The sequence below is a fragment of the Podarcis erhardii genome, assembly GCF_964252035.2.
Source record: "Podarcis erhardii genome assembly, chromosome: 1".
In the NCBI taxonomy this organism is placed as follows: domain Eukaryota; kingdom Metazoa; phylum Chordata; class Lepidosauria; order Squamata; family Lacertidae; genus Podarcis; species Podarcis erhardii.
Genome location: NC_138497.1, coordinates 134687696 through 134972637, shown reverse-complemented (window position 1 = coordinate 134972637; position 284942 = coordinate 134687696). Strand labels below are relative to the sequence as shown.

Genomic DNA, 284942 nt, shown 5'->3' with positions numbered 1-284942 from the left:
ATAATGTTATGCATGCAAGAGGAATAAAGGCTAAAATGTGAACTGAAAAAGACAAGGCATTCCAGGTCCCAGAGACGAGGGCTGTGTTCATAAACTTTTATTGCACTAGCCAAAGGCCAGGGCATCAGTAGGGGTATGTACCAACAACAAAAGTTGGTTCAGACCCCAATTTGGTTCTTTGGAATGAGGAAAAAAGGAATCATGTTCTCCCCTGATGTTTTGTGAACAAATGTTCTGAAAATTGCATACATAAGAGAGCTTACCTTATCACCGGATAAGAAAACTGGCAAACTGCCGTGAAATATGCCCACCATTTTTTGTGGAGGCAAGGGGGCTTTCGAGGTAAAATCAGTTCCTCTGATGACAACTTTGCCCTGTTAGTCACAACAATCTCTCACGTAACTCTCCCAGTGCGGGTGTTTCTTCTTCCCTCAGCATTCCACCCTGGCGTTTTCCTTAGATGATAAGCTTAGTTCTGCTTTTAGCATATGCTTGACTGCAGTCGCTTTTTGACATCTGAATTGCCAAGCCCCACAAAGTGCTTCAAGGGTTCCAGATCCTACTTCACCTCCAACAAGCCCCAAACCTTTTTGAGGCGCCACACTTCATCTTGGATTCAGGATTTGTCTGAATTCAGTGCACACCCCTACTGGATAGCACATATACTCCTTGAGAGGCTTGCAGAATTACAGAACTGCCCTTAGCTTCAGTAGAGCTGCCCAGTAGTGTTGTTTGCATAAACACATGTAGCAACTGTACGCCAGCCTAAACTCCATTGTGCCTGGCTAATATAACTTGGATTCTTGCAAATTCAAGCGAGATATTATAATGAGAGCACTGGAGGTAGGATTGTGTTTCAAATAAATCCGGAGAGCTCTTCTGCTCAGAGACATACCGGTAGCTCAGAGGGCCCCATATTTCCTCTCTCTCCCCCCCCCCCTTTTAAAGTTTAAAACGTTAAGCTTTTCTTGGCTTATAAGGCAGTTAAGCACTGCAGAGCCCAGAGCTGATAAGACCCTATCCAAGACCATCTTCATTTCCCTATAAATTAACAAATGCACATTTTGGGCAATTCTTTAAATTTATTGCTACACTTTTGCTCTTACTTCTCTCTGTGAAGAATGCTATTGCCAGATACAGTGGTACCTTGGTTTGCAAACAGTGTGGTTTGCATACATTTTAGATTACAAACATGTCAAACCCAGAAGTGCATGTCCTGGTTTGCAAACTTTTTTTGGATTACAACCCCCCCTTTTTTGGGGGGGGATTACGAACAAATTTTTTTTTGAGGCCCCATTGGCAAAAGAGCGCCTTGGGTTACAACCTATTTTGGTTTACAAATGGACCTCCGGAACGGATTATGGTTGTAAACCAAGGTACCACTGTACATGACACACTCCTGATTTTATGTTACTTTTCTCAAGCCACCCTAGAAGCAAAGCCCTGGTTTACAGTCTTTCATCAAGTAATTCACATTCAAAGGAATAGGATGAAAGGTCCTATTTGTGAATTTCTGGTTCTATGCTCTGCACAGCTGCAAGGAAAGGGCTCTGTCTAATTAAACTCAGACTGTAGTGGGTCTGTTATGCTATTCCCATAGAATAAGTTTGAGTCGTTCAAGGAATATGGAAGACACACTTGGATATGAGCATCTTCAGGTGTTGGGATTCCTGCTGTTTGCATGTGACTCTTCCTCGTGAGCTCTCTTACACTGAACCCCACAGCGGATGTGCCTAGATGACACCCTCCAGTTTATGCCTTTTTGTTCCCTGGGGTGTGCTAGAAGTTCAGTCAGAGCCAGGTTAGGTTAGCCCCACCTGAATACAGTGAGTGACTTCACTCAAGGACTGGTAGTACAGTGGTACCTCAGACGTCGAATAGAATCTGTTCCAGAAGTCCGTTTGACTTCCAAAACATTCGGAAACCAAGGCACAGCTCCCGATTGGCTGCAGGAGGCTCCTGCAGCCAATCCGAAGCCGCGTCAGATGTTTGGGTTCCAAAGAATGTTCGCAAACCACGGCGTTTGGGAGCCAAAACGTTCGACTCGCAAGTCGTTCGGGATCCAAGGTACAACTGTACTTTTAACTTGCCTCTTGTAATGCTAGCCTATCATCTGATGCATTTTCTCCCTTTTTTCTAGGATGCAGGAAGTAGCACAGTTTCACAAGACTATATCGGATCCTTTGTTCAAAGCTAGCCCTTTGACAGTCCTTGGTGAGCATCTTTCCAAAAGACTGCAGCTGGAGAGGGAGGGAAAGCCATTCTGATATCATTGCTGGGACTGTTTGAGAGCACAAGAGATTGGATTCTCGCAAACACACTGCATGATGACCTTACATGCCCAGTATGCCAGCATAACTTGCAAGAGTCCACAGGATTATGACATTCAGTGACCTTGTTTTCCGCCAACAGAAATAAGGCTGCCAAGACTGATGATTGCCAGGAGTAGCTGCAAAGCTGTCTGCTGTTTTGCTAGAAGCTCTTGGGGATTGTTCTCGATTCCCACTCTCTGCTATATCAGGCACCAAATGTTGTTTCTCTTTTCTTTCCATAGTTCCTATGAAGTATAACATCCTCTCCTCTAGGAGTAATGCAGCATTTGCATCATTCTCCTGAAATTATATTTAATAGAGATTAAGTCTGCTCCTGTTTCCACGAACAATTCAACTGAAAAATATCTGTTCTTGTTAGTTTTTGATACTGATTTGGCCAGGTGCACAATGTAAAGTTTAGTTTTTCTACATAATAAATATTTCCCCCCATAGTATGATGTTGTAAGATAGCAATAATAAAGGGAATACCATCCTAATTTTTCAAATGAAAAATGATGAGTAGTGAAACTGACATGGGGACAAATAGAAGAAGATGACTTCACCCTGATATGGTTCCTGTTTATCACATACCTACTCCAACAAGACAACCAAAAGAATCTGCTGTCAGTATACAAATCAGTCTGCCTAACCTGACCCCAAAACCCACACCCACACCCACACCCACACAAAAACAAATCTCACTACAGACAACCAACCACACCCTAGGCCACCCCAACCTCTTACCGCCAAGGAAATACAACAAGCGAACAGTAAGAACCCACACAAGTGACACTGACACAAAACTCCACACATACACTAAGTGGAAGAATAGAAGCATTGCCACCCGACCCCACCCCACCCCACTCACCAACCCCCTCTTTCCCCCTCTTTTCTAACCTAACACGAATGTCTCACAACAAATGAAACTGATCTGTAGAAAACACAACTTGAAAAAAGAGACAATGTATACATTTTTGTAAACTAAGAAATCTTTAATAGTTTTTTTAAAAAACGAAACAAAACTGGAGAGAGTGTTGTGGTACAGCGGCACTTGACCATCCAACCTGTGCTAATGGTAAAAGAATAACTTGGGTGGGGGAGCTTTACTCCTGCAAGCTCATCCACCCAGGTATTTTTAATGCAAGCCAAAGTTGGCATCCTCTTCAAGGACAAAGTCCTGGAAAAAAATCAGTTTTTCACACAGACATAGCATTCAGCTAAAGCACCACCAGATTTGATTTGATTTCTTTTTGGCAGAGCAGCCAGGTTTGCTTTGGCTAGGAGGAAGAACATGAAGGGGGAGCACAATGTACAGTCCCATCTTCATTAACCCCTTAGGGTGCCAGTCCATGAAACTTGGTTTTATTATTATTATTATTATTAGTTATTCAGATATACTGCTAATTTTGGCTACAGTATATTGTCAAACAAATAATCATTCTTATCTGAACACAAAACAAACTGTAAAGCATATAATAAATCCTTAACACAAAACAAACCACAGGTGTGTAGTACCTTGGAAAATTATACTTGGGGCACATCATCCAAATTCAGTAATCATAATTGAAATCAAAAACAGAATCAAAAAACCCCACCATGCCAACATGTGACTTGTCTTTGAGTAAATAGCACATGTATGACTTGGCTTCTTGAAAATGAAATCTGCAGACCATGTCAAGAAAGGAAAGCCAAATGGCTCAATATCTGCTTTGGTTCACCTTTCCTTAAATCAAGGGTGTACAACATGTTGCCCTCTAGATGTTGAGAACTCTAGCTCCCATCTTCCTTGACCATTGGCCAGACTGGATGGGGCTGATGGGAGTTGGAGTCCAACAACGTCTGCAAGGCACCAGATTGGCTGTCCCTGCCTTAAGATGACAGCCAAATTGCAAAGTCAGGTAAATCAGGATGGTGAAGCAAAGAACCTGGCTAAAGGTCTCAATTCATCAAGGAGTAACAAATGTTGAGATACTGCGGAAGGGCAATTCATTGGATTAAAAATTAAAAATGGGACCTTTGACAAAAGGGAAAATTAAAGATAAGGGATAAATCTACCTTTTGGAATTATTTGCGGCAGGAGGTATTGTTACTAAAAGCAAATAGGGCAAGAATAAAATTATTCATTTATTCATATAATTAATATCCTGTCTCTCACAAAAGAGCAGCAAACATGTCTGTGATAAAAATGCATTTTAAAATAATACTTAAAACATTTTAAAACGTTTTAAAACAAGTACAGTGGTGCCCCGCAAGACGAATGCCTCGCAAGACGGAAAACTCGCTAGACGAAAGAGTTTTCCGTTTTGGAGGTGCTTCGCAAAACAAATTTCCTATGGGCTTGCTTCGCAAGACGAAAATGTCTTGCGAGTTCCTGCAGGTTTTTTTCCCTTTCCCCCCCTTTTTCTAAGCCGCTTATCCGATAAGCCGCTAAACCGCTAATAGCGCTAATCCGCTAAGCCGTCAATGGGCTTGCTTCGCAAGACGAAAAAACCGCTAGACGAAGAGACTCGCGGAACGGATTCTTTTCGTCTTGCGAGGCACCACTGTATAATAAATGAGTAAGTTATAATGTCAAAACAATGCAAAAATTAAAGCCAGAGCACTATTTGGGGGGGAAAGAGAATGGAGGCACCTTATTCCCATGTTTAACAATATATTATCAGGCTGGTATGTTAAAACATTCAGTGACATGGTTCACTCTAGACAAAGTGACTAGATTGGAGAAACAGGATCTATCCACACCATAAATATATCCTTTGGTATTAGACCACAGGAGATCCGAGGGCATGGGGTATTTATAAATGTAAATTAAGCAATGGTGTGTCACCTTGCACAGCAAAGAATGGGAAGAAAAGCAGGGAGGGGGGGTATAAATAATAAATTATTATTATTATTATTATTATAGTTCTTGGGGGACATACAAATCTGGGAAGCCCAAAGTCTGAGATCAGAAATTTCTTGGGAAATGGTCTAATAAGGAGTTAGCGGTAGATTGTTACTGAAACAATCCCCTTCTTTCAGTACCTACAAATTCTACATTTAGACAGCCCTGTTGCTCTTTTCAGTGTCTTGGTTGAGCAACAACGTTAAAAGGTGGCCCACGGAATAAAACTGAATGCTATAACCGTAAGGAAATGCCATCAACACACAGTCTTACCACCCCATTGTTAAGATTTTGTTGGTGTTAATGGTGATGTTGTTGAAAGTCATAGCATCCAATCTTATTTAAGCACCCCGGCAAATATTATTTTAAATTAATGACTTGGTTTTTGGGTATGTCAGATTGGAAGTAAAGATTGTCCTCAGGGCCAGCCCCAGACGTAGATCCCAAGCCAGAAGCACTTGCACAAGAGGAGTGTGTCATGCCTGTCCCTCTCCAGCGCATGCCTACCACGCTGCCCCCTGAGGACCCCAGCTCAGCAGCCCTAGCAGAGCCATCGTCTTGCCTGCTCCATCGACAGCAATGCCTGGCCAAAACAAACAAGATGAATTTTAACAGGGAGAAATATAAAGTATTGCACTTGGGCAAAAAAAATGAGAGGCACAAATACAAGATGGGTGACACCTGGCTTGAGAGCAGTACATGTGAAAAGGATCTAGGAGTCTTGGTTGACCACAAACTTGACATGAGCCAACAGTGTTACGCGGCAGCTAAAAAAGTCAATGCAATTCTGGGCTGCATCAATAGGAGTATAGCATCTAGATCAAGGGAAGTAATAGTGCCACTGTATTCTGCTCTGGTCAGACCTCACCTGGAGTACTGTGTCCAGTTCTGGGCATCACAGTTCAAGAAGGACACTGACAAACTGGAACGTGTCCAGAGGAGGGCAACCAAAATGGTCAAAGGCCTGGAAACGATGCCTTATGAGGAACGGCTAAGGGAGCTGGGCATGTTTAGCCTGGAGAAGAGGAGGTTAAGGGGTGATATGATAGCCATGTTCAAATATATAAAAGGATGTCACATAGAGGAGGGAGAAAGGTTGTTTTCTGCTGCTCCAGAGAAGCGGACACGGAGCAATGGCTCCAAACTACAAGAAAGAAGATTCCACCTAAACATAAGGAAGAACTTCCTGACAGTAAGAGCTGTTCGACAGTGGAATTTGCTGCCAAGGAGTGTGGTGGAGTCTCCTTCTTTGGAGGTCTTTAAGCAGAGGCTTGACAACCATATGTCAGGAGTGCTCTGATGGTGTTTCCTGCTTGGCAGGGGGTTGGACTCGATGGCCCTTGTGGTCTCTTCCAACTCTATGATTCCATGATTCCATGAAAGCAGGTGGGCTCCTTCCACAAAGGCGGAGCTAGTCGCTGAGACAGAGCGGCAGCTGCTGAAAAATAATGTTTTGGGCTCTGCTCTTATCAAGTCTTCTAGCTGAGCGCTGCATGGAGCTGTCCAGGCTGCCACTGAAGCCTGCCTTTTCCTCTGCACTCATGAGGCTGTGGCTCAAAACACAACACCAGGTGTCTTCCTCTCCGGAGCAAGTAGCTCCCTCATAAGATTCAGAGATTATGTGTATCTAGAGTCAAGTGGCCCATGCTGAGCCCTTGCTGGTCAGGTACAAAGTAAACAGAGTAGAACAGCTGTTCCCAGTCCCCTCTCTCTTCTGAGCAAATTGACATCATCATCCTCCTCCTTCATCCAATGATCCCAGGGCAGTTCAGCTATGATATGTAATATGTAATGAAGGTGCCAGGAGAGCCTCTTGTGGGAGAGCATCCCACAAATGGGGAGCCACTGCGGAAAAGGCCTTTTGTCGTGTTGCCAAGGCATCATGGCATGGGCACTGTGGAAACCAACCTTCCATCATTAGGGTTTTTGTGATAAAGTGCAAGACATGGTATGCAACAGCCCTCCTGATGAGACGGTATCTGCAAAAGGCCATCAACTGGGTATATAAAGGATGACACAATCTTTCAGGTGTCTTGGTCTTGAGCTGTTTAGGGCTTTATACCCCAAAGCCAGCACATTGGACATAGTCAATGCAGTTCTTTCAACAGCAGGGTAATGTGTTGGCGATACCCTGCCCCAGTGAGCAGCCACATTTTGCACCATCTGCAGTTTCTGGATGGACCTCAGGCGAGTCCCACAGAGTGCACCGCTGTAATCCAGCCTGGAGCTGAAATCTCATGGACAACAGTAGACCGGCAACTTCTGGGGAGGAAATGGCAGACTGGATATTGACTGCTGGTGCTCTTGCCAGCAGAAATAATTATGCAGTGACAAGAGGTTATCAAGATATCTTGATTGCCATTTAATTGTGATTTAAGAGAGGACAAAGGGTAAAGGCTCACATGCTCAGAAGGCATTCATCATCATACCAGGGGAACAAACCTGTGGGGTTGGGGAACTGTCTAGAGCTAGGAAAAATCTTCAGCCTGCACACTGCATAATTGCATAATTGGGTGATAAAAGAACATTACATAACAGCCTGGAAGATTTATCAAAAAGCTTAAATTGATTGATTACCTTGAAAAACGTTTAATAGCTCTGAAGTTGCTTATAACCTTTACTTCATGTTGTTCGCAATTCTCCATCTCTGTTTGTGCTGAGTTGACTGAAAGCAAAAGCTGAATTTTATCTATGTCATACGTTCTGGAAAGCGGAGAGAGCCAGTCAATCATGGCAATATGGAATGCTTAACTGATTCTTGATCTTTTACAATGACTGTTCAAAGAACAGCTAGCAGAGCTAAGAGATGAATTGTGTGGAATGTCCAGGCAGAATGGACTACATATAAAACAGATGAAAAAATGTAGAGAAACTGCAGAAGAAGACTTGGAATTACTTTTACCTAAACACAAAGAAACATCAGGTGGCAAATGGGAGACAGCTTTACAGAGGTCTAAAGGTTGAAAGCAAGGAAAGGAAGCTGATGTAACATCAGAAGAGATGAATGAAATTATGACCAAATTATGATGACTACAGAGGGTAGAGAGTGAAATGAATATCCAAGCAGAAATAGCATCTCATCTCCTGGGGAAAAGTGGGGGAAAGAACTTTTTTCTTAACTGGAACGAATCATAACTGACTGGAAACAAGGATGAAATATGATTTAATGAAGATGTAACAGGCAAATAAGTACAGACTATTGTATTATTAAGATATGTTGGAATTCTAGAGGAGAAACCCATCATGATGAAACAGAGAAAGACCATTTTGACACCTGAAGATAATAATAATTCAAGAGCTCTTTTGGACTTTTTGCATGGAAAAGGGTGAATCTGAGATGCCTATAAGGGAACGTTGAGAAAAGGCCATCTAGAAGAATGAGAAAAAGCTGGATAGCAATACAGCTAGAAATTATCCTAGAGTGCATACTCTAAATATTTTGAATAATTGTTACATACATAATTGGCAGACAGAGAATCAGAAGACTCTTTTTGTCTTCCTTCTTATCTTCTTTTTCTCTGATTCTAAACCCTTGATAGCTCTCTCTTAATTATATTTACATGTATGTTTTGCTCTTTGAAGATTAATATTTGGGTTAAATGAAGCTGCATACAGAGAGGATTTGGATAGAAGAGGAAGGGACCTGCCTGAGAGGCAGGCCGGAGAGGTTTCTTCAGGTGTGGGGCTAACAGAAGAGGGGGAAGCTCCCAGGTGAGAGCTGAGAGGGTTCACTCTTCTGTACGTGGAATAAGGATCAACATATCATTGTGATAGAGGGCTTGGTATTCAATATACATACAGGATTTCTCTCTCTTATTCATATTATTTTTCTCTTCTCCCTCTTTTGTTTTTATTCTTCTTCTTTAGTTTGGTTTTTATTGTTTCTTTTATTGAAAACTCTCAATAAAGTTTAGTATAAAAAAGCAACAGTGGTCAGGCAATGCTAGGCCAGAAATGGCTATACTGCAGTTCTTACCAGCCAAAACTGCTATAAGGTGTTTCATACAGCCAATGAGGTCACCTGAACATTCTTTGTTTGTTTAATTATATTATATATTAAATTTCTATACCGCCCTTTATCCATAGGGCACTTCACAACATAAAATTACAGTATACAAAACACATAATAAAAATAAGAACAAAAACAAACCAATAATCCCCGTTCTAGCACCCCAACTACAAAGCTGCTCTTTCGGGGAGAGTAAAACCCCATCCAAACAAGCAACTGACGAATTGCCCAGATTCAGACCCCCCCAAGGCCTTGCCAGGATTCAGGGTCAGCCCACCCCCATGTGCCAGCACGGCTCTATTTCAGGGTGAGGGGATTATAACTAAGCAGAATCATAGAGTGAGATTCTTATATGTATAATTTGATTGTGTGGGAAAGAGTACACAAACTACTCCATTCATATCTTGAAAAATGGCTCTACAAATGGCAGCACTCATGTTAAGTTCTGGGAAAGGAACAATTTCTCCATTATTTTTCTCTGCTCCAAAAGGTTCCCTGTGACTATGCAAGATGATGCAGCTTCATGGAGATGTGCTGGGCGCCCCTGAGTCCTTGCCGCTAAAAATAGCAAAAGCCAGCCTGCCTTAGTTTCTATAGAGACAACCCGCTGTCACGCTCAGAGTTGGGTTAGCCCATCAGTCAGAGCATCTCATGCGGCCACCACAATGAAGGGCCGTTGCCCAGACCGTTTGCAGGGTGGAAGCCGGCTGCAGCTCGAAGGCTTGCTGAGCCCTTCGTTAATGACGGCTTTGGACTAATTTCCTAATAAAATGAACACTGTTGCTATTGTTCGTCACAACAGGAGAGCCTGTGCACTGTTAATTGTGTGTGTGTGGAAGGGGGAAGGGACACTGCCAGAGAAATCTGGAAAGAAGAAAAAGGTTAGAATTACCATACTGTTTTGCTGTGTGCTTCAGTGGCAGATGGGCAGAAGTTGCACATCTTTGCGGCTGCAGCTGATGCTGTGGCAGGAGGAGGAGAGGCTAAACAGAAGGAAGGATGAACAAGGAATTTGGAGGGAAATAAGCAAATGTGCAGCAGCCACCACTGAGCACTCAGTAGCCACTGCAGTGAATCACTGATAGATTGATTTCATAAAATTTATATACCACTTGGTGGTAGGAAAAAACCTCAATGCAGCTTACAAAAAAGATAAAACAATTTTAAAATCCACTAAAAATTTCCAACCGTAATTTAAAACATACAGGAATTTAAAACCACCATAGAATAGATTAACATTAAAACTCATACGGACTTTCTAGACTTGTCTAAATATAACAAGACATATTAAAGAACTATCATTGCTATGGATGCGTACACAGAGCACCAAACACTGGCCAAATCTAAACACGTCCTACCATTGTTTTTGAAAGTTGATGAGTTTTGGGTGTGGGCAGGATTTTCAGAAGGAAGCACCAACTCAGTGAGTTGACCAAGGTAAATGTCTTTCCATTTGGCCTGATGGTTTGAATGTTCTCTCCATTAGCTCGTAGTAACTGTCCGCACAGATGTGGAGGTGTATGTCCACAGATGTTTCAAAAGTGACCTTTCAAGCACTGCCCACTTTCCATAGGACTAAAGACCCTTCCACTCCTATTGCCCTTTGCAGGGGCATGTGGCATGGAAAGGCATACAGGGGCGAGATATGGCTTTCTGTTTTATACAGTGTGGCATCAGTGTTTGTGAGAAGTCCCCGTACAGTGATGCTTCACAAACAAAAGACGGTTTGTTGTGGTCCCTCTTCAGGGCCAAGCAAAACAAGTGTGGAAATAAAGCAGGCTAAGATCTATAGTATGGGGCCACACCATGGCCCCCACAGCTGCACAGCGGCCTGCTGTGGTCTTCCCAGATGCACACGGGGTCTGCTTCCCTTGCTTAAATCAGTTAGCAAGTAAACTACTATACATAGAGAGAGAGAGAGGTTTGCTGGATAAATGACTTTAGAGACCAGGCATACACCAGAGAGGATGTATGTACAATGATCCATACTAAAAGTAGAATGTGTGTGCCTGAATTGTGATCTACCACAGTTGCATTTAATATCTCGCTTCCATTAGGGTGCTACTTGACCTTCAGTCAAATGGTGAAGGAAAACACTATCTGCCCCCCCCCCTCCAAACACACATTTGGCGCTGTCCTGATTCAGGCTTCTTTGTCTTGCCACTGAGGTCATAGGGTCCTTCATTAGGCAAACAGGCTATCCTTTCAAACCAGAATTTGGTTCTTCTCTTAGTCTTTCTCCTGAATAAAAAGCAGCAGCAATATTGGTGCTGGCATGAAACCAATTTGACAGAGCCCAACCCGTGTGCTTTCTGTCTCTCTTGGTATAATTTTCAGGAGGAACTTAAAAACATTCCTGTTTGCCCAGATATTCGATGGCTAAAAATACTGTTTCTCACAACTTTCTAGAGGGTGTGTTCCTAGTGTTGGGTAAACTGGGACAAATGAAGGATGCTGCTGGCTTACCACCCATTTTGCTGCCCTGCAGTCTCCTTGCCTGAGCTGACAGAGCTGGTCTCAGAGGTGGCGTTGAGGACAGCCAAACTGCTGGTCCTGGGGTCATGCTGAGGTGGTCGGCTCTGTGGTGACTCAGGCCCCGGGGCTGTCACAACATATCAAACGCATGTGGCAGGCCACACGATGGACCTTGTTTTCTCAACTGGGCTGGAAGAGGGTGATCTGAAAGTGGGGGGTACCGACAACAGTCCTTTGTCATGGTCAGATCACTTCCCGTTGTGGTTGAAGTCCTTAGCACATTTCCCTCTCTACAGAATGGTTGGCCCTCGGAGGTTAATGGAGTAATTGCCAGCCAGTTCCCTTGATCTTTCCCTTGGTCAAGGTTCTCAAGTGGGTGGTCCTGGACCAGGTCCAGTGTGAGTGACTGGCAGGGTGTGTGGGGGGGGAGGCAGGAGGCCAGGAGAGTGACTAGCAATTTATGGGGTTTGACGCTGTCCACCAGGGGAGTAGGGAGAGTCAGGGCAGTCCAAGATGGAGGAATGCATGCCAGGTGGCGGAAGAAGAGGCTGTGGTTGTTTATTAAATTTGTATGTCACCCTTCGGATCTCAGGGCAGTTCACAACATAGAATTACAATTCAGCCGTCAGATGGGTCTGTGGACTCCTCACTTCCTGCCCTACTGTCTCCTAGAACCAGCAGGAGCCTCGTTCTATTGTTTTATCACTTCGGTGCTTGCTGCCCTGGGCTCCTTTGGGACAAAGGGCAGGATGGAAAGTTAATAAATCCACAAATCAATAGGAGGGCAGCAATCTGCAAGCTCTCCTGGCTCACTCAGCTAGTTCCCTCTTAGAGCAGGTTGTGTTTTCCAACCTTTATGTCAGCTGAGGTTTGATGTTGGAAGGAGAAATAGAAATGAAGCTTAACGTGCACAATAGCCCACATTTTGTGCTCTGCATTGGTTTCTTGGCAGCTGTTGTGGCCGTTAGCGAGCAGCAGATTCTGCCTTAGCAGGAGAATTGCCTGGGCAGGAGGGTTGGGAGACAAACTGTGGCCGTGATGGCAGAAAGTGGCCTCATCAAACTCCACAAGTCCTAGACATATGGCTCCATGTTGGCAAATAATAAAAGCCCTGTGCTAATACATTTTGTAGCTTTCAAAACACAGAAGCCTGATTTGTCTTTACAGCGGGGCATGGCCTCATGCTATGTATGTTTGTGAGATAAATATTTGCTCACACAACGTTGGTGTGCTGTTATTCTGTAACGCAGGCTCCTGCTGCCCCTGGGATCAATGCCCCTGATTATGATGGTGCCTTGTCCTTTGCAGCACCTGCCTCCTGCTTATTCATAAGGAACTTGAAGACAGGAAGTTCTTGAGAGAGACTGGCACGGGTGTTTGGGGCTTCCCTCTCTCCAAAACTGCAAGTCCTACTGTAGTTTTACTGTGCAAGCACATTCTCTGCTCCAAGGAAGGAGCTGGGCCAGCAACTGACTGCTCAGAATGTGCTTGTTCTGCTCAAACACTGATCTTGATCAGCTCCAGCAATTTGCAACAAGATCTAGACAATAGTTACCTATGGAACAAGCTCCCATAAAAATCTTCAGTGGCAATTTTGCCTCATTTTGTTCCTCAGGGTGATGGGATTGCAGCCTGAGCAGGGACCACCTGGCTCTCTGCGGCCTGGTAAAGTGTGCCCTTCCCTCCACCCCAAATCTCAAGCAGCTAATAGCTTCTTTTTCTTCACTGGCATCATATATGGTTTCCAAAAACCTTAGAAACTTAGCTGAATTTTATAATAAGCACTGTTTACTCACCAAGGACATAATAAAATAAGGAAAGACAAATGAAGGACAAATTTGAAGGAAACATGACGAAGGCAATAGTCCAGGTTTACTCTTCCTTTCAACTGCATTCTACCTTGCCAGTGGAAATGATAGTCTGGGGTGCCCACATGCATTCAAATGTCCTGCCACCTGCAGTTTAAAAGTAGGAAGCTTGGCAAGGCAACATTCCTAGAGATGCTGTTCAGACAGTGCAAAGAAGACTGCAGGACGCTTCTCTTGATTGAGACAGTGACATTTTCCAGGACAACAAACGGGACACCACATGGAGATGACGCACAGACTGTGCAGCTATTCCCAGCAGGTGCAGACACATCTATGCAGATGTAATGCATTGCATCTGATTCCTGCATTTTCAATAAATCAAATTGTTTTAATTACTATTGCTTCATAGCTTGGCCTGCTTTTTTAGTTTAAATACATCTGTTTTCTGTAGCCTGGTTCTGAAGCTACCGCTGCCTGAAAACCTGCCATGACGGATCATTCAGAAGCAGCAGTCTGGCAAGCCAAGACGCAGCAGCGCTCACAGTCATTCTTGCCTGTCCTTGGAAGGGCATTGGCAAGGAGAAGGACGGACAGGGAGCAGCAGGGAGAAGGAATATGCTTCATACAGAACAGCGTCTAGCCTAAAGTGCCCTTCTGGAAAACGCAACGTGTGTGCACTCAGATTTATTTCAAATGAAGTTGAAAAGTAGTCATTTCTGTTACATAAAGACATAGTCCAGAGATTAATCTAACACTACAAAAGCTTTAATTTCCTTCTGTGAAAGGTAGAGGGAAGAATCCTGCTTCTCAGGGGCACTGGGCTGTATGGGGTGTTAGAGGAGGGGTAGTACCTCTGGTGAGGGATACATTGTGCTCCTTCTGGGGTAGTTTGACCACCTTTGGTCCCCACCCTGCACTCAGCTCTCACCCACGGCTCCTAGAAGCTGTCTATATGCGACAGGAAACAGCTTATACTGGCTAAACTAGGTGAGGGGAGCCCATGGGTCTCACACCCTTGATAAGATAGGGACATCCCCAGCATGTGAAGACAGGCTCCAGTGGATTGAGCAGACGAGACCAATGGTCAAGAAGGCAGTTTCTGCACATGCTAGAGAGGGATGTGAGAGCAGATGGGGCTCATCCACTTGGGAAGGTAGCCCATCTAGGAGAAGGAAAACTCTGATCCTAACCCTCTGCTGCCACGTGGGATATCTTCAGGAGAAGAAAAGGCTAATGAGTAAACCCTACAAAAATCTGGAGTGGAGTCCCAAAGTCTGTTGGTTGGCACATTGTATCCCTCCTTCCCACAACTCCTGCAGCCAAGCTGGTGCCAAACATGTTTTTCTGCTTTCCTTTGGACCACATCAGTGAGGCGAGGGGGGGGTCGTCTTGTCATGGGCAGCCCAGGACCTCTAGACACATGGCCCAAGCTTGTGCCCCAGGAGGTCACTTCAGTGCTGCTGACACAGCAGTTTGACTTCATGCATGGAGGCACACTCCTTTCTTTCTTGAAACAGACAGATGCCAACAACAACATCAATACCCCAGCACTTCTACTTGCTTGGAAAAGTGGGGTGAAGTACTGCATTACTCTGCATGTGTGTTTCTCCACTGTTTATATTTGTGATCATGTCATGAATCTGACACTTGTTGATGGAAGGCACATGACAAACCTGAAGCAGACATTTCTTGAGAGAGTAGGAAGTACAGTAAGTCACCCAGAAGATTCTCTCTTCAAACTAACACATCCTGCCTCACAGATATTTTTGCTGCTCATGGATCCACTTATGAATAACTGGCAGACGTCAGGTCTGGTGTATAGTCACATCATGGGCACAGGGCTTTGCAGTCTCTTTACATTGCTTCCATGGGACAACGGAGTCATTTCCTATTTCCATCCATCTCTGGTTTAGAAGGGAGACCACAGACAGACGACATAGGACATGACAGATTTGCTGGGATCTGTGGTCCATCTACTCCCTATCTCATTACCAGTCATAAGACTCTCAAGGATTCTGCCACTTGGGATGTGCATTGCCAAAGAACCAGCCAGCACTTGCAGCACAATGTGGTTACTGAAGGGCAGTAGTGCATTGGCACACAACCAACCTTAAACACAGCATTTTATTTCAAATAAAGGAGCCCAGAAATATACCCTTGAAGGAGGACATAACCCCTAAAAGTCTTTATGGCGATTCCTATTGGTACCACCTTGCTTAAGGTAAAAACTATACTTTAAAGGTGAACACAGAGTGCACTAATGCACGCTGCCAAAACTGCAGGTGACCCTTCCCATCTCTGCTGCTGCTGCAGTGCCACAAGCAAAGTTACCTTCACATTTGGGAAAACAAAGAAATGAGTATAGCAAGTCCATTTACCTTTGCTGGGTGCATGCAGCCAGTGTTGACCAAATCAGCTTGCTACAATAATATAGGCGGCAAATCAGTCCATTATACTGGAACCAGGGGCAGCCCAATACATTTTGGCACCTGAGGGAAACCACAAAATCCTGTCAGCATCTAACTCCTCTGCTCGGAGACCCTCACTGACTGCTGATTTGCTACCAGGCCAGTTTAAGGAATTACAATTAGAGCAGAAAGCCCTTAACAACTTGGGACCAGTTTCCCTGGGAGATTGCCTTACCACCCATGTACCCATCCGCTGCTTCGGTCAGTGGAACCGGAAGTGCCACAGGTGCCATATAAGACCCCCTCTGCATCTGTGGAGAATTCCTTAGCCTGACAGCCAACCTGTGCTTTGGAACTTCCTGTCTACTGACACCAGGCAGGCGTCTTCACTGTACTATTTTCTGCCCCTGCTAAAAACTTTTTGTGGATACACAACTTTTTATTTTTATTATTACTTTTAAGATCAGTTCCACCTTTTGTCCAAAAAGCTCAAGGAGGCATTGGTGGGTCTCCTTCTCCCCTTTTCACAAGAACTCTGTAAGGATAGACTGAGAGTGACTGGCCAAGGTCACACAGGGAGTTTCATGGTTGAGTGGTACCCTGGTTTTCCAGGTTCTACTCTATGTAGTAGCCATACATCATTTTCCACATTCTAGAAAAAAAAGATGGAGAAGTAAATAAGCTGGGGGGAAGGAAATAATCTTCCCTCAAAAGTCTGCAAATTTAGGTGGGCCCTTGTTAACTGTCCTGCGTGGCAACTTCTGTGCATTACTCAGAAGTAAGCCCCACTGAATTCCATGAGCTTAGTGAGTCATCTGAACCCAGGCTTCTGCTTATACTCTTTCCAGACTAACAATGAGCTGTAACCAAAAACAAACCTGAGGTCAATTTCACCCCCACAAATCAAAATTTCTGCTTACTCCTCTTTAAAATAATAATAATAATAATAATAATAATAATAATAATAATAATAATATACCCTGTCAATCTGGTTGAAAAAAATTAAGATGTCTATAGAAAACGTAAGATGTCTATAAATATTCATACGGCATTCACTGTGATTCATCAGAAAACATTTTATTGCTTCACTGAAGTGGAATGAGGCAGCTCAATTCTTAACATGCAGGCGGATGAGGCTCTTAAATTAAATCCTTAAACAGCAACAAAAGTCTAGTTACATAGTGAATGGCCAAATGAAATATTCTGCAAGACTAGATAGATAATCCAAGGGGTAAAAAGACAGTTCTACCAACAGTACTGGGGTCAAACACCTCAAACACATTTGCCAGGATCCAAAGGGATATTTCAAAGTCTATAAAGATAGTCCCAGATTATTTTTAAAAATAACGTTTATTCTCATTGAACATTGCAAAGCCAGGCTACTTCACAATCCTCTTTGCTCTACTTCACAATTGACTTGTCTTGTGACCTGCAAGGCTTCTGTTGAAGAAACATTTGCCGAAAGTGGCCCCCTGCCATGTAACTAGTTATGCAGTGCTTTGGATCCTGGCCATTAGCTGAAAGTAAATTATATTGATTTAATGTGTTTAGAATAAGAGCCTCTTGGGCATATTTAAAACCACATTAAGTACATGAAGCAAATAAACAACATTATTTGTCAGTCAACAAAAATACTAACATTGACAATGAGTGAATAGGTATATTTATTTGGAATTATATATTGTCATAGCTCTAACAGGAGGACAGATTACACAAACATTTACAGTTGCATATTGAAAAGCAGGACCAATCAAGGAGAGATGGATATTCCTCCCATCATGATCCCAATCTTACCTGCCTTTGGAGACAAGAAATTATAAATTATCTCCTATCTCCAGAGAATGGAGTCTTACAGAAGCAAAGCATGGTGAATGGTATTATTTTAAGTGCCTGCAAAAGCTGAAAGTAATAAGAAACAGCTGGAATAAAAGAGACGTCCGAAGCTGTCATTTTGTGCACTCATTCCTGTAAGTAGGATTCTCCTTCAAAAGCCGGACGTGATACCCAGCAGAAAAGTACCACTTTCACTTTTAAAATTGAAATCAACTTGGTAGTTTCAGTAAGCTTCAATTAAACAAGTTTTAAGACTGAAAAAAATGAGCTAACTTTGCAAATAACAATTTAAAAGTACTTTGTTAGGAACCTGGATAAAAAAGCTTTTCTCATATAGGAGGCCTCAGCCCTGAGGACAGGCCTAATGTAAACTGAGTACCAATAAGAATGCTGTAGCTTAAGAGAAGGTTGTTGAAGATAGGAGCTTAGAGGCAGAGCACGCTATCTAAATTGAAGTTAATGTTGTGAATTACAAAAGCACTATTCAGACATGTGAAAGTGCATTGGGGAGGAGTGGGATCAGAGAGTAAGCCCTCCCCGCTACATATATTTTTTCACAGCTCCAGTTTGCAAACTGTAATGACAGGATTCAGCACTTGTAGGCCTTCTATTATTAATTGAGATAAGCCAATCTGTCCAAACCCAAGACCAACTTCTGACTCCCAACATGGGACCCATTTTAAGTTTTTATTTATACTTAATAATGTTAATAATGCACATTGTTAATCCTAAAATGGTATTTCACAGTGCAATAAAGTGTCACATTGCTATTAAAACAAAACTAGTGTCTGTCTTTCCTTTTGCTCTCTCTCTCTCTCTCTCTTTTCCATTGCCTGCTGGTGCCTTTTTCTCCCTGTCCTGTTACCCAGTGCATCTTTCCCAATTCTCTCTCTCACGAATTCCTCTACTCACAGCTTCTTCTACCTTCTCACTTAATCCACCTTCCTGTCTTCTCCCCGTCTACTTCCTTTCACCTGCTGCCGTTGACTTTCCTATAGGCATTCCATTGCACTTTCATAAAGCAAATACCGTAGAAACAGTTTAGAGTCCCTCTCCACTCTCCACTAAAATCTGCTCCCACCACAGCTGGTGCAAAATGCAATGGGCAGAGTGCGCACCAGAACAAGACACTTTGAGCATATAACACCAGAGCCGTGGCTGGGTGATCTTGCGCCCCTGGCAGAACCGTCAAGATTGTGTCCCCCAGCCACAGACAAATTGGCTCTTCTTTCCGCCTCTCCTCCAACCCCCAAACCCCCGCACCCATTCAATTCACCCTCTATATAAAATCATTTCTTATGAGGCAATAATCAATATTTATGGACATATTTTTAGCCAGTTTTGTGCCCCCCTTGCCTGCTTCCCTGGTGGGGGCCTACCTTACCACCCCCTAGCTTACGGCCCTGTATAACACTAACCCTGTCACTGGCTGCCCATTAGTTTTGGGGCCCAATTCAAAGTGCTGGTGTTTTGGGGCCCAATTCAAAGTGCTCTAAAGCCTTACTTGGCTCAGGGCCTCAATACCTTAAGGGCTGCTTAACTGACCAGGACCCTGCACTTGTCATTGGGGTCCCTTCTCTATGACCCCCTCCCAGAGAGGTTCGGAGGGTGACAAGAAGAGAACAGGCCTTTTCTGAACTCCCCAGAGAGATTTTCCTGGCACCATCGTGACATGTCTTTAGGCACCAGGCCTATGGCTATTAAATAATCAATGGCCTGTGAAAGCATGGGGGAGAGGACTGGTATTATGATGACTATTTCATTATTAGGCTGTCTGTCAGTGTGCTTTTTATTATGTGTTTATCATCGATGTTTCGTCATGTATTTCTAATGATGTACACCTCCCTGGGATCTTTGGATGCAGGGTGGTATATAAATTGAAAACTACTACTGCTATAGTCATATGCACAGCATTTCCCCCTGGTATCTCACCAGAACACATGAGCTCAAATGCAGAGCCTTTGTGGGGCTGGCTGGGGGGGGGTGCATGTGGTCTGGGATGTGAGGTGGCAACACTGCATGTCTAGGTGAAGCTGTGAAAAGCAAAGCAGAGGCAAGACGACGTGAGGCACGAGGAACTTGCTAACTATAAAGCAAGATGCCTGCTATATGGATGCCCCTTTTTGGTCCCGCAGAGAACTTTTCCCCTGGTCTAGTGCTACTGGTCAAAGGCCTGGAAACGTTGCCTTATGATGAACGGCTTAGGGAGCTGGGCATGTTTAGCCTGGAGAAGAGGAGGTTAAGGGGTGATATGATAGCCAGGTTCAAATATATAAAAGGATGTCACATAAAGGAGAGAGAAAGGTTGTTTTCTGCTGCTCCAGAGAAGCGGACACGGAGCAATGGTTCCAAACTACAAGAAAAAAGATTACACCTAAACATTAGGAAGAACTTCCTGACAGTAAGAGCTGTTTGACAGTGGAATTTGCTGCCCGGGAGTGTGGTGGAGTCTCCTTCTTTGGAGGTCTTTAAGCGGAGGCTTGACAACCATATGTCAGGAGTGCTCTGATGGTGTTTCCTGCTTGGCAGGGGGTTGGACTCGATGGCCCTTGTGGTCTCTTCCAACTGTATGATTCTATGATACTGCAGGTTGCATGCAGTGGGGTGAGGATGTGATGTCCCCACTTGCTTCGAGTCCCACATTCTGCACCAGCACAGTCTTTAGCATATGCGCCACCGGGGTGCAAAGATCCGCCCAGCACCCCCAAATTTAGTTTAGCCCCCAAAATTAACTTTTATTTTGCTTATGTCTGACACCATGCTTATTATGCCTTATCTCTTGTTTACGAAAGGGAGGAAAAGGAAACAAAATTTTTACTTGCTCATTTATTTACAATACACTTATACTGAAGTATACAACACTACCACACTTAAACTTATAAGTATTGTTTAGGCACCTACTTAGGAGAAACATCAGTTGTGTCAAAGGTGCTGCTCACCCTGCTGCCGCATAGCAGTGCAGCTCAATACAATACGTAACATATTTTGATGTAAGAGTTAATTTCGCGTGCACGGCGCCGTTGAGTCTGACAAGAGCCGCCGTTGTGAATGACATTTGTTAAATGAGTGCACAAAGTCGAAAGTCTTTTAGTGAAACAGTAGGTATACATTTCGGTAATACCTAGGTATATATGTATTTTGTTTTTCTAGCTTGATATTCTCTACTCTCTTGGTAGACATAAAGCTATAGAAAGGTAGAGAATACGGTCAGCCAGAAACATGCATCTAATTGAAAAGGGGTTGTGCTTTTCTCTAGGCACATTGCAACCTTTGTGGATAAAACAAGTGTCTCATCAGAAGATTGTGTCCCATCCCAGATGTCAAATGGAGGGTCCCTTTGGTCTGGGCCTTAGCTGAAGTCCAAACTGTTGGAAATAGCTTTGCCCAAAGCTGGTGGCCTCATGACCCAACAGCTGAAGATCTGATATAAATCAAGGGACAGTTGACTTAAATTTGACAAAGCAAGAATGCACACAGAAGTTCTCTTAATAGTAAAGGCATAACTGCTTTGTATCAACCTGGACTTGTACTTTGCCCAAGAGCACAAGAAGCACATTGCTAAAGTCCAGTAGCTTTATTTGCAAGAGCCTCATCAACTAGCAGGCACCAGTGCTGCATGGTACAGGATAATTTATCATCTCCCCACTCCTGATATAAATGATACACAGAGGATGTAATTGTACTAAAGTTACATAAAGAGAACTTTTAAAGGTTGTCTACAACTGTTTGTCCCCATTAGATCAGGGATGGGGAACCAAGCTTCTTCTGCCCAATTTTATGCTGATAGGGGAAGCCTGGAGAGAAAGTTTAGGAAGGCAGGATGAAAAAGAAACGGGGGTGGGGGCAGTCAAGACAGACAGAATGGTGAAAAGTAGGGGAGCCCTCTCAAGTCCATCACATCTGACCTCTGGCAAGAGCAATCTGTTCCTCTCCAGGCAGAGAAAAGAGATGGCCTGGCATTTATAGGAACATTTCGCGGGGGGGGGGGGGAATAGCTTTAGGTCGTGGGTAAATAGCTAAATAAATAAATAATTAAATAAATGTAACTTATTGATTAGTGTCAAAAGGATGTTAAAGGATATGTTAACAGTTCAAAGGGGAGTCAGGAGAAAACTTGCTTCACCAGCAGATCAGTAAGCAATTAGGAAATAAACCTTTGGTGCTCTGAAAGTATACAAAAGTTAACCGTGGAAAAGAATGTGCAATATATGCTTGCTGCAAACAGTGAGATGATGCAACATTAGTTATGGGAGCGATCCGTCCAAATGTAACACGTTTAGGTCATTTTCAGTAGGAAAGGTTTAAGAATGGGTTTTATCTTAAACTAATGGCTTAAAATAGTGATTCACTTGGCTTGCATACCCTGTTCTATGCATTTGTTGCTGAGAACTGGCGCACATGGGACTCCCGGGCCAGATGAGAGGGACGTTGCCTTTGCCTCCGGGACCTTTGCAGATGTCCACCCACTTCCACGTCGCGCTCCTGGGATCGTGTGGGGACTGAGAGGCGGCCGAAGGCGGATCTGGCGAGACCCTGTGGATCCCTGCGGGATAATCCTCGATGACGGGGAGCAGGGGGGCTCTTCTGAGGGAAAAGCGGAGCGCAAGAGGGGGGGGGAGAGCGCGCGCTCCCCGCCAGAACCGAAAGGAAGACCCGGTTCCGGGGGGGGGGAGGAGGGAGCCAGAGCAGCGACTGCCCCCCCTCGTCCTTCCCACGGGGCCTTCCGCCCCAGAGAGACCCTTTTCCCGCCCGCGGAGAGCGTCGCGCGCGGGCTCCTCTCGGGGGGGGGGGAGGGAGGCAGAGAGCACAGGGCGCGCACCACCCCACCCTCCAGCCACGCATGCGCGCCTCAGCCGCGCCTGCTGGGCGGTCCTTTCGCCGTGGCTCCTCCCCTCGCGACACAGGGCCGCCCGTCGCAGCGTCGTCCCGCGGGGCTGGCGCCGGGCGCGGCCACGGAAAGAGCCAGCGAGCGAGCGAGGAGCGGGAGCGCGCCCGCCCTCGGCTGACTGACTGACTGACTGACTGACTGGGCCGATCTGACTGACTGACTGAGGCGGATCCGGCGGCGGCGGCGGCGGCGGGGAAGCGTCTGGGTGGTCGCCTCCGCCGGGCGCCCTGCGAGGTAGGCCACCTCTGCTCCCGCCTCGTCCCAGGCCGAGGGGGAGCCGCGCGGCGGAGGCAGGTGCAGCAGCGCCGCCGGAGGGAGCGGGGTCGCCAGGGAGCCGGAGCCGGAGCCTCCTCCTCCTCCTCCTCCGCTGCTGCTGCTGCTGTCCAAGGTCCGCCGCCGCCGCCGCCGCGCGTCCTCCGGCTGCTCCCGCGGGCGGGGAGGCAGCCGGGCGAAGGCTGGGCGGGCGGCAAAGCCCCTCGCCCGCCCCGCTGGCCGGGCCTGCGCGGCGCTCGGCTCTTCCTCCACGCGCCGAGGAAGCGGCCGCGTCCACACGTGACGGCGGGCCGGGGAGGACGGCGACGCTTTCAGGCGGAGGAGGAGGAGGAGAAGCAGGGAAGGATGGAGAGGCCGCTTTTAAATCCCCCAAGCTACCCGGTGGTCCCTGCAAGCAGAAAGCCAGCACCTCAGGGGGAAGGCGGGCGCTGCTGCGGGGGGGGGGGGCGCGGGGAGAGTCCGACGGGCCTCGTTGGCCTTTTCCACTCGGGATCGGGGCCGCCTCGCCCAGGGCGCTGAGCGTCTCGGAAAGCGGTTTGACTCCGGAGCGTCTCCTTGGGACCCCCGGGAGGCAGCTGGCTCTTTGCTTCTTCTGCGCCCCTGCTCTCCTTCTTCCCTACCTGTTTACATGGGGATCCTTTCCTCCTCGCTAGTGAACATGTAAGAGCCTGAATCGCAGCTGATTCTAGAAATCTATACAGGATAGCTGGTTCAAGTTGGGCGCTCGGTGACTATTGCTTTAGTCAGCAGCATGTTTGCAATATGGATTATAAAAGAGTAACAGTTGGTCAGATTAAATGTCTTGGTTCAGCTGCGAAAAAGATCAAAATGAGCTTAAAGTATTCAGTGTTAAAATTACTTGAACTTTGTTTAAAATAGGATTAAAATAGAAACATGGGTTTAGTTCACTTTCCTGAGGATAGATTCAAATAAACTCCAGTGCACTTACTACTGATGCCAATAAATATTTTGCTTTGGGGAAAGAGAGTTACAAATCGGGAGAATTCCCCTGCCTTTCATAGAAAACGTGAGCGCCTGTAAATACAGTGAGACAGTTACAGATAGAGAAAACCTTCTCAAAACATTATGGCCTTTATTAAGAGTGATTCCGGCTTTGGCATTAGCAGAAACAAGGACTCTTATGGTATACACAAAAAGCAACAAGAGAGGGGCAACTACAGCTACAGCTCAGAAATTGGGAAATACGAATTATGAATTGAAATACATGTACTTTGTAGAAATTCTCATAGGGCATTTCTTTGCTTCTTTTCTTGAGGAATAGCAGAACAACAGGAATGTATTTATGTGTTTCTGTTTATTATGAAAGAAGTAAATCCAAGAGTTAAAGATTTTGGGGATATTGGTAGAGTGCAAAATTAATATAAATGTCTTGTTTATTTATTTATAATATTTATATTCCACCCTTCCTTGTGCCATTCAGGGTGACTAAAAACAAATAATAAAATTTAATAAAAGCCAACAACAAGCTGGGGACAATGACTATTTCTTTAGTCAGCAGCATGTATGGGAGGCTTATATATCAGCATTAGAGTTTTTCTGAGTCTATAATTGTTTTAAAATATTTCAGGGTAACAGAATACTTTCAGTTCTTTGAAGCTCAGAACGACACAAAGTGTCAAAATTGTAAATGTGAGATGAATGCTACTTGGGTGTGAGAAACTGTATTTTTGAATGCTCAGTGAGGTCAAAATGTAACTGGAGTTGGGATGTTGAAAATATTACTCTGGCAATCCATTTGTATTTAGAATCTCTTACTTTCCAATAATTTCCTTGATTTTCAGGTAGATCTAAGTCAAGCAACCTTTCTTTGTTTAATGGTCTCTGTGTCACTTACTCTGTGTTGCTTTCCATTCTCCACGTTTCTTTATCCATACAGTAGCCCTCTAGTCTAAAGTTGTTGTTGTTTAGTCGTTTAGTCGTGTCCGTCTCTTCGTGACCCCATGGGCCAGAGCACGCCAGGCACTCCTGTCTTTCACTGCCTCCCGCAGTTTGGTCAAACTCATGCTGGTAGCTTCGAGAAGACTGTCCAACCATCTCATCCTCTGTCGTCCCCTTCTCCTTGTGCCCTCCATCTTTCCCAACATCAGGGCCTTCTCTTCTCATGAGGTGGCCAAAGTCTTGGAGCCTCAGTAGATCACTTTAATTCCCATTTTACACTTGCGAATCTAAGGGTGCAAAGTAATTACTTGGCTATGGTCAAGTAATGAACTGTTGTTTATGTTGTTGTTTTTTGTTTTTGTTTTTTCAAATTACAAACACAATCATTTTACTTTTATATCAGATTCTCAATAATTTTCCTAATTTGTTTATGTTGTTTTAATTATACATCATTTTAGTATTTCAATTAAAAGAAAAATGACTCATAAATAATAATCCATGGTTCAGTGCTGCACTTACTGAATCAAGCCGGTTTTAAGGAGAAGTTGGTTATAGGAGCCAGTGTTGTGATATGTTGCAGGCAAAGCCTGGCAAGAGATGAAGTGGGGAGAGGGAGTTTGAATCCTGGGACGATGGAGGCCCTTTGGGTGGGTGGTTCCCATGTCTGGGAAATTGGCAAATTGCCTGTTTTGGATGGGAGCTGCACTCCTTCTGAAGGAGCAATCTCTTCAGAGCAATCTGTGTAGTTTGGCTGTACTTTGGGATACATTTTTGTCACCAGAGGCCTCTGTAGCTACAAGTGCCTTTTAGCAGTTTCATCTGGGTCGCCAACTACGACCATTCCTGGGCAGGGATAACCTGACCACTGTTCCATGCACGAGTAACTTTGGGGATGGATTACTACAATGCATTCTATGTGGGGCTACCCTTGGTTCTGGTTAGGAAGTAACTGCTTGTGCAGAATGCTGTGGCAAGAATACTGGTGGGAGCTTCTGGTTGAGAACGTAAGAAGACACCATTATTAAAACAGTTACACTGGCTGCCTATCTGCTGCTGAGCCAGGTTCACCATTATTTTATTGATTTTCAAAGCCCTAAGCAACTTTTATCCAGGATACATCAAGGTTCACCTGAATCCTTCTATTCTAGCTCAAACACCGAGATTATCTGCAGGAGTATATTTGTGTGTTCCTTGAGTTTGTGAGGCTGATATGACAACAGTGAAAAACTAAACCTTTAGTGTAATAGGTCCACTCCTGTGGAGCACCCTGCCAATAGAGATTTAGCGGGAGCCTTTCTGCATTGCAGGTGGTTGGACTAGATGACCCTTGGGGACCCTTCCAACTCTACAGTTCTATGATTCTGTACCAACTTCTAAGCACCTGCTAAAACCCTTCCTATTCCACCAGGCCTATGCAGGCAATTAAGAGTATACCCCCCGCAGTGGTCTGTTGATGTTTGTTTTAATTTCTTTTTGCTTTTAACATGTTTTTAACTTTTTTATAATATTATTGTTTGGTTTTGTTATATTGTTGCAAACTGTTTTGATATATCTTTATGAGATAGCAGTATATTATATATATATATATATATATATATATATGCAGGTTTTGGTGTCCTCGGGTGTCTTCCCGTGTAAAAGTTGGGGTGTCTAGGCGACGTTTCGACGAGGTCTCACTCGTCATCTTCAGGCTGGTGCTTTCGGCTTCTTGTTACTGGAACAGAGCCGGATCTCAGTGTTTGAGTTCCTATAAATACTGTAGAGGGGGTGTGGTGTATAGCCTCCAATGTTCTGGGCAGAGAGGAAGTTCCCAGGCTAGTGTGCCTTTTCTTCTTTTGTTCCTTAATTACTTGAGAGATATCTTGAGTGATTTCTTGAGTGATATCCTGAGTACCACTTAGGTGGGTCATTAGGTGTGGATTAGTTGTTAAAGTCTTTGTGTCTTGACCTCTTGAACTTTGTGAAGAGTTTTCCTGAGAAGATGGCTGTACTGTATTTAGTTGTGCTCTGGCTTGGCTTCGTGTATAGGGGCGAGCTGTGGTTTTGTGGCTTGTGTCAGCCAGATCTGTGTAGGGATTGCAGGGGGGTGCAGCATCCGGAGGTGCCACCATGGATTGGCTACTGGATGGTGTCTGTAATTCATCTGTGGAGAGGGTCTGGGTTTGGGTCTGGTGTGGTTGATTGGTGTTGGCGTTCTGTGTGCCTCTGGATCTGGTGTCAGTTTTTGTGGGGAGGGCTAATTTCCAGATGTCTGGCAAGCGGGATGTGTCGTCACGCTTGTTCATGTTGTGAGGGTGTTTCTCTATCTCGATGGCTTCCATGATTATTCTCTTGTGGTGATGTTCCGTGTTAAAGAGCAATTTGGAATCTGCAAAATTAATTTCGTGTCCTGTTTCTTTCATGTGTTGGAAAAGAGAGTCTGCCCAGCCACGTACATTTGACAAACAAACAGACGAATAAATGCACGTATCGCAGAACACAAGAATGCCGTCAAAAAAGAAGAAAAAACTTCCTCTCTTTTCCAACACATGAAAGAAACAGGACACGAAATTAATTTTGCAGATTCCAAATTGCTCTTTAACACGGAACATCACCACAAGAGAATAATCATGGAAGCCATCGAGATAGAGAAACACCCTCACAACATGAACAAGCGTGACGACACATCCCGCTTGCCAGACATCTGGAAATTAGCCCTCCCCACAAAAACTGACACCAGATCCAGAGGCACACAGAACGCCAACACCAATCAACCACACCAGACCCAAACCCAGACCCTCTCCACAGATGAATTACAGACACCATCCAGTAGCCAATCCATGGTGGCACCTCCGGATGCTGCACCCCCCTGCAATCCCTACACAGATCTGGCTGACACAAGCCACAAAACCACAGCTCGCCCCTATACACGAAGCCAAGCCAGAGCACAACTAAATACAGTACAGCCATCTTCTCAGGAAAACTCTTCACAAAGTTCAAGAGGTCAAGACACAAAGACTTTAACAACTAATCCACACCTAATGACCCACCTAAGTGGTACTCAGGATATCACTCAAGAAATCACTCAAGATATCTCTCAAGTAATTAAGGAACAAAAGAAGAAAAGGCACACTAGCCTGGGAACTTCCTCTCTGCCCAGAACATTGGAGGCTATACACCACACCCCCTCTACAGTATTTATAGGAACTCAAACACTGAGATCCGGCTCTGTTCCAGTAACAAGAAGCCGAAAGCACCAGCCTGAAGATGACGAGTGAGACCTCGTCGAAACGTCGCCTAGACACCCCAACTTTTACACAGGAAGACACCCGAGGACACCAAAACCTGCATTCCTGTACCCGTGAAAATCTACGAAAGCATATATATATATATATATATATATATATATATATATATATATATATATTGTAGGCCATTTTCCCACCACATAGATGTGCTCAAAGCACCTGTTTTTTTCTTCTTCCCTAGTTGGCATTTGTCTAACTTGGGAAGCAGTGGAAGACTGCACCTTCAGGGGTGAAGTCAAACTGTTGGAGAGCTGTGGCTATACAGTCTGATATGGGAGAGACATGTTTTGTTGCAGCTGGGACAGATGAAGGTATCCAGTTGTGTTGATGCAGGTGTGCCATGTTGTTTCTTCTCTCTGCGCTCCTGCCAGTGGTCATTCTTCCTCCGGTCTGTGGTGTGGATACACAACCTGACTGATTATCTCAGGTGCTTGTGGTCATTTGCAAGTGTTTCCCACATGGCAGGGTTAATGCTGTCAGCCTTTATGTCACATTTTTTGACATCTTTGTAACACAGAGTTAGTCTGCCATTGGGTCTGGAGCTTGAAGTCAGCTCTCCGTAAAGCACGTCCTTGGGGAGCCTGCCATTTTCCATTCTGTGGACCAAACCAGCATAGATGGGGCTGAGACAGAAAGCAGCTAGCATAACGGAAAGCACATAGTAAACAGTTTGAACCCTCATCACCAACAGTTACTTTACATTACAAAACCTAATGGATGTTCACAGCTTGTGTTCATAACCATGATTTGCAGGGTTAGCGTTGTAAGTCCAGTTCAATTTAATCTTCTGCATGTTTGTTTAGAAATGCAGCCAGTTACATTCATTGGTACTTTCTTGCAGAAAAATAGGCATAGGAGTGTAGCCTCATTTTCTCAAGTGCTTTTTTCGGGATGTTGGGGCCCTTCTATTGATGATGTACATGCTTGCTTTGATGTTCCAACAGAAAGTGAAGCCAAAGAGTCATTCCAAAGGAACCTAATGTTCCTTATCAAAGCAGAAAAGAAGTATGACACTGTCCTCATTAGAAACTGATTCATCAGTAGCCATTGGTTGATCTGCTATTTACAATACAGAGAAACTGGCATTCCCATCTAACAAAGTAGTCAGAACTTTTAGAAATTAAATTGAAAAAGTAAGGACATGCTCTATGGGGATCTGGCTTCAGGCATCAGACCCATTGGTAGACCAACTCTGTGTTAAAAAGATGTCTGCAAACGCAACATTGTGCACCTTCAGATGTAAAGTTGAACTGTTGGAGAGCTGTGGCTGTACAGACTGATACGAGAGAGACATGTTTGGTTGCAGCTGGGTCAGATGAAGGCACCGGCTTGTGCTGCTGAAGATGCACCATGGCATTTCTTCTTTTTGTGCTCCTGCCAGCAGTCATTCCTCCTCTGTCCTCTAGTGTGGATACACAACCTGACTGATTGTCACCAGGTGCTTGTGGTCATCTGCAAGGGCATTCCACATGGCAGGGTTAATGTTGCCAGCCTTCATGTCATGTTTGCAGACATCTATGTAACATAGAGCTTGTCTGCCATTGGGCCTGGAGCTTGAAGCCAGCTCTCTGTAGAGCATGACCTTGGGGATCCTGCCATCTTCCATTCTGGGACATGACCAAGTCAGTGTAGATGTTGCTGACACAGGAGTGCAAACATGCTGGGAATGTGGGCTTGGGAAAACATCTTTGTTTGACACTCTGTCCTGCCATGTGATGCCCAAAATCTTCCTGACACATCACCTGTAGAAGGCATTGAGGTGTCATTACTAGTCTTACTACCATAAAGCAGTGTGTTCAATATGCAAGCCTGGTAGATCTTTATTTTTGCATTGGTCGTTAATGTCACCCTATCCCAGACCCTGGGATACTGCCTTGCCAGTATGCTTGTTCAGCTCAGTGTCGATGGAGAGGTTGCTGGTTATGATGGAGCTCAGGTAGACAAAATATCTACCACCTCAAGCATGTGGTCACTAGTGCTGATGCATGGCATGCTGGCGACATCCTGACCCAGGACGTTGGTAACACTGAACTCCATGCAGGATTGTGCAAAATAGTTTCTAAGACACTGTAGAGCTTCCTTGGAGTGCACTGTCAAGGCCACATCATCTGCAAACAACATCTCTTGGATAAGACACTTTTGTCTTGGTGTGGACATATGCCAGTTTGGACAGACCCCTGTCACTCCTTGAATGGATGTACACACCGTCTTCAGTTGAGTTGAAGGCATGTGAGAGCACCAGGGAGAAGAATATGCTAAAGAGAGTTTGGGCAAGATCACAGCCCTGCTTCACACCATCCTTTATCGGGAAGGCATCTGAGCATGAGTCATCCTACTGGGCGGTGCCGCACATCTCATGGAAGGACACAATAATCTTGTGGCGCTTAGGTGGGCATCCTTTCTTATTGAGCAGCGTGAAGAGTCCTTTTCGGCTGATGAGGTCGGAGCCAGGCGATGCCAACCCTACGGAGCCAGGCGACATTAACCCTACGACGACAACTACAGCACTGGAGTCAATCAGTCAGGTTGGGTACTCACAGCAGTGACCAGAGGAGGAATGACTGCTGGGAGGAGTACACCTGCATAGTACAACAAGAGGATCGGTCCCTCTATTCAAACACTTGTTATACAAAAAAATGACTTATCCAAACATGAGGAAATAGTACCCAATCCTCACTGTACACACTGCACATTCAGATATCCAAACAGCTGGACCTGCGTGCAGTACTGTAAACAAATAAGCAGCTTTAAAGAAGCCTTGCTCTTTTGTGTTACTGGTTAGCAACAGCCATTTGGCCAGAAAGCATGGCAGGTGGAATAGGGAGATCAGACAAATAAGAAAGCATTCTTTCCCCCCCTTGTTTCCTTTTGCAAGGTTTCAGAGGATTTTCCTTGTTTTTTCATCAGTTTGGGATAAAAGTTATGTGGTCGGGAACTCATTGGAAATCTTCCCATAGGAATCAATGGAAATCATCAGTCTCCTTGTGCGAACGGTTGCCTAACAAATAATTTCCTGAAAACACATTGTGTTCGGATAGGAAGACCTACTTGTACTTCATCCTATAGAAATGGTTGTCAGGGATAGGAACTATTACTTGAACTAATTACTTGAAAATTATTTTGGATATATTATCTAAATTTCATCTTCTGGATTGGGGGGGGTGTTTTATGTGTGTATTATGTTCTTAATGCTGCAAACTAATAAAATAAATATATTTTAAGTGTTATACTTTTAAATGTAATCCAGGAATGCCATGTTTTGCAGTATAGTTCATGGGGTTGAAAACGAATTTGCACAAATTTAGGATTTATTTTCCATTACTAACAGTTCACCGCTAACCATGTCTGTTCAGAACTAAATTGGAGCATATTCTCAGCTAAGTGGGTTAGGACTTTAGCCTAAGATAGGCATGGGAGACTGTGTTGTAGTCCTGTTTTGCTGCACAGTGTCACTCTCTCCCTTCCCATTTCGTTTGATATAAATTGAGCAAACAATTGAGCCTTAGCTCAAATTCATGGTGGTAAATGGCTGCTAGTGAGTATTTATTTGTAATAATTTCTTACCTGTCCTTCACCATAAAGTCCGAGGGCAGCTATACAATTATAAACAAATATAAAAACAGATAAAACCATTACGATTATGAAACAAGTAATGCTGTTCAAAATGGAACAGAAAAGTAATTGAATGCACAATTGATTTTCAAATGACCTCTTACTAGTACAAAAGACAGTGTTGCTGTAAGGCATTATTACGTTTGGCAAATGCTGATGGCAACACCATTTTGCAGGGCAGGTGGATCTAAATTACAGAATCCTGCCTTTTTAATCAAACTTGGCAAATAAATGATCAACCAAAGATAATTTATAGTAAGGTTTTTCATTTGCACTACTTTCAAGAGCAACAGAAAACTGGTTATTGAATAATTAAAATGTACTGCGGTCATATCTGACTAGATATAGTATTTCTATCTGTTGCTACTGTATTTTCAGTCATTAGATTACAGGCATGGAGCTTGGTTTTGCACACCATCTAAAGCAGGGCTGGTGAAACCTTGGGCCCATTCAACGTTCAGCCCTTCAACAGCCCACTTTTTGCCACTGTTTAGCTGTGCCCACAGCCTTGTTCTGTGATTTGATGGCGGTTTGGTTGGCATCCCATGTAAATACCATGAAGATCTCTTCGAATTTGTACCTTGGATGCCTGTTTTTGTGGATCTGTGATTATTCCTTTGGATCACTATAAGATCACTTGGTGAAATATATGAATGCTAGGCAGTTCAAACACAAACTGCAGAATGGCAATTTATGTAAAAGCCTATGCTGTTGCCTCCATTCTGGTCTTACTTCTTTTCTTACAGCAGAAGGCAATGCAAGTTATTTTAGCTATACTGATTTTGCACAGAATCATCTTGAATTTCTTATTTATTTATAGGTGGATAATTTGTATGTCTCCTTCCTTTTTTCTTTTCTAATTGCAGCACTAGGCTTCATACTGGATGCCTTCTGTGTTTTTCTGAGTCTTTAGATAATTATCTTGAAGAAAGCAGGGTATAGAAAGCATTAGGTTGGGAAGATTTCTCACTATTACCTGACAATCCTATAATTGTGGCAATCTGACAGTCAATGTATGCCAATATAACTTAATCAGGATTCTGTGCACTATCAGCACAAAAAAACAGAGCAGAACAACCCTGATCCCCACACCTTGTGTGCTCATGGAAACACTGTCAACTCCCACCAATCAGAGATTGGCATGCCAGGGATATCCCCATGTCAGCCAGGTGTGAAAGGAGCCAATCTAATGCCTGCTGATGTGGAAACAGCACCATGATATCATTACTCTGCACCACAATGTGCTGCACAGAGTATGCCTTGCATAGTAGCAACCAATTGTTGTTTTTATTTTGATTATATATTTTGTGTTCTGATTTTGTTCTGCGAGCTGCTCTGAGACCTCCAGAGTGTATATAAATTCAATTAACAACCACCACCACCACTCTGGGTTGGAGGCAACAGGGATCCTGGCATACATGGAGTTTGAAATTTAAGGAGCATCACCTCTTCTGTTGCAGTACAGGAGTTGGGAGTGAGGTCTACGAGAGCATGGGATTTGTTGTAAATCTGCTCTTCCCTCTGGCATACCCACACTACCACTTTGTGGTAGGGATATACTTGATTCTCATGACATAACATCAGGGCTGGGACTGGCAGATGTATCTCATAGTATGGCAGTGTAGGGGGACTTTAGTAAACCCTAAAGCTACCCAGCTGTTGTATCTAGGGCATATGAATGTGCTCTTAAAGATGTAAAATTATGGAATAGTCGCCTTCAGGGAATTACGCATTTGTATGGATCATCATTTGTTTCTAGGCAAGGTTGGATGCACTTACAAAATATGTATCAGTTTATAAAGGTAAAGGTACCCCTGCCCGTACGGGCCAGTCTTGACAGACTCTGGGGTTGTGCGCCCATCTCACTTAAGAGGCCAGGGGCCAGCGCTGTCCGGAGACACTTCCAGGTCACGTGGCCAGCGTGACAAAGCTGCATCTGGCGAGCCAGAGCCGCACACGGAAACGCCGTTTACCTTCCCGCTGGTAAGCGGTCCCTATTTATCTACTTGCACCCGGAGGTGCTTTCGAACTGCTAGGTTGGCAGGCGCTGGGACCGAGCAGCGGGAGCGCACCCCGCCGCAGGGATTCGAACCGCTGACCTTTCGATCGGCAAGTCCTAGGCGCTGAGGCTTTAACCCACAGCGCCACCTGCGTCCCTATCAGTTTATAATTATGGCCTATTTGTGGAAAAATCAGTCTAGCCTTGACATCTAAAGTTTTACTTGTGCCATCGTTTGGTCTTGTGTTTGTAAAAAAACCCGAATACTCTCTCTTCAAACAACTTGAATGGTTTTTGCTTTGTATTCATAATACAAGAACCAGTATGTACCTAGCAGGTTATTTTCATTGTTTGCTAAGTGTTTTTGGAATGATAGTCTACATGCTTTTGTCATGCAAACAAACTGTACCACCATTCTGTTTCCTGCGCTATGGTTTGTGCTCCTCACTAAGTGCTGTGGTCAGAAAGAGGTGGCTCCAGATTTGACGGTAAAGAATTTTGTGTTACAATTGGAGGATTCATTTGATGAACAGGGCTCTGCCACAAGACTTCTTTAGCCTTTAAGGTGCCACAGGATTCTATTTTTGTTGTTAGAACAAACTCTGGAGTTTCTGGTTTTGAGATGTTTGTGGTTGTAGCCCAGTATCTGTACCAGTGTGGGATACTGAGTTGCATCAAATATAGGTGAGACTTTGCAATTCTGCTTGTCAGGTCCGTTTCTCTTCTCTGACAAACAAGGAACCATGCAGCCACATTCACACTATACATTTAAAGTGCTTAAACTTAAATGCTTAAGTGCTTAAACTTAAACTTGAAATAAACTTAACACGGCTTCCACTGCAGATTTTGGGAACTTTGGGAACAAGTTTGTTGCTAAGTTGGTAAAGGTAAAGGTAAAGGACCCCTGACAGTTAAGTCCAGTCGCGAACGACTCTGAGGTTGCTGTGCTCATCTCGCTTTACTGGCTGAGGGAGCCAACGTTTGTCCGCAGACAGTTTTTCTGGGTCATGTGGCCAGCATGGCGAACCAGAGCAGCACACGGAAACACCGTTTACCTTCCCGCCGGAGTGGTACCTATTTATCTTTTTGCACTTTGACGTGCTTTTGAACTGGTAGGTTGGTAGGAGCTGGGACTAAGCAACAGGAGCTCACCCCATCGTGGGGATTTGAACTGCTGGCCTTCTGATCGGCCGGCCCAAAGCTCGGTGCTACCCGCGTCCCACACTAAGTTGTTAGGAGGCCCCTATTTCCCTCACAGAGTTACACTTTGAGTTCCCTGTGAAGAAGGATTGATCGTTAAACCACTGTGGGAATTATAGGGGCTTCCTAACAACTCTCATCACCCTTAACAAAACACAACTCCCAGAATTCTTTGGAGGAGAAGTGTGTCATGGTGTGAATGTGGCCTGAATTCTTTTAAATGTTTTGAAATATCCAAGTCTCTTACTTCGTCACCTTCTTCCTTTCCTATTTTTTATCATTTAAGGAAATACAATATCCGTTTATTCATAAGCTGTTAAAATATAATATATTGTTTATTATCTGTTGCCTGCAGAAGGTCATCTGCAGGCTGGAGATTCTAGAGGGACCTAAGCTACTTCCTGTTTGGTGATTGTAGCTTCTGCCTTTTCTTCTGTTCTCAAAGGAAAAAAATTAAGCATTAAATGAAGTTTGAAAGTTCAGACCTAGTAAGATGTAAACATACTTACAGTTGGTGGGGGGGAATGGGGTGGAGAACCTTTGAAAACTCAAAATTCCTTGCTTTTTTACTGCAACAGTACAGCAAGAAGTGATAGCTTCATTTTCATAAGAGACAAATGAAAAACTTTATGTATCATTCAAAGTACACCATACTTTAGCTAACATTTATTCAGTTCTATAATGAACACAGAGGAGAGATGGAGTGACCCATTGTTCTGCTGGCAGCCTGCTTACTCTGCACAGAGTTCTGTGTTGCCTATGGATGCCAGGTGAGTATTTAAATCGGGTGGAGAAACTTTTCAGGTGCAGACCAGATTCTTATTTCCCCATCCCTGCCATGCCAAATTTTACAGGTGGGCAGGGTTGCTCATTTGTTAGATGCTGCAATTTGTAAATTTTGGTTTGTCCAAGCAAGTTAGATCAGAAGCCACCGGCATAGTGTTTAGCTGAGTGAAAGTCATGGCGTGGAAGATGACAAATGCATATTGAGGACATATGCATTTATATTCCCTCCCCTCAATATTACATTAAGACAAGTTTTGTCAATATGGGAGGACAGAAATAAAAAAGAGACATTTTAAGAAGGATATTGACATGCAGAGGAGGGTGACCAAGATGGTAACGGTTCTGGAAACCAAGCCTTATGAGGAATAGTAGAAGGAACTGGGTATGTTTAGCCTGAAAAAGAGGAGACTGAGAGGAGATATAAGAGCCATCTTCCAACATCTCAAGCGCTGTCACATGGAAGATGGAGCAAGATTGTTTTCTGCTTCTCTGGAGGGTAGGACCCGAACCACTGGCTTCAGGTTATAAGAAAGGAGATTCAGACTAAACATTAGGAAGAACTTTCTAACAATAAGAGCTGTTTGACCGTGGAACAAATTTATTAGATATATAAACCACAGAGAAGTGGCAATGCACCAACATGGTATTTGAGTCCAGTGAGACATTATTTCTGCTGCATTACCTGAATCCTATGAAAAGAAATAGAAATTAGATGGGGCAATGCCTGTTGTTTTATAATTTTATTGGTCAAAATTTTGGGTGCATGGCCCAGATAGAAAGCTTATTTCATGCAAAGGGTGAAGCCTGGAAAAATGAGTAAAGACTATCAAGTTTATGTTTTAATGCATTTTAAGTGGTTAGGCTGTGTTCATTTACTTGGGAGTAAGCCTTTTTGAAATGAGTGGCACTTACTTTTCAGTACATATGTTTAGAACTGCACTGTTAAAATATCTTTCAAACTCTCATTTGTGAATTTTCTTTCAATAAACTATCCAGTAATGATTCAGTAATCTCAGTGGAAAAATAAAGCAACAAGATGAAACAAATATTTGTAACATAGCCTTTGAAAAATAGCTGTCTTCAACTCAGAATGTGTTATTGCTACTGAACATTATATTTATGTATTGGGGCTGAGGAATCCTGAACTTTTTGCAGGTGCACTACCTATATGTTAGCAGCAAACCTTCCTGATCCTATGTCAGCTTAGCTTGAGATAGGAGGGGGGAAATACTTTAAAACACTTGCACTTAACAAAATGGTGACATGGTGTCTGATTGAATTATTATTAGTAACACAATAATAGGATTTTTAATCCTTACTTCATCATAAAGTCTAAAGGTGGGATTACAGCAATATGAAAATATAATATTAAAATGAGTTAAAACAATTTACAACCATAAGAATAGGGTCACTATTCCTCCAGAGGCCAAAAATATGCATATATTTCTTCAAAATATATATATATATTCCTTCAAAAGCCAGGGCAAAGAGGTGCATCTTCATCTCTGCCACAGGCTGCCAATCAGGGACTGTCAGCAATGGTACCCATTTGCCATACAGACACAGAGGCATCCAGTGATATCAGGGTATATATCCAGAACAGCCTTCTGCATCACAATATACACAGTGATGCCAGCGCACACCCACTCAAGGAGCCACCATGGCTCTCTCCATAGGGTGGGAAGAAGGAGTTTGGAGTTTGCCTGCTTCTGCCTGGGTGGGACGTAATTTGCACTCACATTTTGCATAATTGGCACAGGACTAGCTGGACATTGTGTTATGATCCACCAGGGGGGAGTCTTAGGTTGCTCAAGTATCCCTTTTTTCACACTTTGGCCTGCTTCTAGGGCTAGGAGCTCAGCTCAGTAAAGACATCAGATTTTAATAATAAGGAAATGGGTTTTGGTGGATTTCCAGAGTGCACATTCTGCATCAACTTGTTAGGAAGAGCTTTATCAGGTCAAAATGTGTGGGGGGCTGTTTTGGCAGGGTATGGGGCAGAAAGGAAGCACTATTTGATCCTTTGCTTCAAGCCATAAAATGCTTTTTGCTGGCCCTGTATAGTAGGAACATCAGGGACCAGATAAAATTGCTTGGGGATCAGATAAAGCTGATGAGCCAGCAGTTGACTGCTTCTGTTTTTGACATATAAAAATGTTATTAAAATTGGTTTCCTATTATTTGCTGTTTTTTAGTTTGTGGGCGGCAGCTCAGGATAGCAATATAATCTCTGAATCTTAAATGTGGGGGAAATCCCTTTGGTGTGCAGCTGGAGGAGCACTTGAATTGCAGAGCAAAGGGTGGGAGGGAAGGATATCTAGATGCTGCCTTTTTGACTGCTCATTGTGTTTCCCCTTTTTATCTTAAGTGCTGCAGCTTGTTTAAGTCAAAAGGGAGGCAGAGAAAGAGGCACATGGAAACTGTCATGCTGCTGTTATGCCAGTCTTAGAACAGATCTGTTTTTGTTTTGCTAGCTGCACTGAGAAGAAGCATGGAAAGCATGCTTTGCTGCTTTCTAATCTAGAACCATGGGTTCAGGTACACTGTGTGTTGGTGGCAGATAGGTGTTTCCTCATTTTACCAGCCTTAGGGGTGAGCAAAGTAATGTTATCTTTGGAGAGCAAGGATGGAATGGTGGGAGGAAGGAGAAGGGCAACCAGAGATGGTCAAAGACCTGGAAACGATGCCTTATGAGGAACGGCTAAGGGAGCTGGGCATGTTTAGCCTGGAGAAGAGGAGGTTAAGGGGTGATATGATAGCCATGTTCAAATATATAAAAGGATGTCACATAGAGGAGGGAGAAAGGTTGTTTTCTGCTGCTCCAGAGAAGCGGACACGGAGCAATGGTTCCAAACTACAAGAAAGAAGATTCCACCTAAACATTAGGAAGAACTTCCTGACAGTAAGAGCTGTTCGACAGTGGAATTTGCTGCCAAGGAGTGTGGTGGAGTCTCCTTCTTTGGAGGTCTTTAAGCAGAGGCTTGACAACCATATGTCAGGAGTGCTCTGATGGTGTTTCCTGCTTGGCAGGGGGTTGGACTCGATGGCCCTTGGGGTCTCTTCCAACTCTATGATTCTATGATTCTATGATTCAGAGATGGATGATGGGCAAGGGCCTCCCTCAAACTCATTCACAGTTTTGTGTGAAAGCATTCAAGGTGTTTCTCTAGGGTTTTGTGTCCTTTCAGAACTGTATTTGTATTTTTAAATCCCTCCTTAATATAAAATTGTGATGATTGACACATGGTTAATCACAAAAATACACTGCTCCAAGTATGCATTCCTTTGCACGCACAGAGCTGTCTCTTTTCTTGAACTGTGGCACGTTTTGGAGCTCTGTACACCACTGGAACTATTATAGGGGTTGGGGAGGAAGTGGACCTGCTGGTCTTTCTGCTGACGTATTAGGAGCGTATTTGATCCTGCCAGCTTCCTTGTCATAGTTCTATTAAAAAATGGAATTGGCCCAGCAAAATTCAGGACCATGGAAGTGGGGAGGGAATAAAGCCAGAGAACATGGGGTTTGAGTTAAGTTATAAATGTAGCATTTCACTTCTTTGTAATATGCTGCTGTGTAATTGTACTATGTAATGTGTGAGGTTGGTTGTGCTGTTTTAAATCATGCTCTGAGTGATTTATGTTTTTGTATAATGGATGGATTTGGGTTAAAGAAGATTTGGATTTGGCTATTTCTTTTGTTTCTAGTAGTTAATTAAGATGACTATTAGAATTTTACGCACAATTGTAAAGGCGGTCTTGTTGACCCGTAAGGCATTTACATTCCCCTTTTCTACCAATGTAGTACAGTGCTCTATTCTTTGACAGGTCTGAATCACGTGGGTGATTTTTACTGCAAGAGCAGCACCATCTTCTGGCTACAAATGATATATATTTGAACCGCCCCTTTTGTTTCCCTTTACAGTCCAGTGATACCTTGTTTGTCAAACGCCTTGTGACTCGAACGTTTTGGCTCCTGAACACCGCAAACCGCAAAGTGAGTGTTGCCATTTGCAAATGTTATTTGGAACCCGAACGTCTGATAGGGCTTCTGATTGAGTGCAGGAAGCTCCTGCAGCCAATCAGAAGCTGCTCCTTGGTTTTCGAACGTTTTTGGAAGTTGAATGGACTTCCGGAACGGATTCCGTTTGAGAGCCAAGGTATGACTGTACTTTTTATGATGCTTAAAAAAACCCCAAACCTTTATTTTAAACAGTAGAACCAGGGGCTTTGTAGAGGAGAGCAGAATGTACAAAATAAGGAGTCAGGTGGCATCTTTAAAACTAACAAATTTATTATGGTATAAACTTTTGTGGGCTGTCTATTTCATTAGGTGCATGAATTGGCATGTTAGGTACACACCTCACTGTAGAGACAAATGTAAGCTCCTTTGCCAGCTGCAGACAACTTCATGCATCTTACGGTGGATTCTAGTCCACAAAAGCTTCTGCTATAACAAAAGATCCTCCTCCTTTTTTGTTGTGACAGTCTAAGATGGCTGCTTCTCTGGAAACCCTGTGGGCCTGCCTGCTTCTCCATTAACTTTATCACCCATATTTCCGAGAAGAGAGACGACACATTCTGTCTCTCTTCTCAGAAATATGGGTGATAAAGTTAATGGAGAAGCAGGCAGGCCCATAGGGTTCTCAACCTGCACAAACAAGCTTGCTCTTGGTTTCGCTTTTGGGGGGGATGCGATGGTAATTTGTATTGGATAGTATTCTACTGAGAGACAAAAACAAAGACGGAGAGATGCGTAATTGGTTGCATATGTTTTGTTTTCTTTATCCTTCCATTTCCCCTTACAGGTAATACCGTATTGGCTTGAATAAAAGCGTCACTTTTTCTCCAAATTCTGACAGCGAAAAGTTAAAGTGCGACTTATATTTGCGACCTTCCCTTTCCCCCAATGGCTCTGGGGAGGCTTGGAGGCAATTGGCAGGCTGCGCGCTGTTGCCCCATGCTCCCAGGCTGCTTTCGCGGGGGGGGGGGTGCGCAACACTTTGCCGGCAGCTTCCCTCCCCAAGAGCAGCCCAGGAGCACGGGGCAACGGTGCGCAGCCTGCTCACTGTTCTCAAGCCTCCCCTGGAGCCGTGGGGGGAGGAGGGGAAGGCCACCAGCAAAACGGTGTTGCCCCCCCCCATGAGCAGCCTGGGTATTGTCTCCCCCCTTCAGTTTTAAAGGTGTGGCTTATTTGGGGGTGCGTCTTATATTCGGGCCAGTACGGTATGTCATTCAAGCTGAGCTCATTCCACTTTCCCCTTTGTGCTTGTTTAAGCTGCAAAGGAGTAACTAGCCTTACTGTTTAAAAGTTTTATTGGGAATTAGTGAGGAAAACTAGCTCAGAACATGCAGCACACAGCTCACGTCTTCAGAGGCCAGCCTCTTCCCCTCCCCACCATCTAGTAAGGCCCAGACTGAAGAGAAGCAAGTAGGGTGCCACCAACATGGGCCAAGGCCTTATGCTGGTGCAGTTACAGATTATACAGAACACCCCAGATATAGGGGGAAAGTCTGTGCATATGTATAATTTCAACTTCTAATATTTGCAGTGCAGGGGGTCAGGCTAAATGACCCTTCGGGTCCCTTCCAGCTCTATGATTCTATGACTGCAGTGAATGTTTTCTGTTTTTAAAATAAAATCCAGTTATGTTTACATGACACTGTTGACACCCCAACTTAAGAACTGCTGACTTGGGAATAAAAACCACATACTTTCTCTCCCTCTACCCACCCAGTTTCTTTGTTCAACATATGGCTTGATAAAGAGTCCTGGAAAACTGGAATTTGCTCACAGTTTTGTGGTATTTTGATGGGTCCTAATAAAAATATATTGAAGGTACTATGATAATCTTGGATACAAAGCTAGTATACCAGGAAAAAGTGTGCTACCTGAGTCTTTTCTCTGCTATGGTAGCTTTCTGTATGCAGGAAATATTTGTGTGTGGAAGCATACAGTGGTACCTCGGGTTAAGTACTTAATTTGTTCCGGAGGTCTGTAGTTAACCTGAAACTGTTCTTAACCTAAAGCACCACTTTAGCTAATGGGGCCTCCTGCTACTGCCGCGCCGCTGCTGCACGATTTCTGTTCTCATCCTGAAGCAAAGTTCTTAACCTGAATCACTATTTCTGGGTTTGCGGAGTCTGTAACCTGAAGCGTATGTAACCTGAAGCGTATGTAACCTGAGGTACCACTGTATTCAATGATGTAAGAATGAAGTGGTACAACTCAGGTTTGTCATGTCTGTGAGATCTGAGCTGTGGGTTCCACAAGAGGATGGAAGATGATGCACCTGAGTCTTCATTAAAGAGGATGCATGGCCTCCTTCTTAGTCTAATGCAGGGCAAGCTACAAATTGTGGTGTTGGGACACAGTTTCTGTAATAAAAGAACCACTCTTCCATTATCCAGCAGCAACAGACTAGAGATCATAGAACTCTTCTCTCTCCCCCCCCCCCCGCCCCGCCATGCCTGTCATGCTACCAAATACCTGCTTCTAAAGACTAAATACTTAAGTAATGCATTATCATGAAAATAATCTAGGGTTGCCATATTTCAGAAAGTGAAAATCCGGACAGAAAAGTTGTTGAGTTTTTTGTTGTTGCTTTTTTTGGCCAAAAGTTGTTGGCAAAACCAACACTGCCGACATGGGCTGCCATACGTCCAGATTTTCCGCCAATTTCCAACCAGACACTGCTTGCGGTTGCAGTATTCCAGATATGTCCAGATGTATGGCAACCCTATATAATCACACAAACTTGACTGTTCCTCTTTCATTCATTCAACTTGTGTTGCATTCTTCTTTAGATTCTAAAAGTATTGTATTTCTTCCTAGGTTGAAGACCTGTGTGGGCATTTATACACAGAGAAGGTAAGCAACCATTAGAACAGGTAAGAACTTCTTTAAATGATGGTAAGATTCTACAGTAGTTTCTCCTTTCGCAGCAGTGAGTTTGCACTCCTGGTAGATAGGTTTGGAAACCAGATTTGGCATCATTACTGACAGTTTCTAGGGTTAGTCTTGTGTTGTTTTATTATGTTATGTGTCCCTGTCAGTAGGCAGAATAACTTATCATGTATACATGGATTCTGGTCTCACCAAGCAACCATTTTGAGGAATCACACCTACAAACAGGGATTGGGAATAAATTGGACTCAGTTTACATTTAAAGGCAAACTTACAAAATCCACACTTTCTGAAACAAAAAACAAACCAAAACTCAGCCCAGCTTTGAAAAGGGCACTTCTCTGAATTTTTCAATGTAGCTCTCCAAGCCAAGCAATGTGTACAAAATGTATATATTAGGGTAACTTGTGCATATATTAGTGAAAATAATATACCGAAACACATTGTATTAGGGAAAATTGCTTTGCAAAAATGTGTATTTTAAGAGAAATTCATGAGGAGAGGACTATCAATGGCTACTAGGTGGGATGGCTATTCTCTGCCTCCACAGTTGGAGGCAGCAGTGCTTCTGAATACCAGTTGCTGGAAATGAGGAAGTGGAGAGGGCTCTTGCGCTCATGTTCTGCTCATTGGTTTCCCACAGGCATCTCATTGGCCACTGTGAGAACAGGATGCTGCACTAGATGGGCCATTGGCTATTCTTGTCTTCTTAAATCTACACTAAAATGCTGATGAATTTTCATGAGGAATTTATCACGCCCCCCCCCCCCAAAAAAGAAATTGCAGACTGTTGTGGAAATGTGGAGAACTGAAATTAAGATTGGAAAAACTAGAAACTAAGAGAAACAGAAATTGACACTGTCAGGGGCTCAGGAGCAGAGGCACAGGGGAGAGAGGAAATGGAGAGCGAAGGGGAAGAATCGGAGGGCAGCGTAGGGGAGTATGACAGTGGCCCGAGAGATTCCATGAGCTTCTCCAGCGAATTAGAAGATTCCCAGAGGGGGGCGCCGATGGCCAGGGCAAGGGGGGTCCCAGGGGGGACGCACCAGAAGCAAGGGGCCAGCGGGGACTCCCAAAGCAGCAGCGGGGGATCAGGACCAGCTCCCCCACCAGAGCGTAGTGGGGGGGAAGAGTCCCATGTATCAGGGCCAGCGTCTCCTCCAGCAGGGAGAGAAGATGAGTCAGGGCTGACCACGCCTCTATTGGAGAGTGAGGGAACGGAGGGGGAGTCAGGTCCAGCTAGCCGCCCCGAAGGGGGAAGCAGTGACAGGAGCAGCGTAACGGTCAGGAGGAAGGTTGCCGGCTGGGCGCGGGCGCCAAGTTCGAATGTACAGACGCGCGGGACAGCAAAGAACCCGGATTGGGAACCAGGTCCTAAAGCCCGCCGGAGGCAGGGGAAGATTCAGGGGACTCAGCGTCAGAGGAGTCTAGAAAGGGCAAGACCCCAGCGGACAGGCGGACCCAGAGGAGGAAAGAGCAGAGGAAGAGGTGGAGCAAGGCTAGAGTCTTAAACTGGTGTCTGGGGGGAAGAGATTCAGACGGAGCTTCAGCGGTCTAGTGTTTGAGACGTAGAGCTGCGCACCGCGGCTTTGAAATCGAAACTGAACTTCAATAAAGACTTTTGTATAGAACAACAAACTGGCGTTGGTCCTTTGTGAGCTGGGACCTCGGGCAGCTCCGACAGACACGTTCATCCAACCTCAGTTCCAGAATCCTATGCTAGTCTCATGTAGTCATCAGGTAGCCTGTCAGCCAGAAGACCCTGACATTCCTGGAAGTGTTCAATGCTGGATTTGCATGGAGAGAAAATGACAATAATGAGATTTATAAAATAGCAGAATATGAGCTGCCAGTCATGCCATTCTTCATTAACTATTGTGTAATGGTGTAGCAAATATTATTATTATTTAACTATGCCAAATAGCTTTGTGACTCTTCAAGGGGTATCTATACCAAAACATACATGAGAAATCCTCCTCCTACTTTAAAGACACATTATGTTTTTTTATGTTGATAAAAATGCTTTTTTTAGTGATTTCTATTTAAATAGGCGTAGGATTTCATTCAACTAAGTTTTACTCAGAATAGATGCATTGAAATGAGTGAACATGACTACCGTATTTTTCGCCCTATAGGACGCACTTTTCCCCCTCCAAAAATGAAGGGGAAATGTGTGTGCGTCCTATGGGGCGAATGCAGGCTTTCCTGGGCTTCCTGCAGCTCTGCGCCACCCTCCGGATCCCGGCGCGAAGCCGCGCGGGGCTCCGGACGGTGGCGCAGAGCTGCCTGCGCTCCCGGGCTTCCTGCATTCCGAAGCCTGGTGCGCGCTGAAGAGCGCGCCCGGGCTTCGCGCACCTCTCTGCAAGCCTGGGGAGACCGGCGCGGCTCCCTAGGCTTGTGGATAGCAGGCTGCTTCCCCCGTGCCTGCCCTGTGCCTGGGGGGGGGGTTTCCTTTATTCCCCCCCCCAAAAAAAATTAGGTGCGTCCTATGGGGCGGGGCGTCCTATGGGGCAAAAAATACGGTAATTTAGGCCCATTAATTTCATTTTGTCTACTCTAAGTAAATGAATACCACCCATGAATTTTTAAAGAGTACTGTGCATATTTTGTTTACTTAATGGTTGACATATCTTTATAGAGCTCAGTGCTGTCATTTATCATCTAGCACGGTGTTTTTAAAATCCATTTAAGGTTGCCTTGGCATGCTGAGGCTCATGGTTAGCTATAAATAAGAATCATGAATCTGTTATGTTGGGATGTAAAATGTGGTGACCTCATAGATGGAAAAGGCAACAGAAATCATAATCAGTAAGCAATTCAATAATTTTAACAACAATATAACTTTTGATGCAATTAGACACTGGAACTGCAATTACCTCAACTAATTATCTCAACTAACTAGCTGTGCTGATCCCGGGGGGAAGGTTACCGTAGGCATAGTCAAATCCGGTCCTGGGTCACTAGCCTGGAATCAGTCCACAAGGAGCGGGGCAAGGTCCGAAACAGGAAGCCGGGCGGGGACAGGAGCACTGGAGAGTCAGGTCTGGGTCCGGGCAGGAACAGGAACTCAACAACGACGTTGCTCCCACAACCTGGGACCGGGCCGACTGGCCTTTATCTGTTCTGAGGCCAGGGGCGGTCCCGGGCCCCTAGGAGACCCGCCTCTCTTGGCCTTAAGGCGAGCACTCCTCCTGGGAGAAACCAGTTCCCTTCGCCTCTCTGCCCTGAGTCTCTGCAGTTCAGGAGAGGCTAAAGGGTTACTGGGCCCAGGGGGAGACTCACCTGCAGGCACTGAGTCCTCAACCACCTCTGGAGCCAGAGTGGGGTCACCTGGTGTCTGCTCCTGAGGATCTGACACAGGTGCAGGCGCTTCAGAATCAAGGCCCTGCCCCAGTTCAGCTGGCCCTGGAGGCGGGGACTCCTGTGCAGGCTGGGATTCCTCTAGTTCAGCCTCTGAATCGGAATCCCAGGCCATCACACCAGCATAGGTTCCTGCCAACCTAGCAGTTCGAAAGCACGAAGTGCAAGTAGATAAATAGGTACCGCTCTGGCGGGAAGGTAAACGGCGTTTCTGTGCGCTGCTCTGGTTCGCCAGAAGCGACTTTGTCATGCTAGCCACATGACCCGGAAGCTGTACGCCAGCTCCCTCAGCCAATAAAGCAAGATGAGCGCCACAACCCCAGAGTTGGCCACGACTGGACCTAATGGTCAGGGGTCCCTTTACCTTTTACCTTTAATTAGCATAGGTAGTATAAGAAAAAATATTTTGTAAGTGTAAGGGGCAAGCTACAGAAGAGCTTTCAATTGTAAATATAAATAATGTTTTAGTCATGTTGCCCCCTAGACACTCAGGGTTGCTATTCTTAAGCAGAAACGATTCTGAGCACAGTTTGAATGAGAGGCTGCAAAATTAGGTCAGTAGTCAGTCAGGCTGAAAAAGTTTTATCTGCTCCCTTGGCAACAAGATTAAATCACTTTCTTTGCAACATATAAAGTAGACTTTATGCTGGGACATCATATAAGTGACTCTGTCCATAGGATACTAAGTGTAGTAAAAATTTGTCAGCAATCTGCAGCACTCATTTCACTGGACATCCTTAGATAACTTTGAATGGACCTACCTTCAAATCTGTGAGGCTCGACTCTCTCTTTAAAGCCCTTTGCAGTAGAGTTTAATAGTTTGCACAGCAATAGAGCAGGGAATAAGGCTGTTAAGCCTATTTGGAATCCTATCTGGGCACCTGGGATTTGCTACCCTGCCTCCCAACCTTTCACTAATAATCAGACCAGTCTTTTACTTGAGCATAAAAAGATTTACTTTTTTCAATGCAGTGTGAAATATAGACACAGGAACACTACATCTTAAAGCAAAATACAGAAATTTGCATGAGGATGCTTTATGTGTCTGCAGAGCAGACACCCCTGTCCTTCCAGACTGGGAGTCTACTTCTTGAAAAAGGCAAATTGACCTTTTTATTTCTCCCCCTGGAGAGAAGAAGGTTCTCAACCAATCAGAGCCTTGCAGCCTGCTCAAGACTATAAAGGCCTTATAGTTCTTAACCCCTTTGTTAATGGTAGTCTATGTACAGTTATATTTGTCAGCATTAAATTTCCCACAATAGTAGCAATTTCATAGCACCATAGCAAAGCATAGTTTCTCTTTTTTCTCTTAGGCTTACCATGCCTTTACGTGATTCTAAGCCCATCTCTTCTGTGTATCAAGCTATGTATGCTTTGTAATAACCTCTGCGAATGGACTGTTTTTCTTTAGCTGCACTTTATTGAAAATACAATAAAAATACTGTTCTAAACAACCAAGGATAGGCACAGTTGGCATCTTGCCGCATATGACAAGAAAGTAGCCGGTATGGATGTGATATATTGCTAATTGTCTGTAATGCATGTATTTTTCAATATCAGATAATGATCGGTAGATTCAGAGATTCAGAAGTCACACATTGGGCAGCAGTGGCCCTGGCCCTGGCTCAACGAAGAATTAGGAAAGCAGGAGCAAGGAAAGGCAGTGTAGCTCTGGGATGATCATGCAATCTGCTTGGTATAGTGTAGGAGTTGCCAACCTGTGACTATATATATGACAGTTCCAGTGCATCCCCTTTTGGAAGGCAGCTAACAGCCATTCTTGCCACCCGCACTTCAGCCTCCAGAAAGCTGGCTGTGGTTCATTGCGGCCTTGGCCTGCAGATGGTTAGCTGCCCCTTCCTTAATGGTTATAATGTTCCTCCAGAAGTCTCTGAGTTCAAATCCCCACTCAATCAGTTTCTACCTCAGAGCTTTTATTAGGATAAAAATGGGAAAATCTCATGTAAAAAAAAACCCTACCCCTTGTTTTTAAGAAAGTGTGGGATACATAATAAATTCTTCAAGCTGGATAAAAACAGGTCAGAGGTAAATTGGAAAATTTGCTACTTTGGTCTAATTCTCAGACATCTTAATCACGCAAGCTGAAACATTCAAAATATACAGATAACTAAGATTCCACATTTTGTCTTCCAGAAGGAAACTCTACACCAGTCTAGAGGCTGAAGAACTTTTTCACAATGGACATAGATGATGAAGAGAATATGAGTAAGATGTTCATGTTATACAGTGCTAAACCCATTACTGTTTCTGCAGCTGCTTAGTGCTTGCCTTTTTCAAGTCAGTCACCTTTTGCTTCTAATCCTGCCTGACATTCAGAGGAGTTCCCTACTTTTATTCTATGGAAAGAATTATGTTATAATAATTTGCACAGTCCTGGAAAAAGAATACTGAATTACTACTGAAATTAATGAGTTTTAAATTCTTCATGTGCATAGGAGCTGTTGTCTTCAGTGGGTGTGCAGGCCCAACGGTATGCATGTTTACTCAGAGCTAAGCCCCACTAAGTTAAGCCCAAGGTGGTAGTCCTAGACACAGTTTCCTGAGAGTAAGCCTAACTGTATTTGATGTGGTTTACTTTTGAATAGATGTGCATAGTCTTGCTTAAATTTCTGTGGTCACTGAGTCACACCTTTTTGTTTTATTGTTGACCTTCCTAACTTTCATCCTCCTCTAAGTCAGTTTTCACTTTAAAATGCAGTTTCTAGAATATCTAAGAATATTGGCTATAGGACTGATGTCATAGCAGATCTTCACTACCGTTAGAATACATGCTTCTGAGTAATGTGCATTGATACTTGGTTCCTACTTACCTACCACAGCAGACAAGGTAGCAAATTTTCATGGATGTATATGTGAATTTCCTGCCAAAAGTATTAGGGTTGATGATCCCTTCTTATCTGCCTTTACTACTAAGTGCTAAAGTATTTGTGCTCAGTGCCTGGGCATGTAATTAAAATGTGCACCTGCAATGGTTTTGTGAAACCAGCCAGACTTCAGTAACACCATATTTTCAGTATCATTTGGGATCACGAGGTGGGTTTTTATACCCCTTTGGTTTTTTGACTGGTTTTAGCCATTTTAAAGACCTTAGCACTTTTCAACAGCTGTGATTAATGTCATGATTGTTTCTCTCTTTTTATTCTGGGAACATTTTAGCTAGCATTTTCCTTCTTGTGGAAGTATGGCATAGATGCAACCATAGGTCAGGCACCTCCCTTGCTTCTGGTGTATATCAGCCTTCCAGGTTGGAGAAGGCTGATACAGATGAGCATATGTGAAAAAGAAGGAAAGCATGTTTAACACATGGCTTGGTTTGCCCAGTTTTTGATAGACCAATATTCTCATATAGTGTATTATACTCCTTTTGATTTGTTGGCCGTACGGGTTTCTGAACACACTCAAGTACTGTTCCCCCATGTTGCTTTGATGTTTGAGATGTGTTACTGGGCTAAAGTGGATGGGAGATTGGGAGGGGAGTTCCCTACTTCTGAGTAGACTCCATATGTCAGTAGGACTCCCGCAAGCCCTGGCTTAGGTGACAAGCAGGTAGTGGCAATTAACATGAATGTGTGCCTGTTGCCAGTGAGCTACCTTATTTGGTGGCACTGGAGCAGGGTGTCAGCATTTTATCATATATGTACTTCATTCATCTGATGAAGTGGATTGCCCTCCACAAAAGAGCATGCCATAGTAAATTGGTTGATCCTTAAGGTGCCACAAGACTCATTGTTTTTTCTGCAAGAGTCTAACAGGACAACCTCTCCGGAAATTGTATACCTCTTTCTGCCACCAAAAAATGTTGCATAATTGTTTATACCATAGCAATCCTGCCTCCACCATGCCATTTTTGACTTTCTGAAAAAGCCTGTTGTCTATCTCCAGCCTGAGTCATTTTCTTGGGGCGATAATTCCCCTTTTTGCATTTTATTTGTCTGTACGATACAAGAGAGAGCAAAAATATACTGATGAAGATCCAAAGAACCACACAATTAATTCTACAAACCCAGGGAGTTTGCAGCCTGTGCCTTGTACACATGGTACACCAAAGTGAAGAGAACAATTCTGCGATTCTATGACTAAATGCTAACTGTTCTAAATATAAAAGTAAAAAATCTTGCTAGGCATTGCTGCGCAATAGCTCTTTGCATCTTGGTAATTGAATACATAAGGAATCACATCTTTGTATGATTGTGGATGATGTGGACTGTGGATGATGTGTGTGTTATGCATATTGCTCTTGAGTTGATGAAATGAGAAATACCAAAAGTATTTCCCACACTTTGTGTTTTTAAAATGACTATCTTCATTTATATGACATTTTCATAGACTGCTCCTGATTTAATTAATCCAGTACCACATTTTGCAAATCCCTTATCTTCTATTTAAGGATCTAAAGGCCCTAACAATAACTCATAAAGAAAGAGGAAGTGTGTAGGATGGGTTGTACCCCAAAAAACCCACATGAACTGTTTGAAAACATCATACAGTTATGCTGTCATTTTAGTGATTTGACACTAGAGCTCTGGCAATTAATTTTGCCCTGGTTGCAAATCAAATGGCCAAAAATTCACAAAAGCTCCTTTTTGGAAATAAAGTGTGCGGCTAAGCATTTTTGAAAGGCTCAGCACTTAATAAGAAAGAAAAGGAGCAGTGGACTTAAAAAAACTGAAACCTATCATGTTTGAATTTACAGTTTTCAAATGGAAGTTTATGCTTAATTGGAAAATGATTTTCAAGAGCAAATATTTCAACAGGCTGGGTATTTATGTTCCTTAGCTTCTTTCAAGGCCTATCCCTTTTTGTGAATGTTCTGTCTTCATCATTTCAAGACTGGTTAACGAAAAGCCTGCATCTTGAACAATCTATTTTATAAATTTCTCTAAGGAACTGAATTGCTTGTTAATCTGGTTCTGATCATGTATGCTTGAAGGGGGAGGTTACTCGCAAATGTGTGTCTCTAGGATCATCACCTTACACATCAGTCTTAAATACATCCATCAAGGTGGAATAAATCTGCATGTCTGATCTGCTGCTATTGCTATGTTGCAAATAATATCAACCGTGTGCTTAATAGCATTTTGTGCAGATGTAACTGCTCTGAAAAGGCTACATCTGTACACATAAAATTTTCTATTTGAGGTAAAATTTAAGATATAACAGAACGTGTTTCAAAGGAAATAGTTCTTAAAAATATGAAAAACTATTGATTCCTTTCATTTTATTTGCCACTATTTTACATTTATTTCTTCTCTTTTTAACCTGTATGTTTCTATCCACTCTCTTTTAATTTTCTGTTATTTTGAGCACCGAAAGGAGTAACTTATCGAGCTTTTGCTGGAGGATGTTATAAATGAAAATTTAATAACTGTTCCATCAACTTTGTCAACTGGGTGAAGTGGTGTCTGTGTGCTTTTAATTGTAGGATTTAACACAAATTTAAATATACTTTCCAGAGCAGCAAATTTTGAATCTCAATCATGCCTCCCCAATGGTGTGAATATGTTTTAGGCATCTGAGATTGGGTGGGGTTCTTCGGCAAAGTAGAATTTATTTTATGTTTAATTGTATTGCTTCATGTTTGGCATATTTAAAGAAGCTTGCCATTTGTAACAAAGTGTTTAGAAAATTGAATTTCTGTATTACTACCAAGGCATCAGTGTTTAAAAGTATTATGTCTATCTAATGTAATGTTCAGATAAGTATTTTAATATAGTCAAATAAGTTTACTGCCCCCAATAACCTTTTTTTTTACATTCTGAATATACAGCTCTTGAAAAGTTTTATGTTTAATACAGGCAACTCCCGACTGACACGCAATCGCTCACACATGCACGGAGCCCAACCCGGAAGTGACCCTAGAACGTCACTAAAACGTTACTAAAAGGGTGGAATGAGGACGGGGCAGGGGTAGAACGCTTTACGCGGGCCCCGCCAACACGCAAGGGGATCTGGAACGTAGCCCCGCGCAAAATGAAGATTGCCTGTATTTATGATAAGGTGCCTAGTTGGTTAGTAGGACAGTTGGAATTCTAGTCTTTTAGAATTTGAAGTTTACATATTCCATCTACCTGCTTCAAAGTAGTGTCTTGTTTATTTATTTAGTAGCTTTATATGTGACTGTGGCTGAGCAGCAGTTTGTAACAGTAGGGGGTTCCAATAGGAAATAGCACATAATTGCTGATGAACACGGTATGAGAATTTGTTTTCTGGGGGGTGGGGTGGATTCCAATAACTGATTATTGCAGTGGGCTTGGGCCCAACTTTGGTGGTGAAGGGAGGCCTCCCTCCACTGCTGAAGCAATCATGAGGTGGGAGAATTCAGCTAAAGAAAAATATCCTCTCCTACCAGTGACATGAAAGACATGTGTGTGTGCATCCATCTACAGCACCTTTGTGTCCATGGGGTTGGGGTGGAGGCTGGGGTTTTTAAAGACCCTATTTTACTGTTCCATCCCCCCCAGGTTTGTACCTTCAGATGGATGCTGAAAGTTACAAATAGATAGATCTATCTTATCTTTAAGTCCACTACAAAATCTCTAATTGGAACACCTTTGCACATTACATGACAGTGAGATTATAACAGAGAACTCCACTGCATATGTTGGGATTTGTGTTTAGAAATGTAAATGTCATAAAGTACCGTATTTTTCACTCTATAAGACACACCAGACCACAAGACACACCTAGTTTTTGGAGGAGGAAAACAAGGAAAAAAAATATTCTGAATCTCAGAAGCCAGAACAGCAAGAGGGATCGCTGCACAGCGAAAGCATCAATCCCTCTTGCTGTTCTGGCTTCTGGGATAGCTGCGCAGCCTGCATTCACTCCATAAGACGCACACACATTTCCCCTTACTTTTTAGGAGGGAAAAAGTGAGTCATATAGATAAAAAAATACGGTAAATACTATTTACTTAGAATATGTTTACCTGCTACATGATAGTGGGTTTATAAGAAAGATGCCCGCCGTATATTCAGGGATATGGATTTAAGGGTTTTTCAATAACCTCCCTCAAACATCCACCCAGCGCATGAGGTTGGCCCTGCTCCAGCATGCCGCTGTCTTCTGGTCTGCCCTCTGGCAGCTGCACATTCAAAATCAAGGTGAAGGGACTTCCACGCATGCAGGTGTCAAATGCCTGTGAGCACTCAGTGTCAGGGACTTGGCTTTCTGCCATGTTTTTGCTCCCTCAATGTCTTTAGAGAACATGTTCACCCAGTTTGCCTTTCACATATTCACTGCATTCAGATGTAACGTTTCACCATGGAGCACTCTGCGCATGGGCTGGGAGGAGGACTTTGGGAGCCTTTACTTTCAGTTTCCCTTACTCAGCTAACCACAGACAGGGCTGTGGTGCACATAATGCTAAACCATACTTTAGCCCTAGGTGCACAAATTGGAATGCATCTGAGCTTCCTTCTCCTCTTGCATGGCTGGCAGAAGGACTTTGTAGCATTTATTTTCGAAATATCCTGGTTTAGACTGTAGTTTAAAACAAGTTCTGATTAGTTCAGGCATAGGCAAACTCGGCCCTCCAGATGTTTTTGGCCAACAACTCCCATGATCCCTAGCTAACAGGACCAGTGGTCAGGGATGATGGGAATTGTAGTCCCAAAACATCTGGAGGGCTGAGTTTGCCTATGCCTGGATTAGTTAAACAAGCCTGGTTCTTAACCTGTGATTTGAAGTTTCTGGTTTAGAAACTTCATTCTTTAGTGTCACCTGTGAACCAGCCCTTTGTTTAAACAGTGATCCTGCATTCAGCTTACTTATGGAGTTGGCTGCTCTGGAGCACCTGTATAACATGACTACCACATAAAGCACAAAGCAGGTTTTACTGTATAAGTCAATAACTTGAATGTTTGCAGGCAAGAAATAGTATACTCTCCTTTTCTCAATAAGATGCATTGTGTTAGTCTTTCTTTTTCAAAGGAAGAGGCATGTTCCTCAATATACAGATGAGCAGGTGCCTGATATTACCTGCATAGGTAATCTTATGTGATTGCCCTGTGGATTCTGATGTTTGAGGTTAATTGGATATTAAATGAATGTAAATTGGGGTTATGACATGTTGCCAGTTACTGGTTCATTTCTTTTTCTTTTAGAATTAGGGAGGGTAATTTAACATATAAATGCTAGTAGGTGTTTTGGTGCAGAATTAAAACTTTTTATCAGCATATGCCAATATCAGATGTCTGAATGTTTACTCAGTGTATGTTTCTGAGTTGCCTATTACACCTAATATACCTAATAAAGATATTAATATTTGAGCACACATCACTTAACCAGTTGCAAAGATAGATAAAGGAATCTGTAAATTTTACATTTACAAGGTCCTGCAACGAAGGCATTGTAAGTTACTCTTTCTGGGCACCACAGGTTCAGGCAGCATTGATGTTAAAGAGAACCGCAACATGGACAACATTTCACCTAAAGATGGGAGTTTGCAAGGCGCCGGAGAGGGGAACCAGCTCTCCAATGGCGGTGGCGCTAGCAGCAGGAAACGACCCTTGGAAGAGGGAAGCAATGGCCACGCCAAGTTCCGCACAAAGAAAAGGAAGAAAACACCAGGGCCGGTCTTGCCCAAAAATGCTCTCATGCAGCTGAATGAAATCAAGCCTGGCTTGCAATACAAGCTTCTCTCCCAAACAGGACCCGTTCATGCCCCTATTTTTGTGATGGCAGTAGAGGTTAATGGGCAGCTGTTTGAAGGCTCCGGCCCTACAAAAAAGAAAGCCAAGCTCCATGCAGCTGAGAAGGCCCTGAGGTCCTTTGTTCAGTTTCCAAATGCTTCCGAAGCACATCTCGCCATGGGAAGAACTCTTTCCGTAAATACGGACTTCACCTCTGATCAGGCAGATTTCCCAGATACCCTCTTCAATGGCTTTGAAAACCCCGCCCAGTCTGATCTTTCCTTTTATCTGGATTCCAACGGAGATGGTTCCTTTAGCTCCAGTGCAGACTATAATTTGTCATCTTCTGCGGCCTGTAGCCTTGTGCAGTCGTCTCTCCCTGCTCCATCACCATACCCCTCAACAAGTGGGAAGAATCCAGTCATGATACTGAATGAACTTCGACCAGGCTTAAAGTATGAATTTCTCTCAGAAAGTGGAGAAAGTCACGCTAAGAATTTTGTAATGGCTGTGTCAGTGGATGGCCAAACGTTTGAAGGTTCTGGAAGAAACAAAAAACTTGCAAAAGCACGGGCTGCTCAGTCAGCTCTTGCATCCTTGTTTAACATGCAGTTGGATCAAACACCATCTCACCAGCCTATTCCTAGTGAAGGACTTCAGTTACACCTGCCGCAGGTGAGAAAACATTTCCCTTTATGTGTTATAATGGGCTAATGAGTTAATTAAAAAATACTGAAGTTACAACCTTTCGTTTTAGCAGTGCATAAATAGTTGTATTTGGGTTCCTTCAGTGTGTTATTTCTGGCAGGAGTACAAAATATCCAGTTAGACTGCTAATTCTCTTATGTTTGATGCTGTGAATGGGCAGAATATTTTATACTTCCTGAGAAATTAAGTTAACCTAATGTATGATTTGACTGAATGAGCAGGTGAAGCAGAATGCAATATACATGAACTGCACATCATTGCAATGTCACGAACTGTAGCATTTCCCTGGCATTATAAGGTGACGTATTTCCAATGCAGCAGGACTGTTTTGCTGATGAGCCACCATTGCCTTGTATAATAGCAATGTGCTGCTCTGCAAAAAGGAGGTTCTGCTTCACAGAACTGGATATACAGAGGCAAGGATTGGTGTGACTTACCTAGGCAACAACATCTTTTAAGGGCTAACTACACTGGTATACCGTTGTACCTCTGACATTAGTAGCAGCCCCCCTTCACCCCATCCATACACTGGGAACTCTACCATCAGAGACAAGTCTGTTCAATAGATAGTGTTTGCCTTTACTCCAACACAGACCCTGAGGGCACCCCTTTAAAGTTCTCGCTCGAGGTGAAAGACTGTCATTTTCTTCTGAGGAAGATGGTAAAGAATCACACATAGGCACATTGCTCCCCCAACTGCTCACGGTGGAGTTGAAAAAAGCCACCCACCCACTGGACCCTGTTAATGGTTCAACCCTTGGGCAGTGCCCAGCCATATTTTTCCCTGAGTGCAAGGACTTCTGCCTGTTCAGTGGAGCTTCCCTCCCACTCCTCTCCTCCTGCTCCCTCCCTACATCTGCTCTGAAGGACTGAGGGAACACCCAGAACAGATTTAAGGAGGATATGTGGGGAGAGGAGAGGGAGAGGAAGTTTTATTGCATGGCCAAAAGTCGTTGTGCTAACAGAAGTTTTTAGTTGGATACCACTCCTTATTTTATTCCATGGTCTCTGCAAGAGACAAATTTGTCCCTATTCCTGACACTCCAATGTTTTGGGGCAGGTTTTGATCCCATTCTAACAATGTCCATATACTGTAGTATACTTTGCTCTATTTTTTATAGAATGCAGTGCTACATGCAATTTTATGAGAGAAATTAGTGCTCATACTTTCTGTGGTGCCACTCATCTTCCCATTGTATGGCTACCTTGCCTTTGTAGAGGGGAGACTAGGGATCCTGGAAGCAATGAAACTATGAGCATTGCCTCCACCATCTTGCTGGATCAAGAAACTTGTGGTAGGTAGCATTTTTAATACCTCCAGTTCAGTGCAGTGTTGCTCATAGATCTGTCTTAGCTGAACACAATACACCTGTGCTGTCAAAGCAGGCCTCCAAAGGAAGCATGTGGTGAACCCCACACTGCTCCGATTCCCAAACCTAGCTTGCACAATGCTGTGGTACCTGAGGTTATCAGACATCACTGCCTGAGCACCATTAACCACACATCGCAACTGAAAGTCAGAAATAGGCAACATGAAGAGAGAGAGAAAATAAGCAACCAGGATGACCAGTCAGAGCAACTAAGTACTGGAATTCGGGGGAGGTAGAAAGAACAATGGAAAACTTACAGGGGTTAGGGAACAAGATCCTGCAGGAGGGGTCAGTGGGAAGTGACCTTCTGATGCCCCCTTCTAGATCTCATGGAGTCAGCTGCCATGGGAGCTGTCTGCAGGCACCGGCTCCTCCGATTGTCGTCTCATTCTTCCTTCTGCATACATTAGCCACAGGTTTGGGAATATGGAGAGGCAATAGCTGTTGAGTATTTTTATACAAACTCTTTGAAGCCTATAAAGCTCCTGATTCAGTTTGAAAAGAATGAAAGTGGACATAGGTCATATTGATTTCCTGGTAAATACTGTATTTTTCCGTGTATTTTGGGGAGCCCCAAATTAAGAAATTTAAAAATTAAGAAAGTTGGGATTTTTTTGGAGAAATTGCAAAAACAGTTGTTGAGCATCTTTTGTAAGTTTGTTGAGGACTCACCATGTACTCTTCCTAAACCGAGAAGAGCGGGCAAGCGGCCCCCTTGCCTCCGTCCCCTGCTACTGCCGCAGCTCCACCAGCCCTTGCTTACTTACCGCATTAACCCATGTATAAGATGACCCCCAATTTATCACGAAAATGGTCATCTTATACATGGAAATACACGGTAGTATGTTAAGTGACCTTAATTCCATTTGTCACACTACTTTTTGTGCCCATGCTATAGCCTACGTATGGCTGCTGTGACTATAAATTAAGAGTGCTGTGTAAATGATAGTGTGAGTGGTAGTGGAATCCAAACAATCAGAGAGAATTTACATGAAACTTTTCCACTCACTTTATGCTTATGTTTTAACACCCCCCCTAAAAATGTAAGGTAAAGGGACCCCTGACCATTAGGTCCAGTCATGGCCGACTCTGGGGTTGCAGTGCTCATCTCGCTTTATTGGCCGAGGGAGCCGGTGTACAGCTTCCAGGTCATGTGGCCAGCAGGACTAAGCCGCTTCTGGCAAACCAGAGCAGCACACGGAAACGCCGTTTACCTTCCCGCCAGAGTGGTACCTATTTATCTACCTGCACTTTGACGTGCTTTCGAACTGCTAGGTTGGCAGGAGCAGGGACCGAGCAACGGGAGCACATCCCGTCACAGGGATTCGAACCGCCGACCTTCTGATCGGCAAGTCCTAGGCTCTGTGGTTTAACCCACAGCACCACCCGCGTCCCTTCCTAAAAATGTACTCAGCCTTTAAAACAAATTTCTCTAATATACCGTAACCATCCTCTGATATCAGGGGTGCAGGCCTCCTCCATCAGGTCTTGGGAGACTCCTCCCAGGTCCCGCCCCCTCTCCAGACACGCCCCCATTTTCCTCAGGCCACACTCCTCACCACCATTCCCACACATGCTGCTTGAGTGTGTTTGCCTGATTGGAACTCTGAGGACTTGCTTGCCTGAGTAGAGGATAGAGAGGGACGTGTGAGCATGTGAAAACTAGCCTACTGGATGGAAGTGAAACTTTTACTTATCCCTCTGCCCACATTTGCCTCTTGTCCGGCCTGCCACTGGCATTTGGAAAGTGGCTCAGAAGGGAATGCGGCCCTCGAGCTAGAAAAGGTTCCCCACCCGTTTCACATTGTAAACTTCTGTAACTAATACCAATTGTTTTTATTCTTTCAAGAATGTTAATTTAGAATATTCCAGATCAATCATAGATTGTTGGGAAGTCCGACAATGGCCCAGTTCTTAAAGTGAGTGCTTTTTGTAACACTTTTAACGAGGCTTAAAAGTTCCTGCAAATTAAATTTGAATCCTATTATAACAGGTATATTTAGAAGGTATATTTATGCAGCTCTCACATAATGCAAGGGATCCTTAAGGGCCAGGCAATGTAAGATTACATTATGAGACAGGAGATCCTAGATCTAAACCCTTCCCCAACCTATTCCTCAAGCAGCGAGGACTCTTCTCAGTTGCATGTCACCCATAAATTTGTATAATTCTACATACAAGCCACAGTTTACTGGCACTATCACCCCCAAAGCATACGTTTAATTTGTACTCAGTTTATAATTCACTTTAATCTCAAAATCCTTATTGCCTGTCTTAATGTCTAACCAAAGAGTTACCATTTTATGACTCTGTGTCTTTTTCTATATATTTATATTTAATATGTTCAGTTTATGCTTTATTGTAGTCTGCTTGGCTTTTCAGTTATAAATATATATATTATAAACTTACATGATCCACCAAAGTATTTGCAATCCCTCCAAATTTGGCATTCTCTGCAGATCTGGTTGCGGTACTGTTCACTCCATTCAAGTCACTAATGAATGTAATGAATGATAATGGACTCAAGACCAACCTCAATGGAACACCACTTGGTACAACTTTCTGGTTTGAATTCCATTAGTTCTTACCCTTTGAATATGCTTTACAAGCCAATTATGGATGCATTCCATGGAAATACCATCTTAGATACCTCAAATTTTCTACAGAAGATCTCATAATGAAGGCTAGAGCCTTGTTAAAAATTGAATGTTGTGAATGTTGTGCATGCAGCCTCATTCCCTGAATTTAAAATTATCTTTTCCATGATCAACACTAAGGGCTTCCATAAAACACAGCATAGTTTCTAGACATGCCTGAAGGGCATGGATATAAACTCTTCAACACTTTGAATCAGCAGTAATTCGAAACAACAGCACCAATCAATTCTAGTAAATATTACAAAGATTCCCTGTGATCCTTGGATGAACAGCAATATAGAACTTTAAAAACTAATTAAATAAAAATACCATACAGGTTTTTAAATCCATTTTGAAATGTTTTAAAGGCAGCTCTGTTTTGATGAATTATCCAATATATTTGTCTGATTTTTGCAGGTTTTAGCTGATGCTGTTGCACGCTTGGTGGTAGATAAATTCAGCGATTTGACGGATAATTTTACATCGCCCCATGCACGCAGAAAAGTGCTATCTGGAGTAGTCATGACAACAGGTAAAAACAAACCAAAAACATGCCTCCCCCACTGATTTGGCCTTTTGCCCTCTGTTGGTTTACAAAATAAAATGGTAAAGGTGAATGGATATTTACATTTTATATATAGTTTCTATCGCTTTAAAATATTGAGATCTCTTCATTCATAAAATAGGATTAGGAAATTTAGTCCAAACTACTTGTCTCTAAATGTATCAGGTGTTGCTCAGGTAATGTAAGAGGTAATGTAATGTAATGTAAGAGGTGTTGCTCAGGTAGTGCTGAGGCTTCTAGATGGTGGGGGGACAGATTTAGAGGTGGGAGGAGAAAGCATTGAAAATGGCTTCTCTTCCCATTTCACTGACAGAAGCCGTGCTGTCAGAGGAGTGACATTTTTAGGTTCTCTCTCGCTCTCTCTTGGCAAATATTAGGAGTGTGTACTTGTACAAAAAACATAGCTTTCATTTTTAATAAAAATTCATTTCCCTCTTGTGAGGCAAGCTCTGCAGCCTCTTCCTAATGTTGAGCTGGAGTCTCCTTTCTTGTAATTCGTCGGTTTGGATCCTACACTCTGGAGCAGCAGAAAACAAACTTGCTCCATCTTCCATGAGTCTGGCGGCATCATTTGTACCCACATGGATCAGAAGGAAGGGGAAATGGTCATTGGACTTGATGAGACTTGGCAGCCGCTCTGTCATGGTTCTCACTGGGACAATGCAGCAGGACACTACAGCCCTCTCCTGACTTGTAGTCAGAGCACGGCAGGTAGCGCACATGCTGTTTGGAAGCCATAAAAATGGATGGCCATCACAATATCTTATGGTAGTGAATTTGATACTTCAACTATGTTCCTTTTGTCTGTCCTGGATCTTCCACACTTCCTCTTGCCCTCCTGCTTTCCTCTGGGGGAAACCATGGCTTAGCACTCCATCGAAGCAAAGGGCAATTGGATTTTCTGCAGGTTGCCATTAGTTCTGATTTAAAACTAATGAATAGGTTTTGCCTGGGAAAGGAGTGGGGCAAGGGCTGGAAACACTCAGAAAGTGCAGATCAAGCAGAAAACTGCTCAGCCCTGTGCTTTCTCAGCACAGGACAAGCAGAAGTGTGGTTGAACCCTCAGCTGCGTTGAATGAGCTCATATGCTAGTGTTATGCAAGAGGGAGAAAAATCTCTCTCTCTCCCTTTTAGTAACCAATAACTGTAGGCCGGAGGCTGGAATTTCCAGTTGAGGGTCTGATCCTTTCTTTTATACAGGATGCCAGGTGTATATGGCTGGGCATTGAGTGTTCAGAGAATGTCTCTGGAAAGCATTGGTTCTATCAAGAAACCCAATCTCACCATGGTTTCTAGTGTTCTGCAAACAGTACCCAGCATCAAAATTTAGCTTTTAAAAAATTGATTCCTAGCATACTAAAGTTGAGAAGGGAGGAATTTTTTTTGTTAGAATTGAATCTTCTGTCCCAGTAAAGTAAAACATTTGCTTTAATGGTTATCTAAAATCTCCAGTGGATTGAAATAGAATCCCAATTTTAAGCTCAAACTTCATGTGGCAGCAGCAGTTAATGTGTTACCCCCAAATTCAGGATTCCCCCCAAACTGATGCCAACGTTTTGTGCTACAAACCCAGCATTTTGTGCCACCCCCAAACTGAGTAATTGACACTCAAACCACAAAATGTGGGGTTTTGTAGTTTTTAATACTTTGCTGAATTTTTATGTAGTTCCAGAATTTTAAAGGCAACCCAAGTTTCATGAACAGATATTAGTGTGACTTCATTTCCACCCCAAGTAAGCCTTCAGAATATATATGACTAGGATGTAGCTGAAGGTCATCTGGTGCAGTATTGTCCCCCAAGCCACACCTTCAAGAAGACATTCAAGAAGGCTACCATATTTCACCAAACATGTCTTCTAAAAATATCTTTATATGCTTTCCCTTTTAAAACTTGTCTTCCCAGGTACTGATGTGAAAGATGCTCAGGTTATAAGTGTTTCTACAGGAACAAAATGCATTAATGGAGAATATATGAGTGATCGTGGTCTTGCATTGAACGATTGCCATGCAGAAATTATAGCACGTAGATGCTTGCTTAAATTTCTCTATACACAACTTGAACTGCTCTTATGGTAAGTTTAAAGAACAATTCCCTTGCATCCCAGTTTTAAGCATAGAAGAAAGTTCCATTGATCACATTGTGCTTAGGATTACAGTCTTGGGATGTGATCCTGTGAGGTTCTGTGATGATCTGCAGCTTCAGAGAAGTGATGCCGGGGTCCTAATATCAGCAGAGATGGATAGCTAGTTGCCTTATTCTGGAACATGGATATGACACTAGCATTAGTATAAATATTTCTTTACATCTTTGGCCTGGATTGGTGCAATCCTGCCCTTTTATTTTTCAAAGAATTCATAATGTGCAAGATTTCATTTTTAACATATGCTGAACTGACAGTTGGAAGCATATGGTTTGTTTTACGTTGAAGTGTACATTAAAAGTCAGAATTGGTGACCAGAAGAATAGCTGGAATCCCCTCTGAGTGGTTTAGAAATTATATGAAACAAACAAATAAATAAAATAAAGTGCATCTGGGTGAAATCTATATGTTTATATTGATTTTTAAAATATCTGTTTCCTTTTGAGTGGCACCCTCTGCCACATCCTGGAAACTGCTTTTTAATTTAGGGGCCTTAAAGTATGTAGAGGCAAAATGGGATGATTTCCTATATTTGGAGGGAAGCAAAAATAACAGTCGTACTCAAACAAGGGAGGGAGGGCACCCCAGTTTAGATGTGTCAACAAACCTCCCTCCTGAATGCGGAAGGTAACATGTTTACATCCTTAATAGCCTCAAAGCTCAAAATAATAAGTAGCTTTTGTATCAGTTATGATCAAAATTTATTTCAGATAAACAGATTGCAGATAATATATTCTTATCTCTAAATATACTTCATTACTGTAAACAAAAACATATTTTGTTCACAGAATTGTCACTTGGCACAGAGAGCCTTTTGTCTTGGAGACTGTCATAAAATTATTATGAGTTATTCAGTTTGGCCCTGACTTCTTCCAGGCTATCTAGGTCTTTTATGCCCAACCAGCTGCTCAGGCTAATGTCAGTAGTATAAGATCCACAAAGTTCCTGATTCGGGGAGCGCCCAGAAATGTTCTCTTTGGTCTTATTCAATAAGCCTTTTGGAGAGGCCATTAGGCAGGATGCAATGATGAAAAGAATTAAGATAGGTAATATTGAACAGAAAAGTATATGACAGTGAACAGTTTTATACCTGACTGTTGCAATATCTATGCCAACATTGCAGCAATTGATTTACTACATAGTGAGGTTTCAGATCTTCCAAGTGAATCACAGGAAATTTGAGCTTTTGCTGATTAATCCCTCTGGACAAATTAGGGACTTCATTTAATTACGCTTCCACTATAAATGGATCAATAAGACATGGAAACAGATGTATATATTTGATATCTTATTCCATTGCCCTTGCAAAAGACAAAACAAAGCAAAACAACAACAACCATACAAAACTTATAACCTTGGCTTAAATGAAATTTTCATGTTTGGAGCAAATTGGACTTACCTTGATTGATACAAAACAGTGCTCTTAAACTGTATATCTTCCCACTTTTATGTAATACCTATATTTCTCACTGCAACAATTTTTAATGAATGGAAAAGGGAGAACTTAGATAAATTAAGATGCTCCTTGAGGTTGTTAGACAAAGGAGCTTGGACCCTACTTTGAAGCTTCACTCCTGAGACACATTCTGCTATATGTGGAAATGTTCAGCTAAGTAAGAAAAAGCAGTCCTAGACTCAGTTAGAGTATTACACCATAAGAGTTAAAATCAAGTTATGGTAAACTTTGGTTCTTGCTTGTTGTAATTAGAAAAACCAAAACACCTTTTTAATAACATTGCTGCACTTTGTTTCAGTAGTAAGGAAGATCAGCAAAAATCTATTTTTATCAAATCAGAACGAAGCGGGTTTAAATTGAGAGAAAATGTACAGTTTCATCTCTATATCAGCACCTCTCCTTGTGGCGATGCTCGGATTTTCTCACCACATGAAGCAGCACAAGAAGGTAGGACAAGTTTCACCTAGTAATGGGGATGTTTGAGAGAAAACAATTTATTGAAAATAGCTTTCGTAGTTTATGAAAATCTAGATTGGCTTTTTACTGAAAATTAAATTGTTTAGTTTTCTTCATATTATAAAAGCCACACTATCTAGGAGGGCTAGCACCTCAGTTCCACTTCATACATTACAAAGATTGTGGAGGAATTAATTTGTTATGCATCTATGGATCATTTCATCATGGCTTTATTGTTGCTTGTAAGCCATATTGGAAATTTCAGTTTGAAAATGGGATATTCTGTTAAAATAAATAAAAGGTTGTACCATGTAGAACAGTGTGAAATAAGCCTTGCAAAAAAGTATTGGATGTGATTTTCTATAAATGAGGCACTCTAGAAGTTTTTGTTTTTTTTAGTTCACACCACTTTTTTCCTAACTGCTGTCGTCCCAAATGAGTAATGGAAAACAGGGCTGAATTTTCTTAGAAAGCATAGTTTTTCCTTGCATGAACAGTGGTTGTTTCTGTCACTTAGATCAGGGAGACAGACATCCAAACCGGAAAGCAAGAGGACAGCTACGGACGAAAATCGAATCTGGCGAAGGAACAATCCCTGTCAGATCTACAACTACAATCCAGACGTGGGATGGAGTCCTACAGGGAGAAAGATTGCTTACTATGTCGTGCAGTGATAAGATAGCCAGGTAAACTATTTCTCCTCTGTCCAACTTCCATATTGCTAGATGGAGGGTCCCCAGGTCAGTGACACCATGGGGATCAGGATGCCATCAGACACCTTACTTGGCACCTCTTAAAGCAAAAAGCAAAAAAACCAAAACCACCCTAGGGAGGAGGAAAACCCCTAAGGCGACTGGAGACTCAATGGCACAGAAAGTCTGAAAGGAAAAAAAAACTGACTGCTAGGTGGGAGGGGAAATTAAATGGAGTGGTTGGAAAGAAAGAGGGAAAAGAGACAACACATAGAGACCATTTCCTGCTTCAGACTGAGAAGTTGTGTTAAAAGTGTCCCCAGGAAGAGAAGTAAAAATTGCCAAATGAAATTGATTGACAGGTCCAAGTTTTCAATACAACTGGATTGGGGAGAAGTGTGACCCCCCCCCAAAGCAAACAAACTCAAGATAGCAACAAAGGGCTGAGTTCATGCCTTTTCTTACTTAACTATTTATCGTTGTTCTTTGTTAAATGTAGATGTTACTTAGCACAAGATACTTCTAGGTCACTTACAATTAAAGCACAGCATATAGTACTACGAGATGCAAATACTGAAACTGCATTAATTAACAAAATTCCAATTTAAACAGAAGGTTAAATGAACAGAAAATCCCCATTGAGAATATTAAAAGTACCGACTGTGAAAGCAGCTACTCTTAAAACTGCAGCTAAAAACACTTTAAGGAAAAGTTTTCACATGTGTCTCCGAAGTCTAGTAAAGCAGGCAAACTGCTGTTCCCCTTGTTGCCATTCTCCAAATTCAACAGGAGGGGGCACTGAGGAGAGTCTGCAAAGATGCCCTTAAAGTCCAGTCCACTCACCATAAGAGGTGTTTTTTCAGGTAGCAGCCTCCTGAATTGGGCCAGTCAGTGCAGCACATGAGGACGGGCTTAATGTGCTTTCATGACCTTTTCGCCATTAGCAAGCTTTAGTGTGAATCACTTTTCTAAAACAAAAAAAAATGTTGCTTTACACATGCATCCAACTGGGAAAGGACCATTTTAGCAAACAACTAGGTATATTCTTGCAAGGGCAATATTTTGCTTTATGGGAGTGGGGGGGCCACCTTGTTTCTGGAAGCAAGAACACAAATCACTTGGTTGTGTGGATGATGAATGTTAGCAACCTGCCCCACCCCTACAAGCATTAAAATGATGCAGAGGATTGTAGAGCAAAGCTTGCTGGATTTTCCTGATATTTAGCACAGTAAGGGTGGGAGCCTAACCCCACTTACATGGGAGTAAGCACCATTGATGTGCATGGGATTTACATCTGAGTAGACATAGTTAAGATTGTGCTGCTTTATATTATTTAGAGAAAAATTGTCTTGTTTTACACCTGGCAATCCCTGGGACTGATAAACAAATCAATCAGAGAACCTTGGCCAGTGAATTATGCACCATACCTCATCCTATAGCTCCCTCATTTATTTTGTCCTTCGTGCACAGTAGGGAACAGAGGGACAGAAAAAACACAGAGGGCAGTGTGGGACATAGAGGGGAGTGAAAACAGACTAAGAGGACAAGGGAAATAAACCTGGTGCAGCACTGAAATTCCCTTTTAAGCCTCTGAGTACTTGTATTCATGTGTTTAAGTTATATATGCCTAGAAGAAACTTCTCTAAAGGTTTTTTCCAATATAAAGAAGGTATTCTGTCTACGATGAAGTTAATATTGAGAGGCAGTGTAATCTAGTGCTTAACTCAAACTAAAAAGCAGCCTGGCAAAGGCCCCCAACCAGCTTAGCCCTCCCAGGCCCAGAGCAAGAGTACCTGCCCTTTCTGCTTCAGAGGTGCCTGGGTGCTGTATTCAGAAAGTTTGCAGACTTGCTCCATCTTTGCCCAGGTTCAAGCTCATCAGTGGGGGAAAGTGTGACTAGGCATGACAAAATGGTGAAATAGAAAATGGATGTGCAGTTGCTCACAAGAGCATAAAACTCAGATAAGCTTTACTGCTTGGGCAATGCTGAGTTTACAGTTATCTTTCACATATACATTTGGGATTAAAGTGTGACTGAAAACACTTGGGTTTAGTATTGACAGGCTAAAATGTTGGGAGAAGAGATATATCCTCTCCATGTAGGTCTCCCTGTGGGAATGTCACCTGAAGGCAGAGGGAGATGGGGCGGGGGGGAGGACGGATATGTTATTGGTTTGAGTTTGTTTGGGAGTTAAGGAGTTTCAGTGAGAGAGAAGAAAGAAAGAGAACTACTCAGTGGGTGTATGCCGTGTTATATGAAAGCAAATGTCTTTTCTCAAAATGCAGTGGACAAATGTTGGAGGGACGGTGGCTTGCATTGTTTATTTGTTTTTGTTTACTGTATTGAGACATTAAAATGTTTGAGTTAAATATAAATGTGAGGTGTCTAGCCATGACCTTAGAGCAGGGACTGAGCTGGAAGGTGACTAAAAGAGCAATGCAAATGTAGTATTCATTCAGGAAGCTTAGCTGGTGGGTGTCAGAAAGGTGGAAAACACCCAGAACTGTATACAATGGGAGTGGGGGAATGGTATAGGGCCCTGGGAACATTGAAATCTGGGATGTGGGGTGGCATGTGGTTCGCACATCACAATGTTCTGAAAGATTAACATGGGGGCTTTATTTTTGTCAAAGGATATATAAACAGGGAAGTGGTTGTGATGGGCTCAATTTATAGTCCCAGGGCTGGGCCAGTGCGATTCCTGCAAATGATGGTGCATCAGTTGGAATGCAATACCGAGTGGGGATTTGAACCTACTCTCTGATACTCAAATGAATAGAACAGCAGATATTCTAAACAGGAAAGCCAAGGGGACATTGGGCCCTTACAGCACTTGTGCTAGAATCACCTATTTCTTTCACCTGTGATGACCTTTCAGCATCTCCCAAATGGCTATTTTTCTTATCCATTGAGGTCTACTGGTTTTTAATTATTTTAAAGATCTGCTGCTAGTGTTTTAAAAAGTAGAAGCAAATCCTCCTTCTGCCTCTTCTGGCAAAGGGAGGATGCTGCTGTTTTCTGAGCCTTGGCTTAGAACAGCCTGTAGGCTCTATGTGAGTTGCAGAATGATGGCCCTTTAGCACTGTTTGTTGTCACTCAGCTACCTTCGCTAGGCTTCAAAAGAGATTCTCTTGCCCTTAGACACAGTGAAGCACAGCTAGGGTAGGAAGCTCACCCTGACACATCTGGTGCCATCACCATTTTTGCAGGGTATCTGCCCCACTCTCCTATAGTCACTCATATTTTTTTTGTTTTGTTTGCAGGCCTAATTCAAAATGGTGTCATTTGTTTCCCTTTAGATGGAACGTGCTTGGTATTCAAGGAGCATTACTTACCCTCTTTGTTGAGCCAATTTACTTCTCTAGCATTATCTTGGGGAGCTTGTACCATGGAGACCATCTATCCAGAGCAGTATACCAGCGAATAGCAGAGATAGAAGATTTACCCCCTCTCTATATACTCAACAGACCTTTACTCAGTGGTATGTATGTAATAAAAAACAAACAACAGCTCTTCCACTTCTGGTATATTTTCAAAATTTTGCAAATTGCATTCACCTGAACCCACAATGTGTAAAAACAGGGTCAGGGTCAGGGGCACATACATAAGGTCCACCCCAATGTCTCGGACATGCAGGTTGGTCTTTAGGTCTTTGCATTAGTGCAAAGGTCTGGAGAGGGTTTGAAAATGCTTTCATTCGAGCACACTTAGAAACTCTCCCAGATAAGACTGGGTTTCCGTCTATGGGAGAGTTTCGCAGTCTATTCAACTGAATCTGCTTCAAAAACTCCTTCAGACTGTTGGACCAGTTGGGCAAAGGTCTGAAGATGAGGTCATTCCTAGGTCAGATAAGACAGGGTCCCACTTGTGCAAGGGTTTCTAAGCGTGTTCATTTGGACATGCGCAAAAGTCCTCTACAGACCTTTGCACCAATCATGAAAAAGTATGAAGATGGGCCCATATACTGGCACCTTGATGGCTGAGTTTGTCTGCACACCCCTGTTTTTACTCATTGCCTTTTGTTAACGAGAGATCTACCTCAAATATAAATAGGGTGTTCAGGAAAGACTTGGAATCCGTGTAATGAGGGATTCGGGGCAGTTAGATAGTTAAAAGCCATTGACTTGGAGCACCCAGTGCTGTCCTTGCTTATGGCTATGTACCTCTGTGCCTTATTAGGGAAACATGTAGCAATATTATTAAGGGTTTGGATTTCTCCACCTGCTTCTCAACAGTGCCATATTGGATGCTTTACTGGATAGGGCAGGAGTGGGCCCAGGCAGTGGCAAGGTTGGCAGGAGGGCCAGGTTGATTCTGCCCATGTGCTCCACAGTCCCAGCCTTGCCACCCTTCCCTTCTGGGTGTGTTGCTGTCCCACCGCACCTGCCGCTCCTGCACGAGTCCTTTAAAAAGCCGCAATTCAGCTACTGAGGTAGCAATTCAAAGAGGGACACTGCCATAGGACAGGAGCTTCTTCACCCTTGTGCTGCCTTCTTGATGAAAACCATCCCTGCCTCAGCTGCTTTTACCACTGCAGAGGAAAAGATGTGGCTACAGGCAATCCCCCATTTACACGGAGGTTACATTCCAAGGCACCACACATTTAAGTGAAATTCCAATGATGTTTCAAATATATGCAAACACCCCATTCCACTCTGCCCCTTTCTGTGACGTTTTTGGGTCACTTCTGGGTTTGACACAATGCGCGTGTGCATGGTTGAGCACATGTTGAACTGCGTGAATGGCGGGTTTCCTGTACTTCTTTCTTTTCCTCCTTGATGGTAAAAGCAGTCATATTATGAAAAAGCTTCAGTATTCTTTTTATGAAGATGGTAAAAGCAATGTGAGTGGGGTAAAACTGGGCCTCTCACCTTTATATTAAGTTTTAAAGTGTATTTTAATTGTGCTTTAATTTTTAAATCAATTTTCTATCATATTTATTGTTTTATACTGTATTTTAATGTTTTTTTATTGCTTTGTGATCTTCTCAGATACTGCCTGTTAGAGGGCTGTTATGTAAGAATAGTAAAAAAATACAAGCAAACATCTCACCTGTAAACCAGCTGCACTGTAGGAAAGAAAAATGTCTCCGAAAGCAGTCATGGAACTACATGGATTCCTGCATTGCAGGGGGTTGGAAATCCCTTCCAACTCTACAATTCTATGATTCTGTACACATAAGATGCAGTTCAGCTATACATTTTTTTTGCTGTTATCAGAAAAATTATTCCAAATCCAACATTTTTTCTTTGTTGTTAATAACCCCAAATCCTATGATTTGTCAGCATACTGGGGGCAATCTACTTTGCAATATCAAATACTGAAACAGGAAGGTCTAATAAAGAATACACATTACTTTAGTAAATCAGAAACAACAAACAGCCTTGTGACACCTTAAGGACTAACAAATGTCGCTTGGCATAAGCTTTCATGGACTGCAGTCCCCTTCATCAAATGCATGAAGTGTTATCCTGAGTTACAGGTAACTTCGTTTGGGGAAGTGAGGTTTGTAAGCAATGAGCTCAGAGGGAAATGAAACATAGGCAGTGATAATTATGTAATTAAAAAAACCAGTTGCTGGACGACACAGACATCCTGGCATTGATAAGCCAATTGACACACAGAATGTGCCAAAAATCTTTGGCCTCGGTACATTCCCCAGGGGATTGCCTTGAACTTCTTGCACTGAAATGTGAAACCACTGAATTATAATATATCAAGGGGTGTCACGCCCTTTTTCTTGGCCCTACCAAGACTGTGTCTCTGGTGCTAGCATGGCTGCAAATGTTTTTGTGGCAAAGCAGATGGAGGTCCGACATGACGCCAGAGCGAGATGGGGGGAGCTGATGTATCCGTTGTCCTCCCAAGAGCCACAGGATGCAGCCTTACCAATAGTAAAAACACATTAATAATCTCCAAATCTGATTAGTTTATCAAAAAGACTTCAGTTTCATATTACTTATTCATTAATTTAATATACTTCAATGTACCTAAAACAGTGTCCCTTACTGTTGTATCTAAAAAGGTAAAAGTAGCAAAATGTCATGGAATAGGAAATTTTGTTGGACTTTAAATCCATAAACATACTGGGTGAGAAACAGAATGAATTTTATCAAAATAGAACTATTCCAACATCTTTTCCTGCTTTTGATCACCTTTTTCTACCTTTTCCCCATTTGTCTTTCAGTATGTTCATTTCATGGATTTAAATGCAACCACAGCAGGTGCTATAACTCTCTGGCGGGTTTGACTTTATCCACGAAGGCACATGCTTTCATTGTCTCCCGAGACAGATACCAACAACAGTTGAATAGAGTCCAACACAATTTCCCATTCTATTACTTTTGCTACATTCTCCCCACCCCCAGTATTGAGCTGCTAAGATTTTTGCTATTGATAAATAAAAATTCATTTTTTCTGTTTCTGATCTAATTCCATTTATAAAACCCAATAGAATTCTGATAATCTGTCCCTGTTATTTCCTTAAACGTGTCCACCATCTGCACCTATGAATAACTGGATATTTGCACTGAATTTGCATCATATCAGTCTTGTGATATTTAGATCTCCAGCTTTTCGTTTTGCCTTCTAACTAAGTATGTTTCATCCTTCATGAAGTCATGTACCATCTGGCTATTATTTCATTTGAATTTTCCAATTCATTTATGTTTAATGTCTTACACACACTCTTCTCCATAACCTCGCTGTTTCCGTATTTAGATCAGTAGACTGTATTTCACAATGCATGTTCTTCCATTCATTTACATTTATCAGTAAATTCTGCATGTTAGAGGTCACTTTCCTTGCATTAACATTTATTCCCTTATTCCTTTTCTTCATTTATCTTGTGCCCAATTTATGGATTAAAAATATTGGTATATTGGAGATTTTATGGTATTCCTTTTTTCAATCAACTCATGATTTTGAACACGTACTTCTTCTTTGACTTGCTTACCTTAAACGTACCATCCAGGAGGGATGTGTGCCAATTGTTGCTCTTAGATTCTCAAGTACAGTCAATTATCATTAAAATCAATCTAACATCACATTTGCATAACTATTATATCTCTCCACCCCACCTTTTTTTACTGTAACTGAACTTCCATTTGGGTTCTCTTTTCGTGTGTTGATTTTGAAAAAGGTAAAGCAACTTCAGCAATATTCACTAATGATATTCTTACAAACTAAGAGATATTGAAATTATTCTGTATTACAAACGCCTTCTTAACCATCTTTATAACTAGACCAAAATTAACTGAGAGGATATAGATCCTCTAAACTGGATGTTAGCCACATGCCATAAAATCAAACGGGTGTTAATGTCACTTTACTTTCAAACAAATTCTGTATCTTTGTCCTCTTCTAAGCAAAACCAAATAAATTCTGTTTTGGATCTATTTATCGTATATCATGATACCTTCCTGTTTCCTGAATCACCCTCTTAAGTACTTTCAGTTTTTGACATATCTAACTTTCCCTTTACTTGCTGGTTTATTTCTTATAGCTAAGCCAAAATTCCCAACAAAAACAACAAAAAAATGTAGATGAAAAGTAGACATTCCTCACTGGTCCCTCTTTCTAACTAGACTTACTTCTGCATTGTTTCATTTATTAATAGTTTTGTACTTGCTTTATGATAACATGCTGTTATTCAACATTGATTTTTTTCTTCTACTTCAAATTTACTTAAAACACCATTAAAAAAATTCTCTTTCCACCCTGTCATAACTTTTCTGCATCAAACACTGTCAAAGTAGCTGGTTGTTGATTCTTATGACTTTCATAAAGTAAACTTACTGCTTTCCTTTTTTGGTTTTTATATACCTTCCCTTCTGGCAACTCCTGCAGCCAAGCTTCTGCCCAAAGTATCGCTTTCCTTTCCTTTGGGTCCCAGCCTGTTCTTCAGCTAAGATGGCATTTTGCTCAGCCCAGGTTTGAAGCTTATTCAACAAAAACCTTCTATAGACTTTTGACCCAGTATCCAAGAGACTAACTGGGCTATGATTTTTCAGATCAGATCTCTCACTTTTTTCCTTTTTTCTTTTTACAGAGGAACAATAATATTAGATCACCATCCACCAGGAATGTTGCCTGTCCACTTGATATGAGAGAATAGCTTAGCCAAAATGGGTGCCAACCAAGAGGAGTTAAATTTAAATATTTCCTGGGGAAGCATATATTCCCCATGAGCTTTATCTGTTGTTAGGTTTTGAAGTAAGCAACCAATCTCCTGAGATGTCACAGGCAAGGGAGGGCCATATAAAACGAGCCCTGGTGGTTGCCCTCAAAATACAACTGTCCTATGATAGCAAGGATTTGGGCTTCCAGGTGAAGCTTGGAAATACAGAGAACTGAATGGACCAAGTTCCATCCTTTTGATTTTCAGCCACACCCAGCTTCATTCACCTTTATCTTGAATCTGTACCCTTCCCTTATTTTCAGATTCTTGTGAAATTATTTCTCCTTTCTTACATTGTGCATTACAACCATCAATACAGGAGCTATTTCATCTAAAAGTTTGATAGAACTCTGTAACCCCAGGCTTATTCTTTGTATGGTTGTCTATTACCTCCGCTTCTTACATTCACACCCCTTTCTTCTATTCAGGGCAACTAATCCCCACCCCACCCCATTTTTATTAGTGGATTTTTTTAATGCAGATATAATAAAAGAACAAGAAAAAGGGGAAAGACCAAAAAACCAGCAGCAGCATCCATTAACAATAAGAATAATCCACCAAAAATTATAACTCATCAAACCTAGTTTTAACACATACATTAATAAATGACATCCATGTGTCCAAATAGGTTTCCAAGTGATATTGTTGATTATAAGATATAAGATCTTCAGATCGCTGAGTAATAGATGATCGGAATTAAGAACCACTCCTGTTCTCTATCTGTTAGACTGCACTTCACAGGAATATACATTCATAAATATCGAGGATTTTTCCAAGACAAAAGTTAATACAAACATTTCCTTCTTTTCTGAAAGAAACAATTCATATTGACTTTTTATATAGAACAACAAATATAACATCCTCTCACCCCCATAACAGGTATCAGGTTGTACATTAACATTACTCTGGTGAATCCATACAAACTGAGTAAATGCCCAGCATATAATGTTCTGGGGATAGCAGAAAGGTGGTTTTATCCATCACAGATAGGCATTCCCAGTGGAGAATATACCATATTTTTCTCTCCATAGGGCGCACCTGACCATAGGGCGCACCTAGTTTTCAGAGGGAGAAATCAAGGGGGGAAAATATGATTCCCCCCCCCCCCAGCTCTGGGAGCAGCGGACAGGCTGCGCACAACCTGTGCGCTTCTCCCAGACCTTCTCCCTGCTTTTGCAGGAGGTGGGGGAATTCCTCCATCTCCTGCAAAAGCCCACAGGAGCCACATACCCTTTAAGGCTCCTGCGGGCTTTTCTATGAGGAGTGAGAAGGGTCTTGGGGGGCTTTTCCCACCTGCTCTTGGGGGCTTTTCCCACCTGCCTCCCCCCAGCATTCGCTCCATAGGATGCAGACACAATTTCCCTTGCTTTTTAGGAGGGAAAAAGTGTGTCCTATAGAGCGAAAAATACGGTAGTTCAAGCCGTGCTGTTCTGGATGACCATACTTGCGAAAGTGCTTTGGATAATTTTATATTTAAGAGCAGTTTGGTGAAATTGCTCCTCCCTTCCACCCATAGGGTGGCATGCCTAGGTCTCACTGTTGCTTCTCTTACTATTGCAGATACTTGAGCAACTCACGTCTTTTAGCAGTCTGACAGTTGAGTCACAATTTCTATAACACTAATCAACTAAAATGGATGGAGAGAACTACCCAGCTGCCATTGGTTGTATTTCCTTCTTGTCATCAGACACTTTTGTATGTTGCTTTGGCTTCAGTTAGCATGGCAGCCCATTAGCCTGCATGACACATCACATAAAAAGAGCCAACCCTCGAAAATCACTCGTCGCTATGGGAAGAGGAAGGGGAATATATGGATTGGGAGTAGAAAGTCTCTTCTAGGCAAATATGTTTTTTGGGGGGGAACCACAGGGTGGACTGAGCCTAGTTGCATAGAAGAGGACAAGGGCTTTGGGCCACTTTAAAGAGTGAGGGGATATAGGGATTGAAAATGTTTTGCAACTGTATTGCAACTTCTGAATAAACGTTTTTTGAATTAAATTATCCAAAAAAAGAAAAGAAAAAAGAAAGAGAGTGAGGTTAGGAACATTTTCGAGGGTTGAGGATAACTTTCCTGCTGCTCTGGTGGCTGCTTTCAGAACCGATTGACATACCTGTTAAAGATACTTTAAACATATTCTGAAACAGATCTTGGTGTCCCATCATCATATTTCCTGCTTTCTCTGGCTAGCTTCTGGGGTGCAGTTGTCCTTTGTGCTTCAGAGGGCTCACTGAGAAGGATTTCAGTGGTGGAGCAACTGATGGGATAGGTGGGAATCTAAAGAACTTAGACCACGTTTTGCATTCAAGGGCATTTTGACAGTATATACTGAACCCCTTCTATAATACATTTTAAAAAGTTGGAACAGTTACCTTGAAAGTTGAAGTCAAACAGCATCCCCCCCCGAAATGTCCCCCCCCCGCCCAATCCACTGCTTTGATTTGCAGAGCTTGGCTACTAGCATGTGACTCTCAGTTTTTAAAAGGGAAACAGCATGCTTTCATTTTTTTCAGAAAGAAATATGGGGTCTTGGGACAAAGAATATCACAACTTCCATCATTAATTTTAAAAAGTTACTTTTCCAGTTAAGATACCGGTTAAGCAGATACTTCAGTATGAAGAGAAAATATTGTATCAAAATCGAGTGTGAAGTGCCCCCGCCCTGCTCAGTGTCTCGTGCTGTGGGTGGGCTGGGCTGGGACACCCAAACTTTGCAAATGGCTTCTTGATTTCTGTGAGATAATGAGGATGAAATCCTGCACCCACTTATTTGAGAGGAAGTGCCTTTGAACTCAGTTTGGCTTCACGGTTGGGGTTGTACTTCCAATGACTTGACTAACCTAGGATAAAGTTCTGCTTTAAGGGGTTTGCAAAAACTTCTTGTCAGTGAATACATTCTTCTAATGAAGAATGTGAACATATATATATATTGAAAACTAGGAAACCAGAAAATGGCAGAGGTTGTATGACATAAATTTTATAAATTTCAGACAACATTATTGTACCATTTGATTCTCTCAGCCTCTATAAATGCATTAAGGTGTTTTTTTTGCGTTGTTATTTTTTTAAAACCGGGAAATCATTTGGCTTCTTGACTATAACGATGTAGTCCAGAGATTCTTAGAGCAATTTATAGCTACATTGCTTGTTGGTATATTTCTGTTGTCATAACATAGCACTACTGATAAAAGTGGTCCCGCATATTTCCCCCCTTGTGGTGTGGCTGTTTCTTATGCTTTAGTGCCTTTAAGCTCCCTTGGTCCCCCCGCCCCCACGTTTCTCTTCTTGGAGCTCTGTGGGGTGAAGAGCAGGGCTGCCATTTCTTTTCCATAGAGATCTCTTTCCAGTTGCCCTTGAAGACTGAAGTGCTGCTTTTTGCTCTTCCCTAAATGTGGGGGAAATGAAGTATGGCAGTTTGCTAATAAGATAAGATCAGTTAATCCATACTTTCTTCCCTTCTCTTCCTGGAGTTGTGATACCTGACTGGATATCCACATCTCAGAAAGAGGGGACATAAAAACATCCGAATGATGCTGAGCTTGACATAGTTTTGCTTGCTGCTGAGCTTGACATAGTTTTGCTCTAATGGAGTGGCCAGCTGCTGCCACTTCATCAGAAAGGGGTTTTTAAAGGGTTGTTTTGCAAACGTAGGTACAATATGAGCAGTTTTATTTTAGAGACTATTAGTTACCACTAAGTAATGTCATTTTTCCTTTATCCAGCTATTTAACTGCACTCAGATTTGAATTGTAAAAAGATTAACCAAAATGTGATGCAAATGCTCCTCCTAATAAGGTTATGTTATGTTATTCTAACATACATTTCTCCATTTATAACACACCTGCCTTAATGATGTTGGAATATTTTGACCACACATTTTCCAGTAATGGAAGCAGAATGTTCATGGCTTTATGTCCTACCTCAAAAGAGGAGTGTTCCAGTTTTTCAGCCATTGTTTTAAAGGAGTGTGACATAACATGATTGACATGTTACATTGCACTCATTTTCTTTGGAAATAGAAGCTATAAAAGGTATGTGAATATTTCTTCTTGTTGAGAGCCCCTCTTCTTTCTTACAGGTATCAGTAATGCTGAAGCCCGCCAGCCAGGAAAAGCACCTAATTTCAGTGTAAACTGGACCATAGGAGATGCTGGTCTTGAAGTGATTAATGCTACAACAGGCAAGGACGAAATGGGCCGTGCGTCCCGTCTTTGTAAGCATGCTCTGTACAGTCGCTGGATGCGAGCTTATGCAAAGGTATATTTTGGCAAATGGGTAATTCAGCACCACATCTGTATCAACAGGGCATAAGCATTTGGGCTTTGAGTCTATCATTTACTGGTCAAGCTGTATCAGAGCTGAATGTATCAGAAGTTTGATGCACCCATAAATTTATTTGTATGCCACCTTTCCATAGTTCAAACAATGCTCAAGGTGGCTTAGAACATGGAAAAATGCATACCTACGATGAAAATAGTCATAAACAATAAATAAAATATTTTAAAATACACAACCAAACTGAACAATTTCCACATAAATCACAACAAGATTACAAGATCTCAACCCCCCCCCCCATCATCCCAGCCCAAGAGTCTGTTTAGCAGCCTCAGCTGTTGTAGCTCGTCATTCAGGGTCCTACCGTCCCAGGCCAGGCAAGGAGAAGATCTTCCAGAACTCATAGCCAAGAAGGGATATTTGCTGCTGTTCCTCCAGGAATGATGGCCACTGTGCCCGAATACATTGGCTTTCTGTAACCATAGAATGGTTGAGTTAGAAGGTACCCAGAGGGCCCTTGCATCACAGCTAAAGAATGTCAGACAGGGGGGCATGCAGCCTCTGTTTAAAAACCTCCAAGGAAGGAGAGTTGACCACCTGAGATAGTCGGTTCCATTGTCAAACAGTTCTTACATCAGAAAGGTCTTACTAATGTTAGTTTGAATCTCCTTTCTTGTAATTTGAATCCATCAGTTTGGGTCATAGAATCATAGAGTTGGAAGAGACCACAAGGGCCATCGAGTCCAACCCCCTGCCAACCCCCTGCTACTACCCTCTGGAGTAGCAGAAAGCAAGCTTGCTTCATCTTCCATGTGACAGCCCTTCTCCAGGCTAAATATACCCAATTCTCCCAACTGAATAGGTGGGATTAAAATCCAATTAATTTTTCTTGGTTAGTAGGCATTACAGTTTTTAAAAAAAACACAAAATGGGGCAGAGGAGAGATGGGAAGTTTGGTTCGTAGCTTTGGATTTTGATTCTGATTCATAAATAAAGAGAAAAGAAAACAAAACACGTCCTAGGTATTATTTTGCCAACTGTTTTATAGTTGCGCAGTTTAAAAAATCATATATTGAAATGATAAAATATTTGCTATATGTAACAGGATTCTCTTTCTTTCTAATCTCTCCAGCTTTCTTCCAATCTTCGTTCAAATGTCAGTAAACCAAACATGTACCACGAAACGAAGCAAGCAGCTGCCGAATATCAAACTGCCAAAGAGTGTTTGTTCAAAGCATTTTCAAAGGCAGGACTTGGCGCCTGGGTGGAGAAGCCCATAGAACAAGATCAGTTTTCCCTTGTAGTCTGATCCATGGATGCCCTCTGCTTGGAAAAGGGGATAGGATGGAAACCCTGACGTCAACATTTCATCTACACAGCTGAAACAGCAGCTTTTAGATTTTTATTGTGGTTTTTTGTTGGGGAGAGGCTGACTTGAAACCATTTTTTTTCTTTTGCTAAAGTATTAAAACCTTTGGAAAACTGATAATACAATAACTAGTCTAGAATAATACAAAATAATTCCATTACCTTCTAAGGAACTATTGTTTGCAGGGGGTGGGGGAACCCACAATGCAATGCAACGTGATACATCTGGATAATTTAAATTTTACTGCATTGTTACCAGGTGCATGATTAATGTAAACCACCTAGGATTTTACACAACACTTTGACTAAGTGGTTTGTTTTTGTGTTCTTTTAGAGCCCAAGAGACAGATTATTTATGTGCTTCTTATAGATTTTTATTTTTTAAATAATTGAGCTCACAAAACCAGACTGGAGTTTGGCTAGCTATTTTTCCCTGCTTCCTTGCTCTTTAAAAACCAGCTGTTGAAAACTTTGTCTCTCTGATTTATGTATTTATTATTGTGTGACCCAGTTTTTAACATACCACTTTTTATTCCATTTTTAAAGTACTTGTCTTCACTTCCCATTTACACACATTGTGAAGTTATTGTTTTTTTACCATTGTAAACTGGAAACTAAATATTTGTAAGCTAACAAATTCTTTTTACAGTACTTTGATGTATGAAAACCAGCTTAGAAATAGGCGGATTGTGTTTCACAGGAACTCAGTGGAGTACAACAGTAATATTACCAGTGATGTGGCAATTTCAAAACACTCATTTGTGAGGAAATACGCTGCCTTGCCAAAAATCAGTTCACACACGAACACTACTAAGGGCAAAGGAATTTTTAAACTGCGCGCTTCAGAGACCTAACTTATTTTCGGCGAAACTGTTGTGTTCTTTTACACACACTGATATAAGGGTACCAACCCAAATTATTCTGAAATGATCTGTTTGATCTAGTATAATAGGAATAAATATTGAAAACGTTGTTCATATATATTGATGACATCTCCCATTAATGAGCATGTTGCGTGGATCTGATCTCTCAAGGACAGCAGTCCTTGGCTGAGAGAGTTAGGTCCTATGCTGAGCCAAAGCACAGGACCCTGGGGGGCAGCTGCTTCCGCTGCCTGTGCTTCAGAGCCAGTTGGCGCCAGGAGGGGTTGTCCCAGAGGCAGGGTGCTGCAAATGTCCAGGTGCTGTAGCCAGCAAATCTGACTCTCCTGCCCATCGCCAAGGTATCAGAAGGTATTGTCTTTCTGATAATTTGTGATAGGATGCAGCAAGCCAAGTTGCACTTAATGAAATAGGTGGTGGGACTAATACCTCAGCATTAATTGTAAACATGCAATATTGCTAACATATTATTCCAATAAAAATAAGAAGGAATTCATAGCAATCATGGTAGAAATTTGGGCTTGATCTCAGTAGTTACATTCCAAGAAAGCATGTATTGTAGGTTTAGCAAATTCAACAATTTCCATATGCTTAAAGCGAAGTAATGGTTACATGTTTTGCTAAACCAGTGCCAGAAATCAAAGTTGTAATACTATATGTATATTGCATATATCTTGGCCTCTACATGATGTGATGTTCATATTGAAGGTATCACATCAGCTCAAAGTATTTTTTAAATATTTGTGCGACTGTATGTAGTAGGTAGACACGGTAGCTAGCTCCTCACCTCTGGGTATTGTCTGGGTACTGCTATCTACATAGTATTGTGGTGTTACAAAAACTTTACGAAGTTACTTTGCATGTCCAGAAAGCCCTATACTGTAATTGGTATTCCTCTTCCTTTAAAAAGAAATAGATATATAATATGTTCACTTAAAAAATATTATGAGAAAAAGGCATGATAGCAATAAGTTAATATAGAATTTAATAGAATAATTCAGAATTTTATTATGTGAAGGAAAATAATTTATATGGCATTTTAAATTGTTACTAGGCATTTTCTTGCAGTACTGTGGCCTGAATTATATAGAACATAATTAACACATCCACGTGCTTAAAATGGTCACGTGAATAGTCCCAATGCAGCATATTCCAGTTCAGAGGATCAAGGCCAATTTGTAGACAACTGTGAAGAAAAATAAGAGTATGAATAGGCTTGCCAAGTGTTGAATTTAAAAAAGTCTGGTACCTGGTCAGGGCCTGGGGACAGAGCTCTCCGTTACATGACGTAGAATCCAGAGTGAGTCCGCTGATGAGGCAGTTTTTTAGGGTGGACCCAAGTCAAGAGGTCTGGGGGCAGAGCCAAGATTAAATTAAAAACCAAACCAGCACAGGTAAGGAGGAAAATAGCAGCTTTGTTCTTGTCTTTTCTGACACCTGGCTCAAAATCAAAAATAAATAAAATTGTCCACACTGTTGCTTTCTTCTGGCTGATTGGCAACCCTAATTATGAGCTGGCTGAGGTTTTTCACTATAGCGGTTTTAATGAAATCAAAGTGTGAAGATTGCACAATGTATAGCAAATTTGCTGCATTTTATAGCTTGAGAGCAAATGTGTTACGTGTTTTTTCTAATAGCAAAGTGGCTTGCTTGGAACATAATACCAAGTCACAGGGCGAGCAGAAGTGAGCCTGAGCTTCATGCACTCTGCCCTCCTCTCGCCAGCACGACGACAAGGGGATTGCAAGCCTTCATTCACACTTACCTAAACTAACCAGAGTCTATTGTTACGTCCATCCTATGAAAATTCTAGTTGGTTTAAACCATGGTTTATTGAAACAAGCCAAGATCAGTCGGTGGCTTTTGGTTCTGGCTTGTTAAAGAGTGTGTTTAAATTAATCACAATTTCCCCATTATGGGTATAACCATAAACTTTGGTTAGTTTAAAACAGAAAGTGAATGCTTTGGAAATTCTGTCCTATTTGGGGAAGAAAAAAGGGAAGAAGTGGTAGCCTATGGGTTGCTTTACTCATTTGTGGGTGTGCCAGATTTGCTCCTTTTTCTCTTCCAACCCGTGTCTGTGCCTCAAAGCGCTCTACGGTCGTGAGCATTAAGAACATAATGTGACTATTTGGAGCCGACAGCTGCCTAATTGCTGATTTCATGACCATGCAATTAGTAGCTTTCCTAGAGACAACTCCTCTTTGCCTGGGCGTCTGGTATCTCTCACTGGGGCAACCTATTTGTTTGTGACCGAACAGGCCTGTTCCTATGGCTGCACTGTACAGTCAATAATGTTACCTACCTGTAAAGCAGGGGAAGGGACTCTGGGACCCTGTTAAGACTCACAACACCCATCAGCACATTCCATAATGGTGGGAGCGGAAGTCCAGCAACATAGCGATGTCTGTGGGTTCGTCGGCCCTGCCGTCAAGAATTCAGTGGATGTGCGGTGAAAAGTTCCTTGTAACTAGACTCTTACATGAACAGCAATCACAAGTCCAATTTATGTGTTTATATGTTCATTTCTGTGATCATCAGGGCAACAACTCTGTACCATCTCAATGAAAAGGATGCTTCCATATGCTGGGCAGGAGGGAACGAGCTTCTCTTCCTTTTCTCCCTCAAACAGCCCCTTTCCTCATAGAACAAAAACTGGACTATTGAAATACCTAGCTAATGATGTTGCCACATAACTGCCATGGAGGTTTATTTTTGTTTTTTGTTACAATGTGATAACGGTTCTCCAGGCTTTGAAAAATAAATCTTTGCCTTCCCTCAAAGGAAGCTCTTACCATAAAGACTCTTTTCATGTCTTTGCAGTTGAAGCACAAACTTGATTGGGGAGAAACCCCTGGATTCCTTTTGGGAGGTGGGAAAGGGATGTACTGAAGTTATCCAAATGTCTAAATGAAGCAAGCTTACAAATAAAATGAGCACAACTATAACTGGAGCCTGCTGTTGCATTTTAAATATAAAGGACCTAAAATACCAACAAATTGGTTTTTAAAGTGTTTTAGGTTTTGATGCTTAATACCTCACTGTTTCTGCATGATTTGAGCATTCAAAATAAGTGAGCTTTCAAACATACTTTCATTCTGCTTTACAATGTAACGGATTCCTTGGTCTTCAAAGCAGGTGAAACCTGATGGTAACCAGTACTGTTCCCATAACTAGAACTTTGTTAAAGCAATACATGAAAACTAGTAGTCTTAATAAATCTGCATAAGGTATCTTTTTTTCTTTTTTAGAAACTGTTACTACTATTATTATGGTCATTTTTCATACAGAATGGTGATTGACATAAGCACATACAAAATGCAGTAAGAATAATGAGTGTAGCAAATAAAAATAGAAAAATGAAATGAAATTAGATTAGACGGGAGGGGAAAACCGGGAGGCAACTGAGTGCGCATGCCACATACAATTGATCACAAAAAAGAAAAAGGTGATTCAAATTAATTATCGAAAAAGCTCCATATATTTTATCTGCTGAGCAGGGGATTTAGTGGGCTGTGTGGATGAGTTAACAGGAGAAAAACTTAAACCAAGTCAAATAAATGTGGTCTATTTTTGATTCACCATTAACCGTTTGTGTATCAGGTGCTCTGACAGTGCAATGCCCCACACTTTTGAGAAGGAGGCTAGTCGGATTTCCAGTGGGAAGCCACTCACAGTTCTAGCTGTCGCAAGAAGCATAAACACAAGAGATTTATGTATTAGTATTGGGTCTGGAGGTGTGATAAACCTAATTCCATTTGCAGACACAATATTAAGCAGAGTTGACGGTGGATTATCCATATAACCTCCTTGATTTACCTATGGTAGATCAGTTCCCAGACTAACCACACAACTACATATTTTCTTGCCAGTCCACAGCGTGAAGACTTCTTGCAGAGTGGCAAGAGACACACAACTCTCAAAATAAAAACAAAGAAACCTTTATTTCTTGTAAACATAGAAAGCCAAACAGAAAATATCTCTTCTGCTTTGAAGATAATACAAACTAATGTTCTGTATCCAGAATAATATTTTAACATTAGAAAATATCGTATGATCAATTTTTAAAAGGGAGACATTTTGGTATCTTGTCAGAAGAGCTGTCATTGATAATACTGAGTGAGCTGGATGCACCTGACTTCCACCATTCATATGTGCTTAGCACCAGAAATTAAAAACCAACATTCAAAATAAATTTATTTCTACAAAAATGATTGTTTAATTGCATTGATAAGCCTAAAGACTACAGTTGCACGGGCCAGTATATTTTAATATACAATTTTCCAGTGAGTTGGCTGTTCACAGGTACTCTCTTCATCGCCACAAAATCTGTTGTAAGTTGTTTTGGGATCAAAACCCAGAATCTCTCTTTCCTCATGAATGCGGAAGGAAAATGTTGAGACTGAGGTACCTATAAAATACCTGTGAAGGAGTACAGAAAAAAGTAAGAGAAGCTTCTACTGCACATTCATGATATGGAAATCAGATTGTTAGGCTGCATTCTGACACCAGCTATTGATGTGTCCAGAGGGGGCCGTGAGAAGAGTACAAGGTTCATGCAAAGAAACCTCCACTTGACACCAATTGTCAAACTCTCCTCTCTGAAACAGCCATGTTCACTAATTCACAAAGTTAGGGAGAAGTTGGTTGCTTAAACAGTTGCACTGTAAACCATTTAAGATGCTATGCCTGCTGAGTCAAACACAGACATACGCAGAAATTAGCAGTTAAACCCTGAGCACCTGCAGGTCAAAGAATCTCAGGCAGCAACGCTGAGAATGTTACACAAATATCGTTACCTGGAAAAGACAGTCCTGGCCTAGATGGGCCAGTGGCTCCACTCGGCAGAAGGCACTTCTGATAAAGCAAATTTTAAAGATGGGTGCCAATCTGAATTTTTTCCTATGAATTATTTTTGCATATCATGGTATGAGTGAAGTTGGCCTAACTTGATATAAAACATAACTCTCAATCAGTGGCATGCGGTCAGTGGACCGGGGGACAACTAGGCTCATCTCCTAAATGTTCCACCAGTGCCTCCTTCCCAAAGCCTAAGAAGCTTCTGCCCAGCTTAGGGAGGCACAATGCTCGCTCCCTGCAAATCGCCCTCACAAGCTGGCCATAAGCCTCATTCGTATGCATGAAGACTGCTCTAATAGAAAAGTAAAACAAAAACAACACACAAACCATAGTCACCTGGCATGTGCACATATCCACTGATCAATAATTGCTATTCCTCCATCTTTGTAGAGTTCCAGCTCCTCCCAATTAGGTTCAAATCTCACCATCTCTGGAAGAAGTCTCTTCAACTCTTCAGTCTCTGAAAAGGGACACTACGTCAGTGGCCTTCAGCTGGTCCCCACTCTAAAGGGGGTCACACTAGAAGCAAAACTACAATTTTCTTCCTGCTTATTTAAGTGTTGATGTTTTTAATAAAGAGAGATGGGCACACATGGTAAAAAAAGGGAGTCTAAGGGTGTCCGGAGCTGAAGATCTACTGCGGTAGATCACTGTCCTGTAAAAACATTTAATTCAGGGGCAAGCCATCAGCTCACAAAGCCCTTTCTAGTAGCCTACAAAAGCCTCCCACATATTGTCCAAGGTAAAGGTAAAGAGACCCCTGACCATTAGGTCCAGTCGTGGCCAACTCTAGGGTTGTGGCGCTCATCTCGCTTTATTGGCCGAGGGAGCCGGCGTACAGCTTCCGGGTCATGTGGCCAGCATGACTAAGCTGCTTCTGGAGAACCAGAGCAGCGCAGGGAAATGCCGTTTACCTTCACACCAGAGTGGTACCTATTTATCTACTTGCACTTTGACGTGCTTTCAAACTACTAGGTTGGCAGGAGCAGGGACCGAGCAACGGGAGCTCACCCCGTCACGGGGATTCGAACCGCTGACCTGATCGGCAAGCCCAAGAGGCTCAGTGTTTTAGACCACAGCACCACCCGCGTCCCTATTGTCCAAGGTGCTGGAGATCAAATAAATATGCACAGCAGCTGCAGCACCTGCGTAGATTCAGTTTACAACAAAAGATTAAAGTATTGGGTTTTGTTTTGTTTTTTTAAAAGCTACATACCCTTCGCAACAGCGTCAGTGGCTACAAAGACTCTCTGAAGTTTATGCAACTTCAAGAGGCTTCGGATGGTCTCCACCGCTCCCTGGATGCTAGGCACGTCATTTCTGTGACCCCAGATGAAGTCTTTGCGCCTGAGGTGGGCTCCAAGATAGGGCCCCCCTATGGCCGTACCCAGCTTTACCTAGCACAGAAGAACCAGTACATGCTGAAACTGAAATAAAATGGCATTGATTCAGTGGGAAAACATCGTGCAGATAAACACACGTTCCCTAGCATTGTTAAAGGAAGAAGTCTAAGATGCTAATTGGTCAATGCTTAGCAGAACTTTGCAAAGCTCCAAGTCCAGCCTACCAACCATCTATTTTCAGAGTAATAGGCTTTTTGGTGACACTTTCTTAAATAAAAAGGTGATACCATCAGCTCTTTTGATTCTGATTACTGTATTTTTAACACCTGCAAGCCACCTGGGGGCTTTTGTCTGGAAAGCAGCAGAAAATGCTGCACCGGGTGACTGGTTGTCTTGCTCCTCTTGAGAAATTCCCAGCAGCTGACCCACTGCCTTCTCCTCCTTCCTTTGGATTTTTAACTGTTTACCAGACTGGAGAGTTGATTTTTTAATTTTTATTTTAAATCTGAACAGGGAGTGGGCTCTTTCCACATGAAGGGAAGAAGCAGCTCCTTACAAGTAAGGCAGAGTTAAGTGGCTCAGACGAGGCCCCATTCACTGATGAAAACCAGCATTCCCAGAAAAGCCAATGTTCCCTTTCTATAGCACATCTCATCACACTTGAAAACACATGGGCTCCATTCCTTTATATGAGCCTCATATAGTCACTCCCAACAGAAATGCAGTTAAAACAGAAAATAGCTAAGTTTAAATATTCAGGCAAACCTATTTTACCTTCATCTTTGTCCAGTCCTCAGAATACTGTGTCCTGTCCTTCTCATCAGTAGAATTTAAGAACTTGGTCCTAAACATGTCCCCCACCACACGAAGATGCTTAGCAAAAACCATACTTCGACGAGTCTGTCACAAAAAATAAGTAAAATAAAATGATAAAGGATTAAAGTTCTTCCAAGATCTAAAACAAAAATTCTTTAAAGGCACAGTCTCAATGTTATTTAGCGCCACACAGATTAAACCAGATGTATCCAACAACACCAAGTTAACTACTGGAGAAGCAAAATTCAATGGATGGATTTTATACGCATATTACGGAAGCACCCTATAATCCAGTTTTTATGTAATACAGTTTGAAATTTAATTACTGAAAGGATGGGATAGTCACTCTACCAAAACCCTAAAATATTAATCCTGCAGTATTTGAAATACTTCATTCTAGGTGAAGATTTAGAAGCTGTGCTAAATTTGCTCTCTTAGCTTCAGAATGCCTTGCCAAAATCAATTTAAATAAATTAGGATTAGTTGTTCTGGATATGCATATGACCTCAAAACAAGAACTGGCAAGACTACTTCATATAACAGGATATAAAAAACAAAATACCTAAGGATATCCCTGACGGAAAAAATCCAGGTAAACTGTACAAGTATAAAGAACTAAGACAATGCATTAGCAGCACCAAGTGTGAGAACAGTTTATGGATTAGCTTGGATTAATAAAGTATGGTTTTGGTCAGGTAAGGATAATCTATGATTTGATACAGACTACTGTGGCCTATTTATTTCATTGGAAGCCATACTGCAATTGGATAACAGGAAGGTAATATACTGCAAGTTCACTTTAAAAATGTGTGATGTGATTATAGGAGAAAACAGCATAGGTCTTCCTTCAACGGAATTTTTGTGCATTACCATACCTTTAATTCAAATAATATTCTGGGATCATTTATAAAATAATTGCAGTAAATGTTTATATTTAAGGATTTGGAAGTAAGTGGAAGTGCCTAGAAAATGCCAGGTCGTATATTTCCTCTTTTCTTAATGGTACCTGTGCCACACAAAATGCCTTGAAACGATGTTTGCCAAGGGGCAAAAAATAAGTGGATCATATGGGAAAGAGAGCTAGAAAATACTTACATTCCAATAATCTTTGCCACCATAGTGGTCATGAAGAAGATTTTCAGCTCGGTCTAGCATCACTGACCTACGAAAAATGATAAAACCAAGTGTGCATTCCCTTGCAAAATAGCTTACATCAATTTATAGTTTAAGGAATCAGAGAAGTCCATGGATGAACAAAAATGAACACTGCAATTTCTTTTTCAGGGGGTGGGGTGGGTGAAAATTGAGAAACCTTTCTTAACCCAGAAAATCCTAAACCCTGACAGCTCAACAATTGGCGTTCTGTGGAGGAAATGTTGATCATGTACTTTGGGGACACTTTGTTTCTGGCTTGTAATTAAAGACAGGGGGGCACCATCGATTTGGGACAGATAATTTTCCAGTGCTTTGTTTTTCTATTTATTTATTTACTGTTTCGTAAGTTAATTGGTAAGAATGCATGGGTGTTAATTGTAAATACAGTATTAGACGAGCTCAGCAGTTAACATTTCATTTCTTTACCAAATGAAAGTAAAATAAAAGTCTACATTAATTTCTCAGACTAGGATATTATTATAGGGACGTGGGTGGTGCTGTGGGTAAAACCTCAGCGCCTAGGACTTGCCGATCGAAAGGTCGGCGGTTCGAATCCCCGTGGCGGGGTGCGCTCCCGTTGCTCGGTCCCAGCGCCTGCCAACCTAGCAGTTCAAAAGCACCCCTGGGTGCAAGTAGATAAATAGGGACCGCTTACCAGCGGGAAGGTAAACGGCGTTCTGTGTGCTGCACTGGCTCGCCAGATGCAGCTTGTCACGCTGGCCATGTGACCCGGAAGTGTCTGCGGACAGCGCTGGCTCCTGGCCTATAGAGTGAGATGAGTGCACAACCCTAGAGTCTGGCAAGACTGGCCCGAACGGGCAGGGGTACCTTTACCTTTACCTAGGATATTATATTTTTTCAAAAGCAAATTAACCTATCTAAATTAGCCAAAGTTTGCATATGGTGATTTGGATTTTCCTCAGTGGAAAATTTCACAGTTCAAGATTTCTTGGGGAGGGGAATCATTTACAAACTGAGGGCTTTTATGGATTCCTCCTTCTCTGCCTTAGTGGTGCTGCAATAGTTTTCAATGTGAGATTACAAAAAACACAAACCTTCATACTTGTTAAGAGTGAAAGGGGGGTGGGGGGGTTTAAAGCTTGCCTTTCTCTACACAAAGCAAATATGGAAACATATGAGATAGAAAATAATAGATTGTGTCTGACCGAGCAGAGATGTTCAAAAGGAGAGGAGCTATGACAGAGGCAGAGCCCTGGACAGATAAACAAGTCACATTCATGCCGCGTGTTTCTTCGTAGCCCCAGAACCATCCCCTATAAAGCAAGATGGAAATCATTAATAGATTGGCATATACAATATGATAGAAATTAGAACAATCTTGCTGATTTGAACACAGTCAAAGAAATCTTTTTATTATTTTTATCCTCTTGCAAGTCTGAGCTCATTCTGAGTTTTAGCCTGCCTGTCACCCTGCAATTGTTAGCTACTCGTGTATACTCCTCCTTTGTGATTTTCCCTTTCTTCCACTTCTTATACACACCATTCTTAAATCCCAGCTCATCCGTAAGCGCCTTATGCAGCTGCGCCAATTTCTTTAGATGTCTCACACTTTTCTTTCTTGTTGAAACTGTCTGCATTTGGGCCTTCAATATTTCTCATTTTAGAAACTCCTATTCATCTTGGACTCCCTTCTCTTTAGGTATTTCTGACCATGGAATTTCACTCACTAGTTCCTTGAACTTTTTGAAATTGGCCTTCTTAAAGTTGAGAGTGCATGTCTGAATGTACTCAGCTTTCCCTTGCATCTGTATCATGAAATCCAGGACACGACCACTTCCTCACAAGTTTCTGAGTACTTCCACTTCGTTTTAAAAGCTCCAATTTGTCTTGATTCCCATACTCTTTGCATTTGTGTAGACAACTGAAACCATGAGTTACTCCAACTGTGGTTTTGTTACTAGCTAACTGATCCTTAAACAATCCCCACCAAAGTGTAAGAAAAAATCAGCTGATGTGGCCAGAGTATTGCTATAGGTAGCAATATGTCACAATTTATGTAACAATATAGGGACTCAGGTGGCGCTGTGGGTTAAACCACAGAGCCTAGGACTTGCCGATCGGAAGATTGGCGGTTCGAATCCCCGTGACGGGGTGAGCTCCCGCTGCTCGGTCCCTGCTCCTGCCAACCTAGCAGTTCAAAAGCATACCAGCGTGAGTAGATAAATAGGTACCAATCCGGTGGGAAGGTAAACAGCATTTCCGTGTGCTGCTCTGGTTCGCCAGAAGCGGCTTAGTCATGCTGGCCACATGACCCAGAAGCTGTACACCGGCCCCCTCGGCCAATCTCGTCAAAGCGAGATGAGCACCGCAACCCCAGAGTTGGCCACGACTGGGCCTAATGGTCAGGGGTCCCTTTACCTATGTAACAATAGCAGCATTGGCTATGTTTTTGAACTATTTAAATTTCTGTGCTGTTAACCATTCTGTGTTTTATTGTAAACAGAATGGAAGATACCCATCTTTAAAAATAAATAAATATTTTTCATTTAGGGAGAGCATGCTGATGCAACAGTAATAAAATATTCATTGAACAAAAGAAAAACTGTTTTAATGTTAAAAATTCCAATGAAAGTTTTTTTCAGGGGGGACATTTAGGGACTTGGGGAGAGAATATCTGCATTCTAGGTGCCCAGCTGTAATTATAATGCAACTACTATTATAGAAGATTACCTGTAATATTTATGTTTGTCTGTCGAATACATTAGTTGGTCAATACATGGCCTTTCATCTATTTTCTCCTCCCAAGTCCCATCTTTCCATCCTTCAGCATAACTTTGCAAAACATACACCTGATCAATAAAGGGTCCACCCGACTCTGAATAATGAACAAAAAATCAGCACATGAGTATAACATCTATATGTATTTCATTTTATACAGCAAATATCAAGTGGGGCAACTAGCATTATATCTAGCTGCATAGTTACTTCCAAAGTAATTATCTACAGAAACCAGAATGACAGTTAATAGAAAGGGGGTTTGAGTTGGAACCCTGTGAATCTGGTCACTGCATCTTCAGAAAAAGACAAATAATCCGGAGAAGATTCGGAAGAGAGCTACAGGTTATCTCAAATGTTTCTATAAAAAGCACCTTTTGATTTGATTAAGTTGGCATGAACCTCAACCCTGTGCCAGTTCAAGAAACGCACTGACACAACCCCCAACAGGTGTCCATCCAGACTGTGTTTAAAAACCTCTAGCGAAAGAGACACCGTTACTTCCAAGGCAGTCTGTTTCACTGCCCACAACTCACCCCATCACAAAATTATTTCTGATGTTTGGCTTAGCTTAAATCCCCTTCCTTGTAATTTAAGCCACTGCTTCTAGGCCTACCTACAAATCTGCTCCATCATCTGTATGATGCAGCCCTTCCAATAAGACAGGAGGCTGCAAAACAGAAGCAGGAACGAAACTGTGCATGGAGGAGGCAACCGGAGGAGAAGCCGCCATTATGCCAACTGCAAAAATGGGTGCCACATTAACAAAAATCTGTATCTTCTGTTTCTCCAAGCAACTATGGTCATGCCCAAATAAGATATTATTGTTTAATTTAATATTTGCTAAAGGGCATACACATGCAATTGTGCAACAGATAGCATGTACCTATTTTAGCCTTCAAAATAGTAGATATCCCTCTACCTCCTGAGAGATAGTGGTGGTGAGAAAGGTAACATATCCTCATTTGGAGTTCTGCTTTAGAAATGTTATCAATTTCAAACACCTCATTTAACTGAATGCAAGCAGAAAAGCCCACCACAAAACTACTTCAAGATTGCATAGAATACTGATTATTTAATAGTAATATTTTACCTGCAAGAAACTCTTCGTACTCAATAACTGGTATATTTTTGCTGAGGCTGGGAACATCAAAGAATTCAAACCAAGGAATTCGGATCTGATGAATGTCAGGACTCTGCCAGTGATAGAGACGCCCCCAGGGAGGCAGAACCAATACCCAAGCTTCATGTTTCAACAAAGTTTTTATAAGAGAAGCAACTCTTATATAGACATCTCTGCGGAGGTTGAAACCTTCCGGTGGGTTTACATCATACAAAAGATACCTGGAGATAACAAAATAAAGTTACTTGAAAAAGCTAAAGAAAAGTCATGATTTGTAATTTCCAGTGACTTCCTAGTTCTGAATAAGGCAGATACAGAGTCATCTGTGCTTTTGGAAGATACAGAGTTTGGGGTACAATCTTCTCCCCTGGTGAAAAACAGTGGGGACTAAATAGAACAGTGGAGTCATAACCACCTCTGGAGCCCATCTGCTTGTGCCAGCCGGGATGGAAGGCGTGGGAGAGCAGGAAACAAGGAAATGCCCATTGCAAATAAGTATTAGGCAACCTGGACAGTTTTCAAAGTGTTTAGCTTTGTTTTACTAAATACTAGTAAAATAGTAAAATAAACATGATAAATTAGATCGCACTCTGAATTTAAACTGAATTTTCTGATGCAAATCCTTCTAATTCAGCCCCCCCCCCCGCCAGAAAACTTCCATCACTGCCAGTAGTTGGACTGGCTTAGGGTGCAGCAGCAACTTGGCTGACTCATGTCCAACCCCCACCCACTTTCTTCATAGGTTTATGCCGGCAAAGTTGGGTGGGTAGAACAGGGACCTCCATGGTGGCAGAGTCTCTTCACTAAGCCAGGATGAACAAGGCATCTGCTTCCTCCAAGAGTTTGGATTGCTCTGTTCACCATCTGGGAAGGGAATCTTAGAACAGAAGGAAGACAACCATTCTAAGGGGGAACTTTCCATCCAATCGCTCTCTGCATCTACCCAGACTACCCAAGCTGGTGTCTATTTAGTCAACACCAAGTGCATGACCTATACTGTATTTCCTCTTCTCAATGGCAGAGCACACACTTTGCATGCAGAAATCACAACCCCTGGCATCTCCTGGAAGGGACGGGGAGTCCTGGACAGCTGCTGCCAATCAGTGCCAATAAAGCAGGCCTAAGGTGGACCAGTGGTCTGATTTACTTTATGACAGCTTCCTATGTCCCGCTGTTCATATACAGTTGTACCTCTGCTTACTTATCCCTCCAGTTATGTAAATTTTGGGATACATAAGCGGCAAACTGGGAGTATATTTCCGGGTTTTGGCCATGCGCACAGAAGTGGTCTCTCCAGTTGTGAAAACCTCGGGATCGGGCCGGACCTCCGGAATGGATCCCGTCCGCAACTGGAAGGACCACTGTATTCTCATAAGTTTTATAAATAGTAACTGCTGCTTCTAATACTAATTTATTTCCGTTTCCAAAGAGCTACTGCTTTTTTGTGCCAATCAGAGGAATTTTGCAGTGGGCCAAAATTAGCTGAGTGTTTGCAGAATCTCCTGAATTGTAAGACCCTTTAGCTACTGCCCCTTCCCATCTCGTTTAAGACCACTGCATTGAGTTGGCCCTTCCTAGCTCAAAGCCAGGCTTTACAACCCAATTCTCACGCTTCAACTTCCCTGCTCAGGATGGGACCCTTTAAACTCTGTCCAACCCGGGATAACTCGCTATTCAGATATCCTCTGCTGCCTATACATACATGATTTTTTTTAATAAAGAAAAAAATCTGTTAGATCAGTTTGAGGGTAGATTCCCACAGGAGTCGCTTAGTGTTCGCCTTGAGGAAGACAACCATTCTAAGGGGGAACTTTCCATCCAATCGCTCTCTGCATCCAGTGGCGTAGCGTGGGTTGTCAGCACCCGGGGCAAGGCAAGTAATTTGCGCCCCCTAACCCGGGGATTTGCGCCCCCTAACCCGGGGATTTGCACCCCCTAACCTGTGGATTTGCGCCCCCTAACCCGTGGATTTGCGCCCCCTAACCCGTGGATTTGCGCCCCCTAACCCTAACCCCCCAGATGTTGTGCCCGGTGCGGCCCGCCCCCCTGACCCCCCACGCTAGGCCACTGTCTGCATCTACCCAGACTACCCAAGTTGGTGTCTATTTACTGTATTTTTGCGCTCTATAAGACACACTTTTCCCCTCCTAAAAAATAAGGGGAAATGTGTGTGCATCTTATGGAGCAAATGCAGGCTGTGCAGCTATCCCAGAAGCTATCCCGGGCCGCCGAGCTGAGGGCGGGAGCCCAGCGGGGCCGAGGCGGAGAGGCGCCTGCGAGGGATCCCGAAAGGCCCCCTCCCTCGCCGGACTCGGGCTGGCGGGCCCTCCCGCCTGGCCTCCCTCGGGCGCCTCCGCGGCCTCCCTCTCCCTCCGGCCCTGGCCAGGCCTTTCCTCACCGTCTCCGGGCCGCGGCGGCGGGGGGCAAGGAGGCTGCGCCGTGTCCCGCGCGGAAGGCCTGGTGGGGCGGCTGGGCGGCGGCGAGCGCGAGCAGGAGGAGGAGCGGCGGCGGCGGGAGGCCGGGGAGTCGCGGGGCCGCCATGCGCGCCGGGGCGGAGGAGGAGGAGGAGGAGGCGGCCCCGGAGCTCAGCCGCTCCCGCCTTCGCTCCCCCCCCCCCCGCGGGCGATGCCGGCCAACGCGGACCGCCGCCCGTCGCGCCCTCCCAGAGACCCGCCCGCCGGCCAGGAGGAAGCGGCTCCCCGAGGCAGGCGGCGCCGCCCTCGCCCTTCCCTCTGGCCGCTTAGCCCTCCGCCTGGCCGACCTGGCGGGGCGCTTGTTGGGGGTTCAAGGAGGAGGGAGACCCAGGCCGCCAAGGGGGCAGAGAGGCAGCCCACCGACCCATCTCCCCCAGCGCCTCCCGGTTCTTCCTCCCGGCCAGCTCATCTCCGGCTGCACGCCGCAGTATTTACCTGAGGCGACTCCTGTCGTCTGCGTCTCCTTGCTGGCTGCAATCATCTGTTAGATTTTTCTCTCTCTTTTTTTAATAAATAATATTTATTAAAGTTTCAAAAAAGTTACAGGAATAAAAAAAAGAAAAAGAAGCAGAAAATACAAAATACAGAAAAGTAAAAACAATTAAAAACAAGTCAACCTTTCCATGTCTTGTCTTTCATTTACTTGTCTTTCCTTTTTTTTAAAAAAATATTTATTTGCTTTTACAGAAGAAAGAAAAACATCACAACCACAAAAATAAAGAAAAAGAAAAACAATCACAAATACACAAATACATCAAAAAGAAAAAAAATTAAAAGTAAAAACTCCAATTTTAAATTCATGTTTACATAACTTTCTTTCTTGACTTCCTCACGCCTCCCTTTTTTGTGTTCCTCTTTAACCAATCAGATACAGCAATTCCTTACCCTCTTTAGAAACTCATTTCTAATTATTAAAATCAATTCTATTATGTCTCCGATCTTTCCTCCTTAAGTTTAAACACCTTTAACCTATTATTTACTTTTGACATAATATAACTTTAGTCTTACACCCTTTTTCTATTACATTTTTGCATACTTTTTAACACTGTATCACTAATGCCATATTTTTTATATATCCAACATCATTTTAGCATTCATAAACTTTGCAGTGTTTCTGCAGATAGTCCTTAAACTTCTTCCAGTCCTCTTCCACCGCTTCTTCTCCCAGGTCTCGGATTCTGCCAGTCATTTCTGCCAATTCCATGTAGTCTATTACTTGCGTCTGCCATTCTTCCAAGGTGGGCAAATCTTGTGTCTTCCAGTACTTTGCGATGAGTATTCTTGCTGCTGTTGTCGCATACATAAAAAACGTTCTATCTTTCTTTAACACCAATTGGCCGACTATGCCCAAGAGAAAGGCCTCTGGTTTCTTAAGGAAGGTATATTTAAATACCTTTTTCAGTTCATTATAAATCATCTCCCAGAAAGCCTTAATCCTTGGGCACGTCCACCAAAGGTGAAAGAATGTACCTTCAGTCTCTTTACATTTCCAGCATTTATTATCAGGCGAATGATAGATTTTTGCAAGCTTGACTGGTGTCATGTACCACCTGTATATCATTTTCATAATATTCTCTCTTAAGGCATTACATGCCGTAAACGTCATACCTGTGGTCCATAACTGTTCCCAGTCAGCCAGCATAATGTTGTGTCCCACATCTTGTGCCCATTTAATCATAGCAGATTTCACCATTTCATTCTGAGTGTTCCATTTCAACAGCAAGTTATACATTCTTGACAGAATCTTAGTTTTGGGATCTAACAGTTCTGTTTCCAATTTTGATTTTTCCACCTGGAAGCCAATTTTATTGTCCAAATTGTATGCCTCCATTATTTGATAATAATGAAGCCAATCTCGCACTTTGTCTTTTAGTTTTTCAAAGCTCTGCAATTTCAATTTATCTCCCTCTGTTAGATTTTTTTTCTCAAGGTACCCTAAGCATTAATGCAGATGGTACCAGTGCAAATGAACAGAAAACTGCTGATGCCCTCTTAGATGACCATGTGCAAGGCCCTGACCTAATGACTGTTGCACCCACCCAGCTTCCATCTGGTTTCTTGGGATCCCCAAAGGAAGTCAAAAGTTCAGCGGAATAAAAGGATGAAGAAAACACGCCCCAGCAATTCTTTAAAGACCTTCAAAAATGTGCATCTCCCAGTGATGTACTAGACCTTGCTTCAAAATTTCCAGATGCTCCAAAATACACCAGTAACTGTCTTGCCACTATGCGGACGCTCACAAAAAAGCTCTCGGAAGATCAGAAACATTATGAGAAACGGTTGATGTTTGAGCACCCTCAGTTTAGCCAGGTCTGTCAGTGTGTGATGCAGGAACCCAAATACATGTGGCGTGATGACTTGGCATACAGCCTGCTAGCTGTGATGAAACTGGGAGTCCCACCGAACACCCGGTTGGTTCAGACCTTGCTGAGGGTATGCCAGGTAAGTCACAGAAACTCTGTAGTCTTGCACTGAACATAATAGTGAATTGAGCTCCAGACTTGTCATTGGGGCCATTCATCTGGCATGGGCAGGGAAACTCTAGCAAGCTAAACTAATGATTTTATAATGAATACTTTGGTTTTCAGTGTGCTCCCACATACATTCTCATAATCATGTAAAATAGGTCGTAAAGGTAAAGGGACCCCTGACCATAAGGTCCAGTTGTGACTGACTCTGGGGTTGCGGCGCTCATCTCACTTTATTGGCCGAGGGAGCCGGCGTACAGCTTCCAGGTCATGTGGCCAGCATAACTAAGCCGCTTCTGGCGAACCAGAGCAGCACACGGATACGCCGTTTACCTTCCCGCCGGAGTGGTACCTATTTATCTACTTGCACTTTGACATGCTTTTCAACTGCTAGGTTGGCAGGAGCAGGGACCGAGCAATGGGAGCTCACCCTGTCGCGGGGATTTGAACTGCCGACCTTCTGATCAGCAAGTCCTATGCTCTGTGGTTTAACCCACAGCACCACCCGCGTCCCTTAAAAACAGGTCATAGAGCAGCCCTAATGCTCATTCCTTTTCCAACTCCTATCTGTTACCTCTGAGGCACACAGTCTTGTGAACTCTGTTCTCCACCTGCTCTTTAAGGATAGATAGGAGAATGAGAGACCCACATAGCAGTTGGCATAGCAGCCCTGTGAAAAATGCAAGGTGGTGATGTGGCACTGCATGTTTGTGACTCTTTCCCCATAGCAGTAGAAACTTGCCAGATACACAGACCATCAGAGGCGTGGCAAGCCCTCCTGGTGGACAGGGTGTTGCTGAAGGCTCCTGTTAACTTCTTCATGTACATTTTGCACACGGGAATTTCCACATTGTAAGAATCACCATACTTACAGTTTGAAGAACACAACAGTAAATAAGGAGTAATCCCACCAAACAAGTACACTTTGTTAATTCGATGTAATTGAGTCATGGTAAAGCTGGAGTTGAAAATGCATTTGTTTACTATTTGTTTAAATGGATACGGATCAAAGTTCAGTTAAACTTCTCAACCAATCCATTAGTCTCTGGATAGTACGGTGTGGAAGTTATATGTGTGATGCCACACGCTTCCCACAATCTTTTCATGAGCCGGGATGTAAATGAGGTGCCTAGGTCCGTGGCCAACTCACTTGCAAACCCCAGGCGACTCATGTAATTAATCAACACATCTGCTACTGTCTCAGTTTCAATATTTTTTAATGGGATCGCTTCTGGATACCGGGTTGCAAAATCTATGATGGTCAGGATATATTTATTGCCCCGTTTCGTGGCTCTTGGCAATGGCCCTTCTAGGTCAAGCCCCAACCTTTGAAATGGGGTAGAGATCACAGGTAAAGGACACAGTTTGGCCTTTGTCTTGTCCTGCCCTGTACCTCGTCTTTGGCAAATATAACATGCCTGGCAATATAGCTTGATTTGCTTCCCCATGCCTGGCTAGTAAAAGTTCTGCGCAACCCTTCGTTTAGTGCGTGTTATTCCCATGTGTGCACCAAAAATGCTATTATGGGCTTGTTGCAAAATCTTTTCTCTATAGGTGTGAGGGATTACCAGCTGTTTACGGATTCCTCCTCCCCCTCTATACGGTGTGGCAAGGAGTTCCCTATACAACAGCCTGTTTTCTTCACAGACTCTCTCTGGGCATTCAGGGGTTAAAGGGGCGGCAGACTTAGCCACCTCAAAACAACTGCTTAACCCAACATCCCCTTTTTGCTCCTGAGCGAAACTAGCTTTGTGGCTGTTTTTAAAAGGAACTATAACAGCTTCAGTTTCTGCTCCGCCCAAACCTTCCAAGAGAGGTTTCCCAGCCCTGCCTCCACTGGCAACTCTTTCCGTTTCCTCAGTAGTGGGTGATTCTTGGCCCCCCTTTGAGCGAGTAACTACAAATGCACTCTTGACATGCTCTAGGAGATCCCAGCCGATAAGAACTGCTGCTGGAACTTCTTCAGAAATGGCTACCCGCCACTTCCCAGACCAATCTTGGAAGTTAATATCCACTTCAGCTACTTTTAGGATCACTGGTTCTTTGGCAATTCCTTTTAATTTTATTGTTTTCTCAGGTATTAATTTAGTGGTGGAAATTATGTGCGGATGGACGATTGTAATCTGTGAGCCGGTGTCTCTTAACCCAAGATACTTTTCATCACCAACCCAGATGTTTTCCCCAGCATTTCACAAGAGGAAACTATCCTGTTTAATCAACTAACATTGTACCACACGTGCCTCAAAATTTTCCTCAGGCTCAGGCCTAGCTAAACCTCGGTTTCCCTGGCAACCTGCCTAGCCTCTTCCTGCTCCACTGAGTGGATACAATAAGTCTGTTTTTGAGAACCAGAACTCAGTTTTACCCTTTCCATCCCCGCAGTCCAAACTCCTGTGGCCTAATTTACGTCCACAGGACGTCCAGCACTTCATTTCCCTGTACCCAGTATAATTAGTTTTATTTCCTTTTCCCTCAGTGGGACCAATGTTAGTCAGGGCCTTCTTAGTTGGACTTTTAGTTTGTGGCATATTTCCCTTACTTGTCCCTGAGGTAGGGCTTTCCTTGGCATATTGAAATTTGTTTTTGGGGTACTCCCACACTTTCCCACCAAATTTTGGACCATCAAATCCCTGGTCTCTAATTTCATTAATTTGGTCAGCTAAAGTGGCTGCCTCCTGTATAGTTTTGGGATGTCGTTTTTTTACCAGATGTTTCAATTTCTCGTTGATGGTTGTATAAAATTGTTCAAGCGCCATAATCTCCCTGATCTTCTGAACTGAATTGGCACCTTCCTGCTCTAGCCACTTTGTGGGGTAATTTGAAATTTTGGCTCCAAGTTGAGCAAACGTTTCTTCCCTCATTTTTGTCACACTCCTGAACTGCTTTCTTAACTGTTCTGAGGTTGTTCCAAATCAGGTATAAATTAATTGTTTAAACATGTCAGAATTTCTAGACTGATCTTCTGGCATTTGCACATATATTTCGGCTAAGGTTCCACTAATTCTAGCCCTTAATATTATCATTTTTTCCTCATCTTTTACTTGGAAATCTTTGCATGCTCTTTCAAATGAGACGATAAAAGCCTCCGGATTATCCTTCTCTTTGAATTTGGGAAAACGCTTGAGGTCTATCTTAACCTGGCTTTGATCATTTGTGCTATTATTATTATTTTGGTTTTCCCACAGATGCCAATTCCATTTTCCGCATTTCTAACTGAAATTGCATCTCTTTTTCCCTCAGATGGTACTGCTCCCTTTCTTGTTCAGCCTTAATTTTATCTCTTTCTTGTTCAGCTTTAAGTTTATCTCTTTCTTATTCAGCCTTAATTTTATCTCTTTCTTGTTCAGCCTTATTTTTTTCTCTCTCTAATTTAAATTTGTATTACTGTTCCAACTTCCATTTTTCAAATTCTAAAGAGAGTCTAGGCTCTACTGCCTCGGAAGGAATTTCTGATATCTCCTCTAAACTCTGCCCTTCTCCCTGCGGATTCCCATTTTCCTCTCCCTCGGAGCTTTCATAGGTTGGTTCCCTCACAGGGTTTCTTGACTTTTTCGGTGGCATAGTGAGCACTTGTGGTCCGACAGCGTAATAGAGTCACTTGAGAGATGTCAACTAGTTTTATCTGACCTCGGTCTCCTTCAGTTCCTTTACATTCTTCTCTCTGTGTCCCGTCAGCAACTGGACATTAATAAAAGCAGGCACCAAGCAGATCTTCAGCATGATTAATTCTAATAAGCACAAATAATTGATGTTTCCAGTTGATGTTGTAAACTTCCCTGGGGAGAGTCTACCTATTGCAGAAGGCGAGCCAGGAAACAAGACCCTCTCCGCACCTTCCTCCTCTTCTTCCTTTCGGCTTCCGCTAGGCTGGGCCAGGCTGGGCCACTTCTCCCAATGCTTTCAGGTTGCCTTGCCAGCCTCCTTGCCAGCAGTGGCGGAGGAAGGGGGACGGGGCACCCTGGGTATTATCCGGAGGGGGGGGGTGACATTCGGCACACCATTGCTCCCGACTGGAGGAGGCAGGCAGGCAGGCAGGCGAGCGAACAACGGAGGCGGGTGGGAAGGGGAGAAGAAGGAAGCGAGGCAAGTCTAGTGTGGTCAAAAGGAAGTCCCATTGTGTTGGGGACCTGGAAGGAGAGAAGCAAAAGGTCCCTCAACTCAGGACCCAAACCCTGGAAGGCACAGGAGGAGAGGTGGGGTGTGAGGGAAGCGGCGCTTAAAAAGGGAATAAAATGGTTTTTGCCCTTCTCTCTATCTGAGCTGGCTCCCTGACTGTTACGTTACGTGCGGGGAAACCGTGTGGGGTTCCTCTCTGTGTCAAGTCTTCACGCTGTGCCTGCGCGCACCTGCCTACACTCAGGTATTCATGGGTTTATTTTCCTGAATAAAGGGCTGTGTTTTTGAAGTTGCAAACAAATCAACAGGGCAACTCTTTCCTCCTCCTCTCTAACTCTCTGCCCCTCCCCTCCTTCAATAATTTTCCTGTGAGCATAGAAGCAGGTCAGTTTTTAAAATAAACAACCCCAAAACCATGACTAATAATAATAATAAAAACGATGAATTTTCTCCCTCTGTCCAGTCCTCGATATTCTCTACTGCTTCCCAAGTTTAGCTGATAAACCAGAAGAAAATGAGGAGAGAATAGCTACATTTGTATTCAAGAAGTATACTGTAATCACCAATTCTGTACTTATATAGAACTTACTACTTCGGGGAGGTGAGATATACAACAAATTGCTCTGTACTTATTTGAACATCATCATCATCATCATCATCACCAAAGTTGGAAGCTGCTATTTGCTCCGATAGCCCAATTTCTACGTTCATGCCCTCATCCTGATGGCAAGGCATAACCCAAAGAAAGCTGAGCACATTTGAGATCTGAACAATGCCAGGCAGCTGCAAAAGGATATAATGGGACATATGTGTTGTTGCATAAAACAATTTTGCAAACAGTGGGGAGGAGGAAGGCAAGAGGTAAGATGCCCAGACCCCAACTAAGTTGTCGCAGAGGGACATTTGTAGCCTTACCAATGGATCAATAGGATCCGTTTCAAGGAGAGAAATCCAAGATGTCGTTTTAAAAAACTGAAAGATGAAATCGTATTTTCCTGCCTGTTATGGCTCTTAGTAGTAGGAATGGTAGTATAAGGTCTTCCTCATTTTCTTCATTAGGTTCCTTATTTCCCATTCCAATGAAATCATTATTTTGCAAAACAAGCTTAAGTTGCATTCTTACTATATTTCTGTTTGGGGACTTGATAGCAAAACCCACAAATAACGAAAAAAACCCTGAACTTTCATTTCTTTTATTTCTGAGCCAACATACAAACTTGGCACTTAGAAGTGGTGTTTGGTCAGTGGTTGCAAATTTGTGTCTGACAATCTGTTTAGCTCCAGAAGAATTTGTGCTTCCTTTTCATACATCTGAAAAAGAGATAAGGCAATGGTGATTGCATACATTTCCTTCCAAATAACACAACAATGTCATCTTACAAAATTTGAATCATAGAATTAAAGAGTTGGAAGGGATCCTGACAGTCATCTAGTCCAACTTCCTGCAGTGCAGGAATCCTGACCGCAGCCAGGCTCAAACCACCAACTTTGTTGTTAACAGCCAGATGCACTGATCTGTTGCGCCACAGACTCCCTTCATGAATTTGTCACTTACACTGCACATGGGGTACATAAAATTTATGTTTTCTCACCCAATTAATATGCTAGGGCATCTGCAGATGAATCAAGTATTAATATTTTTATAGGATGGGGGATTGGTTTGGATAATGCCTATGGATCCCAACGAAGTTGTGGTTTTGTATCTACAAAATGGGGGCCTCTGCAGGAAGGAGCCTGCTGAACTGGTCAAAACAGTTTGTCAAGTTGCTGGTCTTGTTTAACACCCTCATCTACGTGACCGAAGAGTCAGCTGTGTTACCATAGAGACAACTGGGTAATGCTGCTTTTTCAAGAGGGGATAGGCTGTCTGCACTCTCTCACCTGGCTGGAGGCGGCATCTTTTTTAAAGTAGAAGAAAAAGAGTTAGGGCTGCTCTGTGTGAGTTTGGCTGAAGCTGAAAGCAGAGGAGACACAGAAGCTTGACTGCCACTGTGTGCAGAATTGAAAACTGGCTTTGGGGTCTTCACCTTGGAAACTTAGTGGGGAGGCAATAGCTGTTGCTATTGCTAATGCTAAGAGTCCTTCTATACTATCCTCAGTGTGTGTGTGTGTGTGTGTGTGTGTGTGTGTGTGTGTAAATAAAGCCATCCTAAAGACAGAGTCTCTGCTGACCTTTGTTCCAAACAATTAAACCCTGAGTCTCTCGCTGCTCAGATATTACGGTGCATGCAGTGAAATTGCTCATCAAAAGGAAGACACTCACCTGCTGCCACTCTGCTTCTGTGCTGTGTTTATAGCCAAGTAAGTGGCACATGCCATGAGCAACTGTTACCTGTGCAAGGGGGAAAATATTTCAGAGTTTCACTTCTGCCCCCCGTGTTCAAGGACCACATTATATTGGAAACAAACAAAATAATGAACAGGTGACTTTGCTCATTATAATTCTCTTCCATGGTTTTAGGGCTAGGCTTTTCCTACCAAGTTACATGGAATTCATTTCATGGAAGTCACTGGGGCTTGTCTCAAGAATAAGCAGGCTTGCTTTAGAAAGCAAAAGATATTTGTTCAGTCTTTTACTGAAATTCAGTTGTGTTTCTTCTCTTGTCATGTGTCTTAATTGGAAACCAAGTGGAAGGCAAGGCTACAGTATACACACTAAAGAAATGTGTTGCAGAGGAGAGGAATGAGACAACCAGCCAAGATGTTTACTTTTCAGAGATCACCCATCTTATCTATCTATCTATCTATCTATCTATCTATCTATCTATCTATCTAGCTATCTATCACACAATCATTACACTTATATCCCACCTTTGCTGCAAAGAGCTCAAGGTAGAGTACTTCCCCCTCCATTTTTATCCTCACAACAACCCTGTGATAATACTGTGGTACAGAATCAGAGAATGGTAGAGTTGGAAGAGACCCCGGGGGTCATGGTACTGTTCTGTTGTAGTCCCCGGGGGTCATGTAGTCCAGGAATCTCATCTAAAGCATCCACGACAGATGGCCTTCCAACCTCTGCTTAAAAACTTCGAAGGAAGGAGAGAGCCCACCACCTCCAGAGGGAGACCATTCCACTGTTGAACAGCTGTTACCATCAGAAATTTATTCCTGAAGTTTAGTTGGAATCTCCTTTCCTGTAACTTGAAGCCATGGGTTCAAGTCCTACCCTCCAGAGTAGGAGAAAACAAGTTTGCTTCATCTTCCATGTGACAGCCCTTTAGGTACTTGAAGATGGCTATCATATCCCCTCTCAGTCTCCTCTTTTCCAGGCTAAACATACCCAGCTGCTTCAACCATTTCTCACAAGGCTTGGTTTCCAGACCCTTGATCATCTTGGTCACCCTCCTCTGCACACCTTCCAGCTTGTCAACATCCTTCTTAAATTGTGGTGCCCACAACTGGACACAGAACTCCAGGAGTCCATTTGAGGGTGTGGGTAAGGAAGCAAGCTCTTAGCATTGGAGGCAGGGGCACAGTTGCCCTTGGTGCCCTGACTGATCCATTCCTAGGGCAACTGTGGCTAGCAGCTGTAGTTGTGCAGACAGTCTTAGGGAGCAAAGCTTTCCTTCCCTTAACATTGAGATCATGAAGTAGCCCAATGGCTTAGATGAAACAAAATATGCCCGCAATTTAATTTTTTTGGGGTGAAAATCTAATAGTATACATAATGTTAGAACGAAGTGAGGAAATAAAAGAAGCTTCTTTTGTAAATTGAGACCAAGCAAGTTTTCGGGTAACTTGTCAGAACTCTAAAGATAAAAACCAACTCAAGTAGCAGGATAACTGAATTAGTAAACATATACTTACTGTAAGAATACTGTAGAAATCTTCCTTATTCTCCTCACACTCTTGATAGATATGTTCTACTCCAAGAAAAATGTCTCCCAAATTGTATTCACCTCGAGCACAAGGCTGAGGCAGCTCCCCTGCTGTCAGATTCTGTGAAGGGAACAGGCCCAAACTATGATCCAAAAGTTACAGATACACATTTGCAAAGTTCCATAAATTTTTTGAACATTCACAATGGGTGTCAATGCAGAGATGACATATGTTGAAACACAATATTGATTTCTAAGCTCCTTGCGACTAAAGGAGCTCGTGTGATTGCCTCTGGGCCAGGAAACTGGAATGGTCTGGTTTTTATCTGCATTCTCATTGTGTGGGCCTGGCAACCCACAAATTATCAGCTTTGCAGCACGATCCTAGAATCATAGAGTTGGAAGAGACCACAAGGGCCATCGAGAAAAAAGGAGAAAAACTTTTATGTCCTGCTCTCTGTTTTCTCCTGTTGCAACTTGGCAGACAGGTACTCAGGGAGATGATCCGCTTCTGAAATGGCCTGTGTTAGATCTCCTCCACTGGAAATACTTAGTTCTTTGTTGAATCATAGAATCATAGAGTTGGAAGGGACCACAAGGGCCATCGAGTCCAACCCCCTGCCAAGCAGGAAACACCATCAGAGCACTCCTGACATATGGTTGTCAAGCCTCTGCTTAAAGACCTCCAAAGAAGGAGACTCCACCACACTCCTTGGCAGCAAATTCCACTGTCGAACAGCTCTTACTGTCAGGAAGTTCTTCCTAATGTTTAGGTGGAATCTTCTTTCTTGTAGTTTGGAACCATTGCTCCGTGTCCGCTTCTCTGGAGCAGCAGAAAACAACCTTTCACCCTCCTCTATGTGACATCCTTTTATATATTTGAACATGGCTATCATATCACCCCTTAACCTCCTCTTCTCCAGGCTAAACATGCCCAGCTCCCTTAGCCGTTCCTCATAAGGCATCGTTTCCAGGCCTTTGACCATTTTGGTTGCCCTCCTCTGGACACGTTCCAGTTTGTCAGTGTCCTTCTTGAACTGTGGTGCCCAGAACTGGACACAGTACTCCTAACCATGTCTACTCAAAAGTAAACTGATTTTAGTGTGGCTTCTAATTAAATATACTTAGGTCTGAAGCACTGTATGCAAATGTACTTTATATTTTATTTGTTGTTCTTACACTGTAAGCTATCCTGAGAGTTCCAAATGATTTCAGGGACAAGATATTAAATTTTGTACATAAATAAATAAGTGTACTTTGGAGCAGATCATGCTGAACACCACGCGATATGGTTGCTTTGCTGCACTCTTACACATACTTATTCCATGGGGTTTATTGAAATAAGAACATTTAGAACAGTGCTATCTTAGCTGTAGAGCAGAATTAGTATCTTACATTGTAGGATTATTTGGATGAATTGTGGAAAAGTAAAGCTATAAGCATAACAAAGTACTATATGGAAGTACTTTCCGATGGTGGTTAAAAAGGATGATGATGAATGGACCTGGTAATATAAATGATATATCACTTTATTTTTACAAATGAGCATTGCTTATACAGAAGCAGCTATTTGTTTTAAAGAAGCCACAGGTCTCCATCTTCCCAAAATTTAAAAATTTCTATGCAGCGTCTGTTTTGTCCTCGTCTAAACAAGTATGATTGGTCCATCAAAGGCCCCCAATTACCCACATAAAAAAATTCCTTCCAGTAGCACCTTAAAGACCAACTGAGTTAGTTCTAGGTATGAGCTTTCGTGTGCATGCACACTTCTTCAGATATCTGAAGTGTATCTGAAGAAGTGTGCATACACACGAAAGCTCATACCTAGAACTAACTCAGTTGGTCTTTAAGGTGCTACTGGAAGGAATTTTTTTATTTTGTTTTGACCATGGCAGACCAACACGGCTACCTATCTGTAACTGGAATTACCCACATGTACTTGAAGCCTTAACACATTTTGTAATAAGTCCTATTGTCTTGTTCCTGTTCAAGACAAGCCTCATAAGACTGTTGCTGAACTGGAGAATCGTAAGCAAAATGTTTACCTCATGGAAAGGAAAAGATAACACGTCAGTAGGGCTATCCTTCCATCTGTAGTTTCTGTTGAGCAGCTGTATGTGCCTGTTATTAACACAGATAACACCAAGATCAAACTGCTGCACACCCAAAATGCGACGGATTTGTTCTATATTCTTGCGAAGTGGCACTCTCCTGATAGGGATGGCTCTCTGCAGGTTACGTATGAGCAGGCTCATATCTTTAAAAAGTGAAGACGATGGTCTGCAAAGTAGTGCTTTTCCAACATCATTAGACGGCAGTGATAGTTCCAGCAGCTGAAATGGCAGAGATTAGAATCATTGCAGTAGGTTAAGTAACCATAGAATTGTAGAGTTGGAAGGGACTACGAAGGTCATATAGTCCAACCCCCTGGATTGCAGAAATCGTTTGCCCAACGTGGAGCTCAAACCCACAACCCCAAGATTAAAAGTCTCATGCTCGTGAGAGACACAAGATGAAGAAGTAAAATCAGCAATGATACACTGGGCAAAAGACGTGGGTCATGGGAAAAGTTACGGAAAGTGGATTTACGATTTACTGCTTGATGTTCGTTAAAAGAAAATTGTATGAAAATTATGTACCGATGGTACTTGGTGCCGACAAGACTTGCAAAAATGTATTTAAAAATGTATGTTGAAAGTGCAAAGAGAATGAGGGTACATTTTATCATATGTGGTGGACCTGTAAGTCAGCAAAAGCCTTTTGGGAAATGATTTATAATGAGATTTTAAAAAAATGTTTAAAATAACTTTTGTTAAAAAACCAGAGGCTTTCTTATTAGGTATAATAAGAGAAGAGATTCTGGAAGGAAAAAAGGCCATTTTTATGTACGCGACGACAGCGGCAAAATGTTATATGCCCAGGGTTGGAAGGAAGAAAGAACCCCATTGAAAGAAGAATGGATATTGAAATGAATGGACTATGCAGAAATGGTGAAATTGACCGGGAAGATCAGACATCAAGAAGATCAAAATTATTTGAAACGAGTAGATTAATTTTATAGAATATATGAAGGAGCATTGCAAATATTTAAAAACATCAGGATTGGATTAGCACTTGTAATATAATTGATAAAAAGTATTGAAAAAGGAGATTTAATAGATTGGATAAAAAATATTTAGTTGCAGAAAAGAGAAGAGATAAATATTTGAAACCAGGGAAAGGGTGGAGGAAAGTCAGGGTTGGAAGAACCCCAGAAAAATAGTGAAATTGTTATGGATGGATGCAATTAATATTCTATGCAAAAAACTTTTAAAATAAAATACTAAAATAAAAATAAGCAGTCTCTTTTCCTGCAGGACCCCATCTAAGATGACATGCAGACTATTCCCCACCCCACCCCAATCTTATAACACTAACAGTTGTGATTTTCTAGTGTCAGTCAAAGGTTTTGGGGACGTTTTGCTAAATGCGTGTTAGTGTGAGTTCCTAGAGTTGTCTTTCAGAATTTAGCTCCCTTTCCATTGTCAATGGAAGTTAAACCCACCAGCTGGGTGTACAAGTGCATCTTGTTTCTAATGTGCAAGCATATTTTGAACTGTGCAACTGCACATCCTCAGAGGATTAGATAGATAATTTATTACGGTTGTAGACCAGCTTATAAAACACACTTGGGGGTACAATCCCAGAAGGAAAGCAAACATTTAAAACAATGTACAACAATAAATTAAAATTTTATAAATGCGGTAAGCGTATAGACACTTAAAGGTCTACCGCAGAGAGATGACCCAACCCAGAGTCACCCATGGAGCCGAGTTTGAGGATTTTATTAACGAACTAGTTTGGGTTGTGGGATGGTCTGCACCTACAGATCTGTACACAGAATCTGGCGACTATCTGGGTCATCTTATGATCTTTGCCTAACAGGAAAAGGTCAAATTTTTGCTTTTCCGGGAGGTCAGCGAGCCTCATCAGCAGGGGATCAATGGCCTCACTACGTGCCTCTTCATAAAAGGGACATCTAAAGAACAAGTGCTCTGGGCTTCCTATGTCCCAACAATGAACAAGCACAAAGTCTCTGGGCGTATGGGACTTTTTAAAAGGCTCCTTCCATGATCGGGGAGGGCAGAGCCGAGCTTCTGGCGAGTGTAAAAGCCCTTCTTGCATTTTTGGATACGAGAAAGAAGAGATATGCTGCCGGTGCGGCTATATATCTCTTGATTTCTCCAATTCAGAGGATTATGCTTTTCATCATCGAAACATTGCACAATCCTGGTCCTTTAAATTGGTAAGAGCAGAATATTGCAGAGTAAATGGTTGCAACAAGGCACAGCCCTCCCGAGGCAAGTGGTGGCAGGGGACAACTGTTTGGTGCCAAAATAACGGTTGCCTGGGTGCCCGTTTTATCTCAAGAAAGGGACACAAGCAAAGGACGTGCAAAAGGCTGCTCTGCCTGCACCGCCTCAGCCAAGGCCCTTCCACCAGCAGCTGCCATACGGGGAAGATTCTCTATAATATCTATAACACAGAGAGAGCAACTATAACAACAGACACAAACCAAAAGAGAGCCATTTTATATACTGGTATTGTTCTGTTGTATGTGTGTGTTAAACGTGTTTTCATGTTACTTGTAAGTTGCCGTGGAAAGGTTTGTATCTTGAAAAGCAGGATGTAAGTAATTCCAATAAACGAATGTAGGACCAGTCTGGATAGTTGGCCTTGGTGAAAATTTGACGTTTTCATCCCCAAAAAGTTTTTGATTTGAGTTTCTACTGAAATGAGGCTGCATTTTAATGTTGTACAATGGTACCTTGGGTTAAGTACTTAATTTGTTCTGGAGGTCCGTACTTAACCTGAAACTGTTCTTAACCTGAAGCACCACTTTAGCTAATGGGGCCTCTCGCTGCCGCTGCACAATTTCTGTTCTCATCCTGAAGCAAAGTTCTTAACCCGAGGTACTATTTCTGGGTTCGTGGACTTTGTAACCTGAAGCGTACGAAACCTGAAGCGTATGTAACCTGAGGTACCACTGTATTTTAATCTTGTTTTTATGTTGTATTTTAATCAATTGTTTTAATACCTGGTGTTAGCCGCCCTGAGCCTGGTCTTGGCTGGGAAGGGCGGAGTATAAATAAAACTTATTATTAGAGCGGTACCTCGAGTTACATACGCTTCAGGTTACAGGCTCCACTAACCCATAATAGTACCTCGGGTTAAGAACTTTGCTTCAGGATGAGAACAGAAATCGTGCAGCAGCAGCAGCAGCAGCGAGAGGCCCCATTAGCTAAAGTGGTGCTTCAGGTTAAGAACAGTTTCAGGTTACTGTTAAGTACCAACCTCTGTTCTTAACCAAAAGTATCATTGTACAGTATTATTATTAACTAGAGGTACCACTGTATTATTAATTATTATTTTATTATTATTAAATATAACAATAAATATAATTCATCATCATCCCGTTTTCCTGAAGGTGCAATAAAGCGACACAGCTTACCTTCCCCCGCCCCGAGCGCGGCCCCTCGAGGGGAACCTCCGGCTCGCTCCGGATTCCCTGGCGGAAGGGAAGGCGAGCCCGGACTTCCCCCTCCGGAAGCTCGAGGGACTCTGATTTCCGGTACGGAGGCGCTTCCGCCATAGAGAAGGCGCCGGGAAAGAGCGCCGCCGACCCTTCCCTTCCCTGCTCGGCCAAGGCCCGCGCCGCCTCCTCTCTGGCCGGCTGCGCCTGCAACACCTTTGGGGCGGAGGCTCGCTCGCTCGCTCGCTCGGGCGAAGAGACCCCTCCGATTGCCGCCCTTGCAAGAAGCCCACCCGGCCTGCAACTGCCCTCCTGCCCCGCTCGGACGCGTTTATTACCAACGCCATGTAATTTAGGAGTTGCTTGATTGTAGGGAGAGGAACCCTTCCAAGCAAAGGTTTACCAAAAGCACCGCAACATTTACCAGCCGTACTTCTATTTTTTTTTTTAAGCATATTTATTAAAGTTTTCCAAAAATAATACAATGTGAAATTGAAAAAAAGAAAGTAACAAAGATACAAAAAAATACAAAAATAATTAAAAACACATAGAATTTCCATGACTTATTTTCTTTTAACTTATTTTCCAGACCTCCTCCTACCTCCCTTTCTTGTATTCCAATTCAAATTGTTAGTTCAGCAAATCCTCACCATTAGTTTTTACTTATTTCTAAACCTTTTTTTTTCATATCTCTTAATACCAGCCGTACTTCTAACGGCCTGCCAAAGTAAAAGCACAATGGGAAAGACTAGATCATAGAATAATAATAATAATAATAATAATAATAATAATTTTTTATTTATACGCAGCCCATCTGGCTGAGTTTCCCCAGCCACTCTGGGCGGCTTCCAATCCAGTGTTAAAAACAAGACAGCATAAAAATATGGAAGGCTTCATCGTGCCTAAACAAGGAGGTCTTTGGCAGGCGCCCGGAGGACACAGCGATGGGAGAGAGCGGCCCACGCGCCCCGGAGGGACCTCTGCCCCGAGGAGACTGCTCCCACGCCGCCCGGCAAGCCGCAGGCAGGGCGTTCCGGCGGGTCTCCAGGAGCAGCGCCCCTTGGGCCGGTCTCGCTGCAGGACCCTGGTGCCCAGGGCTCCTTCAGGGGCCTTCGAGGGCGGCAGCACCCTCCTCGCGCCCCCGGGGGAGGGAGCAGCCCAGCGGCTGCTTCTTCCCGCCTATCGGAGGTCGAGGGGCGTCGCGGGCGCTGTGGAACTCCCTGCCTCTGGAGCTGCCCCGCCCGCAGGCGCCTTTCGACAAAATCTGAATCCAGGTGAAGGTCGCCCAGGCTCACTATTTTAACTTGGCCATCTTTTAAAAGGAGGGTCGGGATTCTTTTCGTCGATGTTGCTGTTTAATCTTTTTGCAAACCGCCCCGATGAGGAGATTTCACCCCTCCCATATCCAAGAATCTCCTGAGGTCTCTGCTGACTCTACAGAGAGGAGGAGCAATGTACTGCTCTCTACTTAATTAGTTAAGTGAGTGAATATGTGTGTGAGAGAGAGTCAGTCAGTGGGTCGGAGAGAGAGTGCAAGAGATCGTGTTTAGTGATAAGATTGCTGCTAAGAGCAGCTGCAGGCACTCAGAGTATAGCATTGATTTATGCTTAGAATCTGTAGCTCTGTATATAGTTTTGTATTATAGCTGTAGCAATAGAATAAAAGGAAGATATTCTACAGAGCTGCTCTCCGAGTGGTTTATACTCTGCAAGACTCTGCAAAACGCTGCTGCGCAACGACTGTATAATTGAGACAGTGAATCCGGTGCTCTCAGCTCCAAGCTGTGAGTCCACAGCACTGTGACCTGTTCCTGTGGGAAAGGAGGTCTCTGGCAGTGCTACCCAGCTCGCCTAGCCCAGTCGGGGCTGTAGTGCATGAGTCCAGTTGGTACACTGGCTCAAGGGCGATGCTGACAGTCTCCTTGCAATTAAGCGGCGCCTAATTTGTCACGAAATAAACAGGCAAGCCAATAATAGGCTCGGCCTGCAAATCCCAGGAGCTGGACGGGCTTCCACGGCCCCGGAGAGACGCTGCAGAGGTCTTGCACTTTTAGTAGTCCTTTATGAAATTCGCCCACCGCTCCGTCGTATCCGTGATGATGATAAAAACACCGCCTGGCAAGCGTTCCCTACTGCGCATGCGCTTCGGGCGGGGGAGGCGGGGCCGGCCTCCGCCTCTCGAACCTGTCCAGACGAGGAGGCGGGGCCCGGTTGCCTGGAGAGAAACGTCACTTCCGTCTCCTGCCCTGAAGAGGCGGAAGCTGCTGCCTGAGGGAGCCCGTCGTTCTGGGAGCGTCGCCGAAGCCTCTCTCGTGAGGCGACGCTCGTGGGCGCCCAGCGGGGCAGAGGCGCTTCCGGGACCCCGAGGCGGCTCTCCGCGGCGGCGGCGGGTGAGGAGAAGTGGCTCTGCCCGCGGCGCCCTTCCGGCGACAGTTCGAGGCCGGGGCGGGGGGTGGGGCTGTTATGGCGGGCGGCCTAATTCGGATGTGCTCGTTTGCAGACCGCCTCTCCCCTTGACAGGGACCCAAGGCGGCTTACGGATAGGAAAAAGGGCAGCTAAACACATGGGGAAAAACAAAAACAACACGATCATTGGGGTGGGGGGTGGAAGGGAAGGTTAGAGTTGGAACTGCATGAAAAACATGCCCATAAGTTCCTAAGTGTATTGTACTCGCCAAAGGCCATGACAAACTTGTAGCCGTAGCGTTCATAAGATAAAGCAGAGGATATGAGCCAACACCCATGATTAAAGAGACGGAAGATAGCAGACACAAGCAAGATTCAATCTAGCTTGATTTCGGATTAAACCCCCAAATCACCAAAATAATGTACAAGCTATTTTATCTAATGCCTTTTTCCTGATTCGTTACATATGCAAATAAAGGGTCTGAAAGCAATCTCCTTCGCCTCTATGTAAGGGGTAGGCTAACCGATAAGGAGTGATGCCTGAGGTTGACCACAAATGCAAAGTCTACCTGCCTATGGGATCTTTTTCTAGCTGTCATCCAAGACTGCAGTGGGTTAAAAACATGGATAATTACAACAAAAACAGCATGGTATCAGCCCTTCCATTGTTTATTTTATTTGACTCAATATTTCTATTCCGCTTTTCCAGCAACAACTGGAGGCTTCAAAGCAGCTCACAGTAATCACAATATTATTGGAGGTGGTGGAAGAAACCATTGTAAACAGTATTAATATAAAACACAGCAACGTATAAATAAAGCAAACAACAAGTTTCCTGGTGTGCACTGTAATCCAAAATGTTTGGAGGGCACCAGATTGGGGAAGGCTGGCTTGCACCCTTGTTGCTTCAGACAGCAGTGCCGCATATGACTAAATGCTTCCCCAAGCCGAAACAACTGCCTGTGCGTAGAAAACTATGATGTCAGGTGGAAAGGTCCATTGTAGCTGTCTCTTAATCATGTTTGCTTTCTGTATGCATGAAGTGTGTGGAAGATCATTCAGTCACTTGAACTTCCACTTGTGATCCAAAATGATCATAGCCCAGACACACATTTACCACCTTGGTTAAAGTAGTCCTTGAAAAGGAAGAATAGAAGCCTAACCTGTCTTTTCCCCCGGTCAATGACTTGTATTGCCCTTGTATCTCATTTTTCATGCTACATACAGGTGAAACTCGAAAAATATTATAGAATATTCTAATTTTCTGAGATTGTTAATTTGGGGTTTTCATCAGCTGTATGCCATGATCATCACAATTATAACAAATAAAGGCTTGACGTATCTCGCTTTGCATGTCATGAATCTATCTCATATATTAGTTTCACCTTTTAAGTTGAATTACTGAAATAAATGAACTTTTCCACGATATTCTAATTTTCCGAGTTTCATCTATAATGTCAAAGGGGACAATAAGAACGATGGGAAGATTAAACCTTAGTAAAAGTCAGCATACTTTTGTATGGTAATGCATTTTGTTTTAGTAATTTACTTAATTATTGGTAAGGGTTCTCCATTCTTTTTGCTTTCCCTGTTAGTAATAAAATAGGACCTTCAGTAAATCTACAAATTATTTAGGCTAAGGTGCTTAAATATGTGTAATTTATTATTTATATTTGATGTCATGCTCAAACTGGTCTTGATGATGAGAGAACTGTACTGACATTTTCAATGGGATCTCTTGATCAAGAGCTTATGAAGAAAAGCTGTTTTAATGAAAAGGCTTTTAATAGAATAGGTTCTCATACTGTGATATTGTGATTAAATGTATTTATGATAGGTCCTTAATAATATGATTCAGCACTAGATGTAGCTAATGTGTTGCTAGAGCATATGTGAAATGTTTATATTTTCCTGAAACAATTTCTTAATTAAAAGAATTGTATTGATATTACAATATGTCCTACTTATTTTGTTTTGCAGATTATGAGAACAATGGGTTAGGAGTTGAAAGCTACCACATTCTAGGTGGGAGAACCTATTGCGTAGATGGCTGGTTGTGAATATGAATCCCAATACACCATTTAGTGGACAGCCACCTGGAGTTTTCCAGACTCCACCTGGAACTTCAGCAGGAATATTTCCAGTTCAGCCACCATTCCAGTTCAGTCAGCTTCCTGTCTTTGGGCAGAACAGTGGTGGACTGTTAAAGAATCCAGGGTTTGCACCCCACTCTGACTTCACCATAACTTCAGGACTGCAACCTTCAGGGCAAGGTTTAGGATTTGGGCAACCCCCAGGATTTACCCAGCCTTTTTCCCTTGGACAAACAACTTCCTTTGTGACTTCTCTGCCAACTAGCTCTTCCATTGCTGGCAAGCAAGGATTCAATTTTAATCCACCTACGAATCTTGGGGGTTCTCAGAATACTTCTAGCTTTGGAGCTACGTCTGGAGAAACTTCTGGCAGTAGTTTTGGGAGGCCACATTTCAGCTTCAAACCCCCCGAGAATGCTTTGTTTCAGCCTATCTTTGGCACTGGTTCAGAACAAGAGAAACTGCCAAATCAGATAACGCCAACTCCATTCACATTTTCCTTACCAGGTAGTAGTGGATCTGGAAGCGTACCCCCCTTTGGTATTTCTCAAGAGAGCAGCAGTTCAAGTGTAAATACAAGCATCAGCTTTTCAAAACCTGCAAGCAGTAATACTTTAGTGCCTTCATTCAGTAGTCCTTTACCAAGCAAGATCACAGAGGATGATAAAAAAAGGCCAATAAGTCTCTTTGGAAACCCTGGTAGTTTTACCTCTTTTTCTAACTCATCTGTTGGGTCTTTGGGTCAAATTAATAAAGTAAGCAAACCAGAACATGAAGAATTGCTACCTTCAGGTGAGTCACTTCCGATCCTTAGGAAGGGAAAAAAGAGGAAAGAAGAGCAGGAGCCTTCTCCAAGAAGACATGATTATGATGCTGTGGATGAGCCAGAGCTGCTGGCAAGGAGCGAACATTCTTCCGTTAAGCCGCCAGTCAAGCTGAATCGGCCCCGTGGAGGAGGCCTATTTAACAGAACATTGCAAGATATGCTGAAAAGCAATAAGAAGAAGTCCAAAATGGAAAGAGTTTCTCTAGAATCTGGAGAAATTGAGCAGACGAGTATGGCAGGGGGAACTCAGTCTGGTTTTGCAATGGTTAGGTCATCAGCAACAAAGAAAAAGGAAGAAAATAAGGCAGCACTGAAGGAAGGTAAGCATCAACCCCACCCCCAGCAAGAATTAGTATAATGAGAACATGGCAGTCACTTTTGATTTAAAACACATGCCACATGCTTTTGCCCAGCTGGGATGTGTCTTTGGACTGTGTTGATGCCTTTTGCTTTCCTCCATGGAAGACAGAGAGGTTGTGTGTGTACATATGTCCTCCCTCCCTCCCTCCCTCCCTCCCTCCCTCCCTCCCTCCCTCCCTCCGACTTTCACATGGTTGGACAGTAGCCTGGTTTACCATGATCTGTCTTTTTCTCTTCCTCTGGCTCTGTTCATCACTGGCAAGTAAGCAGTCCCTGGAAGGTTGCCCATTTTTTCTCTGTTTTGTTTGTTGTTTTACATTCATTATTCTGTGGTGTCTACTTAATAATAAATGCTTTTTAAAAAATCTACATTAATGTTTGATATAATGAAAGGCTGTTTCTCCCCTTAAGAGTCTACCATCTCCAACCCTTTGCGTCGAAATCAGAACAGGGGAAGCACAGAGAGCCTTGGAGGCTTGTCATCAAGTGACCTTACAGTCATCCAGTACAAAAATATTCCGGACCACCTAAATAACAGAAACGTTATTGAGAATCACTTGAAGAAATTTATTCGATTCCAACGGATCCGTACCAATGTAAACAAAAAGCTGGCTATTGTACACTGTTTTGATCATGTGAGTTCTTAAATATTAATACAAAATCAGAAGTGTTAAGCTTTTACATGCATAGTTTTTGTACAGATATGTGCTAATGTGGTGAAGCATGGGAAACAAATATAATAAATCATGATGATGATGATAATAATAATAATTTAGAATTATTCCCACTACAGCCGCTCGTTCTGGAAATTCATGGGTTGACAGATAGACCTTTATCATATGGAAAATGTTGGTAGTAGGGTAATGTTATCTGCACTCTAACTTAGGGCACAAGTCTTGTTGAAAGCAGTAGGATTTCAGGGTCTGTGACAAGGAGATGCAAATATTGTGGGAATGACCTGCTCAAACGTTTCCTGCAGTTGTTTACTGGCAAGTATTGCCTATTGCTCTATGTATTCATAGTAAAAATTGCAGCCTTCTCAATAGAAAAGTCTTGGGCAACAGTAACAGTAATTTTCAACAAATTAAGACAGGAAAGCCTTGACAATACTAGTGTTTCAGAATGAATGTAGTTATTTCTGCCCCTTAGAGACAAGAAATTGCACATCTTGCATAGAATGCAGAGGATTTATATTGGATGCATTCCTGAGTTTTGGCACTTGACTATCCATCTGTTAAGGGTAGCAAGTAGGTTCATAATGGGACACTGGTTTCAGGGATGCATTGGGATCACTTATCAGATGCAGTGGGAACTGGTTCAAAAAGGTAACACTGCACACTTAATGAGGAGAAGCATGCTTTCCTAATTCCTTCCTAAAGAATATTTGGTAAAGTGGCAACGTGAACCTCTGTTTATACAAGGTGGACACATTTTGTGTCATTGATGTGGCATTTGGACAGATGGTTCTTATAGAATTGTAGAGTTGGAAGGGACCCTGAGGAATAGCCTGGACACAAAATATTTTTAACATTCTTCTTCAAAATGTTCTCTGAAGGTTCCTCTTGTGAATGTTCCTCCTGTTCATTGTGAGGACATTTGTTCCACGCAGTCGTGGTTGGGTCTATTGCTTCTAACAGGAGGTGGTTTCTTGCATATTTGCAGTTCACCTTTACAGATTTTTGGCTATGTTTTATTCCTTGTGCGCTATTATAATTGCTTTTCTGCTTAGTTGGCCCCTCCACTGGGTGCAGTGCTTTCTCTTAAGTGGGCATGTCAGCTATAGTTTATCTCACACTGAGAGTGGGTCCTACCAGAGAAGAAGGTGGGAAGCTCTGTATAAGACCTGCCTCCAAAGCCTATATGGGGGGGATGGTCTTCACAAAATTGTTATCCTGTCTCCAAAGAGAAGGGACACTCACAGTAGGTGCAGTGTTTTGTTGATAAAGTTATCAGGTATGTGAGATATCATTCTAACCCTAACTGGCCCTTCTACTGAATACTGTTTTCCAGGCATCTGCAGTTTTGGCTAAGAAGAAAGCAAAGGAGTTACATAAAGAAATAGTGGCCTTTTGGCACAAGAAGAAAACAAGTAGGTTACCTAATTGTATACTTGTAAAATGCCTGCTAGTGTGTTGGGTTTATGTTTCAGAGGAAGGGTCCTCTGCAGTCATGCATTGTACTGCTCTGAAGCGCAGCAGAGGCCACCATGGAGAGGGGCTGCTCCGGGGTGGCACCCTCCTTTTGGTGTGCTCTCTGCCTCTTGCTTTGAGTGCCTTTTTGTTTCCCCAAACTTTCTGTCCTTTTCACTTTGGTTGATGAGTTTTGCTTGGATCCTGCTTTCTCAGGGGTCCCCCCCCCCGAGCTTTAATGTATTAGACGAAAATCCAAGCCGTGCCTCTGGCCACAGCAGTACTTTATGGAGCCACAGGGCCAGGCCACATCCATGGCTAGGGTGCAAAGTGTGTCATGGGGATGGGGGTGGCCACAGCAAGATCACTCCAGCAGCTTGGTTGAAATGAACCTTCCACTGATAATTTACTCCATGGAAACTCATTTTTAGAACTGTGTAAGTTTCATAAAAAGGGACAAAGGGGGAATCCAGAAAAAAAGTGAAAATCTGATAGAAGCATGGTATAAAGGAGTGCCCCATATTTGGCTTAGATGTGACTGGGTAGATGTGACTGGTAGTAAACTGATCAGTAAAATGCTTCAGAAGCAAAGTGGTACAATGCACTTCAGTGCCATTAAAATCAATAGGGCTGTGTTAGCGGCTTTTGATATCATCTACCATAACATCCTTCTGGACCGTCTAGAGGAGTTGGGACCTGGAGGCATGGTCATACAGTGGTTCCGCTCCTTCCTCCTGGTCCGTGTTCACAAAGTGGTGTTGGGGGATGAGTGTTCAGACCCCTGGGCTCTCACTTGTGGGGTGCCTCAGCGTTCTGTCCTCTTCCCCCATGATTTTCAACATCTACATGAAGCCACTGGGAGGGATCATCCGGGTTTGGGCTAGGTGTCCATCAGTATGTGGATGGTACCCAGCTCTACCTCTCTTTCAAATCAGAACCAGTGAGGGTGATGAAGGTCCTGTGTGAGTGTCTGGAGGTGGTTGGAGGATGGATGGCGGCTAACAGATTGAGGAGGTTGGAGGATGGATGGCGGCTAACAGATTGAGGATGAATCCTGATAAGACAGAAGTACTGTTTTGTGGGGACAGGAGGCGGGCAGGTGTAGAGGACTACCTGGTCCTCTATGGGGTAACTGTGCCCTTGAATGACCAGGTGCGCAGCCTGGGAGTCATTCTGGACTCACAGCTGTCCATGGAGGTGCAGGTCAATTCTGTGTCCAGGCCAGCTGTGTACCAGCTCCATCTGGTATGCAGGCTGAGACCCTATCTGCTCACTTGCCAGACTGTCTTGCCAGAGTGGTGCATGCTCTGGTTATCTCCTGCTTGGACTACTGCAATGCACACTATGTGGGGCTACCTTTGAAGGTGACCCGGAAACTACAACTAATCCAAAATGCAGCAGCTAGACTAGTGACTGGGAGCGGCTGCCGAGACCATATAACACCGGTCTTGAAAGATCTACATTGGCTCCCAGTACATTTCCGAGCACAATTCAAAGTGTTGGTGCTGACCTTTAAAGCCTTAAATGGCCTTAGCCCAGTATACCTGAAGGAGCTTCTCCACCCCCCGAGGGCCTTCTGGTGGTTCCCTTACTGCGAGAAGTGAAGTTACAGGGAACTAGGCAGAGGGCCTTCTAAGTAGTGGCGCCCACCCTGTGGAACGCCTCCCACCAGATGTCAAAGGATAAAACAACTACCATACTTTTAGAAGACATCTGAAGGCAGCCCTGTTTAGGGAAGCTTTTAATATCTGAAGGATTATTGTATTTTAATATTTTGTTGGAAGCTGCCCAGAGTGCCTGGGGAAACCCAGCCAGATGTGTGGGGTACTAGTATTAGTATTATTTCTAGTAAGAGTTGGTTCATTGGTTGCGTATGAATAAAAGGTCCCATGTTTGATCACTTGGTTTAATCTCTAGTCTTCTATGTCATTCAATTTGCAAAGGTCCTAATAAGAAAGACTATTCCTCTAAGGAGCAGAAGGCAGACGAAAGTGAAGGGAGGCAAACCAGTGAACAACTGAGTCATCAGCATTCTCCACATAGCAAGTCCTTAATCCGTTCCACTGGTAGCGGAAACTTGTCAAACAAAAGGTATGTGCCCATCAGTGGAGTCTTGGTATAAAAATTAATGTACTGTAATGTATCTGTCGTAAGTGCTGTTATTGTTAGATCAGAAATAGGGAATCTGTGGCCCTCCAGAGGTTGTTGGACTACAACTCCCATCAGCCCCAGCTGAAATGACCAGTGTTCTGGGATAATGGGAGTTGGGAGTCCCGCAGCATCGGGAGGGCCACAGGTTCTTCATCTCTGTTTTAGAGAGAGAGAGGTTTCAAACAGGAAAATCTAGTTCTGTTATGTAGCGGCAGTTTGAATATAAGGGCAGTTAATGTAGAGTAGATTTTAGAATGGTGTCATTGAAGTCATTGCACTTGATGTGGTCCACTGCAGGCAGAAGGATCAGCAAAGGACATAACAAAACAAAGGATGTGACAGTCAACATGGGTTCCAGGTTGACCCATGAGGCCGTTCCCCACAAACCACATCCACCTGCCACACACCTGACCTGGTCCTTTGCAAGTGGAGTCCCCTGTCAGCACTGAGCTTGCCTGTTCCATTTGGAAAAGGCTTGCATTCAAATCACCTCATTTTCAGAGTTGTTGGAAACAGTGCAAGCCTCTTGGAAGACATGGTCCAGGCACCAGTCAACTGACTGGTGCTGGGAGCACACCTTCAAAGGAGGTTGCTGTAACTGTCACTTATAGCAAATCCCCTTTGAACTTTGGCAGTTGTCAAGTGCCTGATGTCATCATAATGTCAAGCGACAGGTGGGTGGTGTTGCCCCCCCCCCCAATCAAAGGTGGTCTGTGAAAGGATTAGGATCTGAAGATCTGGTCTGCCAGCCAGATCCAGTTCCATGCCCCATACCCTTGTGTTCCGTGCAATTTACATGCTCAACATGTCAGGCTGTTATGGGGAACTGGAGACTTCTGTGCATCCTGAGTCCTGCCTAGCTCCTTCCTTTCCACTCAGTTGAGGAATGTGAACTTCTTTTAAAATGTCCGTCTCTTGGTTATAGTTCTCCAGCTAAGAAGCAAGGCCTTAAAAAGTCTCTGCAGTTTGAAGCCTATGCCTTTGACTCGGGATCTGAAGGCCATGGTCCAGAGATTTTTGAAGCCTCAGCATCCTCTCTTAGCAGCCTTGTGGGCCTAGTGGCTGAGACCTCTGAGGACAAATATCGTGTTCTAGACCAGAGAGATAAAATCATGCGGCAAGGTAAGAGTTTATGAATTTGGATTGAAAAAATGTCTGGGATACATGTCCAGGTGATTCACATCCACAATGTGAGTGGGTGTGAATGCATTACACAGCTGTGTAAATATCACCACAATACAGTAATGGGGGAGTACGGGAAAACATTGAATTGATTCCCCCTGCACATAATCTAAATCTCTTGGGATCATATTTAGGATTTAGTTGACAAATCAGTTAGTTGACTAATATAATTTAACTCACTAATTAGTTAACAAAACTAAAGAAGTACTCCATGTTAGTCTTACATGCTGTATAAATATCAATTTTCCCCGAAGACCGAAGGTATGGAACTAAAGTATTTCCTTTGGGGTGGGGTGGGGAGCAAAAAAATAATAATGAAGGTACTGAAAGCTGTTAACGTAGTAACAACACAATCCTAACCATGCGTACTCAGAAACATGCCCTATTGAATATAATGGGACTTACTCCCATGTAAATGGGGTTAGGATTGCAGCCTAAATTAGAATGCCCAAAGATATTAGCAGTTTCCTATAAACCCCTGCCCCATGTTCTCTCCATACATTCCTTCAGCATGTGGAAGGGGTGTATGTGTGTGACCCTATTCCCATTCTCTGCATGTTCAACAAGGTGAGAAGGCTCTCTGTGCTTACAACTAAAAGTCCATAAGGAGTTTCTCCCAAACAGGGGATTCGGCCTCCTTGGTCTGTGGTGACCTAGAAATCTTATGCCTGGAAGTCTTATGCCTGGAAGGTGGGGGTGCAGTCAGTAGCGACAAATCTGCTCCACCTCAGGCGAATGGAATACTGGAAGAAGGCTACAGTCTCAGCTCAAGCAGCCGTGACAGATGACCATCCAACCTCTGCTTAAGAGCTTCCAAGGAAGGAGAGTCCACAACCTACTCTGGGAGTCTGTTCCATGTTGAACAGCTCTTACTGTCAGAAAGCTCTTCCTGATTTTGAGTCGGAATCTCCTTTCTTGTAACTTGAAGCTATTGGTTCGAGTCCTACCCACCAGAGCAGGAGAAAACAAGCTTGCTCCATACAGTATTGAAGCTGTGCAGATTACCTGTATTCTGCTGAAGTATATTATTAATTCGTTTGGTAAAAGAATGTGTCTTTTTGAAATGGAAAATTTTCCATGGGAAAACTTTTGGTGGCAGAAAGTTTTCCATCCCACAACATTATCATAGAGAAGGATCTCCCAGAGGGTTCCCTGTGCATGTAAATGGAGTGTCACTTTAAAAGATCCGGGCCATTATAAAGGCTCGTTCATTCTTAGAAATTCTATAAAAAGGATTCCCCCCTCCCCAGTTAGATGATCATTTGTACCAAGCTAACATTTGTACCAAGTTAACATTTTTTCATGATAAATGCAGAAGATCCCCCGAGGCAGACTATTGAAACTTTGATTTCTTTCTTTTTAAGCTCGAGTAAAACAAATAGATCTTGGCAAAGCTAAAACATTCGTTGGCACATGCCCAGACATGTGTCCAGAAAAAGAGCGTTATATGAGAGAGACGAGGAACCAGCTTAGTATCTTTGAAGTGGTCCCAGGAACTGACAAGGTAGTATTCAGCAAATTCTTTTTGTATTAAGGTACTGCTACCAAGGCCCATACCAAGAACAACTTGGCCACTTATTTATTATAATTCCATACTTAGGGAAATAAAACTTTGTAAATTACCCCCCCCCCAAAAAAAACCAGCCTAACTTGGATTGAGGCCTAGAAGAGCATGGAAACTGAGGACTGTTGATTGGAGGTGAAAAATGAGGGAGGGGAAATTGGCCTGATCAGACCCATAGCGGATTGTATCCTGTGCTTTCTGCATGTATTCCCAGATGGATATAAGTAAAGTGCTCCAAACCAGCCATAGTTAAGTTTAACAGACCTTTGGTTTCATGTTATCTGAAAATATTGACAGAAGTCCTTTAACTTCCTTAGGGAAGATTGAGAGTGATTGGTTCAAAAGATGTAAACAATGGCAAAAATATTTTTCAGCTCTCCTCTTGCCTGGCACATGGACCGTGCCTGCAGAGGTGGTGGTGTTGCTGTTCTTGTCATCCTTAAGAATTTATTTTGTTTTCTCTCTGAGGTTGACCATGCAGCAGCAATAAAGGAGTACAGCAGGTCTTCAGCAGACCAGGAGGAACCTCTGCCACATGAACTGAGGCCTTCAGAGGTGTTGAGTATGACCATGGACTACTTAGTGACGCAAATTATGGACAAAGGAGAAGGAAACTACCGGGAGTGGTACGATTTTGTATGGGATAGAACTCGTGGAATAAGGAAGGTAACCACTTTGGGATGAAGCCCTTAGATTTGACAGGATGCAAGCTAGACTCATCCAAACTATTGATTAGACATCTGTGAATGAAAAAGGAATCCTGAAGTTGCCAACGGGGTGCTGTTTCATATTTCCCTTTGGGTGGAGGGTGAAAGACTTGGGTGGCTAGGAGGGTACAGGGTTTAAAGGGCTGCTCTTTCATATGCACAGAATTGAATTGCTGGCAGAGGATCTTCAGATCATTTGTTGTGCTTCTTTTTCTATCTCATGACGGTAGCAGTGTGGTTAGCACATCCCACATTCTTCTCCCCACCCACCTGTCATGTATGACCTGGTGCTTCTAAACTTCTGCCACCAGATTAAAATAAGGTGAGCTCTCTAGGGCAGCCTTTCTCAATCTTGGGTCCCCAGATGTTCTTGAACCACAACTCCCATCTTCTCTGACCACTGGCTATGCTGGCTAGAAATGATGGGAGCCATAGTTCAATAGCTTCTAGGGACCCAAGGTTGAGAAAGACTGGTCTAGGGTATGCCACCTAGCCTCATAAACTCTCAAGAGTTTTGGTCTAGGATCGTAGCAGTTGTGCCAGGATGTCTACACATAGCTGCATATGACAAAGCATTGTCTTGGCTTTGAGACTTGTGCATAAATCTTTAAAAGGTGCAACATGAAGCATATAAGTAGAATTGAACATCTGAGTTCTTGTGCTCTTACATTTTGCCAGGATATAACCCAACAACATCTCTGCTGCCCTGTAACTGTTTCCTTGATGGAGAAATGTACCCGTTTTCATATCCACTGTTCCCACCATTTATGCGAAGAGCCGATGTCTTCTTTTGATGCCAAAATCAACAATGAGAACATGACTAAATGCCTCCAGAGCCTGAAGGAAATGTATCAGGACCTTGCAATCAAGGGTATTTACTGCAAGAGTGAAGCAGAATTCAGAGGATATAATGTCCTCCTGAATCTCAACAAGGGGGATATTCTCAGGTAAGTCTTAAAATAGTTATAGGATTGATTTCACCTCTTCCCTTGCCATTATTTGTAGAATTGGTATATAAATGCAAAAGAACATGAAGTACTCACTGTTGAGGTGTAAGACTATCATTCTGTGATAATTGCTGTAGAATTGAAGTTGGAAAATAGCTACCGTATTTTTCGCTCTATAAGACGCACCAGACCACAAGACGCACCTAGTTTTTGGAGGAGGAAAGCAAGAAAAAAATATTCTGAATCTCAGAAGCCAGAAGAGCAAGAAGGATCGCTGTGCAGCGAAAGCAGCAATCCCTCTTGCTGTTCTGGCTTCTGGGATAGCTGCGCAGCCTGCATTCGCCCCATAAGGCGCGCACACATTTCCCCTTACTTTTTAGGAGGGAAAAAGTGAGTCATAGAGCAAAAAATACGGTAATCCCACCCAATCTAATATTTGTCCAGAGCCAACTGTCCACCAGTTCTTTTACTTTTTGTCCTATGGAAGTATATTGTTTCTAGTCAAGTGTTGGCAATGAATTATGGTCTGCCTCTGACAGGAATGGGGAACCCTTTTCCTCTAAAGGGCTACTGACCAACAATAAAAGCCAATCAGAGCAGAGCAGAGCCACGGGTGGATTGAGACACTGCCTGTTCTCTCTTTCTGTAACCCCCTTCCAAAGCAGCCACCTACTCTTCCATCTCCTGGTTGTCTGGCTGTGTGTGCTGCATGTGCCATTGAAGTTTTCAGGAATTGGGCGTTTGCTTGCATATTTACAAGTGGCTGAAAGCTTTTCATTTGCCATGCTTCCTGAGGTATAGCTGTCTGGGGAACTGTGCCAGAGTGCCTCATGCCCTTGGGAGTGCTCATGTTAGGCTCCCCGCCCCCCAAAGGAAAAACCTTTGCCTAGGCAAGCACTCCATCCCTGAAAACTGCAATGGCAAAAAAGAAAGAGAGCTTTATAAGTGATCAGGTCAGGTTTATGATGCATTTGAAGAAAAATCTCTGTCAGCATTATTTCTTTCAATGCTTAAAAAGACAAGGACAACCTCCTCCGTTCCAGCTTACCAGTTTTTGTGCTTGGCTTCCCCTCCCTAAATAGCTGTTCTTGATCCTTATATCTTGAGCCTCTTGTTCAGTGTGCTCTAAACACAGTGGCACTGATATTCTTCCTTCTTGGAAGAATCAAGGATTTTGCTTTCAGTTCATTCAAATAAATCAGATTTAGAAGTAAAGTCAGATCCATGGTCACAAACCTGCAGCTAGACTTTGGCAAGGATATGCTCTGCAAAGACGTGCAAAAAGCAGAATAAAACATAATGCATTTTGACTCCTGAACTTCCTTAAAGACTGGCAGATGCATTAAAGTATATGGCTTCATCAATTTCAGCCCACTTCCTTGGATGGATATAGAATAAAAAGAGAATGCTAATCCATGTGACCAAAAGGCTACGAGAAGCCCTTGCACATCAATCCCTCTTGCCCACAATTATTCTCTTGATTCCTTTGTGTGCTCCTGTCTCAACCAATGATAGCTCTTCATGCATCTGATTAAATGGACACTGCATTGGTTTGGCTACCACAAAAATTACTCCTTCTAGTATTAGTTAAAATTAATAATATAAGTAAGCAGTTTTTTCAGATACATAGATGTTGAAATAAATGTTTGAATACTTCATCTGCAGCAAGGGGGTCTTCAATTTAAATGCATGATACTGTTCAGGGATTTTAAGCCTAAGGCCCTGTGTGTTTTTTCTTTCTGCATTTTTGTGTTCAATAGAGGTAGCTTCCATCATTAGCAGTAAAGTAAGAAAATTGTGTCCCTCTTTGTCTCAACAGGGAAGTGCAACAGTTTCGTCCAGATGTCCGAAACTCCACTGAAGTTAGATTTGCAGTTCAAGCCTTTGCGGCTTTGAACAGCAATAACTTTGTAAGGTTTTTCAAACTTGTGCAAACAGCTTCTTACCTGAATGCATGCTTGTTACACTGCTATTTTAGCCAGGTAAGGAATGGCATTTAATTAAGAAAATACTGAGGAAGGGAAAACCCATATATTGCATTTCTTATCATCGTAAAATATGTTGTCAGTGGGTGTTTGGTGGTTTTTTGTTTTTGTTTTAACATTGCAAATACCCAAGACAATATGGTGTTAGGCTGGTAAGTCACAGAATGTATCACTTAGGGGTACAATTCCAAGACCCAGGCTTCCCCAGGTGTGTGAGAGGGGGCCACTTCCATGACTCTGAGCACTACTCTGCTGGCCAAGAATGGAAATTTGATTTACTGTGAGTGTTTTTTCTGCCAGGACAGCAGGCAAACCCTCTTCAGGCCTGTATTCGTTATCTGAGGTGCAGTGTATTCTATTTGTTTCCACAGTAATTTGCTCTGGTGTTGATAGGGACTCCACTGTCCTATTTTCTATTTAGTTTTTCATTAAATGTAGCTTATTCCCATTGGAATGGCTTACGTCTGCCTTCTACTGGAAGGTGAATCTACCTTTTTTTTTTCTTTTGGCTCGACTACTAACCAGAAATAAATTACATTGTAAGCCTAATTTTCCATTTACGTTTGTTGAAGTACAGTATTTATATTTACAAACCATTGTGCAGGATTCAACTAATGAGTCACATCTCACACAATGGGGTTCCCCCCAATCTCTGCCCCCAAATTGGTTCGGGGGTCAAGAGAACCCTTGCAACCATACCTGAAGACAGGGAGAGGGAGATTGTTCCTTTTGGGGAGCCGAAATGCTTTGTTTGATGGAATAATTGCTTTAGTGCAATGCTGAATTCCTCCCATGGTGTTCCAAGGTTTAGTACTCCTGGGGGTTCAAAACATGTTGAAAGAATCACCTGCTGCAATTTGGGAAAAGTTGGTATGTTGGAGCCTCAAACAACATTGGTTAAGGTATATAAAGTGAAAAGAAAAGCACCTATAAACGTAACCTTCTCTTCCTTGTCATTGCGAAACATTTTATGTATCTTAATTAATTTTTTAATTATTAATGGGAGCTTTTAAAATATTTTTCAGATTCGTAGAGATGCTTTAAGGTCTCTCAATATTGCTTATACTGTGAGCACTCAGAGGTCCACCATCTTTCCTCTCGATAATGTGGTCCGCATGCTGCTGTTTAAAGACTTTGAAGAGGCAACTGATTTTATAAGTTATTATGGCTTGAGTGTTTCGGATGGGTAAGTGTTAGATAGAGTTCAAGGAGCCTTGGTTTATCATAGAGCTTTTATGAAAACTGGTGCAAAGGCTTTAATAGGGAAAGATGGATTTTAGTGACTGAAGCCAGCATCTCCTTCAGAAGGGTCCATTCCCTGCATTTACCTCCTGTGTCCCACACACATCACAAAGTGGAAAGAATAAAATCTTTACATTAAAAGTGTGGTCCTAACTTGACTTAGAGCTTCACCCTTTTCCATTGTTAAACACCTCTCTAATAACCCATAAGTGTAACTGCTTTTATGGGTTGTATTAGAGGGTTCTTGGGCCTTTGACTCTAATCTTGACTGAAGTTGAACCATAAAACAGTGGTAAGTAATGGCTGGAATCTGGGCATCACAATGGCATACTCTTAAATGGAGTTAAGATCCAGAACCGTCTGGTTTCATCTCTTTGCTCAAAAATAAGGAAGCTTGTGTCAAGCCCATGGACCATCTAGTTCAGGGGTAAGGAAACTTTTTAGCTCTGCGGACCAGTCTCCTGTCCAAATCCCTTGAGCTTACAAAGACCACCCGTTGCTGATCCGTTCAGGCCCCAATTTGGAGGTTGAAAGATCAGTGCTGGCCGGGGTGGGGAGCTTTACAATGTACAGGACGGCTTGGGAATCCAGTGGAGCTTCAAAAGATGGATGCGGGGAAGCTCCTGGACCAAGAATTCTGCGTCTTCCCATGTTCCTGCTGCCCCTGCTGCTAGGCTCAGCAACAGAAGAGAGCCTGGGTTTTACCATTCTTCTCTTGCTTACAGTTGTAGCAGTGGCAGTAGTGGGAGGGGGGCAAGGAATAGAAATAATTCTTTCTCCTCTTTGTTCTTCCCTGCTGCTACAGTGGTAAGCATGCTAGTAGAGAGAAGCTGTCCCCTCCTTGGGCAAGGGGCACTCTGACTTCCCATCCTGCAGCCCATCAGCTGATGGGCGTTTGGGAGCAAGCCTTGTTCCAGCACAAAGGAGCAATCAGAAGCCCACTTGTTCCTTTGAAGCCCCACCCTTACCTGCTGCACAGCTGATGTCATGTATTATGCCACGTGCAAGGGGGCGGGCAGGGCTTGGCTTTCCCAAAGTAGCCTCCCGAGTTTGTTCTGCAGGGCAGAGGTTCCCCACCCCTGATCTAGTTGTGCATGCTAGATATATTTGCAAAACTCCATGTAGAAATCTTTGGCCTCGGGATCATTTGGCATGTGTTTTGTATTTCATTTTACAGTTTCGTGGAGTTGAATCGGTCTGCTTTTCTGGAACCAGAAAGCTTGCCCAAGCCAAAGAAATCCCTGTTTGTTGGGCAGAAGCTAACTGCTTCCGTTGGGGAAATTGTCAGTGGGGGAGTTTTACCACCTGTGATTCGCCACATACCTTTGTGTAGCTTTAACGCACAGAACAAATACACAGGGGAGAGTGCTGCAGTGGACTCAGCCAGCAGTAGTCAGAAAGCCAGTGTTGAGGCGACAGGTAAGCCAGAACTCACACACCCAGGATAGGGCGCGAAACTGTGGTCTTGAGTTGAAGGAGAATTATGTCATGGAAAAAAAGCATATATGTGTGTTTTAAATTTGGTTTATCTTTCAACTTTTCAGCTTTTGCATTTGGCAGAACAGTTTAAAATAGTATTGAGTGATTAATAATAGAATTTGAAAATAGGACCTGAGCATTAAAATAGTTTATTTGTATCCTTCACTTAATTTGTTAAGTATTTGTTGTCTGTAAAAATACTATAGACACCAGAGCTTGAACATGAAGGTTTCTGCATGCAGCGCATGTCCCCATTGAGTTCTGGATCCTTCCATTCAGAATTGGCTCTTTTGAAGAAAAAAGTGGTTATCAGTGTTATTAAGAATGTGGTTTACCTTTCTAAGCAGCTCTTCCCTTTAAGCAGCTGGATATTTTATCTCTTGGTTTCACCCGCAGAAACAAGAGCAGAAGACAGTAGTGTAGACCTGGAAGTCCTTCGAGCTCAGCCTCCGTTGTTGCTTTTACCACTTGTACCAGCACCTTTGCCTTCGGCTGCAGGGTCCACTTTTCGGCCAATTTCACAACCTTCTCTTCCTCCTCCTCCCAAGCCTCAGCCTGTTTACAGTGATATGGTGAGGAGCTTCAGAAAATATATTCTGTTTTGCTGTCACACAGTTCTTAAAAATGAGGAACGATACTTTATAAAGTCTTCTATTTTAATGTAAGTGTTTGTGGTGTAGTTTCTAAAAGAGGAATGTGATGCAGGTACCACATAGGATGCTATAATTAACAATTTGGCAACATAGATACACATGGTGTTTGGTATTATGGGATTACGACAAAGGGCTGCGCTGACCAAAAGTGAAATTTATGGGAAGATCATCAAGGATAATTTATAGTAATTTAAAAGGATGGTGTTCAGTAGTATAAAAGTGTGTATGGTCATTTCAATTTAATTTAAACTAGCAAGAAATAAACATGTATGGGGAAGGCCTTAGGGGGCTGACAGCACAGCCCCTAGTATAATGCAGCTACAATAGAGGCAAATGCAGTCTTTGAATGTCTTAGGCAAGGCCTTTCCTGTCAGAATGGGGAGTACTAATAAACTCACAACGCAGATTTGGAAATTTTGTGTGGCAACAGTCATTCAGATCCAGCAGCAACAAATTTAAGCTTGAAGAAGAAGCCTAGCTTGGATCATTGCAGGGATTAAGAACGTCCTCTGTGAGTGGAGGTTGAAAGTGCAATTACCAGTTTGGGACTGAAGGCTGTATAGCAGAATTTGGGGTAAATTACTTTGTTGAGGGACTTTGTCTAATAGACCCAACTGCTGTAATCTGAAGGTACTGCATTTTTCTGTCTATAAGATGCCTCCATGTATAAGATGCCCCCTATTTTTGGGGACTCCAAATTAAGAAAATGGGTAAGGATGTATATAAAGAAATGCATAAGTAACTATTTTTTTAAAAAAAGATTTTAGTTGTTGCACAGAAGGTCAAATTTAAGAAGAAGAAGAGTTTGGATTTGATATCCCACCTTTCACTCCCTTTAAGGAGTCTCAAAGTGGCTAACATTCTCCTTTCCCTTCCTCCCCTCCAACAAACCCTCTGTGAGGTGAGTGGGGCTGAGAGACTTCAGAGAAGCGTGACTGGCCCAAGGTCACCCAGCAGCTGCATGTGGAGGAGCGGAGACGCAAACCTGGTTCCCCAGATTACGAGACTACCGCTCTTAACCACTACACCACACTGGCTCTCATTTAAGGCAATAAGTGACTGACACGCCGCCTAGTTCTGATCATGAGCCTAAAGTGTGATTAATATAACCTTTCCCTGTAGAGTGCATATTATTTGCTGTTCTGTTCACATTTCTGAATTTTAATAATGACCTATCATGCAGTAATACCATTTGGTTTTGCTTTTCAGAATGGAATGTTTTGAGTGTTGGATGCTAATTGCCAGTTCTTTCTTGTTCCCAGGACATTGCCGAAGTGATTGAAGACCTTGTTCATGATGTGCTAGAAGGCGAATGCAGAGAAATTGGCTCCACAGGAGCAGCTTATGTACAGACAGCAATATGGTAAATGCACTAATGCTGCACTCAGTGTTATTTGAAGACATTCTGAGGAAGCCATTGCTATATCCAATCCATCTCAGCATACAATAACATAAGAAGAGTCCTGCTAGATCAGGCCAGAGGCCAAACTAGTCCATTGGTCTTCAACTTGTGGGCTCCAGCCTGGTCCAGAGTTGGGCACAACAGGAGCGCAACCACCATGCAGATATATGGTAAAAGATTCAGAAATGGGATCCCAAATGCATGTTTGGGTTAAAAGTGGGTTCTGGGTCTGAAAAAGTTGAAGAGGCCTCTTTTAGTCCAACATCCTATTCTCACAGTGGCCAACAGCTTGCAGAAATAGTTTGGATACTGTTTAGTCAGTGAAGGCCAACTGTCAAACTGGGCAGCTTTATTCATTTCACAAAAATTGATGATTGACAGCGGTGGCATGTTCTCCTTCCTCTCTCTCTCTCTCTCTCTCTCTCTCTCTCTCTTTTTTACGTGTAAACACATTACTTGGTAAAGCAGGTTGGCATACTTGCTGTTGCAAACAACTGTGAAGTATTACCTGGAGGTTGTTTAAAACCCAGCTTGGAACACCCAGAAATAAATGAACTGCCACATGGGGGAAATCACTGGTAACCATATTGCATTAATAATAATAATAAATTTTATTTATACTCTGCCCTCCCCAGCCAAGGCCAGGCTCAGGGCGGATAACAACCAATAATAAAAACAAGTTGAATGACTATAACTTAAAAACAAGATTAAAATACAACATTAAAACATTAAAATGCAACCTCATCACAGGAGGAGAAAGGGAAAAAGAAAGAAGGGGAGGGAATAAAATTGACACCAAGCTAAAGGCCAGGTGGAACAACTCTGTCTTATAGGCCCTGTGGAAAGAAATCAGATCCCACAGGGCCCTGGTCTCATGAGACAGAGCATTCCACCAGGCTGGAGCCAGTGTTGAAAAGCCCTGGCTTTGGTTGAGGCTAATCTGACTTCCTTAGGGCCCGGGACCTCTAGGGTGTTGCTATTTATGGACCTTAAGGTCCTCCGTGGGGCATAGTCTCTACTTTCTTGAAAACAGGACAGGAGAGCAGGCAGGGAAAGGTTAATCCATGCCTGACTGAGGGCAGGGCCCGCAAGTTTGATATACCTCCTGAAAAGGAAGCTCCTCTCATATTAAGCACATGACTTCAACCATATGAGGACACAACTCATGGCATGCAACAGTAAAGTTAATTCTGGAAGAGCACTAATGAACAAACCATCTAAATGATGTGGGAGGGGTACATCCTGGAGAAGGGCCCTAGAGCACCTGTACTGCATGCAGAAGGTCCTTTCTTCAGTGTCCAGCATCTGCAGGTGGTGCTGGGAATGTCCCCTGTCTGAAGCTCTGTTGTTGAACAACTCCGCTTCAGCTCTCATGGCCAACAGCCAGGGGCAATGGGGGTTGTAGTTCATCAACAACTGGAGGGCCACCAGATGCCCATCCCTGGTTTAGACAATACTGATAAAGAAAGTTCCTGTGTTCCTACTTTCCACTTTGGGTTATGGTGTAGGAGAGAAGCAGGAAAGGAATATTCAAAAGCAGTGTCATCCCAGAAAGGGTCGGGAGAATGGCATATTTCAACAACCAGATGAAGGATCCCCTTGACTAATATAGTTTTGTAACATTGCGTAACATTAAGTGGTGGAGCAGGTGGCTGTGCCAAATGTGTCTTCTGGTGCTTCAAGCTGTGGAAACAGCAGATGTGGGCAGTCAGTCATCTTGTGGAGATGAGAATAAGCCCTTGAGGACACATTTGTGCTGTTGGAGCTTCTGTGCCTTCTAACCTACAAATAGAAACATGAAGAACCTCATGTTAGGGCTCTTTGTTGCGGTGAACTGGATTCAGGCAGTTTGGTGGGGCTCTCTTCCAACTCCTGTGAAAGACCAAATTATTTTTTGGTACCAATTATGGATTGGAACAGAACACAATTCTTTCTTCTTGAAAAGAAATAAAGATCTCATTATATCCCACCACTATGATGGAAATAAACATGGCCCAAAACATTGACAAATTTGCATCCCATTAGCATTCCTGGTCATGTCTGGAGCACCCAAACTCAGATATGGCCTTTTATCAGGGTGAAAGTAAGTCATAATGGGGGGGGGGCTCTTTAGATATCAAATCATGCCAGCTTTACTATTCCTGCATCCCAAATGCATGTTTACAGAAATAAACAATAGAAAAAAATTCACATTATCACACTACATTACATGTGAATAACAAACAGGCTTTTGTGGGGAGATTGGAAAAGTTCTGCTGCATGTTTAGGCCTAGTTCTTTCTACTAACTCTTCACAATTGTTTCCTTTATTTTATGCAGGATCTCCAGTGTTACTACAGATGAAATCATAACAGACGTGATGCTGGGAATCTTAAGGCAAATTGCGTCAGATGTAATCAGTGCAGAAAAACTGAGACTTGAAGAGGAACGACGCCGTGCTGAAGAAGAGAGGCAAACATTCTTTATACTTGTAGTAGAAACTTTGAGACAAGGAGATGTAGAGTGGAATACACTGTGGTACTTGTGTGGATAAGCCAGCCATAATACCCCAGCACCACAGCGGGAACGGAGTCCTGGAGAGGCAAGGGTCAGCAACACCCAGTGGCCAGGCTTCCCCACCCATGCGCTCAGCCTGGGTGGGAATGGGCTCTACATGTGTACCAACATGTGTAGAACTCTACACAATGCTCCCCTTGCTCATTGTATGAAGGTGCTCTGCGATGCACATCCCTTTCACCTATTGGCCAAATGCATGGACCATGAGGAGGTATGACCCCCCCCAAACATGCTGGCAGCAGGAGATGGATAACTTACACAGCCCCACCATCTCCATTCGCATTGTTTGAATGTGAATCTCTCAGGTCAGGTGGGCTTGGTTGGGGAGAGGTTGTAGCTCAGTGGTCAAGCATCTTCAGTCTCTGGCATCTTCAGTCCCAGACAGGACTGGGAAAGTTTCCTGTCTGGAATCTTGGCTAGTCAGTTTAGGCAAAATTGAGCTACCTAGACTGATGGTCTGAGCTGGTACTAGGCAGCTCTGTTCCTCTGTTATCAGCTCTAAGAGGTATCTGTTTCCTTCCATATCATTAAGTTTCTCTCTTCGGTTGATTATTCCCTAAACATTGTATTTGCGTTCATCTTGAAAACGAATGAATCAGGATAAATTGGCAGGACCCAGGATTTACTGCTGTTTAATGCAATGTGCGAGGAATTTCAGCAATGAATGTAATCTGAATATGGTTAATGTCACCTGTATCCGTGTAATACTTTCATGCATTACACTTAATGCACTAGTTTTGACACTGCAGTTTTTAAAATATGGAGATACTTGGTTTCTTAAGATTTTACTTGTCTGTCATCTGCCTCTAATGTGCGTGTGTTTTCCTCCTCTCCTTAGGCAGAAGCAGGAAATGGAGCAGTTAATAGAAATGTTGAGCGACTCGCTGCGTATGGCATTGACTGAAGAAGTGGTGAAGGAAATGGTGCAAGAGATTTCAGCAAAGGAGTTAAAGTAAGCAGTAAAACACGGGGATTTGCCTGTGAAAAGGATGTCAGGACCTGCCCTATGCAGAATATGGGCAGGGTCAACACGAAGGAGCTTTGAGACCTAGATGTTAAAAAGCTCAAAATTTCAAATGTAGGCTTCCTAACTCTCTGTGCCCTGTGTTTTCACAGTCATCTAGAGGAGGGGAACAGCCCCTTTTCACTTTCTGTGATAAAGTCTACTCTTCTTTGGATCACACAATGTTTTATCTTGAAGTAAAACTACATAAAGTAATGCCAATCAAATTAGTTTTGTTTTTTCTTCCCACCATAGCAATAACTGGTACAGTAATCTAGTTGAAAGGGATACGGGTGGCACTGTGGGTTAAACCACAGAGCCTAGGGCTTGCCAATCAGAAGGTTGGCGGTTCGAATCCCCGCGACAGGGTGAGCTCCCGTTGCTCAGTCCCTGCTCCTGCTAACCTAGCAGTTCGAAAGCACATCAAGTGCAAGTAGATAAATAGGTACTGCTCTGGGGGGAAGGTAAACGGCGTTTCCGTGTGCTGCTCTGGTTCGCCAGAAGCGGCTTAGTCATGCTGGCCACATGACCCGGAAGCTGTACACCAGCTCCCTCGGCCAATAAAGCGAGATGAGCACCGCAACCCCAGAGTCGTCCACGACTGGACCTAATGGTCAGGGGTCCCTTTACCTTTACCTAATCTAGTTGAAGAGAAAGAGGAGAGTCGACTAGACACAGAATATCTAGGTGGTGATGTAGAAAAATGGATCAGTTCATGTCATATTACAAATTGGCACATTTTTTTCAATTTCTTTGTTGAAAAAGTCTTGATGCATCTCTGTGTGCAGAAGACAAGAGTTCCTATTTAAGCTGTTCTGTCGTTCTTATCACCATAACAGTAGGGCATTATTTAATGTTTGTTGTTTTACTATGTTTTGTATTTACTGTATGCTGCCCAGGGTGGCTGGGGAAAGCCAGCCAGATGAGCGGGGTATATTACTACTACTACTACTACTACTACTACTATTATTATTATTATTATTATTATTATTATTATTATATTTTCAGTTTAGTCTTTGAAATTTTTAAAGTGGCTTCATTCATTGACAGAAATCCGGTATTTTTCATTTTCATTTTGCTTTGTTACTGTGCTCTAATGCTTAATTTTGACCTAGGTGTGCCCTGGAGAAAGACCAAAGAGCACGCATTGCCCGCTGCTCCAAGGAAGTCTGTGCTGAAATAATGGGTGTATTTTTGGAAGATGAGATTTTCCAGAGTGCTAAGGAGACCCTACAAGAACTCCAGTGTTTCTGCAAATACTTACAACGGTGGGTTAAATGAAGCTTTTCTGTAGCCAACTGACATAAAATGGACCCTTGACTAGCATGTCCAGTTTATCACAATTATATTCTACTCTTTCACAAAATAGCTAAGAGCAGCACATGTTAAGTCTCATTTTTATCTTTATCTTGTTACAGGTTTAATCTACTGTAGGAAGATAGGTTAGGTTGAGAAATGATTAAGAGCTATAAGTAAAATGATTTCTGAATGATGAATGGCTATCCCAACAGTGCTTTTCTTGTAGGCTTCTCTAGGAAATTTTCATGGTGCCAGTAGTGGCCCAAGAAGGAAAGTTGCATTCCTTCTGGCCTCCATTGATTTGAACTGCTTTGATGCCTGCTTGGCAGGCTTATCAGGGACCCTTTTTTAAAAATGGGCTTTGTAGATTGTAAATCAAATTTCAAAGAGAAACTGATGTTGAGTTGAACTGCTCATGGCAGGGCTCTGGGTCAGGGCTTTTATGTGATGACTCCTGATTGCAAAATAATTGAGTGGCTTTTCATTTATTTTTTAAATATACACTGCTTGATATTTTTTTAAAAAAACCCTCAAAGTGGTTTATTTTGTGTGTATTTTGAAGACCTTTATTTTGCCTGAAATGTGCAAGCCTACAGGAAAATTACATGAGCATGTTAAGAATGAATTGTAACGTTTTTTGGTGACAAACCAAACCCTATGGTCATATTTGACTTAGCCAGCTTTCTGGTTGCAGTTTTGTCTGTGAATGAGAGCAGTTAAATGAGTAGGACCCTTCTTTTGTAGCAAGTGTTAATTGTTTATAGTTTTTATTATTATTGTAAAAGATACTGGATTCCACAGTGGAGTAGATACTGTTGGATGGCTTTTGGCATTGTCTGCTTTTTATTTTACTGCTGTATGATTTGGTGATGGCCCTTGGCTAAGCAATAACTTTGGTTTGAATAATTTTAATGAAATGCATTGATACTTTATCTTGCAGATGGAGGGAAGCTGTTGCAGCCCGGAAGAAATTGAAGCGTCAGATGAGATCTTTCCCAGCAGCTCCCTGTTGTGTAGATCCAAAACATAAATTGAAGGCTCTGTCTCCCAGCGCAGAATGTCCTATTGCCAGAGAGCACCTTGCTAAAACAATTGTAAACTTGGGACATGCAGGGAACCTTGGCATCTCCTGTCTTAGGTAAGTGCATCCTGGCCTGGTTCACACAATAGACTAAGACAAGCCTTGGCTTAAGCAAGAGCAGGAATGCAAATCTCTGGAGAGGAGTCTCTTCAGTGCTTTTTGCTGCTGCGCTGTGCTGTGCTGAGCTAAGCCTTGGCTCGGCTAGACATGCCACTCAGTTGGGGGCTCCTGGCTTAACCACAAGCTCAGTTTGGCTCAGCGCAGTAGTCCCCAAACTTTTCCAATAGAGAGTGCTTGAAAGCTGCTGAGGGCCTTGATGGACCACTTAACAGTTTTTCTGCCTGTCATAGTTATACTGTATAATTTTTTACAGACATGCCACAGATGACCTGAATGAACGGACTACAGTTTGGAAACTGCTAGCTTAGTGTATTGTGCAAACCGGGCCACTTTTTAATCGACCACTCTATAGGTTATAGAAATCAGTGGATATACAGTTTCTGCTAGTCATGTCCCCATGTGAAAAGAAAGAAAATAATGCTCCTTTTCATCATCCTCTGACCCCCGCCGCCCGTGCTTGTATTCTTTGTGTCTATTGCAGGGCCAGTCTTGGTTTGCTGTGGTCCACATACACAGTTTATGTGGCTAAAAAAAAGAGATGCATTTTGTTTTTTCAATGTTGAAATCCAATGTGTCCCATCATGTTTATTATGTCATATTTTGGTCACGTTTATTATTTTTTCAGTGTTGTGTGGAGGAGCCCCAAGAGAGTAAATACAATAAGCCTACAACTTAAGCGCATTTTACTTGTGTGCTCATTCAAACATTGAAAATGTTTAAAAAATTAAAAGGGGCAGAAAGGAGGTTCATGGGGAAAATACTTTCTCAGTATAATGTTGAGGGTATCAGTCCCTGAATTCTTTTACTCTTCAGTATTTCCCCATTAGACTTCTTTCTTTTCTCTGTAGACTTCTTTCTTCCCTCTGTATTAACAATTGTAGGTAAGGCACCTCTTAAAATTAATGTGCAACAGGCATCTCAATTGCAGCCATGTAGGTGATCACATCTGCAGCTAGCTAGCTAGCTAGCTGTTCCCTGAGGTAGCTTTGAAATCTCAGAGAGACATAAATTATTGTTAATAACATTGGAATTCATGTCTTTGTACATGCCAGTCATATAAGAGGTTGTCATATACTTGCAAGATGGAAGGGGGAATGTGGACCAAATAAACACTTTGCTTATTTCTAGGCTCAGACGTTTACAGAACAAGGCAATTCATCAAATGAAAGTGCAACATTTTTACCACCAGTTATTAAGGTATGTTAAAATTATTGAAGCTAGAGCACACATATGGCAAACTCCGGGATTGCCACCTGCAGTAACCCTAGAACAATTGTAAAGTGATAGATTCCAAAATGGATTTTGACTTGAATAAGTGCCTTTAAAAAAAAATGTGTTCATGACCATCTATCAAACACTGAGTTAAAGACTGATTTTCTTTATAAAGGAGAACTAAGGGGGGGGGGCAATACCTGACTTCCTAGGTTAAATCTTATCATGTTAGTTGTATTTTTTTAAAAAAAATATCCTTCCAGTAGCACCTTAGAGACCAACTAAGTTTGTTATTGGTAGGAGCTTTTGTGTGCATGCACAATTCTTCTTGTCTGTGGACTTCCCACGAGGCTCAGTGACTTGCAAGTTCCCACAGGCAGGGCCAGGGCTCTATGGGAGGCAGCAGGGCCGGAGTGGAGAGTTGCTGCCACTGGGTGCCTTGCTGTTCCTGCCACTGCTGGCCACTTACCCACCCACAGGGTCCTTTGCCACCCCCTTTGTCTTCTGCCTGCCTTGTTCAAAGGGAGCCCTTTCTCAGAGCACGGGGTTCTGCACCAGGTGTCCAGGAAAGTACCTTTACTGCCAAGCCTAACAGCTAAAAAAGCTATTTACGCCTTACTCCAAAGTAGCTAAACTTTTTCAAATTTTAAACTTTCCACTTTAATCAGCATTTGTAGCCACTGTGGCAGCAGAAGCGATCTGTCAGACTGTCTGCTCCCAGACTACATCACTCTGTGGAAGGAGGGAGCCCCTTGGACTTTCCTCAGAGTGTGGCAAGATGGGGGCAGAGAACTTGCCAGTAGTGCTAGCACTAATGCAGTAGCAAAAGAGCAACAGAGGAAAAGAAATCTGGAAATGGGCTGTGGGGAGAGGAGGAGGAGGAGGAAGAAGAAGAGGAGTATCTTGAGCTAGCCCTGATCCCAGATGCTAGGGTGATACTGCATAGATAAGCAGGTATCTCTGTTTAGTGTGCTTTGGCTATCTGAGCTCTGCTGTGCATCCCGTTCTGACTATTTCCTGGTTTAAGAACCCTACCAGCCAACCAGCACAGACACTTACTTTCCATCTTGGAGAGCAGCACAACCAGCCCTTGCTCCTGAAGATTCTGTACACTTGTAACAATCTGTTCTTATGCAGTCTTAGCCTTCTGTGTATGAAGAGAGACAAATAGAAATTTGCCTTTTGTCTGAAGCAGATGTAACTGTGCAATGTAAGAGTATATGAGGTGCACGCAGAGAGGGTTTGGATTGTGCTCCTAGATCGAATCAAGGCTCTGTTAGATTAACATATCAATACAGCATTTATAATTTGCAAAACAATATATAAAGCAGTATTTAATCTATAAAACAATATTAACAACACAGGCAAAATAGCAACTGCAAAAAAATAAATAATCATACACACACCCTCCAGATGCCCATCACTCGTAATCTTTTGCTCTGTTCAGTTAATTAAAATACACATAAAATGCACACAATTCCTGTTGCTAAGGCAGCTTAGCCAGATGTTGCGCCTGCTGGACTCCTTGGGTAGTGGGCCATGGGGGGAGACACTGGGGCTCTTGGGCCTGCCACCAGTGGTTGGTTGGGCTTGGGGTAGCTTGCCCAGGCGCTGTTGAGGAGAAGCTCGCCCAGCTTGCTCTTGATAGTCTGGAGGCCCATTCCCACTCGAGGAAGCCCAAGGCAAGCCTGTTCCTCCGGAGTGGTGAGTTGTGGCTGCACTTGGTGTTGAGGCCTGCCAGGAAGTCCAGCTGTGCCTCCATGCCCAGGACACTCTCGCTGCGCCATGGCCCATCCACCACCAGCTGCTCCCTGTCTGATCACAGAGATCATGGGGGAGTCTCTGTTAGTGGTCCCTCACGATTCAGAGGCACAGCTGTAACTCACAGGAGCCATGTATTCAGCCTTGTGGGCCTGATCCTGTGGAACTCCTTACCAACTGAGATTAGACAGGCCCTTCTGAACTTTAGGCCCTTGACACTCCTATTTCAGATGGCATTGCATGGTAGCTTTCTGTTTCTCTGACAAATTTTAATTGTTCTTTGTGTTTTTAAACATATTCTGTGCACTGCCTAGAAATTCTGCATAATAATAAGTGTTATATAAAATAAATAATGAGAAATAATTTTGTGTGTGTGTGTTCCTAAGGGGTGCAGTGTGGACTCCACTGGATCTGCCATCACTGGTAGCTGAAAACATTCCAGTAAAAGAAAAAGAGGTTTTTTGGAAAGTACTTCTCGTGATGCCAGGCTATGAGGAATGTCCAGTTGGGGATCGCAGAAGGTATTTTTTGCATTCAAACTATAGCAAGAAAGCCAGTAGCTGGTGGTGTTGCCTGCGTGGCCCTCAGGGCTGACTTGTTATCAGCAGTACTGCAACCTAGTAGATGCTAGCCATTCAGAAGACACAAAATAATTTGGTTTGCTACTTGCTTATGCTGGTATTCCTAACTAGAGACTTGCATGAAAATGTTTGGTTTTGTTGTTTTTTACTCCCTGGCCCAGCCCCATGTTGCTGACTGAAACAGTCTTCTAGTCCCTGGAGCTCCTTTTCATTAAAAGAGACATTAAAAGTTACTCCAGCATTGCTGAGGCCCAGGAAATCTTGGTGTCATTGTCTATTGAACTTTGAATCTGGGCTAACTTCAGCCTGTTTTTCCTGTGTGGAAGAACGCAAGCTAGCCATTGTGTTCTCCATGACTGTGCTATGCCTGCTATGTCCCTTGTGCCATTGTTCTTCCCTTTGCATAGAAGACGGGGAAAGTTGGGGCATTGGGTACTTGGAGTCCTGCCCTTAGAAGCTCCATTGCGTTGGCTCCTCCCATAATAGTAGTGGCTTTTAAAAACAGGATTAATGGTAGTAAGCAGTTAAGCAGAGAAAATAGGTATAGCCCAGGTGTGGAGAACCTGTAGCACTCCAGGTGTTGCTGAAGCACTATTTCTTTCAGCCCCAGCAAGCATGGTCAATTCTCAGGGATGATGGGAGTTGTAGTTCAGTAACATGTTCTGCATGTCTGGTGTAACCAAACCAGTGCGAGCCACTCATGGTGACTTGTTGGAATCACTCGCTGACTGGTAAGTATGAATGAGATGTTGTGGGCCTAATGCCAGATAGGTTTCATGTCACTTCAGAATATGCCAGATATGTTTGTTTCAGTGGAGCCAGTTCACAGATTCAGCTGTGAGCAATCAAGTGATATACGTGCACCGTAAACTTGCCCTTTCTTGCACTGTTGTTCCTATGCATATTTGTAGGATCAGGGTGTCAGGAAATCTCTTTATTAACAGGTTTATTCATTTATTATCAATCTTCAAGCCAAGAATTTAGGAATATAGGTTTTCGGTATTTCAGTTAAGTTTCTAATGCTAACAATCTGTGCACACTCACCTGGGAGAATTGCCCATTGAACAGAATGGGACTTGATTCTGAGTAAACATGTATAGGATTGAGTCATATCCTTATCAACCTGTGTGACACTCCTTAAGATTTCTGAAAGGAATCTTAAACGTTACAGTTCAGTAAAGGCATTGGCAAATAGGAAAATTACCATATTGTGGCTGTACAAATTATATATTAATTATCGAATTATCAAATTATCATATATATTAATAGTGATCTCATTTCTCTGAGTGTTGGTCCTTATGTAGCCAAAGCAGCTCCACTCACCCACAAGAGGGAGGAATAAGGAAGTTCAGGGGACCCTCAAGATTTGCCTAATTACAAAATATATTTAGAACCCCATGGCCTGGTGGCCCAACCTGAATATGTTGGGGGGGCATGGAATGCTGACTCTTTTGCTGGGGTGGAGTGTGTACATAGAACCAGGTGAATGAGAGATGTAATGGAATATGCTGAAGGAGGTCGTGGTTGGCTATCTGAAAGAGGGAAAAGGGTCGCTCTCCATTGCAACGTTTTTGTGGCAGTCCTGCTTGTTTGCTTGTATAAAATGTTGACTTTAGATAATAAATTCAAATATGATTCTTTTAGATACTATATTAACATGCAGATAGTTTGTGAATATTTAAATGAAGATGTCTGTTTCTTTCAACAAAGTAGCACACTCTGATAACAACACTATTATTTACAGGATCTAAATATTTGTCACTTTTTAAAGTGGTGGCAGAGTTTACAATTAATTTGTGATGCTATACTGAAAGTATATCTGGTCTTCTGTTCACAGAATTATAGCAGACTGGTTGAAAGCTAAGCTTATGATTGGTAAAAATTTGAAGGAAGATATGTCTGTGGTAAAAGGTGGAATCCAGACACTTGCATTGCATACTTCTCTTCATATGAAAAATGACTGGGCTGCTTGTATCAGTGTGTGTGTCAAGGTCAGTTCAAACATTGCTTGCTACATGTTAGTGTCATGAGAGGTACCGCAAAAGCTCTGCCTTTTGAAAGTTCAGAATTCAGTAGCCTGGTTAAGGCAGACTCACTGTATCAAACACATTCCTGTGTTTAAAGTTCTTTATTAGCTTTCATTTTGTCTGCTGGTGTTGCTTGATAAAGCCCTGCACCGTCTAGATAGGGAACCTTTTTCAGGCCCCAGGGCCCTGATGGAAGCCTCATTCCAGTAGCGAGGTATGCCAAACCCCAACACAATCACAGATATTTAACACACCCACCCACAAAGCTATTTGCCATGGAGGCAGAGGCACATATTTAATTATTATTAAATTATGCAATTATATTTCATCTATTTTCTTCATAGACATTTTTCTTAATGCATTTTTTTGTTATTTTGATTTTTTAAAAGAAGCCTTCAGTATCGTTTAACTATGATTTGTAGTTTGTTCCAATTGTGGTTTGCTTGGAGCAAAACAGACCGCAATCCCACATTCAGACATAATGCTAAGTCAGGAAATTATTGTTTTGTTTTCTCTTCACCCGAGGTGGGAAAGGCAAAACTATTATCGATCTGCACATTAACAGTAAGCCATTAATTTGTTTAACTTTTACTGCCCAATGTTGTTATACAGATTGGACTGTTTGGTCAGTATATTTATTCACGGAGAGTAGGTCAATTAGCGGCTGTTGGCCAGGACAGCGGACTGGCATCTTCACGTCCAGGGGAGTCTGCCACCGAATGCCCGTTGCTTTGGAGCAAGCAGCAGGGAAGGGCTTCTGCCTTCTGTGGTGCTTGTGGCCAGCTTGTGGCTGTCTGCTGCTAAAACAGGATGCTGTGCTAGATGGACCCATTGGTCTGATCCTGCAGGGATGCTTTTAGGTGTTGACATTTCCCCCTATTGGTTTGCCTTCCCTGTGTAGGTGACGGAGGGGACGCTCAGTCCCTCGGAGCTGAATGACCCAGAGACCCAGAAGGAGCTGCTTGGCACGAGGGGGCTGGTTCTCCTTCTGTCTCCTCGAGTGAGCAGTGAGGATGTTGTAGAGGAAGAGGTTTACTGGCTTTCAGCCTTGCTGCAGCTAAAACGGATCCTTCAGGCGAAACCTTTCCAACCAATCGTCCCTCTGGTGGTTCTTGTCCCAAGTCAGGGGGATGAAGCCATAGAAAAAGATGTAGAAGGAGGTATGAGAAGTTTCTGCACTTGGGGGTAATTGCTCTTTAAGTCATTTTTTTTCATTTGGAAAATAGCTGTGTGGTTGTCTCTTCTTAATTCTGTGCCTTTTCAGGGGGATAATGGAGTAGTATCACTAAAGTGGAATGTGGTTTCTTTTAAAGGACTGATGCTGCCAGATTTGATTTCGGCTAACCTTATTTCAGGTTACAACATAGTTGTCATTCCAGATTCTGTGAATGGATTGCAAGGTACCAGCAAGGTAAGAACCATCTCCACAGAGAGGTTGTAATTTATACTCCTACCAGGTTTAATGATTTTTCGCCACAGGGAGAGTATTATTATCAGTTGCATTTTAAAGCTGTAGGTTGGCAACTCGAAAATAAAGCAGAAACCAGTGTGCTGATTAGAGCCTGGAAGACCAGGGTTGAAATCCCCACTCAGCCATGAGGCTCACTGGATGACCTTGGGTCACTTGCTCTCAGTCTGACCCACCTCACAGGGCTGTTGACATGCCACGCTCAATGCAGGGAGGCTTTTCATCAGGCTGCCTGATAACCAGAGTCCTCATTGAAAGCCCCTGTAGATGCCTTCCAGCTCCCAGTCCTATCTCAGGCTTTTTCCATCACTGCAGAGATTTTGGGCAGTCTTCACAGGAGCAATTGGTTGTGAAGGATGGAGTTACCATCTCTTAATACGATTGCATGAGCTTTTTCTATTATTCCATACTCAGTTGATCTTGTCTACTAGAACCTTGTCTAATAGGGAAGGTTGTCTAATATGGAAAGGCATCGTCAGCATAGGGTTTTCACCTTGGTTTAGTAGATCATGGGAGTGGAAGCCTGTTTTTAGTAAGTTTTTTTCAGCTTTATGTTCAGTTGTGTTGGAGGAAGGACTGGGTTTGAGAGCAGGACTGAAAGCATTTATGTATCAACAGAACTGACTCCCTTAATGTGGTGACTCATTGATACGGATTTTCACTTTATTGTCAACTGGTGAATTTTGTCGTGTGTAATTCTGTCTACAGCTCTCTGAAGCTGTGCAGTGGCTGGTTGCTCAGTGCCCGAGCTCAGACAAGGTTCACTGCCAGACACTCATGCAGTATGTTGAAGACGGTGTGGACCGTGAGTTCAGTAAGCACTTCTACCAAGACATGAAGGAGAGATCCCTTGCTGGCTTGCCCTCTCAGGATCCGAGTGCCATAATAGAGCTGTACAATAGTGTGATACAGTTCCTGGCTGAAGTTGCCTCTTCAGAAGATCTCTGTGAACTCTCCTGGCCTGTTCCTGAATTTGCAGAGCCCGGGGGCAGCAAAGTGCTTCCGCATCTCCAGTGGAACACCCCCAGCCATCTGGGCTGGCTGAAGAAAGCCCTGCTCTCCTTCCAGATCCCTCACATGGATCTCCCTCCTTTGGGTGGTAAGAACTCCTAACCAGTACTGTTGCCTAGTAGCAGTTGAGAGACTGCTGTGTAACACACAAATAACATGCTCCGAATTATAATTGTCTTGCTTATCACAAAAGAAAATGTATTAGAAAGAAAATGTTTCTCATCATGAGAGTCTTTAAGTTACTCCTTGCTTCCATCATGTTTTGTGTATTTTGTTGCATGTCTGTTTATTGTTCTGGAATTAAATTTTGAATTGGGAAGTAGCCATTTCCCAGATGTGTTCACACGTGTGTTTGTGTGCATAAGGACAGAGCTATCTTTCTGTTATGCCCACTTACCTGAAAGATTTCCTTATTCTTACTCTACCAGATCTTGATGCGAGAAGCTTTGGAACTCCCCCTATATTTTCTTGCTCTGCTTTGCAAAAATACACCTAACATTTCAACAGATATTTTAACAAATGTTGACAGGACTCATTGGTTGAATCCTGGTTGTTATTTTTGTTGTTTCTGCTGTTGTAATTATTATTAATTGTTCTGTGCCCTGATACTTTGGGGGCAGAATGTTTCTGAATAGTTACTGGAAACCACAGGAGGGGAGAGGCAGGGGGCGGGGGGCTCTTGCGCTCAGGTCCTGCTTGTTTCCCACAGTTGGCCACTGGGAGGACAGGACGCTAGACTAGATGGGCTATTGGCCTGATTTGGGAGGCTTCTCTTGCCTGCTTTGGCTCAGCTAATACCGGAGCAAAACTGAGCTGTAACATTGGCCAAAGTCTTTTCTGTTATTGTTAGGCAGAAACTTTAATGTATCTTCTCTTCCCTCTGCCCACCAGCTCCCTGGCGCCCTGTTTGTGCCATGATTTTCCAGTATTTGTCCCAGACTACCAGTTCTCTTCAGACCCAGGAGATACTTCAGTCTCAGGTAGAGAATTTGCTGAGCAGAACTTACTTCAAGTGGAAGAGTAGGAAATATGCCAGCTCAGAAGACAATGGCCCATCTGTGGAAGAGATCCCTTGGGACAGCATCTTGGCACTATGCATTAACCATAAATTGAGAGACTGGAAACCTCCACAAAAGCCAATAGCACCAGGTAGTAAATGTCTCTGGACAATCTTTTATCTACACTTTAATTTTTTTTTCTATGTTCTGTATTAAGTTGTGTTTAGCATATATTAACTTTGCCTCTAGCCCCAAGAGTCTTGCCTGTATCCCTTGCTAACAAACTTATTATGGCATAAGCTTTCATGGGTTACACTTCCTCGGATGTGTGAAGTGTTATCGTAACTTCTGGTCTATATACACATGGAGTGGGGTGTGTGTGTAGAAAGGTCAGGGGTGAACAGAATCTGGAAAAGTACAGTGCTAATTGCATACTTAGCTGTGATAATTCACAGAACAGTTCTTGATGACTCGGCCATTCTGGCATTGGTAAACCAATTAACACATATAAAGGTAAAGGGAACCCCTGACTGTTAAGTCCAGTTGTGGACGACTCTGGAGTTGCGGCGCTCATCTTGCTTTAGTGGCCGAGGGAGCCGGCATTTGTCCGCAGACAGTTTCCGGGTCATGTGGCCAGCATGACTAAGCCGCTTCTGGTGAACCAGAGCAGCGCACAAAAACAGTGTTTACCTTCCTCCCAGAGCGGTACCTATTTATCTACTTGCACTTTGACATGCTTTCGAACTGCTAGGTTGGCAGGAGCTGGGACCGAGCAAAGGGATTCAAACCCCATCGTGGGGATTCGAACCGCCAACCTTCTGATTGGCAAGCCATAGGCTCTGTGGTTTAGACCACAGCACCACCTGCGTCCCATATTAACACATATAATGTTCAAAAAATCCATTGCCTCCATTCAGTCCACAAGTTACACCATTGTATTTAAAGCCAGCAATTTCATGTTGTAGTCTCACCGTGAAGTTCCTTTGCTTCAAGTTGGCTATTTTAAGATCATTCACAGAGTGTCCTTGGAAGGTTGAAATGTCCCCCCCACTGGCACTTATTGCCATTTCTAAGGTCAGGCCTACTTTGCCCTGTACATTTAAAGCAGTATTGTACCATTCTAAACAGTCATGGTTTCCCCCTGGGAAACTAGTATATTGAAGGTGCTGAGCATTGTTAGTAGGCCTCTATTCCCCTCAGAGAGCTACAATTCCTAGAGTTCCCTGGGAAGATGGATTGGTAGTTGAACTATTATGTGAATTGTAGCTTTATGAGGGGAATAGAGGCCTACTAACAACTCTCAGCACCTCCAATATACTACAGTTCCCAGGATTCTTTGGTGAAAACCATGACTGTTTAAAATGGTATGATGCTGCTTTGAATACATAGTGCATATGGGGCTCAGTTTTATGTCCATTTACCCTTTTGCATAGAGACTGGACTGCTTGCCCTATGTAGAATGTGTTGTTGGTAGATGATACCGTGTATCACATTGGAAGATGAGCAGGTGAACGAAGACATAGTGCTGCCAGAGTCAATATGTGGTCAGAATTAACATCTGGGATTACCACAACGACTGGTCTTTGTTATGTGGCCTGTTGCTGCTAGGTTGAGGGGCTCTCTGTAAGCAAGTACAACCTTCACACCCAACGAAGTGTCATTGTGCAGAAGGGACTATAGATCATCTAAGCTGCATTTGAGTACTTACAGCTGCAATGTGTGGCAACAAGTGGCCTTCTGTCATTTCCCCTTCCAAATCTTTTAGATTATTCCTTGGTACCAGTAATTTAATTACTGAATGAGTGTACTTATACTGAACGCATGGGCAGAAGGAAAAGGTAGCAGTTTTGTTCAAACAGACATTTAGTGTTTGCATTCTAGAGCGACTGAGGCAGAGTTCCTCATTTCACGATAACTTCTGTTGAATCTGGAAAATCTATGTTACTTTTGATTTTATGTTGGGGTTTTATGTGTCTTGCATCTAACAGAAGCAGTGAACAAAGATGGACAGACATATGTGTATTTTTCTGAGGAGCAATTGAGAAAATTCACTCGTCCTGTTTTATGGGAAGAAGCCAGATTAAAAACTCAGAAAGAAGTCCAGCAAAGTGAAGGATGGTGAGATTGTCTAACTTTTCTTTGACTTTTAGCAGCCCTGCCCTCTTCCCTTTCCTTTTTGACACTTTCGCCTCTCACAGCCTACCTCTGTTATTCTATCCCCTTAACTGATTAATTGGCACCAAGAGTGCTGGACTGAAGCCCAGTTTTGGAAATCAGTACTTGTGGCAATTATTTGAAGTTACTGCTTTTTGTTACCACTATCTTCCCCTGCAGGCTTCCTCTGCAGATCTTAGGATATTTCATTTCTGTAAACTTAGTGCTGCAAGAAACTGAGGTTCTGAGGTGCAGAGAAATTTTCAGAAGGCGATTGGAAAGTATTTGCAATACCTTTATATCATCAGATTGATCCATTTGGTTAGATCTTGGGAAGGTTGTGAGAACAGCTGTATTTGGATATAACACTGGCCATAAAGCTGTGTTTGTTTATTGCAGGAGTTGCCAACCCTTTTGGAGTTGTGGGCACATTTCAAATTTTGAGAGTGTTCTGGAGGTGCCAGGGACAAGATGGCTGCCATGGAGGAGCACGACATAGCGCAGAATGAGAGAGAACCCCACCCCTGGCAATCTTATGCTTGCCATGGGAAGTCAGCTACATCCTGCTGGCCCTCATTTTGGAGATGCAGATGCTGTTGTTGTCTAATAACAACAGGATGCATTCCTCAGTGTGAGGAAAAGACCAGAAGGTAGCCACAGCACTCTCATGTCGCAGAAGTCACTAAGGAGTTAGCTGCACATTTTGCCCCATAACTTTCTAGGAGGGCTAGAAACTTACTTTTTTCAAAAAATGAAAGCTCACAGTCTGTGCACTTTCCCAGGGCAGCGCTGGAAGCCCAACCAGCCGGCTCCCTGGTGCCTGCAAGTGCCATGTTGGCAACATCTGATTTATTAGATAGGATCTCAGGTGAGATTACAGGCTGACCAAACTGCAACAAACATTGTCTGCTTAATCATAGTTTTTGCTAAGCTAATCCACCTGTGTTTGTTGCCTCAGAGGAATAGATGAGCAGAGCAGGTTGTGTTCAAGCCATAGGCACCCACTTACAGCTCGTTTACAGACCGGTTTGTTTCGTGATGTTTTGTGACCAGTGTTGCATCTGAATGTGACTGTGCTGAATAATGCATCTCTTTGTCTTTCAAACAATAATTGAAAGGTTGTGTGAGAGAGACGCCCTTGGTGTGGGATGACACCTTCATTTGAAAGCTTCAACTTCTTAAACATGTCTATTCCCCTTTTAATCACACTGAAACTTTGATTTGAAAATGGATCCTAAAAGATTATGCCCCTGAGATCGAAAAGCCCCCCCTCCGCCCCAGTCGCATTTGCAACCATATTTTGAGCCAAGAGGCATGGTGGTAACCTCAGAGCCGTCAGATTGCAAGAGAAGCTAAGTAGGCAAAATTAACAAAGAAACGCAGAATTGTAGAGTTGGAACGGACCCTGAGCATCATCTAGCCCAACTCCCTGCAATGCAGGAATCTCAGCTAAAGCACCCATGACAGGTGGCCATCAAATTTCTGCTTAAAGACCTCCAAGGAAGGAGAGTCCACCACCCTCTAAGGGAGGCTAAGTTTTTAAGCAGAGGTTGGACTGCCATCTCATGGATGCTTTCCTGCAGGGGGCTGGACTCGGTCACCCTCCGGGCAACTTCCAACTCTGCCATTCTATGCCTCTAAGAATGATCTGACAGCATACTTGAAAGCAGCACTGAAGCCATCAGAGGATGGGATAGACAAATAGGAAAAGTGGATATGGTGCAAACTGCCTGTGCAGACAAGAACCTCAGCATTGAGCAGACAGGAAAATGAAAGAGTCTTTAGAAGAAAAACAAATTCCTTCCAGTAGCACCTTAAAGACCAACTAAGTCAGTTCTTGGTATGAGCTTTCGTGTGCATGCACACTTCTTCAGATACCAAGAATATCTGAAGAAGTGTGCATGCACACGAAAGCTCATACCAAGAACTGACTTAGTTGGTCTTTAAGGTGCTACTGGAAGGAATTTGTTTTGTTTTGACTATGGCAGACCAACACGGCTACCTATCTGTAACTAGTCTTTAGAAGCACATTGTGGTTTTGCAGCTCTGGCTAGAATCTGAAAAAGACATTGTGGAACTAGGAAGGTATGGGCTATGCTTGGCCTGCCAGGATCCTGAGTTGACCTGCAAGACTGTTTTCCCCAAACCCACAGCCACTCAAGTTGCATTTGATGTAGAGACAAGACATCAGGTGTGGGGAAGGCAGAGGTGGGGCTTCAAAGGAACAATTGGGAGCTTATAGTGAGCAAGGTTTGCTTCTACCATTCCTCAGCTGATGGGAGGTGGGAAGGTATTCTGCTCCTGCAGTATTTTGCCAGCATCTGCTACATGAAGGAGAACTTCTCTGTGCAGTAGATGCCTGCAAAATGAGGGCTTCTTTCTCTCTCCCCTGCTCCCCGAGCAGCTGGTGGGAAGGAGAAAAAATGCTTTGCCAGCCCTATGCTCAGTGCTTCCCAAAATGTAGAGTAGGGCTGGAAACTCCCCAAGCAGCTAATAGGAAACAGTCATTGAGGTGCTTGGGAACCCCATGTGAGGGATTTTGCAGGGCAACTCACCTGTCAGTCATGCTGGCATAAGGATGTTATGTGGTTGACAGATGGGTTGTCCCACCCACATGTCAGAGTTAGCCAAGAAGGATGGGGCAGAAAAAGATCTGTCCTCCAGAGCCAAAGAGGACTATCACCCCAACCTAAACAAATGAAGAATTGGACCATCTTTGCTGCAACTAAGTGGCAGAGAGGATAGTGTTTTATATAACTATGTACAATGAGGAAAAACAGGTTTTTGTCTGCTGTCATTATACTAGATCTTGGCCATCTAGGGAAACTGGTTGACAGTAGATTCAGGAAAGTACTTCTTTACAGAAGTAAAAGGTAAAGGACCCCAGAACGGTTAAGTCCAGTCAAAGGCGACTATGGGATGCAGTGTTCATCTCGCTTCGGGCTTCGTGTTTGTCTGCAGACAGCTTTCTGGGTCATGTGGCCGGCATGACTAAACTGCTTCTGCTGCAGCGGGACACCGTGACAGAAGCCAGAGTGCAGGGAAACACCGTTTACCTTCCAGCTGCAGCAGTACCTATTTATCTACTTGCAGTGGTGTGCTTTTGAACTGCTAGGTTGGCAGAAGCTGGGATAGAGCAAAGAGAGCTCACCCCCGTAGTGCAGATTCAAACTTCTGACCTTCCAATCAGCAAGCCCAAGAGGCTCAGTAATTTAGACCACAGTGCCACCTGTGCCCCACTTTACACAAGATGTGCTATTGGATATATGATTCATGTATTCATCTAAGATACAGCTAAATGGAACTTGTTAACACTGTTTTGATCACTTGTGCAAATAGCATGCTGGGCTAGATGGAAACTTGGGTCTAGTTCTAATAGAAGTGCTGTTATACTTACTGATATTTCATAATTCTGGTAAAAACAAATAATTCCCTTTGCTTGATATTTTTCATTGCCTAGGTCCAAAATAAAAACTCAGTCCTTTGCTAAGCTATATTCTCATTCATTGTCTCCAATGGAATATTGTGCCAGCCAGCAAACTGTGAACAACAAAGAACTAAGTATTTCCAGTGGAGGAGATCTAACACAGGCCATTTCAGAAGCGGATCATCTCCCTGAGTACCTGTCTGCCAAGTTGCAACAGGAGAAAACAGAGAGCAGGAGGTAAAAGTTTTTCTCCTTTTTGTAAGTTGTGGGACCCCATGATGGTGCTGAGTAATAGTTCACAATTCTTAATCTCTGTAAGTGGCCCCAAAGCTTTGAGAAAACCACTAACATGATGGTGCTGAGTAATAGTTCACAATTCTTAATCTCTGTAAGTGTCCCCAAAGCTTTGAGAAAACCACTGTCATCCAGTCTCTTCCCCCACTCCCAACACACAGAGCCACTCTGAGAGGATACCATGGTCTGTGGCTTGAGGTTTTCTAAGCCAGTTAGATGTACATGGTGAATACATGTACTTGTGAATACAGGCAATATCATAATTGGGTGTTTTTCATGCTTGGGAGTGTTTCATTTTGGCGCTGAGACATAAGTTTAGGTATCCTGTCCTGCAGTGCTTTATTTTTTCAAGAAAAATGGGTGCTGGAACTCACCATGAAGTTGTTAAGTAAGTCGTCAGGTGACTCGGGGCAGCCCTGAACAGATACTGGTTTGTCAACAGCCATGTTCACTTCCTACAAAGATGCTAAAAACTATGGCAAGCTGTCTCCATAGTTGGTTTGTTCCAGTGCAGGTCAAACAAATGCTCCCTGCCTCTTAGACTCAGGAGGGTGCCTAGGGCAGCTCGGAAGGGCCCTTGGGCAAATATGCACATGTGCAACTGTAGAAGGCTAGCTGGAAAGCTTAAAGGCTGCTGCCACTACACAGGAGATAGATTGAAGAAAAGGAAATACAAATTGGCCCCATAGCTTGACCAATCATGGCTAGGAGCTAGATCTAAAAAAAGTATAGATTCTCACATGCTGGCCAGCTTCCATTTTGACTTGAAATGTTGGTTTAGGGCTTCTCAGAAGTATGTAAAGGTCAGAAGCAGGTTGGGGTGAGCATTGACCTGTTTTGGGGTAATGGGCCCACTTGAGAGGTGCCAGAACTGCGTTCTGGTGCGCTCCAGCTGAAAAAAGCACTGCTGTCCTGTGAGCTGAAGGGTGAGCTGCCTCCAGGATCTTATTGGAACCAGTATTGCAAGCGTCATGTACCTCTGGAGAGTACAGATAGGAAACTTAACTGGAAAATACAAGTATTTGTTCCCCCTGGAAATTTAAAACGTACCGTTACACAAAGAAGAAAATGTTTGTTTATTTGAACTTTCCTACCAACTCTTTGTTACTAAAAGTAATGACTGTACCACAATACGTTATATCAGAGTTTTAAAACAGGAAACATTTTAAACCAGCAAATAAATATTCAGAGTCTGGCTAGAGAAGGAGAAATGGTGGGAGGCTACAGCTGGGGAATCCCTAAGGAAGCATCCGAGTGGCTCCAAGGCTCTGAACCAGGAGAAGTTGGTGGGATACAGAAGATAAGCCACAGGAAGAAGGTGGGGACAGATGGGTTGGAGGCTGAGCAAGCAAGAGGTTTAAGTAGAGTGAGGCAGCTGAGGAGGAAGACAAGGCTGCAGCTGGAACATTCCCAGACCCCTTGCCAGTTCCACTGTTTCCCCTCTCCTCCATCCCCAAGAACGAGGAGGGTGTTACATGTAGCAGAATAAAAGGCACAGAGAGCCCCTCCTGGAAGGAACTTGCGACTGTTGGGAAGGCGGCCGGCTGGGGAGGAGCCTTAGGAGGAAGGGGGAGGCTCAGATCCTCAGTTCTGGCAGCTGCTTCATTGGGTTAGTTCTGCCCATGGAGTTCCTGCTGGGTTTTGTCTCTCTGAACAAAGAATCAACCTTACTGCTCATCTCTATGAGTTTCTGTGCTGAATCACAGTGGAACCAGCCCTGACATAAAGACACAGAACAATAGGCAATGAATATGTATAGCAGGCGGTCAGACTGACTAGAAGCTGCTGCCAAAACCTAATAAGGGTGAGTGCCAGCCATTTTGAGGAGCGAGGGAATTCCACAATTAGAATGCCTCTGCTGAGAATACCTTCTCCCCTCTTGTGGTGGCATGAAGAATCCCTGGCCGACAGGAGAGCGTTCCCCATCAGTCTTCTCATGTGTATCTAAATTCTGAGCTGTTAGTGGCCTTCTGCGTCTGTTCAAACACCTTGAACTTGTCTCAATAGCATATAAGCAGCCAGGGCAGCTCCTTCAATGGATAGAGTATGATCATTTACCCATTCTTTTTGTCCTTTGCCTTTGTTGGCCTAGATTTGAGGAGCAGCTGCAGCAGTTGTTAGTGAAAGACTCTGAGACATTCCAGGATTTTCCCTCTCTTCCTCTGTATCTTCCTGAAACTCTGGTGGCTGTGCCTCAGATTATCCATCCCCAAGCCAAAACACCAGTGCTGAGAAGCCCAGAGGTAAACTCTAGAAAAATAGAATGGAATAAATCATATAGGGTTGCTATATTTACATGAAGTGTCTTAACTGATAGATTTTATAATTTTGTGGGTGGGGGGTGGTTGGAGCGGAGGGGCTGGTATGTATTGGTGTCAAATATGCCTGATTCTGGGCTTTGTGGTGATGGCGCTTTCAGCTTCTATGGTGATTTAATTTTCTCTGACTTAGTACACTTAAGCTATAAAACTTGATTACTATAATCAGTTTTCCTGGAAAGCCCACATGTTTTGGGGTTGGATCTAAACTTAGTTGAACTTCAGTCACTTTGGAATCAATGGAACTTTTGTCATGACCAGTTTATCCCATTGATTCTGGTGAGATTTAGGTTCCACTAAGTTGGGTTGCATTCCAGTGAAGTTGCCCCATGCAGGGACTTCCCATTGCGCAGGAGAGTTTCCTCTTCCTCTCTTTTCCCCATGTGCCACAGATAAAATCTGCTCTGTTGGGGGGGGGGTGAGGAAATGAGAGAGAAGGGTAGTTCCATTTTAGAAGGGGAAGCCTTTTCATGAATGGGATGTTTCATTGAATTCAGCCAAGTGTGTCTACCAGGTCACACTATCCCCACTGATGTGGCTCATTGTAGATCAGGGTGGGGAATCTGTGGCCCTCCAGTTGTTGCTGGAGTGGAGCTGCCATCCCATTGGTTATGCTGACTGGGGCTGCTGGGAGTCCAGCAACGGTGAAGAGCCACAAGCTTCCCATCCCCACTGTAGAGAGTGTAAGCCACGGGTGCCACACGGTTGTGCCACTTCTGGAGAGAGGCAAGAGGGCAACCAGCCTCGACTTTGAGATGGGATCAAACCTACAATTCTTCCTGCCTCTTGGACACTATTTCCCAGCCCAGGAGAACTAGAGGCAGAACCACTCCTTGGAGGGGGCCCTTGAATGACCCTGATGCCTCCCTTGAACTTGAATTGCAGCACCCCCTCCCCCAAAAAGTAGGCACCGCTCTACTGAAGGAACATCTAAGCAGGGTTTAAATTTATAATTGTTTTCTATAGCCTTTTAGTGTCCTCAGCAATTTGCCATGTCCTACAGCAACATGTGTGTGAATGAATGTGGTTATTCTGGGCTGTTAGATTAAGTGCTTCTGTTTAAGGGTGTGCTGCTAAACTGTTGGCTTTCTCAAAAAATATTTTATACTGTATTAACAATTTTCTCTTTTGCTCTTCAGGCTGCAAGTTGGACAGAATTGAGAGACACAGATACCTCTGTGTCACAAAGATTTGCCTATTTGAAACAACTAATCAGGGCTAACAAAGAAGAAGAAATGACTTGTGAGCTCCACCTGTCAACATTGCTGGACATGATAGATGCTTGATCAGAGTTGACACGAACGTGGATGATGAATACAAATGATTAGCCTACAATTTCTGCGTAGAAAACAATGGAGGCTTTTGTGGATGAATAGTTCTTTCCCTATCATATAGTACTTGTATATGTTTGCACAATAATGTTACATTTCCCTGAAGATGAATTGCTCCTTAGGTTTTACATTTAAATTTTGCTCTTTTCCTGTACCCACTTCCTTGGACTAAGCCTCCTTAAACGTGGTGTAAGCCTCATTGAACTCCTCCATTCTGTTGATGAAGCCAGCTGCTGCAGCCCACATAGACAAGAGTTGGTTCTATGCATGGTGGGGAGAGAAAGAGGAGATTGTCTCTGATTCCATAATCAAATCTCAAATATTTGTTTGGGAACTGGTCTGATGCGTTTCTCGTTGCATATGCGTAAGGCCACATTCAAACACTATTCTCCCACATGAATGGTTGCTGGTATTGGAGACAGGGCAAATGTGTGATTGGATGGGAAGGTCAGGTCACTGTTGCTCATGCTCCCCACCATGTGTAGGAGAGACACTATTGACTCGCCTGGTCACTTCATCGACTTGGCTGCTGCTCTGAGAAAGTATGACAACCCTTTATCTGTGTTATTTGCTCTGCATGGACAAAATGAATTATGTGTCCCTGGTGATGCATGGCACTGCTGTGCACCCCTGTGTGGAACTGACATCGATGGAGGAATTTCCATATGTGGAGTTGCCTTAGTAAGATTACTGCCTTGTCACAAAGGAGGCTCAGATTGGAGGCTTACACAATAAGATGCTTTAGGGACTTATGTTTTGGTACATGCGTTCAGAGGTGTGTTATCCGTGCTATTACAGATTTCTTGTCTTCAGCAGAGGCAAATTAAGAGGAGCCAGAGATCTCTCTTGATAAAAACTGAAAGAAGTACTTGGTGTTGCAAAGGGCAGATACCTGTATATAGAGATCAATTTCATCAGAAGCTCTCACCCAGAGGTTGCAGCTCATGTTGCAGATTTACATGATTATCATAAATATGATGAAACCAGTGTGTGCTCTAAAACAGAATGACCAAAGATGATTGGACGCCGTGTTGTTTCCATTTTACATCATGTAGTCCAAGGGCAGCTTGCTTTCACATGGCATTTAGGCACCAGAGTGCTGCGATAAGAATTCTCACCCGGGATGGTTTCAAATCCACCTGTTTGCAGTGCCAACGCAGGCTGCTGAAGCTCTTTCATGCATTTTTGGGATACTTACGCTGCCATTTTCATTTAAGGAAGGGAAACAAGTAAATTGTAAGGTGGAAGGCGGGTTTAAAAAAATACTGTAGAACCCTGGAAAATTTTGCAGCACCTTGAGAACACTAGACTGCTTTTGTTAAATTACCATGGACAATCTGGTTTGTGTATGTGTTTTAGAAATGGTCTGTCCTGCATTTTGCTTAGATTTTCACATTAGGAAATAATTTCTTAAGTCTGTATCTTTATCAAGAGGAAAGCAGCTACCTGAAAAAAAAAATCTGATATGCAGAGCTTATAAAGTTGGCAAGAGCTTCCTTTCCAAGAATCAGTAACTTCATATTCTGCATATTTATTTTAAATTTTGTGTTGCTTTCTGTTTTAAGTTGTGCTATTTTACAGCATCCTTTCTAGTTAAGTATAATGTGTGATTTTCATACGTACATTTATACTGTATTAGGCTAACCTCCAAGGCCCTGATGCTTTCTTCCCAATATTTCAGATATTATATTTAGGTTTAGGGTCTACTGTAGCTATTGTCTAATAAATAAAAACTATTCTGACACTTTTGAAGTGATGCTTAAAATTACTGCTTAGTGTCATCTATGTACATGGTGCTTTTCCAGGATGCCTGTTTGGCAGGTCCACAAGAGAAAATATGTAGACAGAAGGAAAATCACAAAGGAAGTGGAGGAGATTGAGGCAGAGGTAAACAGAAATTATATGTGATTCTTTCAAATACAGGGACTTTGGCTCAGTGAAATATGGTACTGAGAAATATGGTACTGAGGGAGGGTTCCAAAAGCTTCAGGGAAGTTTTTAATGTGTGATATTTTAGTGTATTTTTGGTTTCTGTGGAAGCTGCCCAGAGTGGCACTCGAGGACTCTCTTCCCCTGTTACTCACTGCTAGATTAGCAATGGCAAAGCACTGGAAGACATCCCATTTGAATCGAGTGGGCATAACAGCATCAAGAAATCTGGAAATGGAGAGCAATGAAGAAAGGAAAGTAGGCAAATGTGTAGAAACATCGTGCTGCTGTATTGAACGCACTGTTTAGAAAGAGCTCGCCGCCTCAATCCTGTGGGGAAATGACTTTGGTCGCTGGCAGGCGCAACAGAACAGAAGCAACTCGGGGCGCGCCGGCTCTTCTGCTTCGCCCAGCGCAAGCGGCGCAGCTGCGCCAAGTTCTCCGCCCGCCTTTTCTCCAGGCCCCGCCCACCCGCGCGAGCCGGGCTCGCCCGCCCTCCGCCTGCCGTCGAGGCCTCCCGATTGGCTGGGCCCGGCATGGGCTCATGTCAGTCCAGATCGGATGTTGCGCCGGCGCTTCGGGACTTGTAGTTCCCTCCGCCGAAGCGCCGCGGCCTCCGCCGCCCGCCTGGACTTCCCTTCCCGGCATGCCGCGGGGCGAGGCTCCCCGGCTCCAACTCCTCAGGCGAAAGATGCGACTCCGAGTGTGGGCTCGGGCGGCGTAGTGGCAAGATGGAGGGGGCGTGAGTATGGCGCTTGGGGAGCCGGGGCTGCCCGGGGGGGGGGGGCTTCAAAGCTGCGGGGGGGGGCAATTGGGCTTTATTTTTCGGGACGCGCCTTGCTGCTTTTCCGCACCAGCGTCGTTTCTGGCGCTGCGCTCGCGGTCGCCCAGGGGTCGCCCAAAAGCAGCATCACTTGAGGAAAGGGAGCAGGTGGTACCTCGGGTTACAGACGCTTCAGGTTACAGACTCTGCTAACCCAGAAATAGTACCTCGGGTTAAGAAGTTTACCTCAGGATGAGAACAGAAATCACACAGCGGAGGCAGCGGGAGCCCCATTAGCTAAAGTGGTACCTCAGGTTAAGAACAGTTTCAGGTTAAAAACGGACCTCCGGAACAAATCAGGTTCTTAACCTGAGGTACCACTGCTCTGTAGTCTGAAGATGGAAGTCTGAAGATGGGACCCTTTTTTTTCTGGGAGCCCCAATAGGCTAAAGTGGTACCTCAGGTTAAGAACAGTTTCAGGTTAAGAACCTCCGGACCTCCAGAACGAGTCAGGTTCTTAACCTGAGGTACCACTGCACTGTAGTCTGAAGATGGAAGTCCTTTGGGGACCCTTTTTTTCTGAACCCAAAAAACATCCTAGTGCTCCGTTATTTTTAATCTGAACTATCCGAAGATTCGACTCTCCTCTGGAATTCACCTGTTCCCTGTATCTCCCCTGCTAGATGTCTGCGGAGAAGAAGAGGCGGTCCCTATAAGACAGAGCCGGCCACGGACTTGACCCGCTGGCGCTTGAGCAACGAAGAAGGGCGGCAGCAGTGGCGATTCCTGGCGGATGGCGAGGATGGTGGTCGGGAGCAAACGGCGCTGGAAGCTCACTCGCTAGGGCTCAGCACGGTAGGGAGGCAGCTGAGGCGACCCCTCGCTTGCTACCAGGTTCGGAGGAGGACATGCCAGTTGCATTAGGACCGCTTGGTTCTTTGGGGATACTTCCATTGGAAGTGATTTTCAAACTTCATTTTGTCTGAATGCACATTGACTTGTCTGCTGAAGAAATCCTGTAATTGTAGAAGGCTTATTCTTTGGCGATCCCTCACAGCCGAGTAAGAGTGTCTTCCATGAACAGTTTTAACAGTGAGTCCGTAAGTGACTATGAAGGCCAGTTCTGGATCCCCACGTCCTTCCACACTGGTTGGTCCTCATAAAATTGACTTGCTTTTTTGGCTCCAGAGGCAAATATTCAGCCCTCAGATTCCCGGTGTGTGGAGGGGTATGCCACCCTGAGGAAGCCTGGGAACATACTGCCAGAGTCTTTGATTCCCTTTCTGTTTGCCTGTTTTGCCAGCCCAGTCTCCTGCTTTTCCTTGCCTTGTTCCTCCCTTGCCTTCTCCCTTTTCCTATGAAGAAGAGAGGAGCTGAGTGCCCCACAACTTGTGGAATTGGTCTCCTGCCCTACAAGGTGCTCGCTGGAGACATTCATTCTTTCTTTCTATTTCCCTGTCTGTTGTGAACCTAAGCTTCTGCTATAGAATTCACCTGTGTCTCTTTCCTCTTGGCAGAGCAAATTTTTCCCGGACTTGCCAAAGGCCTGTACAGCACAGGAAGCAGCAGTGAATGGGATGAAGTTTTACTCAGGCCTGCAAGCAGAAGATGGCCACTGGGCTGGGGACTACGGAGGGCCTCTCTTTCTGATGCCAGGTAGAGTTACCATGACAACTCAGCAAACTTTTTCTCCAACCAGACAAGCAGTGTTCCAGCAAGGGGTGATGCGTAACAAATCCGAAAGTGAATGCTTTGGGTGCGGCCGAATCCCCAACATCCCTGAGAGGGAGAGGGAGTGGCAGGGCCTTGCTTCTCCTGCTTGAAGGTACCCGTGGAGTTGACACAGTTGAGAGAAGTGTCAGCTGGAGAAGTACTGCATGTGTACAGGAGAAGGAATCATAGTGTCATAGAATTGGAAGGGACCCAAGGGTCACCTAGTTGCATCTGTCAGCAACCAACTTAGATAAGAAAGTTAACTTTTAAGTAAAGGGAGGTTAAAATAACATGTGCCTCATCTTATGGCATCCTGTCGCTGGAACATTTAAGGAGGCAAAGAACCTTGCGTGTTTCACGGCAGAGCTGTGTAAATTCATGATCAGGATTTTGTGAGGTATTGTCTACGTTGACTGGCAGCCACTCTCTGGGATGTCAGGGAGGCGCTTTCCTGAGCTCTGCCTGGAGATGCCAGGATTGAATGAGGGAGCTTCTGTGTGCAAGCCAGGTCCTCCCCCACTGGGCGCACCCCTCCCTACAATCTTGGATCTCACGCAGGTGTATCCGCCTGGGTACTTCTGAGGACTGATTGTGTAACACACTGATCTCCCTAAAACAGGGCTCCTAATCACATGCTACGTTGCCAAGATCCCACTGCCAGAAGAGAGCAAGAAGGAAATGGTGAGGTACTTGCGTTCAGTTCAGCTCCCAGATGGAGGATGGGGCCTGTGAGTAAACTTTAAAATTTGGTGCTTTAGAAGCTGTTCACCTGCCAAGCTTGGTCATCCATGAGGGGGTCGGGGTAGGAGGGATCTGACCCAGCCGCTGGACCCAGTTCCCCAGCCCTTGTTGAACAATATGTTCCAGGTTGTGGAGACTAAAAAGTGAGTTTGCCTTCTCCACTGCTCAGTGCTAGAAACTGGAAACTGGTGGACTAGAAAAGAAAATGGAGAAAATGACTCCCCCACAGCCAAAGGTTAAAGTAAATGTTGGGTGATAAAGTTGACCGTCCCCAGTGAGAGTGATGATAGATACAACGTGCCAAAAACATTAGCACATAGATAATTGAGTAACAAAAATGCTCATAACAAAAGGGCTCTGAAAAAACAGACAGAAGTTGTGGGAGAGTTACAGATTAGCTGGTGTGTCATGTGCAGAGCCCATGTGCAGCAGCAGTGGAAAAAACCCCTTTGTGCATTTGGCCCTTAGATTAGCCAGTTTGCATGAAGAGCATGGAAACAGTGGAAGAGGCAAGGCTCATTCTTGTAATATTAAACTATGGATTATGTATTACATCCAAACTTGTCTAGTGTGTAAACAAAACCCTATCCAGCAGAACCAGACCTGCTGGGAATTGAAACACCACATGAAATTTCTATAGTCTGCATTTAAAACAGATGACATAATGTTCCCATGGAAGTTGATCAAGCTCTTTCTGTTGCTCAAATTGCCTTAGCCAGCTTGCAGTAATCTTGATCTATCTGAAGTCAATCAGGACAGACTGAGCAACTGGGTACAAGGCACATATTCCTAACAGTTGCGATGTTTTTGTCTGGCAGGCATGTTGAGGACGTATCCAAGGTATTTTGTACTGCTCTCAACTACACAGCCATGCGAATCCTTGGGGTCAGTCCCGATGACCCAGATCTGTTGCGGGCTCGGAACAACCTCCACAGTAAAGGTGACTAACCAGGAGGCCACCTCACATGAAGGTGGCTTTGTTTTTCAGTCTTGTTATCCTGTGGAAAGGGAACTCTCCTTATTCCTAGAGTGAGCGCCTAGTTCTTCTAACATCCTATCACATCCATGGACTGTCTCCTTTCAGGAGAGTTGGAATCTTTGGAATTTAATATACAACACACTGTTTAATATTGGCTGCCTTGAGTGCATCTGCTTAAAGCACTAGGCATGAGGATGCCGTGATAGAGCTCCATGCTGTTGTGCACAGGAGGCCAAAGTTCCCTGTTTGGGTCTTCTCTCACCACCGATGCAGCATAATTGGCGGCACAGTAAGGAGGACTCTTTGGAGAAGGCTGAGAGGAGGAGGGATGAGGAAATAATCATCCTTTGGCTCCAGTGGGAGTGTTTTGTTTATACTATCCCTTTTGCAGACAAAAAAGTCAAACAGTAAGCATTTGTTTCTTACAGAAGAGTCCATTTTACTGCAGCGATCTTTGGTTTTATAGATATCTGTATGAGTTCTTGTATATTTGGCTCTTCAGGTGGTGCTACAGGAATCGCTTCCTGGGGAAAATTTTGGCTGGCTGTTTTGAATGTCTACAGCTGGGAAGGACTGAATACACTTTTCCCTGAGATGTGGTACGTGCAGTTTTAGAGTATTACAGTGCAAGCCTAACCATGTCTTCTCTGAAGAAAGTGCTGTTGAATTCAATGAGACCTGCAGGTATATGGCAGTAAAAAAATTAATACATAATAATGTGGCTTACTCCCTGGTAAGTGGGAATAGGATGGCAGCTTTAGCTAACATAATTTATATCTATACCTTCTCATAGAAACGACTGGAAGGCAATAGGTTTGGCAATAGGTTGGCATGTTTGCTAAGTCCCTTGTTCAACTTGTCACATCAGTTCGAAGAGCCAAAAAAGACCTAAGTTTCAGGAGGCCCCAGAGACTGGCCACAGGAAATCTAAATGTCAATTAACATTTTAGCTCATACTGGTGAAAATTTGGCCTTCAGAAACCTTTTTGGGTAGGAAACCTTAGCTTTACGCAGGCTATGGTACAAAGGCGAGACTGACTGCCATTGCTCCGCCCACTTTTGTCTCTGGCCACGCCTGCTTTTATGCCTGCTCATGCCCATTATGGACATGCAGTCACACATTGCCCATGTGTGAACACAGACCTCAGCCAAAACCGGCTTCCCAAGCCCCAGTTTAGCATGTTGTCTGAACCCTAAATTCTGGTTAGTGTTAACTATGGTCTGTTTAAACAAACCAGCTTGATGAACTGTGGCTTGCAGTTAGCCTGTTTCAGTAATTAAAATTTATTAGAGTTTGTCAGGTTCAGGCAGCAGAGCAAGCTGTGTTTGAGGGAAACACCTCCTTGGGGCTCAGCCAACCAGGACTGCGTGTGAGCTCCTTCTTGTCCCATTCAGGTGGGTCATGGGCTCATGGAAAAGGAAGGCTCGGTTGTTCATGTACGCTCAGCCAGTTTCGTCCTGAGTCTGCTCTGGAGTCCCTGCTGCTATCCGGGTAGCTGGTCGTTGGATGGATGTTCTGGGAATCTCCTTAGGGCCACAGATACATGGCTACCGGCTGCCATTTCTAGAGTTCTGCCCATCCTTTACCGCAGGCTTCCCTTTTGATTTCTGATAGGCTGTTCCCTCGCTGGATGCCAGCCCATCCTTCTACTCTTTGGTGTCACTGCCGTCAAGTTTACCTGCCCATGGCCTACTGCTATGCTGTGCGACTCACTGCGGAAGAAGATGAGCTGGTTCTGAGCCTCCGGGAGGTAGTTCAAAAGGGCCTTTTTTCCTTCCTCCGTCTGCCTGTTTCTCTCTCTCATAGAACCATAAAATTGGAGAGTTGGAAGGGACCCAAGGGTCATCTAGTCCAGCCCCCTGCAATGCAGGAATCTCAGCTCAAGCATCCATGACAGATGGCCTTCCAACTTCTGCTTAAAAACCGCCAAAGAAGGAGAATCCACCTGAGGGAGAATGTTCACTGTCAGACAGCTCTTACTGTCAGAAAGTTTTTCCTGCTGTTTAGTTGGAATCTCCTTTCTTGTAACTTGAAGCCATTGGTTTGAGTCCTACCCTCCAGAGCAGGGGAAACAAGCTTGCTCCACCTTCCGTGTGACAGCCCCTAAGATATGTGAAAATGACTATCCTATCTCCTCTCAGTCTTCTCTTTTCCAGGCTAAACATACCCAGCTCCTTCAGCTGCTTCTCATAAGGCTTAGTTTCCAGCCCCTTGACCATCTTGGTTGCCCTACTCTGCACTCGCTCCAGCTTGTCAACATCCTCCTTAAATTGTGGTGCCCAGAATTGGACACAGGACTCCAGGTGTGGTCTGACCAAGGCAGAATAGAATGGTACTGTTACTTCCTTGATCTGGACACTGTGAAATGCTTTAGAAAAGTGTTTTTGCTGTGATTCCTCTGGAGGCACCACAGATGTCCTTCTGGAACCCCAGCGAAAGCGTGGCTTACAAATTATATTGACATCTTTAAGACTTTATATCTCTTTAAGGTCATACAGAAGTCAAGGTACTTGGTCCAAAAGTGTGTGATGGATTGGGAGGCGGAACATACAGCAGATACATAATTGAAGCATTTACTTAGATGGCATAAACAGAATGAAATTCTGTGGTCAAAGAAGACGCTCTGCCTGGTCTTATAGCCGGTCCAAGGCTGAGAAGGAACCTAGGCAGCCTGTTTCCAGCTTTCTCTTCTCTTGCCAATTCTGCTTGGTGTTGTGTGACCCTTCTTTGCACCCAGGAGCTCTACACCCAGGACTATTCCCTCATTGACTGGCCGGCGCAGAGGAACAACGTCGCTGCGGGTGATGTGTACACGCCACACAGTTGGCTGCTCTCCATCATCTACGGTGAGCAGAGCGTGAACTCTGGGCTTGGAAGGTAGTCATGCTTGTTTGCAGACCTGTTTGCCGTCGCCAGGCCTCTTGTGCTGTTCACTAGCTGAGGTGGTACTGCTGGTCAGAAGAAGGAAAAGCGGATGGTTCACAGAGAGGCATCGCTGTATTGCCCCAGGTGGAGATCAGGGCTGCCCGTGTATACTTGGAAGTTAGTGGGTCTTCCTTCACTCGGGAAATGTAAGGTTGCCTGCCTGCTCTCCTTGGTGCTTTTTTTGCTTCTGCTTTCTGGCACATAGTGGATAAATGCAATGGAAGACTCTGTAGAGGAAGGTTCGGCCCCTGTGAAGAGGCCTCACCTGTATGCATGCACTGTGTGTAGTTGGCCTAAATGCCTCTCTGGCAACGGCACATCTCCTGACATCCGAAGCGTTTCCTTCAGATATAAAAGCTGCATAGGCCTGGCACGGGGTGGGCTTGGCCTGGTCAGGGCAATGCTTGTGTGAGTCTTCTGCAGAGAGTCCTCTGCCTCTCTTGGTCAAGGGAGCCCTCAAAGCTTTGCTTCAGCCTGCCTTTTCCTTTTTAATCTTGCTGGCCGTGGCTGGCTTCATTGCTCAGAACTTGGATTAGCAGCCTACTCGACATTATTCTCCTTTTGTACAACTCCACTTACTGGTGTATCACCTGCTGATTTCACAAGCCATTGCTTTGTTGTGATTCAGAGATTTCATCCAACAGTAGACAGAAGTGGTTTGCTTTGTTTACCTGACAGGCCCACTCACTTTGCAGGGTTGCTGCAAGCGCTCTGCACATAGAAGAAGAAGAGTTTGGATTTGATATCCTGCCTTTCACTCCCCTTCACGAGTCTCAAAGCGGCTAACATTCTCCTTTCCCTTCCTCCCCCACAGCAAACACTCGGTGAGGTGAGTGGGGCTGAGAGACTTCAGAGAAGTGTGACTAGACCAAGGTCACCCAGCAGCTGCATGTGGAGGAGCGGAGACGCGAACCCGGTTCCCCAGATTACGAGACTACCGCTCTTAACCACTACACCACACTGTAGCTTACAGCATATATCTTTCAGCCCCCTAGTCTCTGTGTTCTCATCCCTCAACCCTTGCTTGGCTATCAGCTGAATCGGGACTCCAGAGTCACAGTAATGCCACAGCAGCTGATTCTGGGTGATTCCACTACTTTAGTGCAGTTTGTGCTGGTACAGGGACATGTGCACAGGGATTGTTTGCAAATGTGGCTTTGCCATTTTCCAGTGACAGGATTAATAATTCACAAATGAAGTTTGATTAGCTCTGAACTGCTATGGAAACCTAAGTTAGGGATTTGCTAAGTGTATGTGGCTCAGTCCTGCCTGTATTACTCTTCATTGCTCATATTCAGCAGATAAATATGAAACCTCTTTGTTTCTCTCTGCTTCCATTCCAGCAATTATCAACACCTACGAGAGATTCCACAGCACAACCCTGAGACAACGAGCAATTGAGCAGCTGTACGACCACATTAAAGCTGATGACCGATTCACCAAATCCATCAGCATTGGCCCTGTAGGTCACTTGGAGTGGCACTTACAGCTCAACAGCTCTGGAATGGAACTTGATTTGCAGATTCCAAAATGTTTGTTCAGTGCATCTGTTCTTGGTAGCACAGTACCTAATGAGCACAGGCAGATGGCTGCAAAATTTGTCACCCCCTTGATCACCAGGGTTGATTTGGCTGCCCTGACTGGCTGGTCAGGCACCCCCAACCTCCCCCCCCCCACATCCCTCCCGGTGGAGCACAGCCATCCCGGATGGAAGATGTGTGCCTCATGCTCTTCAGTGGAAAGCAAATGGTCGTTGATGAGCCCAGGCTCAAAGCTGTACACACCTGGAAGGTTCCTTCCATAGAGCTGAGTGGAAATCTCAGCAGCAGGGCACATGATCTGCAAGCAGAAGGTCCTGGATTCCACCTTTGGCACCTCCCAGTTGAAAAGGAGCCACAAGTACCAGCAGAGCTCAGAAATAGCCCCGGTCTCCACTGACCCCCTTCAGCCGTTCTGCAGTGGGGAGAAGCGTTTCGGCTCCATCCCCACCTCTCTTCCAGGCAGGGGAGGGCGGTTGGGGCAGAGCTCAGCATACTTGTCCCAGCTGCAGTTAATGCTGGAGGCAGCTACTGTTGATGAGTCTTCTTTTTGACTGATGTAGGAGCTGAGTTTATAAAGAGGCACAAATATTAGGGGCTGTTTGCTCTATCGTTCTTAGGAGAAATGAGTTTGCCTTTCTCTGCCCATTTAGATATCTAAAACGATTAACATGCTTGTGCGCTGGTATGTGGAGGGAGACAAGTCTGCTGCCTTCCAAGAACACGTTTCCAGAATCCCCGACTACCTCTGGTAAGGCTTTGTTGAAACTCAGACTTGTACATCCTTACAGCTGCTTGTGCATAATGCTCTTAAGGACTCCTGAGTACTCAGGGTTCATCAGGAGAGACTGGAGGACACTTGGAAAGTAGCTGCTGAACTCCCCTGATGAGAGCAGGATTGCCTCCTGTTGGTGTTGCCGTTCACCATTTGGACGGCATATTAAGCTCCCAAGCAGAGGACCATCCTCTTCTCTTCCCAGGAGACCAGTAGTATTTGAACAATAAGGTTGAGAGTCGGCAACTTGCCCAAGGCCTCCCTGTTGGCTTAAGAGCTGAACAGGGATTTGAACCTGAGTTCTCTTCAGCCCCTGTCAAGTGGGGACTCCCTTAGGGTAAAGTTTATGAGGAGCTCATTAGTGCTGGTGTGAAGATAATTCAGCTTGCACCCCCTTTGCCCATTTGTTCACCCAGGGTACAGGAAACATAATTGAGGTGCAGGACTCTGTTTAGCCAGTCTACAACACTGAATGCTTTCTGTCTCCTTGCAGGCTGGGACTGGATGGCTTGAAGATGCAGGTAATAATCCCTGGCATGGATGAAAGGGATTTATTTTTTCTCTGTCTCGTTGAGGGTCAGACTTGTGCTTCACAAGATGGTGTGACACTGAATCAGTCACCCTGTTCAAACTGGAAAAGCTGCTTCCAGAGTGGCTTCAGGATCAGAGAAGCCGCAGGGTTAGCTGACATATTCCTGCTCCAAATTGCCCTTTCTCCTGCACCCCACAGCCACCCTCTGGTTTCCGAAATGTGTGGGGAAATGCATTATAAACTTGGAGCAACAAAGCAGTTTGGGAGACGTCTAGAACACAGGTGGCAGAAAGCTTGCCATGAATCCACCTTAACGCAAGTTGAGAGCCACTTGGTGTCAGTGGTTGAGGAGTGAAAACAGAGCTTCTCCTTGACAGTTGCATCTTCAGAAGGTCGTCTCATGAAGCATTTTGAGACCTCCTCCATTCTGGCCCAAATGATTTAGTATAAGAGCCCCCAGAGGACTCCTGCGACATGTTTACTTAATACTTTAGGGATAAAGCTCCCAAATCCACCACATTCAGATATCACAGTTGCAACAGTTTAAGCCTGTGGATGGATCCAGAGCACCATATAGTTTTGGGTTATGGCAGGTGATTTTCAGGTGTTGCAGCCAAAAGAGACAAACACAGTTTTTGGAGGGGTGCAGTTGACCACTTGCCCTTCTTGGCTCGAGGCATCTAGCAAGAGGGTATTATTGAATGACTCAGCCCAGTAGGTGATTTATGTCCCCTCGCAAGAGGAGTTTTTGAGCACTGCAATAACTATTGTCCAGTTGCTTTTAGTTTATTTTTATATTTTAAAAACCCTGTCCTGCTCTTCTGGTGTTCATGTGCCACTCAGGACGGCTTACAACAAATTAAAACCACAATACAATTAAATGTAGTAAAATTGAAATGAAAATAAAAACACACATCAGATGAACTACACAACATTAAAATCCATTTTGAAGCAACAGTGGCTGAGATCCCACATGAAAACCCCACTAGCCAACTTCACTTTGCCAGTACCAGAGGGAGTCCTGGGTGGCACTTGCCCATGAAACATTAGTTCTTTGGGTATATTGCCGCAGGTGGATTTTAAAAACTCATAGGTTGAGAGAAAACATTTATCCAAGTTATAGATAAATGTTTGAGTTTGTAAAACGGTTACGTTGGTTACATCCTCTAAAATGCAATAAAAAGAAATCATATAAACTACTTGTTGTATGCTTAATTATTTTTGCAGGGATGATTAAACCAGTTAACAAATAGTTTAATGTTAATGAGAATTCAAATAATATTAACTAAAACACAAAATATTACGTAAAGTAGATTACAAATGTTTTGTTGGTCACTACGGAGTTCCCCCCTCCCAGCTATTTTGATGGCTAGCACTTGGTATACGAGTGGGGAAGGTTGTAACAAGGACTCCCTCGATGGCAATAGCCTTTTCCTTTTTACCCCATTGTCAGTTTTAGGGGAAATTGCTTTTGGGGAACAGCTGAGCACCTTCTGCTGCCTGCAAGGGAGACAAGTCAGGTGGGAGGCGAGTGTTTCTTACTGCACCTTCCTTCTCTTTCAGGGCACTAATGGGTCACAGCTTTGGGACACGGCATTTGCTATCCAAGCTTTCCTGGAGGTAATTATTTTTCTTTGTTTTGACCTAGGACTTAATAGGAGAAAACATGGCTGTTCTCTGTAATTTTGGGGAGAATTAGCCTGTAGGTCCAACACACATGAATCAAATGACTGAAGAAGCAGTCTGGGATATAGAGAGAGCATATTTAGTTCACACAACACAGAAAGGTATTGGAAATGGTGACATGTCACTAGTAGAGATGCAGTCAGGCAGACAGCCAGTAAATTTCTGTTAAGAATGTCTTTTGGTTGCTATTGCAAGGGAATGCAAAGCAGCAAAGTTTTAAATAGCCTAGGATGTTTAATTAATGTTACTCAAAGGGTATTCCTCAGCACATAATAGCATGAAGGCAGTTTTGTTTCGTACATAGGAACCACAAGGAAGTCTGAGCAGCTTTAGGACTTTGGCGGTGAGCCGGGGAGTTTAACTCTTTCCCTGCCCCAGTTCTGATATAGTGATTTATTGGAAGCTTCCATTTACATTTCAAGGAAAGCATATTCCTTGTGTTCATGGGAGTTTCCTTCAAATGCAGATGACAGTTCTGAGAGGCCGTTTTTGCCAAGCCTGTAGTAGGGAAAGAGTTAAATTCACTTCCGGTGTCATCCCTACAGTCCCAAAAGTCACTGCTTACCTTAATCTCACAATTATCACAACTCAGTTACTGCTTGACCCTGAATTCTAGTGAGATTTGTGGGCCTGCCCCCCCCGGTAAGTATAGGATAAGATTGTAGCCTTAATTCATCAAATTTTAATGAAATTAATCTTAACAAAATATTATTAAGATTGAATACTGCTCCTGGATTCAGTTTTTAAAAATCACATTATGTCAAATGAAACACCTTTTTCTTTCTTTTTAAGGCAGGTGCCCATAAAAGGCCTGAATTTAACTCCTGCCTGCTACGTGCGCATGAGTTTTTAAGAATCAGCCAGGTAAGAACCAGGCATATACATATCCATGATCCAGTTCTGCTGTAATACTGCCCACATTCTAAAAATATGTAGGTTTTGATTTTGCAGTGTGCCTCATAGTTCTGTCCAACAACCAGGTGTACAGCCACACCCACCTCTGCTTTGCTCCCAGGAATGTCTCCCTTTGTTGTAAGCCAAAAATAGCGTATCTTCTGAGTTTATGCCAATGAAAACTCTGAAACGTGAGGAGTTAGGAGTCCAACGTTTATGCAAGAATGTGAATTTCAGCCTCTCCAAACTCACGTCTTGGGGGGAAGTGTTCCAGCAGGTGAACCAAATTTAACTACCGTATTTTTCGTCCCATAGGACGCTCCGTCCCATAGGACGCACCTACTTTTTTGGGGGGGAAATAAAGGAAAAATTTTTTTCCTTTATTTCCCCCCCAAAACCAGGTTGGGGAACAGTGGGATGGCGGTGCTGCGCCTCCCCGCTGTCCCCCGAGCTTGTGGGGCTGGCCGATGTCTGCCTGGCGCGAGGGGCACTCTGCTTCAGGGCGCCCCGTGCGTTGGGCGGCAGGCTACTGTCTGCAGCATGGGGAGCCCTGCGGGAACATCCACGCTGCGGATGTCTGCCTGGTGCCAGGGGCACTCTGTTTCACCAGCACGAAGCACGGGGCGTCCTCCGAAGGGCGCCCCATGCTCCGCGTTGCCGGCTGCCGCCCGCAAGCCTTGCGCGCCGGGGGGAGATCCCCCGGGTGCGCAAGGCTTGCGGACATCTGCACGGAGCACGGGGCGTCCTCCGGAGGCCGCCCCGTGCTCCGCGCTGCTGGCTGCCGCCCGCCGCCCGCAAGCCATGTGCGCCTGGGGGGAGATCCCCCGGGTGCGCAAGGCTTGCCAACACCAGCGCGCAGCAGGGGGCGTCCTCCGAAGGGCGCCCCGTGCTCCGCGCTGCAGTCTGCCGCCCGCAAGCCTTGCACTCCTGGTGGGAGATCCCCCGGGCGTGCAAGGCTTGCGGATAGCTTTCTGGAGCCTGGAGAGCGAGAGACGTTGGTGCGCACCGATGCCTCTCGCTCTCCAGGCTTCAGCGAAAGCCTGCATTCACCCCATAGGACGTACACACATTTCCCCTTCATTTTTGGAGGGGAAAAAGTGCGTCCTATAGGGCGAAAAATACGGTACTACATCTGGATGACTTTATTCCTTTTCTCTATGCAGAGAATTTCTTGATTTCTTCTCTGTAGTTCTCAAGGCACTGCAACATCAAGAAAGATTCCTTGCTGAGGTCAATATTTGGTTTTGTTTTTTTTTAATAATTTTTATTGGGTTTTTACATTTTATAACAACAAACACACACACAAAGACAAGAACACACAAACACACAAATACAATTACATACCCTAATTTTCTTTACCCACTTTCATTGACTTCCCCCCACCCCCTCCTCTTACATCCCAGTTCCAAAATTAATTCAGCAAGTTCTTACCTAACCTCTTAAAGATATTCATATTGTTTTTAAAAATTAAATTCTTTTTGTTTATCTATATTCAACTTATCCAATTCTCTTATAATCATTAATTTCTTTTTTTTTAAGGTCGATCTAACTTCCCCTCCACAAATTTTCCCTTTATTATATTAATTATAGGTCACATTGACCAAGTAAAACAAAACATAACATTTTATAGTTCTATTCTCTCCCCCCCCTGCCCCGGTTTCTGTCCCTTCCCAGACAAATGTCCAAAAAAAACAAACAAAAAATAGTTCTTAGCCCGGATTCCTCATGTCCGAGGCGTCTGATTCTCTGTCAGTCCCTCTCTGCCAACTATGTTGGTAGTCCTCTTTGTTGGTCCTAAGACCCCGAAGGAGTTCAGTCAGAGTTACATCATATTTTCTTTCATCCAGAATGTTAAAGAGTGTTTGCTGCGAAAGACCATCTAGTTTTCCATACTCAAGAGGAAAGTCCCAATCATGTTGCTTTATTCTTTTTAGTTTTAATATTCCAAGTACTCCAGGGACTTCTCTCTTCTTCTTTCTCATCTTTCGCAGGTTTGTAATCCAAAGGTCTTCTTGCTCATGCTCTAACAATGCAGATTCCTGGTTGATATTTTCCACTTGTAGTGTCTGAACTCCTTCTTTCTTCTCTGTCAATTCCAAAGGCATCTCTTCCTGCTCAGCTGCAGAGTTTTTATCATGCGTCTCCTTTGTGCATTCAGCAGAGTTGTTTGTTTCAGAATTCAAGGTCATAAAAACTTTACTCAGAGCCATACTCTGCTCCTGCAGGATTCCCACGAGAAAGAACATTTTTTCTATCTCCGCCAGTAATTTTCCCTCTGCAGCCATTGTAATGTCACTAATTCCCCCTAGGGGGCTTTCAGTTATTTAGTAGTCCTTTTCCAATAATCTGTTACTTTGTTATTATCAATACTTTGTTTCCAATCGCCTCAGTCCAAATGTATCAGCTTTAATTCCAAGAGTTGTTAAATAACAAAATTCTTTACTTTGTCCGCCCGTTTGACAGCTTCTTTGACAGCTGTCAAACTCCTTTCACTTCTTCCTCCGGCACCCAAATAGGACACTCCGGGTTTTTGGGGGGGATTACACACAAAGTTCCAAAATTCCCTTTCTCTCCAGCACAAAATCTTCTTCTATCAAATTTGTGAAAAACTTTTAAATCATCAAAACAGTATTCATTCCGCCTTAATTCTCCGTTCCTTGCTTTAAATCGTCTATAAGTAGAGGGGGTGCGGACTTCCCTTTAACACATCCCCCGATCGTGCCGAATTCTCAGGATAAAATTTTTAAAGTCCAAATTCCACTACTCACGGGTCCTTTGTTATCCAGTCCAAATTTTGGGAAGAAAGTCAGCGCTCTCCGGCCATGGCTTGCGGCTTCACTCCACTGAGGTAGCGGTCTACTCTCAGCACCACGCCACTCTCCGTACCCTCTCCGCAGCCTTTAAAAAGGCTCTTCGTGGGTCGGGGAGGGCGCTTAAGGTGCCCACCGAGTCACCAAGTCCGCAGGCTTCCGCGCCTGCGGTTTCTGAGGGTCCCCGTGTCGCCGGCACGGCAAGACCCGTCCTCAGTAGAGCCGATTCCCTCCGGAGCTCGGAGGGAATCCGCCATTAGCCGTTCGCGCTAACCCGGAAGTCTCCGCTGAGGTCAATATTTGATGGCATTGAATTGCTGAAGTGTCTGTGTTTGTTTATAGTTGCAAATATCTATACCCATACAAAAATGTTTTTATGTCTATAACACCTTCAGGCCCAAACCTGAAATTACAAAGACCGCTGTGGCTTGTGCTTGTATTTCAGACTTTTTATATCACTTTCTCCCTTGCGTCGTCTAGCATTTTTAATAGCGTTGTTCTTAAAATAGTGTTCCTTTTATGCTGATTGCACTTGCCTTCTTTGTCTGAGTGTAGCTTGTATCTCCTTCAGATTCCAGATAATCCACCTGATTATGAGAAGTACTACCGTCAGATGAACAAGGTATAATCACAAAAAGAGCTCCCGTTCTGAAAGCAGCAATGCCAGATGCTAAGTTTCCTCGCTCTTTAACCTAAATCTTCTTTCTTGTCCTTGAAAACTGACCTGCAGTTTATGGAGAGGCAGGCCCCCAACCCTGTGAATGATTCTGCATTCATTTTAGGTTTTGTTTATGGTGTTTAACTGAACTATTTGAAATCAAAGGCTTTTCTTTTAAAAATAATAATACTAAAGTAAATGGATTATCTAAAAGTGTAAGTTTTTCTGTACTCAAATGCTGGGAGAAAGGTCAGCTGGGCAGCAGAGTTATTGGCAATATATGTGGTCCTGCAAGAATCCCCTGCTCTGCATTGCCTAATGCTTTCAATTGTCTATTGCTCTCCAGGGTGGATTTCCTTTCAGCACACGGGACTGTGGCTGGATTGTAGCTGACTGCACTGCAGAGGGGCTGAAGTCAGTGATCCTTCTGCAGAACAATTGCTCTTTTATAAAGGAGCAAATCCCACCGAACCGTCTCTTTGATGCTGTGAATGTGGTGAGTGGCTTGGAAGGAGAAGCAGCCCCTGGGTCAGAGTCCAATCTGCCTCCCAGACGATGTTGCCTTTGGCTAGTTGGTGGTCATAAGCAGGAGGTGGGGATTTCTGGGTGAAGCGTGGAGCTTGTGGGAGTATTTCTAATTTCCGCTGGGCCACTGCTTAAGGCTGTGGGGCCACTCCACTGAGCTCCATCTTTGCCATGCCCTTGTCTAGACACACTCTCTCTCTTCCTCTGTGTCTGACTTCAGTTGCTGAACATGCAAAATGTGGACGGTGGCTTTTCCACATATGAAACGAAGCGTGGCGGCTGGCTGCTGGAGCTCCTGAACCCTTCTGAGGTGTTTGGTAAGAGAAGGGACTTGCTTTGCATCCATGCTAGCATAGTTAGTAAGAGGTTTGTGTGTCAGTGGAAGTCCTCTTGGGCAAGCATGGGGAATGGTGCATCGTTGTCTCAGTAGAAGAACTGAAGCCATTCCACACCCAACCACCCTGCCTGCTCCGGCAATGTTATTTGGCTCCTGCTGGCCCCTCTTAATCTTCAATCGAACTCTGATATTAAAAAGTTGACAACAACTGTACCCGAAAGGAAAAGACAAATTATTTTAAGTTTCAAGAAAAAGAGGCATGCCACACAGGAATCTCACATCTCTCTCTAGAATCTGTCTTACTGATTTTCAGTATATAGCCTTTATTGATATTTCTGCTGCATTTCAATCTATTAATCAAAATAGACTCTGGGAGAAATTTGAAATTGCCAACCTTGACTGCACTCTTTGGCTTTCATCCAAGAACATTACAGCAACACAGGAATGAAGGTCAGAGGAGGTTTAAATGGTGACATGACTAAGGCTTTTAAAAGTCACAAGGAACGAAGGAAGGTTGCATTCTGACTCCCACGCTGGAAGCTGGCTCCTATTATGGATCTATGATCTGTGTTGTTTTATTGGTTCTGGTGCTGTGGGTTTGTCATGGCCTTTGGCTGTATCAGCAAACTTGTATTGTATTTTTTGTGGTTTGCAGGGGATATCATGGTGGACTACACTTACGTAGAATGCACCTCGGCAGTCATGCAGGGGCTGAAGCATTTCCAAGAGTGCTTCCCTGAACACAGGGCAGAGGAGATCAGGTAAAAGGAGGGAAGGAAAGGAGCGGAGCAATGGAAAAACAGGATGTGAAACCTTCGTTTCAGAGTTGACATGGGAAAATAAATTCCCTCCTGTCATTGGGCACCTGACCCTTCTGTGGGGTGGGAGTGAATAGCATTTTTATTCCTTCCAGTCTGGGCTAGAGAGAGTGGTGCTGGGAATCGTGGGTATTCACAGGGTTGAAAGGGTTTCCCACTCTTTCCTTTTTGCTTAGAGAGACGCTGCAAAGGGGCCTCCGCTACTGTCAGGAACTTCAGAGAGCCGATGGTTCCTGGGAAGGGTGAGTGTTCCTCATAAAGCCAAGGGCCGCTTCAAGGATTTGTTGGCCTTTCCAGCTGCTTGGCAGGGTATTTAAAATAAATAGCAAAATGCCTGCCTTGGGGCAATTTTAAGAATCGGAGGTAAAAAACCCCACTTTTCAGCACCAGTTTGAGACCTTTGGGTGGTTCTAGTAGGAGAAGCCAATAGCACCTTTTTATTAGCAGTTTAATTTGTCTGAGAGACCAGTGTGGCATCTGACCCTACAAGTCCCGGGTTCAAATCCTGTTTCGGTCGTGCTCCCACTGGATAGCCTTAGGCAACCCGCCTTCCTGCTTTGTCACAGTCACTCAGAGAGTTAATATTCATATCTTGTCCATATGAAACACCTTGAAACTGCCCAGTGCTATATAAATGCTCAGCATTCTCATTTATCTTTTACTAAGTCTTAAACCATCAAAGTTAGAAAAGAAAATGTTCATGCCTTTAGTTAAAAAGTAATTGTACAAATGTAATACATAAGCTTGACATATTACAAGAATTTAAAATTTGTTCTAGAATATTGTATGGAACATGGCTGGGGAATCTGTAACCCTCCAGCTGCTGTTGTTTCCTACTTGGCAGGGGGTTGGACTCGATGGCCCTTGTGGTCTCTTCCAACTCTATGATTCTATGATTCTATGAACTACAACTTCCATAATTCCTGGCCATTTGCCACTCTGACTGGAGCTGATCTCCCCTCCCTCCCAGTCAAGAAAGAGCATGCCAACACCCTCAGGGGCAATGGGTTGGGGGGCTGGTAGTGATAGAACTGAGTCACCAGGTGTAGGGAGAGAGGGGCTAGGGGAATATCTAGGGTCAGCCAGTATTCTGAAGTTGCAGGTCCATACACACCTAGGAGTAAGCGCCACTGAAATTAGCTCTCTTTAGACAAATTGTTGATGCAGTAAGTGAAGGGAAGCTGCAGAGTTTTTAAGAATAAACATTTAAAGTAGATGAATTGTATAAATGCTATGAAGACATTTTTTTAGAGAGAGGAGGTGGAATTTATAGCAGCTTGCCAGATGGAACGATCTCTTCCCCCATCCCCTGTGTCCCACCCTAGCCAATTTTGGGAGGTGTGTGAGTGTAAGGGATTGGGGGGGGGGGGGAGCTTTTTTATGTCCGGGTGGAAGTCTTTGCAGAGGAGGAGCTGGTGGCGTTTATCAGAGGAATCATGGCCAACAGCTTCGGCAGCATTTGTTTTTATTCCATATCTGAAGTAATGGCTGAAATACTATAGACTGGTATCTGATGCCAGAAACATGAAATGAAGCAGAAATGAGTTATGTCAAAGAAACCAGCTTTAATTTCCTCCAATATATCTCACGTGTTAAAAATGATTACAACATTTTTGTAAGCTGAATGTATATGTTCCAGACATATACACTGAATCGTGTTGGCTTAATAGATATTTGAAAGATAAGGAAAATAATTTATACAGTTGGTTTTGCTTCTGCAAGTAAACTTCAGGCTCATTCCCTTGATTTGGGATTGTTTGGCACAGCAAGGAGGAAGGAACTGGCTCTCCTCCCGGCTCGGTTCTGTTTGCTGACTGACTTCTCCCTCCTAGGTGCTGGGGGGTGTGCATCACCTACGGCACGTGGTTTGCTCTGGAAGCCTTTGCTTGTATGCAACACACCTACCAGGATGGGTGAGTGAAGACCTTCACCAGTTTTTATAATGGAAGCTCCTCTGATCAGAAGAGCTTGCTGGCAGTGAGTGGCCTTTCATTCAGCATGAAGAATCGTGCTGTCTCCCTACACTGAGCCTAGAGGCAAACTGCTCTGGGATTCAGCTGGGAGCCAGCCTCACCTGAAGAGCCGAGTCAGCCAAGGTGGCCGCTCTCTCAGGCTCACCTGCGCAGGGGAGGGACTGGAGAGACCGGCACTACTGGGCCAGCCAGACTCATTGTTCTCACCCACAACTTACAGCGGTTTCAGCAGCTGAGGACAGGCCTCCTGGGTCAGCACTGGTTTGCAGTGGTGACATCCGCTCTTCTCTCCATAAGTTTCTTCCCCTGTATATATTATCCTGGCCCTATCAGAATGCAGAAAGACCATCCCATCAGGCATCCTGCAGATGCTTCTCCCTTGACATTTCCAGATTCGTCTTGTAGCTCTCAGCCAGTTGATGGGTGCTGTCTCTATGGGTGCACATGCACTCTGGGGAGCACTGAGCCTGTGCTTTTCCTTGATATCCTGTCTCCTTTTCATCTGTCTCTGCCTGGCGTGATAAAATTCCTTGCCTTGTCCTTGCTAACCACCATATGTTCCTCCGCTGAGGACATGGAGCCACTTTGTGAGTTCCCGTTCTCCTGCCCTTTCTCTTCCAGAGCGGCCTGTGGGGAGGTGACCCGCGCTTGTGAGTTCTTGGTCTCCAAGCAGATGGAGGACGGTGGATGGGGAGAAGACTTTGAATCTTGTGAGCAGCGCAGATACATCCAGAGCACCACATCCCAAATACACAACACTTGCTGGGCTCTTCTGGGGCTCATGGCTGTTAGGTAAAAGTTTGTGCTTGGAAGTGACATTGACCCTTGGCCTCTGCACGGGGATGAGGGCAGATAGAAACAGCCACCAGTCTTGAATTGCATCTTTGGGGGACCCTTGCTCAGCTGACCCCCACTGGCTAGGAGAGGCTACCACCAAGCATGCCCAAAGAGCAGCTTCCTCGGTCTGTGCTGCAACCTGCACACAAGATGTCCCTTGGGAAAATGCAGGCCTCCCTTTCTCCTGGAACGCCTTTGTGCAGAAATGCAATGAAACGATCACAGCTGCCTTGTCTGACAAATATTTCTGCCTGAGAATAGCCTGGTGTCACTGCGCATCTCTCCTCGTTAGCCATGCTCCTCTGCCTTGCAGGGAACAGAAATGCTCAGTTGCTGCATCCAGTTCTTGAGGCCGTCCCTTTAGCTGCTCGCTTTGTTTGTGGGAACAGTTAACAAGTCTCTGACTGAGGCCATGCTAACCTTGGCATTTGATCTTCCAGCCTAGGATATTACATCACTTGCAAGAATCTTTCCGATATTTGTGAATTACCTGAGCCTGAGCCTTAGCTTTTCCTCTCTAAACCTACTTGAGCAGTGAACTTGGGTCAGAACAACTCTTCTTGCTTTGCAGGTATCCAAACGTTAGAGTCCTGGAAAGAGGGATCAAAGTTTTGATTGACAAACAGCTGCCTAATGGAGACTGGCCTCAGGTGAAGTCTGCCTCGAGTGCATTCCATATAACGGAAGGGCACAATGGAATTCCATATAACGGAAGGGCCATTTGCATACATTCTCTCTACACTAATACACCTACAAGCACACCTTTCTTCTTAGCTTCTCAGAATTCCTCTTCCACCCTTGTTGCAGATTTTCCTTCAAGCACCGGAGTCTCTTTTGTGTTCCTTGTTCCAGTATGACTCCCACCACCCACGTTTTAGCTCCTGTTTGTACCAATCCCAATCAAACACAGCCTTTCCTTGGCTGGGAGGGATTCCCTCTTGACTATTCAGCAGCTCATGAAAAAAGCAGCCCTGACTATTTCTACTTCTTGGAAGGGCTGGTTCTCAAAGTGCCCATTAAGCCGCCTGAAGTTTTAAATGTTTAAGCATGGATCAGGAACAGTGGAAGTAGGAAAGCTGGCGCAAGCCAGACTATCAAGATCACTGTGCATTGTCTGGTTTATCCTGGAATGCCTGCATATTGGAATCGGAGCCTTTGGTCCAGCTCATGCTCAGGGCAGTGAAGGTGTCATTTATTTATTTTTAAAATGTAAACATTTCAAAAAGTATCAGCTGCCTTTTCACCATGGATAGTCAAAGCAGCTCACACCTGTCATATGGTACCTCCATGTATGAGGAGGTTTGTGCAGGTGCTGATGCCCTTATAGGTCGCTCATCTTTCCGTGCTTCTTACTGTGTTGGAAAGATGAGAGGATGGATGAGATGGAATTTCTGCGTTTCTTTGCCTTGCAGGAGAACATTTCCGGAGTATTCAACAAGACCTGTGCCATCAGCTATACCTCCTACCGAAACGTCTTCCCCATCTGGACCCTGGGGCGCTTTTCTCGCCTGCATCCTGCCCACCCACTGGCTGGCAAGCGCTTGACGGAGGCATTAAGAAATGGAGAGAAGGGCCTGGCTGGCAGGATGGCAAATGGACATGGAGAAGCACCACTCCCCTCTTCCTGAGTTTGGGTCTGGTACCAACATTGCAGGCGTGGACTGCCTATCTCTCTGCTTATTTTCTAAACTCTTGGGAAGCTGGTGAAGAGGGAGAATTGAAGGGGAAACACGGAAGGCTTCTCTGGATGGTTTGCCGTCCTCTTGCTTCTCGTACTTATACATGCCAGGTAGAAAGGAGTTGGCCCCGGAGAAGTGATGAGTGGCAGACTCTGGGTCTGTGCTGTGGTTGACTCGCATTTGCTGCTCAGAATGACACTTTAGACACAAAAAACCCATGATTCTGTGCCCTTTACTGGACATTAACCTTTATTTAACTTTCTGTACATGCATACCAAACATGATGGTGGCTGCGTGTATCCCTGCTGCTTCACTGTTATACTTGCAGTATTTGCAGTGGAAGCAGAAGAGTGTAACTTTTAGAGTAATTGAGGTAAATTAACACATAACGTAATCAGTGTTGATGCCTTATTTTTCTCTTACCTTAAAGATAAGCTTAAATTGTTCTTTAGGGTATGGGTGGGGAACCCTAGTGCCTCATCCCCCCTCATGGCCAACCTGCTGGGGTGCGTAGGTGGCACAACAATTGAATAGTGTGCGCTAGTTGCATAGACTCCACATTCATATCCCAGGGAACAGACATTCTGGGACTTGGGTCTACCCAACTGCCACTGAGAGCCAGCCCACATCCAAGGTAGTGGGGAGGCTACAGCTGACCACATTGCCTAAGTAACTCATGGTCCTTGACGTCTGCCAGCATTGGCCAGCATTTTGGAGCTTACATAGCCTGGGGTGCAAGTCCCTTCTTATCATTTGATCTACTTACCCCAAGCAGAACATAATTCTCTTACCAGAGAAAATTCAATACATGTTTTGTGTAGATGGACACAGTGACATACACGCAAGCCTTGGCCTGTGCACATCTGGCCCTCATCTTGCTGTGTTGCAGGGGAAAGGTTTGCACAAGGCCTTAACTTGTGGTTGCTGGAAGGCAAGTAAAACCCTCCACGCTGACAGGCATTCCAGAGCTTTCTGGACTCGTGACCCTTGGTTCTACCAGGCTGTCCTATTTACCAATCTAGCAGCTACATTCTGTGTGAGCTGCAGCCTCCAGACTGTTCAAGGGTAGCCCCGTGTGGAGTGCATTGTAGTAATCTATATGGGAGGTCAGTAGAACATGGGCAACTGAGGCCAGGATATCCTGGTCCTGGAATGACTGTGAATGGAAAATCAGCCTTCCTGGCTTGGCACTCCAATGACGATTTGGAATCCAGGAATCTTTCTTCCAGGAGAAGTGCAACCCCTTCCAGAACAGGTCATGCATCTCATTCCTGGCTATGGGAACCAGCACCCACAGGATTCAGTCTCACAGCCCCACAGCCCCAAAGCCACCTACCCCAAGCAACCATCTCCTGGAACTACCTCCTGCTGATGACCCTGAAGGTAGGAAGAGAACGGCAATGCTGCCTCCAACTCCTCTTCCAGAAGTTCCCAGAGCTGCTGAGAAATCAAGAAGATGCCACAGGGTTACAGTCCCCCCCCTTCCATCCCAATAAAGGGCATCCGTCAGGGCAACACAAGTGCTAAAACGGGTCCTGGAGCCAGATTGAAATGGCTCCAGATAATCTGCTTCCTCCAAGAACACTCTGCAGCTGCCGCCCCCCTTCACCTTGCCCAAGAAGTAAATGATAAGAGGCGGGACTAAACTTCTGGATCCAGGGACAGTCTCTTCAAGAGGGGTTTATCGCCACCCCTTTGAAGGCAGAGAACATAACTCACTCTCACAACAAGGCACCAGCTGCTCCTAGACCCATCCAGTCAGTCTTGCTAGTGTTTTGTCAGTCTTTTGGGCAGGGAGCAAGAGCACAGGTGTGCAATTGGCCTTAGCACCAATTGAATTTTGCTCTCAAAGTGCTTTTGCAGCAGGCGAATAATGGAGAGGCACTGGTCGGCACCAGCCCATTTGCCAGCTCTGCTGCTGGAGACGGTCAGAAATTATTTAGAGGATGGGTCTGCCTTCTGAATGGGCTTAAACTTCTATTGAGAAAGAGCTAGCATGTTCAGAACAATTGGGCTTACTGGGGAAATGGGGAGGCTAAACTGGGAGTGAGTTGTGCATTAGACCCGTGGCATCTTTCTGCTCAGGAATTCCCAGAGTCTAGATTCTAATATAGGGGTTTGTGACATTGGAGGCTCCCCATCATTGAAACGTGGCCTTCTCCATGCCCCAGAAGGTACTGCAGTGGGGCTGCTGCATGTAGGAACCAGACCCATGTGCTGAATCGATGCGCAAGAAGTTTGTCATCTGGCAGAGGGTTGATGTGAAAACCATTTCCTACCTAGGCAGCTTGTATCTGTAACTACATTTACCATTAACCGCCACCTCCCCCCCCCCCCGCCAAGCTACTGAAAAACTGGCTGGAGCATTCAAAGGCACGATGGTAAGTAGAAACTGGGTCGTGAGATGGGTGCATGGCAGAGCAATGATGTGCCTGCATGTGCCTTGCCTTTTGTGACCAGAAGTGAGCCATGCAGCCGCCAGGGCTGGGAGCAGCTGCTGCTTCAACCCCTCTGACCAGCAGACCTTGCGCAGCTCTTGGCTCATCCCGACACGGGGCTGGCGATGGAAGCACCTTAAGATGCAACCGGGGAGAGAGAAAAACAAAGCATTCAAAAGGCGGCCTCAAATTAGTGCTGGAATTTAATAAAGTTGTACAACACCCAACAGATATATAAGTGAAAATCTTCAGAGGTTTCCCAGTACCATTTTACTGATAAGTTTACTTTAAAAAAAAAAAAATACTGCTTAATATAGCAACAACAACTTAATAAAAACCATTAAGTGGCTTACATAAAAACAACAGTTCACCAACAGCCTCCAATAGCATTTGAAAAAACAAAACTACACAAATAAAAATTAGGAGCCAGAATCCAGGAAAACTTGGGTATGCCTGCATATTTTAAGGAAACATTTAAAGCTAATTGCCACCTCCACATCACAAATTACGGTACCTGAGAGAGGTCACTCCGGGGGGAGCATGCTGTCCCTGAAGAGGCCCCCTTATGTGCTGTTGCCAAGGGACAATGGCCGTGGTCTCAGTAAACCCATCTCCTGACCTGGTGGTCATAAGCAGCCATAAGATGCTTAGGATGGCTGTTCCACCCAGTAGGTAAGCTGGGCCATTTTGGTCACATCTATACTATACATTTAAAATGCATGGCTTCCCCCAAAGAATCCTGGGAACTGTAGTTTTTAAGGATGCTGGGAGTTGTTAGCTCTGTGCAGGGCAAACTACAGTTCCCAGGATTCTTTGTGAGAAGCCATGTGCTTCAAATGTGGTATGGCTGTGATCTAATTCGGCTGCCCACAGGCCTAGCCAAAATAAATGATTTCAGTGGCGCAACAGGGCGTACTGTTAAGAGGTGGCGACATCATAATGCCGTAGAAACATTCTAAACCTGTTGAGCTTCCTGTGAGCCTTTCAAAGCACTGGGACAAGTGACCTGTCCAGCCAAGGCTGTTCCTTACCAATTAATCCTTCCTCACCAAGGAGGAAGAAGAGGATGACCGAGGAGAGAGAGTGGATGAAAAGGATTCAAGACGAAAATGTGCACCTGAAAAATCAGATTAGGCTGCTCAGGGAAAACTATGAACTCCGTGCTATGTTGGGTCAACAGTGTGACAACGGCAGCCAAGTCCAGTTCTTAACGTCTCCAATTTCTCCTGCATATACTGATGCTGGTTTATTGGTGAAAGGAGGTAAGGAGCAAGCTCTACAAATTTACTTACAAAACATTTTAGAAATAAACAAGTGATAAGCATATTCCTGCCTATGTGTGCATTTGAATTTATATGTGCAGCTCAGAAAGACGTGGCCTAGTTTGCCCATCTGCGTAAAACGCTCATTAGAGGAAGAGGCACTTGTAATAGAAACCTGCCTTGGCTGGGTCGTTGACGAGTTGACGAGTCTCCTCAGCACCTTCCTGTTTCAGCTTTTGAGCAGAACTGAATGAAACTACGTAGGCTTAGCAAGTCCATTAATTTCATTTGTATGAAATTTCGTTTCATTTTACTTTTTATTTGTATACCGCCTTTCTATGTTGCTATACACAAGCTGAAGAAACAACAGAATAGACAGCAAAGAGTACACACAAAATAGAATCTGATCCAATACAAAAAGTCATAATAAAAACATAAGTTTAAAATAAACAATTTATATCAAATAAAACAATATTAAATAATCCATTAGAAATAAAGTATATACATTCATCAGTGCCATTCGTAGCTTTAGGCAAAAGTAGACAGGTCTCTGTCTTGGGGAGCTGACAATGTCCTTTCCTGAAATCATGAAAGTGGAGCAAATTCCAGTCTTTGTATGCAACAGTTCCTGACCAGATGATGGCCCCTGTCATCTGGTTTAGGTACTTAAATATTAAATTGCACCTCTACCCGTGTTTAAGGTGGGCTAACAGCAAAGAGTTTTGCACATAAAATGCAATGATAACAATAAAACTAGGTAATATTTTTTTTGAAAATCTAAAGTTTCCAGGTTTGTGTCTTAACATGCTATTACGCAGTATAAAATTGGGTTTTGTTTTTTAAAAATGAGCTGGAGGCTGATATGGCTGAAATTTGAGATCTATCTGAGGAAGGACTTAAACACGTGTAGTTGGAGTGGGGGAAGAGTGGGCTGGTTGCAAGTCAGAGGAATCGACACTTACCCTGACGGAACTGGCGCAGGACAGGATGTTATGTCTGCTACGCCTCTGGGGTCTCCCTCCCCCCCCACCTGTCCAGGCATTCATCATTCTCCCCTGCTGCTGCTGAGCAAAAAATGTGACACTTGTTGCAAAAAAGCGTGCAACTTAGTTCAAGAGATGGGGAAGAAAGATGGCCCCAGAAAAGACAGAATCAGTGTTGAGAATTGCTTCTGCTGAGTCAGTACTATTTAAAGGTAAGGGTAGGTATGGTGTCTGTGTGTATTTGAGGGGGTAGAGAGAGGAGGGTCCAAAACATTTTGCTGCATGTGGCGCTGTAGCAAACCCCCCTCTACAGCCACCCCCTCCTCACCACCAAGCTGTGTCACAGCCAAGGATGGTCAAGTTGTTTTGATGCCTGAGGCAGAAAAATCCCTCAATTGCCTCTTCTGGGGAAGTAAAAATTCAGCAATAATAAAGGCTGCTTTAATGAAATTCTCTCCCTCCCCGCCCTCAGATAAGATCCTTCTTGGTGCAGAGGAGCCAATCTATCTCCCTGTCTTTACAATAAGCCTGCATATTGGGCTGTTGCCATATATTTGGCGGCAATTGTGATTTTCCTCTTCCATATTCTCTCAAGAGGAGTGGTTTGCCTGTTTTATAAAATAACATCTCACCCTCAGACACATAAGACAAATATTAGGGTACCTTCCAAGCTGCATTTTTAAATTGCATAGCATATCTCTTTAAGGGTGTACGGCACCTCTGGAACTTTAATCTCGAGTTAATTTCCTTCTCTGGAACAGAGACTCTTGACACAGATGTCAGTCAACTACAAATACACAAACTGCATTCCTTGCTGTAGTTAACAAAACTGTTTGTGTTGTTGTTGTAGCAGCTCAGTATATTGGACGAGAAGATTTTGGTTACTGCTCACACGTCATCTCCAAGGAGCCCACTGTCCTGCCCAACCCCAGTGCCCAGTCACCGCTGAAGCAGCTCCAAAATGAGACTCCCCCCTTTCAGCCTAGAAGTGGTGAAAAGAAACCCGGACATTTGTCAAGCATGTCGTGCTCCACCATTGGAGGAAAACAGCTGGAGGAACCCACAGAACTGATGGGACTCAAGAAAGCGTGGCTGATGGACGGCCCTTTCCCTGGTGGCGATAAGGCTCAGACGCCCCTAGCACTAAGCATGGGTGAGAAATGGTCACTGGGTGTCCACTCTGGGGAAGGGAAGAGGGTGTGGCAGTTTATTTCATGGATAATTTAAAGAGGTTCCAATTTCAACCCATCAGATCAGACATAGCATTGATTAGTAGCAGCTATTGCAAGTGATAAAGTCCTATCTCTGGGCCTATTTAAATGATAGCCAGCTTCACGTGAGATGCTTTCTTCCCTGCTGCCACCACACACTGGTATTAGCCCTGGTTATGTCACTGGTTTGCTAGCTGCAGAAGTGGACATTTCTGAATGTCACAGCTATTGGCATGGTTTGTAATGGTGTACAAAACTATATAAATTGTGTTGCCTTCCTGGTTAGATTGTTAACAGAAATCCATTGGCAGTTGGTCTGAAGAAGAAGGGAGGGGGAGGGGCACATGACACAGCTCATAGTGCTGTCAGTTGGTGAAGGCAAGGGAGACGAAGCGGGAGGGAAGCCACATTGTACTGGGGTTGGAAGGGGCCATCAAAGTGTGTAGTATCCGACCTACTGGACAGGGAAGAGCATGGGAGACTCTCATCCATCAGCATTTTGTCTTGATGTTTCTTTGAATTTGGAATAAACCTTTTGCTAAATGTGCTTTGTTGTAGCTCACTACAAGGCTGCAAGACTACTCAGTTCAAAAGACACGGCGAGCCATTCACCATCATGGACAGAAGAATTAGCTTCCTCCAACCCCACACGCTTGGCAAGCAAGGAGGAAGCTCAGACCACATTTTCAGATGACCTCAAAATACGCAAAGGAAGTTCTTCCTTGGGGATTTCTGAAAGGCAGTCCTATCACCTTTTGGGCAGCGCCCAGGACCCAAGCGCAGGCAAAGCACAGCTTGAATCTCAAGAGATGCCCAGGAAGAAGAGAGTCTGGTTTTCTGATGCACCAGACACAGACAAGTTAAGGAAGTCCCATACGTTCTACTTGAATGGTAATACTGAGACATGGCATGGGGCTGGTGTAAAAGACTGGTGTACCCCTTTCCCCTTCCTACTTCAGATGTCTTCTAAAAATATGGGAGTTGTTTTTTCCTTTGATATCTGGTGGCAGGGTGTTCCACAGGGCGGGTGCCACTACCGAGAAGGCCATCTGCCTGGTTCCCTGTAATTTCGCTTCTCGTAGTGAGGGAACCACCAGAAGGCCCTCGGAGCTGGACCTCAGAGTCCGGGTAGAATGATGGGGGTGGAGACGCTCCTTCAGATATACCGGACTGGGGCTGTTTAGGGCTTTAAAGGTCAACACCAACACTTTGAATTGTGCTCGGAAATGTATTGGGAGACGATGTAGGTCTTTCAAGACCAGTGTTATGTGGTCTCGGTGAATGCTCCCAATCACCAGTCTAGCTGCCGCATTCTGGATTAATTGCAGTTTCTGAGTCACCTTCAAAGGTAGCCCCATGGAGAGCACATTGCAGTAGTCCAAGCGGGAGATAACTAGAGCATGCACCACTCTGGTGAGACAGTCTGTGGGCAGGTAGGGTCTCAGCCTACATACCAGATGGAGCTGGTAGACAACTGCCCTGGACACAGAATTGACCTGCGCCTCCATGGACAGCTTTGAGTCCAAAATGACTCCCAGGCTGAACACCTGGTCCTTCAGGGGCACAGTTACCCCATTCAGGACTAGGGAGTGCTCCACACCTGCCCGCCTCCTGTCCCCCCAAAACAGTACTTCTGTCCTGTCAGGATTCAATGTCAATCTGTTAGCAGCCATCCATCCTCCAACCGCCTTTGTTCCGATTCAGCAGCGAACAGCGAGTTTCTCCAGGGAAAGTGGCAGGTCCAAAAACAAAACAAAAACAAAAACAAAACAAAACAAAACGCTGCTCAGACCTTGACGTGGAAAGCATGGACCCTTTTCTAGAAAGCCTGGTGCAAAAAGAAGTCTGGATGAGCCCTCAGATAACAAGTTCACCAACAGAAAATAGATGGATGTGTGATTGGCATCTCAACCACCAAGGAGATGTATACATTTCAGACATGCCTGTTTTTAATATAAGCTCTGGCCTCTTATAGCAAAGGCCCAGTATATCTACGAAGTAGCCTCTTTCTTTCACTTCCTTGTAGATATAGAGATTACTCAGAACAGCAAGAGGAACGGGCGCATTGTGGGAGAGATTGCCTTCCAGTTAGACAGGCGCATTCTTGCGCATGTGTTTCCTGGCATCACAAGGCTCTACGGGTTCACAGTGTCCAATATTCCTGAGAAAATCAAACAGGTGAGTCCCAGCACTTTGAGGTAAAGTTGTCTTTTTGTCAAAACATTAGTCACTCAGGTCTCAGAGACCTGCTTGGCCATAAAACAACTTCCTAAAGACGTCTAGGGACACGGGTGGCACTGTGGGTAAAACCTCAGTGCCTAGGACTTGCCGATCGCATGGTCAGTGGTTTGAATCCCCGCGGCGGGGTGAGCTCCCGTCTTTCAGTCCCAGTTCCTGCCCACCTAGCAGTTTGAAAGCACCCTTAAGTGCAAGTAGAAAAATAGGTACCGCTTTATAGCGGGAAAGTAAACGGCGTTTCCGTGTGCTGTGCTGGTGCTGGTTCGCCAGAGCAGCTTTGTCACGCTGGCCACGTGACCCGGAAGTGTCTTTGGACAGCACTGGCTCCCGGCTTCTTAAGTGAGATGGGCGTGCAACCCTAGATTCGGACACAACTGGCCCGTACAGGCAGGGGTACCTTTACCTTTTTAAAGACGTCTACCTATTGGTATCACTCATTATCATTCCATACCCAGTTGTTAACAACGCCATAGTATCACATAGTATCACATCCTGTTGAAGAAGCAACCATACCCTTTCAGTTAACTCTAATGCATCTGAAAATGACAGAGCAGATTTGTTCATAGGTCTGGAAAAGATTTACATTTCTGCTAAATTCAGCTAAGTTCCTCCTTAGTTTCTACTAAGTGCAGATAAGAGCCATATTTAAATTGTTTTAACTGGAATGCATACGAGAATGAGAGGGAAATTATTGGTCCATAAGGTGCCTCCAAATTTATTAATATCTCTAGATATCCCACCATCCTTATGGGCAGGGCTGACTCAAAACATTTTGGCACCTGAGGCAAACCACAAAATGGTGTCCCAGAGTGAAGATCTGCATTGTTAGGAACGAGGTGGGCAGGAGACCAACAGCCCCCTATTAGCTGAGAGGCTACTGTAGAGGCACTGGCAAGAGGTTGCCCAGGCAATGGCCTCCAAGGAATGTGCCACAATGTTTGCTTGTCTACACTTCCACTTGTCCTGCTGCTTTCCCCCAAGAAAAACCTGCTCTTTACCACTGAATCGGGGCAAACGTCAGTTGGGTTTTCCATACATTGATGCTTGCAAAGAGCTGGTTTTCCTGGGGAAAGTGGAGGGGCAAACAGAAAGGGTGGACGAGCCTTTTGTAACGGAGGCACAGTGACAAGGTGACACAGTGATAGGGGGATTCCAGCTTAATCCTGCAGATGGGTCACTGATGTATTGCAAATGGGCCATGGAATTTATTTTGAACCTTATCAGATTTTTTTTTTCTGTGAACAGCAAATCCTAATTTTTTTGGGGGGGGGGAATACAGGCGAGTATTTTGAAGTCAGTGGCATTATGTGAATCCTGCAAAAAAACTTGCAAGCACCAAAGCAACCATTCCATAATAAACACCAGTCTGGAAGCAGCCATAATATCAGTAAACCATGTCTTGTTTAGTTTTTGCATAGCGAAATTCTGCCCAGCAATTATAACTTCCTTATATTGTTTATCTTTGATTTGCTCTCTTGTCTCCTAAAAGCTGGCAGTAATTAAGTCTATGTTGCCCTGCATCTCTCTGTATCTTTTTAAAAAGCTATTTCAAGAGTCTCAGAGGGAATTCTGGTCTGTTTCTACTTAACCATAAATATACTGCAATCATTCATAGGCAACAAATATTCCCACAGTGACTTTTTACTTACTTGGTGTGTTTATCTTGTTTTTGCAGCAGTTATTGCTTGGGATGTGACGGCTATGGTTGCTAGAAGTCATCAGATTTCAGTAGAATTATTGCTCCTAACTGAAACTGCGATGCATTATCTGAAATTTGGTTAGCACATTGTCTGATGTGTAAACAACACCAGTGCAATATTTTAAATAATTTGTTTTTCTTTGAGCTGCTTTGGTGGACACTTTCAGTTTAAATTTTCTCAGCTAATTTACTATTCCCAGAAAAATTCTGAATATCTTGTGTGGATTGGGGTATCATTCAATGGGCAGAGCTCACGTCTTGTCAGATTCTGGAGACAATTTCTCACCGAGAGAACTCTGTTCCCCAAAATATACACTTGCTGTTAATATGTCCACAAATCCATGCCCACTTTGGTCTTCTTTGGTGGGACCCAAGATAATGATATAATCCATTAATGTGTTTGCACTGGTAAAATGCTTGTGCATCATGGCCACAATCCAACATCAAATTAAGCACTCGTAGGTTCCTTGATTTTAGCAACTGAACTTTCGAAACACAGACCTTTTGGCTTCCTGCTTTGTTAACAAATTCCATTTCTGCTTCCTTACTTTACTCTTTCCCCCCTTCCTCCCCCCCCCTCAAATATTCAGACCTTGCCCAAATTGCACTGAGTTTCATAGTTAGCCCTATGGCAGGCAGAAACTTGTTACAAACTTCTAAAATTTCTTCCCTTATGAAACAATGCAACAAAACTTTTGATTTAACTTGACCCTATTTCTCCTCTGCTCCTATTGATGCTAAATTAAAATTAGGATCTTTAGCCCTTCCATAAAGTGCTAGCAATAGCTTTTTAAAATGTATATATGTATGTGTATATGTGTGTGTATATCTAATGAAAATACCTAGGTCTCCATGAAATCCCTAGATGGCTCTGTGGACGAGAAGAAGTACCGAGCCATGACCCAGCGCTACCTGGACCTGACTGCTCGCCTGGAGAAGATGGGCTACCACGTGGACGTCCACCCGGTGTTCAGTGAATTCCTCATCAACACGTACGGCATCCTGAAGCAAAGACCAGACCTCAGTTCCAACCCCTTGCACAACAGCCCTGCGGAACTCAGGAAGATGGTGATTGACATTGTCCCATCCAAGTTCCTTGGAGATACCTTGCTGCTCTTGAACTGTTTGTGTGAACTTTCTAAAGAAGACAACAAGGCCCTGTTTGCTTGGTAGTAGTGCACCTGCTGCAGCTCTTGCCCTCAAATCTCTACGGAAAGGACACACAAACAAACATAGCATATATGTAATAAAAGGATATCTGCTGAAAGTGGGCATGGAGTCGTGTGGATGCTTTTTGTATCAGGCTCCTGCTGACGTGAGTTGGTGCTTGTGGAAGGGTTTGTTCATTTGCTTTCGGTTAACTGTTTCTCTCGTTTTTTTTATCGACTCTGTACTTTATACCTGACTTGTTCATAGCTGCTATAAGAGCCACATGTGGGCTAGACGGCGCATAATAAAGTTTAGTAAAAATAAACTATATAAGAAAATAAATGTAGTTGTTAGCACTCAGTTCACAAATGCCAAATTAAAGTGCTGCACTGTTTGTTAAACAAGGAAAGACATGCCTGCCAGCTCTATTTTTTCCTCACATTCTGCTTGAGATGCAGCCCTTGTGACAGCCTGAATGAGCTTCTGAAAGGCATCTGTTCTCTGTAGCTCATACTCTAGCATTTTGACTATTTATCTCCTATATCTGACTAAAGAGCCTTCACTTGTCTGAATTCTAGCTCCATGTGGTCATTGCAAGGGGATCAGGAGTAAAAATGGTACATGTTGTTCTAAAGGGCATCTCCCCCATTGTCAGTTACATGCTGTCTGGGTATGTGGACATCTGCCACGATCCTAATGAAAGATTCTAGTAAAAAATGGTGAAGATCTGTCATAGTTCTTGTTAAGCCGGAAAATCACAAAGAAGCATTAAGGTTGCTGCTTGAACAAAGTCTGCCCTAAAATTTGGAGGTGATCCATAGGTCCCTGGAGCAAGTTGCATGTATTTGTCTCCTGGTAGAGAGTTGCCAATCCTGCTCTGGCCTCTTTTAGTCTGCTGATCCATCTGCCATTGATGCTTTAGCTGAGATTCCTGCATTGCAGGGACTACATTACCCTTGGGGTCCCTTCCAACTCAACAGTTCTATGATTCTATGATAGTTGCAGTTTCATCTGCTTATGGTTACAATGAAGAGTTCTTTGGCTTTGTATGCTCCTTGCAATTTTGCTTGTTCCTTTAAACCACTTCCTGCCAAAACATTCTGTGGTGATGGCATTCCCAAGGTAAGCAAAGTCTACTTTCCTACAGAAATTCTAGAACTCGCTGTGAGAAAGGGCATATTCTCTAACAGTCTCCCAATCACTTCTGGGTGGAACAGCAAAACCACAAACAATTATAATGAAAAATATTTCGGATGCTATAAATAAACTTAGACAGCTTCATCTCAGCGAATGTTGTTTCTTATGAACATCCCACAATATCCCACAACCACACACAAGCTTTTCCATCTCTGCTTGCTTCATGGGCAACAAAATGTGAAACAACTTTCTTTTTATCCATAGATCTTAAGATGTTTAGCAACACTAATTGTTTCAATAGCTGTGTAGTTGTGTAGATCTATTTGTCTCCAAACTAGAGTTATAGATTCTACATGTGATATTAAATGTGTGATCATATTTGCACATGTGTTTTTTTAAAAACAAGAACTGTCATTTTACAACACCTGCACCTGAACCCCAATCTGGATCAGGATGGTTGGAGTGTTAAACTTTTTATTCCCCTCCCCCACTTTCATTCAGATTCACTTTGGGGGGGCACAAAAAACTCCATTGTTAAAATAAACTTGTTGCCCAATTGTGATTATCTAGATAAGCTCCCTCTGGAAGACCCCTTAGCCTGTAAAAGAAAAATAACAACATACAAGTATTGTGGCCCCTTGTAAGGAAGGAGACTCATTCAGATATGAGGTTTCAGAGAATAGTTCCCACCTTGTTAGATGCATGAAAGCAAAATTAGCAGCAACTTTCATGCAGTTTTTATAACTGGGGGGTGAATTCTTGTGAGAATAGTTTGACTGTTTTCGAGGTAGCATTTTATTTTAAGGGACAATGTGCTGCTGTGGGATGGTGACCGATGATGAAGACAGGCTTCAGAAGCAGAGAGGACAGTCCAAAGTGCCATGGAGAGCTGTTTGGAATAGTTAATGAGAAATCCCAGAGGTAGAGGAAGGTCACTGACTTTAAGCCAGAGAGTTTCCTGATCCCATAGTTCCATTTTGTCACCCAGAGCAGAAGAGGGGGAAATCATCCAGGACTCCCCACAACTCTATGAAAGAAAACATAAACAGAGCAATGTCAAAATTAGTGGAGTGTGTCCCCAATTTTTCTGAAGGCAACAACAAAGAGGTAAGTTCAGAATTGGTTTTTGTATAAAGACAGTTCCTTGTGTGGCAATATGGTGGCAATATAATACTGGTGAAACCACAAAATCTATTTTTCCCCTGTCTAAATTAGTTTTGCATGTCTGAGTTCAAAGCATATTTGAATCACCTGTCCATGAGAAATTAATTTTGAAAACAGTTTTACAGGTGTACTGAAATTCTAACCCCATAAGTATCAGAACAAAACTTTAATCTTCTATTAATAAAACCTAAGTTTAATATAACCAACAGCAAAAATCAAAAGGGAGAGGAGGGGGAAATACTTCTAAGTGTAAATGTTGTAAAAATTGAAAATACAATGTTTGGGGTAAACTTTAATGATTTGACATGCAAATGCAATGCTTTTGGAGGGAGATTTCTTCTCAGGGTTTAACCTGCATTATTTAAAAATAAAGTGAATGCATATTACTTTTGCATGCTACTTTACTAGATTATAAGCCCATCTGCACTTGGCTGGGTGTGTGGTGGAGAGGCATCTTAGCAGCTTTGTCTCACTGAAACTCTTTTGCTTTATTCAGAAAAAACACATGATCACACAGAGAAGGAAGAAAAAATGGAAATATCTCCCCTCTCTCTGTGTCCTTCCAACCTCCTGCATAACATCACCACCATTAACCTCTTGTTTTCTCTTGCTGCCCAACATAGATAGCAAACACAAAACCCGTCCTGCCTCTATTATATAGGGTAGAAAGGGTTGGACTGGATACAATCAGACGCCATAGTAAATGCCAGACAGTGGACTGAATCTTTCATAACTGCACTGACTTCAAAAGTGCATGGATTTTGTTTGTTTGTTTGTTTCATAGAATTCCCATGCAATACCAAGTACAAGGCTGCTGGTCAGTTATAAAATAGTACAAAAATATACAATTTTATAACATGCAGAGAATAACATGTGCTGCTAAACCAGAGTGTGGAGCTGGGGGAAGTCTGGGGTGGTGGTGGGAGGGTGGGTTTTTATGTTTTAGGGGTGGAGGGTGGAGGAGAAAAATGGGGGGAAATGTGGATGATGTATTTTTGATAAATTGCTATGTTGAAATCCCGAATAAAAAACATTTTAATAAAATAGTACAAAGGTGATATAAAATTAACTAACACAGCCAATAAACCCACTAAATATACCGGTACCTTCATATCAGGCAGATTCACTTGAGCTTACAGGGCTTTTTTGTTTCAGCAGCACCATCCCTCGACAGTTCCAGCCCCCCAGTAAGGTAGCCCACTATCAATAGGTGCCCAGTCTGATTTCCTTTTCTCGGCCTGCTCCCACCGATGTGTCTGTCAACTAGGATAAGGGATATGGGATTCCCAGTGCCTCATGGTGGTCTACTTGGAAACAGGGAAACAGCTGGATTCCAAGTGTCTTCAGCCCCTCCCCCTCCCCTTGCTTTCCCAAACAGGTATGCATGTGCCAAATGAAACTAATGCACCTAATCCCACACAAAGCAAAACTAGTATAACCAAACAGGAAAGAGATCTTTGGATTGTAATGGAGATCTCATTTGATGTTGATGTGAACAATACATCCATTTAACATGCAGCAGGAAAAGGCAAAATCCATGTTAGGGATCACTAGGAATGGGTTTCCTCTTTTTATTTTTTTAAATGTGACATGAACATTTATTCACTTAAAGAGTTGTCACTTTAAAAGCAAAATCCATTCTAAAAGACCTGCAAAGCTGCTTTAAGTTGCTTGTGATCCCACAACCAGCAGCCAGTCCAAAGAGCACAAATGGCAGAGCGACCTGTATTTTTCCCTGAGCTCGTTGGCAGGTGTGTGTGCGCATCAGCCATTATGTATTCAGTGGTTCTTATATTATAATTCTATGTTGTGAATCACACTGGATAAAGGGGGTATACAAATGTTCTAAATAATAACAACCCTGACAACCCTGACTTGGTCACTTGCACACTATGCACACGCATGGACTGCACTCTTTGATCAGTGGATTTGCTTGCTCCCTGAATAGTCTGAAGCCATGAGCATGAGGTCCATGCGCTCTAACAGGCTCTGCTCTGCACAGGTGATAGATGAGATTGCCAAGGCCATCTCTCAGACCGAGGGCTGCATGCTCCTGGATGTGGATGCGGGCCCTTCCACCAATCGGACCGTTTACACCTTCGTAGGAAGTCCTGAAGATATAATTGAAGGTGCACTGAATGCGGCCAGAACAGCTTTTCAACATATTGACATGGCAAAACATAAAGGTAATCAGAGTGAGATGAGTGTTAATCATAGAGAGTAAGACAGCCAAACAAGTTTTTATTGATGGCGCCTTGTTCAACTACTTTGCAGCCCTCCTCATACTCTGAGCAGCTTGTTTTGTCCTAGATCCGGAAGAAACTATAAATAACCTGTGAGAGGCAATGGGATTTGGGATCCCATAGCACTAGGCATTTCTACATGTGAACTCTCTGGATTCTGATAGTTAAGGTGGGGCCTATGGAACCAGGTTGAAAGATCAGCCAGGAAAACCAGGTGGCCTTGGACAAGTTCCTCCTTTTCTCCTTTCAGCATAACCTACCTTGTGAAGTTGCTGTAAGGATACAACTGTCAGAAGCCGGAGTCAATAGTAGGTCAGCATAAAAACACCAGTGTCAGGGAAGTTAGCTCTGTGCAATGAAACCAGAACAGCTCAAACCCAGTGAGCCCAATAATTCTCCCCAGTAGATCTTGCTCCAATGAGTCGGTTGCAAGGACTGAAGGTCCCTGTCTTCCCACAGCTCCCTAAGACTCCACCTCCACCACGTCCTTCCCAAACAGCCCGAGACTTCTCTGCCTTGTCTGTCTTCGTTCTGCCCTCTTCATACTGGGAGACCAGGGGGGAGGGGAACTAGTTCTTCTCCAGCCTCCTCTTCTGTCTCTGAATCTAGACATATCTCTGCCACAGCCTCTCTCTGCTCACTAAACCCTGTTGCCTCTCCAGCTTCCAGCACCACCTCCTCCCAGTCTGCTCCCTCTTCTCCCTCTGACCAGCATCATCATCCCTCTCCCTGGCTCTGAGCCTTCTCCCCCTGGGGGTTCCCTTGGGGGTTCCCCGGCTGGTGCCTCCCACCAATCCTCTGCACCCAGCCAGTCCATGAGAACAATGCAGTTACTCTCCTGTGTGTTAGCTTGAGCTCCTTGAGTAAGTAACAAATAAACAAATGCAGTAAACAAATGCAATCAATAAATAAGTATTCACCTCTGAGCCTCATGAGAATCGTTTCCAATTTATTCCAAGTTATACAACCTTACAACCGTCTTACTTACCCATCTATGGATTCAAGAGGAGAGGTCATGTGTCCCTGAAAGCTTGTCACTGAAACCCATAAAAAGGAATCTTTAGGAGGAAAATGTAACACAAGTCCACAATAAGCCTCAATACAAATACAGTGGTACCTTGGGTTAAGTACTTAATTCGTTCCGGAGGTCCGTACTTAACCTGAAACTGTTCTTAACCTGAAGCACCACTTTAGCTAATGGGGCCTCCTGCTGCCGCTGCACGATTTCTGTTCTCATCCTGAAGCAAAGTTCTTAACCTGAAGCACTATTTCTGGGTTAGCGGAGTCTGTAACCTGAAGCGTATGTAACCCGAGGTACCACTGTAACTCATCTTTAGGTTGCTTTTGATACACAAATTGCTTTACAATTTACCATACACTTCCTGAATCATAGAATTGTAGAATTGGAAGGGACCCCAATGGTCATCCAGTCCAACCCCCTGCAATGCAAAAATATCAGCTAAAGCATCCATGACAGATGACTATCCAACCTCCCTTGCCTCAGTATCATGAAACCAAAGCGGACACGATCACTTATTCCCAAGTTTCTGATTACTTCTACTTCGTCGATCAGTTCTTCCCTGTTGGTGAGGACCAGGTCCAAGATAGATGACCCCCTTGTTGCTTCTTCCACCTTCTGGGAAATGAAAGTGTCAGTGAGGCAATGGAGGAATTTGTTGGACCTTACATTCTAGGCTGAGTTTGAGTTCCAACAGATATTTGGGTAATTTTAGTCTCCCATGACTACCATATCTCTCCATTTTGAATGTCTGGTAATCTGCTCTAGGAAAGCATCATCCAAGTCTTCAGTCTGGCTTGGAGGTCTATAGCAGACACTCACAGGAAGGTCATTGTTGTTTATCTCTCCTACAATTTTTACCCATATACTGCTTTTGATGTTCCAGGTCATGGATTTCTTCACAAGTGTACACATCCTTTACATATAATGTTCCTCCTCCTCCTCCCTTCCTGTTTGGTCTATTGCTTTTGAGCAAGTTATACCCCTCAATTCCTACCTTCTAGTCATGAGTCTCATCCATCAGGTTTCAGTAACGCCTGTTAGTTCATATTTGCCATCCTGTATTAAGAGTTCCAGTTCATCTTGCTTGTTTCCCATACTCTGTGAATTAGTATACAGATGAAACTATGAGTCATTCCCTCCATCTGCTTCCTTCTAGTAGTTTCCTGTCTTTTAGCAGGTTTCTGTAGCACCACCTCAGTTTCCTGTGCACCAGTGAAGCTATTATCCCCAGTACCAGGTGTTCTTCTGTCTTCTGTAATGTTGTCTCCCTCAGGATTTTGTTTAAAGCTCTCCCGATCAGGTTCTTGCCAACCACCATGAAAAGTCATGCCAACCACCATGAGAAGTCCTTCCTCAAGGAAGTGGAGATCATGGTCGAAGAAGCAAACCTTTTTCAGATGACACCACCTGCTGAAGGGTCTTGGGGCACTGCCCGTCTTTCCTGTTGAAGGTTGGGGCTTGTGTATGTGAAAATGGCAAGCATGGGAACAATGTAGCTGACCCCAAGTCACTCCTGTGTACTTACTAAACTTTTGTCCTCTTTAGTAACAAGATGATGTTACTAAAATACTGTACCAAACACTAGTATATAGGACAAATATCTGTGATGTATTTCTAATGGATTGTTTGGAGGCATAGGCTTGAATCTGTGGTGAGTAACTTTTTATCCTAAAATATATTCCACTTAACCAGTTACTCTGTCCATGAGGTTCAATGACTCTTTGTATTCAAATGCAGCTTCTTGTAAAGTCCAGGTTTCTCTGTATTTTATATTCTCTTTCCCAAAATTGCTGTTGTGGCGATCACACAGGGCCCCCGGACGTTTCACGGTCTATTGACCTTGTGCCACCACTGCGGTTGCTTTCTTCGCTGCCACCACCCCGCTTCTCATGGGGACACATGGAGTCCAGACAGTTGTTAACATCAATAATCAAGTTTATTTTTAAGTGCAGGAATAAGCGTATGGTTTCGGTTTATTTTTCTCTTGTCAGGTTCTTAAATCTTAGTTCCTAACAACTCCAAACTGAATTATTCTCAACTATCTATCTAACTCCCTAACAATTCCTCTCACTCTCTCACAATACAACTCTGCCAACCCACTGCGTATTCCACCCTCTTCCTTCTCCAACACCCAAGCCTCAACTCCCAACTGACAACCCTCAACTCCCAGACTTCAACTGTCTTTTCAAATCCTCCCACTCTATCTTTTGCTCCCCCCTCGCATTCTCACTGGCCAATCACATCACACCCATTTTTAACTCTTTCCTTGATGCATCCTAGGGGCAAACGCCACATTCCTCCCCCCTTAAGAAGATTGCCTCAGGAGGGATAACTTAACCTAGGTATTCTCCTGATCAATCAGCAGTACATCTTTATGGCAAATAAACATTTCCTAATCTGCCATTTCACCCTTCACATCACACCTAACATTTGTACATCATTCTGGTAAAATATACATATATACAAAAACCTGTTACATGTTAGGTATTCAGTTAACTTTCAACTACAGGTCTTCTGGACAAGGCATCTGTGACAGTATTGAGGGTCCATTTCACATTTTTAATTGTAAAATTAAAGTCTTGCAGTGATAGGGCCCACCTCATCAACTTACTATTGGTCTTCATTAACCTCAGCCACAACAAGGGTGAATGGTCAGTACATAAAGTAAAAGTTTGCCCCCAGATGTAGTTCGCCCCACGGCTCCAGCTTCTGTAATGCCCACACGATGGCAAAGCATTCCTTCTCAATGGTCGAATAATGTCTTTCCCTTGGTAGTAGTTTCTTGCTTATGAAGGTGATGGGATGCAGGTCGTCTTTCTCTCCCTGTTAGCACAGCACGGCCCTGATCCTGGCATTGGATGCATCAGTGAAGACGGTGAACTCACGATCATAATCAGGAGCAACAAGGACTGGATTTGATGTCAAGGCGCTTTTTAAGGCGTCAAACGCCTGCTGACATGCTGCTGTCCAGTTAATCTTATCTGGCTCCTTCTTCCGTGTTAGGTCAGATAACGGCACTGCTATCTCGCTAAATTTCGGAATAAATTTGCGATAATAACCGGCTTCAGTTGGAAACCCAATTTCCTCATCGATATCTTCATTGAGAGAATCATCCAAATCAGATGATGGAAGGTGAAAGCCACCACCCACAAGCTTTATGTTGGTCTTAAGTCGCTTCCGTTTCTTTAGGGCCCTCCAATTGAGGTATCGCCTTTTGACTTCTGTTCCCGTCCTTTGCTCTCCTTCACCAAGAGCATTAACACATTCTGCTATTTCCTCCCAAGCCTTCCACTTCACCTCATTAATGGTTGCTTCATCCACTATGGTGAGGATGTATCTGTTTCCCCGCTTGCTAGCTCTAGGCAAGGGCCCTATCAGGTCCAGCCCTAACCTTTGAAATGGGGTAGAGATCACAGGTAAAGGACACAGTTTGGCCTTTGTCTTGTCCTGCCCTGTACCTCGTCTTTGGCAAATATCATATGCCTGGCAATATAGCTTAATTTGCTTCCCCATGCCTGGCCAGTAAAAGTTCTGCGCAACCTTTCGTTTAGTGCGCGTTATTCCCATATGTGCAGCAAAAATGCTATTATGGGCTTGTTGCAAAATCTTTTCTCTATAGGTATGAGGGATTACTAATTGTCTTTTCACTTCTTCACCCCCCCTGCATGGTGGGTCAAGGACTTCTCCATATAAAAGGTCCTTGCTCAAACAAAACCATTCTGGGCACTCAGGAGTTAACGGCCTCTCCGACTTGAATCATAGAATCATAGAATCATAGAATCATAGAGTTGGAAGAGACCACAAGGGCCATCGAGTCCAACCCCCTGCCAAGCAGGAAACACCATCAGAGCACTCCTGACATATGGTTGTCAAGCCTCTGCTTAAAGACCTCCAAAGAAGGAGACTCCACCACACTCCTTGGCAGCAAATTCCACTGTTGAACAGCTCTTACTGTCAGGAAGTTCTTCCTAATGTTTAGGTGGAATCTTTTTTCTTGTAGTTTGGATCCATTGCTCCGTGTCCGCTTCTCTGGAGCAGCAGAAAACAACCTTTCTCCCTCCTCTATGTGACCTCCTTTTATATATTTGAACATGGCTATCATATCACCCCTTAACCTCCTCTTCTCCAGGCTAAACATGCCCAGCTCCCTTAGCCGTTCCTCATAAGGCATCGTTTCCAGGCCTTTGACCATTTTGGTTGCCCTCCTCTGGACACGTTCCAGTTTGTCCGTGTCCTTCTTGAACTGTGGTGCCCAGAACTGGACACAGTACTCCAGGTGAGGTCTGACCAGAGCAGAATACAGTGGCACTATTACTTCCCTTGATCTAGATGCTATACTCCTATTGATGCAGCCCAGAATTGCATTGGCTTTTTTAGCTGCCGCGTCACACTGTTGGCTCATGTCAAGTTTGTGGTCAACCAAGACTCCTAGATCCTTTTCACATGTACTGCTCTCAAGCCAGGTGTCACCCATCTTGTATTTGTGCCTCTCATTTTTTTTGCCCAAGTGCAATACTTTACATTTCTCCCTATTAAAATTCATCTTGTTTGTTTTGGCCCAGTTCTCTAACTTGGCTGCCTCAAAGCACATTTGTAACTCAGTATCTTCTTTTTGCTTTTTGACAAAACTTGAAGTTTGACTGTTAGTCAAAGGAAATAAAAAGGTTTCTTTTCCTTCCTCACACTGATCATTCCCTTGCTGTCCTTCAGCATTGTCTGCCTCTGCTACTGTATCCACCCCCTCAGGATTAGGTGACTGTGGGCTCCCTTTTGCTCTGGTAACTATGAAAGTACTCTGCACATGTTCTAAAATGTCCCAACCAATGAGCACAGGGGCGGGAATTTCTTCCGAAAGGGCTACCTGCCACTTCCCTGCCCAGTTTTTGAACCTGACATCTATTTCCGCCACCTTTAGGATCTCTGCTTGTTTCGAAAGTCCTTTTAAGTTCATTACTTTCTCTGGAATTATGGCCTCAACCCTGACCATTTCCGGGTGGACTATGGTGACTTGTGATCCCGTGTCCTTTAACCCGAGATATCTTTTCCCGTCTATCTTTTCCCGTCTATCCAAATATCCAGTGTTCTTTATCAAGAGATTGTCTTGTTGTATCACATAACAATGCAGGTCTTCGGCCTCTACTACCTCAGCAGGCTCGGGCCTAGTTGGCATGTCTGTTTCCTTGACAACCTGACTAGTTGGGCCCTGCTCCACAGACTGGATACAATATGTCTGTTTCTGTGTGGTGCTATAACTAGATGTTTCTTTTCCTGGTTTACAATCAAAACTTTTATGCCCTAACTTTCCACATCTCCAACATGAAATGTCTTTAGGTCCTGTATAGCTTGTTTTATTGGCTTTTCCCTCAGAAAACTCTGTATGGGTGTGTGCCTTCTGATGTGGGCTTTTTGATGAGGGGCTGCTTCTCTCATCGGTTTCTGAGGTAAACTTTCCTTTGGTTTGCTGAAATTTATTTTTGTTTGTTTCCCAATATCTTCCACCAAATTTTGGCCCATCAAATCCATGGTCTCTGATTTCATTTATTTTATCGCCAAACCCGCTGCTTCCTCTATTGTTTTGGGGTTCCTTTCTTTTATCAGGTACTTCAATTGGCCATTTATTGTGTCGTAAAATTGCTCCAACGCTATCACTTCTCTGATCTTAGGTACCGTGTCTGCATTCTCTTGCTCTAACCATCTTGTGAGGTAAGTTTTTATCTTTGCACCCATCTGCGCATAGGTTTCCTCCCTCACCTTTGTCACGCTTCTAAATTTTTTTCTTCAACTGCTCTGAGGTAATCCCAAAGCGTGTAAATACCAACTGCTTGCACACCTCAAAATTTCGGGATTGTTCCTCAGTCATTTGAGCATATAATTCAGCTAGAGGACCACTTATCCTAACTCTCCACATCATCATTTTATCTTCCTCTCTTACTTGAAAATCATGACAGGCTCTCTTGAAGGATACTAGAAATGCTTCTGGGCTATCATTATCTCTAAACTCAGGAAAGCGTTTTAAATCTATCTTCATTTGATTCTGCCCATCGGTGTTATTACTATTATTACTATTTTCTAACACCGTTAATTCCAACCGTCTCATCTCTAACTGAAACCGCTGCTGCTCCCTTTCCTGCTCAGCCCTCAATTTTTCTCTTTCCAATTCCTGCTCCAGCCTAAATTGTTCAGTTCTATTTCTCTCAAGCTCTAATTTCAAGTTATATTCTTGTACTAATTTCCACTTTTCAAAGTCCTCTGAGAACTGTGGAACTTCTACTTCAGGTGGGGTTTTAGTCATCTCTTCTATTCTCGTTTCTTCCCCCATGGGGATTCCCATTCTCTTCTCCAGAGCTTTCATGTGGGTTTTCTCTCACTGGGGGCTTGGTCTTCTTGGGGGGCATTATGGGTGAGTCAGTATTTTGCACTAATTAAATAAGAGACTTTTACTCTCAACACTGTTCCTCCCGGCTTGGCTTTTCAAGACCCTGGTCCCCAAAGTATAGCTTTAGGTTTCCCCCCTCTAACCTTTCAAGCTTCCTTCCTCTGACCCTGAGCCTAAACCTCCGCCAGAACAGTCTTTTGAGATCTCTTGCTCTTATTGTTATCTCAGTCAAACGGCAATCTGGGGTTTATCTTCAATCACACCCTCGGGCCAGGTAATCTCTTCACCAATTTACCCTTCCCTTCTCCAGGTGTATTGCTTCCCCTCACGGGCACTTAGACTTATCAAATCCCACTGCTGTCGCCAATTTTGTGGTGGCAGATACGGTTCTTATCCCACCGCTGCACCACCAATTTTGTGGCGATCACACAGGGCCCCCGGACGTTTCACGGTCTGTTGGCCCTGTGCCACCACTGCGGTTGCTTTCTTCGCTGCCACCACCCCGCTTCTCACGGGGACACACGGAGTCCAGACAGTTGTTAACATCAATAATCAAAACAAAATAAAAAAATTCCTTCCAGTAGCACCTTAAAGACCAACTGAGTTAGTTCTAGGTATGAGCTTTCGTGTGCATGCACACTTCTTCAGATACACAGTGTGTATCTGAAGATGTGTGCATGCACATGAAAGCTCATACCTAGAACTAACTCAGTTGGTCTTTAAGGTGCTACTGGAAGGAATTTTTTTATTTTGTTTTGACCATGGCAGACCAACACGGCTACCTATCTGTATCAATAATCAAGTTTATTTTTAAGTGCAGGAATAAGCGTCTGGTTTTGGTTTATTTTTCTCTTGTCAGATTCTTAAATCTTAGTTCCTAACAACTCCAAACTGAATTATTCCCAACTATCTATCCAACTCCCTAACAATTCCTCTCACTCTCTCACAATACAACTCTGCCAACCCACACCTAAGCCTCCCTCTTCCTTCTCCAACACCCAAGCCTCAACTCCCAACTGACAACCCTCAACTCCCAGACCTCAACTGTCTTTTCAAAACCTCCCCACTATCTTTTACTCCCCCCTCGCATTCTCACTGGCCAATCACATCACACCCATTTTAACTCTTTCCTTGACGCATCCTAGGGGCAAACGCACACTGTTTTCCTTCCTTCTGATTTCCTGCATGTTTCTGAAGAACTGCCTTCCTCTCCTAGGTGAACATCCTCGGATGGGAGCCCTGGATGTTTGCCCCTTCATCCCAGTGAAGAATGTTACTATGGAAGAATGTGTCCAGTGTGCCAATCTGTTTGGGAAGCGTTTAGCAGGTGAACTGCATGTGCCAGGTGAGTTGGGTTTGCAAGACAGCACCTGGTCACTCCACCTTTCTTCTTGTGGGCAGGTTTGTACCCTACATTGCCTTGATGTTTTGGCACATACAATGTGCACAGACATTCCAGATAAAGTGTGCTGGGGAGCTTGGATGGTGTCCACTGGACCTGGTCTCCATGGGGATATCTGCCCAGGGAGCCTATGCACACAGACTCTATATGTGCCATTGGTAGGGAATGCATGTTATGAACCTATGCATGCTGGTCAATATGTGTGTTGGTTCCCTGTGCTATCACCTTTTCTGGGTAGTCTAACATCATGGCACAATGGAAATATCAGATTCTATCTGTCTGGCGTTAACCTGAAAGAATGGAATTTTTATGACCCTAGGGGAAATGTTTTAAGAGAGTAGGTTTAAATATATCAGTTTTAATGAGAAATAAGATTAAATAAAGTAAAAGTGGATGGCTAATTGGTGAAAGAGAGAATGGAAAATTACAGTATATTAAGATAAATTATTAGGATAAAAATAAAGATGAAGGATTTGCTGAAATATCTATTTGAACTAGAAAACAAAGAGGGGAGGTGTGAGGAGGTCAAGGAAATAAGTCATAGAAAGAAATTATGTAAAGGTTTAACTTGGTTTTTTTTTCTTTCTGTTTTGATTGTATGTATTTTCTAATTATTTTTTTCCCTTTTTATCTGTTTTTGTTTTTTTGGCTTTTTTATTTTTTGCATTTTTTCTTGGAAATGTCTTGGGTTTTTTTTGTATTGTGTTTTCTGTTCTTTTTGTAATGTTTTAAAACCTGAATAAATATTATTCAATTAAAAAAAGAAAGTAACTGCAAGGGCGGCAAAGTTTTTATTGCATGGACAGGCGGAGTCCCCCAAACCCTGGGCGGCCCCCCCCCCGTGTGGAATAGCGACTCAAGACAACGTGCTATAGGATTAAAATTGGCCACAACTTTAATATATTTCAGATGTGGGTAGACCTTGGCTCAGGCATTGGGCGTTTATCCCTCCCAGTCCCCCGCCAGGGATCTGGGGAACATCTGGGTTATCCAGTGTGTGTGTATGTGGGGGGGGGATGGGCTGGCTCTGGAGAACATATGTTCAAGCAGATATAGCCGCCCCCGTTACGCCGCCGTCACAGGGGAGAGCAATGACGACCTCTCGGTGTACGGCCAAAGCCTCCCCTCAAACAACCCATTTAACGGGAACCCTGGTATCGCCACCGCAAAGAGGAAGGGGCATGTGTCACTGCTGCATGCCCCCCCATTCAGGGAAGATAGACTAAAGGATTCCGCCCAAGGCCTGATACCGCCAAAGTTGTGACGTTTTGCTACGGGAAAGGCAAACCTGCCAATGCAGGGGAATTCCTTTCCGGCCCTTCAACAGCGACCTTGATGTAGCAGCACCCACATACTTGTGGAGAAAAGGTTAACCTGCAAAAGAAGTCTTAACTGAGGGTGGGTAGGGTGGGAGAAGCTCGGGAGCCGACTGACGATTCCCAGGTAAGATCCTCCCCCTATTGTGTGGGCAGGTAGTCCCTCCCCCCTACCTGGCCTGATCACCTTGGCAACGCCTCCCCAGGCGGGACTGGGCAACTGACTGAGGTAGGCGGAGACCTCCAGGTATCCCACCTGGGGGAAGGTCATTAATAGTAGTGTCTCTTAGTGGTGAATGGCACTATTTAGCGGGAAGAAACTGCAATGAAAATCCTTGTTATTACATATTTTTACATGGCTACTTATTTGTATATATTTTAAAATTTTATATGACTGTTTTATGATGGCCTATATTTGTAATGCCTAATAAAGATTTCCTGTGCAGTTAGGCACTCTGTTCCCCGGAGGCCAGGGGCAGGGAAGGGGCAGGAGATGTGATCCAAGCCGCTGCTGCCACACAATGACCTCCTGCATTTCCTGAGTGGTGTGAGGTGCTCTGGAAAGCAGTGAGTCCCATGCACCGTTCTGCGGCTGGAAGCTTCTTGAAATAAATCTGTTGCAAGCCAGCTCCTGGCCTGTGGCCATCTGGCTGTGAGCAGCTTGTGTGGATGCAGCGTTTTTTGAATTACCGTATTTTTCGCCCCATAGGACGCACCGCCTGTCAGGGAACTGCCATCGGAGAGACAGGTGGTGGACAGGCTCCAGGAGAATAGGAGAGAATCTGCAGCAGAAGAGGGAACCAGCAGGGGGAGTGCAGGAGTCACAGCGGAGGGGAGGCTCTGGGATGCTTCCAGTGAGAGTAGTGGAGAGGTAACGGGACCCCCGTTGGGAACGCCCACCCTTCGCCGGAAACTGTCACGCAGAGAGTCTCGAAAGCGCATGTCTGTCAAAGAGCTTTTATGTTGGCGTAAATTCCGTAGACGCCCACTGTCAGATACTACCAGCGACTGACGGAGTCATGCTTTGGGGGCTCCGTTAGTGCATCGGTTTGGATGACCAGCCAAACCCCAGAGGGATCAAGCTTTTACGCACAAGCAGCTCACTATCCCATCACAGCAATCTGACAGTCTTTGAAAGCAGCTTGTGCAAGCAGAAGGCATCATGAGCGAACCATCCGGAACCGGAGGAGCAGGAGCGGGAGCTGGCGCAGATCCAAGCCTGGAACAAAGGTACAGGGCGTTGGAGGTCCAGCTGGCACTGCAAACGGCGAGGCTCGAGGAGAGGAGGGCTCAAGATGCAGATAAGGGGAAGACCACCCCACTTGCCAGACGGGTGCCTGGACTGGTGCAGAAATTTGGGGGGGATCCCCGGAACTATCAAGCCTTTAGGACAGAGATGCAATATGCTCTCAATCTACTGTTTGATGACTTCCCCGACGAGAACTCTAGAGTGGCGTACGTGATTGGCCATCTAGAGGGAGGGGCGAGGGACTGGGTTCGGCCCCTGATGGCAGCCAATAATGAAATCTTAAAGGACACAATGAAGTTTTTCCGCGCCATGGACTTGATGTTTTCCAGCGAGATCGAGCAGGGAGTGGTGCGCAGGCAGTTAATGGCGTGTAAACAGGGGAGCCGATCTGTACGTGAGTACTGGACTGAGTTCACCATGCTGATTCATAGACTTGGGTGGGACCTTGCTAGTGAACCTATTCAAATGCTGTTTGAAGAAGGTCTCTCTCCGGCAGTGAAAGATGAACTTTCCCGGGCGCCTAGGGCGGAGTCTATGGATCAGCTGACTAAATCAGCGCTGTCCATTGGGGCATGCCAGGAAGCTAGAGCTATGGAAAAGCGGGAAGGAAAGGGGGAACGTTGGAAGGACTTCCGCATTCCAGAGATTCCGGAGCAGCCTTTCCCGCCAGCAGAGCCGATGGAACTTGGAACAGCGCGCGCGCGCGCAGTTTCAAACACCAGTGAAGGGCGGAAGAAGGAGGGAAAGAGCGGCAAGAGATGCTATCTCTGCCAACAGCCAGGTCACTTTGCCAGAGTCTGTCCGCAAAGGAAGGAATGGCAAGGGATGGCGGGAACTGTTGGGGGGAAGGAGGAAGAAGAAATCACGGAGCCAGTAAAAGCCAACGCCTGGTTGCCAACATCAGGGCACAGCAGCCAGGCCAGGGAGTAATGAATGTGCCCACGCCGGAACCTCCAAGACCAGCGCTTGTGATAGAGGTGTTGCTGGAACTGGCAAACGGACACCCACTGAAGATAAAGGCGCTATTGGATTCAGGTAGCTCATGTAATTTCATGAGCAAAGAGTTTGCAGCTGCACACCAAATACAGACTATCCCATTGAGTAAGCCTTTGCAGGTTACCACGATTGATGGGAGGGAGCTGTTGGGAGGAGAAGTGAGCCAACAGACTGTACCAATGATAATGAGGGTGGCACGACACACCGAACTGATAGCGTTTAACGTAGCCACCTTGGGAGGAGCTCCTATTATCTTGGGTATGAGCTGGCTGGCGCTACACGATCCGCTAGTAGGCTGGCATCAGAGAGTGGTTTCCTTTGGATCAGCACATTGCCTAGAACACTGCAAGGAGGGAGAGGCTCAGGCAGGCGCCAGGGGCACTCTAGCAGGGATGGAAGTGATGGACAAAGGGAGGGTGCCACCACAATACGCTGACTTGCTTGACGTATTCAGCGAAAAAGAAGCAGATAAACTGCCCCCGCACAGACCCTTTGATTGTCAAATTACCTTACTCCCAGGAGCACAATTGCCAGTGGGCAAGCTGTATGCAATGTCAGACAGTGAGATGCAGGAGTTAAGGGAGTTCATTGACAAGAATCTCAAGCGAGGTTTCATCAGAGAGTCACGAGCGGTGGGGGGCAGCCCAGTGTTCTTTGTGGACAAAAAAAACACGGGCAAGCCCAGGCTTGTATGTGATTTCAGGGCCCTAAATGCAGTGTCAGAACCAGTGACTTTCCCTATGCCCAGAATTGATGACATTCTAACACGGGTGAGAAAAGGGAAAATTTTTACCAAGCTGGACCTTAGGGGGGCATATAACTTGATACGTGTGAGAAAGGGGGATGAGTGGAAGACCACTATGTTCACCCCCTTGGGGGCCTTTGAGTACACCGTTATGCCTTTCGGATTACAAGGGGGCTCCGCCTGTTTTCAATCATTCATGAATCACGTCCTGGGGCCACTGCTCTACAAGAACTGCGTAGCGTTCTTAGATGACGTTCTGGTGTACTCAGACAATGAGGAGCAGCATGTGCGAGATGTAAGAGAGGTACTGAGTAAGCTGCGAGAAAACCGGCTGTGGGTGAAACTGGAGAAGTGTCAGTTTCATACCAAGGAGGTGGAATTCCTGGGGTACCGGTTGTCTGACAAGGGATTGGCCATGGATCCCAGCAAGGTTCAAGCGGTACTGGAATGGAAAACACCAAAGACCAAGAAGGACGTGCAAAGGTTCCTGGGCTTCGGAAACTTCTATAGGAAGTTCATCAAAAACTTTGCCCATTTAACAGCGCCCATCACGGATTGTCTTAGTAGCAAAAAGAAATTTGTTTGGACGGGAGAAGCGCAACAAGCGTTCGAACGCTTAAAGCAGGCGTTTGCGTCGGAAGAGCAACTCTTGCACGTGGATCTACAACAACCAATGAGAGTGGAGACTGACGCGTCAGACCGAGCGGTGGGGGCCGTTCTTCTCCAGCCGGGAAAAGATACGTCTGAATGGAGACCGTGTGCATTCTTCTCGCGGAAGTTGAACAAATCAGAGAGGAACTACACAGTGTACGACCGAGAACTGCTCGCCATTCATGAAGCATTCCGGAAATGGCGGCACTTGCTGATTGGGGCGCAGCACAAGGTTCAAGTCCGAACTGACCACAAAAATCTGGAATACTGGAGAACAGCCCGAGTGCTGAACCAGAGACAAGTGAGATGGGCCCAGGAGTTCTCCAAATTCCACTTTGAGATTCGTTACGTGCCCGGCTCCGAGAACGTGAGGGCGGACGCTCTTTCCAGGAAACCTGAGTACTTAGAGGGGGAGGGAGCGCCTGAGGCAAGGCATGTAATCCCTGAAGACCGCTGGGTGTGTGGGGCGGCATTGGTGGGGCAGAGGGAACTGATAGAGGGTACGGAGAACGATGAATACGCCCAAGAGAAACTCAGAGAGCTCCGGAGGACAGAGGAGAACACAGGGGGGTTCGAAGAAAAGAACGGGGCGTTGTATTACAAAGGGGCACTGTACATACCCGACGGGGAACTGAGGGGCAGAGTACTCAAGCAGTTGCATGACAGCCCCACAGCGGGACATTTTGGACAGCACAAAACCATGTGGTTGGTTACCAGGGAGTTTTGGTGGCCCAAGGTGAGGGAGGACGTACGGGAATATGTCAGGGGTTGCGACAGGTGCCAGCGAGCGAAAGGAGAGAGGGTGGCGCCAGCGGGGCTATTACAACCCTTACCCACGCCCGAAAGGCCATGGGAGGCAGTATCCATAGATTTTATGACGGACCTGCCAAAATCCAAAGGCAAAACAGCTGTCATGGTGGTGGTAGATCAATTAACCAAGATGTGTCATTTTATAGCTTGTTCACATGCAGTCACAGCGGAGGAAACCGCCAAGTTGTTTGTAGAACATATTTTCAAGTTGCATGGCGCCCCCTTGAGGGTGGTCAGCGACAGAGGGAAACAATTTACTTCCAGGTTCTGGAGGAAACTTATGAGCTTACTGCACGTAGAACTCAATTTCTCAACTGCCCGGCACCCAGAAACCAATGGGCAAGCGGAAAGGGCAAATGGGGTTTTACAACAATACCTGAGGTGTTATGTAAAAGACAGAGAAAATTATTGGGTGGATAAGTTACCTCTAGCAGAATTTGCCTACAACAACGCGGAGAACGTGTCCACAGGGATGAGTCCCTTCCTGGCAAATTATGGGTGTCACCCCCGGGCATTCCCAGGAGAGGGAGGGGAGAGGTGGAGCGTGCCGGCGGCGGAATATTTTTTTGAAGAGATGGAGGCGATCCACCGTCAGCTTCAACTTAACTTAGAGAAAGCCAAGGAAGAATATAAGAAGCAAGCAGACAGAAATAGGAGGGAAGGTGAAACTATAAGGGTGGGGGACCGGGTGTGGTTGTCCACCCAAGGGCTACCGTTCAAGGGCGGGAGTAAGAAATTGAGGCCCAAAAGATTGGGACCCTTTGAGGTCATACAGCAGGTCAACCCAGTGGCATTCAAACTCAGGCTGCCCAGTCACATGAAATTACACCCAGTATTTCACAGGTCATTACTGTCGCCGTACCGAGAGGGACGCGAGTGGGGGGAGCGTGAGAGAGAGGCCACCCAAACGCCCGTGATAGAAGAGAGAGAGCGCGACATGAACGTGGCAGGAATCGTTGATTCCAGGTGGAAGGGGAATCAGGTGGAATATCTGGTAGAATGGGAGGGGGAAGCAGAGTCGGAAAACACTTGGGTACCAGCAGAGGTAGTCAATGACGAGGTTTTAATAGAAACATTTCATCAGCGTTTCCCAAGAAAACCGCAACCCGTGGCTCGATTTAGAAGGGAACACTTTGGGACCACCGATGAGGAAGGAGAGTTTGAAGGGTTCCCAGAGTCAGGGGTGGGTGAAGAAGCCGACTCCGACGAAGAAGAGGAAGACGGGGAGAGAGACGGTACGCCGTGGCTGGAAGTGTTAGAATCCTCGGACGACGAGGAGAGTTCCTTCAGGGGCTTTCCGCCTTCACCGCCAGTGGGAGAGGAGGCGGGAGGGGGTGAAGGGGGCCCTGGGGGGGAGGTGGATGTCAGGGAACTGCCATCGGAGAGACAGGTGGTGGACAGGCTCCAGGAGAATAGGAGAGAATCTGCAGCAGAAGAGGGAACCAGCAGGGGGAGTGCAGGAGTCACAGCGGAGGGGAGGCTCTGGGATGCTTCCAGTGAGAGTAGTGGAGAGGTAACGGGACCCCCGTTGGGAACGCCCACCCTTCGCCGGAAACTGTCACGCAGAGAGTCTCGAAAGCGCATGTCTGTCAAAGAGCTTTTATGTTGGCGTAAATTCCGTAGACGCCCACTGTCAGATACTACCAGCGACTGACGGAGTCATGCTTTGGGGGCTCCGTTAGTGCATCGGTTTGGATGACCAGCCAAACCCCAGAGGGATCAAGCTTTTACGCACAAGCAGCTCACTATCCCATCACACCGCCCTATAGGACGCATCTAGTTTTTTTTGGGGGGGAAATAAAGAAAAAAATTTATTTCCCCCCCAGGCACGGGGCTGGCGCAGGGGAAGCCCGAGCTTCCCCCGACCCCAGCCCTCAGAAGAGCCTGCTATCCGCAAGCCTAGGGAGCCGCGCCGGTCTCCCCAGGATTGCGGACAGCTGTGCGAAGCCCGGGCGCGCTGAGGCTTCCTAATGCAGGCAGCTCTGCGCAACCTTCCAGAGCCCGGCGCGGCTTGGCGCCGGGCTCCGGAGCGTTGCGCAGAGCTGCGCGGAACCCGGGAGCGCAGGCAGCTCTGCGCGACCCTCCGGACACCGGCGTGGCTTGGCGCCGGGCTGCGGAGGGCTGCGCAGAGCTGCACGGAGCCCGAGAGGGCAGGCAGCTCTGCGTGACCCTTCGGAGGCCGGCGCGGCTTGGCGCCGGGCTCCGGAGCGATGCGCAGAGCTGCACGGACCCCCGGAGCGCAGGCAGTTTTGCGCGACCCTCTGGAGGCCGGCGCGGCTTGGTGCTGGCCTCTGGAGGGTCGTGCAGAGCTGCGCGGACCACGGGAGGGCAGGCAGCTCTGTGTGACCCTCCGGAGGCCAACGCAGCTTGGCGCCGGGCTCCGGAGCGATGCGCAGAGCTGCACGGACCCCCGAAGCGCAGGCAGTTTTGCGCGACCCTCTGGAGGCCGGCGCGGCTTGGTGCTGGCCTCTGGAGGGTCGTGCAGAGCTGCGCGGACCACGGGAGGGCAGGCAGCTCTGCGTGACCGTTCGGAGGCCGGCGCGGCTTGGCGCCGGGCTCCGGAGCGATGCGCAGAGCTGCACGGACCCCCGGAGCGCAGGCAGTTTTGCGCGACCCTCTGGAGGCCGGCGCGGCTTGGTGCTGGCCTCTGGAGGGTCGTGCAGAGCTGCGCGGACCACGGGAGCGCAGGCAGCTCTGCGCGACCCTTCGGAGGCCGGCGCGGCTTGGCGCCAGGCTCCGGAGGGATGTGAAGAGCTGCGCGGAGCTGGGGAGTGCAGGCAGCTTTGCGCGACCCTCCAGAGGCCGATGCGGCTTCGCGCCCGGCTCCGGAGGGTTGCGGAGAGCTTCCTGAAGCCTGGAGAGCGAGAGCCTCTTGCTCTCCAGGCTTCAGCGAAAGCCTGTATTCGCCCCATAGGACGCACCCACATTTTCCCTTCATTTTTGGAGGGGAAAAAGTGCGTCCTATAGGGCGAAAAATACGGTACACCACAAGCCAGCATTCTCAGTAGGCATGTCTGGCTTATTTGTGTACCCCTAATGGCAATCACACAAAGACCCAGCTAACCCCTGGGATGCAGTACACAACTCACAAGTTTCCCAGCATTCCCTGATTGGTCCCAGCACCATGGGGCAGTGTTATGTACTGAAGTTCTCACCCTGGGCCAGCAGGGGGATATTGTAGATAGTTTTTACTCAGGTCCACATATGCAAATAAGGGATCGAAAGTGACGTTCAGTGATTGGATAGTTACAGAAAGTTGTACAGTTACGTTGTACTGGAGCTCTATATAAGCAGGCTGGCTGAACCCTTCAGTTCAGTTCTGTTCTGACCTGTGAATAAACAAGAGCTGTTTGGAGAATCGCTGTGTCGTCTGATGTGTTCACCCACAACTTAACAGGCAGCAAGCTGGTTGCACCACAGAGTTCAAGAGGTGGGGCTGTCCATAGAAGGGAGCCCCCTGCAGTCCTCTTTCCCCAGGGCCTCCTCAAACCTGGAACCAGGCCTCCTGCTCCCTCCTCTCCTCTGACTCTTGAGTCCTGCAAAACCAGCTTCTTTAGGTTGCAGCCTGGCAACTCCCTGACTGGATCCATGTGCTTTCTTAGTAAATCTGCCTCTCTTTTGCAGTGTATCTCTATGGCAAAGCAGCTCTGAAGGAGAGCAGAATATCCTTGCCAGCCATCCGAGCAGGAGAATATGAAGCCCTCCCTGAGAAAGTAAGACTATGTGTTGCTTGCAACAACAGCTGTACTGCCAACCCTTAGATCAGAGGTCAGTGCCCTAGTCTGGGTAGCAATGGAGGCATTTTAAGAAGGGATGCTCAGATTTTATTGGATGGAGCTGGTTTATGGTTACAGCACAGCTGGCATAATGGAACTACCACAGCTGCCGCTTCAAGCTCCTGCTTACTGTTGTACTAGTTGCTAAAGTGTGAGCAAGTCTCTCCCAGTACTTGTGTGTGCACAGGGTGGAGACGCCTTCTCATTCTTGCTCATGAATCATTCCTGCAATGTCCATGTGGATTCTGCAATCCAGCTTCATTGTTAGGTGTATTTATCCATGGCATTTGCATCAGATTTGACTTACAGATTCCTTTTAATAGAAATGAGAAGAACATTCAAAATACACATGGCCACTCGGGCAAATTTCTTTGAACACATTAGCTCAGAACGTAAGTTCCTACAGTGGTACCTCAGCTTACAGACACTTCAGGTTGCAGACACTTCAGAAATAACTCCGCTAAGCCAGAAATAGTACCTCAGGTTAAGAACTTTGCTTTAGGATGAGAACAGAAATCGCGCAGCGGCAGCGGGAGTCCCCATTAGCTAAAGTGGTGCCTCAGGTTAAGAACAGTTTCAGGTTAAGAACGGACCTCCAGAATGAATTAAGTTCTTAACTCGAGGTACCACTGTATTTTAAAGAGCTACTGTAAATATAAAACTGTGTTGATTTAATCTCAAGAAAAATGTTGCATGAATAAATTCCAATGCAGGAATCCCCAGGTGAAAGTGTTCCAAATGATTTTTCTGACTAGATTGAGGACGGTTCTGCTTTCCCTTTCACACCACGGAGCCCATGCTCTCCTGTGCATGCTTAGTCCGTGATAGGGCCCACTGACAAACCAAGAGCAGACAGTAAATACGATAATCATTTGCATTCATCATCACACATCACAGTTCTCAAGCTAACAAATATCTCTTGAGTGTGACACTGCCCAGCAAGCCGGCTGTCTGGCTCTGGGTCTATCTAACAGTGAAATTGTTATTATTACTGGAATATTACAACCCCCTCCTTTTCTTTGTTTTGTTATTTTTTAAGCTAAAAAACCCAGAATGGGCTCCTGATTTTGGCTCTGCAACATTTGTTCCAAGATGGGGAGCCACAGCAACAGGCGCCCGGACATTCCTCATAGCCTACAACATCAATTTGCTGTGTACAAAGGAGCTGGCACACCGGATAGCCCTGAACATTCGGGAGCAAGGCCGCGGAAAGGACCAGGTATTCCTGTGTCCAGGGAAGAAATGGCTTGCAGATTCCCCCCTCCCATTGGAATCCTCCCACAATTCAGAAAAGGGCAAGGAAAGGAGAGATCTCCCCAATTTCCTCCTGTAATCACTAACCCTGTATTACTCTTCATTTTTACCCCACTACATGCATAGAGTTGTGCCTCTCTGCAGGCCACAGATGATGGCAGGGGGAACATATGAGTTGACTCATTGCTCACTGAAACTGGCAGCTTGCGCCAGAGCAGCCAGGAATCAAGGTCTGACTAGAAGCCTGAGGGTTTTGAATCTTCTTTTCAGGGTCTCCTGGGAAAAGACAAAAAGTCCTAGGCTGGGAAGATGGAACCAAAGGAGTGAACTATATTCTCCTAAGACTGGTTAGACTTTTGCTGTGGTCTTTTGGCCCCTACAATTTACAGCTCTTTCCTCTGCTTCCTTAAGGGTAGCTGATGAAGCAGACTCCAGTCCATCAGCCCTCATGCTATAATAATCTTTAAAGTGCCACAGGATTCCTTGTTGTCATTTGGATATGTGATGAAGCGAATGTATGAAGAGTCTCAAAACAGAAATATTTTGGGAATGGGGTAGGAACTTTAAAATCTGGTAGGAATATGATAGGAATGTTAGCTTTTGGCTGCTGGGGTTAAGAAGACAGGAAGTGCTTGGCTCCTGTTTGCCAGCTTCCCACCTTATTCTGTAGATGGTTGAAATTCTTGCTCCTGTTTTTGCTTTGTAGCCTGGGCGATTAAAGCAAGTGCAAGGCATGGGCTGGTACTTGGACGAGGAGAATATTGCTCAGGTTTCTGCAAATTTGCTGGACTTTGAGACCACGGCCCTCCACACCGTCTATGAGGAGGTCTGCAAGGATGCCCAGGTGAGCTGGACAAGGAGGTCGCGCCAGAGCATCTCAGAGATGACCTGAGCTAAGACCTTTGGGGTGAAATGTGTCGGGAGCAAGGAGTTGCAGCCCAAAGCTCTCGCAGCTGTGCCTTTGGCTCACTTTTATGGAGCTGTTCTCTGGTTACAGAAGAATTGATTGCCGCACAGCACACAAAGAGAGAGAGAGCTACCAGTTTGCGTAGGCATTGGCAGCTGGGCTAAGAGCAGGGGATCTGGGGGCCGCCTGGCCCTTTAGCTCACTTCCTGCCCTCTGCTGCAAACGCTGCAGAACAGCAGGGAAAGAGAGGGAAGGGACTGCTGCTCAATTGCATATGTAAGCCAAAAATTCCCCAGTATGGCACCAGAAGAAAGGGACACCTCTCCTTTTTGCCTAGGTAGCATGGGGGTTACCCTCTCTTCCCTGTGCCCCAAACACAGTGGGTGAGCTTTGCCTGTCCTCAAAGAGCCCTCACGCAGCAATGAGCACCTGTGAGTCTGCAAGGGTTAGGGCTGGGGTTTCTGCTCGGCACTAAAGATACCAGACAAATGATTCCACTGCCAGCCATCCAAACCTTTCAAAACATGCTCAGCTTCTTATGAACTGGAAAAGCATCGCTTGTAGGCTGAGACTGCATTGGTTATACCTTCTTCTCTGAGTGTTATTTGAGAACATTTCTGTATTGAGAGTTTTGGGTTATTTGGCTTATTTTCTAGTCTATGCAGTAGTGTGAACTTGTGGTGGTAGAAACTTAAGCGTCATTTGAAGAGCTTGCATGTTGCATCTCTGCCAGAGACTTGTACCTCTGAGCGTGTGTCTGGATCCTTGGGGTTGTGCTGGACTGCTGTCAAATTCCTGTTCTTGTTTCTAGGATCTCAATCTGCCAGTGGTGGGATCTCAGCTGGTGGGTCTGGTCCCCAAAAAGGCCATGCTGGATGCAGCAGAATATTATATTAACAAAGAAAATCTATTCATCCTTGAGGAGGAGCATAAAATCAGACTGGTAACCTACTTACTTGAGTATCCTATGAAATGTATTACTGTACAGTGGTACCTCGGGTTACATACGCTTCAGGTTACAGACTCCGCTAACCCAGAAATAGTACCTCGGGTTAAGAACTCTGCTTCAGGATGAGAACAGAAATTGCACGGCGGCGGCGCAGCGGCAGCAGGAGGCCCCATTAGCTAAAGTGGTGTCTCAGGTTAAGAACAGTTTTAGGTTAAGAACAGACCTCCGGAACGAATTAAGTTCTTAACCCAAGGTACCACTGTAGTAGGATTCTCCTTTTCCACACATACTTTCACTCTGTTTTGCAACTGGCTCACTGTGTTTTTGCCTTACTATATAGTGAGAATGGTTGACATGTGGGACGGATGTAGAGAATTCTGATGGCAACGGGAGCAGAAATTCCCTGGTTTTGCTTATTCACCCCGAGTGAAGAACAGAAATCCATTCAGAAAATATGATTAGTAGTAGCTGTTGCTGTTGTTGACAGTCTGCAGATTATACATAATTGATTACTACTTCTCCATTTGCATTAAATTTCCTTTGCATTAAAATAAATGTTGTGGAATAATGTAATAGTAACATAATAAATTATGTAAAATTCTGCCATAGGGGATAATGAGACGCATTACAAGCTGCAGTAGAATGGAAGCAGCACTGTATGTGATAAACCATGAGTTGGCATCAGTCTTTTCCATCCCTAAACTGTGACCAGCGCCGCTCCGAGACATTTTGGCACCTGGGGCAACCCCCCCCCCGCTGCCCACCCCCCGCTCTTTTTCTGTGCCCTTGCTTTGGTATGGGGGCGGGGGAAGCAAGATTCCACAAGGACTTCTCCTTGAGGAAAAGTCCTTGCAGAGCCTCACTGCCCAGGGGAGGGGTGAGACTCTGCAGGTGGACTGAGGCTCTGGCCAGCAAGCCACTACTGCGAGGGACCAGGAGGTGGCAGCAGCCAAGTGGGCTGGCGAGGTTCTGCATGTGGCTCCAGCTGCCTCCTTCCTTTCTTCCCCTTAATGGCCCATCACCCAGACTATCACCTCACCAGGAAGCTAGCCTGGCACTTCCAAGAATTAGAAGGGGGCTTCAGCCTGCCCCTGGCAAAAAAAATCCCATAACTATATGTATGGTATATTTTAATGTAGTTGTTATTTTTATATTGAAGTGTGGTGTGAACCTAGAAGCCTTTGAGTTGAAAGGCGGACTCAAACGAACAAATAAATAGTTTTTGAAGTTAAAGAAAGAATGGGGGATTCTGAACAAATCTGAGAACTTTTTCATCTGTTCTGCAGGAAGCACATTTTGAATTTTGATAGGCACTCAGACTCTTGGGAATGGAAGAGATAGACATATAAATAAATAAATAAAGGGGTGGGGCAAGGATATGCCTGAGAAGTGGAACAGCTTGAAAGTTCTGTTTAGATTCATGGTGCAGAATGTTGTTATACTTTTTTAAAGGAGGTACAAACACTTGTATAAAATAAATAGATCACACACTCTCTCAAAATGGAGAGAGAGTTTGTGGGATGAACTGCACTGTTTTATCAAGTAATTTTCTTGAAGATCTGAACCCCCCCCCCACCAATTTTGTATTCCCCAGATTATTTCAGTTTCTGTTTGATGCAGTGAATCTCTATTCATTTTCCATTCTCAGGTAATCAACCGACTGGGGCTGGACTCTTTGTCTCCTTTCAATCCCAAGGAGCGCATCATTGAGTACGGATGTTTTCATTGTCCTCCTTCCATTTTTTGCTTGTTTGCTGGGCACCGTACATTTGGCAAGCTTGGCTGGGTTGGGTGCAGGCCTGCACCATAGGATGCTCCTGGAAGTCCACTAGCTTGTCTTACATCCGTTTCCATTGCAAACAGGACCATGGGAAGTGCTGGGAAGCTGTGGGCAAGCGAGTCTGGGGTTGGGGTGACCCATGTGCTAGCTTGAAAGGAAGGAAGCAATGGGCCACTGGCTTCCCTACATTTCCTTATTTGTCTCAGGTCAAAGTCTGGCACCTGTGTGTTGCTCTTTGGTTCCAGAGATGCTCACTGGCAGTTTGAGGGTCACATGCATGCCCAGCCCTAATCTGGGGGAGGTTTGTGAGGTTTTGAGTCAGATTTGACGGTGGTTTGCCCCACCTGCTTGAGATGTAATTAAATGGTTTCATGTGCCATCACATTTTCAAGGGAGTGAGTTTTGCTTAGTGAATGCAAGACCAATTCCTAGAAAGAGACAAAGCAATCCTCCCTGCTCTTGGTTCACCAGGGACAATGCTAGCGAAAAGCATCTGGTCATTGGGCCGTACTCTGCTAACATTGTAAGTGCTACTTTGAATCTTTGCAAAAGAGTTACCATCCTACACATGGCAGAGAGATGCCTTCTCCTTCCTTGACTTTAGTTCATTCTGTCCTCTTGACGTACGTGAATGTGCTTTTCCTATGTCCTTCTTGTCTTCCGAAGGGATATGGTGCAGGATGGCAAAGAGAGCGGCTGCCTGATATCCTTGCCTCTTCACACTTTTGTGCAGAAAGTTGGTGCCAGGTCAGCTGCTCCTGGAGGAGGATCCGTAGCAGCAGCGATGTCTTCTTTGGTACAGGAGCCACTTGTTTTTATTATGTTATATAGATTGTGTGTGCACCTTGCACATAAATCAGACAGGGCTGGCCTCCAAGTCCAGATGGGGGACTTGAATTTAGTCAAAAGTAGAGTGTAATCTGCATTGAGAGTATTGATATCACCTAAATCAGGGCGTCATCGGACAGTGCCATTTCTGCTTGCCCTATTCCCATTAAAGCAATGTTTCTCTTAGCCTCTGGGTTGGAAGGAGAGGAAAAATTATTGTGTTTATTAATATTGCACATATGGAAACAGTAAGGTGAATAAAAACTGACTCTTATTGAAATAAAAATTGTGCAGTCCAAAAATATGGTTCCAAAGCTTAACTTACAGAATTTGTTCCGAAACAGACACTCCAAACAATAATGTTCCCCAGAGTGGCAGGGGAAACCCAGCCAGATGGGCGGGGTATAAATAAATTGTTGTTGTTGCTATACATCTAAATAGTTGCATAGAATCATGTGCTTGTCTAAGCACAGGTACAGCCTCTTAGAAATATGAAATTACTTCAAACAGAGCAGAACACAAAGCTCTGACTCTCCCACAGCTTTCATTACAGCCTGAGAGAGAGAGAGAGACCATTAGCACATGTCCTTTCTTCTCTGGTGCTTGAGGACAAAGATCCAACTCCCACAAAATGGAGATTTGTAGCTGAATACTTATCATGTGATCTAAAGTTAAACACCTCGTCAAAGAGTTGCAGAGATACATTTTAAGTTAATTATCAACCTGTTAGGCTCTCTGCAACTCCTTTGCTTAACTACAGTGGAAGTTTACATGATATGCAGTTAGCAGTACACATACAGAGTTATTTTCCATTTCAATGTACAATTGAACAATTATACTTTGCAAAAATCCCATGAAGCTGAAGTTGGTTACTGTTTCCAGTTCCTTATTTACACAAAAGCACAGATCGGTCAGAAAACTTTAGTGGCGAATCAAAGCTTATTGTGGGAAGCACCTCTCCCCTGCCGGTTTCTCGTTTGCCCTGCATCAAGCACATTATGCGAGAGGTGAACAGGAGATGTGGAAGAAGGGAGCACTTGTTGTATTTGATTGTTTCCATATCAGGACCCTTTAATACTGCTAAAGCATTGCTTTTCAGGAATCAGCTAGATGCAGAGTTTAAAATGGCGTTTTTCATTCTCCCCGTACCACACTCGGATGCTGATCTCCAAGATCCAGTGGGTTGGAATGGTTACAGTGCTGGACTAGGATCTGGGAGACCAGGCTTCAAATCCCCCACCCAACCATGGAGCTCAGTGGGGGATGCTGGGCCAGTCACTGCCTCTCAGCTTAACTACACGTGACCATAGCCAAAAGGCTGAGAAGCCATCTCAGAGGGTTGTTGTGAGGATGAAATGGGGAAGGGGAGAGCCACATAAATGCAATACTAAACAAGCAATCAATATATGTTTACTGAGGAGTAAGTTGCATTTGGCAAAGGTCCCACTTCTCCTGGCTTATACAAACCCATTCATTGTACTGATTAAGGGTGTAAATCTGTTCTTAATTGTTTCATTTATTTTACTTCTAGGGGGCAGCGCTGGGCTGCATGGTGGGGCTGATGACCTATGGGAAGCGTCAGTTTGAGGATCTGGACCCAGTCATGAGGCGGCTGATTCCTCCATTCCATCAGGCCATGAAGGAGCTGCTCATCTTGGTGGACACAGACTCTCTGGCTTTCAGCAGCTACATGGTGAGTGAGACTCACAAGTTTTCGGGGGTGGAATTCCTCCTGCATTCTTTACCCCCTAGTTATCTTCCGCAACACGTCTCTCTCTCTCTCTGTATTGGTAATAGTTTGAGGATCTGGAACAATTTTGAATTATTATCGGTGATGTGATTTCATTTCAGTCACCTGGAATGGTGATTGGAATGACAAATGTAGAAAGGTAAATCCCGGGACAGGGAGGGATGGAAATGTCCTGCCGCAAAGGGCAGCCTTGTCTTTACCAGAAGAAAATAACAAATGGAGACAACTGCTGGAGATGTCGGAGTACAGATGCGAACTTAGTACATATGATGATTAACTGCCCGATGATAAGATCATTTTGGTGCGAGGTGAAGATATAAGCAAGAGTAATAAAAAGAAATTGTTATTTAGGGAAATTGTTATTTAGGGGAATTGAATTTAATTCTAAATTATATACCGGAAACGTGGGAGATAAAAAAAAAACGGTATAAATTATATACCGGAAACAAGGGGTCAAAAAAAATGGATGTACCGTGCAAAAAAACTTGTTTTGATGAATTAGAAGAGCCACAAAAAGATTCCATTGAGCACATGGATTGATAATATGGACAGACTAGCTACATACAAACGGATTGCATGTCACCGCAAATTAAGAATGGATAAATATGAAGAAATCTGGAAGGAATATTTAAGTGATAAGGCGGACAGTGGTGGGAAGTACTGTAGGGGGAGGAGAGGTGGGGATATATGGTTAAAAAGGGGTAGTCATAGGTATATCAGTACTCAAATCTTAAATGTTAAATTGTGTTATTAGTGTTATTGTGGTTTTTGTTGTGTGTGTTTTTTGTGGTTGTTGTTTGTATTGAAAAATTGATTAAATAATTCTTTTTTAAAAAAGAGCAGCCTTGTCTGTCTGGGTGCAGCTTGGGCCTTGTTCTGTAAACAGGTGGTTCTACGATGGGCAAAGTGGAAGATCCTGGGAAGCAGTTCTCATAGCTTGAATAACTACTGGACACAGTTAACTAAGTATGTTTTTCTCCCTTCACCTTAGGCTGCTATGAAGCTCCCTAAGAACACACCTGAGGAGAAAGAAAGGTATGTATCGATATCTCACTTTCCATCTGTTTAACAATTATGGCTACTAAATAATCTTTTGTATGTACCTGGTTGCTGAATTTCCCTTAGCTCCTCTCATACATCTACAGATACCTGGAATAAGCAGTGGCTTCTACACCTGTTCAGAGCGATATAGCCACTGTTAGTCATGCTCAGAAATCAATGGACAATCAAAAAAGTCTATATATCGCTTAAAGCGTGTGATATATGGACATGTTGGCCCAAATGCTATGAAGAGATCCCTTCAATGTCTTGCAGTTATTGAAAGAGAGGGTGGGATGTAGATGCAGCTAAACGGACTCATGGCAGCTCATTTTTTATTAAATATTACTTGAATGAGGTCAAGCAGTTTTCACTGATTCTCCGCTCCCTGTGCACACAGCCTGCACCCCTCTCTCTCCAGAGGATTTGGGGGAACTTCTGGAACAGTTTGTGAGGTGACACACAACGGTGGCTGCAGGAAAAAGGAGAAAGCTACCCAGATGGTGGGGTACAAATGACAAAATCATTATTGTTATTGAAATGTTAACCTCCTCTCTCCCCTCCTTTTTGCTCATGAATCAAAGAGCCTTCCATGCTAACCTTGTGGGGCCTTAATTTAGGGTGGCATTAGCTTAGGGGGCCAAGAGTCCATTGCCTTCTGAGCAACTGTCACCAAAAGACTTGTCCAAATGTGTCTGTTAATTTTGAAGGTGTTGGAAGACTCTTTGCTGCCGCTGTTCCCCTCTGCAATGTGTCTTTTAGGTATCATTTCCTTGTTTGTGATTTCCAGTTGAATTTACTAGAAATATATTTGGTATATACCTACTTTTGTCTATTTATTCTCTTGCAGGCGGACAGCAGCCATGCAGCTGGGTCTGAAAAGTGCAGTTGGTGTTCCCTTTTCACTGGCAGAAAAAGTTCATTCTTTGTGGCCCCTTTTAAAAGAAATGGCTCAGCAAGGAAATATAGCCTGCAAATCAGATATACAGGTATAATAAGTATTTGGTGGATGAGAAGAATTCCTTTAAAAGGGCTGTGTACCTGTTTTATCTTTTTAATAGATCTTTTAGATATATGTGAGTAGATTTCATTCTATTACTGCTTACCATAGTTGTTTTTTAACGCTCCCCATTTTTAAACTGTTCTTATTTTATCTGTAAGCCGCCTTGAGCCCCTGTGAGGAGAAAAAGTGGGGAATGAATGAATGAATGAATAAAATAATCAAATAATGTCTCTGTTCTGTTTTTTAAAAATCATTTTAATTATATTTAGTCTAAAATTTATATTTAGTCAGGTTTTAATTTTATTTGGAAAACCAGCCTGGGATTCTGTCAATGAAGGGCAGTTTAAGCTTTTAAATAAATAAATATGATGCACTGATTACATAATTGTAGATTATATAAGAATTGCAAAGCATTTTGTATGCTAAAAGGTGCCTTAGACATGGCAGATAATTACATTTTATCACTGCTGTTTTGAAATTAGTGGTTTAAAACTGCAGTTTTGAAAGGTTCAGCCCACCATCTTGATTCAAAATGGCATCCCATTTTGTCCAAACATAGATGATGAAAATCTGCTCCTTGATTTAAGGAACCATCATGCAAAATTTGGTTACAATATCTTAAGAGGTGTCCAAACGTAAAGAGAACAAACAAATTTCATATATATATATATATTATTGTCAGTTATACTGTGTGTGTAGATTTTATGTAGACCTAAAAAGGAGTCCTTGGGCTGAAATGTGCTACAAGGAGATAGCATCTTCAGGCTACAGATGAAAGTAGTAATGTCTCAGCAAACCATAATATAGATAAATTACTAATTTTATCTTGTGAACCACCCTTACAAGAGGGTTGTATATAAATGTTAATACATAAATACGTACAAACATGGACTTGGGTAATGTAGAGCATAATAGAAGCCTAGCTTTTCAAGTGCTTCTGCATGAGCTCCAGAATGCTCTTACCAGTTGCTGGTTTGGGTGGTTTCCAGTGGTTCATAGTGACCTGAATCTTTTACTGATGGTGTTTGAAGTCACAGGCCTCCTCTGTGTGCTTTGTCTACAGGTGGCAGCTAAAGCTTTAGAAGCTGGTGTGTTTGGTGCCTATTTCAATGTTGTCACCAACCTGAAAGATATAACAGATGAAGGCTTTAAGCAAGAGGTAAGAAATGCTCAGGCTTTTTGCTCCAGGGACTATGTTAAACTCTAATTAAGTGCTGTGTCTCTGGCATTGTTCATACAGGCAAATCAAATATATTTTCAGTTCTCCCAATTTCTATTTTTTGCAGTCTTAAATTTGCTTTCCCATATTTCCACCAATAGCTTACAATTTATTTCTCCCCCTCCCCCCCAAAAAAAATCCTCATGGAAATTCTTTAGCATTTTAGGACAATTATATCTGAATATACACATTTTTCAAAAGCAATTTTCCCTAACATATAATGTGTTTGTGTACGTTATTTTTACTAATACACACATACTTTACCCTAATATATGCATTTTGTGCATGCTGCTTGACTGGAAATCTGCACTGCAAAATTCAGAGAGCTGCAAATGTCAGAGGATAACTGGCGTTGGTCAGATGTACTCCCTTCCCTATAATCTGCTGCAAACAGGCACTAAGGCAGGCATGGCCAAACTTGGCTCTCCAGCTGTTTTGGGACTACAACTCCCATCATCCTAGCTAACAGGACCAGTGGTCAGGGATGATGGGAATTGTAGTCCCCAAACAGCTGATGGGCCATGCCTGCACTAAGGGAATTGTCACAAAATTGTTTGGCCATGCCTGCTCTAAGGGAATTGTCACAAAAGGTCCATCTGACCATCCTTATTCTTCAAACCCTGAACATGTGTGGAAGTGAGGAGGCAACCTAACTATCTACACATGGCCTTAAATGCGTTTCTTGTGTGTTGTGTGGGGCTAATATTAATGTTAAATGTAATATTAAGCTGGGACGGGGTGGGGGCAGGCATTTTGAATTGGGACCACAGCTTGTGGGGAGAGGAGGCTTAACTCTTCCCCACCTTCCCCCAATCCTGAGGTCTCTTCCAACTCTATGACTGTGGTCAGGGCCTGCCTGCCAGTGGGGCAGGGTGAAGCAACTGCCTCAGGCAGTAGGATCCACAGGGGCAGAAGATCAGACCCCAAGCACCCGCTGCCTCCTCTGCAGCACACAAGGTGCCACCACACACGGGCACACCAATGGCCAGAGTGCCATGTCCCTTCTGGGCAGCAAATCTCTGCCAGGGTTTTTCCTTGAGCAGAAGTCCTTGTGGAGTGTCACTCCCCCTTGTGGGGAGTGGCCCTTATGGAGTCCCCTCTCCCCGCCCAGTTCCAAGGAGAAGCCACTGCAGGGGCACTTCAGAGGCCGGATCTGTGCGGCGGCAGAGGGGGATGTTTAGCCTCAGGTGCCCAAGGGTCTTGGGCTGGCCCTGTCTGTGCCATGAATGAGGTCAGGGACCAGAGTCCCTTGAGTCACATGGCCCACCCCTTGTTTGTACAGGCTTGGGTAATCCAAGGCTGAGCCTGGGGACTGTAGTCCTTACATGGGAAGGTTGGGTTATGAGTAGAAGACTCTGCCCCCCTGCACACATACTTCTCCCCAGGGGTGCTTCTGCATGTGCTTCACACAATTTTAACTCTCCTGTTCCGTGTAGGTACAAGGGAAACTTTCCCACTTTTTAGAGGAAGCCAAGAAAAGTACTGCGTTTGTGCTACATCAGCTGGAGAAGCGGACAATGTGAATGATTCTTCATATCAGGAACTGCTTATCTATGGATGTATAAGAACCAATTGTAGTATTGCCAGGTTGTATGTAGATAGACATGCAGACGTGCTTGTGATTTCTGTTCTACAGCTGCAAATGCAGAGTTCCATGTGCCCCAATTCTAGTCTTGCACATTGCTTCCTTGGTGGCAGCGTGGGACTTGTTGTTCTTGGTCACCCCCTTGAACCAAAGTAGCCCCACCCACACCACCAGGATAACAGGAGAATGCATTTCAAATTGCTCTGTGTTCTAGTAAATGCTTGTTATACAAAAAATGTCCAATGTATCAGAGCCCAACTTCATTGCATTGTGCTTGCTCTAACTCAGAAGTCAGTAGTATCTGTGTGTTGTATTGATCAGTCTAACGATTGGTTTTGCCTGGATTTACTCACAATGATTTCCTTTCACAATAAAGCTATAAAGAACTGTGTTATATGCCGTGCCTAAAGTGAGTCATTAATAGATCCAGCTAGCACACTGATTTCTGAGCTCTGAAAGGTTGCAAGCAGGACTTTCTTTCAGCTGGAACCTCTCAGGTGGGCCCCAGTGCCATTCTGAAAGAACGAGGGAGGCGTCCAGGATGAGTTCCGGCACCCCTCTTTCCAGAAAAATAGCACTAGTTGCAAGGAAATATGTTTCCTTGTCCTGTATGTGCAGCAAGGCAGCTGCTCTTCTGCTGAGTGGCAGCCATGAGGGGCAGCTTCATGTATTTATCACACCCAATATCTGATTTTATTTATTACCCCTCTAATTACAGCAATTAATCTACATTGCATTTATCAAGTATCTGTGCTCAAACTATTGTACTTTGCTCCAGTTGAAGAGTACACAAAGTGGCATGTGAAAGGACCCTGCTCAGTCCAACATTCAATAACCTCCACGTCGTCTGTTGTTGAAATTTTCAGCCCACTCTCTGCTGGGGTGCGTTACAATGTCAGAAGCTTGCTCTCTCCCTGTGTTATGCCCTTTGGCCTGACTTGTGTCACTGTGTAAAAAGGGTGGAAACAAAGATAAGCTCCTTTATCGAGACAATTTGACTCCAGCTCTTGCTTCCGCTCCAAACTCTGGATAATTCTGCTTATAGAGCTCGCCAACCTAGAATAAGTTCCTCCTACTGTATTTCATGTATGATTCCTTTATCATGTGCTTACAGGGAACCTTTAATTCACTCTGCATAAGTAATAAGAATATATTGGCAGTCATCTGCAATATCTCTCTTACTGGGCTGAGTTCAAGGTGCTGCTTTTGGTGTCTAAAGCCCTATACAGCCATGGAGCCAAACAGAAATTCTGGCACACATCACTGCAACTCAACTCTAAACTCTGGCTTTGTCCTTCTAATTAACCATAAACTGGGGGGGGGGCACCCATTTGCTGTCTCATTCAGAGCCCCTTTCCTCTCCCTTAATGGCCCATCACCCAGGTGATCACCTCAACACAGGAAGCGAGCCTGTCTTAAATGTAAACACTTGCTGGATCACAGTGTTTCTCAACCTTGGGTCCCCAGATATTGTTGGACTACAACTCCCATCATCCCTGAGCTCTGGCCTTGCTAGCTAGGGATGATGGGAGTTGTAGGCCAAAAACATCTGGGGATCCAAGGTTGAGAAAAGCTGGAGGATCTCACATACAGCCTACTTAAAGGTAAAGGGTAAAGAAGGATCGAACATTTTTTATGTATGCAACAACGGCAGCAAGGATTCTCATTGCAAAAAACTGGAAAACTCAAGATCTACCCACACTGGAAGAGTGGCAGATGCAGCTGATGGACTATATGCAACTGGCCGAGATGACCGGCAGAATCCGTGATCTGGGAGAAGAGAAGATGGAGGAAGACTGGGAGAAATTCAAGATGTATCTACAAAAACATTGTAATTTGGTTGAATGTTAAGAAGGATGCTAGATTATAAAAAACTGGCCACCACTAAACTAGATTTAAATTTGATGATAAGTGAGACTAAAGAAAATATAAATTTTTTTGGAAGAAGTGCTAGATTATATTTGAATGAGTGGACATGAGATTGTATACAAGTTGATAATTTGTTTGGAAAAATTTTTTAACGATGTAAATGGGAGCGGGAGACGTGAGGGAGTCCAAAGAAGTGATGAAATTGTTGTAATAGAAGTAAGATCGTTTATTATGTGTGCATTTATATTTAAAAACCTTAATAAATATTTATAAAAAAAAAAAATAAAGGTAAAGGGACCCCTGACCATTAGGTCCAGTCGTGGCCGACTCTGGGGTTGTGGCGCTCATCTTGCTTTATTGGCCAAGGGAGCTGGCGTACAGCTTCCGGGTCATGTGGTCAGCATGACTAAGCCGCTTCTGGCGAACCAGAGCAGCGCACGGAAACGCTGTTTACCTTCCCGCTGGAGCGGTACCTATTTATCTACTTGCACTTTGACATGCTTTCGAACTGCTAGGTTGGCAGGAGCTGGGACCGAGCAACGGGAGCTCACCCTGTCACGGGGATTTGAACTGCCGACCTTCTGATCAGCAAGAAGAAGAAGAAGAGTTTGGATTTGATATCCCGTCTTTCACTCCCTTTAAGGAGTCTCAAAGCGGCTAACATTCTCCTTTCCCTTCCTCCCCCCCAACAAACCCTCTGTGAGGTGAGTGGGGCTGAGAGGCTTCAGAGAAGTGTGACTGGCCCAAGGTCCCGCAGCAGCTGCAGGTGGAGGAGCGGAGACGCGAACCCGGTTCCCCCGATTAGGAGACTACCGCTCTTAACCACTACACCACACTGGCACTGGCCAGGGGTGCCGACTTATAAAAAATATTGGGGGGGCCCATACCGGGGTCCTGCCCCGGGAAGTTTTCTAAGAGCCGCTCCCGGCCGTTGCTGCTGCCGCCGCCCGCCTCGTGGCCCCCTCGCCAGCTGAGGGAGGGAGAGAGACCGAGAAGGAGAGAGATGCGTGGTGGGCAAGGCAAGTGCCCGCCGCGCCTCGCCTCCCACCGCCCCTCGTGCCGGCCGCCCCCTCCCCTCCCTTCCCCGCGCGCGCGCCCTCGCTCGCTCGCTCGCCCTCCTCACCCCAGCTCTTGGCCGTTCGCCCCAGGAACTCGCCGCTGTTGGGGTTGTAGATGAACCTCCGCCCCTCGGCCATAGACTGGCTGAAGGGCTTCTTCTCCTCCTTGGCCATAGAGAGAGAGAGAGAGAGAGAGAGAGAGGCTGGAAAGAGAGAGGGAGCTCGGCGGTTCGCGGGCGGCGGTTTTTCCCCTGCCGAAACAACAGCGGCTCCTCAGAACCGCTAAGTAACTCTCCCTCAGGCGCCCGGCGGGAGAGCAGAAGAGAGGAAAAGGAAAGAGGGGCTGGGCCAGTCGCATGCGCATGCACCGAGCAAAACTACTCGCGCCGCCTCTTTTACTACCGTAATAATTATTTGTTTTAACTCATTACTGAATGTATTTTAAAAGGTAACTATCGTCAAACAAGGAAAATAAAAAATACCAACATAATTTTGTGATTTTACAAAGCATAATATAACTAATAATTTTCTTAAATTTTTGAGGGGGCTCGGGCCCCCTCAGGCCCCATGGAGTCGGCGCCTATGGCACTGGCACACAGAGCAAGTCCTATGCTCTGTGGTTTAACCCACAGTGCCACCCGTGTCCCACGACAGCCTACTTACTTCTCCACAAATTCCTAGCATTACTTGCTGAAGAACAAGACACCTGTCCCTAGATCTACAAAGAAACAGCAAGAAGCAGTTTCCCTGTAGGAAAGAAACAGGCAAGTTAGCAAAGGTATTGGGGTAGTAGTGGTATAAATTGCTTACCTTGTGCAGAAATGACTTCAAAGCAATCCACTCATGGCTTACAGTGCTTTATTCAATTAAAAAAACAACAAAAGTACTATGATTTACAAACTGTGAGAAAACTATTGCATATTACAGGCATAGCTGGGCTTTGTAATGCTAACTGGTTTGACACAAACCAGCATGAAACATAACAACATCCCAGTCAGCAAGCCCCTCTGTTTTGAGACAGTGGTCTCTCTCTCTCTCTCTCCTTCACCTTCCATGACTACTTTCTGTCACTCCTTGCTGCATTAAGCAGTTGTTTGCCTTCAAATAGAATGGGGAATGGGGTTGGGATTTTGCCACAAGGCTGGGGAAAAATACATATAAGCTAAACAAGCTATAGCTTAGGGCCCCACTCTCCCCCCCCCCCAATTTAAAGGATGTACATTTCCAAAATATAAGATAAAAAACAAAATAAAACCTGCATACAGCAACAGTGTTTTGTGATGTGTAGGCTCCTATTTGTTGTGTGTGCAAATGGCTTTAGATACCTATTAGGTCCATAAATTACCATATAGCATATAAAAAAGGTAAAGGGACCCCTGACCGTTAGGTCCAGTCACGGACGACTCTGGGGTTGCGGCACTCATCTCACTTTACTGGCCGAGGGAGCCGGCGTATATATTCAACACAAAAAACAGTGACAATTGTTGTTGACAAAGGACAGCTGGACGTATAAAGGGCCCCATTACCTTCAGTAGCTGAGGGCCTCATCAAACCTAAATCTGGCCCTGATCACATTGCACATTACATGTCTAGGCGTAGCCTAGATAGGCTTTGTAAACCTATTTGCAAAGAATTTCACAGCTATACCTGTGAAATATACTCAGAGTCGCAAAGTGATTTCATGCTCTTTATTCAGCTCATAGTGGTGAGGAGGAATGAATGACTGTCCCCTTAAAGTATCTGCTTTATATACATTATTTACACAATGGGCTGCACATGATTGGCTAATTCCGGAATTCTACTGTAAGCCAATCAGGTTGTGGATTCACTTCTATCTGGAGCATGATTGGGTGGTTCCTGCCAACCAATCATACTGTTGCATTGTTCTAGGACCAATTAGACTGCTGCATTCTGAATCCTATTGTTCTAGGACCAATCAGACTGCTGCCTTTTGGATCCTATTGTTCTAGGACCAATCAGACTGCTGCAGTTTGTATCCTGTTCGACTCAGTACATAACAACTTGCAAGCCTTCTCAAAACATTAACGTAATAGTGCAAAATTAACATCTTCCCATCCATCTGCTTGAGAAGCTGGGCTTTTCACGGACCTTTTCAATGTCTCTGAAGGTGATCTTGCCATCTTGGAGGGAGAGGGGCCGTAGGAAGTAAATCCAGTTGCTGTTGGAAAAACCAAACCATTTTTCAATGTACCTAATGGCAGTGTCAATGAATGCAATGAATTCTCCCATTTTTCCAGGGATGGGTGGCAATCCGACTCCCAACATCTCTGGAGCACTTCATGGGCCAAACAAAGGCAGATAACCCTCCCAGTGGCTCTTACTCCCGAAACTCATGGGACCCTGGCTGCTGGGGCCTCTTTAAGGGCTTCACACATAAGGATTGGCCCCCACTCCGCAAGGCCATCTTGGGGTGCTGTAAAAAAATAATCTCCCTTTTTCCCTTATGGGGTATCCAAGAGCCCATATAGAGTCCTTATGTAGGTTCCCTATTGGTAGGAGAAAATAACAGAGGCCCACCAGAGAATATTGAGAAGCAAAGCAGCTAGTAAGCCTGATCTTTATTGATCTGTTGCAACTGGGTGCTCCCCTCACACGCAGGAAAAGAGGAGGAACCCAGAAACAAGGTGTGCCTGCCCTTATATAGACATTTTAAATTCCCTGCCCTGGAGATCAAGACCACCCCTCCATACATCAGACATCACAGAAGGGGTGTAACCTAAAACCACCCCCCAGATACATCATACCTACATCACAGAAAAGGCGGTCTACAGCAGAAAACTGAGTGCATTGTTTATCTTGTATGAAAGGTTACCTGTTAATGCTCACTTGATTGGATACCCTGGGGAGCCTGGCCAGTCTTTTGTAATGATAAATACTTAGTTCCTGAGCCAGGTCACAGGCTCGCCCTATTGTAACACAGACATACCCTTAAGACAGGATTTGTGAAGGAAAAGACAATGGGGAGTCTTTTCCATTTTCCTTCACCTTGCAGAGAAATCATTTGGTCAGTTTGGGGGTCAAAAGTGGTTTCCGGGCTGTTTTCCTGTGCTGCTTCAGACATGTGGTTTATATATTTATGTATGTGTTTGCTTGGTTCATTTATGAACATTTAATATATATCTAAGACCTTAAAATTCTTATCACAGGGGACAAAATTACTGGAGTTTTTTTGTTTTGTTTTTTTAAAAATCTCACTCAGTTCTGCCGGCCTCGGCTGCTCCTCTGGCACATTCACACGCACCTCCAATTCCTGCTGCTCACGCATGCAAAATGCATTTCCCTCTTATCATTGGGCCAGAATAAATATAGCTCACCGAATCAAGGTATTCCCTTTCCATACCACACCTCAGGCAGGTTTGCATTGTCATTGTGTACCTAGTCTCCAACACAAGCAGGTGACCTTAGTGCTGGGGGGTGGAGTTTGCATTTAAAAGAATGTGTGCAAACTGGAAATAATGGAAGGGGAAGTTGAAAAGTGAATAAAAGGACCTTTTACTAAGCTTGTTCTCTGATGGTGACACTGGCTTTCTGTGCTCTCTGATTGGTAGGAAAGTCTTTAATTGCTGAAGGTGTGGTTATATAAGTGAAGGACGCTTATTGTATGAACCCCTAGGAAAGACTCCGCCAGGACTTCAGGCGTCACTTTGGTACTGTATGCAGTTTCAGTATTGAGCTGGGGGAGAAGGCGGTGGAAGACCTCCCAGGCATCCGAGGGAATATTATTGCACTTGTAGCTACTTTTGTGTTGTAGTCTGGGGGGAGGTATTCTTGTTTTATTGTTAAAACTTTGTGCTTTGAGTTCGTATGCCAGTCACCTAGAAATGCTTTGTAATAGGTGAAAAATACTGTAAATCAAATAAATTTTCAGTTGCATGCCTTCTATTTAGGAGAACCAGATATATAAAGATATACTTTTGTGTTGTAGTCTGAGGGGGCGTATTCTTGTTTTATTGTTAAAACTTTGTGCTTTGAGTTCGTATGCCAGTCACCTAGAAATGCTTTGTAATAGGTGAAAAGTAAATCAAATAAATTTTCAGTTGCATGCCTTCTATTTAGGAGAACCAGATATATAAAGATATATAAACCTTTATTTTTTCTTCAGCTTAAGTTTGTTGGTGTACACATATAATTCAAAATCCAGCATACCCCTAAAGACCTAGTTAAACTAGCACCAACTTTTATATTTGGCTCTCCTGACTGGGGAAGATACAGCAACTACTTTGCTTGTCAAAGCAACAATACCTATTTTAACCTATTTTAACCACTGGGTAGTTTTCATATGGTGCTGTTGCTCTTGGACAGGACTTGTCAATGGATGATTCAAAGTTACGAGGTTTTTCAGAGTTTTGCCCCATAAAAAGCATTGCAAATCTCAGCTCTTGTCTAGAGCTGATTCTTAGGGCTGTTTCATATGATATTTTCTGTTTCTTTCTCACTGCCTTCCCAGCCGCTCTCGTCCATTTTCTGCGTCACTCCTCATAGTTGTGATCTGTGTAGGTTGTGACTCAGAAAGTCGAGGGAGTTACGTTGCGTAAAGGAAGCCCTGAAACACTTGCTGAGAAAATGCAGTAACTTCATTTCCCTCTTTACAGTGGTGCCTCGCAAGACGAAATTAATCCGTTCCGCGAGTCTCTTCGTCTTGTGGTGTTTTTCGTCTTGTGAAGCAAGCCCATTAGCGGCTTAGCGGATTAGCGCTATTAGCGGTTTAGCGGCTTAGCGGCTATTAGCGGCTTAGCGGCTTAGAAAAAGGGGGAAAAAACTCGCAAGAACTCGCAAGACGTTTCGTCTTGCGAAGCAAGCCCATAGGGAAATTCATCTTGTGAAGCACCTCAAAAGACGGAAAACTCTTTCGTCTAGCGAGTTTTTCGTCTTGCGAGGCATTCGTCTTGCAGGGCACCACTGTATTGTATTATTATCCTAATACAATTAAATATAAAAGAAGGAATAAAAGACACAAAATATAATTAAAAATCAATATACTTCATGTGATGGATGTGCTGTAAGCAAGCACAAACACACCATCGGCCACCTTAATGAAACTTGTGCGTGGACCATTTTGGGGCCCCCTGTGACAGATGTGGTATAGAATTCAGTTTGCCATTTCCCTTTGTGTCTACTTGTTGTTACGGATGCTTTCCGACAGTGCTTCCTTAAGCTGATCTTTTGACAGAAATGATAGGGTAGCCCAAGATTTAACAAAATAATGACTCTCCATCCCTCGGAACACAGCAGAAGTGCATGTTTTCTCAGCTGGGAGAGGTTCCTTCCTGGGCTTCCCTGCTTGCTTAGGTTTTCTTCTCTTTGGAATGAGATCACTGGAGTCTGACTGGTGTTCGTAATATTTGATCTGAAGTGGAGCAAAGGTGAAGGAAGCATCTTAACAAATTGCTGAAATCTTCCACAACGGTTCTTGAAGGAAACAGTACCCCTCAGACACCATGAGCTTTTCAGAACCTAAAACTTCAGGCATCCCACCTGTCTCAAAACTCTGGTCTTTCTTGTTGGCTTCTTACTGATAGCCCTAGGTTGTCTCCCCTGCCATAAAGTGTGTGTGTGTGGGGGGGGTAGGGTTGCCATATTTCAAAAAGTAAAAACTAGGACACCCCAAAAGTTGTTGAGCTTTTCTTTAGGAAGATCCCAAAATTGTTGCACTTTTTTTAAGGGAAACCCCCAAAGCATTGCTTCCTCCCTCCATCAGTTCCACCTTTGAAATCTGGGAATATCCGGACGTCTTGTAGCCCTAGTGGGGATGGGAGAGAAATAAGGATGAGTCATCTCTGGCTGTCACCTTTGCCCTCTTGGGCCATTTTACTTCCCATGGCAACATATCACCAGCCTATTTACCTCACCAGATAATATACGGGGCCAGCCCTGGCCATCTAGTTTGACCACTTTAGCAGTCCTGGCCTTGCTCAGACCACAGAGTTGGAAGGAAAGTTAGAAGTCATGCAGTCCAGGCACCCCACTCCCTTTCCTAAGAGAAACCTAAAGCTAACAGTTAGTAGAAGGGCACAGAGAAACAGTTCTGAGCTATATTGGCAGTTTTGGAGACAATTTTCTAGCTGGAGTTAGCTGGATCTGGGGGGCAGCCTTGGGGATTTCTTGCATTTGATCTCTAGGAATCTGATGCAGAGTTAGCTGTGCTGCCTGTTGTTGGGGGTGTTGAGGTACCCAACCCACTCTTCACTGCTTGTGTAGCATAGACAACACCTTTTTCAAAAGAGCTGCAAGTCCTGAAGCCTCTTGTTCAAATGCCACTTCTGCTATGAACTGGCAGAGGGGCTTCAGGTAATCCACTCTCAGCTTCATCCCCACATCCACAACAAGGGAATGCATGTTCTAACTTACCTTACCAAAGCACCATAAGGATGACCAGTTAATGCATGTGAAGCACTTTGAAAATTTGAAAGCAGTATACAAATGCTAAGTGCTCTTATTAAATAAAATAAACAGTATAAAAACTGTGTAAGCTTCCATCTCATCCAATGAAAATGAGCCTGCGACATCCTATAAAAATCCTCTGGGAACAAATGCCATTGAACTGACTGGGCTCATGTCTGAATGGACTTCCAATATTGATGGCCTGAGCAACTGTGGAAAATAGAGAACCCTTCATGATCTGAAGCCTGTTGAACTTCACTCATTATAAATGTGCAGTGTCAGTGATATGTAACTAAACAGTATGACTTCATTGCAGGTCAAGACTTTCTCTTCTGACATGTGGAACCCCAATTCAGGTAAACTTTGCTTTGTCAACATATTTGGTGGAGGCAGTTATTGGGCTCTGGCTTCAGTGGCAAGTTGATTCACCACATTGTAGCATAATTAAATGACCTAGACCAGTGCAGACAAACAGCCCACACATGAGATTGTGGACTACACACACACACACACACACACACACACAGGGATGGGGGAGCTCTTTTATTTGAAAATAAATCTGGTATATTATTTATAGCACTACAGATATGTAACAAAATGGACCCTGAAGAAAGTTTACTTTTTGTTCACAAATAAGCACTGACCTTTGCAGTTACCCAGCTGGGAACCAGCTGCAACTCAGACATCTGCAGGGTCTGATACTGACTTACCTTGCAGGTCTGGTGTGAGGAGAAATGGCACACGGGGCATGAAAAATGATCAGAAAAAAACCCCCAGGGAGGCAGAGAGTGGGTCATGGTTTCCTGAGAGAAGACCTTCCCAATTTCTGGCTCCAATGCATCAGCTTGATCAAACCTGTTAGTCGACGAAGGCAGTAACTATACATGGCCCCCAATCCTATGATTTTTGTTTTACTCTCTGGCAGGAATGCCTGGTGGGATGCCGCCGCAGCAGCCTTACCCTCCTGCTCCTCCATACTCTGGACCAGGCATGCAGCCCTGCCCACCCCCAGGCTACCCTGGCCAGCTGCCTCCCCAGTCTGGATTCCCTGGGCCCTGTGCGCCCCCTCATCATGGACCACCCCACCACGGACACCATCCTCCACCTGGAATGGTCCCTGGAGGCTGCCCTCCCCCACCGCCTGGTTGCCATCCTCCCGGAAGCCACCATGGGCATCACAAAAAGCCAAAGCACCACAAGCACGGCCATGGGCACCATGGGCACCATGGGCACCACGGCAAAAAGGTAAGGAGGAGTGACTTGAAGGTGTCTCTCTGAGTCAAGCTGCAGAAGAAAGGCAGCTTCAGTAGCCATGGGCCTACAAGGCTCCAGTGCAAGGACAACCAGGGAGTCAGTTAAGGCGTGGGAAATGTGAAGTTAAGTCTAAGGAGAAAGCGGATGCCAGAGTTTATCTTTCCATGTAATGCCCCACTAATTACTCAAAATCATCATAACAAGCAGGCAGAAATAAAACTAAAGAGGTGAACTTAGAGTGGGTTGAAAATGCAGGAGGGGAAGAAAACACAACAGAAATCAATAAATATGAGCTGAAATAGCAGCAGTGATGGCATCTGTTTCTCTTTCAGCACCATGGCAGTTCCAGCAGCAGCTCCGATTCAGACTGAGAAAGGTGTCCGCTCCCAGATGCATATTTGCAATCGATCGAGACCTGTTCTGACATTCCTCCATTGTCTTTCACATGGTCCAGTAATCATGTAATACTTTGTTCCGTTTGTAGCAATCCCAAAAGAAATGTTTAAAAAGCTATGTGATATCAAGTTTCCCTTCCATTTTCCATATCCATTCCTATCCATTTCCATCTTACCCCTGAAATAAAGGCATAATTTAGATACCCACCTTGACAAAGACTGAAATCCTTGCATTTTGCAGGAGTAAGACTCCTAGTCACATATGGAACATGCTTCACATGAATGTTTACACCGAATGCATGTTTGTCCACTGACTCTTCTAGCAGTTTGCTGAATCTTGGGACTGGCTCATAAAGGGTATTCTATGCTGGCTAACATAAAAGTGTGTTCTAATGCAATGATAAACGACAATATTTTTAAGCTAGTGTGAAAATGAGTTTATTTACCAAGAGTGCAATTTTGGCTCAAGTAAGGATGTTATTGCAGAAACAGCAATCCCAAGAATACACTGAAGTTGCAATTTCATTCCACATCCATCAACATGTTTTGCATGATGTCTGACTTGATGATTCACACTGTGTCTCCAAGGAGGAGGTGCTTTGTGATTAATGCGGGAGAAAGGGTGGTAACAGCAGTTAGAAGGAGGAGAGACAGACTTTCCACAGGAAGGTTGGGTACGTAAGAAAGGCACTCAGAATGACAAAGTCTAATGCCATCTCATGCCAGCAGTGCTACTCATTGTGATTGGGGAAAGGGAAAGGGAAACCTGAGGCAAGGCAAGGCAGGTGGCTTTTGGCTTCTCCTTAAGCATGGTGTGAAAACTCATGCTGCAGTAGGGGGAGCCAGAGACAATCCCAAGTGGATTGTCATGCCAGAGACAATCCAAAGTGATCCCCATAAAAGGTCTCAATGGCTGTCACCTGGACTGGAACAGGACGGTGTCAGCACAGGATGAGGACCCTCCATGGCTCTTCACCCTTTCCCTGGCTCTTGGTGTTACAAAGCAGACATAGTTAAGCTTGCAAAGTACATTTAATGGATGCAAAGTACATTTAAGTGCAACCATGAAGCAATCGCATGAAAAACAAGGAAGAAAGTCCAGGCATTCACTAATGGAGTGGCCCAAAGCCCAGGACTCAGTGCTGATAATTTCCTGCAGCTGCTTTCACCTGTGAAAAAGGGTGGGATGCGACACAGCTGCATAGGAAACACTGGCAGGGTTTCCTTGGAAAGAGAATAAGGAGGTTTTAGCACCAGGATCAGGACAAGATTCAAATTATCCCCACCTCCCAGTAAAGGAACCAGTTTCTAGAAACAGATGATTGGGACGTGAGGTGCTGATGTGTGGTGTGGGGATGGAAGGACAGTTTACTGGAGACCCTTGTTGGAGATGATTATTCTTTGTGCTGAATGTGAACACTTTGCTGTTCTTCTGTTTAGCACCTACATGATTACAGCACAAAAAAATCTGTTTAAACAAAGTTGTAAGACATGACAGATTACACTGTGTAGTTTTGGATCCTTCCTCCACGTTGGTTTTAATTAGCACCATAAAACTGAGTTGAGTTTCATCATGAAATTTAAAATGAGCCTACAGGTTTTGGCTATAAAAATAAATCCACCATTTGCTAAAAACCATATAACAATTTTAGGACATTAATAACTTTGGTGTGTGATGAGAGACTGCACTTCCCTGCAGCTAACAGATCCACCTAATGAATCTATCAAAGAAGCCAGGCTGGGAGAGGCTGGCATAGTCCTTCTCCCGGAAAATGGCTGCCTGGTCCCCCAGACCAATCTTCAGCAGAACATCCATGTCCACATCGTTCCCTAAGGCCACCACGGTGGGCATCACATTCTGCTTCTTCATGGAGTCAACAGCCTCAACCAGGTTTTTGCTGCCTGTAATGCCATCTGTGATGAAGACAAATGACAGCTCGGCGTTGCGCCTGGCTGCTCTCTGCCTGTCTCTTGGGTTGATGACAATGTTGTTGACGGCATGGATGATGCCGGACCCAATGTTGGAAGAAGAGTCCAAGTATTTGATCTGATCTAAGGCATCCGAGATGATAGTGAGATTGTGTGTCAATTCAAAAGCCACCCTATGTTCGTTCTCACTTCCGTACTGCACAAGGGCAATGCGTGCATTCATATTGTCATTGTTATTTCTGGCCAGGGTTAGACGTCGGGCCACATCTTCAACAAAACGGTAGGCCCTCTGGAAGTTCAGTTCGCCAATTCTTTCAGAGCCATCCAGGAGGAAGACAATGTCCACAGGGCGCTGTGTGCACTGGGCAACAGCAAGCTCTGTAGGGGGAAAAGAAAACAGACCGTCATCCCTCTGGGGCTACTGATGAGGGCATGGCTTTCATAGACTCATAGAACTGAAGAGTTGGAAGGGACCCCATGGGTCACCCAAGCCCTGCAATGTAGGGGGTCCTGCTGTTTTTCTAGACTGTAAGGTCTGAAAACCTATTGACCTATCAGGTTGAGGGAATGTTTCCTCTGCTATAGCCCAAGAAACAGACGAGGGCCTGGGGTTGAAACCCATATTCAGCCATAAAGCCCATTGGGGGTTGTTAAGCAAATGACTCAACCTAAAAGGTAAAGGGTAAAGGGACCCCTGACCATTAGGTCCAGTCGTGGCCGACTCTGGGGTTGCGGCGCTCATCTCACTTTATTGGCCGAGGGAGCCGGTGTACAGCTTCTGGGTCATGTGGCCAGCATGACTAAGCCGCTTCTGGCGAACCAGAGCAGCGCACGGAAACGTCATTTACCTTCCCGCCGGAGCAGTACTTATTTATTTACTTGCACTTTGACGTGCTTTCGAACTGCTTGGTTGGCAGGAGCAGGGACTGAGCAACGGGAGCTCACCCCGTTGCGGGGATTCGAACCGCCGACCTTCTGATCGGCAAGTCCTAGGATTTGTGGTTTAACCAATAGCGCCACCCGCGTCTCACCTCAAAGGGCTGTTTGAGGATAAAAGGGTATGAGAGGGAGAACCATGTATGCTGCCTTGAGCTACTTGGAGAAAATGTGGGATAGAAACAGGATGCAAAATTTAAAAATACCCAGCATACTTCAAAGGAATATTGACAGTGGCAGATCTGACAAGCAGCTAGTCCTGTGAATCAGTAAATAATCTAAATCAAATAAACCTCTTTTTCTGAACCCACACCTCTCTATTAACAAGCGAGTTCTTTCCTCACCAAAGAAAGAGTGAACAATACAAAACCTTTCAATGTTTCACATTCACATAACTGATTCATTTCCTCCCCTTGAATCTGGTACAAATATTTTCTACCTGAATGTTTGTAGAAAGTAAGGTCGTCATCTGAGATTGTTAAACACTGGACATGATATTTTGGGCAAAGAAGAGTAATTTATACAATGCTCCAAACTTGAAAGAAAACCTGCCATGCATTCAGGAGGCCACTCAAAGTCAAACACGAAATGCTTAAAGCAGCTCACAAGAACTCCAGACAATAATGACTGAAGAGCCAACAATAAAGAAATCTGTTATAATATTTGTTGCTTCCAAATTATACAATGAAGGAAAAGAGGGCTGCATACAAAGCTGAACCCCTGTCCATTTCTGCCCCAGGTGTGGTATTGCTTAGTACTTCAGACATCTTAGTTAGCTGAAGGAAGAAAACATACGTTTTCAAAGAGGCTGCATCTACAAACAGCAAACATTTCTATAACTTCATGTCAGATATTTGTGGACTACAGTTCTTCAGCATTCTGAGGAGGCTCTTCTCTTACATCTAAAAAATGATAACAGCCCACCCCCGACTCCTGCAATTGAGGGGTATTTCATGCAGCAATTGGAAAAGAGTAATGATAAACTCTTTTTGGTGTGAAAATGGTGCATCTGATGGTCTCGGTGCTTCACAACTTCTGTGCCTGGGGAAGAACCTGCCCCACAGCAAGGCAAGACCTGGGCACAGAAATCTGTGGTTTTCTACACATATCCCCCCCCCACCTCAGTGACTTATTCTAAATTTAACCAAGCCAACCTGGGGCAACAGCACTTTGGGCTTGTCCACACTTCCAGCTGCCCCATTCTTTCCAGCCCTGGCCTGAGAGGCTCTTCTTTTATCCGTCGGAAAACCTGCTGTTTCCTGCCGAATCGGAACAAACATCGAAGGGGGTTTCTGTGGATTGGCATTTGTCAGAGCAATCCACAATTCAGCGGTAAACAGAGGGTTTTCCCAGGGATAAAACGAGAGCCTCTCAAGCCCATGCCTAGAAAGCGTGGAGTGAAAAGAAGAAAAGCTGGACCAAATGGAAGAGCCCTGGCAGTTTGTAAACTAACCCGATTATACACCCCCCTACTTTTGAGTTATGAATACTCTACTTTTAAGGATACTTGTGGATGTTATTGCTAGCTCCTTTTTAGTTGTATAGCTTGCGCTGTTAAAAAAACCAAAACGGACCTAGCAGTTCTTGCCCCACGAAAAGAGGCTGCAAATGTTTAAAAAATTCTTCAAATTAAGAGTCAAAAGCTCCAGTCTTGCCTGGTGCCTGCTATGAACTGAGAGCTTTACTTACCTGTATTATTTATGTCCGATAAAGGTTCACATTCTCAGAACTTCTGAAAACTTCCTTGCCAGTGAGGGATATTGGAACAACAACTTTGTATATGCCTAAGCGCAGAACGCCAGGAGGACCCTTCCTTCCTTCCTTACAATTGCCACTTTGCTCCCAGAACCTTCATGACTGTCCCGCCACGGCCACAACTGCAGCCACAACCCTCACCTCTTGACCATGCTCCTCAAGGGAGGCCATCTGGGCTGCAGGACCAGCCCTGTTACCTGAAAGAACACTCAGTCAGCTGCCCCTGAGGACCAGCCCAGATCCTTTCATTTATTTGGTAAATTTCTATAACACCCTTCGTCCAAGGATCACAGGGTAGATTACAGTAAACCTAGCAACACTAGGCATTATATAAAAAAAACCCCTCTGCCTTCAGAGCTAACTTTTGAACCTGGAGCACCTCGTCTCACTCACGAGAACCTTGCCTGGTGATGCTTCTGCTTCTTTTAATGATTGGCTCTGCCCCCCCCCCCCCCCCGATTACATTTTCTGTCACTTTAATTGGATTACTGTTTTCTCTCATGTTACTTTATGGAACACAAGGTGTGGGGTTCACGGTCTGCCCTGTCCTTGACAAGCCCACAGCTTTTCATATAATTTATATGATCAACAACAGATCTGCTCAAAGCCTAGCCAATTGCATCCTGCAAGCCATGGAGCCACAGCATGGAGCCACAGAAGCAGTTACAACCATTTTTTAAAAGAAAATGCAGTCGGCGACCATGTGGGTCTTAGGTGCGGTTCCACATGTGTGCAAAGGTGAAGGCAATATCAGATGAGCAAATTTCATGTATTAGGACAAAATCTGGATTGGCCTGTGATCACATGTCAGACTACAGTCACAAGACGTACACAGTTCATATGGGTCAACCTTGCAAAATTAAAATTAAGGGGGTATGTAAAATGTGTGTGAATTCTGTCTTTATGATAAACCTCAGTTTGCCTCATGAAGTTGGAATAGTGGAAGGGGGACTTGCACAAAGGTTGAACTGCATTCAGAATTCAGTTCTGCTTGGCTAGGTGTATACTATCAATAGTTACTTGGGATTTAGCCAGTCATTACTGAAGTTTGCAGTGGTGGGAGTTGGGTTAAATTAGATTGCTTAAAAGTGTCTAGCAAGCAAACAATTCCTCCCTCACTGAACCCCTTCAGACAGTCTAGTTCCACCTGCTTTCTAATGCTTGGTGAAGAAAATAACGTTTGCTAGCAAAAATACCATTTGAAGCTATATGGGATCCCCCCCCCCAACTTGGTCACAACTAATTATGATAAAACACAAATACTGAATTGAATAATTTTTCAGAGTCTTTTAAAAACAGGCCAATATATTTGTAGTTTTCCCAAATGTGTATTATAAATGCATTATTTCTTCATGCAGAGGCTGTTTTTGCTACAGTGTTGGAAATACAACAATAGCTTAAATGCATTACTTCTGTGTTGGACGCCTTATCTAATTCTCTTATTGACTATCTATGGCATTTTGGACTCAATTATGGGCCCTCATGTATCATAGACATTCGCCCACGCAAAAGGTGGCAGGACAGTCATCTCAGAGTCTCAAGATGTAGAATCTTCATACCCACAAACCTAAATTTTCATTTTGCATTGCTTTTTACAGTAATAGAATATCCTTCTTAATTTCCATCAGTAATTTTGATGACAGTAGCTCACTAAGGAGGGCAAAAGATGTGCAAAATGGAGAAACACATATATACAAAAACAAACAAATAGACCAGGAATGAAACAAAGCCCACAGAGACCAAGTTCTAGCAAGGACAATCCCAGGGAGGTCCCTGGGAAGGACCTCTGCTGTTTGCTCCACACCAGTTTTGACCAGTGGATACTGAGCTGGGCAACTGATCTGGCAGACTAAATTACTGTATTTTTTACTCTATAAGACTCACCTTTTCCCTCCTAAAAAGTAAGGGGAAATGTGTGTGCGTCTTATGGAGCGAATGCAGGCTGCGCAGCTATCCCAGAAGCCAGAACAGAAAGAGGGATGGCTGCTTTCTCTGTGCAGCAATCCCTCTTGTTGTTCTGGCTTCTGAGATTCAAAATATTTTTTTTCTTGTTTTCCTCCTCCAAAAACTAGGAGTGTCTTGTGGTCTGGTGCGTCTTATAGAGCGAAGAATACGGTATTTCTAGGTGGGAGCATCCAAGGCTTTAGGGTGAAGACAGAGACAAGGGCTGCGGTTTGAATACACATTCCAAGCTGTGAAAACAAATGCTCTGGAATGCCGTGAATGTGTGTTCAAAACACTTCGGCCACAGTTCCGAATATCTGGCTGCACCCTGAGAATTCAAGAGGGAAAATATATGGGATCAATGTTTCCTTCCGTTACCTAGAAAAGTCCTTTCAGTAAAAAGACAGACAACAATTTATAGACAGACAATAGGGAGAGAAACACATATAGCTTTACAACACAGGATCAAAATTCCAGCTCATAAGTTTGTGCCATACTGATAGGTTGGCAATGCTATGTTTTGAGGACAGAAACAGACAACTTCCAACCACTGAGAAATGATCCATGTTTGTAATGGTGTGAAGAAGCAGTCATCTGTAAGTGTGTTGGTAAACTGAGGATTCCTACGCTCCAAAAATCACTTCATAATTAAGGGAAGTGGGGAATAGGAAAGGTAGGGATGCAAGTGTGTAGTTCATATTTTGTGGCTTTTAGCATGCTCAGAGGCTGCCATCATGTGGTTGGCAAGAGGACTGTTCTTAGGCTCCCCACCCAAAAAGTCCACGCTGGAATGTTTCAAGAATATGTGAGTTTATCAGCACAGTGTGGTTTTTCAAGTGAGAAACTCAGGAAAGTCTGTTTTGGGGCCATCCTGCCTTGTTTGCTTTGTTCTCTAGATGATAGCTCCATTTCTCCTCTGGCAAGGGCCAAATGAGCTGGTCTGGCAGTGAAGCTGCGTATAAGCCTTAAGAGCAGCTGAGACTGACTTTTTCAGAAGTTCCTATTTCTAGAAGCTTCTCTTGTTGCAATCGCCTAGCACTAATGAGAGCTCCAGCAAGATTTCTACAGATAAAGTGACATTTCTGACTAGCTTTGTGTTTCATAGGCAGAATGAGGTCCTATTCTTTTGGCAGAGGCAGAGCACAGTCTCAGCAAAGGCCTATTACAGTATCTGGATCCCCAACAATCTCGCTGTGCACCATTTTAAAGGTGTCAATGAACAGGTCCATCCACTCCTGCCGCTCATGTCCAGTGGAAAACTTGGCTTTTTCGGCGGTATAGGCCAAGGTGGCCACGAGCTGGGTGTACATGCTGGGGTCCTGGATCTCCCTCGTGGAGTTCAGGAACTGGGCGATCATAGGTTTGGTGCTGGGGAAAGGTATCTTGTCTCCCTTTTCCATAGGGCGGAAAATAACTGGGTTTTCGATCCCAGGGTTCCTCCCATCTGCAAGTGAGTGTCAAAAGAATATTTTCAGGGCTTTCTGGTATGGCATGGACCTCTGGTTTCTATTCACTTTGATTCTGTATACCACACTGGTGTTGGGTTCTTAAAAGGGTGCTCGCCTGGGTGGAGTTAGGGTGGAGCCTTATGGATCTAGCTTGGCATAATCTGGGGGTTACTGGCTTTCCAGACCTGACCATCATCCTCAAACAGAATTTTAGGTTCAGAAAGATTTTCTCTTCTACTGCATCATAGGAATGTCAACAGTCTATCAAGTGAAAGACCAGCACTAGTGCCAGACGCACAAGAAGCAACGGAAAAGGATCCAACTGCATCAGACAAGTTCAGTGACAGAGTTACAACAGGAAAATAAGAAGGATGGAAATGTAATTCACTTTAATTAATTAAAGTCAGTGTTAAAGCTAATCAAGAGTGAACCCACATTTGACAAGTGAAGAGGGTGTTATTCCTTAGCCCTCTCCTTCCTGAACCATAACCACTCCAAAATCCATATCAGAGACTGGCAAACGAAAATATTAGAAAACAGTGTGGAAGCCATTCACTCTGCATCTGACAAGAGTCTTAAGATGGGATGTGGGAGGAGGTATAAAACTCTTGTAGGTTCTATGCAGGTTTCAGGTTCTCATAAGGCATTTCAGAAAAAAGAAACATACAAGAAACATATCATCTTCCCTGGTAATACGAAAACCAGCTTTCACATAACCTAAAACCTGCACAACACCCACCACAGTCTCCTTTGAAGGCCTGCTGCCTCCTCCCAGGTTCCATCTTCAGACCCTTACCAGGTATAGACTGGATGGTTTCAACACCAGCCAAGTCTTCACTCTCATTTGTTTGCCATCTGAACCAATTATTTGGAACAATATGGTTGGCCTAACAAAGGCATTCCCCTACTATGGATTTTGGAATGATTAAATAAGTCATTATTTTTATAAGACCTACATTGGCTCCCAGTACGTTTCCGAGCACAATTCAAAGTGCTGGTGTTGACCTTTAAAGCCCTAAACGGCCTCGGTCCTGTATACCTGAAGGAGCGTCTCCACCCCCATCATTCTGCCCGGACGCTGAGGTCCAGCGCCGAGGGCCTTCTGGCGGTTCCCTCATTGCGAGAAGCAAAGCTACAGGGAACCAGGCAGAGGGCCTTCTCGGTAGTGGCACCTGCCCTGTGGAACGCCCTCCCATCAGATTCAAAGAGATAAACAACTACCTGACATTCAGAAGACATCTTAAGGCAGCCTGTTCAGAGAAGTTTTTAATCTGTGATATTTTAGTGTATTTTTGGTTTCTATGGAAGCCGCCCAGAGTGCCTGGGGAAACCCAGCCAGATGGGCGGGGTACAAATAATAAATTATTATTATTATTATTATTATTATTATTATTATTATTATTATATAGGATACTTACTCAAAACTTGAATGGTATACAAATTTAATAAATAGAAAAAAATGAAACACTGTAATGAAAAAACCTCTTCTACATGCTTCAACCTTACGTAAAGAATGGAGTGGCTTGTTTTATTTCTCCACTTTACCTGGGAAAAGCCACATTTTACCACTGAATCAGAGCAAGTGGCAATCTGCAGAAAACCTGATTGCTATTGCTCTAATTCAGTGGTAAAAAACAGGTTTTCCTGGGGAAAGTGCAGGGACAGAAAAGACCTGCTTGGACACAGAGCTTTAAAGCCAGACCTGTGCCCAGAAACATGGCTCCTGACAGGCAGAGACTCCTCAACAATTTGTCCATGAAGTTTGGTTCCAATGAATTCACGCAGCTGAGAAACTCAAAGCAAACCTGCTCTGAAGCTGATGGCCTGATCGGAAGAGGCTGCACAGTCATATCACTGCGGTGAACACTACCTGTTCTATGTTCTATGAGTTTAACTTTCTTCCACACTCATTCCTTCCTTCCTTTCCACTCAATTTATAGAGCTACTAAGAACAAGACAATACAACATGCATTACGGGAGAAGGTCCTTCCATCAAACCACACAGAGCAAGCATAAGCTATACCATTAAAAAGCTCTATTTTTATCAATATACAGACGGCAACCATTTTAGGCCTGCCCCATTGATGCACAATTGCCAACGTCTGCAGAAAAGGACAGAATGAGGGGGGTGGTTTAAGGGGGGCGCTTATGCATGCTCCACTGACACGAGCGGGGGCAAGAGCAGAAACCCCACACTAATGAAAACTGCAACCAAATCTAAACTTAAATAATAGTAGGACTTATAGAACAGCACTAGAAATACTACATATTGATCAACTCCCTTTATCTCTTTTAACTTAAGCAGGCCTTTGCCCTGATCTGGTTCCTCTATTCTCTGTCAGTTATAGAAAGGGTCTTGCCTGTTGTTCATTTGTGGGCTAGGATCAGCTTCTAACAAGCTTGACTGCGCAGTGCTGAACATATCCCTCTGATCCAGATTTAAAGGGTTGTGCTCTTTGGACTTCAGAAGCAAAGCTCAAAGAGCATTTGGTTTTCTCCTAAACCTGCAGGCTAGCAGTGCCTACTTAGCATGAGTGTCCACTACACTATGAGGTTTTATCCAGAGCTCATTACACATATGGCCTTGCGGACTAAAACTGGTCTTCCTCACGACTCTGCAAATGTGGAGCATTCCACATTCTTCCTGTCATAAACCTGTCTACTTGTTGTCTGGCTGGAGGACTGGAGCAGAAATCCCCACAAATGGAGTGTTTCAATCCTCTGACAGACTGTTTCAGAGAAGGCTCCAGAATGGCCGCAATATTGGCACACATTCTCAGAGTGTAAATGGCTATTCCCATCCTAGCTGTAATGCAAAAATACATTTACTTGGAGATATAGATGATTAAGTAGAATGGGATAATGTTGAAAAGGAGACGTACTGATATTCTGGTCAACATAAGCTCTCCCTCCCCAACCTTCTGTTTCCTGGACTAGAACTTTCCATTATTTCTCCAAATCAGGTGATACAGTGAACAGGGAGGGGGTGGCAGGGACACAATGACAAATGCTTTTACCTGTTTGGCAGGGCAGTTCGGGGCAGACAATCTGAGGATCTGAAATAAGAATGAAGATGTTCAATTGAAACCATGCAGAACACTACTGGTCTAATAATGGTTAGGCACACAGAAGTCAGAGGTTTCTGCACCCCAGCCCCCCATGCCCCTCTCCATCCTGACAAGCAAGAGCTCAAGGACACAAATGCTCTTGAGGAGGAAACAGAGTAGGGCCAGAGAGAGAGAGAGAGAGAGTCACAAGGGCTGCATCCAGCAGGTTCCCAAGAGCACAAGGTTCAACACCACCTATGGGGCAGTTTCCCCAACCGCTGGAGGTAAAAAGAGGGCCTTACACTTAGAAGTAAATCCTATAGATCTAGGATTTCAGTCTCAACCAAGAGGCTACAGGGCATGTTAGTGGCCTCCAGTTGAATGCCTGGGGACTGGCAAATATGCCAAAAGACTCTCCACATTTGACTCCTATGATGTGTCCTCCAACAGTCCGGCTTTGAAATTTATTCAGAGGTTTCTAGTTGGCTCAAAATATGGTGACTGTAGCTCAAGGACACAAATGCTCTTGAGGAGGAAACAGAGTAGGTCCAGAGAGAGAGAGTCACAAGGGACTGGCTTGCATCAGGGCTGCACTATTATTTTCAGGATGAGTTTTAGTTGGCACTGGGAAGTGATGTGGAATTAGTCTGGTTTATACAGTATTAATAATACTGGGATTGTGTGGATTTCTCCCAATACAGTTGTACACAATTTATTTATTTTTTTGCTTTTCAATTTTAGTCCTTTTTGAAACATGTTGTGACCAGTCTGACACCCCTTGGGAAAGGATGGGCCCTAGATCCCATCAGAATGATGTAATGTAGACTGCTATTGGCTTTGATGTAGCCCATTATGGCCCACTTTTAACATATGGTGCCAGGAAAGAGAGAGGGAGAGGGAGAGGGAGAGGGAGAGGGAGAGGGAGAGGGAGAGGGAGAGGGAGAGGGAGAGGGAGAGAGAGAGAGGGAGAAACTGCTTTATATTGGAGAGGTTGTGACCATAAACCTCAAAGCAAAAGCTGAGGGACTTAGGATCACATCCCCCTACTTCGTTCCATCCTCAGCGGGGGCAGGATTGACAGACCTGGACAAAGTTCATGCTCCATGCTGTCGATGAACTCATCAGCCACCAGCTCCGAAAACAACTTCATTCTCTGAACTCTCTTGTCGTCATCACAGGCAATCGAGCTCAGGGTCTCATCTTCCTCCTTCTTGTTGAACATGTCACCAATCCCAATGGCATGGACTGTGACCCCCTTGCTGCAGAGAGCTGGTAAGTTGGACTCACTATCCCGGGGATCGTGGCGCCCATCGGTAATCACCACAGCAAACACCCGGGCCTTGTCTCTCCGGCTCTCCTTGATGAGGGTGTTGTAGGCGAACTGAAGCGCAGAGGGTGTCCACGTGCCCCCGGCAATCCACTCCAGCTTCTTCACTGCCTCTTTGAAACTGGAGAGGGAGTCAATGCGGTCATCGTTCAGCTGGATGGCTTCAAATGTCCCTTCGTGGCTGTACTGCACCACCCCAACACGGGCGCCTGGCAGAGAAAGAAACCATCAGTTCCACCTCCCTGAACCAAGGGAGACCTCATTTCCCCTTAAGGCAGGCATCACATTGCCCTGCAGCCAGGGAGCCTTCTGAAAACCAAAGGCTCTGTATCTTGGGCTAGTGGTTTAAAATCCTTTGCATTTAGGGGAACAGTTAGGAAAAAGCTGCCCAGATGTAGTACAGACTTATGTAAGGAATATAGGTGCCTCTTCTCTTCTGCCATGTGTCTTCTGCCGATCACTTGTAGAGAGTGTGGCACTCAAAGCAGTTCTAATCAAAGGCATTTCTACGCACACACAAGCTTTCCTGCAACAAATGCAGCACTTGCAGCACAAAGTCAAAGCTGGATGTCCACAATTTGTTTGCACTGCAATTTGGAACAGGTAAGAAACAGGTAAGATCTTCTCCACAAAAGAGTTAAGTCCCAGCTCTGTCATTAGACCTTCTGGCACACCTAGAACCATGGATTTCTCTCATTTGTGCTGCTGTTTGGAGAAGGAAAGAAACAGCAGAGAGATTCCTGCCACAATTCTCTTCTCTGCTCTTTGCACATGCCTCTTTTCCCAGGCTTCTGCACTGGCCACATGGCCCAGTGAGGGAAGGAAGGGAGCCAGGAGTTGGTGGCAAGCACAGTTAGATGGCACACACAACACACACTCAACATGATCAATGCAAATGGAACACTTCTAGAAACCAAGAGATATTTTAGTTCCCAATATTGGGTTAGGTACTGCACAAGCATCTCATCATCACATCTAATGTTCAGCAATAAAATCAGATTCTCAGCCATGCCACTAACCTGTCTCAGATTTTGGATCCTTGGCTATGGAACCCAGTCTGCTCACCACATTTATGACAAAGTTCTTCTCCAGGGTGAAATTGGTGTAGCCAATACTTTCTGAGCTGTCTATAACAAAGACTAAGTCCAAGGGGCCACACCGCTTCTCACAGTCTATGGAAAGTAGAGACAGAGCAGTCAGAAGCTTTGCATCCAAACACCATAAAACCAGCCTGTGACAGCACCAACCTAGAGGACCCTGGAACAGATGGCATGCTGTGTTATAAAGCCACGTATCTGAGGGACAACAAGCAGGCTGTTAACAGTCCTTCCTTGTGTTTCCCAGTGACTGCAGTGTTCTTTCCTAGAGACAGGCAGGACACGGTACGGCTATTTCCAGCTCTTGCCTACAGGATCAGCAGTGAATACAGAGGAACAGTACCAAAGGGGTTGCTCCCAGCCTGGTTTCTGTATCTGGGCAGCACTGGAAGCCAGGAGCCTTGGCCTGGGGAAATGCAGTGGTGCCATCACAACTGAAAGGCCTACATACGAAGCACCTGTTCTTCAAGCCTTCTTGTAAGTGCAACCCCATGTAACCTAAATTTATAACTTTGATTAACACTGTGATTTAGAAGTTTAAATGAGGCATGGGCACTTTTGCATACTCACAAGATGATGGGCCTGAGTCCGAAGCATGTTTGTTCTACCATACCACATCTAAGATCATGGAGTGTTACGAGGCATGCTTGAGGCATCACATCCCAAACCCAAAGCATGGTGCAACATTACCTCTCTCACTCTCTCCAAATTCTCCTCTTTCTCAACTTCTGGAGACAGTATTTCCTTTTCTTATATGTGATTAAACATTTCTTGGGAGTACCGAAGGCACAGTAAGATGTCTCTGCCAAACTGATGAAACCTATTTAGTCTCTGACCAAGCAAGGCTCCCATAGAAGGACAGAAAGCATGACTATGATCTTTGTTTGGGAATAAAATGCATCCTCCTGGGAGAGGCATCCTACTCTAAAGCAAGATTATGAAAAATAATTATTCTTATAAGTCAACAAGGAGAAGACTCTGAACCAACCACAACAGCCACAGGTCTCTCTGATGTATGCCATCACATCACAGTCCTATCAAGAAAAAGAAAGAAAGAAAGAAAGTAAATAAAGAGGTGCTCTGAATGTAAGGTCCTAAATTGTTTGATAGCATGGCAAGATCTGGCAGGAAATCAGTCAGTGCAGTTTGAGTGATGATTCTGCTAGTTTTCATTTGCATCTTGTCATTGTGAAAACTTGACTGAATAATACACAAGCTTTTCTCCCTCTACTGTGCACAAAAGGACATCGCTGCAGATTTCATCGGGAATATCTTCCACATAGTGGGAAGCAACCATTTGAATGTTCTTGCTATATTCCACGGCAAACTGGAACTGACACTAGATAGGTATCCCGCTCCACAGGTGGAAGAATAAATATAGGTTTTCTCTCTCCACTTACAGTCAGGCCAGGATCTCCAGCAGGGCCAGGGCCACCCTATAAAAAAATGGAGAAGAAGACTTCAGGGGTGTTTTATCTCTCTCTCTCTCTTATGCACATTCACCTATGCTCCATCCATGCTGCTGGGCTTGACTTGGTCACAGGAGCAGGGTAAGGATAATTTACAAGGCACACCATTTCCCGCAGCTGGAGACCAAGTTCCTTCTTCCCTCACAGAGGCCTCAGAACCAATTGCCTGGTGAGGAAGACAAGCAGCAGCCACAGGGGTGAAATAACACTTACTGTTTTAATAATTTGTGAATCTTTGTACTGCTTTTACGCAAGTCACCCTGGGAGCACTGGCAGCTCAAGAGCAAGTGGGCGGGGCGCTATAAGTGGAAAAGTGGATGAGCCTTAAATTGCTATCACTATCCATAGCTTAACTCTGCTGTCTGAAGAAGGACTTCCTTTTGCCTGTCCTTCAGCCTCCAACATTTAGCTTCGTTGGCTCTCCATGACTTCTAGTGTTATGAGAGAGGGATTCCCCCCCCCTTCCCTTTCTCTATGGCATGCTGGATTTTATAAACTTCTGTCATGCCTCCTCTTGCTTGCATTTTCTCTCAAACTAAAGAGGCCCAAACGTTGCCACCTTTCTTCCTAGGGGAGTTGCTCCACCCCCTGGATCATTTTGCTTTCCCCCTTTCTGAAACTTTTCCAACTCTACAATATCCCTTTTAAGGTGAGCTGACCACTGAATTCAGATTCAGAATGCTCATCAAGGATAAAGGTAAAGGTAAAGGGACCCCTGGCCATTAGGTCCAGTCGTGACCGACTCTGGGATTGCTTCCGGGTCATGTGGCCAGCATGACTAAGCCGCTTCTGGCGAACCAGAGCAGCGCACGGAAATGCTGTTTACCTTCCCGCCGGAGCGGTACCTATTTATCTACTTGCACTTTTGACGTGCTTTCGAACTGCTAGGTTGGCAGTACTCATCAAGGATAATACATATTTATTTTTTTTAAATCAAAATTCTGAATTCAGGACATATCTGTTTTCTCTTCCTTAAAATGGAAATCTGTATTCAGCAGGCTCAGGTTGTTCATTTCATTTTGTGTGTCTGGTGGCTGCTCATGTTGTGCAACATACAACTGCCCAGAATATCAAAGGAAGGAGCTGGCAAGATCTAGGGCCCAAGGCAACACTCATCTGCAGTACCTCAGGGCCTCCTTCGCCTGGAGGTCCTCTGGGTCCAGGCTCACCGGGTGGGCCAGGATCAGCCTAGAAAAAGAGAGAGGGAAAGAAATGCATGCTTATAAGTTTAGCAACACGAATGGGGAAAAAGTATTTAAATTAACATGAATTCAGTGTCCTAGAGACCAGGAGAACCTCTACTTGCTTACCTGCCCATTACAATGTCTCAAATATTAATTAATAATTTCCATAGCACACAAAGTGTTTACTTATTCTTAGTACTTTTATCCTCATTGACAGTTGTGAAAAATATATATTTCCTTCCTCTCTGCTATGAGAAGCAAAACTTCTCTCAAACCAGTTTCAACCCAGCTTGAGTATTGCCTGTCTCCAGCCTATCACATCCTATTTTTTAATAGACATCAGCAACCTGAAAAGCAGGTGGAAATTACCAGATACACAGACTGAGAAACCTGAAACCCTTCTTCCTCTCCATAGAGGACAAACCCAGGGGCTAGCTAGATGTGGCAGGGGCCTCCACGTTTGTTTAGCCATGTGATTGAGAGAATTTATGCAGCACCAGGGATCACCAGTATGGGAAACACCAGTGGACACCAGAATTTCTCGCAACAAAGATGTAGAGATCAAACCTGCACACATTCATCTACAGACATCAGTGTAAACAGGTCTGGGAAACATAGTACTATCCGCATTCCCAGACACATGAGCGTTCAGAAGAACATGTGAGGCTCAAACTGTGTGCAGATGCATGTGTCAGCCCTGCCTGCCTTTTGTGCACTGAGCAGAAAGGTCTGCAGGGGGGTTCATGCTGTGCAGCAGAACATGGCAAGAATTTTCCAGGCCACTAGTAATCAGGTTCTGGATCAAAGGGAGAATTTAAACTGCATTCAGCTCAGCATGATTAGAATCTCCAAAGAGACTTTTGTGGGCAGGGGCTGCTTGTGTGCCCCTATGCAGTTTGTCCATTATTCTGAACAACCGAAGGGGGCTATGTTCACTGGCATTTAAAGATGTCTACACAGGATCAGCTGTTTAGAAGTGTGGTGTCCTACATTCAGCTGGCCTAAGATTAGGTGGTTCTAGAGTATAATTTAAAACTTATCAGGGAGCTCAACGTTTACGAAAGACAGGCATTATCCCATTGTCTCCTAGACTTATCACCCCAAACCCTGACAAGTGAAAGGGCAACACAAATTGAAATTTAGCTCCAATATCTTTTGTGTCCAGCAAATCCACATTGTGAATCAAACTAACTGTTTATGTTCCACACATTTGTTAGTAATAGGAGTGTAGAAGAGTAGTCTCCTTACAGGTTCACCTCGTTCTCCTTTGGTTCCTGGGGGGCCTTTTAGTCCAAAGTCACCTCTTGCACCCTGTTCCAAAAAAAATGTTAGAAGAATAAAGATTTTTCTTTTCTCTACTGCCCCCTTTTCAACCCCCCATTTATCTTTTATTATTCATTTAAGGGCACTTCTATTATTCCTTTAAAGCAGTTCTCTGTGCTGATGCTTGAAGGCTTAGAGCTAAGCTGGAAGTACAGAGGAAAAGTATCTGAGCACAGAATGCATTTTTTCACAGACAAAATAGCAGTAAGCCTGGCTGTATAGAGACAGAGGTCCTCTGGCTGGGACGGGACGATATGAGATTGAGGGGGCAACTCCCATCTCTTGCGGGGGTGCAATTAGTGCCAGCACCGTCCGTTAAGAGTTTGGGTGTAATCTTCGATACCTCCCTCTCCATGGAGGCGCAGATTGCAGCTATAACAAAGGCGGCATTTTTCCATCTCCGCCAAGCTAAGCAGTTGGCTCCTTACCTCTCTCGCCCTGACCTAGCCACTGTGATCCACGCGACGGTCACCTCCAGACTTGATTATTGTAACTCGCTCTACGTGGGGTTGCCCTTGAGACTGACCCAGAAACTCCAGCAGGTGCAGAATGCCGCGGCGAGACTCCTTACGGGGTCTTCGCTGCGAGATCACATTCATCCAGTGCTATACCAGCTGCACTGGCTCCCGGTGGAGTACAGGATCAGGTTTAAGGTGCTGGTTTTAACCTTCAAAGCCCTATAAGGCCTAGGACCCTCGTGCCTCCGGGACCGCCTCTCCTGGTATGCCCCACATAGGAACTTATGGTCTTCAAATAAAAACATCTTGAAGGTCCCAGGCCACAGAGAGGTTAGGCTGGCCTCAACTAGAGCCAGGACTTTTTCGGCTGCGGCTCCAACCTGGTGGAACGCTCTGTCACAAGAGACAAGGGCCCTGCAGGACTTGACATCTTTCTGCAGGGCCTGCAAGACAGAGCTGTTCCACCAGGCCTTTGGTCAGGGCGCAGCCTGACTCCCTCCTTTGGCAATCTTTATAGAACTTTAGTTTATGGTTGCCATCAATTTTGATCTTAATTAATTTTTATAATGTTTTTATAATGTTGCACTATTTTAGTGTTGTTAGCCGCCCTGAGCCCGGCTTCGGCTGGGGAGGGCGGGATATAAATAATTTTTTAAAAATTATTATTATTATTATTATTATTATTATTATTATTATTATTATTATATTAAAATAATCTACGTCAACACTAGTTAAGCCTTGTACTGTATACAGTCGTACTTTGGTTGTCAAACACCCTGGAACTCATACGTTTTGACTCCCAAACGCCGCAAACCCGGAAGTGACTGTTCCGGTTTGCGAATGTTCTTTTGGATTCCAAACGTCCGACAGGGATTCCTACAGTTTCTGATTGGCTTCAGGAGTTTCCTGCAACTAAGCAGAAGCTGCGATTTGGTTTTCTAAAGTTTTAGAAGTCGAACGGACTTCCAGAACAGATTCCGTTCTTCTTCCAAGGTACAACTATACTTCATAATGGCACCAGGAGTCACAGCACTGAGCCACTTGAGAATGATTTAATTGGACAGAGCACAATGAGTGTGTGGTTTTCTGGCTCACTTGTGCTTTGGTGTTCCACCGATATGAAAAACAAGCCACACAACAGCTTCTGTGTGGACACAGCCTGAGAAGTGGCCCTCCATAGCCTCATATCCTCATAAGCATTTCAAAGAAAGAACAGGATCACTAGCTTTGTTGGCAGAATAAGGTGGCAAACGTGATCATACTATACCTCTGGTCCTGGAAGCCCCTTCTCACCTTTCTCACCCTGGAAACAGAGAAGAGCCAGTCAGCTTTCAGTTTCATGGTCTTACCCAGACATAGCAAGGATGGACAAATTCTAAAGTAAATGACAATTGTGGCCAACTAGGCATCTAGAGTTGCTGAGCACAGGAATTTTCCAGTGGGTCCAACAGAAAGCAGGGGCTCTTAGAACATCTGATTAGCAGCCTCTTGAAGTGACCTCAGTTGATTCCGGACTGGGCAGAAATGGACGACTGGTTCCTCCACCTGGTCTATCCTTCTCCTGAGAGAGTGAGGTGTGGCGCACCCTCACTAAGGGCAAGGCATATTTTCTTAACTTATTTTATTTCACAAAATTTATGTACTGCTTACTGTACAGCAGGGTTTCCCAAACTTGGGTCTTTAGCTGTTTTTGGACTACAACTCCCATCATCCCTAGCTAGCAGGACCAGCGGTCAGGGATGATGGGATTTGTAGTCCAAAAAGAGCTGGCGACCCAAGTTTGGGAAACCCTGCTCTACAGAAAACCTCTAGGTGGTTTACATGTCATAATCTAGAATATGCATTAAAAAGCACCAATAAAAGGAAATCAGGACTGATTTGCTCCCAGATTTCTTAGACGTGTCAAGGGGTTCAAAATGAAAAATGAAACTATAGTGATCTCTTGCAAAGATGTCTTTTTCAATATTTTGCTGTACATTGGCATAATCTAATGGACTCAGAAAAATACCCTCTTCCTATTGTATGCTTTAAATAATGTGTAATATAACTAAAGCAGAACTAGGTTTTGATTCAGATTTCACCATTTTCTTTCTTTCTTTCTTTCTTTCTTTCTTTCTTTCTTTCTTTCTTTCTTTCTTTCTTATTTTTAATAGATTCCTATTTCTAGAGGACACTTAAAACAGCAAACTGATTCTGGAGTAGCTTTCACCATAATGATGATGTACATTAAACACATAAGGAAAATAATATTTACTTTTAATAATTTAATAATTAGTTATTTGCTCATTTGTCCATATCAAGCACCTTATTCATATCTCTGGAATGATATTAAAAATTAAATCCTATTTTAATAACATTCAGTAAGTCTAGAAAATGGCAGCATTAAACTTGCGGCCCCAAATGGCTTGTTGCCGGAGCCGAAGGAGGCTGGAGATGAAGAATTTCTATAGCAATTTGTGAAGCCTCCTTTCCATCTGAGGCATTTCAATGTGTGAATACTTTACGTGAACAAAACATACCGCAGCTCCTCTTGGACCGGGATAGTTAAAGCCAGGTCTTCCTCTGTCACCCTAGAACGTTGTTTTAAAAAGAGAGAATGATTCTTCAAAGACTCTATATTTGCAGAAATGGCCACATCTCCCTTCCTTTGGAGTACAGTATGTTATGTCTTGGGGTTAAAAGGTCTGGCAAGCGGATGTGCATTGAGATGCACACTGAGCCATGGCAGAACTCAAGTTCCTAATTTAGTCAGCAAGAGTCCCCCAACAATAATGGCAACAAGACCTTTAATACATTGAATTACAGATACAAAAAAATCTGGAGCTTGGACTGCTTAAGGAGAAAGAGACTTTCTGTGGCTAGAAAATTACCAGCATTAAAAGAGGCCCGTGATGAGGCCTGCGGGGTCAGATCAAAGCTACAATATCAAATGTAAACACAATCCTGTTGATTAAGGTTACACCTATGGCTTACCTTTGGACCTGGCACCCCGGGGTCGCCCCTGACACCAGAATCACCGGGATCCCCTCGTGAGCCCTGCAAAAGAGTGTTGCATAAAGCACATGGTGAGTTGGGTGTGTGTGTGCTGCTGTTGATCTGTACGAGGGGCAGAGATGCTACTACAGTTGTGATTTTCAACATGACAATGATTCCGTATGACAGGAGGAAAGTCTCAGAGGAAACTCTTTTTGCTCACACACAAATGGGGGACAATGTTTCTGATATTAAATCCTGATTGACATGGAATTAATCTGTGACCTCAGGAAAGCTGAGATAAAATATTCCTAAAGCCTCCGCAGACTGGATTTTTTTTGCAGGTATGTCATTGATGCTATAATAGTCCATTAATGGAAGATTTATACTAGATTGTCTGCACTCCATTCTACTTTATCAGTTCTTCTGTGAAGCTTCCCAGTGTTTCTGCTTTACTGTCATTTGGCAGGGAACTCCTGCACTATGGAGCACAAGGAAAGCAGGACAAAAAAATAAGGTAGAACATCTGTGATACAAGGAGTTACGGGATCTCAGTGGGAGGTTATGGGACATGCACTGATCGGAAATGATGAAGGCTCAAACAGTACTGAAAGTAAGATTGTGTATCACCTCCCCAATACCGCCATGAGCACAAATCATCATGAATGCACAACGAAAAGGATGTCTGCTGGGGGCGGATGGCAGACGGGGCTTCTCTTGCCAGCTGCATGGAGAGCAAGCCAATGCCCACAGGTGGAAGAGGCGTGTGAATGAAACTTACAGGCTTCCCTGGTTCTCCCACACCACCTTGAGTACCTCGTGGGCCAGGCAATCCTCGCTCTCCCTGTGAAACACAGAAATGAGAGGGAGAGTCAGACCTTGCATGAAGTAAACATTTCAGACTGTTCAAGGGAAGAAACATCTAGTTAGTTAACAGTTGGCAGCTGAGATGAGGCAACTCTTTCCCTCCCCCACTGTTTTCTTGCTTCTGTCCTCAGGAGTGGAGCAGAGGATGTCCCCCCCCCCCCCCGATAAGATGTGCTCAACACTCAACATCATTTTGAGCCCCATTTTGCCGGATTCAAACTTGGCACTCCAATCTCATCAGTGTGAACATACACTGGTGGCAGAGTCCTTGATGGGCAAGTATCTTCAAATCTGCTTTCAAATAAACTGCTTGGGGAGCCCCTGCTGCCTCCTGTGCATGGAGGGAAAATGTTCTGCCGTTTTGTCATTCTTTCATACCCTGCCTCCCTTGTTTCCAACTTCTCCTGGTAGCCCTCTCTGGCCCTCAGAACCAGGGTCTCCCTGTGAAAGAAGAAACAAGGAGTTAGAGAGCCAATCTGTTCAGTCCAAGTTTAGCAAGTTCCTAGACCTTCTCTGGTGACAAGAAGTCTCACAGAAGCTGCAGCCATAGCTATAGCTACAACCACCAGCTCTCTGCTGCTTGAGGTGCTTTTAGGTGGAATCTGCTACGGAATGAGTGCTACTTATGCATACAAGTTTGATTGCATCATCCACACCACCAATGATTTCCTCAAAATGCCAGCCTGGAGTTTTTCTTGATTTAATCTGGATTTACCCACAGAAAATCAGATAGCCTGCTATGGACCTGCAAGCCAATGCTCATTAGCATTCTTTTCTTTGGATGGGTGGTTTGTCACCTGCGTGCTGTTTCAGTGGGTGGCCATGTGCTCCTCCTAGGAGGGCGACCAGTGGAGTGTCTCTCTCTCCATCTTAAGAAAGCAGATCTGAACTTAGGCAACCCAATTCAGAGGAGCGGCTCTCTCAAGACCTCACAAGACAGTGCATGTGGGGGATGACTTCTTGGAGGCTAATCACATAGCAGATACAGTAGGGGTTAGTCAGTCTTGTGCAAGAGCTTGGTTTTAAAAATTAAGCAACAACAACCTTGCATTGCAGGGGGTTGGACTAGATGACCCTTGGGGTCCCTTCCAACTCCACAATTCTATGATTCTATGAAAAAGAACAAATGTGCTTTTGTTGTTTTGCAGGCTTATCTTGCAATCATTATGACTAGAATCAAAATTAATAAAGAATCCCTCTCTCTCTCTCTCTCTCCCCTCCCCCCCCAGTTAATTAGGGGTGGATTTCCTTCCATTACTTTGGAAACCTGATGAACTTACTCTCCCGCCTGGGGGTCCAGCACCTCCAGGTCCCCCCTTGGTTCCAGGATCACCACGACGGCCCTTAAAAAAAAAGAAACATTGAAAGCAAACAAAAGAAAATGATCTTGAGCAAATGCTCTTCAAGCACATCCATTGTGCCTTATTTGAGCTGAAAGAACTAGGCGTGTCTGAAGGATGTCTCCAACCTCTGTAGAAAGAGGGGACCACTTCTCCCATTGCCATGACACCCCCTTTCATGCAATGCTCTTGCCAGAGACGGGGCAGCGTCCGTAGCATTCAGACCCCACCTTGCACCCTAGATGTCATTAGGGATGCGAAAAGGTTCCTGAAATGGGCCCAGAGAAATTGAACTATTTTTCGAGTCACCTGGCAAAATAGTTGACTTCTTCAAGCTAATTGCAAATCAAGTCCGGGGGGCTACTTCAAGCGTGCTCAGGTGGGGAAAGGCTGCGTAACTTCTCCTCTGTTACTTTTCTAGCTTAAAACCGTCCTTCCCAAGCTGCCTTTTCATCCACAGGGTGTGCTACGGGGACTCAGTATCTTTCTTCCCATACATAGGTGAAAAATAGGCTTAGAGAGGAGGACTTTGAGCTGTAAAAGGACCAAGTAGGAGAGTAGCCTTTCTCGGCTCCTCCTCTCTCCTTCTGCTTCCACACAGCTAAGTTAAAAGAGCAAAGCAAACCTGAAGGACATAATTCTGTGCAACGTGTGGATTGACACTTGCTGCAGGAAAGATAAAGAGTGGGTGAAAGTAAAAGCAAAAAACAGTGCTTTCAATATTGTGAATATAATCCCATTAAGTGGGATGTGGGGTTTGTGGGAAAGGGAGACATAAATTCCTATACTAGCTTTGTGTCTGGTCCAACCAAAGTTAAGCTCTTTCTAAAGCGCAATTATTTCAATGAGAGAAATTTCAGGTTAAATTTAACTCTCCAACTGAAACCAAAGCATCTTAAAAGTGCTTTATGTGGGCTGGATCATGCCTTCTGTTAAAAGCACAATCAAATTAAATGTCAGCACATATCCAACTTCTTATTGGATGGCATTTGGTTGCTTGCATACTGGAATGCACAGATCTGGCATGAATCTCAGTCGCTGATTGTGAACAAATCCAGTTTTAATATTGCTCTGGAAGAAGGAGTAGGAACCGATGTCACTGAAATCTGTATCTTGGTGATGCATTTATGAGTGTAGTCAAGCAGTAGCAGCCTAGAATACTTGCCTGTATGGAAATCTTGCTATTGCGATAGATGATAGATAGATAGATAGATAGATAGATAGATAGATAGATAGACAGACAGATGAAGTAAGTGGGGTTAGAATCTTACAGGTTCTCCTTTGGGTCCAATAGTTCCAGGGCCACCTTTGGCTCCCTTTGTCCCAGGAGTGCCTGGAGATCCATTGGTGCCTTTTGGTCCCTTTGAAAAATAAACAGAAACAGCATTAGAAGACCTTTGGGGAGAAGGGAAGGGCAAGGAAGGGCAGTGTCAGAGCACAGCCTATGTATAATGGGGCACAGATAGTACAAAGAGTCACATCTTATGCAGGATGGCGAGATCCATCTTAATCTTAGGCCCAGTTTTGGCACAGAAACTGCTCTGGTCACTCTGTCAGCAGTGGAAGTGCTTCTTGCATTGCTGTTACCACTCTGAAAGAGTGGGTGCACAGCTTGGGGGTCCTCCTGGATCCTTTGTTGTCACTTGAGGCTCAGGTGGCCTCAGAGGCCTGGAGTGCCTTCCATCAGCTTCAGCTGGTGGTCTAGCTACACCCCTATCTGGACAGGGATAGCCTGACTACTGCTGCCTATCCTCTGATAACCTCAAGGTTAGATTACTGCAATATGTTATATGTATGGCTGCCTATGAAGATGCTTTGGAAACCTCAACTGGTGCAGAATTTGGACACCAGTCTGCTCACTAGCACAAGACAGTTTGAGCATCTTACACTGATCCTGGTGAAACTGCATTGACTGCCAACTAGTTTCCAGGCCCAATTCAAAGTGCTGGTTTTGACCTATAAAGCCTTCGATGACTTGGGACCACAATGCCTCAAGGACTGCCTCTCCCCATATAATCTGACCTGGACTCTGTGGTCATCCTCTGAGGACCTTCCTTGTGTGCCACAAGAATTCCGGAGGGTGGCAACATGAGAATGGGCCTTTTTCTGCCATAGCTCCCCGTCTGTGGAATGCTGTCCCCAGGAAAGTTAGTTTGATGTCTTCATTAAACATTTTAGGTTCCAAGCAAAAGTGTTCTTCCAGGCCTGGGGCTGATTAACATTTGATGTCCTTTTAAATGTGTTCGTGTGTGTGTGTGTGGGAGGGGGGACTAGCCAAGTTCAGCTTATTCAATGCCTAGCATATTGCAGTTGCCATAAATGGAACAGAATCAGATCACTGCATGGAGAGTTTAATGCAATGCTGCAAATTTTCTCATTTATTGTTCTGACAACTATGATAACAACAGGATAACTTCTGACTGTGGCCCAGAACTTCAAAGGGATCTAGCAGTTTTATAACATGCAGTGGTGGACCTACATTTTGGGGGGCCCTGAAGCTTGAACTGTTATGGCGGTCTCTTCACAACCAGCAATGAGGTCTGGGTAACCCCTGTTACCTTCTTCAACAGGATCACCACTGGTGGGTTTTCCCACAACAGATCACGACACCTTTACAACATCTGTGCTACTGACTCTCAAACTTTGGGATTGTTGAAATACATACAACAAAAAAGCAATCAATTTAAGTCATGTGACTCAAATTGAGTCTACTAGCAGTGTGGACTAAAATTGCTTCTGGGGCCCCTCCAGGAGTTTAAGCTTCTTTAGTTTCATAGTAGATCTGCCCCTGAGAGCATGTCTAAAATTTGAGGGGTACATACCCGATTTCCTTTCTCTCCAGCCAACCCAGGTGGTCCACTACGACCAGGACGGCCAGGATCACCCTGATACAGAAGGAGTAAGCAGAAACAGAAGCAGTAAGAAACGGTCACACCAGCTCTACATCCACGTAGATCAAAACTGAATTGTATGTGCAGCCTGAAATTTCCTGTATGTGCAGCCTGAAATTGTATAAGCAGCCTGAAATTGTATGTGCAGCCTGAAATTGTATAAGCAGCCTGAAATTTCCCCAAAACCATTTTTGGGGGAATTCTGGTGCAAAATAGATGGCAGCTACTTTATATTCAGTGTTTGGTATTTGACAATTGACATTAAATAGCTGATATTTTACACAGCTCCATTCTTATGGGTTCAAGAATTATGCATAAATGTTAGAAACACACCAAACAGCCACAATAAATACCTGGGCAATTTTTAATAAAGCCTTCCAATCCATTTGTAGAAATTTAAATGCTGTTATGCTGATCTGCCCACAACACCATCTACTTCTGAGTCATTTTCTTCTGAGGGCCAAACCACACCTTTATGCTGTGTGTGTGGTTTTTGTTTCATTTTGACATTTTAGATGGGGGTGTAGGAGTTGAATCAGGAACACCATGGAGCTGTTTTCAGGGGCGAAGGAAGACTAACCAGCACCCAGTGCGGGGTGTTGAGGGGCAGGGCAAACCGCCCTGTGCCACCACACATGCGCCGCCAGGAGGTTTGCCGATGGCGCCACTCGACGGTGTCGAGATCCTCTGCAGCAGGGGGATCCTCCACACGTCGCTGCGGCGGCACGATGGAGGTGGCTCGCGTCACTGCACCCGGGAGCAGCAGGGTGAGCCTCCCGCGGGGTGCCTTCTTGTCACCCCCCCCCCCAGAGATGGCACCCAAGGTGGACTGCCCCCCTTCCTGGCTGTTTTGAAAAACACTTTCTCCCTGCAACATTTTCTCAATGACTCCTCTGCTTCCTCTGATTTTTTTGTTTTGCCTTGAGGGAGAAAACATTGGTACTTTTGTACCTGTATGTTTCCCCCTACAGAGTTTCTGTTCTTTTGTGTAAAACAGTGTTTGGGCACACACACACATGAAACACTGCCTGAATGCCCCGGTGCCTGCTCTAGTCCTCAATGACACTTAGAGACTGGCAGTAATGATAGCAATTCTGTAACAGAACAGGATTTTCAATTCAAAATCAGAATTGGAAGTCAAATGCATGAATTTCAACCAGTTATAAGACTTATCAATGCAGCTTTTGTTGAGCATTTACATTCTGCACAGAAATGCCAAAACGCTTCACACAACTATCATGGCTGGTAGCCACTGACAAACCTCTTCCCCGGGGGAGTGGGGTTTTCAAACCCCCTTTAGAGCCACCTAAGACCATGGTCGTCACCACATCCACGGGTTATGTGAAATAGTGCCTTTTTCAAACTGGCTGACCCAGAGTTGTACTGTTTAAAGAGGGAGGGGGGAACCCCTCTTTACCCACCACCAATGTCTAAGTCTTTATCGTGTCTCCCCACCCACAGTCCCAAGGCCACCTTCCCCCAAAACTAAAGAAACCCAGACACAAGCTTTTCCTTGTAAGGAAGGAGCTCCTAACCAACCCTTTCCGCCCAACATTTTGATTGCCCCTTTCTGCCCCTTTCCCATGTCCTTTTGTGATGGGCTGGCCAAATATTCATAGCACAGCACGATTGCCCTGGCTGCATATTGGGTGCACTTTTGGACCCTGCGGCACAAGGGGCTGCCTGTCTTCCAACATCTCCAGCTTATTCTCAGTGAGTATGTGTCACTGCTGCCTTGAGTGACTTTGAGGAAGGGTACTGTTATGTACTGAGTTGAATAGGATCCAAAAGGCAGCAGTCTGATTGGTCCTAGAACAATAGGATTCAGAATGCAGCAGTCTGATTGGTCCTAGAACAATAGGACCCAGAATGCAGCAGTCTGATTGGTCCACAGGAACCACCCAATCCAGCTCCAGGTGGAAGTGAATCTGCAACCTGATTGGCCTACAGGAGAATCCCGGAATTAGCCAATCACGTGGGGCCCATTGTGTAAATAATGTATATAAAGCAGACATTCTGGGGGAACTTCCATTCCTCCTCACCACTATGAGCTGAATAAAGAGCATGAAATCCACTCTTGAGTATATTTCAGGTACAGACCTTGATCCCTTGGTCCCCAGGCAACCCTTGATCTCCAGCACCTCCAGGATAACCATCAGGGCCCTAGGAAGAAAAGCAAAGGTGAGCTGCTTCTTTTCTGAAAGCTCTGGCTTGTGGGGACATCTGCACATGGAAAGCAATGGGCTCTGTGACGCCAGATAAAAGGCCAGCCCACCTTTTGACAGCGAGGCAACCGCCTCTTCCCTCCCTGATGCTCACCTGCATGGGAACCTCCCTGTTAGCTCTAGGAATGCATTCAGATGCAAATTAAAATAGGATCTACAGGTTTTCCTCCATTTGTTTATTTCATAAAATTTATACAACACTTGATTGTAAAAAAACCCAAAACAAAAACCCCTCAAAGGGGTTTACAAAAAGCTAAAACAACAGATTCAAGAAAAATTCACAAACCCTGTTTTTCGGTTAAAATACTAAAACAGATTAAAATTCGCCTCAGCGTTTCTAAGCATCTGGGTTGACCTGTCTAAACAAGAATGTTTTTAGCAAGGGCCAAAACCAAAGTGCAGGTGTTGCCACACTAAACGATCAATTTCTTACATCTGCAAAATGGGTATTATGTGGCACGTGTAGTAGTGCCAGCTCTGCCGATCAAAGTGGTCATACAGAATCACAGAATTTTAAGAGTTGGAGGGGACCCCGAGGGTCATCTAGTCCAACTCCCTGCAATGCAGGAATCTCAGTTAAATAATCCATGCCAGATGGCCACCCAACCTCTGCTTAGAAACCTGCAAGGAAGGAAAGTCTGCCAAGTGGGGCACATGTGGGGTAAGGCGATATAAAATAAATAATGGTAATCAAAAGGCATTTTTTATTTGTTACTTGTGTGTTAGCTGCCATATTACTTTACGCAGCATGCTCAAAGAAACACTGCGCCCCACACCCCACTGCTGGAATGCACAAAGCCAAGATGAGAAAACATTCTTACCCTGTTGCCTGGGTCTCCCTTACAGCCAGGAGGTCCAATGCGCCCCAGTTTGCCCTGGAAAGATCACATGCAAAAACAAAGAAGTGAGAGACTGTGAACAGTAGAGAGAAGTCTATAGACGTTTCATTCTCCTTGGGAAAGATGCAGCCTCTTCATATCCACTGGCTCGGGCAAGATGTAGCCCTGGGGGGTGGGGAGGGGCTTTCAATTTCTCTCTCTCCCCCTTTGTCTGAAACAGGAGGGAATTAGCTACTATGGGATGTGTCTGGCTTGTTTGGGGTGTTTTGAGGGAACTTAGGATCTTGCAGGTCTTGGGTTTCTTTCACATGCCCCCCTCAGAATCCCAGAATGCCATGTCTTAAACCACAGAGCCTAGGACTTGCCGATCAGAAGGTTGGCAGTTCGAATCCCCGTGACGGGGTGAGCTCCCGTTGCTCGGTCCCTTCTCCTGCCAACCTAGCAGTTCGAAAGCACATCAAAGTGCAAGTAGATAAATAGGTACCGCTTCGGAGGGAAGGCAAGCGGCGTTTCCGTGCGCTGCTCTGGTTCGCCAGAAGCGGCTTAGTCATGCTGGCCGCATGACCCAGAAGCTGTATGCCGGCTCCCTCGGCCAATAAAGCGAGATGGGCGCCGCGACCCCAGAGTTGGCCACAACTGGACCTAATGGTCAGGGGTACCTTTACCTTTAGGATCTTGCAGGTCTTGGGTTCCTATCACATGCCCCCCATAGAATCCCAGAATGCCATGTCTTGGTCCACATGGCCACATGGGGAAGGATGCCAGCAGTCCACCAGCACCCACCAGAGCTTTTGGCAGGTGAACCAAGGGGTCTTTTGGTGGGACAAGCCTGTTGGCAGGCTTTACTCTCCGTTGGCAGAGCAGCTCTTGCGAGCTGTGGGGTGGCAGCCATAGCGGTTTCCTTCTAAAGGACATAAGCAACCCGTTGACTGTGTCTGATCCTTGAGTAGCCTTACCTTTTGCCCACTTGTGCCGTTCCGTCCAAACAAGCCAAAAGCCCCCTGAAAGAACAGAAGCAGAGAGTGAGAAAGCTGCTCTCATCAGGAAAGCGGAGCTGGAATAAGAGGTAGCAATCCAGGATTTGCCTTTACCTTTCGTCCATCTCCTCCAAACTCTCCCTGCAAACACAAGAAAGGGATGGGGGGAGCAAACAATGTTGAGTCAAGCCTATTAAAATCAGCCACGCTGGCAGAACAGAATGGAATATATATATATATATATATATATATATGCTTTCGTAGATTTTCACGGGTACAGGAATGCAGGTTTTGGTGTCCTCGGGTGTCTTCCCGTGTAAAAGTTGGGGTGTCTAGGCGACGTTTCGACGAGGTCTCACTCGTCATCTTCAGGCTGGTGCTTTCGGCTTCTTGTTACTGGCTTCTTGTTACTCTGTTCCAGTAACAAGAAGCCGAAAGCACCAGCCTGAAGATGACGAGTGAGACCTCGTCGAAACGTCGCCTAGACACCCCAACTTTTACACGGGAAGACACCCGAGGACACCAAAACCTGCATATATATATATATATATATATATATATGCTTTCGTAGATTTTCACGGGTACAGGAATGCAGGTTTTGGTGTCCTCGGGTGTCTTCCCGTGTAAAAGTTGGGGTGTCTAGGCGACGTTTCGACGAGGTCTCACTCGTCATCTTCAGGCTGGTGTTTTCGGCTTCTTGTTACTGGAACAGAGCAGGATCTCAGTGTTTGAGTTCCTATAAATACTGTAGAGGGGGTGTGGTGTATAGCCTCCAATGTTCTGGGCAGAGAGGAAGTTCCCAGGCTAGTGTGCCTTTTCTTCTTTTGTTCCTTAATTACTTGAGAGATATCTTGAGTGATTTCTTGAGTGATATCCTGAGTACCACACCTAATGACCCACCTAAGTGGTACTCAGGATATCACTCAAGAAATCACTCAAGATATCTCTCAAGTAATTAAGGAACAAAAGAAGAAAAGGCACACTAGCCTGGGAACTTCCTCTCTGCCCAGAACATTGGAGGCTATACACCACACCCCCTCTACAGTATTTATAGGAACTCAAACACTGAGATCCTGCTCTGTTCCAGTAACAAGAAGCCGAAAACACCAGCCTGAAGATGACGAGTGAGACCTCGTCGAAACGTCGCCTAGACACCCCAACTTTTACACGGGAAGACACCCGAGGACACCAAAACCTGCATATATATATATATATATATATATAATTCTTTGTTACTGAATTGATTATGATCCAAAAGCTAGCAAACAAGATTACATGCAAAGACCTCCCTAGATATTTAAGCAATCTGAACAAGCAGTTTCCCCTTCACAGAATGCATTTTGTATACTGTTTACACGAATATATTATACACTAATAATTATGGACACTTTCCCCCAGGAAAGCATTGTTTTGTTGGAAAACGGCATCACAGAATTCAGATAAGTGTGAATTTTAAAGGATAGCTGTGTTCCAGTTCACATATAGTTTCAGAAAGTGCAAATCTGACAGATTCAGATTTAAATTTCTCCACCATCCTTTGCGGAGATTTAATCTGTCTACAATTTCCACCCTGGAACTGAGGCTGCAGCTGGACCTCCTGGCTCTGGGCTCCAGCTGGGAGGTCCAGTCTCTGTGCTTTTCTTATTTCCCCCCTCTCCTCCTCTTTTGTAAAACATCTCACTAGATGAAGAGTTCTGGAGCACTTGAAAGCTTGCCACTAATCTTGTGACATTTTGGCTGGTTTGAATAAAATCACAATATGCGTCCCATAATTTTCTGAATGTAGTATATAAAATAGCTTACCTTTTCTCCTTTTAGACCATGAATACCCTATAGAAGGAACAAAAAATGTACATTGTGTTAATGTTTGTTGATACGTGTGACATCGCTTTAGAGTTCTGGCTTTGATATAGTATCATATATTTCATGTATATATGATCATATATTTCCTGAAAAAGTTCTAAGTGGTTTCTAGAGATAAATAAATAAATAAATAAGACATATTTGTTTGCAATGAAGCAGAGCTTTTATTACCCAGAAGCACCACCAAAAGCATCTAGTCATGCAGGCCCATGTCCCTTTTGCCCGACAGAATTTACAGAAAGAATTTATTTTAGGGACTCTCTGCAAAGTGTAAGGGCATTAAGCCATCATCAGTTACTTGGAAAACTATGCATCCAAAACATTTTAGACAAGGGCCGGTAGTGACTGGGCAGAATAGTGTTTCACATTAATACAGACACTAAATGCCCATGCTGACAGCCTCAATATTCATAATTTAAATAATAACACACAACCTATTGACCTTATTATATTATATTGGATTATATATAACTATATGCTAGCTATATATATAATCCAACAGACAAACAGCCCCAACCAGTGCAGCTATGGCTAGCCCTGCTTTCCCCAGCCAAGCCAGCAAGTTGCTTCTGCTTCTGGCACTCGTCCGCGGCAGTCAGCCTCGTGGTCTGGATGCTTCATCAATGCTGCAGGTGTGCAGTTATCACCACATGGTGTTTTCTACCACTAGTCCTTTGCACTAGTAGCCGGTTGCCTTTCCCCTGTCCTCTGAGTGCCTCTGGGTCAAACATTGTGGCCCCAGATGAAGGGTTAATCCGACAACTGGTGAGCCGCTAAAATGGAAAAAAAAAAAACATGGCAGAAGGATAAACAGACGCAAATCTTTTACCTTGGGACCTGGATATCCAATTGGACCTTCAATTCCTGGGTCACCCTATATTTAAAAAGACAAACAGCATTATTAGTTGCAATAATTTAAACAGTATATTAAGACTGCCATCCTATACACATTTATCCGGGAGTAAGTCCCACTGAGCTTTGGAAAGGACATATACAGGATTACCCTGTTAGAGATTTTCAAATCATTATGTCCTTCATTACTGCAAGAGGCAGACACTGAAGTTTTACTGCTTCTGTTTTATAATGGTGAAATGAAACCACTAAGATACTTGGACATTGTTTTAAAGAGAGGTTTCAATATGCTGCTTTAGCAGTTTCAAGGATCACAGTCTGATTTGGTTAAATATCAGCTCCTAAACAGGTGTTCAAATTGGAATATTACTCCATATGATCCTGAACATTTAAATATTCAATGTCAAAACTCACCCCAGTGGCTAATGGAGTGGGAAGGGAGTCCTCCTATTTTTTTCAGCTACTCACCTGTCGTCCTTTTAGCCCAGGAACACCTGGCACCCCCATGTTGCCCTTTGCACCCTAAAAGCAAATAAAAAATAAAACAAATTAGAGCAGTAAGTCTGGCATTTCCCCCGCTGTAACAGAAGGGCAATTTCAGCAGTTTTCAGGGACAAAAATGTTTGTGCTAGGCAACCCCTCATGGAAATTTGGAAGGAAATAAACAATGTCTTTTTAACTTTTTCCATCTCAAAGGGTACTACCTTATATCAGCTTTTTGTTGTTGTTCTTCCCCAACTTACAGTGTGTGTGTGTGGGGGGGGAGTCAAGATCAGGACTGCACCGAGAGGGAAGAACATATTTAATCCTTTTATCCCCACAAAAATAAATAAAGCTGTATTCTGTTTAATTGGGTTGATTAATTGGGTGTTGATCACTGGATAAACTAGGAAAATGAATAAATATATTTGTAATTATAATTGAAGTGTGTATTTCATACCTTTTGAGCTGATTAATTGGGCTGATCAGTGGGTATATTGGGGAAATGAATGAATGAATATTTAATACTTTTGGAATTAATAACTTACATGGGGGAAATAAATGAATTTTTGCAGCCTTCTTTGATTTTGGCACATTTGCAGATTCATTTAAAAGCATTGCTGGGTTCATAAACACCCCCCCCTCGCATCAGGTATTTTCTTAAATAACAGAGACTTAAATTATAACAATTGGCATGTAGGAATCTTCAGAAATATTTGAGGTTAAAAGGAGGTTCCTCACACTTGTAAAGGCACACAATTCTGTCAGTATATGCACATTTCCTACAGGTTGTTGGAGATTAAGCATACTAGCTGGGAAATGTACAAAGTTCCCTGTTCATAGAAGGATTATGGGCACATTCTCCATAAGGCCGAGTGAATGTGCACAATGGCTAGTTATTACAGACCTCCACAAGGGTCGCTATTTTCCAGGGACGTCTTTGATTTAGAGAAGCCATCCCGGTTTCTGATTTGATCCCAATTTGTCCCGTTTTTCCTTAGGATGTCCCTATTTTCATCAGAGAAATGTTGGAGAGTGTGTGATTATACACATTGACCAGTGAAAGAACAATTGGTCTAATCATTTAACACTCTGCAGCCCAGTAGCAGTCAACTGCACTTTGTCCAAAAGTGGAGTTTTCTCCAGGGGCATTTTCTTTGTGGGAGGAGCCCCTGCCTTCCTGCTACAAGGAGGGAGGAAGCCTGCTTCAAAGGAAGCTTTTGCTAAGTCCTGGAAGACAGTTTCTGCACTCCTGTCAGGAGTGGAGAGGGGAGGGGAGAGACTGTTTCTGCCAGGACCCCTTAGGACAGTGGTGGCGAACCTTTTGGAGACCAAGTGCCCTAACTGCAACCCAAAACCCACTGATTTATCGCAAAGTGGCAATCTGGGGGATAATGCGGGGAGAGTTGTTGAGCTTTTTCTGGGAGGAGTACCCCAGTGTTAGGGACGTGGGTGGCGCTGTGGGTTAAACCACAGAGCCTAGGACTTGCCGATCAGAAGGTCGGCGGTTCGAATCCCCACGACGGGGTGAGCTCCCGTTGCTCGGTCCCTGCTCCTGCCAACCTAGCAGTTCGAAAGCACGTCAAAGTGCAAGTAGATAAATAGGTACAGCTCCAGTGGGAAGGTAAACGGCGTTTCCGTACATGTTACTTAAGAGGCAATTCAAAGGCTTGAATAACTTTCAGAAACTTGGAGAGGTTTTAAAAAGTGGTCTTTGCTCTCTGCCCTAGTGCTGAAAGAAAGAATCTTATATTTGCATTATTGGGGGCAGGGAGTGAGAAATACGGTCTTGTGGAACCACTGCTGTATCTTGTGTGTTACCAAGCCAGGAGGGATGGCCGCAATAGCGTTACATCCAGCAATTGGCCTACTTTCCCCCAATCTTGACTATGGCAGGTATCTGAATTTCCTTATGCTCTTCACAACCTTGGTCTCGCAGAACAACATAGCACTCTGGGACACAAGGTTCCCCTCTCCTCGGGGTGTTTTAATTTTATTTTTTGCTAAGGCCAAGAGAAGCAACGAAGGCTTACACAGTCACAATAGCAACGTGGTTGGGTGCTTGGCTGAGCAGCAGAAAAAGGTGAGTTCAAACCCCACCAGGCCTGGGGGGGAGGAAAAGCGCCACCGCTCACCACCTGCAGGGGGTTTCGCAACAGGAACCAAAGGAGAGCGACTGCTGGGACTCAAGTCCCCACCTGGCTTGTCCTCATTGCTTTAGAGTACTTTCCAGGTGGAAAGACAGGAGGGCTTAACATCTTCCTGGAGCACGGGCTGCTTAGCGCCGCCCCAGGAAAGGTTTGCTCAGGAGGAGATGAGCTGTGCGGAATTCAAGCGCATGTGAGGGAGCAGGTCCTGGAGGAAGAACTGTGAGGGGAGAGACTCCATCAGGCAAGGCCTCTTTCCACCTGTTGAATGTTACTTTTTTGATGTTGGTTGCTTATATTATAGTTTTATTATTGCATTAGATTGTTATAAGATGTCCATTCCTTGTTTCTTCAGCTTGTAAACCGCCTTGAGTATTGTAAGATAGAAAGACGGTATACAAATTAAAAAATGATGATGATGACGCCGTGTTTCCATGTCTCGCACAGCGCAACCGTGCGCAACTTTGTGCGGAAACGTCCCCAGAGAAACGAGTGAAAGCTCCGCCGGGCACTTCGAAGGCACCTTTTTCACCCGCCCCGCAACCACCCCACACTCTCTGCCCTCAGGCTCCACCTTCTCAGGAAAGGAGCAACCGCCCCCTTTTCTCTCACTCTTCCCTACACAAAACTTTGTCCTCCGGCAACTGTGTGGGCAGCGCCACTTCCTCTCCCTGCAGGGCAGCCCGCGGTGGGTGAGAAAATAACAGGGCTCGCCACAAAAGGAGCATCCCATTGCAGCCGCAGCCTACCAGCTGGTGGTGGGTGCGAAACTCTGGGGAGCGTTTCCGGCTCACATTGGCGTAGGGGTGTGTGTGCGCTCAACTCTCCCCCCCCCGATGCCGCTGTGGCTGGCGCGCACTATACGGAGCGTTTCCCGCCCACTGTGGCGTGGGGGGGGGGGAGAGTGGCTGTCACCTTTGCAAACCACAAAAAACGGACCTGATGGGGCGATGGCGCAAGTGTCCACAGAGAGGGCTCTGTGTGCCATAGGTTTGCTAGCACTGCCTTAGGATAACTCTGTACCCCCCCAACCGGTGGTTTGTGGCCCCTGGGTTAGGAATCACTACCAAATTGAACTATACCATTCTACTTACCTTTTGTCCCCGAAACCCCTTTGGGCCAGGTGGGCCTGCAATTTCTAGGCAGCTCATTTTGTAGCACTGAAATAAATCCAAACAAAAATTAAATGAACTTTCATAGCTGAGAAGTTGATTAAATTTCTACACTGTGATAAAAATAAAGAGACCCCAAATCTAATGAATCCCAGAGGTCTACTGAATGACTCCGGGGACTCTGCCCCATTTCCCAGAGGTGAGGCTAAGATCTGCTACCAGAACTTTGTGGTCTCTTGCTAGGTAGGCCAAATGTGTTTCATTCCCCTAGGATTTTGCAATATGAACTGGACGCCTGCTGAATTTGGCTTTGTGTAACCCTCTCCTTCTCATTCACAGAACAATTTGTTAAGAAGTCTGTAGCAGCAGTTAAAGCAAACAATATGTGCCAGGTATTATTGTGCTCAAAGAGAACACAGCTAACCCTCCCTTCAGGCCCCTCACGTGGTAACAGGGAACATCTGTAGCAGAAACTTTTCATATCCACAGAGGCTTCCCGTGCAACTCAGAAGCCTGGGAGCCTCCATGGGCACAAAAACCCCACACCTCCCACTGCAGTTCAGGTGAGGGGCTGGGAGAATTCACACCACCTTAAGGTAGTCTAGGCAGCCTGCTCTCCCCATCTTCCCCTTGTGCATCATAAATGCCTGAAGAGGCCTATGGAATTAGGCAAATTTGCAGCCCACTCCTGTAGATGTTTTATTTAAAATAACTCCCACTAAGTTAAATAGAATAGTCCTAAGCAAATATGCCTGGGTCCTGCTGCCCTTCTAGGGAGCTCCAGTTGCTCTTTTGAGCACTCTAATTTTGTCCACAATTGAAATGCTGTTATTCGGGAAAGAACCTGTACTTACCTCTCCATAGGCTTCGTGTTTCTGTTGGGAGAAAAAAGATTTTTAAAAATTAACTGAGTTAAATCTAGGAAGAAGAAAACTGAGACAGCTCTTTCCTCTGCATATTCTCTCTGTGTCCTCTGGGCAAACATGGATTTTGGTACCTCACCTGGGCATCATTCATGAGGCACCTCAGCCCCTCCCTTTTTAAAAGCAACTCTCCCGTTTGTATCCTTGCAAATAAATGCTTGTGTGCATGTTCTCTGAAAAATCAGGGAGGGACATTTCAGTGATTATGGATGGCTCTCCTTTACCTCCTTGCTTCTGCCCTCTTTTGCTTGCTCCTAGAGCTTGTCGCCTAGCCTCCTGCCTCAGCGTGGGAGCAGGACAGCAACCCGCATCACACTAGGGGGACCCCGGCCACGTCAGGTTGCCAGGCGGCCAATCAGGTTGCTTGGGGGTGTGGCTGGGGCCAATTTAAGCCGTGGTGTGACTCTGAGGCTTCCCTTTCAGCCTCGCGCTGAGGATCTCCCACCCTTTTCCAGGTTGCGTCATTGGTCTTGCTATGGACTTCGGTTGGTTGCCGTTGAGGGGCCTGGTAGGACTTTTTCCACTTGGCAAATTGGCACCAGCCACTTGGCTTTCGCCTACCTCATAGCAACAGTCACAACTTTGTAAGGTTTGGCGGGTAGGCATTGGAATAGCAATGTGAGGTGGAGGAGAGGTGTGGCCATCACCTGCCCCTCCATGAATAAGGGTATTCCATTAAAGGAATCTGGGGGTGTGGATCTCCTCCAAAGCCCGTTGGGAACCCAGGGGTGCTTGAGTTGATCCGCATTGGCGGGGCTCCCCCTACTGGTAGTTTACCCTTATCAGACTTCCCCAGAATAATATGAGCTGGGAAATAAAGGTGGGCTCCTCCTCACCCCTGCCTGTCATTTCAGCAGCACCACTCTAACCCAGAGGCAGGAGGCTTGGCTCATTCCCCAGCCACTGCGACCAAGGGGGACACCAGGCTGGTAGGGCCAGGCACACCCCAAGGGATGTACAGATCGTGCAACCCCCAAGTGAGGACGGCAGCCTAGAACTCTGGCCGAATGTGGGGCTGTGGAAATCCAGGGATAGTTTTTGCTCCAATTGTAGCTGGCATGGCTTCCAGCTAAAGGACTGAGCTGAATAATTTTATCACACTACAAGTTTTAAGAATGCTGCATGCTTGGTATTATGCCTAAATTAATGATGGAGCACGCCCATAAATCTAGGAAGCCTCAATGACCACTGGCTCTTAGGTGGTTACTGGGAGCTTGGAAGGGCATTCCTTGTACTTTGGAGGAGCTAGGCTCCTTTGGGTGGGAGGGCAGGATAGAAATTTAATAAAATCTATAAAGCTTCTGCTTTGATATCCAGCCTGGACAATGCAAACTGCCTGAAGCTAAATAGTATTTCAAGAAATTGCATTATTCCCCCCACCCCCACCCGAGAGAGATCCATTCTTACCATAACTTGGATGATCCTATCAATGGTATTGGTATCTATCTCGGTGGTTGATTCTTTTCTGATCGGGTCCATCTTTGTGATGGCGTAATTGCTACGGTAAAGCTCCAGCGGTGGGTTGGCTATCTCTCGCAGCCCTTGCTCAAAGATGTTGTGGCTGGGGGCCACTGCAAAGAGCCTGATCCCTGCGTCTCGGGCTCTTTCGGCTTGCAGCTTCATCCCTCCACAGGGACTCCCTGTCACATGGCCATCAGTGATCACAATGGCGTAATTGACAGCCCCAGGGGATGGATTGGCCAGGATCTGTGCTGTCATGTTGGAGATAGCACAATCTGTGAAGGTGCCCCGACCAATGTATTGAACACTCTCCAACCGATCACGGTAGATCGTCTTGCTGTTAGTGAACTCGCTGTATATTTTCACCACATCTGAAAAATGAAGTCCTGCAAATTGCCAGTTGATGGACACCTGGCTCTGGTAGAGCTCATTCTCCAGCTTTGTGATGAATTCAGGGATGAAGCTCTTCATATGGGTCACTATACTCCCCAAAGGTGCAGTCTGCAGCGCAATACTCTCAGATGTGTCAATCACAAAATATACCCTGATGGGACAGTCAGTTTGATCTGTATAGAAACAGGAAAGAAAAGTTTGCTGATGCAACCACATCAGTCATACCAAGGCTTCTCAGAGGTCCCTATGAGGCCTGAACACTTTGGACTTGTGCCCTTAAAAATAATCACATCCTCAGGGCATAGGATAGGAAATACCCGGCTTGGAGCTCAACCTTGAATTCAACTTGGGATCAGGGCTTTTCCCCCTGTCAGAACTTGCTGGAACACAGTCCCAGCCCCAATCAGGTGGGCACCATTGCCACCACAAGAGAACAAGGGAGGTGTTCTTGGAGTGCTCCGGCAGCTCTTTTTCGAGAAAAATAGCACTGCTTGGGATTATAGTCAGTCACAAACTGAATGTGAGTTAGCAGTGTGCTGTGGCTACAAAAGAGGGCCTGCACTGATTAATTAATAGTTTACAAGTCACAGGAAGTGGCTTCATTCTGCCACCAGAAGGAGACTCCCTGGACTCAGCTATACAGCTGTGAATAAAGATTTTAAATGTGTTGCAAAGTGCAATATACAAATGTGGCACTAGATGGCGACAGTGAACTATGCAAAATTCAATGTATTTTTCAAAACCTTTTTTGGAAAAAGCATTTTCACAGTGCTTTTTATATGTGTGTAAAGTCCACCACTATCTCTCAGTGAAGCTCCAAATCGAACAAATGGGTGACAAAGTGGAAAATGAGGTTCCAAGCAAGTAATAGTGGTGGTCAGTGAGGTGAGATGGAAAGGAATAAGTTAGCCACTGTGAGCCAAGCAAAGAAGAAAAGTAATTTTCCATAGGGATAGGAAAGAGGAGGCCAAAAGAAAAGACAAGGGAGAAGGCAGAGTTTTAAAGATTGTGCTTTTACCTGCACAGGACGAAGCTGCGGCAACATCATCATCATTTTGAGCACGGAGGGGAGCCAGCGTTGTGCACAGCAGAACAGCTAAAAAGGCTTCTGAGAACATCTTGGCCACTTTATCATACACCTCGAGTCCTGTCAGGACAGAGCCAACATAACAGTCTTAGATTATGAGCTGATTAAGGCATTAGACATGGACAGTGTGGCGTTTCAAAGGTTCTTTTTTCTATCTCCAAGGCAATAGTATTCAGTGCCTTGGAGGGGCAGCCATAACATGAGGTGACTGAGATTTAGCTTGGCTGGAGTGGGTGAGCCCTTTTATTTAATTTAAGTCTGGCAGTGCAACTTTTGCCAGGAAGAAACTACTCAAGCAGCTTGTCCTGGGCGGTGCTTGTTCCATTAGCTGACTGGAGTCCTTCCTGGGAAAGGTCAGCAAACTTAAAACATCCAGGTAAGTGGGTGAATATGGTGGCAGAGAATGGCACTGTCCAGTATTGGGGGGAGAAACCAAACAGGAGGAGGAGTTTGGGAGTTCAGCAGCCTCTGGGATAACCTGAAGTACCCTCTAGCACTCAAGTACAATTGAATTCACTATCTGTAGCCTGCCCTGTAATTTCAAATGTGCTATTATTGTTTTTTCCTTAATTATCTAATCACCCTACAGAAGTGTTCCTGCAGAACACTGGTCCTTGAGTGCCTGCCTTACTAGTTTCAAAGAAACTACTCCAGATTCCATTCTGTTTATTAAAAACTAGTACAAACGTACCTCGGAAGTCGAATGGAATCTTTTCCAGAAGTCCATTCAACTTCCAAAACACTTGGAAACCAAAGCACAGCTTCTGATTGGCTGCAGGAAGCTCCTGCAGCCAATGGGAAGCCACAGGAGTTCTGTTGGATGTTCGGCTTCCAAAAATAGTTCGCAAACAGTAACACTCACTTCCAGTTTTGCGGCGTTCGGGAGCCAAAACATTCGAGAACTAAGCTGGTCGAAAACCACAGTATGGCTGTATACAGTATATTTCCTTTACAAAGGACTTTAGTGATGTGAATATATTTTGCTGGCTATAAGAGAGAAATACTGGAGGAATTACATTGCAAGCCCAGGCAGAAAATGACTAAGGATTTTAGGGATCTGACCAAGATGCATTTTAACCTTTCAGGTTTAAATCAGGTCCCTGATTCAACCTGTCCCCTCCTTCCTGAGGCTGGATAGCTCTGGCCATCTTTGCTGACAGCCTTCGGGTTCTCTGGCATTGGAGAATTTGCAGGCCTGAATACTGAAGGCCCACAGTTCTTTGCTTTAGCTCCCTAAAATCACAGTAGCCTTATCACACCAGGTTCCCAGAAGTGCACTGTTTCTGTGTTCTAGGTTTTATTTAAGTTACACCATCTTAACAGTGTGACAGCAGATTTCAAACAAATGTGGGTCTTAAAACACGCACGCTTTCTCTCTCTCTCACACACAAACACACACACCTGGCAGGCAAACCTAACTAATGCTAATGTATTACATTTCTCTGGTCGATGAAATGTGGCAACCTTAAACAACTTAGCAAAATTATAAGTGACGGGAAGGGGTGAAAGGCTTTGATTAATGATGTGGTCAGAAACACGAGAGAGTTTTCTCACACACCTGTTCCATACCCTCCAACGTTTCTCTGATGAAAATAGGGGCATCCCAGACCCGCTCTGGGGGAGACAGGTACCAGTGGGAGATGCTCAGACTACAAGGTGGCCAGTTCAGACACAGAAAGATGCAAAAACTGAGTTACGGTGGTTGCCTAAAATGGAGATCCTTCACCTGACTTTTCCAGCGAATATGTCTTTTTTCTTACTACAGAACTGGGCTCTCGAATGTTTTCTCCAACATTGTGCATTAATGGATATTGTACATGAAGATTCAAGTTCTCCTTTAGCTTCCCTCCAATTTTGCTTTCTATGTGAATGCTGCCTCAGAAAACGCTGCATTCTGATTTAACTGAAAGTTCTGGTGCATTTTTTCCTCTGGCTCCCAGTTTACTTGGTTGTGTGCTCCCAATATTGGGCAAAGCATCATCTGTTGCAGCACTGGAAGAGTCCAGGCCACAAATCCAGGTAAGGAAGAGAAAACCAAAATCAGCCAGTGCCTCCCTTTCCCCAGACTTGGCTCATGGTCTGTGCATGGAAGAGAAGAGTCACGACTTCATAGCCTCATCTAAGAGTAAAATTCCCAGACACACAACCAACACAAACTTCTGCCCCTCCTCCCCACAACTTTGGGGTGCTGCTCATGTCTCTAAATTACACATCCTACTGAGGAACACAACAGTTCACAATTAGGCTGCAATCCCAGTAAGTCCTAGTTGACCAAAAAAGGACTTACTGTATCTATAGGATAGCACTGTAAGTTAGAGAGAGATGTCAAGAGTCTCTTGCAGCAACGAAGGAGAAAAGCCATTCTTTTCATTAGCAAAGAGTCTTAATTGCCTCCAATCTAGACATGCCATAGACAACAGAAGGAATGCTGTTGCTAGTTTCTGCTAAATCTGCCTAATATCTCTGGAGAACAAAATATGCCTGTTAGCGAGTTACTGCGGTGCTCTAGTGCTGGAAAAACACACGCCCTGCAATCTGCTGGCCAAAGGCACCAGATCTCAGGCAAAACCAGGGAAGCCACGAAAGCCAATTTATGAATTCCGCCGCCTTATAGGTGCAAAACTATCGAAACGGATAACGTTGCCGTGCCAATGTTGGAAGGAGAAAAGTGTCTGCGCTTTGAAGAGCAACGGCTGTTTTCTAGCCACGTAGAAATCAAAGACCAGCACCAGCATTTCATGACATTCATCGCCTGTTGTGACTTGAGGTGAGTGACAGCACCTCGTCCTTCCCAGGTGCCTTTGGTCCTGCGCTTGCTGTGCTGGGGCTGCTTGGATCAGTGCGACCCCCCTAGACTTGCCCGCTATTCCTGGCGCGGCTGCCTCCTCCTTTCCCTCGCGCTCCCTCGCCGCCCCAGCCCCGTCCAGCTTCGCCCGCTCTCCTCCGCGCTTCCCCAGCAAGAGCCGCGGACGAAGGCGCGCCGTCGGGCGAAGCTGCCGTCCGCTTACCTGGGGAACCGGTTCGCGGCAGCTCCTGGGCGCGGACGAAGGGCTTGCGCGCGTTTCACGAGGGGCGCAGCATCTTGGGCGACAGGGGCTCCTTGCCTTCGCTTGACTCGGGAGTGGAGAGAGGGAGCCCTCCGGGCGGGGCGCGGGCGCCTGGCTCCGTCCTGCCTCTTTCTCCTCCCCCCGGAGGAGCAAGCGCGACCCGAGCAAGCAGCGGCCACCCGGCGGCGCTGTGGCTCCACCATGCGCGCTCGAGGGCGCGGACCGTTCCCGGGTCTCCCGCCCGCCCGGGCGAGCTCCAGCTCCGGCTGCCTCTTGCGCAAGCGAAGCTTCCCCGGGGAGCCCTTTCTCGTGCCTTTCCAGGGCGCCCTTCGCCGACGCGGTGCCCGCCAGGGGCTTGGGACCCCCCCCCCCACCCGACGGGTCCCCCAGCAGCGTTTAGAAAAATCACGGAAAGGGGGAAGACAAAAGTTTTTCAAACACGTCACTTGTTCAAAGTACAATCTGTGCCATTGTAAACTAGCAGCCCACCGCCCCCTTCCCAAGGCCAGCTGGCAGCACTGCCATCGCGGACGGAAGGAGGCGATGTGGGCTTTGGTGAACCTGCAGAGGAACTTGGTATCCAGGTCACCAGTTATTCGAAATTTCTCAGGACGACACTTTTCATGGTGTCTGGAATTGATACTTGATTGTATTTTTGAATCAGTTATATAGATTTTCCTCTAGTCCAGATTCTCTTTACAAGGATGTTTGGTGACTCTAGAAAGGGGTAGGAGTGAAATCGGAATATTTTCATAGGTTTTGCTTTCTCCCTCCCTGCTGCTTGCTTTTTCAATAAGGACGGTTGGCTGAACCATTTCTGAGATTTCCCTTTTTCTCACCCAAAGAGGAGGAGGCTGCTTTGCATAAATTTCTCCAAATATTCTCCATCATTTGTTTGTAGTGGCTGCTCTTTCTCTCTCTCCCCAACCCCCCCATGTTCTGACCTGGTTGCAAACACAATTTTTTTTGGTGACTGAATAAATATTGTTTTCCAGTATTTTGGGACTGTGCTAATCTCAAACCGGCTGGATTCTTAAGAACCCCTGGCAGCATTCTTTGCTCGGTCCGGCTGCCACATTTACGGGAAGGGGTTGAAAGAAAGCATGTGGGAAATCATTCCTCAGAACTGAAACTTCTATCATCCTGTGGCCAAGTGCAAATGCTTGTGAGTATTTTAGTGCTTATCAGTTGTTAGTTCAGAAACACAAGTTAGGCAAAATAGGAAGCTAATTTATGCTCATATATAATTTATAATTATGGTGCTGGAGGAGACTCTTGAGAGTCCCACGGACTGCAAGATCAAACCTATCCATTCTGAAGCCTTGTGTCTAGAGGGAGGTCAACACAAGGTAGAGACCGTTGCCTGAGTGAGATTTCTTCTATGTTGGTTGTACATCTACCTCACATTAGACAAAGATCCTCTCTTTAGCGAAGTCTTGTCAGACCCATTTCTTTCCCCAGGGCTACAACAGTTTAACATAAAGGTACAGTGGTACCTCAGGTTAAGTACTTAATTCATTCTGGAGGTCCGTTCTTAACCTGAAACTGTTCTTAACCTGAAGCACCACTTTAGCTGATGGGGCCTCCTGCTGCTGCTGTGCCGCCGGAGCACGATTTCTGTTCTCATCCTGAAGCAAAGTTCTTAACCTGAAGCACTATTTCTGGGTTAGCGGAGTCTGTAACCTGAAGCGTATGTAACCTGAAGCATATGTAACCTGAGGTACCACTGTACAGCAACTTGGACTGTCAGTGGAACTTTTGCGATCGATGCCCCCACCATCTGCCAAGGCTATAATAAAAATTAGGTTGAACGTCAGGAACCAACAGCAACAGCAGAGAAAACATGTTCCCCTCTTTACTTTCAACTTTCTTGGGCTTATGAAACTAATCACAATTATCTTGAATTTCTGCTTATCCCTCAAGAAAGAGGGGCATTTTCGTTGGCCAGGTTTAATTCAAATCCATCAAACCTCCTTTGGGGTAGGTTCTTGGGAATGGTGGAAGGAGAAAGAATTTGCCCATGTGAAGACCACCTGCTGGAAACTCTTACTCATCTGGTTCTTAAATGTAAACTATATGTTGATCTCCGCCAGCAGTTTCTAGATCAACTCTGCATCCCCAAATGGAAATCATAGTTGGAGGTCGTACATTTTCTATTACTGGGGAATGATCAGGAGCTCACCAAGCTAGTGGCTAAATATCTTTATTTGGTTTTTTGTTGCAGAAACACATTGCAGACATCTGATCTCCCTGGAGACCTAGAGCTGTAACATTAGACTGTTTTGCCTCTTTTCATTTGACAAATGTTTTGCGATGTTGGGGAGGTGGTAATTCTGTATTGATTTACTATGGATGTTCATATGCGATGCCAATAAAAGGTTTGATGATGATGATGATGAAGGAAATCAGCCCTGAGTGCTCACTGGAAGGACAGATCCTGAAGCTGAGGCTGCAATACTCTGGCCACCTCATGAGAAGAGAAGACTCCCTGGAAAAGACCCTGATGTTGGGAAAGATGGAGGGCACAAGGAGAAGGGGATGACAGAGGACGAGATGGTGGGACAGTGTTCTCGAAGCTACCAGCATGAGTTTGACCAAACTGTGGGAGGCAGTGGAAGACAGGAGTGCCTGGTGTGCTCTGGTCCATGGGGTCATGAAGAGCCGAACACGACTAAACAACTAAACAACAACAACAAATTTATACCGAATCAAACCATCAATCCACCTGGCTCAGGATTTTCTGCACTCCTTACAATGGGGTGATAGAAGAAAATGTCCCTGAAAATGGAGGGGCAGGGGAAAATATTCTGTGAAGTTCCAGTGACTGGGTGGGTTTGGCTCAGGCACAACAACTCTCGGGTGCCGAGGTGTCTTTGGCCCCCTCAATACTTGTTTGAAGGGCCCCCAGTGCACATCATGCATGTGTGACACATCACAGCTTCGCCAGAAATGAAAAGGACATTGCTAACACCTGGCAGAACCTGTTAATTCAGAAACCCAGAATCTGGGGAGAGGTCTGGGATCCTAATGGATATTTTCCAGGTGCTTCTTACTGAAGCTGCAGGTTGCTGACTCAGCCTGTGCTATTTCTTGTGCTGTTGCTTGACAATGGTTCTGTGTAACTGATTCCAATGTTTCCCTTTAAATATATATATATATATATATCTGGACAGCTTTTCAGACATTGGTTGCATCCAGATTGTCTAGTCTATTGACCTGTGAACCACCCTGAGACCTGCGGGTTTAGGGCACTATATAAATGTAATAAATTATGATATTTTCTTAAACTAGAAGCATGGGGCAGGCATGTATTCCCCCTGCCCACCCCCACCCCCACCTGGAGTGCTTTCTTCCTGGTTTGCCTTGATCCATTATGTCTGAACTCTGGCAAAGATGAAGCCTCAAAGCCAACGGGCAAGGGAGGGACTGAAGGGGCAGGCAGGGAGCGCAAGAGCCTGGTATTCATTCTTCCAGTATATAAAACTTGGCTTATCACAGAATCATAGAGTTGGGAGGGACCCAGGAATCTCAACTAGATCATACATGGCAGATGGTCAGCCAACTTCTGTTTAAAAACCTCCAAGGAAGGAGAGTCCACCACCTCCAGAGGGAGACTGTTCCACTGTTGAACAACTGTTACCATCAGAAAGTTATTCCTGAAATTTAGTTGGAATCTCCTTTCTTGTAGCTTGAAGCCATGGGTTCAAGTCGTACCCTCCAGAGCAGGAGAAAACAAGCATGTTCTCTCATCCCTGTGACAGCCGTTAAGATATTTGAAGATGGCTGTCATATCTCCTGTCAGTCTCCTCTTTTCCTCTTACCCAACTCCTTCAACTGTTCCTCATAAGGCTTAGTTTCCAGTTCCTTGATGATCTTGGTTAGCCTCCTCTGCACGTTCCAGCTTGTCAACATCCTTCTTAAATTGTGGTGCCCAGAATTGGACACAGTATTCCAGGTGTGGTCTGACCAAGGCAGAATAGAGTGGGACTATTACTTCCCTTTGATCTGGACACTAGACTTCCGTTGATGCAGCCATTGCTGCTGCATCACACTGTTGACTTGTGTTAATCTTGTTGTCCGCCAAGACCCCTCGATCCTTTTCACATATGCTACTAGCCTGCCAAGTGTTCCCCATCTAATATTTGTGCAGCTGGTTATCCCTGCCTAACATGTTTATAACTTTGGATGAGAAAACTAACTGATCATTTTGAACTATGGAGCAAACCTCCCTTGACTTCCAGGTGTATCACTCTGAGTCAGTCATTTGGTGACAATTTTTTAGTTTTGGGGGAGGGCAAGGGATTTAAAGTCTGCCCAGTCTCGAGAACAGGGTTGGGCCTGATCCTCCTTCCTCTTTGGCATTTCCAGCAATGCTCAGCAAGGTAACGTTAGCTGTGTGTTTGGCCTGTTCTTGTGCCTTTCCGCATGGCACCAGCCTTGCCTGGTTGGCTGTGCTCATCACGACTGGAACGCTCTGCTGTGTTTGCTTTATTTTCTAGTCACCAGAGAAACCAGAAGGGGAATCTTGAAATCAGTTTCCCAAGAAATCCAACTGGACGGATACCACAGGATGGATTTCCTCCTGTTCGCTTTGGCAACGATGCCTTGAAAGAGGAACATTTTTCTTCACGCGCTTTTCCTCCAGGCACCTCCCAACATCGTACCCACACCCACCCAGCCACCCACGGGTAATATTTGTGCACTTTCCCCCTTTACACTAAGCTTTTGACTTTGCTCTGCATGACTCAGATGCCACACGCTAGAGAAACCT

The 284942-nt window shown here is 44.4% G+C and overlaps 10 protein-coding genes and 7 long non-coding RNA genes across 22 annotated transcripts in view; 12 read left to right on the top strand and 5 right to left on the bottom strand.

Annotated features, from left to right (window-relative positions):
* SLX9 (SLX9 ribosome biogenesis factor) overlaps window positions 1-2825 on the top strand; it is a gene marked incomplete at its 5' end in the record, with an annotated part of 32908 nt that extends 30083 nt beyond the window's left edge. For both annotated transcript variants that reach the window (XM_081849891.1, XM_081849892.1), the window contains one exon: window positions 2141-2825. In XM_081849891.1, coding sequence (XP_081706017.1) covers window positions 2141-2267 — 127 coding nt within the window. In that variant the 3' untranslated portion in view covers window positions 2268-2825. The remainder of the gene's footprint in view (window positions 1-2140) is intronic.
* A 13505-nt stretch (window positions 2826-16330) lies between these two features.
* Window positions 16331-22152, bottom strand: LOC309351659. Its single transcript, XR_014160930.1, has 2 exons — window positions 22092-22152; window positions 16331-16548 (listed from the first exon to the last, which is right to left on the bottom strand). It is a non-coding gene; the product is annotated as an uncharacterized lncRNA (long non-coding RNA).
* Window positions 16953-19887, bottom strand: LOC309351652. The gene is made up of 2 exons (XR_014160929.1): window positions 19662-19887; window positions 16953-17413 (listed from the first exon to the last, which is right to left on the bottom strand). It is a non-coding gene; the product is annotated as an uncharacterized lncRNA (long non-coding RNA).
* A 610-nt stretch (window positions 22153-22762) lies between the features above and the next one.
* LOC309335450 lies at window positions 22763-42639 on the top strand. Its single transcript, XR_014153506.1, has 3 exons — window positions 22763-22851; window positions 39596-39667; window positions 42506-42639. It is a non-coding gene; the product is annotated as an uncharacterized lncRNA (long non-coding RNA).
* A 5452-nt stretch (window positions 42640-48091) lies between these two features.
* ADARB1 (adenosine deaminase RNA specific B1) lies at window positions 48092-82118 on the top strand. Of its 3 annotated transcripts, none has more exons than XR_014159450.1 (9): window positions 48092-48163; window positions 54338-55266; window positions 59723-59837; window positions 61774-61942; window positions 63766-63914; window positions 64441-64609; window positions 67916-68097; window positions 74356-74458; window positions 76872-76999. XR_014159450.1 is itself a non-coding variant. In XM_081873812.1 (9 exons), exons 1-9 carry the CDS (start codon window positions 48136-48138, stop codon window positions 78375-78377), a joined length of 2094 nt encoding a protein of 697 aa, XP_081729938.1. In that variant the 5' UTR covers window positions 48092-48135; the 3' UTR covers window positions 78378-82118. The 3 variants fall into 3 exon arrangements, 2 of the variants coding, with proteins under 2 accessions (XP_081729938.1, XP_081729937.1); XM_081873812.1 differs by lacking the exon at window positions 74356-74458 and adding an exon at window positions 78201-82118 and having other exon boundaries at window positions 63769-63914; window positions 76872-77050; XM_081873811.1 differs by lacking the exon at window positions 74356-74458 and adding an exon at window positions 78201-82118 and having other exon boundaries at window positions 76872-77050.
* LOC309336041 lies at window positions 69609-73877 on the top strand. The gene is made up of 2 exons (XR_014153871.1): window positions 69609-70408; window positions 70450-73877. It is a non-coding gene; the product is annotated as an uncharacterized lncRNA (long non-coding RNA).
* A 1124-nt stretch (window positions 82119-83242) lies between the features above and the next one.
* Window positions 83243-93891, bottom strand: POFUT2 (protein O-fucosyltransferase 2; the record flags this gene model as incomplete). Its single annotated transcript, XM_081843088.1, has 9 exons — window positions 83243-83739; window positions 84514-84637; window positions 85394-85574; window positions 86295-86420; window positions 87432-87498; window positions 88658-88765; window positions 90183-90327; window positions 91321-91571; window positions 93749-93891. The coding sequence occupies 9 exons, from the start codon at window positions 93889-93891 to the stop codon at window positions 83586-83588; spliced, it is 1299 nt and encodes a 432-aa protein (XP_081699214.1). The 3' UTR covers window positions 83243-83585.
* Window positions 93892-101585: 7694 nt separating this feature from the next.
* Window positions 101586-109837, bottom strand: YBEY (ybeY metalloendoribonuclease). Its single transcript, XM_081849747.1, has 5 exons — window positions 109721-109837; window positions 106275-106562; window positions 104219-104350; window positions 102672-102740; window positions 101586-101719 (listed from the first exon to the last, which is right to left on the bottom strand). Exons 2-5 carry the CDS (start codon window positions 106482-106484, stop codon window positions 101633-101635), a joined length of 498 nt encoding a protein of 165 aa, XP_081705873.1. The 5' UTR covers window positions 106485-106562; window positions 109721-109837; the 3' UTR covers window positions 101586-101632.
* Window positions 109838-111990: 2153 nt separating this feature from the next.
* On the top strand, window positions 111991-155479 carry MCM3AP (minichromosome maintenance complex component 3 associated protein). The gene is made up of 29 exons (XM_081855123.1): window positions 111991-112131; window positions 114128-115386; window positions 115838-116061; window positions 117437-117515; window positions 119499-119646; window positions 120632-120828; window positions 122253-122392; window positions 122921-123118; window positions 123838-124106; window positions 125926-126088; window positions 127117-127277; window positions 128511-128752; window positions 129209-129384; window positions 130728-130828; window positions 133186-133317; window positions 134261-134374; window positions 135541-135693; window positions 136665-136862; window positions 138054-138122; window positions 140285-140419; window positions 142317-142470; window positions 143408-143666; window positions 143820-143917; window positions 144683-145073; window positions 145877-146134; window positions 147972-148101; window positions 151598-151801; window positions 153951-154101; window positions 155316-155479. The coding sequence occupies exons 2-29, from the start codon at window positions 114210-114212 to the stop codon at window positions 155460-155462; spliced, it is 5868 nt and encodes a 1955-aa protein (XP_081711249.1). The 5' UTR covers window positions 111991-112131; window positions 114128-114209; the 3' UTR covers window positions 155463-155479.
* On the top strand, window positions 151798-152883 carry LOC309335983. The gene is made up of 2 exons (XR_014153839.1): window positions 151798-151919; window positions 151994-152883. It is a non-coding gene; the product is annotated as an uncharacterized lncRNA (long non-coding RNA).
* A 4-nt stretch (window positions 155480-155483) lies between the features above and the next one.
* LOC309335468 lies at window positions 155484-157251 on the top strand. The gene is made up of 2 exons (XR_014153528.1): window positions 155484-156453; window positions 156495-157251. It is a non-coding gene; the product is annotated as an uncharacterized lncRNA (long non-coding RNA).
* An 813-nt stretch (window positions 157252-158064) lies between these two features.
* On the top strand, window positions 158065-180014 carry LSS (lanosterol synthase). The gene is made up of 22 exons (XM_081855021.1): window positions 158065-158178; window positions 158883-159054; window positions 159717-159855; window positions 160532-160640; window positions 161472-161593; window positions 162135-162231; window positions 163248-163383; window positions 164371-164479; window positions 165902-166020; window positions 166750-166847; window positions 167365-167392; window positions 168967-169023; window positions 169882-169953; window positions 173365-173415; window positions 173798-173947; window positions 174197-174293; window positions 174969-175074; window positions 175308-175373; window positions 176964-177044; window positions 177726-177896; window positions 178513-178591; window positions 179354-180014. Exons 1-22 carry the CDS (start codon window positions 158168-158170, stop codon window positions 179567-179569), a joined length of 2286 nt encoding a protein of 761 aa, XP_081711147.1. The 5' UTR covers window positions 158065-158167; the 3' UTR covers window positions 179570-180014.
* Window positions 180015-183005: 2991 nt separating this feature from the next.
* Window positions 183006-190721, top strand: SPATC1L (spermatogenesis and centriole associated 1 like). The gene is made up of 5 exons (XM_081869512.1): window positions 183006-183320; window positions 185157-185456; window positions 186073-186405; window positions 187541-187692; window positions 190298-190721. The coding sequence occupies exons 1-5, from the start codon at window positions 183125-183127 to the stop codon at window positions 190622-190624; spliced, it is 1308 nt and encodes a 435-aa protein (XP_081725638.1). The 5' UTR covers window positions 183006-183124; the 3' UTR covers window positions 190625-190721.
* A 1973-nt stretch (window positions 190722-192694) lies between these two features.
* FTCD (formimidoyltransferase cyclodeaminase) lies at window positions 192695-226193 on the top strand. Of its 2 annotated transcripts, none has more exons than XM_081881132.1 (14): window positions 192695-192844; window positions 194904-195087; window positions 203758-203886; window positions 213335-213423; window positions 214526-214705; window positions 215447-215584; window positions 216459-216590; window positions 218245-218306; window positions 219043-219172; window positions 220736-220897; window positions 221946-221989; window positions 222843-222981; window positions 224059-224154; window positions 225651-226193. In XM_081881132.1, exons 1-14 carry the CDS (start codon window positions 192767-192769, stop codon window positions 225735-225737), a joined length of 1650 nt encoding a protein of 549 aa, XP_081737258.1. In that variant the 5' UTR covers window positions 192695-192766; the 3' UTR covers window positions 225738-226193. The 2 variants fall into 2 exon arrangements, with proteins under 2 accessions (XP_081737258.1, XP_081737257.1); XM_081881131.1 differs by having other exon boundaries at window positions 192696-192844; window positions 194850-195087.
* Window positions 197959-199911, top strand: LOC309335531. The gene is made up of 3 exons (XR_014153561.1): window positions 197959-198007; window positions 198172-199687; window positions 199741-199911. It is a non-coding gene; the product is annotated as an uncharacterized lncRNA (long non-coding RNA).
* A 6085-nt stretch (window positions 226194-232278) lies between the features above and the next one.
* On the top strand, window positions 232279-236994 carry LOC309335264 (uncharacterized protein). Its single transcript, XM_081850131.1, has 4 exons — window positions 232279-232394; window positions 235445-235484; window positions 236054-236373; window positions 236715-236994. The coding sequence occupies exons 2-4, from the start codon at window positions 235466-235468 to the stop codon at window positions 236751-236753; spliced, it is 378 nt and encodes a 125-aa protein (XP_081706257.1). The 5' UTR covers window positions 232279-232394; window positions 235445-235465; the 3' UTR covers window positions 236754-236994.
* A 196-nt stretch (window positions 236995-237190) lies between these two features.
* COL6A2 (collagen type VI alpha 2 chain) lies at window positions 237191-280286 on the bottom strand. 2 transcript variants are annotated; one of them, XM_081865995.1, is made up of 28 exons: window positions 280133-280285; window positions 277056-277184; window positions 275591-276210; window positions 274115-274135; window positions 273243-273308; window positions 269990-270043; window positions 269499-269543; window positions 268610-268636; window positions 266921-266947; window positions 266786-266830; window positions 265812-265865; window positions 264866-264928; window positions 262697-262759; window positions 261146-261235; window positions 259815-259877; window positions 258913-258975; window positions 258449-258511; window positions 257668-257730; window positions 257214-257264; window positions 255962-255997; window positions 254162-254224; window positions 252855-252917; window positions 251661-251696; window positions 251249-251294; window positions 250183-250335; window positions 248920-249372; window positions 247807-247845; window positions 237191-239084 (listed from the first exon to the last, which is right to left on the bottom strand). In XM_081865995.1, the coding sequence occupies exons 2-28, from the start codon at window positions 277153-277155 to the stop codon at window positions 238477-238479; spliced, it is 3075 nt and encodes a 1024-aa protein (XP_081722121.1). In that variant the 5' UTR covers window positions 277156-277184; window positions 280133-280285; the 3' UTR covers window positions 237191-238476. The 2 variants fall into 2 exon arrangements, with proteins under 2 accessions (XP_081722121.1, XP_081722122.1); XM_081865996.1 differs by lacking the exon at window positions 237191-239084 and adding an exon at window positions 244135-244785 and having other exon boundaries at window positions 280133-280286.
* Window positions 280287-284942: the final 4656 nt, after the last annotated feature.

Bases quoted from the DNA above. Each gene is read 5' to 3' on its own strand.
- ADARB1 (XM_081873811.1), top strand. From the start codon at position 48,136: ATGGACATAGATGATGAAGAGAATATGA. The intron at 59,838-61,773 runs GTAAAAACAAAC...TTGTCTTCCCAG, and splicing joins TGGAGTAGTCATGACAACAG to GTACTGATGTGAAAGATGCT. The intron at 64,610-67,915 runs GTAAACTATTTC...GTTTCCCTTTAG, and splicing joins TGCAGTGATAAGATAGCCAG to ATGGAACGTGCTTGGTATTC.
- YBEY (XM_081849747.1), bottom strand. From the start codon at position 106,484: ATGAGCCTGCTCATACGTAACCTGCAGAGAGCCATCCCTATCAGGAGA. The intron at 104,351-106,274 runs GTAAACATTTTG...TTCCCTTCACAG, and splicing joins TATCTTTTCCTTTCCATGAG to AATCTGACAGCAGGGGAGCT. The intron at 101,720-102,671 runs GTGAGTGTCTTC...TCTCTTTTTCAG, and splicing joins CAGAAGCAGAGTGGCAGCAG to ATGTATGAAAAGGAAGCACA.
- MCM3AP (XM_081855123.1), top strand. From the start codon at position 114,210: ATGAATCCCAATACACCATTTAGTGGACAGCCACCTGGAGTTTTCCAG. The intron at 140,420-142,316 runs GTATTTTTTGCA...TTCTGTTCACAG, and splicing joins CCAGTTGGGGATCGCAGAAG to AATTATAGCAGACTGGTTGA. The intron at 146,135-147,971 runs GTAGTAAATGTC...TGCATCTAACAG, and splicing joins ACAAAAGCCAATAGCACCAG to AAGCAGTGAACAAAGATGGA.
- LSS (XM_081855021.1), top strand. The intron at 166,848-167,364 runs GTAAGGCTTTGT...GTCTCCTTGCAG, and splicing joins AGAATCCCCGACTACCTCTG to GCTGGGACTGGATGGCTTGA. The intron at 175,374-176,963 runs GTGAGTGTTCCT...TCTCCCTCCTAG, and splicing joins GCCGATGGTTCCTGGGAAGG to GTGCTGGGGGGTGTGCATCA.
- SPATC1L (XM_081869512.1), top strand. From the start codon at position 183,125: ATGACCGAGGAGAGAGAGTGGATGAAAAGGATTCAAGACGAAAATGTG. The intron at 185,457-186,072 runs GTGAGAAATGGT...GCTTTGTTGTAG, and splicing joins GCCCCTAGCACTAAGCATGG to CTCACTACAAGGCTGCAAGA. The intron at 187,693-190,297 runs GTGAGTCCCAGC...GAAAATACCTAG, and splicing joins TTCCTGAGAAAATCAAACAG to GTCTCCATGAAATCCCTAGA.
- FTCD (XM_081881131.1), top strand. From the start codon at position 192,767: ATGAAAGAAAACATAAACAGAGCAATGTCAAAATTAGTGGAGTGTGTC. The intron at 195,088-203,757 runs GTAATCAGAGTG...TTCCTCTCCTAG, and splicing joins TGACATGGCAAAACATAAAG to GTGAACATCCTCGGATGGGA. The intron at 222,982-224,058 runs GTATAATAAGTA...CTTTGTCTACAG, and splicing joins CCTGCAAATCAGATATACAG to GTGGCAGCTAAAGCTTTAGA.
- LOC309335264 (XM_081850131.1), top strand. The intron at 236,374-236,714 runs GTAAGGAGGAGT...TTTCTCTTTCAG, and splicing joins ATGGGCACCACGGCAAAAAG to CACCATGGCAGTTCCAGCAG.
- COL6A2 (XM_081865995.1), bottom strand. From the start codon at position 277,155: ATGTTCTCAGAAGCCTTTTTAGCTGTTCTGCTGTGCACAACGCTGGCT. The intron at 258,512-258,912 runs GTATGAAAGAAT...TGTGTTTCACAG, and splicing joins TTGGAAACAAGGGAGGCAGG to GGAGAGCGAGGATTGCCTGG. The intron at 254,225-255,961 runs GTATAGTATGAT...TTTTTGGAACAG, and splicing joins AGGGGCTTCCAGGACCAGAG to GGTGCAAGAGGTGACTTTGG.